This window comes from Aythya marila, assembly GCF_965140915.1.
Source record: "Aythya marila genome assembly, chromosome: 5".
Taxonomy (NCBI): Eukaryota; Metazoa; Chordata; class Aves; order Anseriformes; family Anatidae; genus Aythya; species Aythya marila.
The window spans coordinates 38,368,013-38,656,370 of NC_139046.1; positions in this window are offsets into that span (position 1 = coordinate 38,368,013).

Genomic DNA, 288,358 nt, shown 5'->3' on the forward strand with positions numbered 1-288,358 from the left:
GATTCCTTGTTTGTCTCATGAAAGGGGACATCTGACAATGAAAATGGTTATTGTTCTACTGCAGATTTTTAGTGTTTCAAAGATATTTTTCTTTCAAAGATTTTGCTCGAATTTTTGGTCTTTCAAAGCAACATGCAACACATTGCTGCAAACATAATAGATACTCTTCTAACCACTCAGGGCTCATTTTTAAATATAAGATTGAGTAAAAATGCACTGCTTTAGGTCAGGTCATACAAGACAGGGTTTGGACTCTGAGTTTAGATCAGGAATCCTTGGCCCAGGTTTGACTCTCACCCACTCCTGAAGAGGTCCAATAGCTCTGCAAGGTGCTCCCATATGGGCAGTGATGGGACCTGGGTGTTACCACAACGCTGTCAGGGCATCACATTAAGTAGCGTGTAAACATGGAGGAGGAGGCAGGACCAGTTCTGGTGTTTATAGAAGTCGAAGCTGAAGCATGCAGGATGTGGACACATTCTGGACAAGCCAACCTGACTCTGTGTAAGCTTGTCCAGGAAAGAGGTGGAAGAACTGACTGGGGAGACAAAGAGATCTGGGGAGATACATTGTAAGGAAATGACTTCTTATGTTTGTGGGAGAAGTGTGCCAATGAGAACAAACTGGCATTATCTACGTAATTGTAAGGGCATAAGGAAAATTAGAGGACTTGTAGAAACACACACATGACCATGCTTTTTCTTAAGTTAACACTAGCATTTCAGTGTTTTCAGAAGCAACCAGCAATTCAAAAAATTTCACTGGCCTAGAGAATATTTTCTCCATAAGTTGTGACAGTATTTAGTCCAGAGAACTTGCAAAAGCTCTTGAAAATATGGTTCTAGCATCTGGCTGCCATGGGTGGAAAAGTGGAGGAAATGTTGCAAAGGCATATCAGTGGTGGTTCTGTGTGGCTGCATCCTAGTTTAGCATCCTGTTTATACTGGCCAGAGTTTGACACCTCTCCTAGGTAATGATGCTAGATAACATGAAGCAGGAACTTTAATTACTCTGTCAGATTTCTCAACACTCTGTAAAATTCCCCTTCACCATTCTCTCACTATCCCATTCAGTTGTTAATACACTCATAATCTGCAAGAAGATGAAGTAGCAACTTGTAGAACAATGCTCTCATTTGGCCTCATCATTCTGGGTGGCCCTCTGATGGGTGATGTCACATGAGGAGAATCTGGAACCAAAAAATCTAAGTAAAATCAGAATTCATAAAAATATTTTATTAGAAAGTCATAACTGGACTGAGGTTAGGTTGTTAAACAGTGTAAACTGAACAACAATCTACAGTATACAATCTCCTTTGTATACAATCTGCAGTATACATGACCTTTTTTTTTTTTTTTTTGCTGCTCCACTCAGATGTTATTGACACTTATCCCACTGACCTTAGTCATGCATGCATTTGAGAACATGAGAACCATGCTGATTTTATTTTTGAGTTGTTTTGTGCTACATGAAAGAGCAGATATTTCTTCCAACTAAGATCTATTAGCTTTTGAGACTAAGATAAAACATTTACTGACAGTTAGTCAGACATGGGACTGCTCAGGTTCTTTCAAAGAAAACCCAACCTCTTTCCCCAAAAGATGTATGGCTAAAAAAAGTTAAAGGAGACAAACTGGGTGCACATACAGGTTTTCTGTGTGGTATATTCTGAGAGGTACTGAAATATGTGTTTATCACTGTGTTTCCAAGATGTTTGGGACATTGTTTATTGGTTAGGGTTACTTTTGGCTATTTCTGAGGAAGAGCAAAGTAAACAGATAGAACGATGAATAGACTCCCACAACAAGACTAAGTAAGGGCATGGTAGGAATTCACTGCTTAAGACAGATGTACATTTTAAGAACTGTAAGCCAAGCAACTCTGGTGAAAATTTGGTATTTTATTCAAGGAAATACATTCTCTGTATTTCTCTGATATTCCTCCCACTCAAATCATTTCACTTTTTTACCCTGTTACTCATTGTTCTTTGTTGTAAAATTTTTCAGAGCCAAAGTTTTTTTATGTGTTTATACTCATTCTAATAGTTTTGATACTGCTTAGGGAACAAATGAAAAGCACTTGTGTTGGATAGAGAAAGGAAGGACTTATTTCCTGGGTAGCCATTATAGTAGCCATTGCAGTCTGGGACCAGGCTGCGGAGGAGGAGTTGGGATGCAGAGGGAAGTACCTTGCAGTCCCTGCGGTGTGTCATGCTTGCTGTTAGAACAAATATAGCAAGGGGTAATCATTTTTCTCAGGAGCTGCAGAGATGTGTAGTTAATGTAAGCATCTGTATGTACCTATCTGCATTAGGAATAGAAACTGACACCTCAGAATTTATTCAGTTTGGCAGCCAAGAAAAGTAAACATTATGTCTTATGTCTTTGATCTAAAAAAAGTGAGAAATTCTAGAGAGTTTTAAGCCATACATTCTGCTACACTTAAGCTCCACATTCAGTTTGAAATGCCAACTCTCTTTACAGTCTTGGTTCGACCTTTCAGCTATACCTGAAGACATCCTTCTTTTTGGGCATCAGGTGCAGTGGTCCCTACCTATGCAACGACTGGAAAAGCAGGCAGCACAAATGGGTAAAATGCCACTGAGCAGACTGGTATAATGCTTCTTTTAAACCTTATTCAATGTGAAAATTTGTCTCTCAATTTAAACTTTGTGGAAAAGCTCTTGTTTTACTAAGGTATATCTCAAAGCTAAAAGAAGCACAACACAAAGTGTTCATTTATCCTGAGAATTCCTCTTATTAGTTGTATAGGTATAATTTCCTGTGCTGTATCATGTCACATACACACACACACAAAACAAAACAAAACAAAACAAAACAGGTTCAGATGAGAAGTTATTAAACACTGATTTTTTTTTCTTACTAAAATTTGAGCAGAGTGAATTACAAGGGACTTTCCATAATGGCAGGCTAAAGATATGTTCTTGACTTGTGGGGGTCCTAGCAGAGGCTTTCCAGGAATAGTTCTGAGGACTAATTTGCTTCTTCCATGAGAATATTTAGGATCAGGAATGCAAAGGTACAGGAGTTCATTGTGTGCCAAAGTAGCCGGAGAGACTGTTGCAAATATGGTGTCTTCCCTAGTGTGGGTGTATTCTAACTACATTGTATGTGCCAGCCTTAATCCTGATGGAAATTTATTGGAGCATTTTGGCAGGTCATCTTAGTGTCAGTTCATATGTGGATTTTAATATCAAATCCTGAAGTGCTTGAAAATTTTAGGAAAAAAGATGCTGTAACTTGTAAATACCAAGTAGTATTTAGAACCTATCTGTTCTAGGTCAGAACCTCGCCTTGATGTCAGGTTCCACTGCTTCCAGTAACAGCAGCAGTACTTTCTGATGGATGGATGGGATCAGATGAAATAGCATCCAACGTAAGAACTGATGAAAAAAAATAAAGGTAGGAAGTACTGAAGCCTGATTGCATTTGCATTTGTTTTTAAAAGGAACCATTAGATAAGCTGAGCTAGGAACTGAGCTAGGATGAAAACATTGTTTCATTTTGATGAAACGTTGTTTCATCAAAAACCTTTAATTTTTGAACTACTCCACTACTGTTGGAGTTCAAAGCTCTGCTATAACTTTCTTCCAAACTCATTGCAGTTCAGACATCCCCCTTCTACTAGTGTGTCTGCAGCATGTGCTTGTTGTGACCATCCTACTGCTCCTGCTTGCCCTGTCTCTGCTTGTTTTGGCAGTTTTGGCGGCAGAGAATGCCGTGTCTCTTTCATGTGGTCTGCGTCACATGTGCTGCTGTCTGAGCCACGCGCGGCTCTTCGGGAGCACCCTCCGCTCACTGCGCCGCATGCTCTCTTGTGCACTTCCTCTGCAGATGGCTTTCCTGGCTCCCAAGGACCATGTGTTTTTTCAGTTTCTTTTAATGTGTGTACACCCATCCCATACAGTTCCAATGAAGTACGTGTTGTTTATTTCCTTTGCTGTCCGGCTCTGAAGGTTTAGATCTATGGAAGCAATTGCTGGCACTAAGCGCGAGAACGAGCGAACACAACCTGCTCTTTTCCTAAAATGCTTATTATTCTCCTCTTTCTTATTCTTAAGTCTTATTCTCCTCTTTGAGGAGTGGAAGTCCCCACTTGTTCTGTCCTTAACCGTGTAGTGACTAATTTTAGCTATCATACCATCGGGCACCTATTGTCCACTAAGAGAGGTGGATGAGATATCCTCCTAAGGCAGGCATCTAAGATAGGTGGACAGATTCACTTTTCTGGGATAACTTTCCTTTTCCCATTGACACAGAAGAATCCTAGATGACAGAGCCAGGCTAATTGCCCCACTTTGAGATAGTGTTATCTAGGTATGATATATCCCTCTCCAGGCACCCAGCCTTCATGGTGGCAAGTATGAGTGCTGTATCATTGCAAACTGCTGGCTAGGGCTTTTTCATCGCCTAATCCTATTATCAGCACTTTCCATGCTGCCTTGCCCAGGAGGACAGAATGCAGAGCTGAGTGTCAGAATAGGGACATGTGAGTGTAAGAGATAAAGACCGAGAGCTTCCTCATAAGTGGGTCAGTTCCAGACTCACATGAGGTATTTCTTATATGAAACAGAGTAACAGGGTGGCCTAGACAGGAAGGACTGCGTAGTGGTGAGAATTTATAGAAAAGAAAAAACAACAACAACAACAACAACAACAAAAAGCAAAAAAAAAAACAAAACCACAATCAAACAAACAAACACACACACAAAAACAACAAACCAAACCAATCAACAGAGAAAACTCAGAACAGTCAGAGGACAAACCTCTGATGCCAAATATTTCAAGTGCAGGTGGGAGATTTAGCAAATCCATACAGTCAGGACTAGAAGTGGATGCTGAGAAAGGGCAGGCTTTAATGGTCCCCTAGACTTCCTGAGAAAGCTAAATGTGTGCCATATGCTTTATGTATATCAAGAGCTATTCATTCTCCCATCAAGGCTGATGTTTTTATTAACAACTCTGCAGTTTTCATTCAAGAGCAAAGCCTGAATGCTAACAGTAAGTTTAAAGCATTCCTGCTGATTCATGAGATTTCTCCAAAAATTGTTTTCGGAATTTGTACCATTTTTACACTTGAAGGTGTGCATTAGGTAAACTAACTGGCCACATCTGTGAGACATAAGGCTTCCTCACATCAGAAGCAAAATCTTGCTTTTGGAAGAGCTGTTAAAATATTCCAGATTTTTATATCCTGAAATAGTATTGAATAGATCAAATAAAACAGTAGCAGCAACATTTTTTATTTTGGCTAATGTCCAAGAGTTAAAAAAGAAAAAAAAAGATACAGAGTACTCATTTTCTGTAGGGTTAGCAAGCGGGTGGCCCCAGGGATGCCACTGGGAGCTCTACATCAGCACCAACTGCACAATCCATTTCCACGAGTAGGATGCAAGGGTGGTAGTGAGGGAGACTTCAAAGAAGAAGGGTTATTCCTTGGGGAAAAACTAGCATTACCTGAACTCTGCAAATCCCTAACTGTTGCAATGTAAGTCAATGAATGTGGGTCTGTGAGGTATGGGAGAAACAACAGGCTTTGAAAGGTAGTTTCCATCATTGCTCTAAGAAAAGGGTGATTAATAAAAAAAAAAAAGGGCATAAATGACATATATGGTGTCATTTCCAGTCTGTATCCATCTCATAGGAGAATCCTATATGCAATTGTTGAAAAAAAATCCTGCAAAGTGAGATCCTATCCTCATTTATACATAAGGACCCAGTCCTGAACTCATGCAGCACCCCACTGTTGTTTCTGGAAGACATCCGTGTAAGAAGGCAAGACTGGACATGTAATCTTCCTTAAAGTGCTGTTCTCTTTCCCTGAAATGTGATGGAAAATGAAAACAAATTCAGTATTCTTTGCCATTGGAACTGACTCTAAAGGGTACCAAAGCTTTACTTCAATTGTATGTTTGTAATCTCTAGACATATTCCTGACTGACTGTGAAAGTCATCTTGGAACGTGCTGGGGAAAGTTGCAGAGTTATCTGAAGGCCAAATGAGGTGAAAGTTGTTGTGGCTAAAGTTCAAGTTTCTTTATACAGAATGAAAAAATACAAATGAAAAAGTTTTTTTTTTTTCTCCCCTCTTTTTTTCTCTTTAATTTGAGAGAGATTCTGTTTGTGTGAAACAGAATGAAAGGTGAAAAAAAAGGAAGCAAAATGTAGTGATATAATGGAATTGGCAGTTAGTGATTGTCTCTAGCAACCTTTACATTTTCATTATTTATCTCATTCTAACCCAGACAGTGATATCTGTGATGCTGCTGTTATTTTCTAATTAAGGAAATCTTTGAGGTTGGTTTTCCCTCTTTTTTTTTTTTTCCCTCTATTCTTTTTTTTTTTTTTTTTTTTTTTTTCACTCTAAAAATTGCCTAGCACAGTCTCACCACTGTGGAAATAATACAAAATCTCTATACAGGCAGTGACATTAAGGAAATACATTCAGGTAGATTTATGTTCTACCTGAACATTTTTATATCCTAAACATATCCTATGTTTATATCCTAATCCTCAACACCAAAGCAGTCCTAGATTCTCCTGTACTCTTTACAGCATCCCACAGGCTAGTGCCAGCACATGTGCTGAATATTTTGATCTCAGACCTCTGCTGACTGGGTTGTTATTTGGTGCCAAACACAGCAGCTGAGTTCTGCTTTCCGGTCTCATCCCATTCACAAACTTGAGTCTTTCTCTTCTACCCACTTTAATTAATTATGTAAAATTCAACTTTCTTTAAGATGCCTGCTCTACTTTCAAAGATGGTTGAAGATGGCCTGAAGGATCAAAAGTTACCGGGGTGAGTGCAGACAGAGCATGAACTGCCTTGAGCACTCAATTGTTCCTTCTCTAGAAAACCAGACAAAAATAATGTCAGGTTACAGTCCACTCCGTGAAAGTAATTGGTTAGGTGTGGCTACTGATAGCAAACAGCACATGAGCATCCAACAGCCTATTATGAGCAGTGACCAAGATTAAACCAATATGTTGGTTTAAATCTCAAAATTATAAATTTAATTCTTAGTAAATAGCATTGAACCTTATGCTTGCTTACACAGATGCCCAGCAAGTCCCTTGCTAATAGCTCATTAGTCATGTCTTGGTGCATGTTTGTTGGAAGCAACATGTTCTAGTGAATGAAATGCTGGAAGGGATCCAAGGGATTAGATTTCCAGCCCTGTCTCCTGTGATCAGTGTTGGTCTGTTTTCCTTCTGCTGACTGCTAAACTGACCATGCTGGTGTCACACATTCAGGGGCCCCACCTTGTATCTTCTTATATCACATTCACATCACAAGTTTGCAGGTGATCTTGACCATGAGTTGAAGGGGATTTCAGCAGGTACTGATAATGAGCTTGAACATTCTGGCAGTCATTCCTGGGCCACAAATCAATCCAGTCTTCCTGTGCAGAGACTCCTGTTCTCTGCAGCAAAAGGATATTATTGGCTATATATGAAAAGAAAAGAAAAAGGACTAAGTCTTACTTAAAAAAAATAATATCCCAGAATGATACTAAAATTAATAAAAACATCTATAACCAAGACATTCCAAAATTTGTACATTTTCATTGGAATATAGTGTTGTCTTTCTCTTTTAATAAATGATAAATAGCAAAAAGGGCATTGAAACACATATGAAAATGCATCTGAGAATGATAAGATTTCTGTATTTGATCAACAATTTTATTTATTTTTTAACATGGATCAGGTATAAAGGGCTCTGCTGGTCCAGTATGTTTGCTTGTTTTGACTACTGTGATAGCTACAGTTTAAACAGTCATCTCAGGAGAAAATCTGTTTTGAGTCTTTGGGAATGCAAAGAGGTTCAGCAGTTTGTTTTCACACAGGAAATTACTGTTTTAAGGAATGGTATTAAGTATGAGGAACCCTAATTGCTGGTTAATTTCTTTTCATTATGGGTTACTTTGTAGATTTTGGGATTGTGTCTGGAAGTAATCCCCAAATTTGATGGAGATTTGGAGACAGAACTGATAAAAAAGTGACACCAAAGATAGGTCTGATAAAAGAGGCTGATGAAAACAATTTTCCCTGTAGTGCAGCAATACACAGGAATCACAGCAAAGTTTCCTGTGGCATAACCACGAATAATAAAAAACTTATTTGTATTGCATGTTGGATATTGTATGTTGGACACACTTATATCTTAGGACTCAACATAGAGTGCCAGATATTGAAAAGTTGTATTCAGCTTACTTATAGTACTTGAAGGATGCTGCATTTTTATAATCATCAAAAAAAGAATATTATAGAGTTGGATGAAACTGAGTGCAACAAAATATAACACATTGCTGTGCTGCAGCCTTCAAAGAAATGCTCAAATCTGGCACTGCTTGTGTTATTTTATTAAATGTTTTACAACACTGAAAAATGAAATAACCCCTGTCTCAAGAGCCCTCTGGCCCAAGTGGTTACACAGGTGTGGACAGCATTATTCTGGAGTGCAAAGTGGCTTGATGGCACAAGTTTGTAGCACAGCCTCTTCTGACAAAAGAAAGTGTTAAGGACAGAAGAGACAAATCTTTCTGCCACACTTTCTTAATTGTGCCTCCTACTGCTTCCAGCTTCATTTCTGTTAGCTGAGAAAATACAGAGGTAAAAGATGTCTCTTTGCAAAAACGTAACTGGTGACTGGGTATTGCTAAGAAATCAAACTCCTGCCAGCAGTGAACAACTGGGACCACAGAGGAGCAAGTGGACAGGGGATCTTGTTCTGCTCACTGTAATTTTAACATGAGAACAACAAGCCAAACTATCTTATACAGGATCATCATTTAGTGATTTTAGTCCTTTTTCCTGTTGGCCAGCTTGCTATGAACAGGCTGATTTTTCTGCATTTTTTAACTGTTTGCAGCTGTTGAATGAAGACTGTGTCCTGTACTGAAGAGTCTTCAGGTGAGTGTTCACCTACTGGCGTGACACCCCTAGTCAATGGGTTGTTTAGGAGCTGTTTACAGCAGTTATTCACTCACCATGAGTTATAGGTTTGGCTGGTAAAGCTGTAAGGTAAGATAGTGGAGCTTCAGCATTTATAGTATTATGTCTTGCCCTGACCCTGTCGACCAAAGAAGTGAAGACAAATATAGAGTGACAGAGTTTTCATTTAAGTTTATTCATGTCAGATTATTAAACATGAAGGGAATGGAAGACTGAAAGACCACATGTCCGTGGTGTTGCATCATTGCATGTCTAGGAAAGGTGAGTTTTGAATTCCAGGAAACCATTTTATGTTACATTGAAATAGCAGTGTCTACAGGTTTGAATGAAAGTGGTTTTTTTTGTTTTTGTTTTTGTTTTTTGTTTTTACTTGATAAAAAGAATATAAAATATCTCACCTATGGTGAAAAAAAAAAGGTGATGAGAATATGTTTCAGGAAGAAATACAAATGGAAGGAAATCTCTAACATCCTTTAGCGGGATCAAGCCCTTTTTCTGAAATCTGCACATAAAACAGATGGTAGTAAGCACAAAGAGTGAATAAGTAGGTTTATTGAGATTGTTGAGAACTAGCATTTCATCAAAGACAAGTTGTTAGACAAATTGTACCAAGAGCAGCAGTGGGAGTTTTTCTTTCTGTGTGGTTCATTGAACTAGCAAGAGAAGGATCAAAAATGCCTCTGTCATCCAAGATTCCCATCTCGGATGGACCATTTTTCACTGGCAAGCAGCTGGTAGAGAAGGGAAGGAGATAAGAAAGCAGTGAACACAGGAATAGGAAAATAAATAAATGGGAAGGTTAAGAAAGGAGAGGAGGGGACTAAAAGAAAGGTGGGAGAGGGGAAAAAGATGCTTCAAACGAGAAAAAAAAACTAACAGATGGAGCTCCAGTGGGACTGGTCTGCCACAGTGCCCGTGTTTTCTGAAGTTATTTTCATCAACATGCTGAGTTTGCAGCTTCTCTTGTGTGGTCCTGACTGCCTTATGAATTGTGTTTTGGGGACTCAGAGGCTTTCAACAGAGTTCAGTGGAGCCATGGGGATTTACATTAGCTGAGGACCCCTCCCATGATTTATGAAACATATAATCACTGGGATTTAATTCTAAGAGGTTATTACAATGTAAAAGCATTCTTCAGAGACCTCTGGGAATAAAATAAGATGTTACCACTGTTTACAGGGACCATGCTAAAATATTAGAACTCAGAAAACAGAGCAAGGTCAGATCTGTAGGAGGTGTTTTCTTGCTTAAGCTTGTGGTATGTTGTTGCAAAATTGCATACAATCTGGTGAGAAAAACACATTTCACTGTATTGCACATAGTTACTGCAGAGCAACAAACAGCATAAATCCAGGTGACAAAGCCCTACCCTGGTTAGTGTTAAATATGCACAGTGCCCTGTGAGCAGGGTTGCTGTACCACATATCAACATCTATGATGCATTAAGTCCTTTTGGGGAAACAGAGGAGCATCTGTCCAACAGGTACAGGTGCAAAGACACATTGGAACCCCCTTTTAGGTCTAGCAAAGCTCTGAGGCCTACACTCCTTCTCTGCCTGGGCCCCTTTTCTCCTCTGGCCTAGTGAAAATGGCCCTATCCCATTGGTTTAATGAGGCAGTGAATACAGAACAGATGGCAATCAGGGGCCTTGGTTTTCAAAACTTTTTATCCTTATGTCTGTTTTTCATTCATGAGTGGCTTGCACAAACGTTGGCCATGTATTCATTATATTATACAAAATGATAAGTAAGGACAAATCACAGAAGGGAGAAACTTTGCCTGATTTAAGACTATTTTTTCATACCAAAGGCACTTAAAATGATAGAATTTAATAAATACTGATGGTTCTATGCGAGCTACTGTCTCCAACTAAATTGTTCTGTCTGGCTGTTGCCCAGGTGTTCTGCATGTGGTGCATGACAAAGGGAAGGGCTGAGTGCTGAATGAGCCTCAGCTGGCTGCCATCATTCCTGGGGGTGCTGGAGGGAACTGAGCTGGGCAGGGGCAGCTGTGCTTGAAGGGATGGGTTACTGCCTTCTCCAGTAGCTGGGTGACCAGTGCCCAGGAGAGCCTCCTTATGGGTGACCTGAGGTGAGACCTTGTTTCTGAGGGAAGGAGGAAGCGCTTTATTTTCTTAGTGCTGGTCTCTGGCTTGGTTATTGGTTTGTATGTCTGTGTTTGATTAAGTTTGGGGCCTATATCACTTTCACATCTCCAATTTTAAGGACTATCTTGCCTCCTACGACTCTTCTAAGATGGGATGTGGGTAGTGGGCTCATGGCTGTCCATGCTGCAGGTTGACTTCTTTAGCTTATCTACACAGCCTGCAGTTACATGACATGACTCTCACTGGCCTGAAAAGCAACTATGGTTGCCTGGGTAGAGCTCATTACTCTCTGCTGAGCCTGAAGGCTGCTGTGGTGCTTTCACCGAAGCAGGAGGAGACTGAAGAGGTGTTGGTTGTTTCTTCTGGATGTGGGAAAATGAAATTTGCTATGCAAGGAAATTTCACATTTCTTCTGTCAGACGCTAGAACCTAGGATACATATAATATTTGTGGCTCTTTGTATGACTGATACAGATTTCATTGTTAATTACTTTTTGATGTCTTTTTGGAGTCTTTATCATGGGTCTTTTATCAACTTCATTTCCTGAGAGCTGAGCACCCAAACTGTCAAGAAGTCAAGCTATGTTCTTAAAACTCTCTTGTATAACTTGCTTTCTTAGATATTCTGCCTGCCTCAGTCAAATAGTGAAGGGCAGAATGGCTGCTGTACAGCAAAGTATTGCTGCCTCTGGAGAGAGGTCCTGGTTCTCATTCTTTATTTAAATGTTTATGTGTAGGTAGCTAATTGTGCTCCTAACTAACTTCCACCCTTTCCATCCACCTGCACAGATACAATTTAACTGGTTATTGTAGCTGATCTTTGAGCCTATTCCCCTAAATACTTCTGTTTGTAGGAAGCTTTAAGTGGTGCAGCTGTCTGGTACCAATTTCTTTAAATTGACATCATTTGTAAATAAAGTCAGGATGAGAGAGGAAATTAGACTTAGAGAAATAAAACACCAGTTGTTGACTTATGGCAAGAAAAGAGGTAAAAGCATATAAAATATTTTAATGAACAAGAAACCATGTGTGGGTGTGGAGTTTTAGTAAAATGGCAGTGCTTAGTACCCAGAGCTTGCACAGAGATACTTGAGTCTGCTCCTGAGAAGAAGCAAAAAAAAAAAAAAAAAAAAAAAGCTCTACCCAGTAGCTGGTGAAGAAGGTGAAATAACAGTTTTGCTGACTTGAATATCTCTGGACCTTGCTCTCCTTTTTAAGGCTGTGGTGCCCTTTTAGTTGCTGAGCACAAGGAGTCTCATTTTCAAACAAACAAAAAAGGGGCTGCAAGGAATAAGATTGACAGCATAGCTTAGGCTGGAAGAGGTGTTGAAAGTTCTCTAGTCTAACCTGCTGCTCAAAGCAGGCTCTGCTTTGAGGTCAGGTACCTCAGAACTTTACCCATTCTCCTCATATGTCATATCAGCAAGTTGTAAAATAAAACTGTACTTTTTTTAAAGAGAGTTTGGTATTTTGGGCAGAAGTGGAGTCAAGTGCCAGATAATGTTTTGCCAAGGTGCTTGTGAAGACAATGGTTTCATAGCCATATGTTTCATAGTTTTTTTTTTTTTTTTTTTTTTTTTTTTTTTTTTATCGAAGACTGCAAATAACTGCATGTTAATATGTAGAAGGAATACCTAGTATGTTCAGAAAACTGGAGAAATTGTACATAAGAGTACATGAGAGAGGCTTCCTTACACTATTGCATAGTCCTGACAAGGTTTGTAATTAGATAGCCTGTTTATCCTCATTATTGGATTGTGCTTACCAAAAAGTATACATCTGTGCAAAGAATTCGTAGAGGTTTGAACTGTGACAATTTACGTCCTCCAAAATTCTCATTATTTAGGTATCTCTGTGCTCAGTGCACGAAATAGTGTTTGGAAAGTTGTCTTTTCGTTTCATATAAATCCTTGAAATGGTGATTCACTAAATAAAAGTGAGTACACAGTGAGTGCACTGAATGGCATGTAAACAAGGTATTTTTGCAGGCGTTTCTGTGAAGCAAAATAGAAGTTTATATATTTAAACCTTAGTAAAGCATGTGATAGGAATGTTAAATAGCAAAAAGAGCACTTCAGGGACAAACACATGATCCATCTAGGCTTGGGATGTGTATGCTAAGTATACTATCATGTGTCACCGACACTAAAGCAGCCCTATGCTGATTTTTTTTCCAATCAATGCTTTACCAAAGTTGTCCTTTTTTGGCTTTGACTGCTGACTCATCTCCTACTGCTAGACATCAGATTCTGGCAGCTTTTGTATCTTTGCACAAAGGCTGCAGCAGCTTTGATTCCAGTTCCCTGACCATGGTCTGTCATCTCACACAGTCCCTGAAGGAACTCCTAGAGGAACAGGCAAAATAAACAGTGTTATTTCATCTAGAAAACATGGTCCATTAATGCAGTACTTTTCCCTCGTGTTTTCTGGAAGGTATATGGCTTCTCTAGATCCTATTTTGGAATAGAGGCTATGTGTTCTATTTTTTTTTTTTTCTTTCCTGTTTAAAAACAGGAGGAAGTACACTCATGTCTTTCTAACAAATATCTTCTTACTGGAGTTGTTGTTACATCTCTTGCTGTAGATACAGAAAGAGAAAGGAGCAAGACAAAGCAGCAGGGACTCACGAGGACAAAAAACAAGTGTTTTCTGGGTTGTAAAAACAGATCTGATTAAACTCTAGTGAGCTCCAACTGTGCAGGAAAAACTGCAAAAATCCACTACTTGTAGAAGTAGGAAGCCAGAAACTTTGTTACAATTTTCTCTAGTACAAATTGATCTTATTTTATTAGTACATCTTTAGGTTAAAGTACCGGATTGGGTAGATCTTCACAGTAGAACAACCCATTCAGTGGCTCAGATACAATAAATAAAAATAAAATTATACATTAATTTATAATATTTTGTTTATAATAAAATTATAAATGAAATGTTAGAAAAGGTTTTAATCTAGAATGTGTCCATCCTCCTTTTTGTTTAAACATAAATGTAAAACTTGTCATAATCTGTTCACTATCCTTCTGTTATTTAAAAAATATCTTGATAGCTAAAAAATAGAAAAGGATTGTTTTTGTTGTTTTTCCATAATAATAAGCTTCTTTTAATTTTTTATTTTTTAAAAAAATTGACTTGTTATTACTGGCTTTCCTGTGGCCTGCCTAAAAATTCCCAAACCTGTCTGTAGTAAATGAGCCAGAGATATATCCTGGATGCAAAGACAAAGGAAGTCCTGGTTTCAGTTTCCTACTACTCAAATCTGAAGGTACTAGTGAGAGTTCAAACAGTGTGGACAAAGTGCTGGTGGAATGCTTCACTCACCACCCACAGGGGTGAGACTAACCCTTATCTTGAAGATGCAACAGATAATGCAAATGATGCATCATAATGTTCAGAGTAGCTTAAAGATAAGCAAAAAAATAAATTGCAATCAAGAATTAGTTTTACAGATTTATCTTCTTTTCTACTCCACAGCTTACTTGTGATCTCTTCTTTTTGAGGTCATTTGTGGTTAATGTGTGATTTTTTTTTTTTTTTTTTCCTGATTATGACATTTAGGTCTTATGATTTGTTTAATTTTGACAGTCAATTTTTACATGGTTTAATTACAGAAGCTTCAGTAAACAAAATTTATACCTTATTAATTGGTTCTCCTTGATCTCCTACTCTTGCAATAGTGTTTTAAAACAAATAACCCTAATTCTGTCATTATACATAAAAAGGACAAAACTTTGTAGTGATGGTGGCAGTATTAAGTTAAATCTGCAGCAGCTGTTCTGTGTCTCTGTGAAGTTACAAGATAAACTGAACTAACCTTCACCCTGAGATTCTTCCACTTATGAAATTCGACCAGCAGCAGAGGTACTGAGGACAGAGAATTGGAGCAATATTTCCATATAATTATTCCTTAATAAGTACTAGGTACATTTGGGGTAATTTAGTATGTTTTGATACTTGAATTTTCTTTATTTTTCCTTCCTTTCATCTGACAAAGATCAAATAATGAGAGGGATTGGTTGGTTGTATTGGTTATTTCTTCCCTCACTTTCAGGAAAAAAAAGTCAAAGCTGATTTTTTTTTCCTTTCATCTGTTTGTAATCAGAGATACTGTCCTTCTCTAATCTGCTTAATGGAGTTGCAGTACCTTTGCCCAAGTAATCACTGGGCACTGTATTCACAATTCCCACTTTGCATGTGGGAGGCTGCAGTAGTTCACCCTTCTCAGAATACCCAAAACATTACAAAATTTTACCAAGCATTTGGTTTTGCTTGCTAATGTGGGATAAAATAACCAGAAGTCACAAGAGAAAGGAAAAAATCAGATTACAGAACACTGATTTAACAGGACGTGAAAGACTCTTTGACCTATTACTTTGAGCACTGCCAGTACCCTACACTAAGACCTAAATAAAGCCTGTCTGATAGTTAGACATGGCAGTCTGGAAAGGAAAACAGCAAATGAGGAGACTTGAGGAAAATAGGTAAGAATCCTGCCAGGAGAGCAAACAAACAAGAAAGGAAGAGAATTTTCAAGTACCTGGGCACTGATTTGAGAGGTTTATAGTGTGATGAACCAGGGATACTTTTTTTTTTTTTTCATGTTCTGTTTTCTAGTTCACTACTAGAATCTGTCATACCTTGCTTCTCACCTGTAAACTTCTTTCCACAGGTTCAGATTTCCATTTTTTTAATTACTACAGGAAAAATTCCACCGAGGTTGCACAGGCTTGAAGTCCGTAACTTCCCAGGACCATTTGTCCCTGCTATGTTGAATAGCTTAGATGCTACACTGTAGCAAAGTGTTGTGGGGGTCGCTTTGTTTTATGAAGTAGATAAGTTGCATAGTAGATTAATATTTAGCATGAGTTGACTGTTTCTACACTACATTAAAACAACATCCCATTTGGAAGATATTATTAGAATGTCCTTCTTGATATTTACCAAAGCAGAAGACTATGAAATAATATGAAGAAAGAGTGAAAGTTTTATAAGCTGCCTGTCTTTTGTTACAGACTGTAATCTCCTGACTTTATTTTTGAGGGTTTTTCTCATTTGTTCCCTTCTGGAATCATTTGATCGTCATGATAGATGTATCCCAAGCTTCCTTGCTTCATTATTTCCATTGTAACATAGTCAAGAGTGAGTCTCCAGAGACACGTATACTCTGGGACAGCTTTTTAAAAATATTGTTAAGACGTCAACTCTTTTTATTAAAAAAAAATAAATAAATCCTTTCTCCTGGCCCAATTCCATGGCAATATTTGCTCTGCAGTACACTCTGAAGTGTTAGCCTTTGTAGGTGTTAACTTTGGTGCAGTCTCAAGCACTGGAATGAATTAATGTAATATGCATAGTGACGTTCCTTTCATCAGAGTGGGCAGCAGCCTGGATGAGTTAAAGGGAAGGCATGTATGGTAGTGTGCTGTACGTCATAGGAAGTTTCTACATATAAGGCCATAGTTCCGGTGGAAGCAGAGTATCTGTAGAAAAACACTGCAAATAAGTAACCCGATGTTGAATCTTTGAGCATTCCCAGATTACATCTGTATGTTGTCCAGCAAACAATTGGCCTACACATTTCCCTGAAATATGGAGATTCTTTGTCTGTGCAGTCATGCCTTGGCTGATAGAAGGCTTCCTGCAAAATCTGTAAATCATCAGTACTGAGATAACAAAAAAAAAACCCTAAAAGGATTATTTAAGTTAGCTATGTAGAAATATGCCTTCTCCCAAACAGGGCATCTCCCTAGAGCATTAATGTGCTTCTATACAATATTACAGCTGTTGTACTGGATCAGAAATAGTGACTGAGGAACTGGCAGGAATAAAAAGCGATGGGTAATGGTTTGACTGCTTGTCATTCGTAAGTAGCAGCTGTGTTTCCTTTTCCTTCAGTAATGTGTTGTTTTCCAAAACAACTCATTAAACTCCATCTTACTGCTCTCTGATCGTTTTATGGATTCCCTCGCCCCCCGGGGCAGTGCCAACAAACTGACTGGTGCCTAGCTCTAACTCACTTCTTGACTGGCAGCAATTGCTCTTCTTCATGTCAGGCTGAGAAGACAGGGATGACCACAGTTGTTGCACTCCCCTCTTACCCCGGGGGCAAAACCGGTCTGCTCAGAGATGGTAAAGGCAATGAGATGTCTCGGGAAACCTATGCTGCTGCTTTCTATGCTGTCACTAGAGAAGACTTCAGCCTGCAGTGCTGGTAGTCTAGATCCTTTCATTAACATTACATTAAGAGATTACTCATATAAAACAGAAGAAAATATTAGTTGTGAAGTCCTTTGGATCTAAATGTTTTAGCTGAAGCCAAGTGGATGGACTAGCAGTGGAAATACTGTGGTAAATTCTGTGCCACCACATTTGTCACCCCAAATGTCACAGGAATAAGTGTGTTGACAGATGAGCTGCAGAAAATCTTGCTTGGTGGTTTGAGAAATTATTGCCCTAGTGCTCCCATTGCCTGCTGGAGGTTGCTGTTTCTGTAATGGGGTCAGTGGGAGAGAGTGATCTATTTCTGCAGCTTGGAGGAGCCAGCCAGACTTTGCAACATGAAGGCTGAAGTGTGCTCGTGCTCTGTCCCACCACTGGCTATGAAAAGACTGCAGAAATGAGGCTGAAGCTTGATCTGACAGTGCTCATCTGTTTAGGTAGCGTTGTGTCTGGATCAAATTGAATGAGATGGCAACAGGAATCCCTTTGCTTTGCTTAGATCTTCTTGCTCTCTGCTTACCTCAACTGGTATATCTGCATGAATACTAGAGCGGTGAAATGCTTGGTATAACCACAAACTCCCAGTAGGTTTCATATTAGAGAAATTTTCACTGAATGCTGTTTTGAGCATAGGCAAAGTAAGCAGATGGCAAGGGTATGAGCCTGCCAGGAGCAATAGCTGTCACTTGGGTTATAACAACCCATTATATGCAGCGGTACAGGCTTGGGGAATAGCGGCTGGAAAGCTGCTCAGCAGAAAAGGACCTGGGGTGCTGGTCAGCAGGCAGCTGAACAGGAGCCAGCAGTGTACCCAGGTGATCAGGAAGGCCAATGGCATCCTGGCCTGCGTCAGAAGTAGTGTGGCCAGCAGGACTGGGGAAGTGATTTTTCTCTGCTATGTGCACTGGTGAGACTGCACCTTGAATATTGCCTTCGGTTTTGGGTCCATCACTGCAAGAAAGATAATAAGTTGCTTAAGTGTGTGCAGAGAAGAGCAATGAAGCTGGTGAAGGGAGCAGAAAACAAGAGTTATGAGGAGTGACTGAGGGAAGTGGGGCTATTTCTTCTGGAGAAGAGGAGGCTGAGTGGAGACCTCATATGTCTCTACACCTACCTTAAAGGAAGCTGTAGCAAGGTGGATGTCAGTCTCTTAGGTGACAAGTGATAGGATGCAAGGAAACAACCTCAGGTTGTGCCAGGGGAGGTTTAGATTGGATATTGATAAGAATTTCTTCAAGGAGAGGGTGGTCAAGCAGTGGAATGAGCTGCTCAGGGCAGCAGTATCATCTCCACGCCTGGAGGTATTAAAGAGATGTGTGGATGTGATGCTTAGGAACAAGGTTTAGCAGCAGTTAGATGGATAACTATCCATCTAACTATGTCTTAGGGCTGAGAAACCATTGCAGTGATTACTTGGATTTTTGTTATTCTGCATTAAAGTCTGATTCAGCAAAGCACCTGCGATTCAAATGGTTCTTCAGCTAGTGCCCAGTCCTGTTTGAATCACATTGGTTAGTAGTATAAACAAGTTCATTTGTAGTCATTTAATATTATTTAGGCATGATAAGTCAAACACAGCCTTAATTGCTTTTCTGACAATGAGCTGAAAATTTAACATTGTATGTTACTAATACCACTGGTTAAACAGTGTGATTCTTCTCTGGGTAGCACAGCCACATCATTTAATGGTTTGACTGGATATTTTACAATGCAGCTTGGACTGAAAACAGTTCTCTTGAAACAGAAATCTTACCTAACTGCTGAAGTATAATTCAATTTGTAGAATTGAACAAGGCTTCAAAGAACTGCAGTGCACACATGTGGAACAGCTCAAGATGTTGCATGGTCTTAACAAGTAAAACTTTAAACTTACTATTATTACTTGTTATTTACCTTACTTATTACTACTTTTATTTCTGCGTTGTTTCAAAATTTCTTTTTCCATATCAACCTGTATTTGAACAAAACATATTGCTTGATTTATGATTAGGATGTGAAGAGCTACATTTCTACCAAAAATTAGAGTCTTCAAAGTATATTCTTTGTTCTCTTGTAAATAATTCTTACAACTTCTGTATTTGGGGAAAGTAACACGATGAATAAAATCTACCAATTTGTCCACCAGGTATCTTTGCGTGCAATTTTGCTTCTGTGGAGCTGTTCCATGGAAAGGTTCATGGTGGTTTATTAAAATATTACTTAATAGTACCGTGATGCTGTGATGATTTAGGTCTTTCTGTTTGCAGTTAGTAGGATATTCTTTTCAAGTGATAGGTATGAGAGCATGATTTTCTGAATTCCTGGGTGTGGATTATTATAGCTATGATTTAAAAAATAAATAAATCAAGAAATCCTTTACCTGAGGCTAAAATAATGTCGTGTAGACTGTGTGACCTCAGAAAACCTTTGTTCTAAAAAAATAGACAAGGCAGTGGAGTGTCATCCTTCCTCCCCTCCCAGTTCTGCTTATTATGACTGATTACTGTTAGTCATTAATGAACAACAAGAACTTTCCCAATGCCTAGTTTAAGCTGTTGAATATGTTGACTCAGCTGCGTTGAATGCATCATGCCATGACTTATCCATGTTATACATAAATGTATATTTGGGATTCCTTATGCATGAATAATCATTGATGAACTCCTTGTAACTGAATGGTGTGGCCGTGGAAAGAATACTTCCCATTCATTATCTTTAGGACCTGGACTTCACCTGTGAATGACCACATTATAAAAATGTGATTGTAAATAACAAATGTATTTTTGAAGGCTTTGCTTCTTTTTGTTCATCAGAGTCCATTTCACACTAATGCTTCAGAGCTATACCTTTTCTTATATTGCCTTCTTGCTCCAGAACTGCTTAGTGCGAAGTCAAAATCTCTCTGTAGCCCTTACCAGTTATTTTCATGCTAGCAGTGTACACGAGACTCCAGGACTATCACCTTTCCATGTGAGAAAAGTCTTTAAGAGATTCTTTGAAGGCACAGTTCCCAGCTTGTATGGCAATATGCCTATCAGAAATGTCTGAATTGGTCAGTAGCCATCTAAGTCTATATGCCTGCTACTCCAACTAAAGAGGTTCATGCTGTAACAGACTCTGTGTTCAGTTCCCTTCTCTGAACGACCTCACTTGCTGATTTACAGCATGCAGCTTGGTGGCTGGTGACTTCTTCCTCTACTAACTGTGCCAACATTTCAGATGGTTGCAATGATGTCTGAAGTGACTTGTGCTTTTGAATGGCTATTCTTGCCTCTGGGTTGGAACATGTTCAGTCTTATTGTATTGACTGATTTTCTGCCTGTATGATTTACTAAAAGAACTTCTGAAGGTATAGAAAATGCCTAAATTCTTACAAGAACCTCAGTGTATTGGAAAATATGTTTTTATCACATAGGAAAAAAACAGCCTTTGCTTAGGAAGGCTAGAGTGAGGGGAGGTTTGTTAAAATCACTGAATATTCTGTGACCTGTAGTAAACTGAGGCTGTGATTAATTGCCCAAGTTCTCTCCAATATTCAACTCATCCTTTTTTCTTGCCTAACCAGAGCGTAAAACTTCTATTTCCCAGAAGTGAAGTGTTCTTTAATCCAGATACGTGAACAACGTTGATTCCACTGGCTTGTTTAAAAAAAAAAATAATAATTTCCAGGAGCAACTAATTAAGTAAGGTCATCAGAGGAGTAGTGCCTTAGTGCACGCTCTGGAGAAGTTTCAGTCCCTCCCTCATTGTGGTTTGGGGCGGCTGGAGGAATCTGGCATGCACATGGTGTGGAGCTCAGCCGCATCTGTCCGACAGAGGCAGTGGGGAGGCCAAGAGAGCCTAGAAAGAATGACAAAGCAGGATGAGTGGACCAAATGTCTAAAAGATGGCTTACACGTGCTGTCACCATAGGAGAATGTTAGATGCTATCTCATGTCCCGTTACAAATTATTTGTTGCTCTTATGGGAAAGCTTTACAGTACTAGAGAATTTTAGAACTTTGATCTTATTTCTCCTTCACTCCTTTATTTTTCTGTGAGTTTTGTTCTTGTGTGTTAAGAGCATTGAGTAAAAGTGAATGCTGTTCTTGTGTCTAGTCTCTTCAAAAGAGTAACAAAAGTCCTATTTGCTTTGGCGTCAACATGCCTGGGCTGCCTTTATTTGAAGTGTTTCACATTTTGCGGTGTAAAGGAGAAATCTTCATTTTGCCAGGATTGTTATTAAAACCACATTTACTTGTGGGATGTATGTTGCATACTCTAAGTAGCCTTTCTCAATTGTTAAAATTGTTGGTCTGGGTAGGCAACTGTTGTTGTACATTTTTTTTTTTTTTTTTTTGTCTAAGTCTATGAGTTTTGTGAAATTCCTGTTTGAAAAGCATGAAACAGGAAGAGAAGATTTAGATACCTGAGGAAGGTACCTTCTGTGTTGTACTATGTTTTGTATTTGGAGGGAACAACTCTCTCTCTTTAAATTCACTCATAAGCTCCAGTAACTTGCTGTCAGCAAGCAGCCAAGTCTGATTTAGTGCTTGTTTGCATTCATGATGGTTGTGTATAAACAAATGAGGTGCAAATTTTTGCTTGAATGACAGTATAGGTATTCACACTCTTATACTAGTGTTCCTTTGCTGTATGTTCTGAATTATAATAAGAAGAAAAAATAGGCCTATTGCTGTTTCCCTTTAACCTCTTGGCAGTCTGATCTAAATGCAGACATAAGAGAAGATTTTGATGTGACCAAGAGTGTTTGATTCTCCAAATTCCATGATAGCAAGTGTCCAGTAGTTGTTCTTGATTTCCAGACCATGGAGATGTGAAGTCTTCTCCGAACTACCATCTGGCATATGGCATATATATGCAATACTGAATGTGCTGGTGGTGCAGTATGATGGCAGCCAGAAGTAAATGTCTGTCATTTCTTCTGTGACTTAGTTATAATAAGATGGAAATTTCATACAAATGTAGTACCATCACAAGACATAGTTGAAGGCAATCATCACAACTGGCATGATTTTTTTTTCTACTGTTTTATAAACTTTCAGTTTCTCAGATAACAAACAGCAAGCCTGCTCCCTTACTTGTAAGTCTCTGTTCTTACGTTGTCCCCAAGTTGTTTCCCTTTTTGGATGAAAATGCAATCTCCCTGATTGCATTGGGGATAAAAGCCTTTTAATAAAGCTATTAAAATGATATATGGCAGACTATTTGTTATTTCCTTTAGTTATGTAATTATCTCCTTGCTTTGAAAGGAATTAAACATCTCTGAATAGGTCTTTCAGATTTGGTCATCTTACTTTCCAATAAAAGCAAGCATTTTTGCAAAAAATGTTAATATACATGTAGATGAATATAAATGTTGAGTAGTATCTTTGCAGAAGATACGGGGACTCTTCCAGGTAAACAGAGTACCAGTACTGTCAGATGAAGATGATTCCAGTCTAAAAACATTGTCCAATTTAAATAGTTTAAGCGTTGTGCTTGTGGCTAAAGATGGACAGTTATGATAATTTATATCTTCTTCTGAACTTCACTAGTGATGCTATGCCATCTTAATCCATGGAACAGTCTTCTCTAACTATCTCTGTCTCTACCATAACTCACCAATTTGGAAAGTAAGAACATTAATTATAAGTCTTCATGTACGAGAAGACAAAAGGAAACAGTTTTGTGTAAGGCTATGTTACATCAGTTGTCACAGCATTCATCGATTAAATGAGCCATGGCTTCTTTTATTCAGTACTTGCTTTGTACACTATGTATTGAGTTTCTGGCGTGCCTGAGAGCTACAAACAGTGCTGCTCAACTAACTGATCTAAAAGGGACTTATGCATTTCTGAGTTACAGCAGCAGCCTGCTCTGGTGGATCTCAGTATTTCAGTAGTCTTCTAACTTTCCTTAGTGATTCAGATCTGAGATTGCTTCACAGCAATCCTTATCTGGTGGATGTCTGCCACCGTTCCTATTCTACAAATGATACACGGCATGGATGTTAATTGATTCATTGCAGGCCATGCATTAAAAGCCCAACTGTACTCACCTGTGATTGGAGCAGACCGGTTATGACTGTTTTCAGGATCAAATATTCTTCATGTTTTGTAAGGTGGGTGTGATTTTTGGCAGACCCTACAGCAACTTTAGAACTGAAGACCATTGGCCAAGTTTTCCAGAACTGTAAATCAGTACAGCCTGACTGAGGCCTTAACCGGTGCTCTTCCTTCATATAGACCGTTACTTTTCTTGCATATATTTCATAGCGTGTTATACCCCGACAGTCAGCATGGAACAGCAAAGGTTAGTGTAATGGAGTTGATAGGCCCTCTGCCCTGTCTATTCATTGCATAGTTAAGTTGTACGGCATGCATAGCATCTAGCAGTTTAATATGTTTTGTAGCATCTGGACGTTTACTTTTTTTTTTTTTTTGAGGAATTTCAGGGAAAAGAAGCCCTGAGAGTAGATCTGAAATAAAAGTAAAGAAAAAAGGAAAATCCAAAGCTTTTTTTAGCTTTCTTTCCAGGAGCTGGTCAATTAATCTTCCTATCAAATTCAGACTTATTTTTAAACTTGTGGTTTCTTGTCTGCATCCCACTCCGCAAAAGGAATTTAATCTGCCCACGTCTCACTTATATTTAGAGACATGGATCTTAACCAGCAACCCTTTTCTGTTTTTTTTTTTTTTTTTTTTTTTGATAGTGAGATTGGAGTCTGGACCTTGATCACAAGTCAGTTGTATGTCTTTCATATCAATCTCTCTAAAGAGGGTCAAACAAAGCAGCTCTGCATGAGGGACAATGTTAGGAAATGCACTGAAGGAATCCATAGTCCAGCATGGGAGTCAGGCGAGTGGGCTAGAAGGTCCTTTGTCCTTTCTCCTCTTGTGTCTTAAGGAGAGTTCTGAATCAAAAGTTGAAGCTTTGGCCATTGTCTGTTTGTCCTGCTACTTTCTAATTACTTGTTGCTGGGGGGTAATTATCTTACTAATTAATGTATTTATTCAGAAGAGATCTGGGATGGAAGATTCCCATGCAAAGGTAAGCTAATGAGAGAGAAGTCTCCTGTTCTGCTTCCCGAACTTATTTCACTTTTTCTATATTAGTATCCAAAAACAGCTTCTGTCATAAGTCAAAGGGCAAATTCCCCTTGCTGCAAAACATTTCTTGCAGCCTGTGTTCCAAATTTGTGCTCAGCAGCATTTTGACAGACAAATTGCAGAGGAGTGAGAAAGCTGGGGGGTATAGCTTGGGAGAAACAGTAAATGTGGTGGGGAATTTCCACTGTGGAGACTGTTTTTTCCTTTAGTCATGGAAAGGAGTTTTACTCTTGGAGTATAAATAAGAGGCAGTATTTCAACCTAGACTGAGTAGCAATATAGGAGGTAGCCATTACATAGATTAAAAAAAGATGTCAAAAGATAGTCCTCATAAAATGATTACTTTGGGAGGATAGGTGGTTTAAAAATGTAACAGTAATATATATATTTGAATAACATAGTACCTAATATTTTTAGTTGTTTATATGAGTAGAATTTTCTTCTATAGAAGAACCAAAGAACCTTAGAATTTGGTTCTATAATACGGTAGATGTGTTGCATGTAAATGTTCAAAGTTTAATTTTAATCATACGCAGATTGAAAATGGGTAATAGGGCAGGCCTGTCTTATAAAGATGTACAAGAAAATTTGGGTCAAAAAGGACCTAATGTGGTCACCATTCCAACCTTCTGCTCAAAGTAGGGTCAACTATGGGGTCAGTAACAAAGTTTCTTAGAGCTTCATCCATTCTTGTCTGTAGCCTTGGAGGCTTTGAAAATGATGCAACCTCTCTGGATAACCAGTTTTTCTAGGTCCCTCTTTTTGTTGAATTATATTTCTTCCTCTTTCCATATGCAGGGCATAAATTATTCCTTTTGCTTATTTAAAACTTTTTTTTTTTTTTTTGATTTAATGGCTATCTAGGTTATTCCTGTTTCATCACTTGTTTTTGGCCAACAAATTGTCTTATGCATGCTGATATTCTTAAGTATGAGCAGCTGCACTCTCTTCCACTCTATGGTGAATGTACTGGGAGGTGGGCTAGGTGTGAGATCTATTGTCTGATACTTGGTTTATAGACCCTGATCTCTTCTAAGAATGTACACGACAATAAATTGCTATACTGGCTTTTGGATTCTCCCATTGTCAAAAATGGTTTTAGGGCAGTTCAGAAAGATTTTGCTTGTCCTTTTACTCACTCTGCAGGATGCACGCAAGTTGTCTGTCCCTTGCATCTCATTTTTCAACAGCCTGGGCATGGACTTACAGATAGATATTGCAAATGTCTCGCATTCTGAACTGGCCAGCAGTAATGTGAAAGCTTTTCATGGGAATTGAATAAAGGCTCAACTTGATCAGCCTGTGAATAAGCCTTTAATGAGTTTCTTCATGTGGATCACAGATGCAATGGCATATAGTAAAACCTAACTGTGATCTCAGACCATCTTTCTGATCCTGCTGGAAGTAGAAGGCAGCAAGTCCACCCTGGCTCAAGTCACTTTATGCTCTAATAAGATTCCTCTAAGGCCTGGAGTCACCTTCATTAGGAACTCAAATGGTCAGCTCTAAAGATGTCATTACATCGCATTTCCCCACACCCATCATCTTCGCCTTTCATGGTGTCTACATCTGCATCCAGCTCCTTTCTGTTTTTCTGCTTTTGCAATGCTTCATTTTTCCAAGTAAACACTCTACATTGGAAAGAACTGTGAGGCCCTAATGACTGAAATACGGAGAAATCTGGGTTAGGGAGAAAAAAGTTAGCTGTCATATTTTTTTTCTCTTGGTGCCCTGGTTGTCTCTGCAAATGTCTCATTCTCTGGCATGACCCCACTGTCATTCTGTGATCCAAAATTTAGCAGTGACACTTGCTCTGTTTAGAGTTTTCATGATTTAGGCAGTGCTATGTAATATGATGTGGAGCTTACCAGAACTCTAGTGAATGCAGAAGATTAACTCTAGGGGCACGCAGTGAGGAATTTAATTGTAACTCCTGTGACTGTCTTGCATAATGCTGGGTGAAGCCTTGTTCCTGTGAATGGTCCTTCATCACACAAGAGGTTTGTCTAGCGAGTGAGTGGGCTTGGAAATCTCTTCTAATTTGTCTGTATTACCTGTTGTTGGGAGGCTTAAATATACTACAACAGTAAAACTTTTCGCCTTTGCTGAAAAGACTTCAAAGATATAAAAACTGGAAAAGATTGGGAGCAGAAGAGGTATACCTTATTCGTATAAAGTATACATATAAAATAGTGCAAGCTCAGGTTTCATGAGAGACTTGGCCTGGAATAAGCTCGATTATAATTACTATATATAAGCAAACAATTGAGAATTTTGCTGATGCTATGAACTTGCTTGACTTGATCTAATATGCTGTATTTTAGTTTTAATTTTTCTGTAACTTAAAAGGACATGCATTTTTCAGTGAAGTTGTCATTCATAAACCTTGTGACTTTAGAAGCCATTCCCTATTTTTGGATAAGGGTTGTGTGGAGGGTGGATGACATATCAGAACTTGATCTACCTTGTACATTCTGTACTTGGAACAAAAACTGAAAAAACTTTCTTTGAGATTGGTTTAAGCTACTCCAAGCAGCTATCAACATGATCAAATAGTAATATGGATACTCCCTTCTGAACCATCTATGTGTTACAGATTGAACTAATGTATTTTAAACAAATGCTGCACAATGAAGATATGGAAAGGCTTTTGATTTGGGATCCCCAGACATGTACCTTGCCTCTGTCCATGAATGCTGGCTTGAAGATTCTGGACATGTTCCTTATGTTGCTCCATTTCTTCTTTTGGAGTGGGAGAGAAGTTGACTTCAAACTGAATAGCTGAGAACAAACTTTTGGATTTAGTTTGAAGTTATTAAGCTGGACTCTTCAAGCACCACAGTCTAGAATATGAAGCTGGGATTTTTGACCAACTTTACCAGCAAGAACATAGACTTCTTCCATTTAAGGATGGCCTTTCTTTAGGATTGCACCAGCGCTGAAAAGAACCTTGTTCAATAGGAGGGTAGAAGTGACTTGACATAGTATGTAGCCTATGGAGGCTTGGTTTGCTGCTGCCTGTAAAACATAGATTTGTGGAAAAAGTGCTTTTGCTGCTTTTTAACCATATTAACGTTTTGTTAGGAGGCTTAGTAGCACTTGTGTTTTAACTACATTTTAATGTTACAGCATAAATCAGACAACTGCAAGAAAAGCAATTCCTGGCTGTTCTCCAACCTAAAAGGACACTTCTGAGAAACACTTATTGCTGTCTTCTAGATTGTGTGGAGGGCATTCACCCTTGTTACCTGGGTAAAATACAAGAAATTTGGTTTGGATACTGTAAGGGAAAAAGAAGTGTCCAAGAAGCAAAGCGAGTCATAGTCATACCCCTGTAGTCTACATGCTGGAGAAAGAGACTTGCAATTCACTTGCTGAATGAGGGGACCTTTGGTGCTATAGCAGCACTGGGCTCCTGTGACTTGTACGAAGGCCTCTGAGACATCAGTTCTCCTTCTGGAGAACCTATTACTGAGCATCTTGGTAAAGTGACTAAAACAGTGTTAACAAAGTACTAAGAAAGATAATAGTAGTGAAAAAGGAGACCAAAGTTTAATTCACCCAGTCTTTGATATTCCTGGCAAAATACATGCACTGAATTTATAAAGTAGTTAGGACTTTTATTTTTCATTTCTGATTTTAGCATGATCAGGTTGTATTTAATCTGGATTTTGAAAGTAAGTAAATCACAACTTCAGAACATGTAGTGCCACACTTTGAGGCTGAAAAAAAAAACTGGTCACAGACATCTAGCCCCTCCTTGAGACACAGAATCCGAAGCATGTAATATTTATAATAAGAGAATATTTTAGGTCTAGCTACCTGTATCAGTTGTGAATTTGGGTAAGGAAAAAGATATTCTACTGAGGTTGTATAAATTGCTACTAAGTACAAAGTATTATGAACAAATTGGCTTGGGAAAGTTAAGGAGCAGCTCAGATTTTCCTTTCCATCTTAGTCTAGTCTCTTGATCTAAGGAGAACTAAACGTTTTTTTGCTTTACTCCAGTTTCCTTCTTTCCAGGAATGCCCTGTACTGAATGAAGTATTCAACAGGAAAGAAATCAACTTTTGCAGAGAATTCAGACAAATTTGTATGGAAATTATTTCAAATCTAGAAAATATAATGGACATTAAACATCTAGAAATAACTAGATAAACTTCTGAATCCTTCCTTCAGTCTCTCACTTCCTGAAGAGATCTTTTTTTTTTTTTTTTTTTTAAAAAAGGCTTTTTTTGCAGGCTTTTTTCTTTAAATTTTCTTTCTTTTCTTTTCTTTTTTTTTTTTTTTTAAAAAAAAAAAAGCAAATGAATATGACTAACATCTGAAGCACTGAGAAAGGTGAAACACTGTGAAAAAGGTTTTTCTTTCATCACTGGTGATGGCAATACAATCCCAAACCAAATTTTTTCTAGTGTTCTATAAATGCTGGACCAGTTGAGTTCTCTAGTTTTTGAGGTCTAAAAAATTCTGATAACTACTTGCTTATTATCAGTGAAAACTCTTTGAAATACTTTACTCCTGGTGATTTTTGTTCAATCCATGTTGACTGTTCAGCTCAACAAGGAGAGTATGAATAACGTAGGTTTGAACGTGTCTTTTTTTTTTCCTGGAATTTGCATGCAGTGGTTTCTGAATACATTCATTCTTTTCTGATAACTGCTATAAACTTAGGAAAGCATCTGTTCTTTTTGATGCTGCTTACAGATGGTGGTCTGTATATTTGTTGCTGTCTACCTTCTCCTTCAAGTCATGTTTTAATTATTCACATTACAACTTTACAGTATTCTCCATTCACTTTAAATCACTCTCAGAAATGAGAACTATTTCAGATATTTGGCCTCTTGTCAAAAAATCTCTTCCCCCCAATTGCTTTTGAATGCAAATAATGGTTCATGTGGCTGTCTTCATTTAAAGTTATCTTCAACTTTTCAAAATATATGAACATTTCTCAAATCATTCTATAGCATCAGTCACAGCTACGCTTTTCATTACACTTGTCATTAGTTTTTTCTGTAGAGTTTTCTTAGGGAACTCAAGGCACTTTTTTATTCTGTCTCTCTAAAGGTAGGTCTTGCAGTGTTTAAAAAACAACAAAACAAACAAAAACCTCACCTCTAAGCGAGGTGGTAGATTTAAGAACAAAACATTTTCATGTTACAATGTGAATTATCTATGTGGAGCTAAACATACCCCTGAATTTGCTATGGCAAAGATTGAGAAAGCACTAACGTGCAAATTTGAACCTCTGGTTCTTGTAGTCTCTCTGGAAATGTTCATCCACAACACATATTGATGACTTTAAGACAATTTGTTGGGAAGAAGTTGTGGCACAAAACACTTTCCTTACATGTTTGTTTGCAAGACTGTAGCCTAGAAAACACAAATCTGCAGGGCTACTTATGTCGTATAACTCGTATTTTTCAACTCAGTTTGTAGTTATGATAGGCAAAATTGGTGCCATAGGTATTTCAGTTACTTAAGTGTATTGGGATGAATTCTGGGTCTCACAGGAGACAGACCCAACTTTGGTTTCAGAACTGATGTAAGTTAATATTCACCTGCAATAAATAATGCAGAAAGTAGCACTTAATTGTTTTTGAGTAAGAAATAATTAAGAGTAGCAGTATAGTGTGTATATATATATAACATCTTGCAGTAAAAATACCGTTAAAATCTTCACTTCAAAAATTGACTTCAAAAAGTAAACTGTGCAAAGGTTTTAGGAAATATCTGACAACAATGCAGCATAAGATTTTTTTTCTAAGTGATTGTAAGGGCCAGATACTTTCGAAAAATATATGAAATATACCTGAGCTCATTGCTGACACTGTTTTTTACCTATGTCTTGTCAGGGTGATTTCAGAATCAATTGCAGAAGGGTATCTTGGTCTCCTAGGATAAGTAAAATTTGTTTGCTTATGCTAAACCCTGATGTTTTCCGTAGAAAAACAATTACCTAGAGTGAACTTGGAGTATTTTCCCAATTTTGACAAACTCATGAGTCAAATGAGCAGAGAACTTTTAAACTGCTGAGCTAATAGTTAAGTCTATGCTTTTTTTATGGAAACTTTTTTTTAAGAGAAAAATGGAAACTGAGTCAGTATGAAAGAAAATGAGGAATAAAAATATATTACTTAAGAAATGGCATAGACATTTTTCTTTGTGGCCTACAGAAAAAGGAAAGAATTACACATGTATCTACCCAAAGAGATGCCCACAGTTCTTTAGGTCTTATGCGTAAAAGCTTTGCAGGAATATAAATATAATGAGAAAATCCCTAGCTCAAAAGCTTGTGTGGACCCAGCAAAAACTTCATTTAGTTACCATATCATTCAAGGTTTAGAAACCCCCACCTCAGAACTGCATTTTGTGTCATGGAAATAGATGTCTGTTTTGCTGCTTTTTGAGAAATGGTGAGAATATTACTACATTAAAAAAGAGGGAAAGGTTAAGTATTACAGAACTGTTAAATATGTACCCTTTTTGAAACGTTACACTGAAAGTGATGTTTGGTTACCACTGTAAAACTTCCTGTACTTAGAATGTCATTAGATCTATAATGAGAAGGGTATTGGAAAATGGGAAGGAACCAAATACAGATCATTGATATTAAAAAGCAACAGCATCAGATGCATTTTTCCTGGAGTCATGTTAAATATCATCCTGTTTTTTCCCTAAACATCAAATATATCAGTGACTCAAGTGGACGTATCCAAGGGAGGATTAAATGCCTTTTGGTATCATATGAGGATTTTTCAGGAATTACTTTTGTGAAGCAGCCAATGTGTTTATTTTTTATCTTACAGATGGAAAGCATGACTTTCCTCTTAAGAGAACAAATTTTTTATTTTCTTTATGAATTATGGTTTTGGATCTGTCTAAATCACTTTAGTCTCCAGCATTGCTATATATAGGATTCCACACTGAATTTAAGAAAACAAGAGCTAAATATTTCCCTAGTTTAGAAGATCCCTATTTAAGTGGAGGGCAGACCCAGTGGGCAGGACACTAGTTAACTGGGATCATTGGTGTACTATTAATACTTATTAAGAATATTTCATTCAGTCTGATATGGAATCCTTCAAAAATACATGTGTCACAAGGCATGCTGTGAAGTTAGTGTCCTATGAACTTTCCACCCCACATCCTAAACTTGTGTGTAAATCATGGTTCAAGGATGATAAATTGTTTCCAGAGAGCACAAACTTAGGCATTTACCTGTGTTTTTTCCTTGTTTGCTGAAATTGTAGTTGTACCAGGGTTAGGTGCTAATGGTTAATGTATCCATGGGGTGTTCTTTTTCCTCTTGTGAGTCTTGAAAGCTGGTAAAAGTGTCTATCTGAAACATACATGCAAGGGAAGCATCAAAAGCAATTTTATGACTGGGTTTACCATTAAGTGTTGACCTTTCCAAAAAAGCTGCATCACTTCTGCCTTTTGTACTTTTTTTTTCTTTGTATAACCCTAATGTTAAACACAGCCAATGTTGGCTGAGGCTTCAATTCTTGAGTTTGGGTGAAGGTACAGGTTAGGGTTCCTAGAATGTCTTACTCCAAGACAGGGAGTATGAAAAGGTGCGTAACAGGTAGCTGAAGTCAGAGGAGGGCTGGTCTTAATGTTCCTCTCCAAACACACCCTAGCCCTTGGGCCTTGTAGAGTCTTAAGTTGTCTGCTAGGGAAGCCATAAATCCGTAAGAGTGCCTCTCTTGTTCTCATCCCTCCTTCTTGTCAGCAAGAGTGCAGTGTGAAATTGATGAACAATTACAAGTTAGTGGTGTCCTTGGCAAAGATGATGAAAAGGAGCAACGGAATTGGCTCGCGGCCAATTAATGTAATTGATGTCTTTAGAAATACTACAGAATTCCAATGTGATGAATCTTACAGGAGTGATTGTCCCACGAGGACCAGAAATGCTGGTTCACTATGTAGAATGGGGTTTGAGAAGCAACAAGGAGTGCTTACATTTCTTCAAATTTTTTTTTTTTTTTTTTTTTTTTTAATGTTTGCAGTTCAGTTTTTATACTGGAGTAGCAGTTCCTGGTTTGTTTGTGGCAACTGGTGTTAAGCTTTCCTTTCAGCTTAATACCTCTTCCTGTTGTCCTTGTTTTTTTCTTATTCCAAAATGTTAAGGTCTGAAGTCATCCTGTTGTGATGAAAAGCTGAGTAGCTTTTCATTATCTGAGGACAAAGTTTGCATGTTCAGTCCATGTTTTTTTTTTTTAATCACAGTTCTTTAGAAGGCCTGAGAGATGTGGTTGCTGAGGCCTTCATCTGTCCTTCCAGAGAGGAGGCAGCTTCTACATTTGTCAACCGTTTGTTGCAACTGGTGGCAGGCACCTCTCTAGTGAGTGGTCTGTGGCCATCCGAGCTGGAGCTCTCACAAAAGCAGTGCTTCAGGCATAAGGGGATTGAGGAGAGTGTTAAGTGTTCCTGGATGTGGCTGAGGGCTCAACCTTCTTGTGACTTGCAACTGCATTGTACCCAAATCAGGCATGGCACATGCCTGGGCCTTGAAACAGGGTGCCCTAGATGGAATAGCTCCTGGTAGATCTAGTTTTAGAAGGATTTTACCAAAATACCTCACATTAGTTGTAATGTTTTAATAATTTCTTTCTAAAATTATTGTAAATTGTAAAATCACACTTAAAACCCTTTTTCCCTGCCACTTAAACACAGGAGAGTATTTCTTCTTCTGGAAATAGTACAAAAGCGTCAGTGTATTTCAGGTAAATTTTTTTAGAGCCATTTCTTATAGGTAAGAGTGCTTTCCCAGTGCTCACAGGCAGAGAGAATTAAAAGTAAAGAGCCCTTGTTTCATTAATAAATGCTAAATGCTCTGACCTGACCTTTTGTTGTTATACAGAGCAATTTAATCTAAATCCAAATAAAAATGCACCTACAATATTTCAGGAACCAATCAGTAAAAATTATAGAAAAAATAGAAAAAAATATAGAAAATGCAGATAGACAGAAAGTCGTTAGCAGCTAATACTATCACTAAAATAGTGCTGAGAAACTCTGCACTTTCTGTAATTTTATCCCCACTTGCACAATAGACTATACTATAAGAAATAGAGCTCATGCATGCTAAGCTACTGTGATCAAACAAAAAGAACTGCATGGCAAAAAAGGCCTTGACTAATGTTGTATGAATAAGCCTGAAGCTTATTCAAGCTGATTCAAACACAAGTGCCTGTAGAAATGGTACTCGGATTTGGAGGCTGTCATATGCCATCTGTACAGTTGCAGGATAAGCAGCCATAGGCAGGGGAGTTCCATTGTATATTAATGCATCCAGTACATGGCTGGGCCTGTGTTTCTGGCTGTAGTTCAGGGCAAAAAGGATTGCTAAAATGAGCAGCATTTCCTCTTTGTCTTTTGCAGGTGACAAATTGAATGGGCTGAGGATATCACAGATTTGCTGGGTGATAAGGAGATGCTGAAAGTAGCCTAGGTCTACCAAATTTTTCTCTCTACTCCAAAACTCTCGTTGGGTATTTGTTAGCATAGTGGAGATCTGCCCCAGAATCCTTTACTGGCTGCTATTGAGATTGACTTGTTTAGGTTTTTCTAATTCCTGTATCAAGCAGATGAGCTAAAAGTAATGAAATAATTAGTATCTGAAGAACTCCAATGTGTATTTTTATATGCAATTGAGAGTGGTGCAAAAGTTCTCTCCAAGGCAGCCTCAGCAGTCTGTATTCTTGGAAATTTGTTTTGTCCATTAGAATCTAACAGGAAGCAATGTAACAGCATCCGTGCTACTGATAAACATAATTTAACTTTTGGAAAGAGTAATTTAAAACATTCAAGAAGTGGAAACTTTAAAATCATACTGCAAAGAGTTCTATTTTTTGTCATCACTTATGCTAGTAGTACTTAAGTTAAGCATCAACACTTTCTTATTCAAGACTTGTGCAAGGTCATTTTTCATTGAAAACATAGGTGTTGTATGGAATTTCTGGGGCTAAGTTGAGTGGTAGTGAGAAGGAGGAAAAAAAAAAATTTGGGACCCATGAAACCAGTTGATGGTTTTGAGTATTTGATTTCAGGTATTGGACTTACCAGCTGTAAAAATGCTTGAGCTGAGCTATAATACTCTTCATGGTTTATTTTCTTCTCTCTATGAAAGCGCTGAAAGCAAAATATACATCCAAATGATCACTCAGATCCTGCAAAAGGAATTAGACTTTTTCCTGTAAATAGGCATCTCCTGATGTGGCTGTTACAGGTGACTTCTCCCCCCACACCCCCAAAAGGTTATATCAAAGACCCCTTTATAGAGGAGACCACATGTAATACAGTGAAACATTCCTGCTCTCCAGCCCTCCTGCTTAACAGTCTCTGTAAACAAACATTAGCTTAGATCAGAGAGTGTGGACACAAGATAACCCCTTCTGCAAACAGTGTGTGACTTCTAAAGCTAACACAGCAAATATGTTGTCTCTTTCTCCCTGGCCCCTTTGCTCAGGAGAAGGGAGTCTCCTCATAACTCAGCAGTCAAAGGACTCTTTGATGTGTTTGAATCTCCGTGCTGAGATCCCTGCTCAGTGACATGGGAACATTTAGAAGCTCCAGGTTCGTGAGGTTGAAGTAGTGGGTCAGGCTGAGACATGATTTGTTAAGTTTGCCAAGACCATGTCTGATCTTGGAGTGCCTGTGGGACACCCAAAATAGTGCATCTGATGTACTGACTTGCACACAGCGCTGGAAGGGTGAGTGTCTTTGATTGCATAAGGGGGTACTTCACAGATTCCTGTTCCTGTGACTCAGAGCAGATACTTTCCAAATGTCTGGAGCCTATTCTTTTAGAAGAAAAAAATTCAAAGCATTTTCTTTTATAAATCCAAAGGAACATTTCACAATAAAAAGTACTTCTTTTAAACCAATTCACAATGGTATTTTTAATGTGGCCCTGAGCTCCTGATTAAGAACCTAATCCAACTCTTACTAAAGTAAGGGGAGTCTTTGAGTGTCTTGTACAGAAATAGATGTAGCTTACAAATGCAAAATTCTTGAGTGGGGTGTACTTTTAAAAGAACTCCTGTGCTCTATTTATATATACATATTTGCATTTTGTGGCAGTTCTTTCTGCTTACCTTTTTGTTCAAGAATCCTTTGGGCATCAGATCTTATCTCCTTACTGCTTTCGTTCTTAATTAGGATTTTAAATTTTGAGGGGATTATGAAAATCCTAGTCCTGAAGTACGAATCTAAGGTTTGATACCTTTGTCCATGTATAAGTTACTTATACAAGTCAGGAATGTCCTGATTTTTTTTTTTTTTTCTTCCTGTAGTGGTAGCCCTGCAGAATACAGATGAAATTATGGGGAGAAAATGGAGATTTAACCTAATTAAAAATCACATATTCACTCAAGTAGACAACTAGGCAACAGTTAATCTTGGGTAAGGCTTTTTAAAATCTCACGTGAAGAAAGTGTGGTATGGTGTAGCACAGGAGGATCTTTAAGTTGCTGTTTGTGTCGTCATCCAAGTCCTTTACCTTTGAGTTAGTTGAGGCAGTCAAGGCTCTGTCATGGTTCTGTGCTTCCTTGTGCCCCGTGTTCATCAGAGTTTGGGAACTACAGAGTTCAGAGTCTCCACCGTCTGATGTTGATGACTTCAAACAACAAAATGAATTAACTATTTCTTTTATGTTGAGTGCGAGTATCTTGATTTCTGTATGCTGAAGATTTTCCTTCATATAACCACCTAGTCTTACTATCAGATGGTGCCTGATATTCCATTCCAAGTATTCTAGGTTTATTTTCCGTAAACAGTGAGGTTTTGATAAAAACAGCAATAGGTTTTCTGCTTTAAAGGCTTTCATAAGAACAGCCCATAAATTTGCAGAGTTGAAAACAGCATGTTTCACCCTACAGAACTTTGTGAACCTTTTTGGACATTCCTACACCTGTGTTACTACAGTTCTTGCAGTACATTACATTGGAATATATCTTCATGATAATACAATCGTTAATTTGTCCCTGGCCAGTTTAGGCTGAGTGCAGGTGTGCTGGAATTCTTGAAGAGGTAGGTACGCATTTTTCAAAGCTGCCACTCAAACAGCAGCATTGAAAATATCAGAGCTTTTATGCTATCAAAGCAGTGAGTTCTGTGAAAGTGAAACCATGCTCAGTTGGTGGCATTAACTGTATTTATCAGAGATTTCTCAGAGCCACCAATCTTCTTAACCCTTCAAATCATATCAAATCTGAGATTAAATCAATACAATCATCCCACAGAAATGCTTTCAAATATGCCAGTCGGCAACGTTCTAGTAGTTCTGCAAGCTAGTGAAACAAGCTCTGCAGCTTAGATTTCTGATTTAGAAAATTGCAGGGATCTTTTTCCACTTGGCAGATCTTCTTCGTGAGCTGAGCTTATTTGTTTCAGCTCTGTGTAGTAGGTAAGGAAATATCTTATTTAAACATCTTGGGAATTAATTGATACATAATTTTTTTTTATCTTGGTTTCCTTTATCTCACTTCTGCCACAAAGACAAATATATGAACACAAGGCCAGTTTAAGGATACATCCCCAACAGCTAATGTTATTTCAACAGAAGCTTTCAGTTAAAGGCAATATTGTCTTGACAAAGTCAGTTTGCCTTTAAATAAAAGTTCTAAAAATATAAAAAGTGTTATGGGGTCTGAGTGAAACTAGCAAAAGTAATTGAGATAAGGATGATAGTGACTTCAGTCAATTTGAGTCAATTCATGCTGGTCAGAAATACACAAGTATATCACTAAACAGCCAGAATGAACTTTGACTAGAAATATAGACCTCTACTTTTCACTTAAGGTCTTCTTTTTATTGTTTTTTCAATGTCCTTGCTATCTAGAGCTCCTAAGCTTTGATATGTTTGGGTAAAAATGTTATGGCTACTGGGAAGTAGTTCATATAAAAGTTGCTGCAGTGAGAGTTAGCTTTAGTGCTTCTAAAGGCTAATGAAGTCTCTATTTATACATATCCTTTATTAAATATTTTGACTGTCTTCAGTAGCTATTTCCTATACCACTTACACAGTATTATATAATGATATTATAATTCTTAAGTTCTATGTGAAGCCTACAAATATTTACAGAAATGCATTTTCTGTTCAGTTCTGTTGATTTTTCTTTTTTTTCTTTTATCCTTGGCATGTTCTCACTGTGGAACTGACTGAGGTTATGACCCAAAGGTTTTCTCCAGTATTAGCTTTGTCCTTATGCAACCTCTCATGAGTACAATGATGCATCTAATAGGCTGGTCATTTGGGAACAAAGGGTATTAGCTGGTCAGTTTGTAGGATTGCGATTGTGTTAGAATAGTTTGACAGTGGTACCTTAAGTGAAATTTGTCAGTATGTCTTCCCTTTCCCAACTTAGATCAGTAGCTAACATAAATTGTATTAGCGGTGAAGAAATACATACATCTCTCATAGCTGGGTTTTATCTAGACTTTCCTTTTATCCAGCTCCCATTTGCAGGAACACCTCTCTTCACTAAACACAGTGATGCTTTGAACTTAAGATATTCTGTGATGCTGAGCTGGAAGGGACCTACAAGGATCATAAAGTTCAACTCCTGGCTCCACGCAGGACTGCCTAAATGCCAAACCGTATGTCTGAGAGCATTGTCCAAATGCTTCTTAAACTTTGGCAGGCTCAGTGCTGTTGACCACTTCCCTGGGGAACCTGTTCCAATGCCTTACCACTCTCAGTAAAAAAAACCTCTGGCTAGCTAGCCTGGTTTGGGGTGTAGATTTGAAATTAAGTATTAATTTCATGTAGGATAATCATCATTTTCAGTGAAGAAACTGCCCGAGATATTTGTGTTCAGAGTGAACCAGCTGCTTCCCTGCTATTGTTTTCATTGAAGAATCACAGAATGGTTGAATTTGGAAGGGATCTTATGAGATTTGCCTGCTCTTTTCCAGACTGAGTGGTCCCAGCTTTCTCAGCTTCTCCTTGTGTGAGAGATACTCTGAGAGATTCTCCAACCTCTCAGTGATCTTCATGGCCTTTAGCTGGACTCACTCCAGTATGTGCATATCCCTCTTATATTCTGCTGAGGAGTGCTGAATAGAGGGGAAGGATCAGCTCCTTTGACCTGCTGGAGATGATTTTCCTAATGCAGCCAAGGAAGTTTTTGGCCTTTACTGTAAGGGTGCATTGCTGGTCCCTGCTCAAAAAATGTTGACTGTGAAAGTTCTGAAAGCCAACTAAGCAATTTTATTGGAAATTTTAAAGTAGTTTTACTGTAGAGCACAGGGATGTTGCCAGAATTTTTACCAATATTAAGATAATTTTAAAAGTGCATTGATGTGTGATTTCTCTGTCTGTATATTTAAGTACAAGCACTCATGCCTTGGTTTGGATACTCTGACTATTTGTCTAACAATCCAGCATTGGAGTTATCAAGTCACACTCTACATGTTCCATTTAGCACCTGCTTGCAGAAAACAAAAGGCGAAGGTCTGCCTTTCACCACCATCAGTTATTGTCCCCTGCTTCTTCCTTTTTCTCAGATACAAGGCCATAAAAGCAGAGTCCTATGCTTGCCCTGTTGACAACCATATGAGTATGTCATCTAGAGACAGATTTCAATACAGTTTATGTGCCAGCTTGCTTTTGCAAATATCAAAATAGTGTTAAACAACTGCCTTTATCTCTGTGTACCTCAGTGTTTCATCTGTAAGGTACAGGTGAGTATGTGCCTCTGTTACCAAAGATAAATATCCTGATGAGTGGAATGTACAGATATGATAACAACTGTAGGCTTAATGAAGACATAATTATTTTTGTCTGCTGAGGACATAACTTGCTATGTCCTCACCTGCTGGTTTCATCTCCTGGTGATTGAGGGGGGAATCTGGAGAGAAGGGCTCCTTCTCCTCAGGGGAAAATGGGTTTGCTTGCCATTATGGAGGACCGAAGCAGCTTTTAACAAAACAGGATCTGTTTCTTCTTTTTGGACTCTTGTTCTGAAATGAAAACTTATTTGAAATACTTCTTCACTCTGGCGCCAGGATTTAATCTAATTCCTTAGACTCTCCAGTGGCTTGAAATACTTCCTAATTAAATTTGTTCCAAGTTTTCCCTCAGGACAAATGGAGTAGAATCTTCAGGGTCTAATCCTTTACTTTGTATTGAGATTATTTAAAACTCTTGAGGACATTCTGCTCTTAGATACGTATTTGTTTTCATATACTAATATCATATAAGGGTTCATCTTTAATAATATTTTTATTAGGCTATCTGTCTTATTTTTAATATTTAAAACATCTGACTCATTTACAGTGTAGTAACTCTTTCACCCTGGTAACCGCTCACTCTCTCTGTGGAAAAGCCTTAGGATTCTACTAGGAAGTGTTTAGGCCCATCCAGCCCTTGCTGATTTTAATTGGGAGGATGGCTTCTCAGCTCCTTGCAAAATTAAGCTTAATGGACCTTCTCTAAAGTCAGTTGAAGTCCATACTTTATTAAGCCCCAAAAAAGAAGGTCTTGCTTGCTAATCCTGCAACAATTAAAGAGAAAGCCTTTTTCATGAGTAGCACTCCGTATGAAGTTTCTTTCTAATTTTGACTTCGTATTTGAATTTGTTTGATGTATAGTTTGATATTTTTCAGGGTGACATTTGCAAGAAATGTGAGCAAAATCTCTAATTTGTTCTAATTCCTGTATGTTCTCATTTTGGTACGTGCTTTCTGGCTCCTTTTTCTCCTTCCCTTCTTATAGCTCTGATTTCCATGCAGTCTGTCTTACATTTTTTGAGTATTTTACCTTTACTTTTCATCTCTATGGACCAATTAATATTCTTCTACTGTACTGCCTCTGCACCCTGCTGTGCTGAAGTATCCATTTTTAAAGGGCACTCTCCTATCTGTGCATGTTTCTTGTAGATTATAGCCCTTTTTACTACTTTTGCTTGTATTCATGATATGTTTTGAAATAAAGTTACCTCTTAGAGCTGTTATTGAACTTATTTATTTTTATTCTTGATCCTTTGGGAGAAATAAATGTGAGCCTTGTCCTAATGTCTGATAATTCCCTAGGTGGTTTTGCCTAGGGGTTTTATTGTTGCCAAATTCTTGATGTTGAGGTGTTGTTCCATCCAGGACCACAAACCCAGGTATGCCTTTGTCAATTTGAGACAAAGAGTAATTGATCACCTAAGGGTTCCCTCCAACTTTGGTTCCCCGCTACCTGAAAGGTATTTGCTAGAGCTTCCGTAATTTTTTTTACGGAAGTGTGTGTGGTACCTGCTTGGCAAAATGTTTGTTCAATTCTCATGTTCGTTAATTTTTCTCTCATAATATTGTCATTTTAAATGTGCTCTAAAACATTTAGTTATCCCAGTTCTTTCTCCTTTGTGCCACAGTCTGCAATTTTACAATTACAAGTGTAATAAAACTGGCAGATGCGAATTTCCAAACTATGACGTCTCTTCTATGCTGAATTCCCAGATTTATATCTGATTTGAAGAAGAGAGGTGTCATGGACTATCCACCCATTTTATTCTCCACTTAGATAAATGCACTTACACATATAGAGAAGATACACAGTATAAACTAGATGATAGCAGTGTTTTCAACAAGACTGGGTTAGGCAAGAACAGGGTTTAGAACCACAGGTTATTAAGCTTAAATAATATAGTAGGCAAGACCTCTTGAGTAGTTACTAGATCCTCTAATTCAGATTGTGGAAAAGGCTTGTCTTTTAAACGTTAGGTTCATTAGGTTTGTTTTCTAATGGGCTGTAACTCCTGGATGAAAAATAGCCCCATTGGAAGCTAGGAGAATTTGTTTTCAGTTGAAGTTGTCATCAGTTTCTGATGAAACTGAACTCTAGTAGAAAACCCAGTTTTCTTCTCAGACTGGAAAACCAAAGCCTTTTACAGCTAGATGTCATTGTATAATTAGTGGTCTGAAGGAATCTGAGAGTATGGATAGAAATAAAGGATAATAAAAATTATAAAGAATACTGATGCTATACAAAGAAAAAAATACATGTATTTTTAAAATGAAGAATATCAAAATGTTGTTCTTTGCTGAAAGCAAAATTTTTTTTTTGAGCAACCAGAACTTGAATCAGAATGGGAATGCACACCTGGTGAGAGATAATTAGGGATGTTCTAAGTAAAAATCAAGGACTCTTGGACTAAATTCTCTAAAAAGAATGAATACTAGTGCCTCCCTAAAACAAACAAACAAAACCACCACTACCAACAAAAAACAAACACAAAAGCAACAAAACCAAAAATCAGAACAAATAAAATGAAAACCCAGGAAACAAAACCCTAAATAAAAAAATGAAATGGGGGGAGGAAGGGGGGATACACCAAAAAGCAGAAATTCCTTCTTGCAGTTTCTAAATTCTGGAGATGGATGTCCAAGACCAAACAAAAACATAGTCACTAAACAATTTAAATTAAAAAATAAAACACACACAAAAAAACTTATATTAAAAAATACTAATTTTTCAACATTCAATGACTTGATTAATTTCTGAAGCTTTTTTTCCATAATTTTCCATAAAATTTGGTTTTGTGTTATGGAATGGCATCATATATCTCCAGTACTCCAAGACTGAATGTAGCTTAGCATGGTCGTCAGGCCAGGGTTGTTTTCTGAGAGAAGTTTTGTATTTAGGGGGAAAGTAGAAAGCATTTTTGTGGCATGCTGATGTTTGGAAAACAATGGTTGTTTAGAACTGCTCAGAGGACTGGAATGTCACAAGTAGTCCGAGAGAAAATGGATTTGTTGGCAGAAGGTAGATAAAGTGGTCAAAGCCATGTGCTAATTTCATTTTATGACACAGCTTTCTGATTTGCCTTGTATCTACTATTTCCACACCTGTGGATCTGGCTTATGTGCAACAGTATGCATATCTCCAGAGGCTGTAGAGTTGTCATATCCAGCAGCCACAGAGTAAATTCCTGTCACAATATAAGTACACATAAAAAAGACTTAAAAAAACAAAAAAACAACAAAAACAAAACAAAACAAAAAACTCTCTGGCCAACAGAAATTATGAATTGTCAGTAAACTTGATTTGCGGAATGCTTTTTCAACATGTTTTTCCAGCTTCTTGCACATGATGAAAGGCTGTGGTTTTTTGAGAAGAATAATATACAAGATGGCTGTAGTTCTAGCAGCACTGAAAGTTCCAGCCTGCTGGATTCTTGGTGGGGCTTCAGTGAATGATCTTATTGGAAATAGATCAGTTCCATAAACCTAAATTTGGAAATAGGAAGAATAATACTAAATGCAACCAGATTGCGAAAGTAAAAATTCAACCATGATTACATCAGGGAAGCACTGGACAAGTGTAATTTGTTTTTCACTTACAAGTCTGAGCAAATCCTCAACTGTTTGAGGAAAAATCTTGGGCTTTCAAGCCAGAAGGTTGTTGATATGAGGAAAAGATTGGAGCACTTTGCTCTATGGTAAAATACACAGATGGCTTCTTCGATTAGATAGCTGGAATGATATTTTGCATAAAGTATTAAGATTGCTTCAGAAGGTCTTTGCTTTGTTGTTGATATCAGGAGAAAAGCAGTCATGCAAAATTTGAAAGTAGCTGTTATTCAACCTTTTTTAAGGTTAACATAATAAAAAGTTCCAAACAGAGTTTTGGTAAGGATTAGTGACTTTTTAAATAAAAATCATGTTTATTTATGTTTTTACATGGAAAATGTGTAAAAGTTAAAAGACAAAAAAAAATCTTGTTCTTTTCTCCAGGGGGTTTGGACTAGATGATCTTCAGAGGTCCTTTCCAACCTCAGCCATTCTGTGATTCAAATGAGACTGAATTCAAGATTCAAAATGATATTCAGGAGCTGTGTATTATCTTGGGTGTGCCAAAAAGGCATCTTACAGTGACTCTTGGAAGATGAAAACTTCTTTTCAGTTTGCTTGCCATGTTAATATCAGCAACATTTGAATGGATTACTGAATGGTGTATGTAAATCTATCCATCTAGGTTTCTGTGGATGCTTAACTCATATTTGCTAACTTGGAAAAAGTTTATTGGTGTCAACTTCTTTGCTGATCCCTTCTTTATGCAGCTGGTGTGCTCAAAGAACTGATACTGCTATAGAGAACCAGACTGCATCTTTACCTTGCCTGATTATTTAGTTTTTCTCAGCGGGCTATAAACAGGCACGTGTGTGGTATATGGAGAATAAAAAAAAAGCTAATAATTCAATACAAACCCTGTTGTGAAGCAACGTGGTGCCCTTGCTGTTATATAGGTAGGGGCTGGTGGCTCTTGAGTCTTTTCAGAAGTCAGGAAATATCAGAGTCGCTCATGGAAAGTCTCTTCCCTGCTCTGCAGAAATCACAGCTGAGGCTGTAGGCCATCATGCAGACTTGGTAACATCTTTGGTCTTCTCTATAATTTAGTTTATGCGGCTTTTTACCTGTGCTCCTTTAGAAGATCACAGAATCATCTAGGTTGGAAGAGATCTCCAAGATCACCTTGTCCAACCTCTGACCTAGCACTAACAAGTCCTCCCCTAAACCATATCACAAAGCTCTAAATCTAAACGTCTTTTAAATACCTCCAGGGATGGTGGCTCAACCACTTCCTTGAGCAGTCCATTCCAATGCCTAACAACCTTTTTGATAAAGGAGTTCTTCCTAATATCCAACCTAAACCTCCCCTGGCGCAACTTGAGTCCATTCCCCCTCATCCTATCAACTTGGCACATGGGAGAATAGGTCAACCCCCACCTCAAGTGGATCAACACATACACCTAACTTGGTGTCATCTGCAAACTTACTGAGGGTGCATGCGATCCCCTCACACCAGCATTTTGCAGTTTAATTAGGAATGCAAGTTAGTGGGCCGATGAGATTACTTGCTACTGTGGTAGAACTGGAGCCAGGTTTAGGTCCACATAAATCCCCTACACAAAAAAAGGTGATGCTAATGTCTCTTGACCCTTTGTATTTTTAAGGACGTTTCCTTCATTTGTCCCAAATATTACATTGGATTGAACCTTCCTTATCTTTTGAAGCCTTTAATCATAGTAACATCAGTATTTTCACTTCTGGGGTAGATTCTTAGTTGTTTAAGGTGCTTTTTTCCGAACTGGGTTTTGAAAGTCTGTAGAAGTGAAATTAAAGATTTTCTTTTATATCACTACAAATAAATATATCTTTGCTCCAGTGACTGATGATACCTGTCATGGCCCAAGACAGCAAATTTACAAGATGAGCAAATACACTCAGGCTGCTGAAATCCAATACAGCTGACTTCAGAAGCAGATCCATGTTTTGTAGGTGAAATCTACTGACAGAGACTGAACTGCTTTATGGTACTTTGGAAAATGTAGAACGTGGAAGAACTTTTAGAAGTATAATTGATCCAGATTTGATTTGAAGCAGAAAGGATATACAATAATAACATAGTGAAGGCACAGACCTTGTTTTTAAGTCTTGCAACCATGTTTTACGTATGCCACAGCAGTTCTCAAGTACAGTTAGAATGAAAACATTAAAAAAAAATCTTAGTGAAAGAAAGCAGTAACAAATGGATGACTGAGAAGTAAAAATAAAATACATTGTCAAGATGCAGGTGGAGATTGTGACTGCTAACCATAGAGGGTTAGTTTATTTCTGAACAAAATGTTTTGTGTTGGGTAATCCCCTTCCCTCCCCCCCCCCCCCAAAAAAAAAAAAAAAAAGATTTATAACCATCCCTGCATAAGTTTATTGAAATAATAAAAAAGTATCACTTGTTTTGCATCAAGAAAAAAAATCTGCAGATATCAGGGGGCTTTTCACATCTCCCATCACATTTGTTCATGGCCTCTTCAGTACTTTGAAAGGCATACGTTGATGTTTTTTTTTTTTTTTTTTTTTTTTTTAATACAATCTATTTTGGTGCACTTTTGAGGGAAGGTTTGGCTGAAGAGTTGCACTTCTTTAAGGTGACATTGGAATTCCTAGAAATGCAAACACCATCTTACTGCAGAACCTATCAGCAATTCCAGCTTTTTTCCACTCTTCCTTTTACCTTTATTTTTTTTGAGGCTGAGGTGCAGAAGGGGAAAAGCACCCTAAACACTCTCCTCTAACAAAGGTACAAAGATAAAGCATGAACATTTGCAAAAGAGAGTGACAAAATGGGACTAGGGGATTATTATTGCTGCTACTACCACCATGATCAGTAGCAGAGGTGAAATTTTTACAACTTTCTAATTACTACCAACAAATAAGTATGTTGGCTATAAGAATAAGTAACCATGACTTTAACACGTTTTTGCAATGAACTTTTCAACATGCAAATTAAACCACCTAACATTTGAAAGCCAGCTATTTCAGATACCCTAGGTTTCTTATAAGCCTCCAGATGGGTCTTGCCAAAATGTTTAACTTGTGGGAATCTGGGTATTCAGCTGTTCCCTGTGAACTTCTCTGCAGTCATTAGGTTGCCACTAACTGCTCTTCTGTGACTCGCAGTTTCAAAACTCTTTTCTATTGTACTTCTTTGTTAACTAAAACTTTTCTAGGTGGGAAGGAGAAATAGCTGCAGCAGTTCTTAGGTGACTAATTTGCTTCTGGTTGCTGTAGGTAACATCTTGATTTCTTCAGCTGGTTTGTTTTACTTACTTTTTAAAACTTCTGTTGCTTTGTCTGTTGGAGCTTTCATCCTTGGTACATCTTCACACCAGCTAACCAGTGCAGCTCTTTCTGCTCTGAATTAAGCCTGAATTATTTCATGGCTAGAAGAAAAGGGTTTTAAGGTCTTTAAATGTTTATAGAGTTGGAAAGCCATCTTGGAATTCAGACTACACAATCACCAATTGGTCATCACCATTTTTTGTAAGAGTGTAATTTGTTGTAATACAAATATGTATTTAACTCCTACATGGTCAAAAGCTTTCTGTTTCAATTTGTTGTTTTAGAACCGGAGTGCTTAAACGTACTATAAAGAAAAAATGCAGATCAGTTTACAAACAGTGTTATATCAACATTGTAGGACACTATATGCTATAGATCTATATAGAAAACTACATATACTCTTCTGGCTGTACAGCTTTAGCAGAACATTCTTCATTAAAAACATTTTATTGAAGGAGTGACATTTACACCAGGTACAAGGACTGCAGATAGGACTGCAAATAATAGATGATGGTTTTTCATCTACTGAAAAGACTAAAATACTCACTTTGTCTTCTCGAAGTTGATGATCTTAGTATACCTTGAAGTTTAATACACAGGAAACTGTACTGGATATACTGGTACCCCAAAGTATAGTCATTTGTTGTTCCCTTGTTATCACATTGGACTACAATCCTTGCTTCATGTTTATGGTGCACATAAAGCACCATTCCATTTATCGTTCTTGACGCACATCTGGTTGCACTTCCTTAGAATGAACTGTCTGCTGCTAAAAATAACTCTTGGCTTATAGATATTTTTATTATTCAGTAATAGCTAATAATTTTCTTTGGGAAACGAATCCTTGTATTCATGATTATTTTTTCCTAGCTCACTGCAGATCATTGACATGCTAAAACCACGGATTGCTTGAATATCCAGCCGAAGTGCCTGCGGTTAAAGGTTACGTGTTTTCTAGGAAATAGAGGTCACTTGGATCCTCCAAATATTATAAGCACGTTCTTAGTGCCTGCTAAGAAGAATGACCTTTTCGGTGCTGTATATTTTCTTGACACTTCAAGCACTTTTTCTTTCTTGTTCGTAACTTTTGCCTGGAAAATGTAAAGGTAATATAACTTGTTATATTGCCTCAAGGCCCTGAAAGATTAACATTTCAGCTTTGTATTGTTCTTTATGCTCACGAACAAGCATAACTTGTCCATTTAAGTCTAAATATATAGATATGCAGGATATGTGATGTTAAAGGGCTGTACGACATTTGAAATAATTAGGGAATGGCATAAGTTCAGTCTCCTTATGCATGGGCATATGTATGTACCACATGCTATTGAATTTCTGTTCAGTCTTCCAAGTGGCTGTTTTCATAGTGGATATTTTCTGTTGTCCGCAGCTGTAGTCCTTAAATGCCTCATTGGTTTTCACAACATCTTAGTAAGAGGGAACTAGGATGTTATTAGAGAAAGCCCATTGAAATGTGTAAGCAATAAGATCAGAAGTTGCCGCTCATTTTGGGCAGTGTTTGAGAATGTGGCATCAGCTCTTATTTTTCCTACTGGTGGATGGAGTCCTCTTCTGATGGGGGTGGGTGAAAGTGGGTTTTGTAGAGTGGAAATACAGAAGTGTTATATGCTATCAATAAGATAGCAACATTGTATACAGTCTTTTTGTTGATGAGTATGCCCACAAATTAGAGAAATGGTGAAACTCAGAGTCTGGGGTTCCAGTTGGCATCTTGTACAGCAGCATCCTTGGGAAGATGTTTGCTTTTGTGTCCAGATTTTGCTACCTTAAACTCTGCTACCCATCTTCTGCCTGTATTTGTTACAATCCTGTCTCTCCCCTATCCTGACTCCTTGTCTGGTCCCTTTTATTTAGTCAGGCCTAGTCTCTGCATTCCAGTTTCTGCATTCCAATCTGACGCTGATTATTCTTTTGTCCAAGATTGTCCTAGATTTTATCCAAACCTCAGTCTCTGATCTGGTCCCAGCCTTTGTTTGGTCACTACTATCTAACTTGTTTGGGTCATGTACCATCTCCCTCTATTCCCCAGAGTTTAATCTTGCTTCCACATTTTTGTTATGGCCTTTTCACCCAGTTTTAACATTGATCCTTCTTGCCAACTGGACACAGTGACTGCCCACCTTTGCAGTGTCAGGTCCCACAGGGGATGAAGATGTCTACAGCCCTGGAAAGTGCACTGTATTTGGAGTGTGTCTGCTGAGCTATGTATTTCCACTTGGGAAATGTGAACTAAGGATATTTATTTTGGCCCAATTTAAGACAATTCTTAGGAAGCAATTTGTTTATAAGTCACAGGTTTCATCAAAACCTTTATAAATGAGACAGCTTTCAGTTTTTTGATACTGACTTTCCAGGAGACCTCAGACAGCATGTTTGGGCTTCTTCAGGGTCCCCTGGGGAAGGGAAAGAAATGCCTCTGTTTTTTCACAACTTGCCTGAGCACTGCATAGTAGAGGAACTTCTCCAGCTGGAAAAGCTGGAGTAGGAAGCTGGTCTTCTACATAGGTCTCATCTCCCCTCTGTAGCAGCCTCCAGTAGCTCAAGCCTGTTAGAAATGTTCTAGCCAGCTCTTGCTGCTGCCCCAGGTTGTGCCCCAGGGCTTGTGCAGGGGGTGTATGGCTGTGAGAAGCGTGGTGGTGTTAATGAGGTGGCTTTTCCTGTCGTAGTGGACATCTACCATGGCTTGTCTGCTGTCAGTGTGCTAAGACAGGCATGCAGTATCGTTCCTTCTTCCTTGCCTCAGAAGCCCTGAGTGGAGGGATCCCATCAGCTGCCAGGAGGGGTTTGCACCTGGAATGGGAGGGACTGAGCACCTCTTGCTCACCCCATCACTGTGCCCTGCTGGCCCCAGGCCCTCAGCCAGCAGCAGAATAACTAACAGCACTGCTGGCACTGGCAGCTTCAGCCCTTCTGCAGGCTGTCATTAAGCAACATCAGAGTTTGTTTCGAAGTAAAATGGAAATGCCTCTCTTGCACTGCCATTTCTCAAAATCTTGGGGGTTCTGAATCTGTTGCTACAAAGAGAAGAAAACTTCAAAGCCCTGAAAGAAAGCAGAAGTTAGATAATGACTGCAGGGAAGGAGAGAACAATTCCCTCATCAGGAAAGCAGACCAAATCACAAACCTGTTACTTTTATGTCCCACCATGTGTGGGTGAAAGATACCAAAATTTCTGGAATTATCAGTGTGCAAGCACTTTAGGAGGCGTCTCAAAAGAGCCAGAAACTTCAGGTGCCCTGCTTTTAATGATCATGGTTAATGACAGCTTTCTTTGAGATGTTGCTCAGTGTTTTACTGCCAGGCCTCTCAGTCACGTGTGTATGCTTGGCTGTCCAAGTGATACAGGTCAAGGGCAAAGTGCCATGTAACAGTTTTAAATTTAGTGGTTCCCAAAACAGACTTCTGTTGATGAGGTATCCAGCATAATGTAGTGCTTTGTCACTTTATAGGGTAATTTAAAAAAGATAAAGAACTCAAAATTTGGAAGAAACTGTAAGCCATGAAAGTTTGGCAAGAATTTCCTAGATCAATCAGGCAACCAGACAAATTAACTTTGTTTCCAAGGGCTTTTTGTTTTGTTTTTGTTTTGTGTTTTTGTTAAGTGCTGCTGAAACCTCTCAGATTAACAGTTTCAGAAATTGAAAGTCTTTATTGGACATATATAACACCATTCGATACACAGCAACATAAAAAATTTTTCTTAACCGTTTTCTATTACTGTTTAAGAAACTGCCCTCAGGTTCACAAGTCTGAGGAGTTGACCTGTGGGGCATTAAATAAATAAATGGAGTATTACTAAGGTTACCAAACAGTGTATTTCAATAAACAGCTGCTTCCAACAACCATAATTCACATACAGTTTAAGAGAAGTGGTATTGCTCAAATCATGTGAGTACTTAATAAACTTACGTTCCTGTTTCTCGTTAAGTGTTGTGGTGGACGGCTTTCTGAATTGCATATTTTCACCTATTAATATTTTATTAATAAACTAAATTCTGGAAAAATATATTTTTGAGATTAAACTCTTGCCCAATACTTACGTAGAGAAACAATATAAATCAAAAAATACATTATTTTCTCAAAGGAGGCCTTGGCACATACATGCAGCCAGCTTCTTTGGGAATGAGTCAGAGATAGAAGCTAAACTGCTCACTTCTAATGACTCATTTCTAGTACTCTTCTTTGTTAGATCTCGGCTCATGAAGCAAACAAAATCACCAGCAAAAATTTGTCCTATCTTCACAGTTAATTTAATTCCCTATTGATTCTTATCCTGTCATGTTTTGTGTGTTGGAGGGAATCAGGTGCCTGAAAATAGATATAAAATGCCATACAGTAAGAATGACATGAAACCCTGGCTACTTTTAAATTCATGCACCAAAGCACAAAACATTTGTTACTGCTTGAAAACTTAAAGGAAATATTGACCTGGCTTGGCAAAAGGTGCATCAATTGCCCTGTTGAAATGAAAACAAATTGTTTTGATTCTATTTAAATTCAAAACCTGTTCAGTATTTACATGTAAAGCAGTGTACATTGTGATTAGATAGATATGATGAGATCTTTTCTTCAATTCATCATCAGTGAAAAAAGTGGGGAAGAAAACATCATTAGGATACTGGCAAAAGCGTTAGAACTTTTAGCTTTTACCAGTTAGAACTGGTAATGCATTCTGATGTGAAAGTTCATAGAGTGTTTGTAGATTGCATCTTCCTGGATATTATTACAATCTAAACAGTGCAAGACTAAGTTGAATTGACAGTCACCTTTCAAATATTTACCTTTTTCAAACTAGGCTGGTATCTGAGATGCTGCCATATTTTTCAATTTTGTGTAAGCAGCTGAGCAGGGGAATCCAAATATGAATAACTATGTGTATCATCTTTTATTCCCTGATCTTGTTCTCTCTTCAAATAAACACACAAAAATATCAAAAGTAACCTCCAGTCAAGACTACAGCGAAGATATCTTGGAAAAAAAAAACATCAAATTTCCAGTATTTCACCTTTGGGTCATTCCTCCATGTTAGATAACTGCCAGAAACCAGTAGAATTTTCAGTACTTTAATGTATTTTAGGGAACCTATGAAAAAGCTGATGGTTTTTAAAAAGAATAATAATATGTATTAGTTTGTATTTCCCCCATATCTTTCTCATATTGTTTTTGTATATAGACAGAAACATACATACCAAACATACTGGTTCTAGATATAGAGCATTACAGGAAGTTGCAAACAATGTTGTGGGATATATATATTATATGTGGGAGTAATTTAATGTCATGGGGTGCTTTTAATCTCATATAGAATTCTATCATCCCATTTACTTTTTCTTTCTCCTCAATGTAAACTACCAGTTATCCTTTCAGTGCTCCCATACCAAAAAATATTTACTCTAAATTCATCTTTCCCAAATCATGAAATGACCGTAGGAGAGTGTGTAAGAACAGCTGCTTAAAAAGATGGGACAAGATAAGGGCTCTGGGACAACTGATTGCCATGCCAAAGGATTGCAGCACAATTTTTTATGCTTCAAATACAATGCCTTAAACAGCAGAGAATTGTATCCCTTTTGTTTTTCAATATTCGAGTCCTTGGGAACTGAAAATACCTGCACTAAAAAATGTCTAGTTACAGGGCCTTAAAGTAATTGGGATAATGAAAGGCCCAAAAGAATTTCCAGCAAGACTTACTCATGTTTTGAGTAGTCTGACTCAAATCTCTTTCTAAAGGTTATTTACTCAGTTTTCAGGCTACAAAGAGGACAAAATATCTTGCAGACAGTAGGGAGAGGAGCAGACATACGGATTAACCTCTACAATTAAATGATATAGTCATGGTGTTTTCTGTGGCATTAGAGCTGGATCCTCTTATGTATTTCTTGCCAGCTCACCAAGGCTGACTTTGTAGTTCTTGGTGTAGCTCAGAACTATCTTAAATCAAACCACGGTTTTGAGTCTGAGAGAGGTATCAAACATTAAATAACCCAGAGAATGAAGTCCATTCTCTTTCCCATGCAATGGTACTTTGCCAAGTTGTGACATAGGTATATTTTCAGGCGTTCTTGTATCACAGAGTACTGGACAAATACAGCTCCTCATAAAGGTACTGTTTGTAGATGCTGATATATGAGCAGATACAATAAGGATGAAGTACTGAAGGAAAGCTGCCATCAAAGCATATGAGTTCAGGTGTCCCCATGATCTCCTTTCTCACCGGTGTGCTGACACATACTCCAAAGGTTCATTCTGACTGATATGTCATTTACTGAATCATTGTACTCAGTTTGTGAAGAAATTATGATAGTCAAGATGATATTTGTTTTTCTGATTAGGGAGAGGCAGAAGTGATTTCCCTGAGTTCTTTCATTTATCATTCTTTGCTCAAGCTGGGCAGACTTGGCATAGCTAGAGGTGACCTGATTTTGATCCCTGCCAAATTCCGTTGACTGTGATAGAAGGAAGTGCTTCAGGAAATGTGTAGCTGAGTGGCAGGACATAATTACTCTAGCCACTCAAGCTAGTTATGCACAGTGTCTCTTAAAGATAAAAACAATTTCAGTCTTTAGCTTGTTTAGTGATTTTTATTTTTTTTTCCCTGCAAGCTTCCAGACTTGTAGTGGGGTGATTCATCAAGCACAGCAGAAGTTGCACAGACTATGCAAAAGTAGGAGTGAAAGTCTTTGACTATTTCTCAATGTAATTCCATGTCCTGTCTAGCCATCATCTTTAAGGTCTTAATTTGAGAGGGTTATTAGTAAGAGATGTGTAATCAGTTATCTGAAGGTTACATATTTTTAAAATTGTCTGATGTACTGATGAGAGAGACTGATTCTGACTGTTACTGAGAGCTACATCCTTGTTGCTGATACAAAACCAGCCTGCTGTGAATAGAAATTGATAGTAACTCTTTGATTAGAAGAAGGTTAAAAGCGTCTTTGCTGAAAAGTGCACTTACTGAAGAACGTTTAATTTACAGTGACTTTCCCTTCCAAAGATTCAGACAAGTTACCAACCACATTGGTTTTGTCAAATCTCATAGGCTTTAGGTATGGTTCTGCTTTAAAAAAAAAGACTGTAAAAATGGTATCATCATACCCCATCTTTTCCACTGCCCTGTTGTTGTGAGTGTGTTCAGTTTACAGCTGCTCTCCCTAAAAGCAGGCCGATTCATTCAGGACTGTGAGAATCATTGTGACTTTGCGATTTATGTGTGATTTATTTACGCGTTCTGTGAGAAAGCCAAATTTGGACACCCTAAGTGCAAACATTCAAATGGACATAGTTTTACAGAGTTGAAACAAAGATCTTCCATACTACTCTGTGGCCTCTTCTAGATGTGGTTTGTGAGGAACCATTAGCATACATACATACTAATACCAAGAAAAAAATCTTTGAATTCCAGGAAAAATCTTGGAAAACTGTGAATCACACTTCTCTCTTAAAGAAAAATGCCTCTGTCCTAGAGAAGGGTTGTAGCTTTGCAAAGCATTTCCTTGTTAGTTTAAAGGCTTTCTAAATGAAGTGCTGCTTTTGTGAAACTGCTTTTTGAGTTGCCTAACTCTGCAATGCCTTAAAACAGGAGCTGAATTGCCTTGTTCACGGCTATAGGTTACTGGAGGTGGTGGAAAGGTAGGTGTTGCGGTGGTAATGTTAAGCCCCCTTTGTGGATCTGTTCTATAATAAATACTTCTGTCAATGATGCAGAATATTGTAAAGAGAACCCCAGTCTTCCGCTAGCTCTTTTCAGCCTCCTGATGCATGATCCTATTTCGTAAGTAGATAAATGTTTGTTCTTGCCTCTCAAGGGATCTTCCTTACAATTATTATGTATGCTTTGCATTTATGCTAAATGCCTTAACATAATCCAAAATGATTCTTTAGCTGGGTCATCCTGGTCCTTTATAACCTGTCTTTCATTTGTCTGTGTGCTTAGGACAATTTTTATTTCAAATACTACAGCAGAAAAAAAAAAAAAGTGTGGTTGAAAAATATGATGGTGTATCGTTGTGCCAGAATTTGAGTCAAATCAGTGGTTAAGAAGGCAGTTCCTTCCAAGGTCTTGATGCAGGCTGTTGGCTCATCAATGAATCCCTTCTTTTCTAACAGATTTTAAAAAAAGTAAGATATAGGGGGTTGGGGGGAGCTTGTAAACTGTGTGTGTATCAGCAGTGTAAGTCATGTAGTTTAAAATATTCTGGTCCCTGTTAAGACTGTCAGCAAAGCGCAGAAAGCTGTTTCAGTCTGATAAGGATATACATAAGTGAAACAGTCTATGCTAAAAATAAAGCATGTCTGTACAAGTTTTACTGAATTGAGGGGAGTTTGCTGTGAGATAACCCCAGGACAGTTTTATCACTGCTATGCAAGTGTTCAGTAGAAGGTAGAAGAGCTCAAGTCTTTTATTCCTTTCATGCTCAGCCAGATGCAGACTTACCCTTTCACCTGGAGGTGATTTCAGCTGTGCTTTTTTTCTTTCTTTTTTTTTTTTTTTTTTTAATATACATTAAATCACAAATCTCTCTTCTGTAGCTTCCTGCTGAGAAATGGTTCTTCCTTTTTATACTTAAAGTCCATGTACATATTTCCAGCCATTTCTTGTTATACACATGTCAAAAGCTGCTAGAATTAGTAATTTGACCAAGATTGTGATTATTTTTTAAACCAATTATTATTATTATTATTATTATTATTATTATTTTTAGTTCTGCAGAATATTAAGTGTATACTGATCTCTTATGATGTTCATGCTGGAATGCATACTTAATTTTACCAATATTTCCATGAATTTCTGCCAAAGAAAATTAAGCTTTATAGTGTTACAACAAAACAGACTGCTCTACATAAATGCCATAAAGTCAAAGTGATTAAGCTTGTCAGAATACTATCTAGGATGTAACTCTGCAGCTGAGATTACACCAAAGAGTGAAATCACTTTCAGGTCTCACTAAATTAAATCAGATAAACTGTGGGTGACTGAATAGAATGGTTATGAGTAAAAACTTCCTTTGGATTTTTATTTTTTATAATATCTGTGTGTATTTTGGCTCTCTGCTGTGAAATTGTTTAAATAATTGCAGGCTGGACAAACTTTGCTTCCAGAAAGTGAGGAAGACATGCATATATATATATATATATATATATATATATATATATATATATATATATGTATGTATGTATGTATAACATAAATATTTTTAAGAACCATCAGTTCAGTTTATTACTCATCTGAAAAGGTTACTTCAGATTTAAAGCAAGCATATGAATTTTTAATGTCATGGTTGAATTTCTTCCAGTTTATAGAGAATTATCTGTTAAGTTGTTTTAATTAAAGATGGGGAAGAAAAAATACAGTTCTGTTTTGTTAAATTACTCAAAAATTGGTAAATAATACCTATATAATGTAACTATATCTTGTAAGTCCATATTACATATCTCAGCTTTGATTTCACCTTCAACCCTTGGGCTGAATGCAAGGTCAAAGGTAACATTAGCAACATACAGTTTATAACAGAACATAGGTGTAAGTGTGGTAGATAAGAAGTCAGAAGGGGATGAAGGAGAAAAAAAACAAACAGCAAAACCAGAGTAGATGGAGTTAGCTCCAGCTCACTATATTGTAGGGTAAACCATTCTTACTGCTCCTGAATCCATTAAGCAAACAACTGGAAAACAGTGGGAGAAGGTGACAGGCCATTCCTATAATTCAGAACATGACAGATGAGTTATCATTTCTAATCAGTAGTTTCTGTTAATGAACTAACCTACAATGTTTCAGAGTTTTGTCCCTTGTTGTTTAAGGCACTTCTTGAGGTCAACTGATTTTTTTTTTATTTTTTTATTTTTTAGTGTTTATAGAGTAATTAAAATGTTTTTATTTCAAAATAATGATCAGAAAGAACAAAGTCACAATTTATCCTTAATCTTTTTATCCTAACACACATGGTTGTTTATCACACCACAGCTCATTGATTTGTTATCCTAAAATCCTTATGTTATTGTGGTAGCAAGTAGTGCTCCCACACAGCAGCAGAAAAGACATTGTTTCTGTATTTCCATTCTTCCAGTTTATTTAGAAGTTCCAGTCATGTAAATAAATAAATAAATAAAAGGGTGGAAGGAAGAGGGGAAACAACAACAACAAAAAAAAATGAAAGGAAGAAAAAAAGGAAGGAAGGAATAAAGGAAAGAGAGAAAGAAAGAAAACAATAATAAAGAAAGGAATAACACAGACCACCGATCTTCCATGTGTATCAGAAATAAAAGGTCAGAAGCTAAATGCCTGATACCAGCCTGACACTGGATGGTAAGAAACTTCTGGCAGAGGTACCAAAGGCAGAACTTAGATTTTTGCATAAATAGCAGAGCTAGTGGAGACATCATATCTGCAGCTAATCAATTTGTGGGAGGCAACAGCTGTTAGAAACTGGCTTAGTGTAATTCCAGTTCCTGAAGATGTGACAAAGTCACAGGGTGACAGCACACCATAGGTAACTGCTTTGACAGGCATCTTTGTGAATTTCTCACCAGCATACCAAGCCTTTCATTTAGGAAGAAAAATGCACTACCCTTGAAAAGGTGTGAGCCTCCTGAGGCCCAGAGTGTTGAAGCAGCCATAGGAATTGCTCTTCCAATGTGCATGAGCACAGAGCAGGCGCAGGAGCTTGGTACCAGCACAGGTGATCATTTGCAGAGGTCTTCCATCTTCCATCCCTCCCTTGGTGTGCTGCAGCATTGTGTGTCTGTCTTCCTGAAAGATATTCTTAGGAGTGTATTCCCAGGGTGGAGTATTTGAGTTTGTGCTTACTTCATGTGAGGCCTGTCCTGAACGTCACACACTGAAGTGGGGTGCGTTAGGGTCTCATTACAAGAGAGGACACCTCTCTAACTCCCTTCCCCAAGGGATACATATACATTTTGTTGAACTTTTTGATAACAATTTAAACATTTTGAGTACAAATAATATCATACTTTTTTTTCCTTTTTTTTTTTTTTTTTTTTTTTTTCCCTCCCAGATGTGGTTGCATGAAACAGATCTATTTCTGCAGCCAGTCCCAGGATCTTACAAAGGTCATATTTCTTCTCTTATTTTGAAGAATCCTGACATAGTTGAGGTACTGGAAAAAGACCTCAAAGCCACTAATTAATATTCCAGAATGCTAATGGTGTAGCATGAGGAGGAAAGTGGGTTACTAAAGGAATGGCAGTAATCACTCAGTAACTGAAGTTGGACCACAGCTCTGCTATAAATTTGAATTTTGACACTATACCGCCATCTCCACCCCTGCACCCACAATATCTAGCTGGAAGAGAAATCTTGGCATTCCTGAGATTTGGCACACTTAATCTCATTGTAGAGAAGATTGTTAAAAAACAGGGAAATAGGTTTAAACCCAGGAGGAAGAAGGGACGTGAAGACTTATTGGCTTTAGGATTGGCAGGATTTGAGCAGTGTATTATGAAAATTTAGTTGCCTTTGGTTTGCTTGTCCCTACCCCCCAGTGGCAACTGTTTGCAAGTGTGGGAAATACAGTAAACCTTACATCTTGACACACATTATTCTGGCCTGTGCTCTAATTCATCTAAAATGCAAATGCTCTGTTTGAGGACTGTGCATGGCCAGTGCAGACTGAATCCACAACAAAGTATCTATTGAATTATTGCAATCCTCTCTTGTGCATCAGAGAATTAGTGTGTTTTTAAGAGGCCTTAACTGAGTGTTTTACAGATATCATAAACTCAGTATCTCATAATTTAATCATCCTGAAGCTAACATTCACAATTTCAGCCAGAATAATCCACATTTGCAAAGAATTAAAGAAGTGTGAAAAGCTGGAATGTGACTTGGAGGAAAGAATTCCAGCTTTGATGATCTTAAGAGGACATGAAGTTTCTCTAATCTAATTCATTAAATGATTAGCATGGTAAAATACTTTCACTTTTAACAAGTAACTGCTTCAGTAATAGTACCTTTTTGGAGGGTGCTGAGAGAGAGAGATGTGTATGTGTATTTCACTAAGTCCTGGAGGTCTCCACTGAGATTGTGTTATTTGTACTTGACGTACTGTGGTAAAAAAAATAAAATAATTATGATTTAAAAAAAAATAAAAATCACAGGTTCCAAAACATGAAGAGATGTGGATGACATATCACTTTTCCTCAGTCTACAGATTTTAAAGACAGACAATCCATAGAAATGGATTGTCAGCTAAATCGTGAAAATGATCTCAGGTCTCCTATGATGTGCTGCACAGATTATACCTCAAGACTATTTCTCCTACGACTGCTTTCAGTCCTTTTAGAGAGATCCTCAAAATAAGGATCTTCAAATGCCAGGAATTTTCAGACAACCCCCAGTGTCATCAAAGAAAGCAAGCTTCCCATGAGTTTGTATACTTTGTGTCACTTCAGGATTAGACTTCCCTGGGAAATTTGGCCACTAAACAGATTGAAATAAACATTGAAGCATTTTGAAAATGTCATTGCATTTTTATTTTTTCTTAATATTCTTGTCATGTTCTTGGCTTATAATATCAATAGCATGACTTGGCTGTGTTTTATTATCTTGGTCTCATGGAGGAGAAGCCCATTTTAGAATTTTGGGAGAAGGTTAAGAGGCTACAAAAGGTTGGTTTTGAGTGTATAAATATCATTATATGTTCTTATAAACACTGCTAGATTTAAACTGATGTCCCCTAAATCCAACTGCTGGGTCACGGAAAAACATTGCTTTCATGGTAGAAGAACCAGGAAAAATGCAGAAGGGGGGGGGAGAGAGTCAATGTGTTTGGGTGAATTGAATGGAGATTTCCTGAGGTCACGTAGTGCAAGGATTGCAAGCAGGATAGGATATTGGAAGGTCATGAGAAAGTGATGTAGCTATAACCTGTTCTGATAGAGTGAAACATAAGGGACAGGGTATGCATCTGCTGAGGTTCAGTGTGTAGTTACACTGATTGAAGAGGAAAGGCAAAACACTATATATTTTTGTCTTTTTTTTTTTTTCTTTTTTTCTGTTCCTTTTGACCTTCATTCTTCTGAGACCATTTTTAGAAAGCTTAGTCATGGTGTGCCATTAACAAGAGATTTCCTGTGAGTTCTGGGACTTTCTGGGTGTTGCAACTTACATGTTTGTTAGGGAAATGTTTTATTTGTGAAGCATCTTTGAGTAGTCAAGTTAGTGTTCTATTTTTGAGCTAAAACTACGCTCATGACAACATGAAACTATTCTTGCAATATCATGTCATTTTCTCCTCCTTAAATGTTCCTTGTGACTGTGGTGACTTGCCTATTGTAGAAGAAATAGCTTATATTCTACTGGTTGGAGTTTTGAAGAAATGGCAAGAAAAATGTGTCTTGATTAAAAGCTACCAGGTTTTTCACCGTAGCTGTATGTATGTGTGTTATACGTTTTAAATGCTTATAATTTGATGGAGAGAAAAGAAGTTACAAGAAAGGAATGTTTGTTATATTCTTTTACAGAGAAGCTCTATCCCCAGACTGGTAGGAAGGAGTCAGTTTCAGACATACGAGACTTTTTTAAAAAAGTCCCATAGATATTTATAATTTATATAACATATATGTTTTAAATTTTATTTCAAATCTACTTGGCAGTATATTTTTAATTAGCTGTGTTTGTTTGTCTCTTAGGAAATTAGAACTATGGAATTTTTGGCAGCCTGGCCATTTCATTCATTAAAATGACAGCTCAAATTCTAATAGAGAACATGTTGCTACCATCAAATTTTGATGTGATTTTTCCTCAGAAGTCATCAAAGACATACAGAAGCATGTGTATAGCTGCAAATGCACATGACTATTATCTATCAGTGGGAGTTGCTACAGTGTTTGCCCTGAACTTCTTTAAGACTACTCAAAAATACTGTTGGTGAGAGTTCTGTTTTCCTCCTTGTCTCAAACCTACATAAATAACTGTCCATTTCAGCACAAAAAGCAGGGAAGACTGATCATGGGGCAAAGAAGGGAATGTCAAACAAGACCCGCAGGATTGCTCATACTGATATTTTTTTTCATTGGAGATTGTTTGCATTGGGGTGCCAAGAATTTTTAATATGCATTAAGACGAGCTGTGTGCCTGCCTACTGTCTGCATAGTCAGATCAGACTTGTACAGTTTTGGTATTACAGATTACAGCTGGTTTGTTTATTATAACACAGCTGGGTTTCTAAAGTTTGCAGTTAAAATTACTGCAAGCAGTGGAGTGGTATGTTGCTTTTCACAGCTTTAAGCTGTATTTCACAGGAGCTTTTAAGTTGTTCTGCTTACACATTTATTTATTTATTTATTTATTTATTGAGGTATGGATGCAAGAACAAATAGATGTCTGTTTATTTGCATAAGGGGAGTTAGTTGCTTTCTGGAGCCAAAACCTCAGGGGTGGGCGCTGTTTGGCCTCAGTGACTTTAAACTGTCCTAGCAATGTAAAAAAGCTATTTGTCTGAATTCAGTTCTTATTTTGACATGCTGTTGGTTTTTCTTTTTTGTTTGTTTTGCTTTCTTTTCTTTTTGTTTTAAAGATGCTGACTGCAGTATAGAACAAAGTAGTCTGTGATTGTCAGTACTGAGCTAGTAAACATAAATGACTTATTTTATAGAAGAAAATAAAGGCCCAGTGGAGGTTAAATACTGGCTAGGAAATTCACTTCTCCTCCTCCTTCCCAAGGCTCAACTTCAGCCAAACGCCCTTCCTCCCCCCCTACCTAGTCTCAACTCCTTCTTTTTACCACAGGTTACACTTAGTCTCTACAAATTCCTCTGGCAAGGTGAGGAGTTGTGCAGGGGCCTGAGGTCATGCGTATAGATTTCAGTCTGCTCATCTGTGCTTCTTGCTGGTGTGCTGCTCCTATTTTAATTAATGTCCTTGCCCTTGTGCTGGTCACCTGTGGGCTGCAACCCCCCAGTGCTGTCCCCTGTCTTGGCGGGTGGCAGCTGGGGACCTTGTTCCAGGCCATGCAGCGCTGCAGGCCCTGGCTGCTGCAGTCCTGCCATTTTATCGGAGAGGGTGGGTTTCACCTGGTGTGTGCTGATGAAGACTGTTTTATAGGACACTTACAATCTTCAGTGTTTGTAGATAAGGAATTGCTCCTCAGCCCCTCTCAGAGACACATATGCAAACAAGTTGCCTGAGTTCTGCTCCTCACCCTGGTTAATATCTAATTATTTTGCTTTACAGATTAGAAGAGCTTTAACAGAGGAGGCTGGAAGTCTTGGCCTGAGTGACTACTGAAAAGATACCTGAAAGGTAGGAGACCTTCATCCAAATCTCTGCAATGAATTCAGACATCAATGATTTCAGCTCACTTCTTCCACATCCCACTTGATTTTTTTCTAATCCAGTTAGTTGGTCACCATCATGAGAGTCTGGTTGAACGATCTAATTGCTGGTTTTTAGGAGATCTCATTTGGAAGTATAGTCCATTGTCCAGCTCAGAATATTCCTGGAATGCTAATGGCACAAGTCTATCATGCAGGTGTATTTCAAGCCAAGAAGGGATGTGCTGGTGTTTTCAGGTGCTTCCAGAATGAAGTGGATATCTGTTTCAGGTATTCTGGAATGCACTATTGGCCTTAGAGGCTTAAAATCCTGTTTTAAGCATTGATGAGTGGGGGTATATGTATGGGGTACATTTAATATTTTCATATTAAAATAAATAAACTACAAAATACTGTGGAAGAATAGAATTCTTTTGAGAAGGCCAGATGACAGACAAAGCACCAAGGTCCCAGATATTTCTTTATTAGAATAGCTTCATGATATCCCTATTTTGTGGTAAGATATTGTATCAGACATAATAGATTAATAAAAGTTGCTAAAGATGTAATTTACTTTATCTCCTGTAGAAATGTCTGGCAAAGATCTTTGTGTGGGGATGAATATGCTCATAGGAACTGCTTTGCATTTCTTAGTATTTCCAGTTTATATATGTAACTTAAATGAGCAATGTGATTGTCCATCCAGAAGGTTGTGGTAGCTGCAGTTCAGTGCACTAAGGTCACACACACAGTCTGTTAAGTTGACAGGGAGGGACAGTGCAAATTTATGACTTTTCTCTGATATTTTGCAATGAAATTTTTAAGTTTGTCAGAACACTTGTTTCTCTTATTTTGGTGTACTGCAACGAGAATCCTCTCATTTTCCCTTGATCAGAATATACCAGTTCTGACTGAGATGCATTTAAACAATTATTTATTCTCATTCTGTGTTATTTTCAAAGCACTCACATTAAAAAGTAGTACTGTGTCATGGTTACTTCTTGTTATTCTTACAGTAGATATATGGTCAAGGTAATTGTAGCTCTTGCTCAGAGCTTCCTTTGGTGACTGACTTTTGCAAAGTGCTAAATATTGGTATTGATAAACTAAGCTTTAAACCACCTCCTTAATAAGACCGAAATCTATGGGACTACTTGAATGCTTGAGGCTGAGTTTGTGATTCAGTAATTTGTTGTACTTTCAGGTCAAAATGCTCAGTGCTTTTCAGCCTGGCTTACTAAGCACTGATAATGCAAGTTTAAAATATTAATTTAAAGATTAGCTTTAAAGGCAAGATTTCTATCTGGTAATACAATCTTATTGTGATCTTTTCAGTTTCCAGTGTAATGTTTGCTTGCTGATAGGCAGAAGTACATCAGGACCGCATATTAAATGAAGGGCCACCCAAGTCATAGGATAATAGTATAATTTGACAATGCACTTGGCAAACAGATTTAGCTGTTTTTTTTTTTTTTTTTTTTTTTTTACAGTAAGTCCTTACTGTATATCATGTATAAACACAAACATATCTGATGCTTAGCATGACTCATGCTTAGTTATTAATACAATCCTGGAGATAAGGTATTTGACAAGAACATGCTTTTATGCATGCTGAAACTAAGACGGTTATATAATACCAGTAGTAGCAAACAACTTTTTCAAATTCTCATGAAAACCATTCAGGAGTGCTAAATGGATGCCAGTTTCATTATCACCTATAAGGAGGCAAACAATGAATCTTTGTAGGCTCACAGGCTGTGCTCAGAACAGGAGGCTTAAGTGCATCAGCCATTAGGTAAACTCAATCAGGCTAGTGCCTGTCAGATGGAATATGTCTGTTAACAAAGCCATTAAGAGTACTTTAAATGCTAGTTAGAACTTTTGCAAGGAATGTTTAGGTGCTGAACATAGGAGGATGCAGTGAGCCACACAGTAAAATTCTTAGTTATAGTGGGTACATAATAGTCTTAACCACTGGTCGCAGGACATTTTTACTATGTAAATAAGTGTTTTTATGTGTATTTTACAGATCTCAAAATGAATAAGTTAAGGGCCATGATCAAAGGGAACAATAAAATTTTAAGCTAAGGAAGGAAGATGCTAGAGAGGAAGAGATGAAGTGCTGAAAATATTTTTTAATTGCAGTGTTTTTATGGGAAAAGTTTTCTGATGAACCTAGTTTTAAATAACTATTGACATTGCAATTTACCAAGTTAGCAATTTTATTTCATAATCTTAAAAGCTCTTCTGAGGATTTCTTCCTACAATTCTCCTCAGTGTTTCTAAGAAAGGTTTTTTATTTTTTTTCCCTGAACAATTTATTGAGAAACTGTGTGAACGAACAGGATCAGTGAACAAGGATCTTCTCTTTGCTCAGTTACAACTAACACTTAAATAGCAGTAGGAAGAGGCTGGTTTTGAGTGAGAGGAGACCCTAGATGAAACCCTGCCCTGAGCAAGGTACATTCTGGAAAAGATCTGCAGTGTCCTTTAAAGAAATCACTAGAGAAAAGGTGTCCAGATTAATTATATGATCTACAAGTGTCTTAATTTCTATTACAGTCCTTTTATGCATGCATAAAAGCATTCTTATTATTACATTCTAGTAATAGTACCTTTCTACTCAGGAGTGCAAAATTGGAAAGATTTTTTACACCTTGGTACGCTTTATAAATACAGAACTTTTCACTAAGATGATAGAGAAGAAAGTGCATTAGATCAACGCCTTCTCCTTTTTTGCTCTGTACAACTTGAGGTGAAAAAATTCCTCCTGATTTAGGAAGGATACAGACATCTGTTATTCAGACTGAAACAGTAACATGATGAAGAAGTCAGAATTTTAATGTTTGCAGTCTCTTACTTCAGTGGAATAGCTCCTTCATGTGCTTCCTGAACACGACAAGCAGAGCACAACTGAATAATACCTGCAGTGCTCTTCATGCAGTTCTGCCCAGAAGAAGCTCTTTCTTCCTGGAACAGCAATAATAAAGACTTTCATCTTGAATTTATTTCCTGGCAGCAGTTAGCTTTTACTATTCAAAGAGAGCATATTGCATTCAATAAAAGTTGTTCAAAAATGTTGCCAAGGAATAAGGATCCAACCTGCTGAACTTTTACAGATGCGTTGATATCCACACGCATCCCTCACACATTGTGATGTTAGCAGTTATGTTTAATAAACACCAGATTGTCCTGTGGAGATGTGATTCCAGTTTAAACTTTTTCTACTCGTACTTATTAAAATGGGTAGTGGGACACTATTCCTTTACTGTAACACTGACTCTGTAATTTGAATCTAATTGTGGCAACTGATATCACTCTTCTAAAGTGAAATATTATAGTCCCCTCTTTAAAGACATGGAAACATAACTAGAAGAATTTTTAATTTGTAGCAGGTGCTATACAGCTACTACGTGATAAAACCTGGTGCAGAACTTGACATCCCATCTTTTGGTTCTATGTGCTGATGCAGCTGTTCTTTAGTAGCACCTCCACTAACCAGAAGAGTGGGAAAAGTTGTGGGTGGGATTGCTCATTCATTTCCAGGGTTTTCCAGTGGCAATTCTGCCATACCAACTGTATGACATGTCAGCCTTTAAAACATCATCATGCGAGGGAATTTCAATTACATTTTTGTTCCTATTTGTTTTATTTTCTCAGGTTCTTCAGGGAAATTATTTTCTTTAAAACTCCCAGGATTAGAGAGGAGCCTTTGGTGACAATTTATTATAAGAACCTTCTTTTCATTGTTGTACATTAGACAAAGTTTGAATATATTTGTTGTATTGCAACACCTAGACATTATGAAATTAGAAAGGAAGTAAAGGGGACAGCATTACCCAGGTAACATGTATTTCGTAAGAACAGGAGTGTCTCATTCTGAGGAAGAGGTGAATTTAGAGTCAGATAAGGACTTCAGCATTAAACTCTTTTTGCAGTTTAGAATGAAGGCAATGTTTAAAAGCTTTGTGAATTTGCATTTCACTCTAGCTATACGTTGCCATGTAAGTATAAAGCAAAGTTGTAAAAATCTCAACAATTAACAGTAAAATTTAGATTCCAAGGAAGAAAAGAGATGATGGGAGACAGAATGTGTAAATTAATGAAAACCACAATTTTCTTGGGTTACAGTTATATTACTTCACATAACGTTCCTAGTAAAACACCTCAAAAGGACATCTACTACATGCTATCAGGACCTTACAAATTAACAGTGCAGGCTGAACAGGCTGAAGTTTATGCAGGCATCTTAATTTTTTTTTTTTTTTTTAAAGTATAGTAGGTTATTAAATGGTTCTACAATAATCTAATTTTAAAAAATGAATTCTATGTTTTGATATATTTTGTCTGGAAAAACAGGTGGAATTTGATGGATCTAAGATTTTATCTACATTGTGTAGCTGTTGATGTGAGTTAGTTACAGTGACAGCTGTTTAATCTCTTATTGTTATCATTGGAGTTTAGAGAGCAATTTATTTGACCAACTGTAGGAGTTTACTTTAGAATGAGCTAAATTGACTGCATTGATTTTGTTGATTAGATCTGTTGATTACAGAGGGAATCTAGCTAGCTCTCTCTGCTGTCATCTGCAGCACAAATATTAAAACTGGGCAAAAATGAATTTCCTACAAGTTGCCACTTGAAAAGGCTGAGACAATTTATCCATTAGGTTAGAAACTGAGCTAAAAATTCTTGTGTTTCATGCACACTCTAAATATTAACACAGCATGCAGGCATTATGGGCACCAGCATTCAGAGAGTAAAGTAGGGAGGGGCAAAAGTCTGTAACTTCAGACTGAATTTAAATTTTGACTTGTGCTGTAGTAAATTACTTCATAAGAAGTCCTCATTTCAAATTAATTCTAGGGTCATCTATTTCAGTCCCCTTCTCAACTCAGCCAGAAGAACCATTCAGACTTTTATTCCCGGAAGACCTGCCACAATTATGTGAAATGGGACTGAACTATTTTCCTCAGCAGTCATCCAGATATTTTTTTTCAGTTTTGAGCAGGAGATGCTAATTTTAAGACTGCTTTCTGACTTGTTACCTTTTCCCAGGGATTTGATAGACTCATGGTGCTCAGACTGGACTTCCAGCTTAGATCTTACTATCTGCAGCCTAGAGAAATACAGAACATTTAGTTGTTGTAACATGAACACATTCTTATTCTGTCAGCACTGAGTTAAACAAAACTAACAAATGTTTCTGAAACTGAGTTTTTCTTCTTCAGAAACATTCAAGTGGAACCATGTAAAGGGAGCAGAACACATATTTTTATTTTGAAGACATTGGTCTTATATTTCCTGGAAAACTTGTAATCTGTAAGGTTTCAAGACTCTCTTGAAGCTTTCAAAAGATTCACAGTTCTTTTCAAAACTAGCATTCTTACGTAGGATCCTCCTCTAAAATTGTAGTTTATATGCCTGACCTTTGAAGCCACCTTATTATAGAACTCTGGCTGAAATGCTGATTGTGTAATCAAGTTAGGATTTGGTTTGTTTGTTTTTCTTCAGTTAGTCATGAATGCATTAGGAATGAACTAGCATGGCTTGTGATGACAGATTTAATATGTTGCTGTCCTCCAGCTTTTTCAGGGTTGTGTCTGTGTGTATGTTTACAAGTACATATGTTTGTGAGAATTCATGAGGATACAGTCTAGATTTTTCATAGCAAAAGTCAGTAGGGTCTCTGTTGGAGAATGTTTCTGTTTGCCTTTGGTTGTGAGTGTTTTTATTTAGCCACAAAATAGAATTACCTGAAAAGTGTTTTACTTCAATTAAGAATTTTGGTGGAGGTTCTTAGATCAGTTCTTAGGACATCCAGATGAAATGAAATTTTGGTGTTTGCCCCAGAGTTTACCCCTTGCATTCCTTTCCAGAAGGCCAAAATAAATTTAAACTTTCCTTAAAAGACAGAAGGTAAAAATTAAGAGTTCATGCTTGCATGGGAGTAGTATATAACAGACTACCTCCCTTTGTTGCCCTCTCCTGCGATGTGTGTCATGCTCTGTGTCGAGGTTATACTGGTGTAAAAAGCATCAGATATGTTTCAAGGTCTGTTGTTAAAACCTAGCCCCGTGTAGGAATGCCTTTTTATTCCTCATGCCAAATTTTCCTTGGAAGGAAAGTTCTACGAAATACATTGTTGACTTATGTTTTCAGGCTTGAATGCCTCTTTTTTTTTTTTTTTTTTTTTTTTTTTTTTTTTTTTTTTTTAGAGCAGGTAGTAGATCTATCTCCTAGTGTTTACTGTAGTAGCTGTTATTTTACCACAGATCTGTTGCAGAGTACATGTGAGATAGGTTGGCAGCAGTTTCTGTCAGCTGCTCACATGATTTATTTTCATTTTCTTGTGTGTCTGTCTAACTGAAATTATGTTGTAGCCCAAGCCAAAATTCATTATGCTGAGACACACATGGTAACATTATGGTTATCTCTTAGTATTACTGGAAATCATCAAAGAATGCGTGATGTGTTTTGAGTTCTTCTCTGTCATAAATTCCATAACCAATGTGACAATTGATGTAAAACAAGATTATTTGCAAAATGTGCGTCACCAGAAGATAGTAAAAATTGCTCATATTTTGTACTTTCCATATTTGAGAAACTTGTAATTTGTGCTTGCTCATATTCGTCTGTGTCTGAGCTAGTGGTGACAAATGAAGAGCAGAAGTAAGAACGCAGCAGCACTTACCTGGAATTGCAAAGTAAATTTTTCTGTTGGCACAGACTTGTGTGCCTTATTTTGCTTTCCATTTCTAGGAGCAAATGAAAAATGTAAAAGGAAAAATGTAACGAAAAGGATTTTTTTTTCCACTCTTGACTTTCAAATTCAAGCTTGGAGGCTGTCTAGCATTACTTGCTGATCACAGGTTGTTGAATTCTGTGGATGACTTTGTGATCCCATTGTTAGTGGGCTGTATAGAAACTTTAAAACTGAAGAACGTTCTCAGTAGAAGAAAGAACAACTGAACAGGTATCGCAGCTTCAACTGTCCCTTCACAAGTAATATTTCCATCCAGGTGGACATATGTAGTAGAAGGCAGCATGTAGTAGGCTTGATTGGAAATATGTGTTTTGAGTTTGCATTGTGGGTGTCTGTTCTCATAAATGTTTTCTAAATAATATTAATAAAAATCAATATTTAATTAAAAATAAATAATAATAATTATAATGTATATATAATTAATTATATTATATATACACTAGTAAAATAATAATTTAAAATAAATAATATTAATAAAAATAATTATCTACACAGATAATTATGAGAATGCTTTTTGGTTATCAGATCCAGGACTGCATACCTATCACAGCCTTATGTCAAAGCCAGATACATGTGTCTGCCAGTCCTTTCCCCCTGCCTACACATCATTTCTGTGCAAATGAAATCCTATGAATGGGCTGGGAGTCAATTGCCACCACACTGTATCATGTCCCTGGGCTGGATAATGGGAGAACAGTGTTTCAGGGATCTGGAAGGAAATGGGTTTTAAGTCTTGATGTAGATTTTTCTAAAGTCTTCCATGGGTGGAAGAAAAGTGGGGAATGGTGTGCTTTAAGGGAATGGAAGTAAAGCAGGGGAGAAAAAGACAAATGGGATGTTGTGGGAAAGAAATGAAGGTGAACGTGCTGGACAGTAGGTTATTGATATGAGGGTAGTAGATTGTGTGATTCCCTCTTTTCTATGGCTACTGTTCATTGGACAGTAAATGTGGACAGAAGTAACAGAATGTGCACCACTGAGTGATCTGATAAAACCAGCAAACCAGAGGGGAGCTTCATTTCTTGATGCTTCTCCTTCTGAAAGGAGGGCTGCAGGGCTCCCACTCTTTCTCCAGAAGCTCAGGGCAATTGATTCTTTGGATTGCCTCAGGGCTTTGGGGTTTAATTTACTATTGATAATTATAAAAGAATCTGCACCAAAGGTTTAATTCTCTACATTACTATCACTGGATTTTTTAAAAAGTAAATTCTAGACTTGGAGCAAGAACTTGTTTCTATAAGAAATTGTCACCTGATAAACAGAAGCATTTCTGTCTTAGTGAGGATATGATCCAGCAACTAGGGATAAGGACTGGCTGTTTTTTTCAGTTTAAATTCAGTATTTTGTCCTAGAAGGTACTCTGCATAGTTTCTCATCGTTTTTACACATTGGATGCAGTGCCATACCAAGATCTGCTGTTAACAGGAGAATGTCAGCTTTAATTTAGTAATACTCTAGTTCTGGTGGTCTTAGGAGAGGAAAAATACTAGAAGGTTAACAAAACCTATCAAATTAACTTGTTTTTCCCCAGATTTGTAGTCTCAGAGTCATGCTTAGCTACTTGGAGTTAGCAATAATATATGTTCTATATTTTCTGTAGCTGATACTTTCTGGTGTTGCACGTGATGTCACCAAGTATTGAGATAAGATCTATTGTCCTACCAACTGTATCTAACTGTATCCAACTATTGACTAAATACTTTCATATTGTAGAAGTAATACACAGCTTAGAGGTTGCTCAATTAAGGAAAATTAGACTACATCATCTTATTTATCTTATTGACTTAGAACAATGATCAGTGGAAACTCAGCATAATATACTTATCTGTTACGAAATTATCCTATGATTGTACTCATCCAAAAGAAAAAAAAGTAATAGACTACTTAAAGGTCATCTTCTGGATAGGGAAGGCTATAACTCAAGGAAAAGAACCAAAAACATAAGGAAGATCAAACATTTTTGTGATGAATATTGGAAATATATTTTAATTACGCATAGTGATATGTTATTAATCATTTCCTATCTTCCTATAAATTTTTCCCATCTTGCACAAACTTCAGAATTCTTTGGCAGATAACAAAACCTTTTGTAGTAATGATTGCTAGCACTAGCAAATATTTAAGAAATTCTGACACTTACAAGAGGTTCCAGGAAATATTAATCCAGTTGGATGTTTAAAACCAAACATAGCTTAAAAAAAAAAAAAAAAAGAGGCAGCCGTAGCTGCTGGAGTTTTTCCCCAAAAACGAGACAGTGAAGTTAGCAGATGTGTAGAGGGACTGAATTAATATATTAGATCTGATGTAGAGACCAACCTGTAACAAATAATGAGAGAGGAAAAGGAAGTGGGAAAGCTACTGCACCTTTGTCTTCAATTGGAATGGGTAACCTAGGGTGGTGGTGGTGGTGTCGTCTCTGGGGGTGTTTAAGGAAAGGTTGAACATGGCGCTTAGGGACATGGTTTAGTGGGTGACATTGGTAATAGGGTGATGATTGGACCAGATGATCTTGGAGGTCTTTTCCAACCTTATTGATTCTATGATTCAACAAAGTAGTGTTTGCTGTCCTGGTTCAGGAGGTGGGGAAAGGTACACATTCAGTTATTCAGTATTGTATTCAGTTAGGTCTTCTCAACTTTTACAAAAGTACCTGTCCCAAAATAATATAAACTGAATGGGATTCTGAGAGATTATTTGACCCATTGGACTGTCAAACATACAGGATTTATGGCTGTAGACAAGCCCTCCATAGGCCAAATTAAATGTCATCACCCTAAAAAAAGTCAGACACATTTATCTGTCAATTACAGAAACCAAGAGTTTATTGTGAGTAAAATCCTAGAGACCACAGAGTCACATTTCCCATTAACATTTGCCTGAATCATAACTTGTAGAATCTGACCCAATGTTACAATTGGCCTAAGGTTAAATTAATGTTAAATTTGTAACTCTTCATTGCCTTCAGCTGTCCTGGACAGATGTGAAGTTGTGTACACAGACCTTAAAACAGAGATAAAGTCTGCTTATCTGAGTGTCTTTGACTGTCTTGGTGTGCTGGAACCAGTGAATGAATGAGAAAGACTGGGGTAGAATGGATGAGAAGGTGGGACTATCAAGCCTTTTAGAGAGTAATAAATTCTGAGGTGGGACTATCATGAAAATACCAAATTGCTGGGAGAGGTAAAGGAAGCGTTTGCCTCCTTAGTAGCACAATTCAATGCAGCACATGTTCATTCAACAATCAGACTCATCTTCCCCTGCAGCATTTACAAATCAGTGTAGAGGCCCTTATGTAGCAATCTGTTAGGTGAAAATCATATACCATCACGAAGTCAGTGTACTCTCATCTGATCATTTCAAAGCCAGTAAATGATGTTGGTGGGGTAAGCTCTTAAAAATGTGTTCAAATTAAATATGACAACAAGTGTTAATGAATGACAGAACTCAATTCAATACATAAGCTAAGGTAAAAGTATCAGGATTCTCCGAAGGAATTTACACATTCTGAAATCTATTATTAACAATATAGTATTAAAGCTGTGTTGCACTGGACTCCAAAAAAAATAATAATTATTTGATGTTTCCCTCTCAGATTTTATGTATTTCCCTCCCAGAAATGCTTGGATGTCCTATTAGTGCTGGTAGACTGAAAATGCGGAGTCAAATGACTGATGGAAGTACAGAAGTCCTTGAAACGTGGGCTTACCTTTAAAATAAAATCTACAAAAATATTTAGACACTGACATTCCATCAGTTTCATGTTGGTGCCTGAATATCTTTGAGGATCTAGCCCTTTATTATAGTGTAGGTAAACAGAAACATCTAAGATAAGACAACCTGAGTTTTAAAGAGCCTCAACATCTGCAGTTATTATTAACTCCAATGGAAGCTGCACGTTCAGTGGCAGGAAAGTGGAGCCTAAACAATCTATGCAAAAAAAAAAAAAAAGAAAAAAACACACAACAACAACAAACAACAAAAGCACACACACAAAACATATAAAACATATTTTACTAGAATAAATTTATTCATTTATCCTTATGAATAATTTCTGCAGCTTCACTGTCTGATAGGCGATCCTCTTCACATGGCTCAATCCTGTCCCTTTTCTTGTGGAGATTAAGAAGGAAAATGAAAATAAGAAGGTTTTGCTGTCTAGGTACTGATCCCAGAGCTGTGGTGCACAAGATTTTTGGAATGCAAGAGAACAATAAACTTTACCTGAAGGTTGCTTCCACACGTATTTCATTTGCAGTGCTTCTTGTTTATTCTCATACTTTTCAGGTGAAGTATGTGCTTTATAGTTTGATTAATAAGATTGGAGGTTCCTGGTGAAAGTCATTTAAAGGACAGATTTGTCCATTTTCCAGAACTTTCCTGAGTTTTGCACAATTTTTGTGAATTTGAAACCCAGTTCAGTGATGGCTCTAAATCAGCATGTATGTTCATTAAAAGAAAGAGAGAGAGAATGGGAATGGTTTGTGTTGCCTTTTTTTTTTTTTCTTTCTTTCCCGTTTCCTTGTTCTAATTCCATCCTGGCATTTGACATGTAGTCTTTTTTTTTTTTTTTTTTTTTTTAATGCAAAAAAACATGCAAACAGTTCAAACAGTTGCTCCTCTTACAGATCTGATGCAATAACAACGCTGGTATCAGCCTCAGTGAACTGGAATTTCCTGCATAGTGGACATACCATACCGGAATCGTCAGTTAGTTAAGCCACCAGATAAACTATGACTTTCTCAAAGCTGCTGCTTCCATTACAGAATATAGGCCACTTAGCTTCCTCCATACAGTCTGCCCTAGGCAGACTTCAGCATACTCTCCCAGAGCCAAATAGCTTGAAAGGCTGTCACTTCAACCTCATGACAGCAGAGCTGCTCTGCTTTCAAAGATAGGTCCATGGTCTGTAGCAGTAGCAAGTGGTTACTTATATTTATAATTATGTTTTGGAAATGTCTCCATGAGAGTACATTCTTTTCAAGCTAATACTACTGGCTTACTTTGAACAAGTCAACTCCTTTGCTATCTTAGCTAACAAGGATTGCTTTGCAGTATTAGGTCCTTGGTGTAAAGTCAGAAAAAAGGCTCCAGAGTCATCCTTTTTGCAGAATGTAATCCCCATATATTTATCCCATCTTATTTTCTAAACACTTCTGATTTTGCCTAGTATAAAAATCACTCTGACTTCCCTAGGGAAAAACACTTTCCAACAAATCTGTGCAGGAACAGTCTCTGGTAAAATGGAATGGCAGAAAGAAATACACTCTTCACAGCATACATTAAAGTAACCAGAGTTGGTAGCCTGGTAGCAAAATGTCTGTTTCTGGTACATGGAAAATGTGTTAAAGTATAATTCATATTATACTTTATATATTATATATATATTTATACTATATTAAAGTATAATTCATATGAAGTAACAATTTTTCTGAAAAACGTAAAAAAAAAAAAAAAAAAAAGCAAGAGGGTAAAAAAAAAATTCTTTTCTATTTTTGCCCAAGGAAACAATGGTGAGGTTTTAATTTAGCAGGTGTTAAGTTCTTATTCCTTTGGCTGAGAAACTGAATAATCAGATATTCTTACTGACCTGTTTCGAATAGAAAGTGACAAAGGAAAAAGAAAAACAAAAACAAAACCAAAAACTTTTAAATAACAGTTCTAAAACGAATGTGTGAAGTTGAAAAAATAAACAGTGAAAGTGCTTTTTTTCCCTCCTATTCAGTCTGAACATCCAAATCACAGCTTGTGGCTATTTTCCTGAGTTTTGCCAGCTGCCCCTTGCAAAAAGAGCCTGTGGTACTCTTTCCTAGTAACTACAGGTTGCATTGAGATTCCCCTTAGCCTCCTCTTTGTCAGACTAAGCGAACAGCATCCTCAACCACTTCTCACAGGTCGTGTGCACTTGGCTTCTCTGTTGATCCTTCCCAGTCTTTGCCCATCCATTAGCTTGTCCTTGTGGTGTGCACTGTCCCATCAGGTATTCTGGATTCTGCTCATGTGGTAGTCTCAAAAGTGGCCTGGACTTGCGGTTCTGCTTTGTTTCACATGCTCTGTATATTACTGTACCTGCATTACTTCATTACCTTAGGAAAGCCTCCTCCTCTCTCAAATACAGCAGTGTGACCAAAGAAAGCATATCTTTGCTGGTTGACATGGGTGGTGTAGCTGTGCATTCATTGGCAGTTGAATGCATCTGCTCCTTCCTGGGCTCTTATCCTTGACCAGAAAGATAGCATCACCTCAGCCCTTGTTCCACCTTGTCTGCAGAGCTTGATTGTCTTTGATCTGCTCAGGGATACCTCTAGCTGTGTCAGTGGTGCCTTAAAGGTTGATTGCCAGGGACAGTAGTGAGAAGGTTGAAAACTAGAAGTCTATTCAAGTCTAAAAGGATCCCAATGAAACTGTAATGATCTACAAAGTGTGTTCTGAACAGGGTGATCTTCCTCCACTTTGCATCCCAAAGGAAGACAACTGTAAATGCAGGTGAGTGCATCATTTATTGCTGAGCTGCAAGAGAAATTAAATCATTAGTTATAAATTCTGAATTCCCATTTGAAAACAAGGAAGCTAGGGTCCCAACCCTGGAAAACATATCTACGCTCACAGAAACCGTGATTTTAGAGAGATACAGAGGGATTAACTTAACAGTAACCTGCCAGCAACAATTCAGTCCGTAAAGGATAATGTCAATTTAGGAACGTTTAAAAAACGTTGTTGTTTGCTTTGCTTCCATTATATTTCCTAATTTCTATCTAGAACATCAAATTGTGATATATTCCACACTGAAGTAGTGAAGAATAGCAGGTATGCCATTACAGTGTTAAAGCACCATGGTGACTTCACTTTTTTCTTTTTTTTTCCCTTCTTTTCTCATTCTAAACAGCTATTAACAGTGAAAGCTGTGTGGTAAAGCTGGTATCAGAATGCAGAATACTTTGGCATTCTTGGGGGATTTATGGAATACAAAAGGCGCCTAAGTTTCCTTCCTCGTGCATACATATATTCAGATAGGTAGGTATGCATTTACATGCCCATATAAATGCATGTACTCAGTCTAATTAGCTCAGAAAGGGTTAATCAAGGGCACAGTTACCTCTCCAGTTGGAACTAGCTTGCCAGTCAGAAAAGATATGAAGCCTAGGGCAAGTGAGGGCAGTGAGTGGGATGTTGTATGGTATTTTCACAGCTTTGCTCAGCCTGTTTCAGAAGTGCTGCTGAAGGCAATGTGAGGTGTGCAGGGCAAGCAGCTGGGAGTGGAGGAAAGAACAAGAAAATCTTTTGCTGCTGAAGTTATGATCCTTGAACTGTCAGACAAAAGTGGCTTTTCCCTGGCAAAAGAGGAAAAGGTAGCTCTTAATATGACAGAACTTGTGAACCATAGGTCTAGAAATATGGCCATTTGGACTTGGATGTGACTTCTAATTCTCTCTAATGGCTAGTGTATGCTATTCCCTTTGGATAGCAATGTGATAAAATGGACGGTCTTGCTGTGGGGCTAAAGCAGAAACTGAGTTCTGTCATACCTTTCTGTAAAAATGAGTGCTTGTAGGGTCTTTTTATCTATAAACTTTCCTTTTCACCCTTACTTTTCATAAGTAGTGGGATGGATGAGAAGGGAAGAAAAGCACCTCATGAGGTTGCATTGAATGTAAGTTGAGGAGTATTAGAGAGGAGGTGGAGCTTCATCTCATTCAATATATTTAACACAGCGAGTTTCTGAGGTAAAACGAGTTTACAGTATGCTAACAAGTGTATGATATATGAACTGTCCATAGAAATATTTAGCACTTTGGGTTGTTTCTACAACTTTGAGATGATACACGATGTTTTATTCTTCCCTGTTGAATAATCTCATAGAGCTCAATGATGCATAGCACTGCAGATGATACCAATGCAGATAGCAAATGCCATCTTTGGGAATGGGATATGATAATCTGAGTGGAAATGAAATAGTTTATTATTCCAAAGCAAGGAAGTTCTAAATAAAATGTATCTCTTAAAAAAAAAACAAAAAAACCCTTCAGAAATCAGCCTTCAGAAAACATGAGAAGCTGATATGTAAAGGTCTTTGGGAAGGCACACTGACAGAGAAATGAGTGAAGAAGTGTTGCCATCTAATGAAAGCAGCTGCTGTAACAATATAATACTAAACAATTTCTACAGAAAGTAAAGATAAGAAACAGCAAAGGATGTAATGAAGTTCTAGAAAATCATTATAAGAGGAATAAAAAGGAACAATCATTTTGCAGGATAGGAGTGCAAGCTGTAGTTGACCCTGAAGAGGCTTAAGGGGTAAATGACTTCTGTTTCTGTTTTCAGGCATTGTTTTTTAGTTAAAATATTTATGAAGTATTTTTAGAAGGAGGCAGAATAATAATCCTATAAACCATAAATACAGAAGTAACAGTTTGGAGGATGTCTAGATAAATAAATGTGGCCATGTTGCATGGGCCTAATGAGAACTGATACAGTATACTTAATTTATTAGGACCGTCTCTTTTGATAGTGGATAGGGAATGAATGCCACCAATGATTTGAGGATTTGCTCTGTCTTCTGAAGAAAATAGAGGTATAGAATGCATCCTCTGTGATAGTTCCAAATACCAAGGGGGTACTTTATTACTTAAAAGAGTCTTTGATGTTAAATCTGTTGCAAGGTACCAAAGAAACCAAGGTAAGGCAGAGGCCTATGATGGTGGTTGAATTGCTTATCCCCAAAGAAAACAAAACAGTGTGATTCTGGGCTAGGTAAAAGTGCTTTTCTGAATGATCTGTATTAAGGCCTTGTGCACAAGTGCTTTAAAAATAACAGCAGACCTGTTTGCAGCTGAGAAGTCATGTAGAATACAGAACTGGATTTGCCTTTCTGCAATTCATTGACTTTTTTGTATTTTATAACTAGTGAAGAGAGAGAGGCTAAATTACGTGAGGAAATGCTGTTTCACATGTAGAGGAAAGACACGGGAAGGGAGATGTTTTCTGATGAGGCGGTTTCTTCAGTTCTAAAGGTAATGGAAAGGTCTGGTCTCACTCTATAATAGTATCCATCCCTCCAGATGGAAGAATAATATAAACAAGTCTGTAAAATAGTACTGCTAACCATCCTGGCTGTACGATAGAACTGAGCCTTGCATCTGCTGGCAATGAAGAAGCTAAAACAGTGCAGAGCCTGCAAATGACTGTTGGCAGGAACATTGCCATAAAAATAAAACGCCTTTCTCATGTCTCCTGGCAGGCATGTGGATCAGGAATTTCAATAAACACTTATTTCTGACAGACTTTGGGACAGACATATGCATACACACAAACATATACATACACAGGTATATGTAGAAACAGTTATAAGTCTTAGCAATGGTACCAAAAGTTCCACTTAATTAGGAGAAAATTTAAGCAGCTCCCTTATATGGCTCTACAGCCTTAATAACAAAGAAATTTAAATTGCCGTCTTCTCCCACTCTGTGCAGGAATATGAAAATGTTAAAATATCTAAGTCAGTGGTTACAAGCATGGATAATCTTCATGGATTAACTTGACATAAAAGATGTCTGAATATGAAATAAATGCATAACTTATTCTTAGGAAAGTTGTTTTTAGGGCATCATATGATGTCTTTAGTCATGTGTCTACATCATGCTCTCAGAGGTTCATGGTACGTGGATTTCTGAAACTCAAAATAAGATAAAAAGAGCTTGAGTTTTCACAGCACTGGTGATCTTTTCATAAAGAGTTTTTCTGCTAATTATTTCAAGACTAGGCAAATCTAGAGTAATACAACATGTGATAACAATGCAGTGCTGATATTGTTGATTAACAGATATAAAGAATTCCAGCTTTATAACAGTGTCCTCTGCCTTACACTAGTTCACTTCCAAGGTTCCCTAGAGCATGCAATAGTTTCTGTATCATACACAGCTAGAAATTCCATACCTCTGACAGTGCCAAATCCACTATAAATTTAATTAACTATGTCCTTTATTGTAATTTATTGCTCCCAGTCTGTGGGTTGCTGCAACAGTTTCAAACATCTGGACTTGTCATATCATATTATCTCAGAACAATAATCATAAACTGGGAGATGGGTCTGTTTAATAAAGTGATATCTTTGCAGGGCCACAGAATCACAACCAAGAACATACGTGTGTCCCTACTTAGGACTTTTTATGAAAACAGTGTACACTGTACCACTTCATGCCTTCATCTCAGATTTTGAGTGGGGATTGATTTAATAGAAAGGATTTTGGTTGGATTTATTTTTTTAAAGAGAGGGCTGGACATTATTCTTGAGCAGGGCAGGGAAAAAAACACCTGTTAGAAGATTTCTACTAAGGTTTCATTCATTGCTATATGGTATATACCTTTTCAGTAGCCACTCAAAGAGGCGAATATCTAATGAAATCCGTGTTTCATGATCTGCATTTGTGAGAAGGTCTTGTATCTGTATTTTGACAAATTTTGACAAAGGAAAACATCCCTTTACTGATTTATCTATGTTTTATCTGGTTTTCTTTTCATTTTTATAAACTATGATAAATAACTAAATTACTTTCCAACATTATTTTTACAAATTATTATTCTTATTGTTACGATAACAATCTCTGAAGATTCTTTTGGACACATGGAAAGCATGTATAAACCTAGATTGTCCACAGCCCACCCGTAGCTGCCACCAGTCCCCTCCCCTCCTGGTGGCATGTTTTGGGAGGACTAAGAGTAAGTTCATCTCTACAGAATAACCTCAGTGCTAGACAACGGGCATATAGGAGCCTGGTGAGCCACTTACATGCCATGTGGGAGTGCATTTTGAAAGTGAGTGGTGTAAGCCTTAGGATTTTCAGAAGTGCTGATTGTGCTGACAGAGATGTATGTATGCAGATGGTTTGTGTTCTCTGCCTGTGCTTGCTGCTGAACAGACATCCACCATGTTAAGGTGCTGTGGGCCAAGGCTACCTGCCTGTGCTGACAGGATATATTGGGTCAAATGCAGTGTAATTCTAACGTACCTGCCTGGCTTCTGCAGTGTCTGGCTTGTCTTTGTAAGGGGCTAAGTGCAGGGAAGTAAAAAGCTAGTTTACACCTATGCACATACTGCTAATGTCAGATGAATTTTATTGACTGAAAATCTTCCAATGACTTACGCATCTTTGAAAATCCCCCTCCTTTTAGGCTATGAAGAATTTGACTTTATATTTGCAGTCTGGAAAGCCATAATACAGTAAAGAGCATGCATCAGCTTTGGATATGAAACAGCCTCTGATCAGGTTTTCAGTTTAAAGGCATTGTAATTTGCTTTTAATTTATACTGAAGTAGCAAAGCATTTGTGTAACTAACTGAAATTTTGTGTACAAGTCTTCTTTTTATAAGTTAGCAGTAAATAAAAATTATATTTGTACAGAAATGTACAGGTATAATCAGTATTGCTCACTCTTCTATTTCAAAATCTTAATAATAAGAGCCTCTTCTTAAAGAGACCTATATCAGGTATTTCATTCTGCATTCAATATGCAAAATACTTGTCACAGTAAGCTCTATTCTTGGACTTCTTTTGTCATTCTCAGTTTGTAAGCTATACAGTGTGCTGTCTACAAAACAGGAGTTCTATTTCATGAAAAACTAAATGAGGTTTCAGGATGTTTTTTGTTGCTTCACACATACAAAACCAAAGTCCTTGGAAATCTTTCATGGCAAAGCAAGCAACATACCCATAAAACAAATCTCTCAGTACTCTTGTGTGGGTGGCTGAAGTTAACGTCTCTTGCTGATCCTCCTCTCAGTTCAAACTACAAGTTTTAAAAAAAGAAAATTGATTTTTCCTGTAGCTATAAATGGCAGGTCTAAAATGAACGGTCCCCATATTTAGATGAGATGTCAGAGTAGTACAACAGGCTCTTTGCAGCCCCAGTTTCTGCATGGCAGTTCTTTTTTCACTGAGAACATTCAGCATTCTCTCTCTCAACCTCTCTCTCTCTCTCTTCCCGCCCCCCCCCCCCCCCCCCCCCAGCTCTCGCTTGGAGAAGACAATGGGTAATCTTGTTCACCCCTCCCTACAAAGCACCTAGTTGTGGATGCTTGGTTTAGGTAAAGAAAGGAAGCTTTTCTGCAACTACAGCCTCCTCTTCCAGGGAAGACTTGTAATTCTCTGTATAGACCTCCCCTGAAATTCCAAATCTTTTTTTTTTTTCCTGTTCTATTACTCCCAGATGCTGCTCTGCTTTCCTAATTTGTTCCCACTGGGAATATGCTCGCCACCTTTCTTGTCTGGAAATAAGGAACTCATTTAGGAAACACTATTGCCCTTAGAACGTAATGTGGTTTCTCTCAAGTTTACATTTTTTCTACCATAAAATATATAGTACAATCATCACAAGCTTTAATTTGTTTAAAATGTTCTTTTCTTGTTATGTGTTATTTCTGTTACTGAATTCCATTAGTGGGTCTTTTAAAAAGTCAGTTGGCACATACTGCTTAACTGCACAATTGAAAGTAGTTCACTTTGAAGCTCAAATTTGAAAGCATCAGTATGGTGTATGTTACTGCAGTGTGTATGACAACAGTATATTGTTTGGCTGTACCTGAGACAGAACAAAATAAACTCTCAGAGCTCTTTGAGGGACACAGGCTGCTATGGTGTTTCTTCTTATATGATAACCAAAGCACATATATTTTACAGAATCACAGAATGGTTGAGGCTGGCAGGGCCCCCTGGAGCCCACCTGCTCCTAGGCAGGGCCACCCAGAGCAGGGTGCCCAGGCTCATGTCCAGGCGGCTTTTGGAGATCTCCAAGGAGGGAGACTCCATAACCCCTCTGGGCAACCTGTCAGTGCTTGGTCACCCTCACAGTGAATAAGTTCTTCCTGATATTCAGATAGAACCTCTTTTATTTACCTATTTATTTATTTATTTATTTTTCCAGTTTCTGCCCATTGCCTCTTGTCCTGGCACTGGGCACCACTAAAAATAGCCTGTCTCTGTCTACATTTTATTCTCCTTTGGGTATTTGTACACGTTGATAAGATCTGAGCCCTGAGCCTCCTGTTCTCCAGTCCCAACTCTCTGTATGGAATAAATAGCCTATCTTACTTAAATAATATAACTTTTTCATGTTGATATTTCTTATGATTTTCTCAAATGTCAGTATTACCCAAAGAAAGCAGATGAATTATTTATATAAACTTATTTTCTGGAATTAGTAATGGCACTGAAAAACAGTTTGGGGAATGACAATTAATGGTACACTCGAATTATGTATCTAAAAATTTCAGCACCATTGCAGAAGGAATCAGCATGCTCCATGTTTCAAAGCCTACAGACAGTATTCACTTCATACTAAAGCCTGCCAGTGCTGATTTAATGAAAACTTTCCATATATCTAGCTAATGATGACATTACAAAAGATTTTTTCATTAGGCCATTTCCCTACCCAAGTATGAAGTGCAGAATCAGAGACACGAGATATTACAGGTTACCAGCAAAGTGTCAAACAAAAAGCCACATTTATGGGTTTTATTTTATGTGTGCAATTCAGGGCAGTTTTACAATGACATAAGATTAAGATTGTTTTGATGTCTGTGACCAGGTTTCATTGAAAGCCTGAATCTTTTCAGACTAAATTCTGCACTGAGAACAAAGTGTAATCTGCCATTGTATTTCTCAGTGTTACAACGTGCAAATTTGAATGATTCAGCCTTCCTCTGCTCATGTGATGAATGACCAGATTGAGACATTTCCTGAAATGTGGTCCAGAGCTGCTCACCATAAGGAATAAATAAAGAAACACAATGATGTCTTTAAGATAATATCACTAATGTTAGAGAGCACTGCAGTTTTTGCATGAAGAGTCCACCCATTTTGTGTTTACTATAGTGGACACTTGCTTCATTTTATGAGAGAGTGGAGTTTTTTTTTAAATTAGGATATATACTGCTCTCAAGTGGGCCACCCAAATCTATTTTGTAGAATTTGAATTCGTATATTAACGACTCTCTGGTGTGTCTAGATAAAGAACACTGAGGCGTGCTACAAACAACAGCTTGTTATGACCAAGAGCACTTGTTCTTAGATTAAAAAGAATTCTACTGCGGTTTTGCAATTTAATTTTATTTTTTATATCAGCAGCTATTGTCTGATGAATACTACAGAGTAAATTCACCAATAAGGTCAGATTATTAAATTCCTGAGAACAGCAATCAGTTCATTTGTATATTCTATGCGTCTCTACAAGGACGTATAGAAAGGTAACAAGCAAGAACTTTGTTTTACCAAATGAGTGTCTCTGTTCTGTAACAAGAGCCTCTGTTCATCCTTGGCCAAAAAAAAGAATTTTATACAAAAGCTTTTCCTTTAATAAATGAATCCAGCTCTGGGTTGGATTTACTCAAATACAGCACTAATGCAGGATGAAGAGCTGATGAAAGACTACTGGCAAACACCATGGTCATCCACAAAAAGTTTTCTGCTGCATGTGTAGATGCAAGACTGCCTGCAGTCATGTCTGTGAGTTTTGGGAAAAGAGGGAAGTTTGGCCAGGTGTTTGTTCATGCCTTGACAGAGGTCAAACTTCTGGAAGAAAAGTATGTAATTATAGAGGTTATCTGCTAGACTGTTGTCCAACTGGCTCCTGATTTTTTGCTGTGATCAGATGTTTTACACAGAGCAAGTTTAGAACCCCAGTATACTGTGTCATCTTCAAAGGATGTCTTCTAAACTCATGTCAAGAGCTTGGTGCCACCTTGATAGCAAAAATCAGATTTATTATTTGCTTCATTACTTTTATACCAGATACCACTTTGATAGCTGCTTCAGAGAAACACTAAAAGAGATTAAAAATGATACAGAAATAACATCAATAAGCATCACAGAGCTCTACAGCAGATGATATGGGATTAAATACAAAACCTCCCAAAGAGCTGCAAATGAAAACAAAACAGTATGTGCTGATTTATGTTGCGTTCTGAAGATCAATGATACTGGGATCTGGCAAAAGGCATAGGACAGCAAATTCCATAGGAGACACCTGCCCATAAGTTATGTTGCCAGTGCTGCAGAACTCAACAAAGGAATTTGACAGTAAAGCACATCCTACTGGTCTTCCATTGTTTAATTAGCCTCTGAGAGGCAAGCAAAGAAAAAATTTGTTTAAGCTTATGTTGGTGAAAAATATCTGGTCAAATGGTCAGTCCAGCAGAAAATATTTATACATGTAGCTTTCAAAGTTATGTCAAATCCACAGTATGTAGGTGGGCTCTCCAGGAGCTCCAGCTGCAAAAATCCCCCAGACCTCAGCCTGGATATCTATCATGGAGTCAGTATCTTAGGAGTAAGGATTGTCCACTAGGTACAATTTGTGCCACTCAAGATTAACACCTGAATGTGTGCAGTGAGAAATAATTATTTTACTTCAGTTACAAATGAAGGCAAGGGGTGGTTCACCTCTTATCCTGGTCCCTGTCTTCATGTGATGAAACTCCCTCTTTTATTGGCCACAGTTCTTGTTGGTCTCAGCAGGAGAGGCCAAGGATAGGTGAAGTTTGAATTACTTCAAATCCCTTTTGGAATGAGGCCTGTGTAACTTTGTATAAGTGTGTTGGAAAGAGAAGCTGGAGGAAGTTAGTGTTGCTCATGTATGTTGTCCTTGGTCTGTGACTGGACAACAAATCTGATTTTTGTCCATTGTCTGTATGACACTGGCTGTAGCCATGATGTGTTTGGAGAGGTTGCCTTGCCAGTCTGCGAGAAACTACTAGTTGGGGAGGCTACCAGTAGTAAATCAATACTAAATGCTAATAGTAAATCTTTTGTCAAAGTAATTTGGTCACAAGGAACAGGAGAAAGTAACAAAAATTTAATTTTCTTGTACTTCATTGGCTACATTCACAGTAATGTCTCTGCCTGCGCCCTTATGTTTTGCCAGAAAATTGATAAAGCAAACAAACAAACATAAAATAGCTTAATGCTTCATTTGCATGTTTGCAATATTTTTACCTGATAATTAGAAGTGAAGACCTGCAGACACAGGAACATGCTCTTTCCATCACTGAAACTGAACTGTGGGTGTGCTCTTGGCAAGGTGCTCAGTTTTGTGTTTAGGTTAAATTTGGAAACATCTGTACATCTGGGGTCTATTTTCATAAATACTAAAGCACAGTAGTAAATGTACAGGCATTTTTCTAGTATCAGAAACATTCCATATATCTAAAAAAAAAAAAAAGAAAAAAGAAATATTTTTTAGCAATACTTTGAGTTAATAAGGTTCAAAAGCCTCCGAGGAAATATTGCAATTGGTGGTATGTATTTAAAAATAACTATCTATATTAAGCAGTGGAATGTAAATTACTCCAAGAATCAGTCAATGGAAAATAGAAAATAAGGATAAGATTGCTTAACAATATTTCTCCAATTTCAGTGATGGAAGGACTGATGACAGCTTGTTTTAACCTCATTGAAGAGCTGTCTGTCTGACAAGAGAGCACTCTAAGTAAGAGTTATGCTAGAAGCAGCATATGGAGAATATTCCCAGCTCACTAGTTATTTCTTATTGCATTCATTCATTGTTCTTTTAAAGTAATGCAATTGATTTTTTCCTCAAATTTGAAGGACTTCAAAATATTGAAATAAAAAGGAATGAGATTAATAAAAAGTAATCCTTTGAAAGAAAAAATCTGGAACACATATGAGGCAGCATGTAACACAAACATACTGTGTGAGGAAACCTTTTAAATGCAGGCATCATTAGGGATAACACTAACACAGAGTCAGCAGTCTGCTAAAGTGTCCCTCTCCACAGCAAATCCAGAGTGCACATGTGCAGATGGAGATGGAACATCACCCTGCCAGAGAGGCCAACAGGTGGGCTCATAGTCTCCAAGTCCTTATAATTATGGGCTTTAAAACATTTGTATGTTTTTATGGCAAAAACATTTGTATGGCTGTTCGCTTGAGATCAGCTGAGCTTCAAAACAAGCCAAATTCATCCTATTTTCCTGCTAACTGTAGTATCCCTTGGTATGTCTAAGAATCTTTGCCTGACCCACAGGAATGACGCAACTGAGAACTTGGGTATATGAGAGCCTTATGACAAGTTCAGGCTGTATCCGGATGTGAGAACATGCTTGCCTGTTAGGCGAGTTGGCAACTGGGAATGGGCTCAGACTCCCACTCCATCAGTAATTTAGACCATAGGTTGTCAGCCTGCGGCTCATGAATGATTTTGGACTTAGAGCTGATAGAAGGCCATCAAAAAAAGAAACCTGTTGCTGCTAGGCTTGTATTTGCTCCACAAAGGTCTGGTCAACCCTGCAACATTTACAGGGGTGTAAAAATTTTTTTTGTAAATTATATTTAAAAATAAAGAGGGAAAGAAAGGAAGGAAGAAGGAGAAAGGAAAAGAAAGGAAAGGAAAGAACTTGGTATAGGCAAGCCCTACATGTCAGTGGAGACTCTGATTTAAATGGTGGTGTCAGTCACAGGAAGACATTTGAACTACATGCAGGGAGTAGTGAGAACAATGATTTAGGCAACTGCAAGGAAAATTCTTTATGTGAATCACATTTAAATCAATGGGAACAAGTTGAGGCCCCAAACTAGAGAAGATTAAAGAAACATTTCTAATACATCTTCTATGGAAAAACATATAATTATCTATTAATTAGAGAACTATGAAGACTTTTAGAAAGGATAGTTTTAAATTAACAAAAACCTTAATTGCACCAAAACTAATCAACTGTAAACTAAGAACAAGTTGTTCTTGTGAAACGGCCAACAATAGATATGTAACGCAGTCTGGTTTTGGACTGACCACAGCAGTATTTTTTTTTTTCAAGATGGAAATAGATTATTGATTTTTTACAGTACATATTTTTGGTAGCAATATTGGGAGGTTTATGAGGGATCATTTTGATCCTAATTAAAACAATCCTATTATCCTTGGTGTGCACTTTTGCCAGTTGTGATGTACATGTATGTTTCATTTTCTGATTCATCTGCTTCTGAATACAAGAGGTTAAATTAGACCCCGCAGGATTTAATTATAGATGTATTTGCCAAAATGGAAATTAATGAGTTCTGCACAGGTTTGAAGTGTGTTATGTCATTTAAACTTTTACACGCTGCATAATAAACAGTGCATATTCCAGGGTGGGTTTTTTTTTCAGAGATAATAACAGCAGCAAAGGGAAAATTAGGGCAAGCAACTTTTTAAGTCTTTATACAAGATGTATTTTGAAGATATAAATCTACTCAAAATTTGAAGAGCTTTTGTTTTATTCATAAGGGGTGCTATTTATTTATTTATTTAATTAATTATTTATTGAGTTGGCCTCTATAAGGGGTAAATATATACACACACAATCAAATTAAAATTCTCTGTAGTCTGTATTCAAAAACTCCTTATGAAACTTGTGAAGACTTCTGTTTGCATAGCACTGACTGACTAACTTTTTATGAATCGTTTGCACAGGATTTACAATCTGAATCAATTTGCAGTTGATATTTATAAGCAAACAACTTTTCTGTATGTTAAAGATGAAGGAAAAAGGACTATAAAATCTGTGGCCTAAATTATAAAATTGGAAAGGTAGTGGTGGATTTTTATGTTTGTAGATATGAAGAATTTTTTTCTTACTTGTAAGATGAAATCCCATTACATAATTTCTCAGTAGTCAAGAATTCAACAAATTGCCAGTGTAAAATTCACTTTAAAATATATCTGTCAAAGAACAAAGAATACAGGGAAGATACAGACTGATTACAGGAGGAAATGAAAAATATTTGTCTAGATCAAAATGCCATAACCTTGCAATTTCCACAGGCAAAGTTTATTATAAAATGTAAATCAGCAAAGAATATGTAAATAGAAAGGATTTTAAATAAAAAAATCAAACAGATACAATTTCACAGTTTTTCTCATGTTGTTTCAGAGTGCTGTTTTTTTTTTTTTTTGTTTGTTTTTACTTTTTTCTTTTTTTTTTTTTTTTATGCTGGATGAATGAATACAGTTTTAATATTTCTGCATTCTGTTATGCAATCTGCCCATGGACATGTTGAACTTAACTCAGAGCATATGGGGAAGGATAGGAATATGACAAATGTGAATTGATGCTGTCTTTTCATCCTCCCTCCCTAGGAATTTAATTATTAATGGACGCAGAATTCAATGCCGTCACACCATAAAAACAAAAGCAGGACATAATTTTTCTTCCCACAACAAATTATTGCTTTGAAGTACAGTCATTTGGTATTTAAGGATGTCATTTTCAGTTAAACTGAATCTAAAAGACCAGGCAACTTCCATTGCATGGGCGTCTTCTGGATACTACTTATATAACAGGATTTACTGTAGACAATAACAAAATAAACAAAAGCAAAAAAGAGCTTACTGCATACTCACAATTATTAATTATATTTATCGCAATTGTATTTCCGCAAAATAATTTCTGATTCTAGAAATGTTTCTATCATAATTAGAAATACTCTGTCACTCTAACTAGCATTACCTACATGAAGATGTACACCTCCCTTGCATTCTCTGGAGACCTGGGATGCTGAGCAGGGGGAGTGGGTCAGAGTTTGAGTGTTCATGAGTTCATTTTCCAAAACTTCTAGTGCAGTCCCTGGGAATTCTGCTGGAAAGCAGATCCAAAAGAAAATCCATAAGCAGCTGTTGCAAATTTGTGAAACCAGCCATTTGGCAGATTACAAGAAAAGAAGTAGGAGAAGCAAAATCTACAAGCCCTGCTTCCCAGGGCTGGTTTTCTAAATATTAATCTACACTGCACACAATTATAACATTTTTTTCATGCACAGATTCTACAGCCAAGTTAGAATAAAGGCATTTGTAATTGACAGCCGACAATAGGTCACTTTGCTAGTACAGTTTTTTAAATTTAAGTAAGCTGGAAATGAGTGTTTGGAAATTGCATTGTAAGTGTGAAGTACAAGTTAGCTAAGTTGGCAGTGTTACCTCATTAATAATATAAAGAAATAAGCAAATTCCATCACAAGACAAAATACCTAGCTTTTCATCAGAGACCAATATCAGCCAGCAATTAGGTCACTGGGTATTTAGTAAAATCAAACTGCAGTGTAATTATTTAAATTTGTTGCAGCCTTACAAAGTTCCAGAACAGTCTTCTATTTATTTGTAAAAAGAAATTGTGCAGAGTGTAAAGGAAAAAGGGGGATATATGATTGATAGTTTTAAAATGTGCACACCCAGTCTCTTCCAAAAATGACCAGTCCTGCGTGTTCTGATTGATCAGATCATGTCCTGTCCATTAAAATCTTCGATAGTAGAAAACTTGCACAGAGAAAATTGGTATAGTAAGAGATGCTTTTTCCATTAGATCTAGCATTATACACTTACACTGTCTGCTCTCCAGAAGCCATGATTTCACCATCTGGAAAGATGAAATCTTTGTAAAGGAATGTGCACTATTTTACTTCCTTAAAGTTATATTAAGTCTCATCTTGGGGAAAACAAAGATTCAAAATCATCACAACAAAAACTATATACAAGGTCTACAGAGATGAAAAAGATAGAAGATTGTAGAAATACAAACAATAATTAAAGCTGGTCTTTAATTATTGTTTCACAGCTGTAGTTAAAAATCTTACGGTGGTGTCCCCTCCCTCCCCAGCCCCCTTTTTTTTAAGATTAATCATAGAATCACAGGATGGTTTGGGTTGGAAGGGATGTTTAAAGACCATTTAGCCCAACCCCACTGCCATGGGCAGGAATATCTTTCACTAGATCAGGTAAACTAGTGAATCTGATCTAGTGAAAGAGGTCTCTCAAACATTGAGCACAAGAAATGCATGAAACTGAAAAACATGTAGGATATTTAGGTTTAATTCATGCTAAATGCACTTGGGAGTGCCTTTCAGTAGTGGAGTAATGCAAGACTATTGGAGAGGTTTTTTTGACAAGAAAATGTGCACCCCTGACGTTCTCTTTTCTGGCTTTGTCAGATTCAGTTTATTACTGTTTTGTCTTCATTGCTATTTGGAGATGAACATTGATGATTTGGTGGTCTCTTTTATTTATATATATATATATATTTTTTTTTCCTTTCATTTTTGTGTGGACTGTTAGTTTAGATATTAATATAATGACTAGAAACTGATTCCAGCTGAATATGAGAGGGAATTTCTTTACAGTGAGGGTGACAAAGCACTGGAACAGGTTGCCCAGAGAGGTTGTGGAGTCTCCTTCTCTGGAGATATTCAAAACCCACCTGGATGCCAACCTCAGCCATTCTGTGATTCTGTGAAACAGCATAGGACTGTGCATAAGTTAGTAGGTCCATCAGCTCCTATAAAGTATGTTTTGTTACACTATTGTTACCTTAGGTAACAGTGTTTGTAATTTAATAAGAATTATATGATTATTTCTAAAGCTGATTTCATGGCTAAAGTCCAGTGTGAATATAGTATGGAAACATTCTCCATTTGTTCAGGGAAGCCTGACAGTGCAGAGGAAATCAATTCAGTCATGTCTTGTGATAGTCATGACGTGTGAGCAGGTAGAGAACAGCAGAAACTCTTCTCCATCTCTATGGCATAGAATTAAAGCCTCTACTGCTGAATCCATGCCTTACATAGGGTCCAGGAATTAACTTGGAAGATGTATGGAACTGGTATACTAGATAATTTTTAAAACCTAAGCTGCCCAGTTTCTTCCTGACTTCTAATGTTTAAATTAAGCTTTGGATTTTGAAGACTGATAGTTTTTAAAATGCTATTTTAGTTATGGGTAGTGTATGTTATTCTCATTCATACAGAAATACAGTATTCAGCAGTGCTTTATAAACTGGTAATTGACAACAAAGGTGCTGTTCTAGAGACAGTCAGGTTTTCTCTCTAGAAAGATGTGAAGTTTTCTCTCTGGGTAGATCCAGGATCTTTTGTTTCCACAAGATGCAATCAATCCCCATTTTCAAAATCCACGGCTTGTTCTTCAAATCTGGGAGACAATTCTTCAAAATTTGGCGGCTGAAGGGAATAATATCCCCTGGAGATCCATTATAGCCTTCATGTGGAATCGTAGTCAGGATACCAGATTGAGTTGAAAGTCATGTTGAGACAAGAGGGTAATGTTTTAGTGGCCTTGCCTCATGTATGTTTCACATACTTTCTATATAATCCCATATTTTGGTAAATTCTCTATCAGATGAAATATTTAATATATGACTCAGAAAAAAATGTTTGAGAAGAGTTTCAGCCCATAACAGTAGCTCACATTGGGTTGAGCCTCTTAAATATCTTTTATTCTGTGTCTTTTTTGAATGTATTTCTAATTATTATTACATTCCTTGCAGTTGTAGGGTGCGTTGTAAGCATAGATGATGATACTTTACAACAATGGCTCTGCATTTCTCAAAGTACATGAAAATACATCATGATTTCATAAGAGGTTACACATTGGTCCTGTTTATTATTATTTAGTTTGAATAATTCATCTTTTTCAACTGAAAATGGTTATGGTGATATATATTTCTGAATGTACAGCAAATCCTGTAAGGAGATTTATTTAAAGAGGAGCTGTTTCTCAGCTTTATTGATTCATTAATGAATTACGTAACATATTAAGATATTTTGAAGCCTATAAACATCCTCATACAGCACCAAACACCTGTCACACAATGCATATAAATTACTACACTGATTACACTGATTTTCTAAACTTAACCTATAATAGAACTTCAGCATTCAAACACTTCTGCAGTTGAACAATGAGATATTTAATGTTTCCATGTCACCTTGCTGAATTCTGATGATGAAACAAGTTGTTACATGAATGGCAGACTAATAATTTGTGTGACATCTATTTGAATTCCTTGATTTCAATGGAAAGGTTTCTAATAATTGTGGTGGTTTTACCGTGCTAGACAGCTAAACACCACAACTGCTCTCTATCCATTAGCCTACCTCTGTGAAGCTTGTAGAAATGCAATGTCTTTACGATGTCTTTATCTTCCATCAATTTTGGTTGAAGTTAGAGAAGTTATTAGGACAGACTGATGACATAAGTCTTGTCTCTTCAGAAAATTGGGCTAAAAAATCTTTAGTGAGCCATTGCAAGATAGTGGATATGCAGTATTGTATAAACAGTGTGTTTTGTTCTTCTTTTGCTAATATCAGTGTTGGCACATTATAGTATTAAAAATACTAGATTCAGACACATGGAATCAGATTATTGAAGTGTTTTTCCACTCTGGAAGTGATCTTTTTGCTGAAGTACATTTAAAATTCATGTTACCTCTTGTCTTTGTTGTCCAGATGCCAATTTGCCACTAATTAAAATTACTTGAGCAGCAACATTTAGTTTTGTTTTGCGCTGTGAACTAGAGATGCTGAAATCATGACAGTCTAACTTCCAAAATTTCAAGAAAAAGATAATAGGTTGGCTAAAGTTCTTCCTTGAATCTTCTATTAAATTTCAGAAGTTTGATGGTTTAGTTGAATAAGCAGCAATAAGGCAGATTGCATACAAGGTTGAACATGCATTCTTTCATTAAGAGAAAAAAGGCTGAGAAAGACTAAGAACTGCTGAGGAGCTGGCATGTCCTGACATTTGCACTAAATGCATGAGTTTTCATGGAAAAGTACTGGTGCCTTAGCCTATACATTATATGAGAAGAATAATAATATAGAAATAAGATTAGTAAACAACTATTTCTGGACATATTTTGGTAAGCAATATTAGTAAAATATGAATTCTGTTGCTCAGACTTAGTACAGAATAAACATTAAATTGTGAGTTTTTCATAGATCTGTAATTTAAAGTAAGTCTGAATATGACACAAAATAATTTTAGAAAAATCTTAAAGGAAATATCCATAAATCCAAATAAAAAATTTGAACCTTAAAGAATGTTTTTCTTAGGACTGACTGCTCTACAAGTCTGATACATAAAAATTTTAGCCTGCTAGAAAATTTCATAATGGCCTTTTCTCATGGTATTTCAGTAAAAGTTGGAGATGCTGGAAGACTTTTTAAGTTTATCAAACTTATTTAACACTGAAAAAAATGTTAGGACATTATTTTATCTGAACCAGTTATCCATTCACCTCATCTTTAGACAAAGTGAGCATAATAACTTGACCCTAGAGTCACAGCTGATCTGAAATGATATAATCCTGCTGTTTTCCTACACCTCCAACTCTGAAACTGTAGAGTTAAGGCAGTTTCTCGTACCACCTCAGCTATATTCATTGCCTAGGGGTTTTAGTGCTTTATTTGCAGACATTTAAAACAGTTTGAATCTGAATGTTATTTTATTAATGGAGAGTCATTGTTTTAAATGAGTCATACATTGAAACTATCCACTAGGAGTCCAAAGATTAATTAAAAAGAATATGCCAAATCAGTGGCAGAAAAATACCACAATGATGAACAATTATTACAGCATTAGAACCTTTTCTGGCAGAAGATACATTCCTTGGATTTTCATGTCAATGCCTAATGCAGCCAGAGCAGCCACATTTAGCTATTGGCAATTTAATCTCAAATTGCAGGAGGCTTGCCAGATGGAATTTTTAAATCTTCAGGATTCAGAGGATCCTGAAGTGCATTTAAATTAAACCTATTGGAACCTTTTATCAAAATTTTAATTGTAGAAAATTCAGGAAAAGCAAGATCTTTTATTCCCCTTAGGATGGTAAAACTATCATTTTGAAATGAAAATCCTTTAATGAATATTTATCACCATTTCCCCCCCATACAGACCCCAAAATTGCTTTAGCATTCCTTGGTAACCAAATATTTCCCTTATTTTAAGAGATGGTTATATTTTCATGTCAAAACAACTTCAGGAAGAAAGAACAGTATGTCCTATGAAGTGTCAAACCCAGTTCCAGTCAACAATTCAAATTGTGATGATCTTATATTATGCTTCTAAAAATAGGTGCTTAGTGCAAGTAATTTTCTGTTAGACTATGGAGAGGCACTTCTCAATCATTTTCTACATACTTCCCACCTCAGTTGTGAGAACTGTCATTGTATTCATCTGGCATATCTGACTGAAGGCTTCCTCCCAAAGCCTAGATCTTGATTCTGGAGCTGTAGACATCAGCCATCAAATATTTCAGCTAAGATAGATTTGTCTTGTTTCAGAAGGATCAAGTTCTGTTTGCATTTAATGGCCTATCTTGCCTTCATGATAAAAGTGATAGTGTTTCTGTCAACATTGGCAAAGGCTATTACAAGCCTTAGAAACAGAAGATGAAAGGTGTAGCTCAAGACCCAACATTTCCTTTGAATAATTTAAATTATATTTTATTTTGTAGTATTTTGCTGAATGCTGTTAAATAGGCATCTATGTATATTCAATTTAGACTTTTTTACCAAGCTATTACAAAATATAGAGAGCAACAGTTTTGTGACACATTATAAGTATCAGAGTTGGTCACCACATAATGACTTAACTTCTCACCCTACCTCATAGGCACCATCATTCCCACTTTTTATGAGGCTTTTGAAAATAAAGTGCTGCCTTGAAAAAATGCCTGATCTGAAGAGGACACAAAGTTATATTATTTTGTTCTTTGAGATTAACTCAGTCAAGAAGGGGAAAGATACTTAGTTCATGAAATACTGTAATTGTAAATTCATGTTTTCAAAAAAAAAATCTCAAAGTCTGAATTAGACCTTTCACCCTTCTTCCACCTACCCCTGATCTTTCTTGTTACAATGAGTTAATTCCTCTGAAGTGGATTGGCGGTCACAGAATTAGGCATAATAGTGGTTAACCACTGCTTTAGTGTGGAAATGTCCAGCTTACAGGTGCCTCAGTAGCAACTACTGTGTCTTCATAACAAATCAAATGTACATGACAATATCCTCATCCATCAAAGTACATAGCAAGATTAGACAAAGAATATCCTTTTTTATATTCTGTATCACTTCTCTGATCTTAATGCCTTCCTATCTTCTATATTCAGTCTTAAAGAAGGAAACTGACAGATACTGTGAGACTGTATTTTTTTTTTTAATAGGTAATTTAAGGGATTTTATGGCTCAGGCAAATGGTAATATGACAAAGATTTCATTCTATAGGTGACAATTCAAATCCAGCAGGATTTACTTGTTAAGCTAATGTTTTTAAATGAAAAGTGTTTGAAGCAAACTGAATACTTAGCACATCTACTTTTTTTTTTTTTTTTTTTCTTGTCTTAATTCTCTTAATTTGCAATTTCATTTTTAAGCTTTCTTTGTGGGTAGCAGGAAAGAGTAAAATCATATCTGACAAAATGTGCTTTTCTGCCAACTCTTTTCTAAATTTTTCTCAAAAGCAACAACCTTTTTTTTCCCCCCAAACTTTGTGTTTCCTTTGAAAAAGCCTTCATATAGTCTATGACATGTTTAAAAGAAGATATGACTTTTTGAATATTTTTCATCTCTCCCTTCCCCTTCACTTTCCCCTTCTCCATTCTTTCTTTTTCTTAAAGCAGTTATACAGTATGTTTTCAGCTAGCTATTTCATGCTCTAGGAAGTTTTCCTATAGTGTGGAAGTTTCATACCCTCTCTAAAGGAAAGTTTTTGATAGTTGGTGTTTTGATAGTTGGTGTATTGCATGTAGAAGATGAGAAAATGCAGTTAATGCTGGTGACTGAACTACCACCCTGTCAACAGTCTGTTCAGATCAGTATTAAGACATAATGCCTTGTTGTAAAGTGTGGTGGAAATTCACAATTCCATTGGAAGTGCTAAGGCCAGGTTGGATGGGGCTTTTGAGCAACCTTTTCTGGTTCCCTGGTGTCCCTGCTCATAGCAGGAAGGTTCAAACTAAGTGGTCTTTAAGGTCTGTTCCAACCCAAAACACTCTGTGAATCATTCATAGTGATAGAATTGATTCATTGATAGAAATGAGTCATTATCTTTGTTTTGAAATGAGCTGCATCCCTTGCCCAAGGAGTTTTCTCAAACTTGGGTACATTTTAATAATTACTTTAAATTATTTAGTAATTTACTTAATGCTTTAGTTCACTACACTATCAATCTTATTGCAAATTCCAAAGAGAAGAAAATAAAAAGAGAGAAAGAAAAGTTCAAATGAGAAAATTCCAGTCCCCTTTTCTTTCTGAAAAGTTTACATGGTAGATGGGAAGACAAGTTTTTTTTTTGCAATGAACAATGATACTCTCTTTTTTTTTTTTTTTTTTCCTTTCTTGTAAAGTTATGTTATTGTTTGTATTGCTATATTTTCATAGTAAAATGATGCAGTGGACTTTTTGAGATTACTTAGTGCTTTTTATTTATTTATTTTGGTGGGGTGGGGGAGGGTGGCAAGGACCATGATAACAAAATGGATTTTACTATCAAATTTGATTTTGCAAAATTAAATTAATTAATTCCATAGGTGAAGACAGATAGCTAATAAGAAATTCAGGTGGTATCTTTTTCTCTTTCTCTTTCCTCATTCCTCAAGGAAATCACTGTTACACAATCATATTAAAGGTTGAGAAACTCTTCTTTTTTCTCTTTTTGTGTTTACAAATAACTTTAAAATAGCTTTCTCTTTTCTTGAATTGATTCCCTCTGGAAAACTCTCTGCCAGGTAATTTACTTGGCTAAAATTTTAAGTCCATTATGAAACAATTGATTGCAACTATTCTACAGTAAGATATGAAGTTATGATCTATTTTTATTAGCTACATTAGCTAATCACACACTTCTGCTTCCTGATGAGAATGGATCCTTGAAATTGGTTTCCAAATAAAATTTCTGATTACAAAATTAAAGCTAACATCCCAACAGTATTCAGGAAAAAAATCCTAATACCTACTGTGCCTATCAAGACTTTCAGTCTTGATAGCTATGGCACCAGCATCTTGTGGAACAAAAGCTGATTTTAAAAGAACAGTTCTTTACCTGTGCATTACCAGATTTTAGAGGACATTCTGTGAGTATGTTTAGGGTAGGAGCAGTAAAGCAATAGTACAAGCATAGGAACATGCCACTGGATGTTGTGATGTGGTCATTCGTTAGGATGTAGTTCTGACAGGAGTCCGGTCTGCTTCTTTACAGTTCCATAATCATCCCTGGAAATCTTATGACTGATAGAAATGCAGTTATTCTGGGATTGCCCAAGGTGCATGTGGTGAAAGGATGTGGTATGCAAATAAAGAGCTACACATTGAAGAGGAAGTGGAGGATGGATTAGCCATAAGCCAAGCCTTTACTTTTTTTTTTTTTTTTTTTTTTTTTTTTCGGTGGGGTGGTTGAGTCTCTGCAGATGCTAATAAAAAGAAAAGAAGTCATAGCACTCAAGAATAATGTAAGTTCAGCACTTGTGGCCTTCCCAAAGGGAGCAAGAAGAGCAGGGTGCTCTTAGCATGTCACATATCTCAACCTGTCCACGGCTTCGCAGACATATCAGGGCAAAGTGATTGCAGTATTAAGAGGGGTGGATGAGCTGGCTTGAGTCAACTTAGGGAAAATGAACAGCAAAAACATGACAGCACAGGCTCTAGTCACCAAAGTAAATTCTCAGTCAAATGTGTATAACAAGTGCTGAGGTGCATGCCATTTTGTCATCAGTGGTACTGTTATATACTGTTATATATAGTGGTACTGCTGGATAGAAAAAAACTAGTTCAAAATCAACATAACTGTGCATAACTGTTGATATAGCCCCATCCAAGTAGAGCTAATTTAGTAGAACATAATGAAATACAATATAAATATAATTGGTTATTTATTTGTTATTCTTTACTCCATAAGAACAATAAAAGCTAGTATTTGGATGAAAGACAACACCAGCAATTCGGAGTCTTTATCAGGATAAATTTAATGCCAAAGACTCTGTAAACTGAAGTTTAAGGAAGCCTAAGCAGATGTATTCTTAGACTAAAATTCCTAATCCTATTCATATAGGACATTTCAAAATGCGTTCAGAATGCTAGACCTTACCATGCTAGCAGAGTCAAATGTTGCCTCTTTGATTCAGTTTGTAACCTTTTAATTCACTTGTATATCTGTGAATAAAGAAAAAAAATAGGAAAAAAAAAAAAACTGGCAGAAAAATAATGCATTCATTTTGTCAGGATTTAGTTTTCTCACTTCACCTGTAAGAGAAAAGAAAGTATCTTAGCATCATGCACTATGAATACATTAATATTTTGATCTCACTTAAGTTAATTTGTGACACAAATTGCCTAAAACTGTGTAGGATTTCTTGAAGGATTATACTATGAAACTTAGATTTTTCCCAAGATGCAGATAAAATCCAGTGCAGCGGAATAGAGAAATCAAACCTGTGATATTTCTGTCAACTGAAAAGCATGAGCTTTACTACTTATTTACACAGTACAAGAATCAGCAGCTTTTCTTTTTGATTAGTTGGTGAAACTGTCTGAAAAATGTCAAGTGACACAAAGCCAACTAAATGAGTCTTGAAATCTGTTGGGCCATGTCATACTGTGATATGTTTATCAAAGAATGTGCAGACTTCACACTCATCCTGTGAGTCATTCCAAGATAACATTGCCTGGTACCTCCTTTAAACCACTCAAGAGTTTCCAGTCAGGTAACATGGCATACTACACAGAAGCAAAAACAAAGTAGTAAAGTTAACATTCAGCACCTGAAATAATTTTTACTCTGAAAGATAAGACAAAAGCTATACCGAGGCTAGATGACTTATCTAACACTGACAGATGCATTTTCTCATAAATTAAACCTGACCAGATTTTGACACGTTCACATCTTTTGTACCATAGTAACGGACAGAAAGCTTTGACATCAACGGGTGTTATACTGTTTCCACAAAGAACATACAGACACCGGTGATTAAATGTCTCTAGTATCAAGGTCTCTTTATCAATAAGAGCTTTTCTCTGTGTGAAAAAATAGAGCAAGACCTCAGGCCTTCTTCATGCTCTTAAGTAGAGCTGAAATGACAGCCTCTGCTTGTCCCTTGGATAGGTAAAAAATTCATGCTGCTGTAACAGCTTGCCATAGATAACAATCCACAAAAATCATTGGAATGAGAGCTTTTTTTTTTTCTCTCTCTCTCTCTCTCTCTTTTTTTTTTTTTTTTTCCTCTGTGAAGTGCTTTATTTATTTATTTATTTATTTATTTATTTATTTTCTAGCTGAAAGACAGATTATTGACATTCCATGTTAAAATCTCTATTAGACAGAAGTCACACACTACAATCAGTACTCTGAATTGAGGAAAAGAATGTCAAAATTTCAGAACCTGGCTTGGATACCAGTCTGCAGCCTGTGGACTTATGGGAAGAAAATGCTTAAGTGCCATGGGAGGCTTTTCAGAATCATTTGAAGTCTTTTTAGCCAGAGATGTGTATGTTGTCACATCTTCATCATAAAATAAGAAAGGTAAAATTTTCTGTCAGTTTTATTGGAATCTCTTGTATGGACTGCATTTATTTGTAGGAAAATTGCAAGGCTTTTATTATTGGCAATTAGTCTAGTATACAGTCTAGTATACTAGTCTAGTTTTATGAATTATTTGTCCAAAATTTGAAGTTTAAAAACAATTATATATCTGTTACGACTTTAATCAGTGTAAAATTAAGACATATTAATTTTCAATGACCAACGCACATTACGTCATACCTAAAAAGAAAAAAATAAATCAGCTTCTGAAACTTCAACAATTCAAACTGAAAACATGTCTAAAATCTGTGTTCTGGGATGTACTTAAAGACTGTCTGGAGCAGATAGCTCTGCAAAGGAAGCACTTCATTTGCAGAGACTGAACTATCAGGTCTCAAAGGCAGCACTTGTCGCTAATGAAACCAAAAGTATGCAAGGATAGTTCTGCATACGAGAGGGATGCAAGAAATGGTGAGAAGTGCAGACTAAATGGTTTCCAGCTACAGATAATAAAAGATACTTCTGCCTACATCTGCCAGAAATAAAAGAAAGTTGCTACTAGACATAAGATGGGCAAATCGGCAGGGAAGACATCATTCCAACATAGCCTTTAGATATGTCTCACAAATTTCAGTCAGCTCTAATTGTTACTTAAAAGTAGATGTTTTCCAGCTATAAATCTCCGTTCCATTTTGTTTGGATTGATCTTTAGCCAGTTTTCTCCAACTCATGCTCTCATTTTGGGCATGTCTGAAGATCAAAGGCTTTTTCTTTATCAGCTAGAAAGAGATGTTTCTCACCATACCTTGGAAGTCTCAAAGTTATTTCTCAATCTTCCCAACAGTTTTGGGAAATAAAATTAGTTAGTTAATCAACGGAATATCCATTTAGTGAATTTGGTCATCGATAAAGTCCATGGAGTTTCACATAAAGCAGAAAATTCTGTTCAGCAGAGACTAGGGTGGTGGAATAAGCTCACTGGAGAGGAATCACATATGCTCAAGCAAGTTCTCAGTGAATCATACATGTATGAATCTTTTCCCAATTAGGCCAGAAAGAAATCTGACACCAGAAACACATCTGAATTTGAGGTTCATAGCTGTACCTCCTCAACATCCTCATACAAAGAGAAAAAGAGAGGTGATAATTGGCAAAGTTGGCAATTTTTGGGGGGATGGCTTCTGATGGATGGGCTAATCAGCTACTCATTTGAGGTTATCTGTCCAATGATCTCTTGCTGACAGGCAGTAAAAATCATGGGTGCCAGGTACTTTTAAAGCAGAGATCGCTCTCTGAATGCCAAGCCTACAAGGCCTGTTATTTTGATGCAGCTTGCCTGGATATAGGAGGCCTGATTTGGAAATTGTTCCCTTTGATAGATGTTGTTTTCCCCTTCGGCTTCCTAGGAAAGTGAAGGGCGTAATAAACATAATAAAGTCACAGCACTTAGAGGTAAGCTTTCAAACCAGTCCAAGAAAAATATTATTTATTATAAAATAATTCTGAACTGAAACCAGAATCATCTTCTTCAACAGATACATAATTGTCACCGATAGCATTTTCTTCTGACTGAACATCATATGAATTTTATATCTTCACACTTATTTCCCATACCTTTTGGGAAGGATAACAAGCCTGTTTTTAATAGTGGATATTTTAAACCCAAAGAAATCAGTAAGATATATATAATGGTCGGTTCTGATTAACTGCATCTGTCATTTCTGGAATGTTTTGGAAACTGAGATACACCCCAGATGTGGCAATGTTTTGTAAAATCTTGGAATGCCAGTGAGCATATCTATCACAGCATTGTTTAAAGTTGGAGACTTCTAAATCCTATCTCTATTTCATGTGCAGTATTTAGGCGCTTGATTGTTTGGTATTTTTCTGCGTGGAGTGACAGAATTAGAATTCAATGTAAACTACAAAAATTGCAAAGGTTGACTCATTATATTTGCTCATTTGTATATACTATGCCCTCATTTGTTTTAAAACTCTCCTGTGCAAGCCAATTGTTTTGCATATTCTCCATACTTCATCCTACTAATGAATTACAACCCTAAGAATCTCTCAGTTAGTGAATTCTTATTCTTTAGAGGTAATTAAATACCTCACTAAATGTATAAGTATAAAAATAATGAATATCCCCTCAGATCCCTCTCTCAAAATAAACCACATTTTGTAGCCATGTCATGGCCATTACATAGGTCAACCTTTAACTATTAAAAATAGTCTTAAACTTGTATCCGATGGATTTTGAGACAAAAATATAAGATGTCTAATCATTTTGGAGTTTTGCTTATCAGTATAGACTGCTTGTTTTTATTTGTAACTGTGAAAAACGCCTTTCCATTGTACAATTGCAATGCTAACAGTAAGGGGATGCTTACTGCTTTTCACAATAAAATGAAAGCATTGAAAAGATGTAACTGCTTATCTTCTAGCCAAAGTTGAATTTCTTTTTGTATGCCAAATTTTATTGGACAATTTTCTTGTCTCAGAGTGAACAAATGTATTGAAAGAATCATCAAAGATACTTCTTCTGAGCTCATTCACCCATGGCCAAAAGTATACAGGTTGTTACTGATGCAGCATTTGCAGAGAATGCATTCTGGAAGGTTCAAGATGGCCTCCAGTATAATTAGGTCAGGCTGTGGCTGAGGAGTATTTCTATCCTCATTTATGGTATTTTCCTACACAGCAGCATTAGTAAAACATTCCATGCTTTTATTTATCTAAGATACTTTCTCATCTGCATCAGCATGATTACTGAGCCTTGATTATTCTGTTACCTGATATACTACATAACAATATGAACAGAGAGGTATAATTTCTCTGAATTCTGAAAGCTGGAAGAAGCTTGAAGACAGACTAGAGATGCTCATAGGGGATCTGATTCAGGAAATAATTTGAGCATTAGCTTTAAGACTGTATGTAGATTGACTTTAATAGAACTCAAGTGTGAGTCATGTTCAGTCTCTGCTTTCTTGCCATAGTCAGTATAGAGCGATGTAAAGCATTTACTTAAAACATATACCAAAGCACTGTGCTGAGGTTGTGGTGTTCAGATTCTCATTCAGACATAGGTGACTTTTTTTTCTGTGATTTTTTGCTGCTCTGCTGTACAAATAATTTACATGAACATTTCAGAGTTTTGTATAGAAGATTTACATATTCCATCAGGTAACATATGGTTACCTGATGACAAGCATTTCCTCATCTTATTTCCTGTAAGAAATGTAATATGCTCATTGCATAAGTATCAAACCAATGATATAAAATGAGCAGGTGTGATATTTAAAATCAATATATGATAGTAACTGGAAACGATAACTTCTAAGTGGTGATGAGAAAGCATGAATTTCTTGCAGGACTTTCAGCACTGGGGAGATTCTTTATAAATACTTCAGTAATTAGGGAAATAATTTCTTTTTATAACTGATTCCACAGATAGAGAAGATGTTGAAAAGTCTTTGGTGCAATTTGGGTGGCAAGAAGCATTCCTCCATCATTAGGATGTGTATGGTACACAGAGGAAATACGAAAATACCTCGTGGAGGATTCTTTCTGTGAATGTGTCTGTTAAAAAGGTGAACAAAAATGTAGCAATGACATTTCTCCCTAGAACATTCCTTTTGCACTACCCCTGCCCCTCTCATTCACCTTGATGGCTTGGACAGGGGAAAGGATGGGGATTTAGGTGTTAGAAATTGGACAGAAGGAATAGTTCATTAGATTGTGTCAGCTGTTCTAAACTGTTAATGACTGTCCAGTCTGAACCCTGCAATCATCAGTTCTTCAGTTCCATTTTCATCAGTGTTAAGAAAGATAAACAGATTTTTCTTTCTTTTTTCTTTTTTTTCATTGTGATGAAAAATTGCAGGGAGCATTTTAGGATTCAAATTTATTAGGAAATGTTTAGGGTAACCACCAAAGGTGGGGAGAGGGAGAGTTCAAGGAGGATCAGATGTGGAAGACTAAAGGAAAAAGGGGATAAAGCCATGCATAAACTGGCATCTGGTCAGTTGGTCAGTGTGCTTGTCTGGCCATGCCCTGCACTTGATCAGAGTAATTTGTCCCATCTTATTGAGATCCATTTCTAACCCTTTTGTGGGTGAGGATCCCTCTAATCTTTGTTCTCTACATGTGTATGGAGATCTGAATGCAGCAGCTGGAGTGGGGAGCAAGGGTCACTGGGGCCTGTGCAGCTAGAGTGCCAGCAACTGGAGTGAGTGCTCATGTCAACATCTTGTTGCTAGTCATTTATCAGGGCAGACTAATCAGTGAGTAGGTGAAGTGGTTTGGGGGCCAGGTGTGCACGCATGGGGCATGTTTCTGTGACTGAGACAACCTGAGTAGTTGGCTTCTGAAGGGACCAGAGTATCCAGGCCAAATGCTGAAGAGATCACAGGGTCTGGAGGTCAGCAGGGAGACCTGTGGTGTGTACCCCTCTGATTCTTCTGATCCAGTACAGCAACTCTGTACAGACAATCTTAACAGCCATGCATAGCAAAAAATAAGATTAAACTAAAAAGTAATGTCATAAATTCCTGCTAAATTCCCTTTACTTCATATTTTCCTTATCTGATTCTCTACTTTATCCTCCCTACATGAAGTCATCTATTGTCTTTGTATCAACCAGTCTTACCTTTAGACATTCATCTTGTATAACTTTGTAGCTTTACTGCTTTTATACTCTTTCAATCCACCCGAGGGAATAAAAATCATCATAAATTCAATAGTTCTACTGAACAATGAAAGAACACATAAAGAAGTAATCCAGTGAACAAAATGAAAACTAGTTCAAATCATGGCTGAACTTGATCCGTAGCCAAGGTGATGTGAAGTGTGAATTCTTTACTTTCTACAACAAATTACAATGAAAAAAAAAAAAAGATAGGAAGATGGCATGAAGTTATTTACATTTGAGTTCACTGTTCTTAATACCAAGTAATGTTATAGTATAATGTACCCATGAACATGAAAAAAAACCAACAAAACAATTACATATATGTTCTAAGAAGTTACTGTACTATCCACTTAGCTTTCTTTTTTAAGCTTTTATTTTTTATTTTTAAATAATATCTTTCATATCCTTTATCCTTGTATGTAAAAACAACTTTCATAACAGCCACCGCAGATATATTGTGGAATTAAGTGGAGAATTTAGGGAAAATATTCTAGCTAAGAAAGAAATTATTATAACCAGTTAAAATTGTGATGAAACTGTAGCTTAATAGATTCTAATTAGCAGAAAATAAATTTCAAGCACCATATTCTGGAGATAGCAACCCCAGGATGGCCTGTCCCCTAGAAGTGTCTGCAGAATGGATCTTTCAACAACAGTTGAGTTCTAGCAAAACTTTTGTACCCCCAAACCCAAAGATTTCACCATCCTGATTCAGAGAATATTTCTCCTTTGCTACTTCAAGAACCAAGTGAGGTTTCTCATGCAGCTACTTACTTGCATGCTGTTAGCTAGAGATCAGAGAGGATCAGAGTCTGAAGTTATATGACTTCAGGTTAGAAAGGAGTATGAAATTTCTTAGAAGCAGCCAAATGTCTTTTGTTTTGTTTCACAGAGCTACACATATTCAAAGACACTGCAGTAGCTTAGGGCTGTGTATTTGTTATTTCCCTTCTGAATAAGCTGCACACAATTTACTGCTTAAGCATTTACATATTTTCTGAGACTTCCTCATTGCAAAAGAGAAACGTCTGTCTTCATAATTGTCAAAACACGCTACTCTTTAATCTGGCATAATATTTACATCTCTGGTACTGTGTGTCAGGAATTCAGGCTCAGGTAGTAGATGGTATCAAATTTTAGTAAGTGATAATGACACTAGGGAACTGTTGCCAGGAGAAATATCTGAACTATGCAAGTTAAAAATTGACATTCAAGCACTGATTTAAGGTGCTTTTGATTAGAATATTCCTTTGAAATGTCATTGAAATTCCTAGGTCTATTTGTACTAGGCATTGCCTTTCTTAATGAGGTGCAGTGTTGTCTCATCTCCTCTGAAGTTCAGCTGAATAGCACTACGCATAAATCATCCGCAGCAAATCCTTTTTACCCCCCTCCCCCCCCCCCCCCGTTTTTTTTTCCTAGCAAAAATACATGGTAAATGCCTGGTGTTATTCACCTGATTCTGTAAACCTGAGATATTGAAATGAAAATACTAGGGATGAGGATATTTTCTTAGCCGGTTAGAATGCAGATACTGAGCTGACTAGTGAGAGGACCATTTTAGAGTACCTATTCCACCTGATAAAAAACTTTCCAATTTAACTTAAACTAGCTAATTAGTCAAATTATTTTACATGAAGCATGCAGCAGAGAACTCCTATTCTACCCATATTGTGTCTTCTTGACGTTACTCCACATTTCTATAACTGTCCTTGGCAACTTTTTTATCCTAAGCCACTAAAGATCTGAAACTACATTGCTGCCTAATCCCAGGTCCACACTGAGCCCACGTAGAATCTATGAGTGTCCAAATCCCCTGATCATGCTGAAAACTCAGGGGCAGCATGTGCCTGTGACATGCCTGTCACTGATATTTGGAGTCTCTCTTAGGCTTGCATATTAAAAAACAGCCGATGATACTTTTTTTTTTTTTTTGGTGGCACCGTTCAGATCTTATTGTATTATATTTAGTGAATTTATAGTATGAAGAAAATTAATCAAGAAATAAAACCAAAAATACTATCAGTGAATGTGGCAATGATACAGTAGACTAATTAGCCTTCAAAGACATTTTGTCCCATTTTCAGATTATATTCACATTATGACTGACAAATACTGATTTTGTTATATGTCTGTTTGGGGAAGTACCTGTTAGAAAACATATGCTCTCATACTGAAGTATAATTACGGGTTAGTGGTGCTGTTGAAATATCTTAGCAAACGTATTTCTTTAAAAAACAAAAACAAAAAACTGCTAAAAGAAATAGTTGTTAGCTTACAATTTAGAAAAAAAAAAAAAAAGAGCTCAGTCTGCTCTAAATGATTAGAATATATCAGGAGGAATAATCAGAAATATCCAATTAAAAATCTGCTTGTTAAACTTCAAATGGAACAAAAAGATGATTTTGCCAAAATCTCAGTCATTATTAAGTAAAACCAAATGATTTTATTTACATATGACAACTATATGATCACATACAGAATAAAGAAAAATGAATGGTACTCTGCAAAAACGTGTGTACTGTTATTTTCATTTACAGTCAGTATGTTCACAGTCAATTGCTCTATGCAGCATTAAAATAAAAATGTTGAGATTAATTTATACCAATGTGAATATCGTCTCTACAGTAGAACAGAAAATGCATTTTTTGCTCTGCTCAAAGCTCCAGATGGCATGCAGATTCAGAAAAGAGATAGGTAATGATTACCTTCAGGAGATGAGATGAACAGAAAGACAGGTTGATTTGACAAGTTTATTGTATTCTATTTCTTTTGTCTAACAGGTTTCTTTACTTTATTGCTTTTCTTCCTAGAAAATCTACAGTAATATTAGAGAAGTGCTGATAGTGTAAATACACTACAGTGAGCCACCTGTAGGTAATCCTGATGTGACCTGTTTCTCACAGGTATCAGATTCTCTAATTACCCTAAAAAAATTCAGCTCAGATGTCTTCTACTTGCAACTATCATTCTTTCTTTTGTTTGTTCACTCATTCACTCTTCTCTCATTTTATTCTTCCTTCCCAGTAAAACATGAGTCTGGACAGAATTTTAGCAAGAAAATTTTTTTGAAATTTGAATTTTTTTTATTTGAAAAAAAGCTAAATACACTTTGAAATATATCTATAGCAGTGCATGAGTTTGTCAACTGTTGGTATCACTTGTTTAACTGCATGCAAGGGAAAAATTTAACTTTGGAGAGGAAGCAGCCCACAAAATACCAATCTACGAGAGTAATTAAAAAGGAGGAATAATAAATTTGCAGTTGCTTACAGCATTTTTACCTTTGGCTGAATTATTTTAGTAGATCAGAAGGAAGACTCAAGTAAATGCATAAAAATGCTATGAATATAAGTCACAAGGCAAGTGAAAAAGTCTACTAGATTGTCTGGCAAATGCCATTCAGAACTGGAAACCTTTACTATATCATACTTGCAAATTTTTCTTTCTGAAATGAGTTAAAAGCTTCATTATGCCTCCTGTCAGGTAGCTTACTGAATCTGAAAATCACTGTCAGATCTGATATCATCTTCCGGGAAAATCTTGAAGAAGTCAATGCTATGAAACACTTCCAGAATCAGGATTACCAGATGGTACTCAAAATCAGCTTTAGCAAATAACTCACTTTATTGATAACCCTAATTGTCCCTATAGTTTTTCTGTTGATAAATTGAAAATCTTCTTCCCATTCCAGAACTGTGGATAAGGTATATTGGACAAATTTATTCAGCTTCCTCATTTGAATAACAGAATTTGCAGATCTTCTGCTCTTAAAACTTCCTGCGTATGAATATATTCTGCCAAGTCAGAACTCTCTCTGAAATATGAAAAAGCCCAACACTTACAGCTGCAATCTGGGTGATAGCTTTGGGTTTAAAGTCACCACTAGCTTGTGAATCTGCATCACAGTGGTTGGTAACCAGCAATACCACAGATTGTATTCAGGTGTTGGTATCATTTTCACTAATTCTTTCTGGCATTTTATGAACCTGATGGTTTTCTCAAAATCTGGCCTAGCCTGAGTTGTAGAGAACAAATTCTTTTGAAAAACTGTTTGTACTCTGTCATTTTTGGTCCCAGCTCATCACCATGAACTCACCTTTTGTTTTGGAGACCTGGCAGACATTCTGTTCTTATGTTAGTTGAGTGACAGTTGCATTGAATAAATGGAGAGTCACTGGAAAATTTGGGCAGTTGTTCCTGACTTGAACTACTGTGCTCTCTCAGATTTGGAAAGAGTCAAAATCAAAAAAAACACAAAATATATCAAAAACCTTCATAAACACTTGGTAATAGATATTCACTGATCATATTAAGTAATCAGTTACATTAAAGGAAAAGCTGATAGACTATAGACTCTGCTTGTTGACGCTGTCCTCTTCCATTGCTTAGTAGAAATTTCTGGCCTAATCTTTTTGAGAGTTCTTACTTCCTCTTGAACACTTCCACCAGATAATTTGAATTCAGACAATCTAAAGGATTTTTATTCTTGAGGGTCAATGATCCTGTATCTTTCAGACACATTATACTTTTTTATTATTTTTAATGTACATAAACATTTTTGTTTGTTTGTTTTGTTTTACAATAGCTGAAATGGACATGTAATGAAATTTTACTGGGCCATTTTTCTCAGAGAACTTTGAAAAAGAGTTAAACATTATTTTCCTTATTTTTTTTAACTGTTGGTATTTTGGAAGAAAACCTGTTAGAACCATGCAGCTGAGCCCTCACACACACTGTTGTGGAAATTAATCATCTGCCTGCTATAAAATATAGCCTAAGCTGTGATAATCACTAACTTTGTCAGAAAAGCCACTCTTTAATCAAAGGCATGATTTAGCATGTAACATTATAAGGAGCAATTGATACACTTTGAGACCAAAACTCATTGAATTTGTAGTTTTTCCTTTTATGGTAGAAATGAATGGTCATATATTTTTCCCTTTTCAAGAAAAGCTAAAGGGTTTAAGCCAACAAGAAAATATTTCCACACTGAACTGGTTTGTGGATATCTTTCCAGAAGCTTTTGATTTAACACTGTTAAACTCATTACCTTTTTTTTTTTTTTTCTTTTTTTCTATGGTGGATCAAAACCAGGATCTCCAAAAATACTACTACCGTTCTTGGATTGCCTACTGACTGTATGAAAGAATCAGATTGAAGTAAACTCCTCCTAGGTATCACAGCCAGTTTGGACACTGGCCGAGCCACATGCCCTTTGGTATCTTCTTAAATGCAGAAGCCAAATTTGCAATTTGCTCTGAAAATATGTCTGGGACTTAAATATTTTCAGAGCTGCTTAGAATGTCAACTTTTGGCATGTTTACTCTCCAGCTGTGAGACACAGCATAACACATCAAGTGATAAAAATGGTGAATGAATTAGACTTTAGGCACTAAATAGTCTTTCAGACAACTTCTGACTTTTTTTTTTTTGATTGCTTTAGGTTTTATACATGACTGTGTTCTTCTTTGCCATTTTACTGATTTAAGGTTTGAATCATTTGGTTTAATTCTAAGTCATAATTTACCAGCAGTAGTCTTGCTGTCCTCAATTTTAGTAATTTCCATCACACACTAGTAAAAGTTGAGGCATCCAAAAATATATTGACTCACAGTCTAGGTATTTGGTAAATGATCTGCATCTTTCCTTTCAGTTTTTCATTGCCTAGGTATGTGTGACCATTCTTCACATAGCTGTCATTATGCAACAATAAAAACTTCTTTAAAACTTACAAACAAAAAGCCAAATGAGAATGATCAGATGAACCAACTAGTTGAAAAGAAAAGTGTCTATGTGAAATTTTCCTCCATAAAATTTGCATTTGTTCTAATGGCTCCATTTTATTATGTTCATGAACAAATCGTCCCTTCTCTGTAAAGACAAGTACGTAGTGTAGCAGCAGTGTGCACCCCTGTAACCCCTATTCTTAGCAAAATGAGCTTTGCAGCTCTCTCACACTGAGTGTTCAGCTTGCTCATCTGTGTAAACTTCAATATTCATGCCAAGATTAAAGAGTAAGTGTCTTTGAAGGAGATCAGTTGTTTAGAAACACAGAATGTGTCCTAGTAAGTCGCTGAATTATAAGGTAAATTAAAACAGTTGGGTTGGTGCAATGCATTGTGGGTTCTGTCAAATTAAGTGCTGTCACAGAGGATTGTCATGACACATAAGAAAATACGACAGAAGGAGTTTAACTGTTCTGATAGAACTGGTGGAAACTTAAACCTTCGATTTAATTACAGTATAAATTCTGAATATTCTATCCAGAAGTTCAATTTAGACTAATAATCACATGCTAGCAGATGTTTTAATGAGTTGCTTTTGTTGGTCATACTTAAACAGATGGAACAGTCCCTATTTAAATTTTTAGAAGTTACATTGGGCTTCTAAACTGGTAATACCTCTCCAATTGTATCTTAACAATGCTAATTAATAATGATCAAACTGAACACTTAAACTTGGCTAAAAACAATTCAAAAATTTTTACTTTACCAATTGCAATAGACGTGTTGTCTGCAGCTGGTATTTATCCTATCCATTTATCCTTGAGTGACTTTTGATGGGATTCTATTCCATGTTGCTTCTTTTAGTCAGCAGAGATGCAGAGGCAACTTCAGAAGAGATTTATCCCATTCCAAAATAAGTTTTGGAGAAAAGTGTGATGAATCATACACTGAAGATGGGTATCTTGTTCTACTGACTATTGAAAAACCCTAGACTGAGAGTAAGCTAGTAAACATAAAATAAAAGGCATCTGATCCATTTGAGCCATCTAATCCCACTTAGTAGCAGAAAGAGAGATGCATGTCTACCACACCTATTTTAGATACTATCTTAGAAGGTTCTTTTCATTTTTCTGTATTTACTTTCGAGTCTAGTTAGCTATTGTAAAATAGATGCCTGAGATGGTTAAATTAGGTGAGATGAATCAGATCTTGAGCTGCATTCTGAAGTCATTAAATGAGGCACAGTTAAAAATGGAAGTAGAATTTGGCTTTCCTAGCTCATTAGCATAGGCTTCTGTTTTTAATCTGTGAGATTATTAGGTGACTGTTTTTCTTTGTAAGCCTGCAAGGAATTATACTTATTACAAAGGCAACCAAATCAAGATGTATGTTATTCCCTTCCCACAGGCATGAGGAGTAGGGTTTTGATTTTCAGTGATTTAAATGCAGTGGTAGGTTAATCCACAGGCGTTCAGGTTCTAACCACAAAGATTTCCTTGTGTGAATTTGAACTGGCGTGTGTCAGTATGCAATGGTATGGGCCACGTAGCCAAGAACAGCTTGTGCCCTGGTGACCAGTCCTGGAATGTGAATAGAAAAATGGTAGAATGGCAATTATCTGAGGCAGTATTACACTGCCTCTCTGCACAAACAGTCTCCTGGAATGACACTTCCATTAGTAGTAAAGACAGATTCAGGCCGTCTACAGGCTTAGATGGCCTTTTCCCAGTACGGTCATCCTGATGTCCCATCTGCTAGATCATTAAAGAATCATAAAGAGCAACCTGTAGGCATTCTGACTTCCCTGGATTTTTGTTACTTTGCTACACTTTCTTTACCTGAAAAAGAGAAAGACAAAATTTTAAAGATTTAAGAGCAGTGATAACCATAGGATTCTGCTCTGAAGCACTTTAATAGTAGCTTTAGTTGGCTTTAAAATAATTTTCTAGACATTTTTTTTTTCTTTTTGGTTCATTCACCACAACTTTAGACATGTACCATATCCTCAAAAAAAAAAAAAAAATCCCCCCTTCCCAAATCTTTCTTGCAGTAGATAACAGAGAATCATGTATGGGGCAAGAAGGACCACATATTAGAGATCATTTGTGAAGTCTGCTTTTATTTGCTAGCTAGAATTGTCTGAACCTCTTCAACTTTCCTGAAAACGGAGAAGTCTTCAGACTAGACGCTAATCCAGAACTGACACCAGATCTTTAGTGAGTACACTGTGATTCAAGGAATCATGTGTCTAGGATTCATGCCACATTTACCATGTGCTTCTCTGTAATCCCTAAATCCTCATTTTGCTAAGGAAGGTACACTACTTCTGTAGTCAGAGAATTACTCAAAATAGTAGTAAGACTAAATGTCCTTTCCTCTTGACATTGATTAAAAACTCAAATGTGTTAATTCTAAAAGCTCTATAAGAGTCAAAAATATTTAATGATTTCTTCAAGTTCATTGGGAATTAAAATTTATGCAAAATTAATTTTATAGAATGTATATAAGTTAATATTAATTAGAATTACTTGTTAATATATTAAATATTAACGTAAAATTATTTCATAAATTATTTATTAATGTACACATTCACATCGAAGTGCACAATGAATCTTTAGAATAGTATTTGTAATATCAGAAGATTAATTATAATATAGTGCCATTTTGGATAAGGACACTCTATAGTTTTTATGTCATGCTAGGGTTAGTTATTTTTTTGGATGAATTCTCAACAAAAAGTTTTTCAAAAAATGACAAAAAAATGTCAAAAGTGGTGACAAAATCTGACGTGTTACAGGTTACATTTGTCTTAAGTTACTGTCTTCCAAAATTACCTTTCCCAGCTAAAAGAAATAGCTTTTCTACACTGCTATTTTATGTTTGATTTACATGATGTTGCATCTTTATTCAAGAAACTCATCTTCCTGTCTTCTTGGAAAGATAATATTCTTGTAGCCCGTTGTGCTACATATCAAGATGCCAAAAGCAGTCTTTGTATGGAATGGCTGATAGCTTTACTACTGTTTACAAAGCTGAATGAATTTTTTTTTTTTTTTTTTGAAATTTAATATTCAGGGAGTACATGCAACGTTCCAGGAGCTGAGGGAATCATAAAACTTTCTCTTTCCATATACATACTTCACAATCACAACATCTCTATGAAACAGGTCATTTCCCTTTCAAAAAATAAAATCCAAACTGGATTGTAAAATTGTATGCAATAAAACTTAAATTACTAACAAATCTTCTTAAAAATATTCTGTGCTTGGAGAGAAACAATCTACTATCAAATCTTTGCTTTGTAATATGCATCAGGGAAGGAAAACTGGAACCAGAACTGGACACTGAGAACAGCAGGAGATTTCAGCATCTTTTCAAAGCAAATTTTGTATTTACTTTTGTTTCAGTTTATATAACCTTTCTGCAACCATAAATTTAAAGAGACAGAAAAGTAAAAAATGCAATACTTGTATAAAACAGCGGTTTGTATAGGAAACTATTACTGTAGGTGTTTCAAAACTTCTCCTAGGTCTTTTCTTTTTATGTATCTCATCAGGCTACATTTTCCAATGAAATTAGTGGTGAATGGTTACTCCACATTCAGTATTTTAATTTCATGACTGCAGACGCTGGAATATTTTTGTGTTTGCTCTGTGATTTCTTTATTTAACTGACACATTATAAGTTGATTTAGCATGCTTTATGTAGTCTCACAAAGCATAGTAAAAAAAAAAGGCAGATTAAAATGCATAAATGCATACAGTAAGAAGATGTCAGAAAAAAGAGAAATAAATAAATAACCTACCTTTCCTTATTTAGACCTTGAATCAGCTTTTCCATTTTCTTGAAGGTCTGACCCTCTTATTTTGAAGACTTTCTAAACAGCTTGCCTAATAAAAAATCATGGTATCAGTTAGTATGACTTAATCTTTTATTAGTCATTGTAAATCAATGAATAACTCACTTTTTAATGAATTCACAACTTTTCTATTTCCCTTCTATTTCCTTTTTTTTTTTTTTTTTTTTTTTTTTTCCCCTCCATTAGTCATTAAAGTTACTAGTACCTTCTTTCCCTCTTTCAGTGTCATGATGGTTGATCGCTAGTTATCAATAGACATCCAAATTCTAGTGCTGCTGGAACTGATAAAAGGCTTTTCTTAAGAACTGAGAACAATTAATTTTGGGTGGTGCCTTAGAGCTTTTTGTGGGAGATGTTATCTTGCTCCATATAAAATTAGATCAAAACTGAACTAATGAATGAATGTTCTCCATAGCTTTGTATGGTTACAGCATTCCATTTGTAAATATCAGAACAAATGTATCTTCTCAGAGCTTTCATACATGGTACTAAGCCATATGAATATCAAAACCATTAGCAGTTTTATGAGTTTCCACATATTTTATTGCCTCTGTGGCAATTAGAGCACAGTTTGCAGCTCTTTGCCTTTCTCCATGGATTTTTGTACTTGCAGAAACAAAAGAAAATATTTTCAGAAGCATCTCATTGCATGTGTATGTGTTCATTTGGACTTAGTGAAGCCAAGTCCCATGTAACTATTCCTCACTCAGTACACATTATTATCATCTCTGCTTGTAGGATACATGCTCTGGAAACATTTTTCCAGATAAACATTAGGATTAATTTACCTTTTCCATTTCACATCACACTAACTGTCTTATTATGTTATTGAATAGTGCACTGTGTCTTTAGCAGCTGGTGATTTGTTAGCTTACAGAATAAATTCCTTTTATTTGTGTTAATATCCAAGATCTTTTTTTTTTTTTTTTTTTTTTTCCTACTGAGTTTATCCAATTTCTATTATTCTGGTCCCAGAGGTCATCTATTCTTCCTGTACCCAGCCTCCTCTGCATTTATGGTGGCTCCTTACCTGGTGTCAGACTTTTTCTGCCAACATCACAGAAATAATACTGTACTTAAACAGTCCTTAAGGAACTGCTTTAGGAACCTGCCTTGTAGGTAGGTTCCTTCCCCTACTCCCCTCCTGATCCCCCAACTTTTCTTTAATACTTTAGTAGTTCTTCACCTAGGTTATAAGGTTGATGGTTAAATGTGTAATTGCATCAAGTGCTCTTCTGAAATCTGAAATATTAAATCTAAACCTAAAGAGAGATGGTCTATGCAATTTATCTAGAAAAATACATGTAAATATACATATTTCCATTTGAACTAATAAAAGTATAGTTGTATAGCATACCAAAGAGAAAGGTTATATGGAAATCTAAAGAGCTTATTTCATTTGTCTAGAAAATAATGGTAAAGAGGGTAATGGTACAAGGTCTGTATTAAGTCTAGCCTAGTCTATCTTTGTATTTCATTTTTTTTTTTCTATCTTCTGCTTTCCTCCCATATGTTTGGATGGTCTTTCTTTCATTATCTGTAGCTTTGATTATGGTTGAGATTAAATACAATTTTTGTCTACAAGTCACAGACACTATAGTATCTAGTCCTATAAATATAAAATTTTTAGAATTACTTGGTTTTATTCTGTGGCTTTAAATAACTCCTGCCTATAGATAATATATTTCTTCAAATTCCGAAAGTGCTGGAAACTTTATCAATGATTAATTTAAAACTGTGAAAAACACTTATAATCAAGAACTATGCAATGAAGGAAACATGAGCTAGTATACTTTTTCATCTGTAATTTCAATGAATCTTCAGCTAGTGAAGTTACTAGGGATCATAACAGATTAAATATGTTCAGGAAAGAGAATTTCTAGAGTTCATATTCAAGTTTTAAAATTTTTATTGTCTTTTGTCTTAAGTTATGCATTGAACCAGATATTAAATTTTTGTTCCACATCCTAGCAGAATAAAAATTTTCTTTCCTTATGCTCATAAATGTGCTGATGGTTGAATGACTAAGATTTGCATTTTGAGTGTAGTCACCAACAGCATTTTAAAGCAAACAACTGCGATTTCTTGTGATTAATGATAAGCTATTCCTGATAAAAGATGTTATGGCATGTACTAGTAAAACACTTTGAATCAGTCATAAGACAGATGGAATGATTCCTCAGTTCTGACTGGCTAACACATAGGGTGTTTGTTCTATTGAAATACCCTGTACATGAAAAACAAATTCGTGTCAGCAAACAAAAAGACAATTTGCAATTTGATTCTCTTCAGCTTACAATTTATCTCTCCTGGTCATCTCTGATAATGAAACTGTGGTGCTATTTTTATTTTATTTTTTACAGAGAAGCTCAAGTCTTTGAAAGGAGAAACTGGGTCACTAGATATCTTTCTATGAAGATCACTCAGTTTACAAAGAACCCAATGCAACACTACTTCCCATCTGGAAGTGAAGACGTGCTGTTTGTAGCAATCTGGTATAGTGTTATCATGGAGCATTTTCTCGTGCTTGAGGGATAAATAAATAAGTAAAGGCCTGATTTCCCAATGAGTACAAGAAATTCCATTTCAGACAGCTAAGACAGTGGCCAGATTTCCCAGACTGCCCAGCCTCCAGCAGTTTCTAGAGTGAGCAGTGAGAGCTACTTGTTGAAAGTCTGGCACCATCTGCTCCAGAGCTGCACTTTTCCATTTTATCCAGGCTGGAATATCGTACACACACAGTAATGGTTACGACATCCCGGGTGCCAGGCACAATCATGTGATGGGCAGGATATTTCACAGCTGCTCTTAAGTAACCAGCATTCAAAACTTTACATACTCACAGATCATTACTATCTGAGACTTTGCTAAAGAAAGTCCAAGGACTCTGGGTAGTGCTGAAGTAATTTCCTGCATGGCAAATTTTGTGGACAAATCCATCACCTGTGTACTGTTGGAATGCTGTGTGCTATCATAGGCCTTTTGTGTAAGGTGCGAAAGATAGACCCAAGTGATTGGCAAAGGCCCCAGGGTACTCTTTTTAACGACACAAATATTAACTCCCAAAACTGAGCCATACTCAAGTGTGGATAATAATCACTTAAATTTCTCCAGAGGGTTCAGTTAAAACAAGCATTTGTGTCTCTTTGCTTCTCCATACAACCTTCCAAAATACAGTATAGTCTGTCCATCTCCCCAAAGCAGTAGCTAGATTTCATTAGTGAGCAATATAGAAACTCTGGAGAGCAATATAATGCTATACTGAATGTAGGTCACTATTAATCATTAATGACGTAGGGCTCTAAAAATGGTGCAAACATCACATACCATCAGGTTGAGTTTACATGGATAACAATGACACTGGGTATTCATTCCAATTTGTTAAAATTGAATGTGTGTCTGGTTGTAGAAAATGACTGAGTTCTGCCAGAATTTAAGTTTTCATTTTTTATCTCCACAGGGGAAAATAAACCGGTGATGATTTTTTTTCCAATGCTCAAGTTGTTAGATCCTAAATTTCCAGCTGCTCATACTGACACCTTTTCAGGGACTCTCTGTGAACAATTTAATCATTTCTTTCAGCAGAAAAACTGACTCCATTACAGTGCAGTGGCCCAGAGGACCAGCAGCAGCTGTTAAAATGCAATCACGGTTGAGCTCATATAAATTGTTATAAAAGTTCTTTCACTGTTTCTGTATTTAAACTTGCTAAAGTACATCCAGTAAATGCATCCAAATTCTCCTTTAGATGCTTGCTCTAGGGTTATGAAAGAAGGTCTCTCTGTAGCAGTCTTTGTGTTGGTCTTTTATCCTTGGTAATGTTCCAGCTACTCTGAAAATGGTAATTATTAATTCACTGTGGGGGAAAAAAAAAAAAAAAAAAAAAAAAAAAGCGCACCACATCTATCCTGATATTCTGATTCATTTTCTTCCAATTTCTAACCTGCTGTTTCTGGCAAAAGCCTTTTTGATAAAGTGAGGGCTGAGTACTTCTGAGGCAGGCTTTGACAAAATTAGGTGCCATATGTGACAAGTTTCAGTTGGTGTTTATTTAAAGTAAGGGGTAGACCACAGTGACTCCATTTGGTAGCTGAGGTCTAGATTGACAAAAGAGTATTTAGCTGCTTGGCTCCTCTCTAGGGAGTAACCCTCCTGGGAGTTAGGCACCTTATACCTTTGTGGACTTGAGCCTTTCATCCTGAGTTGATAGGGTAAAGTGAATCTCTTTGGAGCAGGCCAGTACCTGCTCTAGCATCTCCCTCATCTGACTGAAATCACACAACAAGTATGTACTTAAGAGACTCCTGAAAGATGCAGGTTCAAACTTTGTTTCCCTCATCAGGCTCTACAGGGTGTGTGTGTGTCTGTGGAAACTGCAGTTCATATGGCCATGTGGGTATGTTGCAAAAAAAGGCTGTGAATTTATAGGTAGTTAGCTACTTAAGAAAAAGGGTTTTTGTGTGAAGACTTACTCAGGGCTAAATTTGAAGTGTTTTAAGTTTTCCTTGCTGTGGAGGTGAGCTACCTGGATTTGCCTGGTATTTACCTGAGGCTAAGAAACACAGCTGGCTGGTTGCTCAAAAGCTGCTGTTGCACAGTAACCAGTTCATATACTCAGAAGAGAAATTGTCATCTATTCACGTGGAGTTTGACCAAACCCAACACCAAACTACATGTATTTTCACGGAAACTCCAGGTCTGCCTTCGAGTAGTACTGTGATGGTGATAAGGAAGATTCATTTGTCAGGCAACAACTTGAACTTTGAAAATCCTAACATCAGCACTCCATAACCATCCCCCAGTGATAACAGGCAATGGTTATCTCAGATCCTCAAATATATTTGGATGTGGTCTACCTTGACTTCAGCAAGGCTTTTAACACCGTCTCCCACAGCATTCTCCTCAAGAAACTGGCTGCTCTTGGCTTGGACTGGCGCACGCTTCGTTGGGTTAGAAACTGGCTGGATAGCCGGGCCCAAAGAGTCGTGGTGAATGGAGCCAAGTCCAGTTGGAGGCCAGTCACTAGTGGCGTCCCCCAGGGCTCGGTGCTGGGGCCGGTCCTCTTTAATATCTTCATCGATGATCTGGACGAGGACATCGAGTGCACCCTCAGTAAGTTCGCAGATGACACCAAGTTAGGTGCGTGTGTCGATCTGCTTGAGGGTAGGAAAGCTCTGCAGGAGGATCTGGATAGGCTGCACCGATGGGCTGAGGTCAACTGCATGAAGTTTAACAAGGCCAAGTGTCGGGTCCTGCACCTGGGGCGCAATAACCCCAAGCAGAGCTACAGGCTGGGAGAGGAATGGTTGGAAAGCTGCCAGGCAGAGAAGGACCTGGAAGTGATGGTGGATAGTCAGCTGAATATGAGCCAGCAGTGTGCTCAGGTGGCCAAGAAGGCCAACGGCATCCTGGCTTGTATCAGGAACAGCGTGACCAGCAGGGCTAGGGAGGTGATCGTCCCCCTGTACTCAGCTCTGGTGAGGCCGCACCTCGAGTACTGTGTTCAGTTTTGGGCCCCTCGCTACAAGAAGGACATCGAGGTGCTTGAGCGGGTGCAGAGAAGGGCGACGAAGCTGGTGAGGGGCCTGGAGAACAAGTCCTACGAGGAGCGGCTGAGGGAGCTGGGCTTGTTCAGCCTGGAGAAGAGGAGGCTCAGGGGCGACCTTATCGCTCTCTATAGGTACCTCAAGGGAGGCTGTAGCGAGGTGGGGGTTGGTTTGTTCTCCCATGTGCCTGGTGACAGGACGAGGGGGAATGGGTTTAAGTTGAGCCAGGGGAGTTTTAGGTTAGATGTTAGGAAGAACTTCTTCACTGAAAGGGTTGTGAGGCATTGGAACAGGCTGCCCAGGGAAGTGGTGGAGTCACCATCCCTGGAAGTCTTCAAAAGACGCTTAGATGTAGAGCTTAGGGATATGGTTTAGTGGAGGGCTGTTAGCGTTAGGTTGGAGGTTGGACTCGATGACCTTGAGGTCTCTTCCAACCTAGAAAATTCTGTGATTCTGTGATTTACATGTCACTGAATTTTTGGATCTACATAGGTTTTCAACTCTGAGCCTAATGCCTCTGTGCCTGTTGGCAACTCTGTTGAATGGGTTATTAGTAAAATCCTATGTTATAAGATTGGCGTTAATGAGATCCTGTGCTAAAGGAGGACACTATGAATAGCTAAAATGGGTAACAAAGATTATTACTGAACCAAGGACTGTTTAAAGGGAAAGCTTCTTTGTCATTTAGAGACTCACAAAGTGAATCCAATTGGAAAGAGCAAATCTGAAATACTCAAATTTTTCCTCCTTACAATCTTTCATGGTTCAAGGACTTGTGTTGTTTAAACTGTACCTCAGTCTTCAATAAAGTGGTTTCTGAGATCCCACTTTTCATGACTTCCTTATCATATTAATTGATTGTCATGAATTCTGTCTGTTTCTGCTCAGCAAAGCTGCTCCATTGCCATCTTCTCATACTCTCTTAGTGCCTGTACACAGTACGTAATATTTGTATGGTATATCATAGTTTTTTGTCTGCATGCAAGTAAAGGCAAACTTTTACATTGGTAATATAAGGCTTGCTGTTATCTCCAGTGAGGTATAGGGCATTCCTTTATACAGCTTGGTTCAAAAACAATTGCATATTGGTCCTTCTGACACCTGGGGAGATTGAGTTAACAGATCAAAGCTCAGAACTGATTTTGTTATTTGTGGTTGTTTCACTCAGTCAGAAATAATTTGTAGAAGACCTTCAGGGCACCTTTGGCTAAGCATAGCTGCATCGATTGCAGAGATATGCATACTTTTTGTGAATGTATTTGCACGGATTTGGAAGTATAAGGTATTTAGACTAGTGTTTTCTTGGAGGAATACCAGTGAACCATGTGGAACACATTTCTGCATCCCTGAAGAGACATCTATGGGCTGTGAGCATAGTTAAAACAGAAACAACTGCTAATATTTTGAGAGGAAAATGAAAGAGAACCATATAAAATGAAAGAGAACTGAAATCCAGCATAAAGTATCAGTCTATTAGAACTGCATTTAGTGGATAACCAGGAGGGGACAGGATAGGACAAGAGAGAACAGGATGCTTCCTTTCTTCTCTATTGATCTTGATGCCTCCTGGCTAATAACAATATTTTCAGTAGAGAAAGAAAAAAATCGGTAATAATGCGTGTGACAGACACATTATTCCTATTTTAAAAATAGTAATAAATTCATGAGCAGGTTAAGTGATTTCAGAACTTTCTCATTTGATAAAATATTAGCATACACCTGGAAGAGCTGGTGAGGAAAAGAAGAGAGTGACAGACACCATGGGTTTCAGCCTGTCATTATCCAGTAATGCACACAGTTGCCATTGACAAAAGGGAGCTATTATGTCAAGTTAGTTAAAGGAGAGAAGTCGTCTGCAATACTCACCAGTTTCCAAGTTCTGGGGGGTGAGACAAAGAGGAGAGAAGAAAATTAATACATTTAAGGGATGGGGAAGCAATTTGTTATTGTGTAGCTATTTTTCACTTATTGAAAGGTATGCCTTATAATGATTGCTATGTACCCTGAGCTTGGGCTGAGTGATTAAACACTCTGAAAGACTCTAAGGGTGAAATAATTAAACCTGTATCTTTTCCAATAGAAACAGCATCCAAGAAGATAAAATGATGGCTGTGATATAACAGCATTTCAGATTAAAAAAATTAATAAGTATTTGAGAGTTACAACATCAGAAATCTATGAGGAGTCTGAGTAGTAGAAATTTTGTGTTTCTCACAGGACTTCCACAAATATGAAAATCCTTAAATTACTATTCTAGCACATTTGATGTACATCGTGTTCATTCTAGAAACTTCTGATTTCATTAGCAAAATAAAATCTAGCTAAAACAAAGCATTTAGCTTTGTAGGCAGTGATGATTAAAAATAACTTCGTAGATATTTTAATTCTGACATTCCAGAGATGTTTACCGTTATGAAGATAAGCAGAACATACACAAAAACCAAATGAACAACAATCCGCATTCTATCATTGAAATTAACTTTGCAGATGACTTGCTCCTGGGCTCTGAGACCAATTCTTTTTTTAGAGAACAGTCTGCAGAACCAGAAAATAAAGACAAAAACAGCCAGTTTACAACCTCAGGGACCAAATACCACACAGAAAGTAGCTTTGTGTTTTTTGTATTTACTTTTAAGTGCTTGCTTTAGTTATTAGAACAATGCTTTTTTTGTTCTCCTCAAGAAGTCTACCTCAGCTCTGTGGTTTAAATTGATAGTTGAAATGTCAATAACTTCATTACAGTTAGGGAGAATTCATACCAGAAGCCTTTTGCTTTGGACTATTTACCACATCTGCTGTATGTTTCTGTTTTATATAACCAATGCATAATGAAGTAAAAGCAAGATACTTTTGAAGCATCTGCATTATCATTATCAGATGCTACTTTCCTTGATTTTATCCATCACTGTAATTTTTACACCTCGGTGCTGTTGTAAATGAGGGCTAGGTAACCTGATTACCACTGGCATTAAGGCCCCTTCTATCAAGCTCACAGAAAAGTCTAATACAGCTACATAGTCTAACATAGTGTTATCAATATTTGTTTCAAGGTCCTTGGACCTTGGGAAAGTAATATTCAGAGGACCTAAATCTGCTCAATGTTCACCTGAATGTTCATACATGTCAGGGAAAGACAGTCAGCAAAAGGTGAATGAATAAAAATGGGGATCATCAGAATATTATATCTCAAGCCATCTCTGTGTGAGATAAAAGACTGAATCTCTGACTTTTGATCAGTATGCAACACTGTGATGATGTACAGCAGCTCTCAGGGTGGCATGAAAGCCAAAATTGTTTATGTACAGTACCATCTTGCTCGAATGATGTTGGGGCTGACTCAGTCCTGAACCTGATGATTTTCCCCAGGGAAATGGAGGTGCCCCTCGCAGTACAGGTAAAGCCCAATGCTCCCTGCAGTCTCCAGCTGTGCACACTGGCTGAGGCAAAATGAGGCAGCAGAGAGTACCTGGAGACCTTCCAAAATGACCCAAATGTCACCTGTTTCAAGCACTTGGGATCAGTAGGGAACTGAACTCAGGTTGAATTTAAGCAGCTTCTTGTGAGACTTGTTGACACTTCCAGGCACAAAATGTTTTGCTCTTTAACAGGCAAAGAATTAACATTTTACTATGCAGGAAAAGTTAATTTAGACCCAGCCCAGGATACTGCTCCCTTGTCTAGACAAAAGCAAGGAGACAGCATGAGTAATATTTTGTGTTGCACTTCTGCAGAAAAGAAGCAGAAAAAAAATAAAAAATTATACGTATGAAGATTTCTCAGAGTCTAATAATACAGTACCCTTTAAAAGTGTCCTGAAGAATATAGTAATGATTGTCCTTTTTTTTTTTTTTTTTTAATTTATTTATTCTTATTTCTTATCTTTAGGTTTATTGTTACTGACCACTTCAGGAAAGAGAATGTAAGTTCTGGCTTTAGTTCCTCAGTGGCAGAAATACTACAACGTATAAAAACTGTGGAATTCAAAGTAGTCTGTCTTCAGGGACAGGACCATCTGCTCCCTTGCTTGGGCACAGTGTGTGCATACCAGCAGGCTCTGTCCCTCAATGGCCTTTGAATAATCCTTTCACTAAAATAACATAATAATGCTTTAGGTATTAATGGTCTGCTTTTGCCAACTTCAGTAAATGAAAGAATGGAACTTGTTATGTTCCAAAATAAAACTGAAGTTCTTTGAACTGCTGGCAATACTGAAAATAAGTGAAGTACGTAGCAGTAGCAAGCATATATCCAAAACCCACGCAACAACATTCTGAGACATGCTCAATTGCTTTTTAGGGTAACTACTATCACACCATTTTTTGCTTGAAGCATCCATGTTCTGCCTGGTTCTCTTGTTGGTGCTTCCCAACCTGCTCTGCACCCAACATTGTGGAAATCCTGAAACTGCCCAAAGAGAGTGGCATTCCAGCTAATCACTGGTCTCGTGTTTGTGCCTCCCACCTTCCTTACTACTTGCCGTAGCCTTTTTCCATTTGTGTGTGTATGTGTAGGGGGCACACGTAAAATCCTTCAGGAGTCTGGGGGATATCTGGTGAGTGCTGTGATGTGGAGATTGCATTTGTAAGGGCCAGTTGCCACAAAACTACCGAATGAGGGTATTGCAGTTGGTACTGGCCTAGCTCTAGCTCACTCCTAGAGTTTTCAGCCTTTTTATGATGTTATTTCCAGTGGAAACATAAATCATGCTTCTAGAATTTAAGCCTCCTGAAAATAGACCTCCTTATTTTTACTTCATCTTTACAGACTCTCAGGAATAGTCCTCACCCACAAACTGATAATTGTGGGGCTACATATAGCAAGACTGTTAAAAAAATAGTTACGTCATTACAGAAATGGTGTATCCGTCATAAATATATATGTGTGACAAGGATTTTAGAGAAGTGTAATATATTTTACAAGATCTACTCGTACTGTAAAGAAAACACAAATACTAAGAGCATACAAGCCTCCCAGTCAACAAAAGGAGCAGACTTGAAATCAAGTACAAGCTGAGAATAATTGCTCTGAATTTAATTTAATTATGGTGCTAATCAATTAGAAAAGTGTTAGGTGTTATTTGTGGGCAGAATGAGGTACTAATTACAGGGAATTGCTAAAGTTGCTACTTATTAGGGGATAAACAGAAAGAAAAGTTACTGCCTGTGGAAATATGAGAGTTTACATCATAATCAGTCTCAGTGTCTGTGGAGCTTCCTTGATAAAATTTCTGCGGATTTGTTCAGATCTGTTTTCCTCTGGAGAAAATCACGTGTGTTTCATTCACTGGGAAGAGTTAAAAGTGAAGTGCTTTATGGATACAGTTAAGGTTTGTCCAGAATGCTATGTGTCAATACAGGTTGCTTAGGGTCAAGTTAATAATTTCTGTAAATTCATCTTTTTCTTTTTCTTCTGCACTATGACATGAAACTTACACATTCTCTTCTTTTCCTGGTGGCCTTTTTCATATATGGGGGACCAGCAAACCACAGACAGTTCTGAAACACTGAACCTGAAACACTGAACCTGAATCAGAATTATTAAACTAGAATTATTAAACCAGACATAGTGAGCTGTAGAATAAGAATCCCGTACTCTGATGTATGCACCTTCTATTAAGGTATTATTAAGTTATATTTTTTTCCCAGATTATCATACACTGGAGTAATCCTTTTTCTTTAGTAAACTAAAACCGTGCTTTTGCTTTTCAAGATTCTCACCATGGGACCATTTTGTTCTGTAATTTGGCAGCACAAAACCTCTGAGTAGGAGGTTTGGACTTGCTTTCAAGATAACTGAGGTACTCTTTTTCTTTCCTTTTGCTAATTTTTTGGTATTTTGCTAAGCTTTTTGATGAGAATGTGTGGACCTACAAGAATAATTTTTCTCATGGAAGTGGGAACACTTTTCTCTGCTATAAATGGGGGTGGGAAGGGGAGAAAATATTTTTTTTGAAAAAATAAAGAGCAAAAACTTACAAAGTTTTCCAGAACTCGTATCCTTGAAAAGGATACTTTTATTCAATTATTATTTTATTCAACACATCTTATTTTTATACTGCTCTGTTCAGATATTCCTACTGGTGAGTAAAACTCTCTAGTAATTAAGACATTTGCCATATGACACCATTGAAATAAACACTAAATTGGGGTAGAATAGGGTACAGCAGTTCTGACATAATTTGTGATTATTTTTAACCCATGCATCAAAAAATTTTATACCAAAACAAGGAAGTAACAATTCACAATAATATATTCATGTAGGTGAATGTGTCTAGTCATTAGTCATTAAATCAGAGCTTAGTTGCCACAGTACTTGTCTTCCACTCCATTCCTTGCCAATAAGCTGCTCATGTGTCCTCAGAGATCTCATCTCTAATTTTTCTCACCTGTAAAAGGCCTGTCATGGAAGTAAAAGTGGGGTCAAATATTTTCTAAATTGTACTGGAACTTTTTGTAGAAAGTTAAGTATATGAAAGATAAATCCGAAGTAATATGTGCATGGAACAAAAATACGTACTTCTGTAGAATATATATTTTCTATGTTGGTGTATCTCTGTATATCTCTCTAAGCTTCTGTTGGCAGTGCCTTACATTAGGGGGTTTTCCACTTAACTGGCAAGAGAAAGGTATCTTCATAAAATTGCCTCCCTTTCATGCTGCAACTCTCAAAAATTTTTTTTGGGGGAGAACTTCCAAGGCTGCATCTCAAAATTTGAGCAGGGACAATAGAATAAAATGATTACATCTGGTTATAGGGTCAATAAGCTTTAAACTTTGTTCATAGACAAACTCCTTGTCCTAGTAATTGTACTATGCATAAACTTGCAGTGTTGGGGTCATGTGTAAACTCACTCCTCAAAAGCTGAGCAAGCTCACAGAAGTGCTCTAAGACCTCTGAAGGGAGGTGTTCTTTTTGTTGTTGTTTTGTTTTGTTTGTTTGTTTGTTTTTAAACAACTTGATTTGTCACAGATATGAGCAGTGAAGACTATTGTCCTTCACTATACAATATGTGCTAGATGAGATTCCAAATTGAGCTGACAACAGTTAGCTTTCCAGGTATGGTTCTTATTTTGGAAATAAAAGCATTTCTTTAACTATTGTATTAAGTATTTTCACCCACAGAAGAGCAGGGCATATCAAACTCTTTCCATTTATTCACTTTCCCGATAACTCCCAGAAATACTATATGTGTCACTTTGTCTATTCTCTGCATGTTCCTGGCTCTTGAGTTGGTGTAGCAGACATATCACCACCATTTCTCTCTGCCCTGCTGCAGGTGCAGTGACTTCCTGGGTATGATTGTCCAGGGCAGGAGCCCAAAAAATCCCTGGAGGACAAATCACCAGAGAATCTGAGTAGATATTGTAGATTTTCAAGTTCATATAAATTGAAATGTAATCAAAGTAGTCAACATAATCAAAGTGCCTTACAAAGTCACTTACTAAGGGACTTATATGGCTTACTACTTCAGCCATCCACTTGTTGCTTCTGGAATAGCAATAACAGGTATGAACTGTAATAAAAAGACCTATAGCTGTGGAATATCAAGACTTTGATCCACAGTCAAAATATGTACCATGAGCAGCCTTAGCTTTAAATAAACCCGTATCTAATACAATTTCTAAGTTTCCAGTTCAGTGTGTTAGCAAATTATCTTTGTAAGAGATAGAAAGATATATTTTTTTAAATATATATATATTATTCTCTTATTCCTGGTCCACCCTTAACTGTTATGTAAGGAATTCCTAAAAATGACACAGTTGATTTTGCTATGCAAAAAGTATTTTGAAGGGATGACCAATTTTATTCCAGAAGCTTCTTTTCACTGTGTAAGTCCACAAAGAGCTTATTGGATTTTATCTAACCACCAAAACAGATAATTCAGTTAGGCCTTTATAGTTTGGATACGTATGTTGAGAGCTCACTATCAAACTAACACTTTGTTATTTGTCGGAGGGATTGGGCTTTAGAGTTTGCTTTATACTTGCAAAATGAAGCATATTGAATGGCACACATGCTGACCACTAACATTTACTAAGCATTCCTGAAAATCAGTGCTTCTTGTATATGGCTTTCTATGAAGGTACTAAGTGAAAGATATACCTGTTAGGCTTTTCAGAACATGTGCATTTAATCTGAACGTAAATTTTAGATCAATTCAAACAACAGCGACAGGAAACCTGGTTCTTGATATAGTTCTTCTGACCGTAGAGAATTATAACTAATCTTCAGCCTGAACTCAGCAGCAGCAAAACTGCCTGAGATATATTAATTTAAGTGAAGTTTTGAAAAAAGAAATTAAAACCAGTTCAGGACATCAGCATTATTCCAGCATTCCTGTAGAAAGTGTAATGAGATCATTAAGATGGACAGAGATTTGAGGCAATGGTAGGATATCTTATTAAATGACTGGTGTGAAACAGAAGGTTTGACTTTTCTTTCACTTGCACTAGTAGAAATTAGAGATATGCTACATGGTGTAACAGGAATAATGCCAGTATAACTTCAAAGAGAATAAAGCTCATCATTTCTAACAGACAAGTACTTGGTCTGGAGATGCAAAAGTTTGTAGCATATAATTTGGGCTGATACACACTGGCAAAACCGCAATTGTGTGAATACTGTAATTGTCCAATCTAACTTCAGTCCTCCATGAAAAGAATACATTCTAAATGTGGTTGATAATAATACTATAAATTTAGACTTCATAATTATCAACACTAAATGCTATATATGTAAACTTTCATCTATAACAGAGCAGAAAATTTTCAAACTGACAAGGTGATTGAGTTATAAAATTGCCTTTTTGCATTTATGCCTGGATTCTTAATTAGCTGGTTTTCTAAAGTGTTATTTATTGCTTTCTAAATATAATCAAAACTTATTTCAAAGTCTTTGATTTTTTTTTTTTCTGAGAAGCTGTGTTTTGTGTAGAATTGTGTATCTTGTGTAATACAGAATTGACATCTGAGAAAATGGTGACAGCTGCTTGCTACCTCGGTATCAGTTAGGTTCTTGCTGTGTCACGGCATAAGCAAAGCTTTCTATATTCTCCACTCTTTTTTCACTTAATTGCATGGAGATTTTTTATCTGACACATGATAAAAGCTACAGTGAAAAATTCTAGTGGCACTTAACTGTTTCCAGTCATCTGACAGCTTAGTGGAAGATGTCAGCAAATTTCTTCAACAGCACTACTTAATTGTGAAAAAAAAAGAGCCTATATGTTTTGCAGAATTATCCTCCAAGGCCGTGCTGTGATTTCACTCAAAATGTATTGCTTAGAGTCCTTCAACAAATGGATAATATTGCCTTTTCTCTTTTTGGGAGTTAGTTCATTCTCTAGTTAAGAAAGTAAGTCCTCTTAGTGAGCAGTGTTTGCTGCTTCTGCAGACTTAGAGGATGTGAAAGAGGTCCTTGCCCATGAACTATGATGTATTTCAGGAACGTTTGCTACCAACACAGAATATGTTCGCCTTGGAGCTGGAGGTTTTCTGTAGAACACAACAATAAAATGATCTTTAAAGCCACCAATTCTAGCACCCAGGTGTGCTGTATATGCATCCTACTTCTCACATACTAGAATACTTTAAAAATATCAGAGTTCTTTATTGAAATCTCAGTCAGCCATACTAAGATAAGATTTAAAGTAATTGTAAATGAAAATAATATTTATAGAACACTTGCCTGACTGAAGGTCTGCTGCCTGCTGTACAAAATCCTCGTTTTCCAAGGGCAGTCAACTCCTTTGTTTTAATAAGCCACTCACTGGCAGATTTGATACTAGTTCTGCAGGTCCTAGTAGTTTTCTGTAGAAAAAATCATTCTGATATATCTTATTACAAGTGCTACAATTCTTTACCACAGTGTTATTTGGGAATGTCAACCTTTTAAACCTGTTTACCTACTGTACCCACTTTATTTACACAGTGTGACAACACTCACATGCTCCATCTTACACAGCTGTCCAGTCTCATCTGTGGTCGGTGGCCAAGAATGTGACTGAAGGACTGTCAGCATGCTGTACCACAGGTTGAGTGGCAGCTGTTTCATTTCCCATGCTCTGTGGAGCCATGTAGTATAACACACAAACCAGGCCGCAAACCAGGCCTGCAGCCACCTTGTCACATCCCAGTCTGACATGTGCCCATGGACCTGGGTCTGTGCCATGAAACACTGCCATGAAACAAACTCACACTTTGTAACATGGGGAGGCTAAGAGGATTGAAACATTTCCAAAGTCTGGGCATATTCCTATCTCTTTCCAAATGTCATTTCTAACTTTTATTTTTATTTTTATTTTTTTTAATTTTTATTTTTTAAAAGTGTTAAAAGTGTTTTTTAGCAAAGAAAAAATTGATGCAATTCATAAATGAAATGCCGGGCTGTAGTATCACAGAATCACAGAATTTCTAGGTTGGAAGAGACCTCAAGATCATCGAGTCCAACCTCTGACCTAACGCTAGCACTCCCCACTAAACCATATCCCTAAGCTCTACATCTAAACGTCTTTTGAAGACTTCCAGGGATGGTGACTCCACCACTTCCCTGGGCAGCCTGTTCCAATGCCTCACAACCCTTTCAGTGAAGAAGTTCTTCCTAACATCTAACCTAAAACTCCCCTGGCTCAACTTAAACCCATTCCCCCTCGTCCTGTCACCAGGCACGTGGGAGAACAAACCAACCCCCACCTCGCTACAGCCTCCCTTGAGGTACCTATAGAGAGCGATAAGGTCGCCCCTGAGCCTCCTCTTCTCCAGGCTGAACAAGCCCAGCTCCCTCAGCCGCTCCTCGTAGGACTTGTTCTCCAGGCCCCTCACCAGCTTCGTCGCCCTTCTCTGCACCCGCTCAAGCACCTCGATGTCCTTCTTGTAGCGAGGGGCCCAAAACTGAACACAGTACTCGAGGTGCGGCCTCACCAGAGCTGAGTACAGGGGGACGATCACCTCCCTAGCCCTGCTGGTCACGCTGTTCCTGATACAAGCCAGGATGCCGTTGGCCTTCTTGGCCACCTGAGCACACTGCTGGCTCATATTCAGCCGACTATCCACCATCACTCCCAGGTCCTTCTCTGCCTGGCAGCTTTCCAACCATTCCTCTCCCAGCCTGTAGCTCTGCTTGGGGTTATTGCGCCCCAGGTGCAGGACCCGGCACTTGGCCTTGTTAAACTTCATGCAGTTGACCTCAGCCCATCGGTGCAGCCTATCCAGATCCTCCTGCAGAGCTTTCCTACCCTCAAGCAGATCGACACATGCGCATAGCTTGGTGTCATCTGCAAACTTACTGAGGGTGCACTCGATGTCCTCGTCCAGATCATCGATGAAGATATTAAAGAGGACCGGCCCCAGCACCGAGCCCTGGGGGACGCCACTAGTGACTGGCCTCCAACTGGACTTGACTCCATTCACCACGACTCTTTGGGCCCGGCTATCCAGCCAGTTTCTAACCCAACGAAGCGTGCGCCAGTCCAAGCCTAGGGCAGCCAGTTTCTTGAGGAGAATGCTGTGGGAGACGGTGTCAAAAGCCTTGCTGAAGTCAAGGTAGACCACATCCACAGCCTTTCCCTCATCCACCCAGCGCGTCACTTTGTCATAGAAGGAGATCAGGTTCGTCAAGCAGGACCTGCCTTTCATAAAGCCATGCTGACTGGGCCTGATCGCCTGCTTGCCCTGCAAGTGCTGCATGATGACTCTCATGAAGCTCCATGAGCTTCCCTGGCACTGAGGTCAAACTGACAGGCCTGTAATTTCCCGGGTCTGCCCTCCGGCCCTTCTTGTAGATGGGCGTCACATTTGCTAGCCGCCAGTCAACTGGGACCTCCCCCGATAGCCAGGACTGTTGATAAATGATGGATAGTGGCTTGGCCAGCTCCTCTGCCAGTTCTCTCAGTACACTTGGGTGGATCCCATCCGGCCCCATCGACTTGTGCACATCTAATGCCGTAGCAGGTCACCAACCAGTTCTTCATGGATAGTGAGGGCCACATCCTGCTCCCCATCCCCTTCCACCAGCTCAGGGTACTGAGTATCCAGAGAACAACCGGTATTGCCGCTAAAGACTGAGGCAAAGAAGGCATTGAGCACCTCCGCCTTTTCCTCATCTCTTGTAACTAAGTTTCCCCCCGCATCCAGTAAAGGATGGAGATTCTCCTTAGTCCTCCTTTTTGTGTTGATGTATTTATAGAAAAGTTTTTTGTTATCTTTAATGGCAGTAGCCAGATTGAGCTCCAGATGAGCTTTAGCCTTCCTAATTTTGTCCCTGCACAGCCTCGCTACATCCTTAAAGTCCTCCCTAGTGGCCTGCCCACTTTTCCAAAGCTTATAAACCCTCTTTTTTCTCCTAAGATCAAGCCACAATTCTCTGTTGAGCCAGGCCGGTCTTCTTCCCCGCCAGCTCATCTTTGGGCACTTGGGGACAGACCGTTCCTGCGCCATTAAGATTTCCCTCTTGAAGAGCACCCAGCCTTCCTGGACCCCTCTGCCCTTCAGAACCGCCTCCCAAGGGACTCCACCAACTAGTGTCCTGAGCAGCTCAAAGTCAGCCCTCCGAAAGTCCAATACAGCGGTTTTACTGGTCCCCTTCCTGGCCTCGCCAAGAATAGTGAACTCCACCATTGCATGGTCACTCTGCCCAAGACAGCTCCCGACAATCACATCCTCCACCAGTCCTTCTCTGTTTGTGAAGAGAAGGTCTAGCGGGGCACCACCCCTGGTAGGTTCACTAACCAGCTGCGTCAGGAGAAAAAATTGATGCAATTCATAAATGAAATGCCGGGCTGTAGTATCTGGAAGCATAAGTTTGAAATCATGTACGTGTTGGATCATAGCTGTTCTTTCCCTTCACCTCCACTCCCTGCCCTGGAAGCTTATATTCTGTCTACTTTTTTTTTTTTTTTTTTTTTTTTTTTTTTTTTTTTAATGTTGATTTTCCTTTGGAAGTTGCACTTCCTAAAACAGTGCACTTTAATGATTTTGCATTACTCAAGTGTTTTGTAAACAGTATTTGATCTCTTATCAAGCCTCCTTCAGTGCTTATATCTGAAAAGACGCTCAGACAAAAAATGTTCTTGTAATTCTATACAGCCACCGAAAATTGATTCATCAATTTATATTATTAATAACAGAGCTCACTATTTCCAGATAAACTGCTGGGGATTCTTTTTTTCTTCCTCATCCTCTTTCCCCTAAAGATTGAATATGGAAAATGGAAACATACAAGTCTGCTACTGACTTAGCAGCTGCTTTGCATGCTGTATAAAACAGTTCAAACTTAACATAAAGAGGTTGACTTTCATATAATAGAATATAAAACTATTCCAAACTGATCATTGCAGGACTTTCTGAGAAAGAAGTCCACTATGGTTTTAACCTGGCTAATTTTTCATGACATGTTTTGATGTTTTGGACTTGCAATTTATTTTTTGTGTATGTGTGTGTCAAGATTTTTCAAGACTTTTTTCAGCTTGAACTTGCAGTTTACTAGTTTACTAGCTTTTTTTTTTTTTTTTCTTTTTCCTCCAGTTAGCTGAAGATTTTACACAGAACTTCCTGAGTTAATAGAACCCTAATAGTCTTAGTTTTTGCTATCAGTGAACAAGTCAGACCTACTTATACCTTTACAATAGTTAAGGTTGGTCTAAAAACTCATAAAGAGAAGAAATATGATTTCAGTGTGCAAGAACTGAAAATGGAATAGGAGAGCATCAAAAGTGAGATCTAAAAATTATAATTCTATCTCTGTTCCAAACTGAGCTGGAACACTGTCTGAATCAGCATTCGATTTAGACAACTGTTAAAATATTATTTCAGAGAGCCTGGTATCCTGAAGTATTGGTCAAAATTTGATTTGTTGCCCAAAACTCTAGAAAATCATTACTGACATTTCAAGTTATTATAGAAAACCTTGTAGAAAACTTTTTCCACAATAATGCATTTCAATCTATTTTATCAGTTTTAAAATGTATATATATATTTTTTTTATGAAAAAATAGTTTTATATTAACTTTTTCCCTGACAGCCAAGACAAAACTAACCAAGAATTATTATAGGACCTTTTTTTCTGACCAAAGATTTTGATCAGGTCTGTATCATGTATAGCAGAAAAAAAAAGTAGCAGTATAGAAGTAGAGAAAAAGATGAAGATGAATTTTACATTAAATAAAAGTATATCACTACTGTAAATATGTTTTTAATGATTCAGGTTATTTGTGATATAAATTTCTTTTGGGTTATAGCTAGACATAGACTTGATAAAAGGAATGCATTTGTGCCTACCTGTAGCTTTGTACCTGCACACATTTGAAGCCCCTCAATTTTTTCATGGTGTTAGTGTATCACGGCACAAATTTGGACTTTTATGGACATCAGGGTACAGGTGCCCTCTTGTCACACCAGTATGTGGTTGGGATACAGTCAAGGTGCATGCCCCAACCAAGAATTGGGGAGCATATCCAGTACAGGGAAAATGACCCATGACTCTACTTAGGTCCACTCTGGTGGCTATCCAGAATAAATTTATCTCCTTGGTCAGTGCCAAACTGAGCTGGAACACTGTCTGAATCAGCATTCGATTTAGACAACTGTTAAAATATTATTTCAGAGAGCCTGGTATCCTGAAGTATTGGTCAAAATGAAAACTGGTCTTCATACATAAATTTGAAGCAGATTGTGTTCCCCCAGTAATGTGCCCTTAGAGCATTGCAAGGGGAATAATAATAATAATAATAATAAAAATAATAAAATAAATTGGACTACTATGCCTCTCTTCAAGACTTTTGAGCTATTGGCAGTCTGATTTTGTTTGACAGGAAAAATGAAATCCCTTGATGTGGTTTCTCATTTTCCTACTGAAATATAGACTTGGGTTAGGGGAAAGATTGAAAATTTTCCAGTAAGATAGGGTGCCCTAATTAACTTCAAAAATTTTTCGTGTCCTACTTTTGAAAGTAAATTCAAAAGTAGGACATGAAAGCAATCACTATGCCAAAGAACTGCAGCACTGAAGTACATACTATTTTTGAGCATAATTTTAGGATTCTTGGCTGCAAATTCCTCTGTATAATTCCACACGTACAAACAGAATCGTTAGGCAGGGAGCAACATGTCCCCGCTCAGGACAAGAGGAAGTGAATCATGACTCACTTTCCAAGCACTGGTATGAAATAAGTGGGCCAACAAGTGGGGATGACAGCTGCAGCTTTCAGTGTCAAGGGCCCATAAGAGTGATGTGGTTCCCACGATGGCATATTGTTTGCATTTTTCTTTCCAGTGTGATGACTCCCATCTTGTTTTGTGATGCTTACAGGGTACTTGATAAGGCATAGCCATGAAACAAATATTTTGAAGAAGCTGGAAAAGTGGAAAGATCAGTACCCTACTAGAAATGACGCACATTTGATATTGCTGGTACTTGGTAATTACTCAGTAAGGAAAGTAAATTTAGCCAAAGATACAGCTAATCGTACAGTTACAGAATAACTCCTGTTCTCTGGCAAAAATGTGGCATATGGAAGAGCAAACAACCCTTCACATAGACTGCTGCTGAATGGTCTTGTAGCCTGTTAGACTTGTATGGAACATTGAACTTCAAAACCACAGGGAATCCTAAGTTTTCAGTATTTTTGTTATCTTCCAAATAAGGACAAAAGAAGAATGAATTTGAGCATTTTTTTGTGTGTTAAGAAAATTGGTCCAAAATATTTAACTTCAGTTTTTCTGGTTTTTTTTTTTTTTTTTTTTTTTTTTTGATTTTGTCATTTTAACTTGAACATTTGTAATCTTTTAAAGGGAAGAAATGGCAATGATGGCATCTCATCCTGTAGAAACAAATGTTTTCCTTTGGTCAAAATAATATTTTTACTTTATTGGGTCTAGTTATTACAATAATTTCCTCTAAAATGTGTGTCAAAAAACATATAGTTCTAAGCCCTTACGTTTATAAAGAAAAACTTTGAAGAATGTGACATGGCTGTAACTGATACAGTAATGCTTTCCTGAGTTAGTCATCTGATGCGGTTCCTGGTACTCGTGCCAATGGATATTCTTTTATGTATTTAGCTTTGGCCTAATATTCCCATAACTTTATTAACATTCTTAGCTGTTTTAAACAGCATCCCCAAATATGGTTATATGGCAAATTTACATAGCAATATTAAAAAATCTGAATCCAGATGATTTCTCAAACTTTGTGTTTCTGTACCTTGTAAAGTAATTTTTTAATGATAGCCAGCAGTTCTGAGAATCAGGGTTCATTCTGTAAGCAGTGTTTTAATTAAAACTTCCAAGTGCCTCCCACAGCCATGTATCTTAGCAAATATTTGGGATTTAAACATTTGGAAATTTGATATGGTGTTTGTTTGTTTGTTTGTTTTTCAAATGAAGGAATCCATTCATTTGGGATCAATTTTCAAATCTTCAAGTCCTATTTCCTTTCATTACAGTGGCCCAGTAACAAACTGTAATGGTGGCTTTATTTACAGATGTACAAAGCTAATATCATGGTGCCATCATAGCATGGATAACAATAAAGTGCATGAGTATTTAGGACTTTTTGGAAAGTTATTTTCTGAGTAGGCTGGATGTCCTGACAGTGCTATAGCTAATGAGGGCATAGGGTTCTGAGAGGGTTTTAGATGGATTGTTTTCATATCTGCTATCAGCTCTTAAATAAAGCCACTTCTGTCCATCATGTAGATATTAAGCAGTAATGTGGGATTTGTTTGTCTCTATTATTTGTTCTTTTCTTCAGCTTTAGAGGGCCTGGAGCATGTCAGTGCTCATGTAGATCAGCGCAGCCAAGCAGGGCCGTGCTGTGGGGAGCTGGAGCCCAGCCCCCCTGCAGCCTCACTGGGGCAGGGGCTGGAGGCCCTGGGGCTGATGCGGGAGCCTGGGCCTTTGACAGGGACAGGCAGGTCTATCAGTGCTCTAAAGGGCCACGACTTCTCATGCCTTAGCAGGATGTATTAGAAAGAGGAAGGAAAAGCATAGAGAATCAGAAAGCTCTTGATGTGTCTGTAAAAACAAGAAAGAAAACCTGGTTGGGAGCTATGAACAACCAGGTGTCGCTGGCTCACCAATCTTGGAAAAGCAGTTCAAGGAAATAATTGAGTATTTTTCAAAGCACTTTCCTTTCCCGGGGCCCTTTCAGGCACCCTGATGTCTTTGATACCCAGGTTCACTCTCAGGTTTTCTCAGTGATCAGTTTTTAATAACAGATAAGTGAGGAGAACCTAAAAAGCCCGAGACTCTCCTGTTTGGAGAGCAGATAATTGAGAGGATCAGCTGAACCTGTCTTACAGAATTACGAAAATAGTGAGCACATGGCAGTGTTAGTCACTGTTACACAGGGATCAGAAGACACTCAGAGGAACCAGTAGGGGACTGGTTTAAAATAGATAAAAGGAAAAAAATACTTTACACCGTAGGTAGTAAACTGCTGGACACTGCTGCCACTGGAAGTTGTGGATACTGAGTATTTTCTGGTTCAACAGGGATTAGGTGAATCTGTGGATGACTGGCCCATAAACAGGATACAAAAAGGAGTGCCAGAGGGTTCATCCCTCTACCTGCTCTGAATGTCAGGAGAATGCTAGGGAAATTAATCTCGCAAAATGGCGGGGTCACATCCTTTCCCTATATACTTTCTTTACTCCACTGTTGAACACAGACTTCTGAGCTTTACCCATAAGCCCACTTTTTATGGGCTTATGTTTTTGACTCCTCTCACTAGCACTTCTCCATTTTTTTGATGGGACAAGGCATTGCACTGAAGAAATGTCTTTGTCTCTCACTCACAAACTAAATAAGGACGGTGAAGCAGGGAATATTTCTGCCACCTTTACCTGAAGCCGTGACAGACCTTTTCTTCCTAATATGCATCACTTCCTTACATGTTCTGGCTTTGTATAGCGTGAGTTTTAATCTTTTCAATCTCTTAACCATTGGTCTGTTGGACATAGGATTAGGCAGCAGCAGTCATGCATAGGCTAAGCATTACTAAGCTAGTGGCAGAACTATATCCAATCTCTGTTCTTTTCATTATAACTTGTGGGAAATTAATAAGTACATCTTACAGTTATTTTACAGTAAATCCAGTTAAAATGGAATGAATGTAACACTAGTGCTATTATTTTCTTAATAAGGGTGAGTTATTTGAAAGCATCACAAATAAGAATAATAATTCCACCCAATCATTTTATATGGAGTACAGACAATGCAGCACCCTTAATGCAGAAAAAAAAGGGGGGAGGGGAGGGAAGGGAAGAAAAAAGAAAAAAAGAAAAAGAAAAAAAGAATAAAAGAAAAAAGGGAAGAGAAGAAAAGAGAAGAAAAAAAAAAGAGAAGAAAAAGAGAAAAAGGAAAAGAAAATAACTCTATTTAATATGGACATAGTTTTAATCTTATTTAAAATCATTTGATTATCTTGCCTGTTTATTGTTTAGATGGAGGAAAACTTGATGTTTTTGTTTTCTTAAGTTCCTCACTTAGATGGATAAGTGAATAAGCGAACAAGTGGCTGCTTGCTTCCTAGATCTGTGTTCAATAATACCAAAATTGGCTTACTTTTGGCTGAAGGAAAATATTTGCACAACAAATGAATGGGCAGCCACTGTGTCCAATACCAGGAGTCGGCCATCTGGATTTAGCATCAGGTGCCCGGAGAAGGAACAGAAAAACTCTTTGTTCTACATAAATCTCCAGAGAAAGTTTTTATCCAGATCCTCAATCGGATGCTGCTCTGGATACCACTGGAAGTGTACCTTCACTTGTTTATTAGTGTTGTGTGCTTCTGGATTTGCAATGATTATGCTCCTATGTCTGGGGTGTTTGTTTTCCCTTCATTTGTCAAATCAGGAATACCAGAGGAACTGTTAACCTTTGGTGACCTACTAATATCTTTATATTTTCACTGTCAAATTGTACAGCAACTCAGGGAACAAAGGACCCTCTTTTCAGTCCCATTACTTTGCCAGAATATTTCTATGTTTTTGGAGAGGTACCAGCAAGATATTCAAGGAGCAGTCAGATGAGACAAGCTTTCACTTAACACAGATTTTACTGATTCATTCAGGAGGGAGGATTACTTCTGTGTCAGGTAGAAGTGCTACTTTCAGACCAAAAGATCTCAGTTTAAATAGCAGCTACAGCTACTGTCCAGGGAGTGTACACTAGGAGATCAAACACCGGATGGGGAGAGTCCACTAAATCAATAAGTCTGCTGTAGTGTCTGGCCCTTATTAGACAGACACTGCTAGCCCACATGGTATAACAAAGTTCAAGCATTATAACAGAGATTTCTTACGGGGACCACAATACAATATTTTTTTCCTAATAATATATTGCCAGAAATATTTGAGTTGTTATTTTTATCCTTTTTTTTTTTTTTTTTTTTTTAAGCCTCAAAAATTATGCTAAAACCATACGACTTCCAGAGATGTGCCTTAAAGTATAATTGCTATCTTTTTCCAAGTACAGTTTAGTGAAATTACCAGCGTAACTAAGGAACGCATATAGTGCCCATTCCAATGCTGTAAGGATACAGTGTGACTCCTCAATAGGGTGTGAAGACATTTTATTTTAACATTAATTTACTTGCCTGGAATGTTCATTGATGACATTCTTGCTACTGCAGCCACAAGATGATCTTGACATTGAATGGATTTTGCATTGATTTTATGTTCCATCAGCCACAAAATGCAAGAGGTAATGGCTATGCTTCCTTGTGGTAAAAATATAAAATCTTTTCTTAGAATAATCATTACTATAAAGTCACTCATAATATAAATTCACTCATTTGAATGCTCACAATTAGCCTGAAAACTGTTTGTCTGGAGTGGGTATATAGCTATGCAAGAAGATATGTTATTTTTCAGACAGGTGAAATTGCTTGCTTTTATGTATGTATGGTAACTGTTGTAATTTTATATAGTACTAATGACTCTTCTGGCACAATGCCTATGCATATGCCTCCCTTAAACAGGCACACCAGCCCCAAATATCTCTTTCCTGAATTTGTCAGGTTGTTGAACAATTTATTTTCTTTCTTTAGATGGCTAGCTGCATTTTCAGTGTTTATAAGCATAATTCAGTGCTGGCACAATTGATTTTTCCATTACTACTCAGTAGTATAGTAAAAAGCATGTAGCTTGTGTAACAACAATGCTCTGTAAATGAATCATAAAATGGAAACTACATTCCGTCTTTAGAAATACATCATGTACTGCCATTGAAGCAAGGTAAAATGGTTTTCATCCCAGCTTTGTACTGTAAATTTATTTTATCTCAGTTGACTGAGATTTCTTTATCATTCTGTTGCCATCTATGAGTAATAGACTTTTGCAGCTGAATAACAGAATTACACTAATTTATTAATCCAACTCTATACAAGTAACATATTGTTTGATTCTTCATTCCAATATTCTGTTTCCAAGAGTGCCCAGTAGCAGGTAATCTGTGAAAGGTTAAAAATTAAGAAGGTTCTGTAGTAGATTGCTTCACATGACAATTTAACAGAAAGATCAAATGTGCCATATGTTAAGCAAATGCCCATTGAACTATTTTCCTTTTGAGAACACTTAAAAGATTAGACTGCAGAAATGTTTTACATTTCCTGTAATATCATTTGCAATGTATAAAGTAATGCTAGAAACTCAATCTGAGATGAACACCCAGAAGCAAAACTTTATTGCAGTGTGTTTTCAGGTCAATGAAGGATGAAAGGATAAGGAAGACATGCTGCTAGAAATACCGTTCAATATGGGGCAGGTCCCATCTTGTAGGCTCCTTCCCTCAACCTAACTTGGAAGCAGTTAAGGCAAGTGGAATAACAGAGGATTGCTTGTGTTTGTTTCTTTTAATTATTGCTATGTGATGTGCTACTCTGAGACAAAGACATACTGTCCTTAGTGACCTTTTCCTTTTTGTAGAACACATACATTTTGTGGAGGGAAGGACTCTCTGCCATGAACTTTGAGCTATGAAAAATACATAGCAACACAATACATGACCTGTTAATTTTGAAAATGACTGTCTATGATAAGTAAATAGAATTTCCTGCTCTAAATGCATTTTCTTGCTCTGTATTCATGATAGTTAAGTAGACAGCCACTGCAGGTGCAGTAATGCCCTGTAATTACTGATGCCTAACTATGTGAATTTTGCCAGGTGTGTATTTCCCTGCACTCTGGCACCATGTGCCTCATTTGGAGGCTGACTGTATGGTTACTTGAACTACCATTCAACGCCATAGGCAAAAAAACACAGACTTAGCTGGTCAGAATGCAAGGAATTTCTTCATTTCAACACGGTTATTTTATAAAAATTGAAGCATGAATTGTAACATTTATTTCCCATTTGTTTCTGGCTCTGATTCATTTGTGTGCTCAGAATGATTAAAATACTTGCTCTGAGAAGATGCTAACACGCCCTCCTCCTCCCAAATCCCCCAAATCCAAAATATACATAAATAACCTGAAAAAACGCTTCAAAGCCACAGAAAAGGTAATTTCAGGCTGCTGAAAATTGAATAGTTTAAAAATATTACCAAAAAAAATAAAATCACAGTGTTTCAAAATACTTAGGAAATATTTGGTCATGAGAATGCAGAGGGTGTCTTTTATTCTTCGTGTCCCCTCTCACTTGTGCAGAGACAAGGTGGAGAAGGAAGATACAAGTTTTAAAAGCAAAAGAGAGTTACCCTGGGAAAGGGATAAATAAAGGAGGTTAAGAGACACAGTGCAAGCAAAGGCTGGTGATGTTTTAGCAGGATAGTGATGACTGGGTACCAGCTGCCCAAAAGGTTTGGACCTATGAATTGTTGAACGAAACATAGGAGGGGACTAACGTGGCTCCTGGAACCTTGAATTGACTGGGAAAGGCACTGGGTTAGGGCAGACAAAGAGGACAAAACAAATGAAGAACTGATTTACATGGGAAGAAATACCATCAATGAAGTTGACAAGCTGGGCATATATTGGTTATAAATCTCCATTTTTTAATCTAATGGTAAGCTGTTCTTCTCCCCTGAGAAATTAGCTTATGTTTGAATAATCCTATGCTGAGAAAAGCCTAAAAAATGCATGGGTTTTAGGGGAATATCCTAATTGTCATATCATTTCAGAGACCAGGAGCACTACCACTACCCTGAAGAAGTGGTGTCTGTGCAGAACAGGACAAGTTAAGCAGTGGAATAGAGTTCTGGGCTTTGAATCCCCTTCTCAGTGAGTTGTCTTATCCAGAAAGGAAAGACAGACCCTCTTTCCAGTTTTTCCTAACAAATTATTTCCATTCTGCGTGCTTGGTGGTATGACATCTGCTCCTAGCTGCATTAGGCTCCCTACTGTACAGGGAATTGAGGGAAAATGTAGACCTAGGATAGATTTTGTCTCTTAAAACTGTGTGCCTAGTTTATAGGCATTTCCATGTCAGAAGTAGTATCTGCATCTCACCTGAGCCTTGGTGCTTGGATGTAAGCATTGCCTGGAAATCCTACAACAGAAGTAGTGATAGAATCTAGATCTCCTGGGGAATGTGTATCTCTCTTAGTCATCAAAGTGTTTTTTGCCACCCTCAACACTTCTGGTTCTACCCCTGTGCATCTTCTTACTTGATAAAAAATGTCCCATAGGGCTTTTCATATGAGCCACCTTTGTCTGTGACACTTTGAATCCCTTCCCACTATGAAAAGGAAACAGGACCGTTCTACAGCTAAAAGATGTGGGTGAAAAAATGGTGTAATCTTGAAAGTAAAATCTTAATGCATGGGACCCGATTAAAATGGAACAGGCAGATTTTTCACTTTTTAATGTTCTGTTTGGTTGTTGTTTTTTTTTAGAATTTCATAATATAGATTATGTTATTTTAGCCTATTTTACATGTCTTACATATAAAACTTGTTAATACTTACACTGATTTTACACTGGACTAACCTGCTACCATCTCCTCCTCCCCACTCACTCAGAAAATCTATGGTAAACAAGTACAAAATGCTCTGGGGAAATTTCTTCCAAAATAAATTCCATTTGGATACAAGTAATTAATAATATAATAAAAAGACCAGACAAAATCAACTCACACAGACCATAGCCCTGTTTTTTTTTCCCCTCAGGTCTTCAAAAAGCCATCAGTGTAGCATCTTCATTTTATTATTTCATTTGAAAAAAAGTGATGATGCAACAAAAGACAGGATGCGATGGGATTTTTTGGGCATATTTTTCCTGATATTACCTGTAAATTTTAATGTTGGTGAGATTTTAGCAGAAGCAGATAAAAAAATAACTCTAGCTTGGCCAGACAGCTTGTGTCACAATTTTATGATGGCATCTTGTGTTTCACCTGCACAGAAGTGGATAATTGACCTTACTAAACATATATCTTAAAAAAAAATAACTATATACCTAAAACTAAGACCTCCTTGCTTATACTGACAGAGTGATGTCTATACTTGCGTATGTTTAAAGAGACATTATTCTGTAGAGAAACATACACATTAAAAAGGAATAACCCAGCCAGCAGTTGTCAGATTGACATACCATTTGCAACCTTTTCTAAATCATACTCTTTCTAGGGAGCCCACCACACTTGCCACAGTTTCCTTGGAATGAGACCATGTGTGCTTTAAATTGATGTGAGCTTATTTGAGAAAGTCAGTCATAGCTGTCACCAGGGAACCTAAAATAGTTTCTTCAGACAGAAAGCGTGTTCCTTTCAAGAGTTTTTGCTAAGCAGATGTGGTGCCAACCACAGTCTGAATTTACATCTCACCTTCAAAGGTCAGGAATATTTCAAAACAGTTTTGCCATAGACTCTTCTCTAGTTATATCTCATGGTTACCATTCAAAAGAAAATCAGTCTCTGTTGGTATTTTAATGGTATTCATCAGAGGAAAGAGGGATCTTAGGAGCCTGCAAAATCTTACCAATTCCTCTGCTGTGAAGGCAAAGCTGTATGCAACAGAGCCCCTGTGATAACGGTAGAAGAGGACCAGTCTGGAGCCTGTTCCCAGTACATCTGCCAGTCCTTCACAGCCCTTGGCTTCTGGCTTTGTACCTGCAGCAAGACAGTAAAAATCCTGAATTCCTTTATGCATATTGTTATTTCTAATACCGGTGTGGTGGTTTTACCGTGCTGGGCAGCTAAACCCCACAACTGCTCTCTCACTCCCCCTCCTTTAGATGAGGAGGGGGAGAAGTAAAGCAAAGAACAACTCATGGGTTGAGATAAGGATAATTTAATTAAAGGGAGATAATTATAATAATTAAATAAAGACTACCATGAACTAAACAATTTAACTAAGGGGAAATAAAAGGGAAAGGGGAAAAAGGGAGGAAAACAAACAAACAAAATAAATGAAAGCTATATGGAAGTGCAGAGGAAAGAAATTACTCTCTACTTCCCACAAATGAGCGATGATTGACCACGTCCTTGAAGCAAGGCCTCAATGCACGCAGCCGGTGTTCGAGAGGAGGACCGACGTCTTCTCAACGAGAGCCCACCCCTCCCCTCTTCTTCCTGTTTCCACCTTTTATTGCTGAGTGTGACACCACATGGTATGGAATATCCCTTTGATTGGTTTAGGTCAGCTGCCCTAGTGATGTTTCTCTCCACACTTTTTGCCCACCCCCTAGGAGGGTTAGAGAAAGGCCCAATGCTGTGCCACTGCTGCTCAGCAGTAGACACAACACTGGTGTGATAACACCGCTGTTCCAGCTACAAGTACAGAGTACGGCACTGTATGGGCTGCTGCCGGGAAAGTTAACATTCCAGCCAGACCCAGTACAACCTTCACCCCTTATTCCATAACATTTGTGTCACACTCAGATCCCCATACTTTAGCATACAAGCATTCTCATCATTATCCCTTGTCCTTTAACAGGACAAGGATTTAACAGGACAGGATTAATAGGCAGGTGTATCTTTTCATTCCATAGGTCTTTCTTGGAAAATGTTCATAAGAACTGTTGATGATTAGGTCTTCATCTGCCAAAGTGGCCATTCAAGGCAGGCGGAGTTGGATGTCTGGACACCAGCACCAGCTTAGCTCAAGTCCTTGTTGCACTGCCCGGCTCCTTGCAAAGTTGACCTGTCGTTGATCCTACAGCATCTTCCTACAACATATAACTTAGATTATTGTCGTGGTTCCGCTCGAGTGGGCAGCCGAGCTCCACCACAGCCGCTCTCTCACTCCCCCTCCTCAAAGAGGAATGGGGAGAAAATATGTGAAAAAGGGCTCAAGGATTGAGATAAGGACGAGAAAATCACGCAATAATTATTGTAACGGGCAAAACAGACTCGGCATAAGGAGATAGTAAGATTTATTGCCTACAACTAACAAGCGAGAGAAGTGAGAAAACAAAGGAAAAAGCAAACCAAAAGCACCTTCCCCCCCATCCGCCCTCTTCCACCTCCTCCCCCCAAGCGGCGCAGGGGAATGGGGGAATGGGGGCTATGGTCAGTCTACAGCACTTCGTCTCTGCCGCTCCTTCTCGGTCACTCTCGTCCCCTGTGCTGTGGGGTCCCACCCACGGGATGCAGTCCTTGATGAACTGATCCGGCGTGGGCTTCCCACAGGCAGCAGCTCTTTCAGAACTGCTCCAGATATGGGTCCGTACCACGGGGTCCATCCCTCAGGAGAAAACTGCTCCAACCTGGCTCCCCTACGGGCAGCAGCTCCTGCCGGGTCACCTGCTCCTGCATGGGCTCCTCTCCACGGGCTACAGGTCCGGCCCAGAATCTGCTCCGGCAGGGGTCTTCCACAGGCGGCAGCCTCTGTCGGTGCAGGGCCACCTGCTCCACCTTGGTCTCCTCCACGGGCTGCAGTGTGGAACCCTGCTCCACCGTGGTACTCCATGGGCTGCAGGGGGACATCCTGCTTCACCATGGTCCTCACCACAGGCCGCAGGGGACTTCTGCTCCGGCGCCTGGAGCACCTCTCCCCCTCCTTCTACACTGACCTTGGCACGTGCAGGCTGTTTCTCACTCCCTTGACTCTCCCGGCTGCTGTCTGGCGCAGCATTTTTTTCCCTGTCTTAAATATGCTCTCACAGAGGCGCAAACAACATCGCTTATTGGCTCAGATCTGGAAAACAATGGGGCCCTTCCCAAACATGGGGCAGCTTCTAGATCTTTCTCACAGAAACCACCCCTATAGCCCCCTGCTACCAAAACCTTGCCACGTAAACCCACTACAATTATAGATTAGTTTTCTCTCAATGTCAAATCTCCTTGAGGCACACACTTGATATCCCCATTCTTTTGCATGACGCACCAGGTATACTCTGGTCCTTGGGCGAAGACAATCCCACGAGTGGGTTTGCCTTTTCCCGAGGCAGGAGCAACCCACACTGCCTTCCCCATCCACCTTCCTATATGCACTATGGGAACTTTAGCTCCTTTCACAGTGTGTAGGGGTTTTGTTTCGGCAGGACCAGCACGGCTGTCAGACCCCCTATTGTTAACTAGCCAAGTGGCTTCTGGTAGATTTGTGTCCCATTGTTTCCACGTCCCACCACCTAATGCTCGTAACATAGTCTTTAACAGTCCATTGTACCTCTCAACCTTCCCAGAGGCTTGTGGGTGATAAGGGATGTGGTACACCCACTCAATACCATGCCTCTTTGCCCAGGAGGTAACAAGATTGTTTCGGAAATGACTCCCATTGTCAGACTCAATTCTCTCTGGTGTACCATGATGCCACAATACTTGTCTTTCCAGGCCCAAGATAGTGTTTCGGGCCGTGGCATGGTTTACAGAGTATGTTTCCAGCCACCCAGTAGTTGCTTCTACCATGGTGAGTATGTACCATTTGCCTTGGCAAGTTTTTGGGAGTGGTCCGATATAGTCAATTTGCCAGGCCTCACCATATTGAAACCCTAGCCATCTCCCCCTGTTCCAGGGAGATTTTACCTTCATGGCTTTCTTGATTGCAGCACAGGTCTCACACTCATGGGTAACCTGTGTGATGGCCTCAATGGTCAAGTCCACCCCTCGATCACGAGCCCATCTGTAAGTGACATCCCTCCCCAGATGTCCTGATGTTTCATGGGCCCATCGAGCTACAAACAGCTCACCCTTACGTTCCCAGTCTAGGTCCACCTGAGCCACTTCAATTTTCGAAGCTCGATCCACTTCTTTGTTGTTCTGATGTTCTTCAGTAGTGCGACTCTTGGGCATGTGGGCATCTACATGATGTACTTTAACATCCAGGTTTTCTACCCGGGCAGCAATATCTTGCCGCAGGGTAGCAGCCCAGGTAGGTTTACCTCTGCGCTGCCAGTTGCTCTCTTTCCATTGCTGCAGCCACCCCCACAGAGCATTTGCCACCATCCATGAGTCAGTATAAAGATACAATACTGGCCAATTTTCTTTTTCAGCGATATCTAGGGCTAGTTGTATGGCTTTTACTTCTGCATACTGACTCGACTCACCTTCCCCTTCCATGGCTTCCACAACTCGTCGTATGGGATTCCACACAGCAGCTTTCCATTTCCGATGGCTCCCTATCACACGGCAGGATCCGTCAGTAAACAACGCATACTGCTTTCTGTCTTCTGGCAACTCATTGTATGGTGGTGCCTCTTCAGCACGGGTTACCTCTTCTGTTGGCACTCCGAAATCTCTGCCTTCCGGCCAGTCCATAATCTCTTCCAGGATTCCTGGGCGATTGGGTTTTCCCATTCGAGCCCGCTGTGTAATTAACGCTATCCACTTACTCCATGTAGCATCAGTTGCATGGTGTGTAGTGGGAATTTTCTCTTTGAACATCCAATGTAACACAGGTAGCCGCGGTGCCAAGAGGAGATGTGCCTCTGTACCCACAACTTCTGAAGCAGCTCGAACACCCTCATATGCTGTGAGTATTTCTTTTTCAGTTGGGGTGTAATTGGCTTCTGATCCTCAATAGCCCCGACTCCAGAAGCCCAGAGGTCGACCTCGAGTTTCTTCTGGGGTTTTCTGCCAAAGGCTCCAGGTGAGCCCATGCTCCCCAGCTGCAGTGTACAGTATATTTTGCACAGCTGGTCCAGTACGGACAGGCCCAAGGGCTACTGCACGAGCTATTTCTTGTTTGATTTGTTCAAATGCCTGTTGTTGCTCAGGGCCCCACTCAAAATAGTTTCTCTTTCGAGTCACTCGATATAGAGGACTCACAAGCTGACTATAGCCTGGCACATGCATTCTCCAGAATCCCACGAGGCCTAGGAAAGCTTGCGTTTCCTTTTTGCTAGTTGGCGGAGACATTGCTGTTATTTTATTGATCACATCCATTGGAATATGGCGACGTCCATCCTGCCATTTTACCCCCAAGAACTGGATTTCCTGTGTAGGCCCCTTGACCTTGCTCTTTTTAATGGCAAAACCAGCTTTCAGGAGAATTTGGATTATTTTCTTCCCTTTCTCAAAAACTTCTTCTGCTGTGTTGCCCCACACGAGGATGTCGTCAATGTACTGAAGGTGCTCAGGAGCTCCCCCTTGCTCCAGTGCAGACTGGATCAGTCCATGGCAAATGGTAGGGCTGTGTTTCCACCCCTGGGGCAGCCGATTCCAGGTGTATTGGATGCCCCTCCAAGTGAAAGCAAACTGCGGCCTGCATGCTGCTGCCAAAGGGATGGAGAAAAATGCATTAGCAATATCAATTGTGGCGTACCACTTGGCTGCCTTTGACTCTAGTTCGTACTGAAGTTCTAGCATGTCCGGCACTGCAGCACTCAGTGGTGGCGTGACTTCATTCAGGCCTCGATAGTCCACTGTTAGCCTCCACTCGCCATTAGACTTTCGTACTGGCCATATAGGACTATTAAAGGGTGAGCGAGTCTTGCTGATTACTCCCTGACTCTCCAGTCGGTGAACCAACTCATGGATGGGAATCAGGGAGTCTCAGTTGGTGCGATATTGCCATCGGTGCACCGTTGTAGTAGCAATTGGTACCTGTTGTTCTTCAACCTTCAGCAATCCTACAACAGAAGGGTCTTCTGAAAGGCCAGGCAGGGTAGACAGCTGCCTAATCTTCTCTGTGCTCAAAGCAGCTATGCCAAAAGCCCACCGGTATCCTTTTGGATCCTTGAAGTACCCTCTCTTGAGATAGTCTATGCCAAGGATACACGGAGCCTCTGGGCCAGTCACAATGGGATGCTTTTGCCACTCTTTCCCAGTTAGACTCACTTCAGCTTCCAGTACAGATAGTTGTTGGGATCCCCCTGTCACTCCAGAGATACAGGTGAGTTCTGTCCCTTGGTAGCCTGATGGCATTAAGGTACATTGTGCGCCAGTGTCCACTAAAGCTTTGTATTCTTGTGGTTCTGATGTGCCAGGCCATCGGATCCACACAGTCCAATAAATCCGGTTATCCCTCTCCTCTACCTGGCCAGAGGCAGGGCCCCTCTAGTCCTGGCTGGAGCGTCTGCCACTTAATTCTTGCAAATGAGAGGTAGAGGTCCCTTCATCATGGTCAAGAATAACATCAGCTCTTCCACTGCCTCTGGGGTACTGCCCAATAGAAACTGGAGCAGCATTTCTCTTAGGAGCCCCTCTTCTTGCTGCTGTATTTCCCTTCAGTTCACGTACCCGAGCAGCTAGGGTTGAAGTAGGTACACCATCCCATTTCCTCATATCTTCCCCATGGTCACGCAGATAAAACCACAAGGTGCCACGTGGTGTACGTCTTGGGTACTCTCTCTCTTGAGCAGGCGAATGCTGATTCTTAGTGGCTGAAGTATCACTCTGTCTAAATGAGGGGGAATATACTTGTTCCACGAGCTTGTCAAGTCCTTTAGACAGTTTCTCCACAGCTGAGACACAGGACTGTAGCGGAGCAGAGTCATTCCAGCCAGACCCAGTACAACCGGTATTTGTTATTATACGTATGATGGGCTATTGGCATTTATTCCTACATGTGGAAGCAAAATGTGTAGGAAGAAAAAAAGTTGCGTTTTCTTAAACGAAGAGTGTCAGCTGTTGTGACGGAGGTCTTTGGGGTATATCATACTTTCTTATTGTAACATCATGCATAAAACAATATGATTTTGCATTTCTGGTGTCCTTACACGGATGGTTATGATGATCACTTTCTAGTCCAAAGGTCAGTCTTGTGTAAGGGTCCTTTTTTTTTTTTTTTTTTTTTTTTTTTTGTCTGGGTAAGTCTTGTGTCACTTCAGATACTAAATTAGTTTCTCACTGGACATCCAATTGTTGCTAGATCTGGCAGAAGTAAGAAGGTGTCCTGTGTGGCTGGGAGCAGGGGAAGAAGCAGTTGAGCAAAGTAATAGGGCCATACTTCTGGTGACAATGAACAATGTTAGATTGTCTCAGCCCATCTCAGATAACCCCCCTAAAAATCTCCTGCAGAAATATCTAAATAATGTGAATATGAGCACAACTCATTCCTCCAGCCTTCCTTCATGCTATCCTCATGGGATGCAAAATTCAAGAAAAAAACAACCCACGATCTGTTCAAGATGGAATAAAATCACCTCTTAACAACAGCACAGTTAAGTGCAGTTGTCTTGGCTGGCTAGAAGTAACCCTATGAATTAGATAAGGGGACATTTAAACTGTAAAAGCCTCTATTCAATGCAAAAGAATGCAATAGTGAGTTTCTGTCTGAGGCCAAAAAGCTAATGTGTAAAGCTTTTTGAGTACGAAGAGTCCTGTGTTACAAATGTGATCTGCAAAATGCAGCTTGCAAGTGTCTTAAATTCTTGAGGTATCCAAAAGATCATTCTACACAGCAGCCATGCTACAGCATCAATAAGAGCCTGTCCTGAACTGGAAAACCATCAGGATGATTCAACACTCATGTCATTCTATACTAGATGTGCTATCTCCTGGAGAAGAGAAAACCTTTTCAGGTAAATCCACGGGGATTTGTCTCAAATAACTTTTTTTTTTTTTCCCTACCTCTCTGTTATATTTGTCAGAAACCTGACCTCAGTCTGTTACTGAAGGAACAAAAAGTCTTGCACAATTGAGCAGAAACTTCACTTTATGCATGGCTACCACATAAACCTCTGCTGAAGGTAGTCACAAACCTGTAACAGTCCAAATAAATTGTTGCAGAATTAAAGGGCTCCAAGTATCTAGCAATGTCAATGCTTTGCCTCTACAGGAATTTGTCACTGAGTGGACTGTTTAGGGATTTGCTAAGCAGGGGCTTGAAGTATGCTGGGCATACTTCACTATCCTCTCATTCCTGGAAGGGAACGCTGCCACTCTGCCTATGCCTGCCCAGAGTGCTGGGTAGCAACTTTGGCTCAGTTTTCAGTCAAGCCACCATTTCCAATCTCTGTCTAAATATTACAATTGTTTCCACACAGCATCTCTAAGGCTTTCACATTTTCAGCATCCAAGTTCTCCTCTTTTTCTGTCTGGAGGACAAAAGAACCCTTTTATTTGTCCTTTGTAAGCCATCTTTTTCTCATTAAGCCTCTTCTGAATGCTGATAAATAGACAAGTTCCCTAATCTGCTGTTGTGGCTGTATCGTACTTCTTTTTGAATTTCACCAGCCATTAATTGCCATGCCCCTTTTACTATCTCTTATTCTGCATTGAACTTTCAATACAGAGGGGGTCAGCTCCTTCCACCAACCATCCCAGATGTTATTTTGTATTGTCATCTATCATTTGAAACAAGCATGCTTTGTGTTTTCCTCCATTTTGCTTTGAAGATTGTCCTGTTCTGACCTGCAATGTTGAGGTAGTTTTTACTGGACAGAGAACAATGTGAACAGAGAGAAAGTGCTAAGAGAAGAGTATTTTTGTAGGCTAGTGGTTAGACCACTTTTCTGAGAGAAAGCCCTGGGCTCTGGTTCCTGTTCACTGGCCTGCTGATGCAGATGGATATTGAATATCAGGTGCAGATGAAGTCTTGGGCACTGAGACTAGGACACGAAACTCCCATCCTAGTCATTGGCTGGAGTAGATTGCGAATTACTCATTCTTGGCTGCCTAGAAGCACAAGTTCATTAGTACTAGAGGAAAGTCCTTCCATTCCCCAGCCCAGCCTAAAGTCTGCTGACGAGTACACCACCTAGGCAGCGTAGGCTTGGATGCCCTTGGGCAAAGATTCCAGTGTTTGCCACCTGGGTTGCTGCAAGTCAGTGAATAGTATTTGGGACAAAGTGGAATTGGTGCAAAATGTCTCTGACAAGAATGTTGCAGCAATCTGCTGCTTTCTGGCACCCCTCTGTTCATGATTCCCTAGCTTTCCCCTTTTGCAAGTTGGAATCTTTCATGACAATTGTTGTGAGAGTATATTGCCTAAACCTCACCTTCAAAAAAGACGTGGTGTTATGATTGGCCAGATTTCTAAGTATGCTGTACATATGACAGTCAGTAGTGGGATAAGGACAGCGGATGTCTTGAGGTGAGGGGATCAGTGTGGTGTATCTCACAGCTTCCTAATGAGTTGGGAGGAAAGGCAAGTGGGAGGCCAACACTGCAAGGAGCCCCAGAACTCTTCTAGGAGAGCAGTAAATCAGCACAGAGGCTCACTTGGGGACTTAAGTGGTGAGATGGCATGAACCTTTACTGAATACTGATGGGCCAGATCTAGGCAGGGAAAACAGCACATCTGGAGGGAAGCCAACAACATTCAGCTGAGTCAAATGTTCTTCATCATTCCTCAAACATGGGGCTATTTCCTTCTTGGGGTGATGAATTTAATAGCATCCCTTCTACCTCACCTTTTTACAGACAGAAAAGCTACACCCTGATAATTGCAACTTATATAGTTCAGTAGTTGCAGACCTTTTACTGGGACCTGTAGAGATGTAAATACAGCACTCTTGGTTGAAACAATTTACCTCCAGAAAATGGAGAAAGTTCAGAATTTAGAGACATGCTGAAGTTGCTGTGGCATAAGAAGTTAGTGCATTAAAAATTGGGCCTATAGCTATTGGTATCTGTCTCTGAAAATTTGTCACAGACAATTCCTCATATCAGATCCTGCATAAGCAGCTTAAGATCTGACACATAATATTACAGCCAAGGCTGGCTAAATTTCTGTATGAGGATAATTGTTCTGCCTTACCTCACAGATGGCAACTTGATAATCTACAGTCTAGGCCCTGACCCAGGACCTCTTAAAGCACTCTGCAAAACCTACCTTTTCAATAAATCTCTAGGCTTTGAATGACTCTGTGTTCATAACAACTTGTGACCGGCTTGTCTCATAAGTCAAGAAGCATTTTTCTTCTGAACATAAACATGAATGTAATGTAATTCAATGAACTTCATTGAAATCCTTCTGGATTTACTTTGGTATAGTTGACAGCAGAATTTGGCTCTATATGTGTTGGCATGTGCTCTATGGGACATTGTGAGAAAAAACAACAAAGTTATCCTTCTTAGACCATGTTTCAGCTTGCCGGTGGATCTGAGCTTTAAACAGTACACTCTAGTCTAATGCCAGCAATTTAACTTACCTTCAGATCTCCCCATTGTAAACTGCCAAAGCTTGAAGACTGTAGGTGTAAAATACAGTTAAGGAGTTTTACACTCTGAGACTTGCCAAGCAAAGTAAGGTCCATGTCTATCCTGTATTAATGACTTACATTGTAGCATGTCTGGAAAACTAAGGCTCTAATTAACAGAAAATTGAAAATGCTGTGTAGCATAGCTAGGTTTGGTACATTAGTGCTACTTTCTAAAATATAAGTTTTGAAAATGTTTTCATTTACTCTTACTAAAAAAAATGAATGTGTGTTGTGAAGGAAGTTTTGATGTCTTTTGGTTACCCAGAGAACAGGTATATGCACAAGCAAGATTTTACATGGTGTCACTGTTCATTTAGACAACTTAAACTTAGCCTTCATGAGTAAGAGGTTTGCACTGCTTGTCATCTGAAGGCTAACCACATAACGGGCTTTTTCAATAGGAGCATATTCAAAGCAATCGATTATACTCCTTTAGTCAACACTCATTAGATCATATTGGGAAAAGGTTGTCCAGTTATGGGCCTCCAAAAAAGAAAAACACGGATAACCAGCAATGAGTTCAGCAGAGACACAAAGATAATTTGGGTCTGCAGCATTAGCCCTTTGTGGAGAGGCTGAGGGAACTGGATTGGTTCAGTCTGGAAAAGAGACAGCTTTTAATAGCAGCTTTCCAATACCTTCGAGGAGGTTACTGTGAAGACAGAGCAAGGCTGAGAATAAGGAACAACGATAATAAATTGAAAGGGGAGATTCCAAATAGATATTAGAAAAACTTGTCTCTGTAGGGATAGTTCGTCATTGGAACTGGCAAATTAGAGAGGTTTTGGAATGGAGCAACCCAGTTCAAATTCAGTGTTGATCTTGCTTTGAGCAGAGGTCTCTCCCAGCCTGAATGATCCTGTGATTTTGTGACCTTACTGAGTTATTTGCATATGTGAAGTAGTTTAGTTTTTTATAAACCAGTTTAGTTTTTTATAAACCAGTAGTTTATTTTGCCTGGATGTTAATACTAATACATCAAGCAATTTAAAGCAATAACAAATAACTGGGCATCATCTTGACTTAGGTTCTCTGCTCTGCAGCTATTGAGTTTTTCATCAAGTCACTAATGTCAAGCCAAATTAAATGAGAATAGAGTTAGGCTATTAAGTTGCTTGTGATGTACTAAAAAAAAAGTAAAAAGATGTATAAACTTAAATTTATTCTGTCAACCGAAGCAAAAGCATTTAAAAACAAACAAACAAACAAAAACAAAATAAATACAAAATAAACAAATGCACAACAACAACAACAACAACAACAAAACAAACATGAAAAGTGAAGGGTCTTATTGTCCTTATTTTCCTTGATGTTTCAATATATTTGGGACATGTTAAATTAGTGTTTTCCTCCTGTATGCTTGGGTCACCATCTCACTTCACGAGATGTGTCTACTCTGTAGCTGCAATATGAATTTCTGGATGCTTGGTGACTCTGAGTCTTCTGGGACAACTGTACGCATTTCATCTCAGCTAAAATTTAGGTAATGCCTTGGTCTAGAACAGACTCCAAGTGTCTGTTTTGCAAGGCAAAACCATACTTTGCTTTTCTTCTTAAGGTTATTGTTACAAAGGCTGATGGGATACCTGAAAGTTTTGAGATTGGCAGGGTTGCAATTTAGTGTGTTTTGAGGGTTTTTCTCTATTCTCTCTGGAGCGTAAGCACGGACTACCTTGAGCAAGGTAAGGATCATAAACAGGCATTGATTTTGGTCTTTTACAAGTAATGTAGGTGCAGCAGTTTAAACAGCAGTCTATATTCAACATTCTTGTGATGAAGTTTTCCATCTTGTAGTATTAATATGTGATGGGCCGGTTGTATATGCACATTGGATTCACAGTTGTATTCACATTTAATTGCCCAAAACAGTCTGATATGCTTTTAAAGCTGGAGTTGGCTTATTACAAATCCAACTGCCATTATTCATATTGGCCTGACTATAGAGCAGCACAGAGCAATCAGACCAAGAATTAAAACTTGATCCTGACATCTCTGGTTGTGTACAAGATTTGTACATGGATACCACTGCTAATTGTGAGGGGTCACTGGTGATCTTGTTAAGAACATCAGTGGATAAAAGTATGTAATATAAGTTAAGTTAACATAAATTTCTAAGAGGGGTCCTTCATTTTATTTGGTTTCTGCTGCAATTATTTTAAAACTGGTGAGATAAAAAGACCTGTTAATCTACTTTCTTTCAGTGTTTTCAAACATACTGCAACATAAAATCCCTGGTGAAATTATTAAGATTATTTATTTTGCAGTTTCAGTGCTTTTACGTCTGAATGGCACACAGCCAGCAGTCTACTCAGAGCAGTATTTAGTACACACAAGCAAGAAAACAAATTAGTTAGCAAAGTTATTTTTGAAGTAACTTGCTAGAGTACTTTGCTTTATTTGTTAAGCATTCTTACCAAAGATAAAATCACTCATGAGTAGAAGCAGAAAATACTTAAAAAAAAAAAAGTTTTACGTTTGGTTATGTAAATTCTTGATAGAAAGTGTTTTTCATTAGATACTCTCCACTGTCATCTTGTAGTCTAAAGATGCAGAAAAGAAGTGAGGGAAACTAATTTTAAAACAGATCCTGGACTTCACTAATTTTAGTGAAGTCCAGGATCAAAATACAGACAAACTGCTTCTGTTGCCCAAAATACGATTGGCTATAGCCAACTGTTAGCTGACTTGCAGACTATAAACGTGGTTAGCCAGGCTTTTACTTCTTTCACTTAGTAGGTCTTTAAGAGTCTTATTTTGCCACTCTTGCACAAATTGAACTGTAGCTTACTCCTCAAGGCATGCCTTTGATTCTAGTTGCTCTATCTAGATTCTACTCAGGATGACTAAAACATCCAGTCTGGTTTTATGTGTTATATTTCATGTTTTAAGGATAACTGCAGACTTGATTATGGTTGCCAAGACTTTGTAGCAAGTAAATTCAGTAACCAAAAGACAGAAGATAAACCACAGATACAACCACAACAATTTCTTAATTAACAGCAGCCAGCCTCAAGCTGTGTTTTTAAACTGAAAGGTGTCCTCTTTCCTCCCATTTTCACTATTGTATCTGCTTTAATTCTTCATGCTCTGGTTAAAATATGGTGTGTGGACACAAACACACAGATCAGTCTCATCATTAGTGCTTGTAATTTAATCACAGTGCAGAGTGTGATTCTACAGACCTTGTGTTGTGAATCCATGTACCTGGACTATAATACAGTAAGACTGACTTTATTATTTTGGCTTCATCTATCAGGGGTTATGGTATGTACTGTATTGTTTCTCAGAGATTTCCGATATTATAAAACTTTGAGGGCTGATTCTAAAGAAGTCAAATGTTATAAAACTTGGAGGTCTACTTGCTGTGTAATAGCTATATCACCTCTAAATAGGAGTCACAATAGCCAGCAATTTAAGTGGGAACAGTTTATTGTAATCAATTGGAGATACAGAAGAAAAGAATACATCTTCACTCATTTGAGTCATAGAGTAATTTACATTGAAATTTCCATCTGAAGGTCAGTTATCCCAATCTGCTTCCCAAAGAAAGATAACTTGTTCTAGAAGATTGTCCAGGGCTATATACAGGTGAACTTTGAATATGTCCAAGAACGGAGATTCTGCAACCTGTTTCAGTAGTTTATTACCTTGACTGTGAAGACTTGTTTCCTTGTATCTATACAGAATTTCCCATGCTGCAACTTGTGTTCGTTGCATCTCATTTTTTCCGCTTTATACATCTCTGAGAAAAGTTTGGCTCCATATTCTTTATAACACCTCCTCCACTGCAAGTTGAAGATAACTTAGATTCACCTTAGTCTCCCCTTCTTCAGGCTGAATAAAAGTTCTCTCTACTTCTCTTTGTATTTCCCAGGCTCCTTTATTATCTTGGTGACCTTCTGCTGGTCTTACTTTAGTAAATATAACAGAGATAAAAACTGGACATAGTACTCCAAATACAGTTTCATAAGTGCCACATATACCACTTCCCCCAAATGTTACACACTTTTTCTACTATAGTCCAGAATGCTGTTGGTCTACTGGGACCAACATCTCTGATGCCTGTACTGCATGCTATCCATGATGTCTTGTGGTTTCTGTCAGGTTTCCGTCAACTTTGTAGTCTACTCATTCAGTTTATTATCTCTACAAATTGTCTTTAGGGGAAATACAGAAGACTGACTGTCTATAAAGCCTTGCTAAAATTGTCCATCTTACATATATAGAAAGCAGATCTCAGTCAGGGGTTCCCCATTCAGCTGAGTATTTGCTCTCTCTTGCCATGCCTTCCTGTTTTCTTGCAAAATGGCATGAACTACTCCTGTGTTTTCAGGAGGTTGTTCTTGAAAGCCAGCCAGCTTTTCTAGGCCCCTTGCTCTTCAGGACAGCAGGACAGCTTTACCTTTCCTGAAGTTAAAATCAGTTCTCATAGAGTCTAGGGTCATTATTCTGCTACTTCTCTCATTTTCATTAGCTAATGCAACCATCCACCTTCACATCAATTCTTTTTTTTTTTTTTTTTTTTTTTTCTTTCTGTGAGCAATGGGTCCCCCTAGCTGTTTAGTCCAACATCAACACCATAAAAGTTTCCTTGACATTGCAAACATCTCTTAGATTGCTTGTGCCTCTTAATGTTGCCTTTCCAACTAATATTGTGGTGGATATATCTCCCTGTGGAAACCAGGGCCTTCCATCATGAGGCTTTTTCCCATTTTCTATAGAAGCCTTTATAGAATTCCTGTCATGCACTGGTAGATCTGTAGCAGGCACCAACCACAGTGACCTATTTGTTGGCCTTCCTCCTTTTAATGATATGTAAGTGACTAAACATCAGGGAAATGTTCATGTTGGATTGGTACTCATAGCCTGAAATAATCTCCTAGATTAAAATGCTTGTAAGTGTGTCTCCAAACAGTGCTAACCTATTTTAGTGGGTTTACGCCTGGAACTGATTCATTGTGCACCACATGTGGATGTTCACATCCCTGCATATAGATATACCCTTGCTCATATGCCCTTGAGTTACAGAAGTCTCTAAAGTTCTGTGCAGAAACAAGTTCAGCTTTTTTCTCTCCCCACAAACACTTCAACAGCTACAGTGTTTTAAAGATCACAGTTTCCTGTATTTGCAGGCAGTATTAGTGTAGCTATATAGTCCAAGAATTTAAGCAAGGCAATATTAGTAGGTAATGATAATATCCCTTAGATAAACTGATATAGCTAGAAAGATTAGGCACACAAATCACTCTTCTGATGTAAACAGAAGCAGCAGACTTCAAAGCTAAATATGAGAGGATTTAACTAAATATGTATCAGTGACAAAACCTATTGAGAGACAAATAGTGCTAAAAAGTAACTGCCAACCTCTTTTTTTCCTCTTCTCCACATAAAATTCCACTTATCTTCCAGAATAAGATTCTGGGGAAAGTAAAATACATAGTTTTCTTATTAAAAGTTCACGAACCTTAATTGTCTAATTGTTTCATATTACAGATCTGAGGAGGAACAGGAGAAAACCATATAATGAACACAGTAGATAATAGTGCAAGTCAAAGATATTCCAGAAATAGTACAGAAGTCAGAAATTCTCTTTCAAAGCCCAGAAAATATAAAAGAGAACAGCATTCTTAGACTTTCTTGGTAAACTAAACAAACCTAGAGAACAGACTACAAACACTACTGACTTCCCCATTGTTTATAGCAACTCTGGGATCATTTGTGCAGGGCTTTCTCAACTAAAAATGAGACTATGTGAGGTAACCTTTTTACAACGGGTGCTATATCTATTCCATTGGATGGTTAAAATTGTCTTCTGTTGACTGGGAGCATTTTGAAGATAACTCTGAACATCTTAGTAACTTTACCGTTCTGCTCAACTAAAGAGAAAAGTTAAGACATGTGGACTGTTGATAAAGAAATCAGCATCTCTGCCATTACCTAGTGACAACCATTTGGCAGTCTTTTGAAAGAGAAAAACAGGTAAAGAGATGGTGAGTAGTACACTTGTCATTAATTTGTCAAGTCAACATATTAATGTGATTTGGGTCAAGCTAGTGGTTGTGCAGCCAAGCATTCATGGTTTCACTAAACACTGAGAGTTGTACAAGAAGTTGGGGAAGCCTGAAAGAAAGTTTAGTTTGGCAAAGAAATGAAGAACCAAATAAAGGAGAACTCCAGGGGGAGACCTTCTCCATCAGCTTATATGACAGCAAGAGTGAGCAGGGGAATTAGGCTATGGCAAGTCAGGAAATCGGTGAGGGGCAATAGTTAGCCCCAGTAGGAGAGCTTTGAGGCAGGAAACAGGAAAGACTGGGAGTCTGTTGACCTGTTTTCAGAGTTCTTCTTTTATGAGCTCATAGGCCAATATCCTCATAGGTCTGCTAGCAGCAAAAGACAGAAGTGTTTGTTTCTCAGGTCAGGGGCTCTAGTTTCTTTCATGTTTGGTTCAACATTTTTTATTGGCCTTAATAAAAGTTTCATTCATATGAGATGAAGAGAGCTAGCTCTCTCTGAGTTTCCCATGTAATCAGAAAGATATAACTCTATGTTTATATTAAGGACAGAGAGGCACAGCGCTATATGTCATGTCTAACTTGCTGCTCAGTCCATTACTTTTCCAGTAAAATTGAGAGAATTAAACCTAAACAAGAAGAGGAATGACAACAAAAGACAGTGGGCATTCTGCAGCACTGGCATCAGTGAATTCAGTAATGACCAACAGAGTTCTTCTCTACAGGCATTTCATGGGTATAATGTGTAAAATTTCTTCTCTTCATGATTAAATAATAGGGATTAGCTGGTGATGGAATAGTTGTGTTCCACTGGCTTGTGCCTCGGAGTTTCTATCAACCCTATTCATTTAAGTTATCATAAAGATTGTACTAGGCACTGAGATCTCACATCCCACCCTCAGACTTGTCCCCTGCCATAACAGTGGAAAAAAAAAAAGAAGTCTTTTGCTTGCTGAAAACAGAATCCTGGTACTATATACTGACAGGTGTCATGATTTTAATATTGTTACCATTGTTTGAGTCATTTACTCTGAGCAGGATTATGTACTGTACTTCCTCTTTCCTGCTAGCCATCAGGTACACTAAGGCCATTAAAGAACTAGTTTATGTAGAATGTTCCTAAATCATGATCTGCTTGCATAGACATAGGTAGAGCTTTCAGACACAACTGAATACAGTAATATATATTGCAAGTGAACTCTACAACACTCCATTTAATGCTGTGTGAAATACATATGCAGTAAACATCTACTCCTACATCTTTTCAACTATGGCCAAACTACAAACAAGAAATGTATGTCTGAGAAAGTGTGTCTGAATATGTACAATATGCCTGCAGAATTTGTGCTAATCACACTGAAGTAGAATATTCCTATCAAGGTTTCAACTCTAAACTGAAAAGATTTTTTCCCCTTTTCTTTAAAAGGAAGAGTCGAAGTTTAGATAATGGTGCAGCAGACTTCATTAATGGATAATTTTGAACATATTTCTGTTTGTCTGGTGTAGAAAACACAGATCACAAGCATCTTTTTTTCCCTTCACTAAAAAGTGCTTTTTTTCTGTCATAGATCCTCACCAACATAAACTGTTAGAAGTGTCTTCCAAAGAGTAGGAAAACAGATGAAGTAATAGGTCTTCTGCTCTGGTGTAGCAGTAAGTATCTGTCATTTTGTTGTGGCTGAAAAGGCACATGTATCTTGAAGCTGGGGGGTATCTTTATCACAAATATGCCTGCAGGTGATTAGTTGAGGGAAAATGCCGATCTTTTTCAGAACAGCAATGAAACAAGCTTCAAAAGGCATCCCTAGGCATGTCCCTTTTAATTAGACCTTGGCTTTCAGGATTTCTACAAGACTGGAAATTTTAGCCTGCATCCTTAGTATTTGTGAAGCTGGCTGTAAACACAGGAGAAAATGCCGTATCCCTGATGCTATTTCTTTTATCTATTTTTATTGTAGCTGGTGAAAAAAAAAAAAAAAAGTCATTATAAACTGTTTTTCTATAAGAGGCAAAATGTCAATCCATACAGAAGGTGTTTCATTAAGGTGAGGAACTGGAGATTACAACTTGTTTGGATGCTATGTTTGGATGTTCTGTGCCTAGAAAAACAACACAATACCTTGTCAGCCGTACCAGTATGTTCTAGTCTTATTAAACCAGCTGATGCACAAACAAAGAATAAAATCTAGTCCTTTTGTAGCTGATCCCACTTAATATTTCGTGGCAAGTCTCAGACCTGTAAGAAACATTTGCATAAGAAGCAAGATTCCTATATTGCTTTGAAATCAATCTGAGCTGCAATGAAAAATTATTTTAGCCTGAGATAGAATTGGTTTTATATTAGACATGGTCAAAATCCAACAGTTTGAGTCAGCAAGAAAACTGCTTCTGAGCTCTGCAGCATACTAGAACAATGAATGCAGATTAGTCTCCAAAGAAATATAATAATAAGGCCATTCCTCTTATGAACCCTCATAACTTCTGGCAGACATTCTGCTCCCACTGAAGTTTAGTATAATTATCCCAATAACTTTGGAGAAGCTTGTATTTTGCTATTGACTTTCAGATATTCTGCCTGCCCTCTGTCTCCCTGGAGTGAACAGAGAACACCTGTGCAATTAATGCTTATTAGAATAGAAGCATTTGAGAAAAAAGTCATATCCAAAATGCAAGAGCTTTTTGTTTTTTTCTAGTCAGAAATGGTGGTGACAGCATTTGCTGGTATTTTTTTAATGCTGACTGGAGCAAAGTAGACATGCCTGTATGCTGGATAATTTTTCAGTGCCTTGGTAATATAGCTGCTGTCTTGTACTCTTTTAAACTCTTCCTTGTTCTGTTGCTGTTACAACTATCATATTAGAGAATCTAGGAGAAGGAAAAAAAATGGATTCTGCTTATCAAGATATGGTACCTGGCTATACAGACTTCATTTCGGATGAAATTGGGTGCTCAATACTTGTCAAAATACCCTATCAATAGTAGAAAGAATAGATCTGATAGTTGATCTGTTGCAGATGGCAGCTTTCCTTGGAGCCACTGGAAAAAAAAAAAAAAAAAGAAAAAAAAAAGTTTTCCTCAATGTGTAAGAGAAGAATGAAATGAATAAGAGGAAGAGAGAGATGGGGAGGGAGCTAGATGACTCTCTTCCTACAGAAGGAAAATTCAACCATCAGTACCACTTCAAAACTTTTAATCTCCCTTTAATTTCCACTACTTCAAGAAGCTCTACATCTTCACACCTTATTCTTCTGCTATGGAGCCCTGCTTGCTAACTTCAGCTCATAAAATGAGCTCTTTTTCTAGAAAAGTGTACCACAGACACTGTGAACACGTTTTTACAAACGGGATCAGTACCAAGTGGTATAAAGTCACAACGTTGATAACTCTGATCTTCTGAAAATATGACCCAATCCAAGGTAAATATTTCTGAAATTATTTCCCTTCTTACTGTATAGAAAATTTATTATGACAACTGTGTTAAAAAACAAAAAGTTAGGCTAAGATTTACAATCTTTTTATTTTTTTTTTTTTTAATCTCAAAAATGAAACATATATCAGCTCATTATCTGAAAAGTTCTAGTGATACAGAGCATTGTGTAATGTTCAGCCAAATCCTGAAGCCCTTCTCCCCTGTGATTCTTAGTGAATACAGCCCTCAGAAGCATTGAACGCCTTCACATACCCTGGAAAAAGTGATTCCATTTTGTCTAGGAATTATGTAGCTTGAGAAAGTATTGCGTCATGCAAGCATCAGCAACTTGATGTTTATATGAATTCCGTTGTTCTGAAACAAAACCCACGGATATGGATTTTTGACATTTTATTGTTAGAAGAATAAAGCAAAGGAGATAATCATGGCTAAAGATGTTGTGACAGTTTACTGATCAGTAGGTAGACAGAGGAAGTGCAATTTCTGGGATACTGTCTCTACTGAGAGTTTGTGGTTTTACCCAGCTGAGTGTCTGGCCTAGACTTTTGGCCTGGGGTATCTAAGCAAATGTTCAGCAAAAACATGAAAGTCTTCATGATCTGAACTGGAAAGCAAGAGGACATTGTGTAATAAATAGGAGTCGAGAAGGTGACTGGGGAATAGCATTTTCCATTACACTAATCCAAAGCAGAAAACTCGACCACGAGTTTCTTTTTCTTCGCCATGTATTCTCCTTCTCTGTTTCTCAGAAAGGCACTCACTGTATTCAGATGTAGATTCATTTTTAATTTCTCATGCAAATATTAGTGAACTGAATCATGAGGCTAAGTTCATCATGTGCAGGCCTTTCAAAAGAACATGCAAGTTTGTGGTGGTTCAGGGACTTTTCTTGTGCAGCCTTCTGCAGAGATGATAAGTTAGCTCCAATACAAAAAACTCTTTCATTAGGCTCTTACTGACAGTGACAATGAAATCAATTTTTCAGAAAGAACACCAATAATGAGTAAACTATTCTTGTTCCTAAGAGGGCTATGTTAAATAAGACGGATACTAATTTTAGATACTTAAAAAGAGAAGTCATTGAGGAATAATAATTTTAGTTTAATCATTTTCAGTTTGCTTTCTTCTACTGGTGATTCAGAGGATGCGCTGCATAGAAACCTGTTTCCAAAGAAGAGGAAGATCTCACATTGATCTTAGTCTTTGGAAACTGCCCCATTTTTCTGTTTCTGTGCCCTCACAGTAATTACCTTAGCCATCCGCGGGTATTTGGTGTATAGCCCTGGAAGAAGATTAGCTTTAGGGATCTATGTAGAAAAGAAGATTTTAACTAGCAACTCTCACAAGCCTCAGAAATGGACTTCTACCATGGCTGAAAACTTCAAAAAAATGTTCTACTCAAAAAAATAACTGGGTTTCCAGGTCACAGAGACAAATACTGCTTTTTTGGAAGTGCAGTTCTGCTTAGTCCAAGCCAAAACATACTCTTTTGATACAGCAGTATTCTCCTTGAATGGAGGAGCCTTTCTAATTCACTCATTTAACTCCTGGTTCCTAACTGGAATTTCTTTGATTTCTTTGTGTTGCACTATCCTAATTGGTTCCTATAAATTCCAAAATACCAAGCCAGAATCACATTATTTATTCTTTTTAGTGACTTTTGAAAATTCATCTATCGTTGAATGAATACTGAGAGAACAGTTTTGTGGTGTTGCTTTTTTTTTGTTTATTTGTTTTGTTTGTTTGTTTTTAAAAAAGCAATTTTACAAGAGCACTGAAAAGCAAATTTCATCACAATACAACATATTGCTACCATATTTGAGATTTCTTTCCCCAGGCAGAATAAGCTAGCCCAAGAATCAGAGCCTGTCTGACCACACAGCTGCTGTGCTTTGAGGACAGGTGCTAGCAGTGCACTGTGGAGGGTGGTTGGAGATCATCTGGATACCTCAAACACAACATCATTCTATGTAATGCAGACATGCTCTATTCCCATTTTTAGTAATCTAGATGCTTAGGTTCTTCACTGTGAGAGTTAATAGCTGAAGCTTCTTTGGCAGTGAATCTTACTGCATTGAATCATCTACAGGATTACAAGACAGTGATTGTGAAGGTTCATCTTCTTGGAAGGAGAAGGAAATGTTTAGTCCTGTAATTATTTTGAGGGTCTGGTTTTGTCCCCTCTGCAGGAGTAAACCTGGTGATTTACAGAATGAAGTACGTTGGGAGAGAGCTTACCTCTCTCCTAAGCTGTTATTCTGTTCTTTATATATATGCACGGCTCTCTGCTGAAGGTTGTTCTGTGCAGGTGTGATGCCAGAGCCATCAGTACCTCTCAGTCAACATATTAAAATTCATCCTTTCTCACATATTTCTGCCATCAAAGTGGGTCTTATGAGTAGGAGACAATTAAGATCATGCATTTCTAATCCTTCATCGACATGAGCTTCTGGTCTTTTGTCTTAGTTTCTCATCTGCTGAAACAGTAGGTGGCATACAGGTGAGCAATAAAATGCTCCCCAGGTGACATTCATGAGACAAGGCTACTCTTTCTTTTTTCTTCCACAAATAAGTGTTTTTTTTATTTTATTTTATTTTATTTTTTTTCCCCTGTCCTTCTTTATCTTCATATGGATACCCCTGCATTTTCTTTCAGCTTAAAAAATTTACAGCATATTGTTTCTGTGGAGTAAGTGACTAAACTCCTAGTACTTCTAACAGACCTAAACTGATTCCTAGCAGTGCTGCCAGGTTAAAGGCCTGTCTCTTCTCTACATGGTACAACATCAGCTCGTCTTGGCAGTGGCAATCTGAGTGAGGTGCTGCCAGTGTGGGTGGGCACGCTGCAGCTCAGTATTCCTCAAGTACTGCTCTGTCTCTTGAGACCATGAGGAAGGTTTCCAGCTGGGATGCATGAGCAGAGAACAGGTTAGATGCTCTACCAGAGGACAGGAGATGTGAGAACGGAAACTGAAGTGTTTCAGCTGCTCGTAGTTTGGAACTGGTACAGAAGCAGCCTAGGGTGTAGCTTCTGCTGCCTACTTCACTCCATTGTTTAACAACTAATTTTTTGAAATACTTAAACTCCTCTGTAGGTTCTGATAATCTTTAGCCAATTTATAATTTAAACTATTTTTAAGTAAAGGAAATAATGCATAAAATAACTTTTTTATTTCTTACTGGCTAGCCCCAGGAACCATTAGTGGAAACACCGAATAAATTCACCCAGTCTGACACTACCTGTGCTCAGTAAGTGAAAGCTTTCTTTGTCTCAGGGCCACCTGACCTGTGCAAAGCAAACAGTTTCTCAGTTCAGTTGCTGTTGGACAGAGGAGCATGGCCTCAGTGAAACTGGTGCTGTGGCAAAAAGGACAAGAAGTTTATGGACAGGATGAGAAAACAATATTTTTTTCAGTACAGTTTGTTCTTCCTGATTAAAGTAAAAGTTCACAAGTGGAATAATCAATGTGGTGGTTGCCTTTGGTCATAAACAGTGGATTTCCTTTTCCAGAGCTTAAAGATATTTTGCATTAGCTTCTTCATTTATGTTACATTGCACAATTTAAAAATGTCAGAAAGTCTCTGAAAGTTGAGTTATTAATCAATCAGTTTGCTGACAAGTGCTAAAAGTACATGCAAGAACTACTGTTCATACTAAATTAAGCACTAATGTAACAAGTTAATCAAGCAAATTCTGTTTCAACAACATCATAAGAAAAAGGGATGATATTAGGCCTGAACAAACTGTGCTCTGTTTAGTGGGTATATGTACAAATGCAAGTATAGGTGCATAAAAATTGTATTTTCAGAATTAATGCTGATAATCTTAAATGACTATTTCCACAAATATGTCTTGATGCAGTATGAAGCTTCATACTGACACCTTCAGCCTTTAGTTAGGCGTTGGAATGAGTTGCCTGGGGAGATGGTGGTGTCACCGTCCCTGGGAGTGTTTAAGGAAAGTTTGGACATGGTGCTTAGGGACATGCTTTAGTGGGTGATAGTGGTGGTAGGGTGGTTTAGTGGGTGGTAGGGTGAGTAGTGGTTGTAGCATGGTTTAGTGGGTGATAGTGGTGTTAGGGGGATGGTTGGACCTGATGATCTTGGAGGTCTTTTCCAATCTTAATAATTCTGTGATTCTATGATTCAGATGCATACAAAGGTAAATAATAATCAGTGCTGTCTCTAGTCCAGTGACTCCTGAAACTGAAAATATATTAAAACCTTTACTGCTTCTGGATTCGGAAATATGCAAAAGTTTGCCACATTGCAAAGGATGCAAACAGTCTTGTGAATATGTGCCTTTGCACACGTCCAGTCCCAGATCTGGTCATTCCTGTAAAATATCTTTTTCCTTCTTCCTTGGTGAAACTGAAGCTTCCTGTGCTGCATTTAGTTGTGTTCAGTCACTTGTAGTACTCATGAGTACAACACATCCAGAAATTTTGCACCAAGCTATTTTGGGGGGATGAAAAAAATGCTAGTGAGTTCCAGAAAAGCCATAAAATTTTAAGTACCTTTTGTGTGTGTGGTAGAGTGGTCTGGTGGTACCATTTATTAAAATTGCCCAGAAGTTCCATTACAAAATCATTTTTCTCTTGCTTAAAACTCTGCCAAACTTTATTTGGCTTGAAATTTTGCACACTGGGTATCTGCCTCAGACTGAATCTTTCTGGAAAATTTCAGTCAAAATGACTATTTCCAAGAACAAAATTGGGGGAGAATACATCATTCTGTCTATATCAAACTATTTTGGTTACCTTTTGTGTGTGTGTGTGTGATATTTTAATGATTGGAAACAGAAACATAAAATTTGGCAGGGGTGATGGAGGTGTCCAGCCTGTGCTCTTTGTTGTTCATGATTTTATTTTTCAAGAGAAAAAATCTTAAAAAATCTCAGTTTGAAAATGCTGAGTAGAGGATATCTAGACTTCTGGAGTCACATTTCTGAGAGGCCTTTATCTGTATTGATTGAGATATCAGCATGTAGTGACCTGGACTTTTTTGTGGTAGTCACGGTCTGATACCACAAGTACATACAGGAAGACCTCAGCACTCTCAATTCCTGGTCTCTTTGCTTTGGACCACTTTTTATACTCTTAATGCTGTATTTTAGTGTGCAATGAATAAATGAATGCTGTGGTTTCCAGTGCTAGGCTCTTTAGACCTTCTAGACCTGGAAAATTGAACTTTGTAACTCACTGGAAAACTGTGAGTCTCCTTTTGAATTACATAATGCTCTCAACATAACCCACTTGGATGGTAACATATCAGAATTTATCTTCAGACTTAGGAAAGAAGTGAAGTGCAAAAGCTACTAAAGTGTTTGAATTGTTTTATCCTTAAAGCGAAGTGCATTTATCTAGTGTAGTGTTTTGCTCTGGTGAAGGAAGCATGTTGTTAGTATGGAAAGGACTCGTCCTGGTTGCACAGAGTAAGAAATGCTGAGATACATGACTTATAAACCACTTCTATGTGCTGCAGGTTAGAACTGCACTGAGAAACCTTGGAGGGACTAGTGCAATTCAGCTGCTGAAATTGTTTGCTACACAGCCTGTTCTGTAGTCAGCAGCCCACAGCACAAAAGAGTTGAAACCAGCTTTTACTTCAATAGCTGAAGATGCCTATGGAATAGTTTAGGTTGGAAGGGACCCTTAAGACCATCTGGTCCAAACACCCGCTGAAAGCATGTGTTAGAAACTGAAGAAACCAAATTAGACCTTTGTGCAGAAAACAAAACAAAACTTTTTTAGATGTTTTAACTAAATACTGTTTTTTCTTAAGGAAATTACTCCCTTTGCAAGAAAAACACATTTTTGAGGTCAGTAGATCTGTTTATATCTTATGTCATATGAGAACAAACAATGAGGGAAGAATTAGTAAAATTCTTAATACAAGAAACACAAAGTGTGAGATTCTTGAAAACAGCTGAAAACATTCCTCAGACACTGAGCAAGTTTCAAAGTGGCTTTAAACCTTGCCAAGTTAATTGTCATTGTAGCTGAGTTGGTTAGGGCAAAGACTATTGGAAAAGGGGTCTTATTATTGTTCACGTGGGTCAAATGAGGGCACGTCTTAGCTGATCTCTGAACTATGAGGTTAAATGTTTGACCTGATCAGATTGTCAGGAAGGCAAAGAGGGCAACAGAGACAGAAAATGCTGATAGATTAAGCAACACTAGCTCAGCCATACTTCTTCCACACAGTTACACAAATACAAACAAGGGAAGAGCTTGGTCTTCTAATCTAACATAAAATAACATCTGAGGCTGTTATTTAACAGCCACAGGCCCTGTTTCTGAGAAGCCGATCATATCAACTATCTGCTCTATACATGAAAATGCCTTTACACAACTTTAAAAGCCTTCACTAGTATTTGGATGTGATTTGTATTTAATGAGAATGTTTGCAGCAGCATATAAAGCATCAAAGAGTGGGATATATAGATATCATAGCATATGTGATGTCAAAAACATTTAACTGTTAAATGATGCATAATAAATACGTTTCTGATATGACTGAGCAATTGGTCCATTTAACATAAATGATAGGCTATCTTAAAATCATGCTACCTTTATTCTAGCTGTATTTAAAAAATAAATAAATATAAAATGCAGAGGCAATATTCTGGGGAGCAGAAATCAACCTGAAAGTTTGTTATTGGAATTTCTCCATCTACTTTCATATTGGCCAGATACAAACAAAAGCAAGTCACCTATGGTTTTGACCAGGCTGATTTTTGGACAATAATGGATCTGAGTATCCCATTCTGCTGCAAAGACCCTACAGTTTATAAAGTGGGAATATGGGGCTGTGTTGTCAGTGGGTACTTTTAACAGAGGATTTTGGCCTGCTATGATGGGATTAGTCTCATCTAACTTTAGCTACCTGAGAAGTATCTACTGAGTCTAGGATAATCCTTTCAGCTCTCTCTACAATTGTACAAGAGAAATACACAGCTCTAAAGACCGAGTTCTTCAAAGAACCTGTGAGGGTTCCCTGGTGGTCCCCACTGAGCTCAAATGAGTAGCTGAGAGCAAGGCCCTTATTTTTTTGACATTTAAAGCTACATAGATTGAAACTAGCTCTGAATCAATAAGAAATGTATATATATATTTTTTTATTTGGATACACAGAGACTTACAGAACAGTACTCCAAACTTGAAAATCTGTTTTGCTTTTACAAAAGAATGTAATCTTACATGCAAACATAGTCTGTTAAAAAGATCCTAGGTTCCATACTTTACATCCAAAACAAGGGCCATAAAAGCCATTGCTCTTGGTCAAAGTCTTGAAAGTCAAAGAAAGGGGACAAAGACTGCATGTGTTTGGAAGAATTAATAAAAGCTTGTTAAAAGGTAGAAATTCTGTAAAGATGAAATCCTCTGAGGTGGAAAAATGTAATGACCTCTGGCCATGAAATGCCACTTGTTTCACAGTACTAAGTAAATTTTCTATTGAGAATGATAATTCTTGTTTGGCTACACTAAGACAGAACTTCAGGATTTAGTTTTGTTGTTGTTGTTGTTTGTTTGTTGTTTTTTTTTTTTTCCTTGTTATCTTAAACTGTAGTTAAAAGTTTCCATTTCACAGATTTCTAACATTATTTCAGCCTTTCACAGATCCTTCTATGAAAAAAAATAGACTCCCTTATGTTAAGTGATGTTTGTAATTAGTAGTTCCATTGCACAGGAGACCACGGTAATATAAAACTGAGGAGATAAATATTTTATTAGTCTGTTAACCCTCGATGCTACATTACAGAATCTGTTTCCCAATTGTATCTTTCTCTGTCTACCTAATACAGACACTTGAAAAGTGCAATTAAAATACATAGTAAGAATGACAAATCTCCAGATACCTCTTTCTTCTGGATTTATGCAAAGAATATTTGACATTTTCATTTACTTTAATTTTCTAATGCTCCATACCATAGCAGTGGTTTCATGAATTGGAAACCACTCAGGTAACCATTGCTCAAAAAAAAAGCAAATTTTTAACTGCAATCCAATGATCAGCTAGCCTCATCAGAGCTGCAAATGTGCTTATTTGTGAAAGACAGGCAGTGCGTGTTATTTATTAGGGTATAGTCTGTGTAGTAAACTGACAGCCCTCAGGTAAACAGATGTAAGCACTTGGTTCAACAAACTCTTGTCCAATAACATGCTCTTCTGTCTTGTTATACAGATCACATTACTGACAGTCAGAGATCAACAGACATTTTGTTCCATGTGTGCCTGCCAGAGAGCTTTCTAAAATCAGCTCTAGTTTATCTGTGCATTATGTGACCCTCAAAACAACCATTCTTTATCAAGAAAATTTCTATAGATCATGTAGATATAGGGCTGTGTTATTAATCTCTCCTCCTCTTCTCTTCTTCATGATCTTTTCTGTTTACCAATCTGAACTCATCTGCAAAACTGTCATTTTTGGAGTTTCAATCAGCCTAAATCTTTTCAACCAATAATCAAACACACAATCTAAAATACTGTTCCATCAACAGGAAAATAGTTACTATTACTAAGGAAAATATTATTCATCCTGATTAACTTCAAGATGAGCCTTAGATGGCTTCAGTTTGACCTACTTTCTCTTTTATTGAATTTACTGCTCAAAGGTCAACATTTTATGGATTTCAGATTGTTTTTAACTGTCATTCAAAGCACACAGTAATCCAGCATTGTTTTTTCCTTGTTAATTTTCTTGATCTGTAGGTAAGAGCCAACAAAGACACATTTTTAGATCAGAAGCGTTAGTTCAAACATTATAAAGCATATTTTTCTATATGAGTGATCAAGATACAGAAACAGACTTAATTTCAAGAGAAAGATTTTTAAATTTTATTTTTACTTTTACTATTAATTTATTTATTTTGCAAATTGGTACTTTTGACCAAAAATAATTTTCTTGTCCTGAAGCATATTTTTCAGAAATGTGAAATATGCCTGGTTCCATACCCAGATGAAAATGAGAAGCAATTAAAAAAATAAAATAAAATAAAATAAAATAAAATAAAATAAAATAAAATAAAAAGGAAAATTAATAATAAAAAAAGATGCTTCACCCATTCTTAAACTGACAATACCCAAGCCACTATACCACAACAGTGCATCCAAGGCAGGCCCTAAGTGGCACAGGTCCTGCCTCCGCTGGGTCCAGCCGAGGGAGCAGACCAGAGGGCACCCCAGCTCCTTTTGGACTGCTATGCCCAGAGCTTGCCCTGGCATACCCAGGGGCATTTGCTTGAAGTGCTGCCACGGGCTGGAAGGCAGCCCTAGCTCTTCTCCTCCAGCTGGACCTGCCCCAGCAGAGTCCTTCCTTGGTGTGACCAGATGAAGCGGTTCCCCTTTGCAGGACTAATTAAACACTCTTGGAGGCTGGGTTTGACCTGGCTTTCACCCAGTAAAATCATCTGTTTGGGCTTGCAGAAGTAGTGAGAATTTTCAGGGTGAGAGTTAACAACAACTTTTGCAAATCTCGAACAAGCTGCTGCCAAGAGTATTGGATGAAAGTTTGTTTTGTGTATTCCTTTGTTGGACTTGGTTCCTCCGTCTGCTTGACATCAGCACATCTCCACATTAGCTTGCTCAGAAGAGGAGGGAGCATGTGTTGCTGAGGGGGGAGATGAAGTGCACTGTTCTCCACAGGTAGCAGTTCCTTGGGTGAATCTGTCTGCATCTACCATGTGACTGGCTAGCCCAAAGTTAAGCCTCCCAGCACCACTGCAGACTGCCAGCATGTTTGACCACTTCATCCTGAAAATAAAATGCACTTCCACACCTCCCCTGTTATGTTTGTGTGAACAGCCAGCCTGATCATGCATTCTATGGCAATACAAATATCGCTTTTCAATTTTTGTAGTTCAGGTTAAAATAGTCACAAATGCTAGTCCAAAACAGTCACAAATGCTCCATTTACACAAGTGAACTACTTGATGCATATTATTCTTCTGTAAATATACAAAGGCCTAGTCATGAAAGTACCATACTGGATACTACGCACACATGAAATGGAAGAAGAAAACATACACTCCTGAGAGTTCTGCATCTAACTGTGAGCCAGAAAACAATAAACCGACAGAAAGGGAACATGAATGTAAACTGCAGATCAGTAGTGCAAGCAGTGGGCCAAGCACATAAGTAGTCAAGCATTGCCAAACTGTCCTCTGAGTGTGGTGGTCCAGAAGAGCCCCAGAAGTGGTTTGGAGAAAAATAATATGAGAACCTTGCAAGTCTGGAGGTGAGCCTTGAGAATAGTATAGATATGCTTGTTTGGACACATAGCAGCATTCAGTCATGAGCAGAGTTAACCAAACAAGGCTGAAAAATTATGGTGAATGCTGTCTTGTAGTTTAATGTTATGTAGAAGGAAGCAAGTGTAGATGGAGCTGAAGAGAGGGGTGATAGTGGTAGCATAGATGGGTAAGAGCGTAATCTTTGCAGTAACCCTATGGGAACCTGCATTTTCAAGTCCCAACAGTAGGGTGATGCACTCACCAGGCTGAAAGAGCCCGGGTGAAAGTTGTAGATATACAGATGGAGAGGGAAGATTATCTTAGATTTAGCACCTGTAAAGAAATTTAGGTATGGTCTGGATGTGAGAGCTGAGAATGAACTTCAAGACTGAGAGTTTTCTTTGCATGTGAACATGAAATATATACATATATAGTTTTCAATGACTACTGTCCAGAAATTTGTCAGTTTTTGTTTACTGTTACTACCAGGGCAGCCATTATCAACTGGAAGATGATATTTGTGATGCATTTCAGAGCAGAGACATGTTGTGTTGAGTGACAGTGTATGAGAACATTGGAGCCCATGTTTAAGTGCATGACAGAAAGTTTTCAAGCCTTGACAAGACAATTTTCTTTGCAAATAGAGAGTAATAAATAAAAGGCGCCAATGATATTTTTGGTCACATATTCATTCATAGCTTAAGTTTTGGATATTTCAGTGTTTTTAAAGCTTGGTAATCACAAGTCTACCTATATTGCCTTCTATAAACATGCTCAGATTTGGACAAAAATCCAGTAAGAAAATCTGCTGGAATCATATTACTTCTGAAGTCAAAGATGTAATATAGTGCCTGAATTTCACTACCTGGAAAGTCAGTTGGCTTTCTCAACTGGAGAGCAAGTAAAAGCCAACTTGCAGACACATCTGATGATTAAGGAATTTGGGTTCAAGTGTAAGTTCAAACCTCAAGCTAAGATGACAGCGCAGATGCAGCCAGAGCTACCAGCTGAGCTCAGAACTCTGTTGGTTAACTTGCCACAAGCTGGGTGTTTTCTTTGCTTAGTCCACTCTACAGCTTGGTGTACTGCCACGTTACCATATTTGTAAAATCAGTTGGACCTCAGTGATTTAAAGTTGGAAAGCTGGAACAGCACAGCAAGGAACACGATGCTTTTATCTGTGCATGTTGTCTTACTATTTTTTCTTTTGTCCGTGTGCTGATAATCAGAAATAATTGAATGTGAAGTGCACATGTAGGCTATGGAACTCCCTGGAACACCTGTGAGATGCACAAAGCAACAGCATACTGTATAGCATAGATACTGCTCTGGTATTCTGGTATTCATGCTGCTTTTTTTTTTTTTTTTTTTTTTTTTTTTTTTTTTTTTTCCCATACAAAAACTATGGGGATATTAACTAGTCTGCAAATGGTCAATAATACCATACTCTTAGTAAAGGTGAGTTTTAGTTACATATTTCATCTTCTAGGCTGTAACATCTACATTGCCCTGACTCTCAGTACTGCTTGGAATTTTGAACAGCAGTCTGGTTTCTGTGGGAGAAGCTGTCTGTCTGCATAACAAGAGCAAGAAAATGGTATCCCTTGCTGTCAGACCAGTTCCCATCCCAAGCCTGATTCTCATATACTTTCCAAAGATAAGGTTAATTTTTCTGAAGGAAGAAAAATATAGTGATGTAATTATAGGCCATAATCAAGAATGCTTTGACATATGTAGGGTTTGGCTCTTAGTTCAGTTTAAATAATAAGCAAAAGTCCAATTGAAAAAAAAAATCTACTGTCCCTTTTACTTACAGCCTAAGATTTACAGTTCATCTGAAGAAGATCTTGAGCATAACAGTCACCTGCAATGATATATTGTTTACAACAACATTTTATATTTTTCATTAAATATTAACCCAAAGGTATTGATTTTCTAAAGAAGAGGCAGACTAAGGAATGTTAACATTGAGGAGACTATTTTAACTGCTGTTATAGCCCATAATTTTGCAGTGCAAATTCTAGAGGGAGAAACTGGTGCAATGCTCCACCCGTCCTGCTGCTCAAAATGGAGAAGGACTGGTGATAAGTGCAGTCGGAGAGAGCACCATCAGCTGTGCCACAACAACCCAGGATCTGAAGGAAGGCTGGGCTGGGAAGCAGCAGAGTAGGAGAGATGACTTTGGGCTTCTTCAGGTAATTGCTAGGCAGAATTGCCTGGGCAGGTGCCATGAAGGGAAAAGGTGCCCAAGAGAGCTGGCTGATTTTTAAAGAAATCTCTTTATGAGCTCAGGAACAAACTATGCTGTTGTGCAGGAAGAGGAGGAAATTCGGCAGAAGGCATGCTTGGCTAAGCAAGGGGCTTCTTAGCTCCTTAGTGAAAGGTATCTAAATGCAACCTACAGCTACCTGAAGGCAAGTGAGGAAAATGTCAAGCTCTTCTCAAGAGTGGTAGTCAGTGTAAGATGTTGGCACAAACTACAGCTTGAGAGGCTCAGACTGACTAGAAAGAGAAAGGTTTTAATGAAGCAAGTGGCACAGCACTGAAACAGGGACCCAGAGAAGAGTTGAGCATTTCCATCCCTGGAGATTTTCAAGATTCAACTAAAGGCACAGATGACCTGAGCTAGGTCTGCCCTGAGAATGAGGCTGGCACAGTCAGCATTTCCAGTTTTAGGAATATCCTTGGACAAATAAAGAAACCATTTCCTCACCTATCTCATCTGAGTGTTCAATCTAGCTGAGCTGGGGGACTGAGCAGTTGTATGAAGAGGGAATATCCCTCTGCCTCCTTGGCTCTGAATGAACCTCAGCGTTGTGTGCGAGACTTAGCAGCTACCTACCAACTCACTGCCAAAGAGAAGGCTGGGCTGAGCATACAAAGAAGTAGACCATCAGGCACCATGGGAAACTTTATTGGTAGATTTATTTATGTGTGTGTGGGAAAGGGTTGAGGGAGGATAGTTACATAGTGATTTTGGCCTTTCTTTTATCAAAATCCCCGTAAATGCCTAAGTGATTTGTTGTATCTGGGCCAAAGCTCCTGCAATAGATGTGGAATGACTGCAGTTCTGTGACTCACTCATTAGAGTAAGAAGTCTGAAGTGTCTCAAACAAATAAAAAAACAAACAAACAAAAAACAATGAAAAAACAAAACAAAACAAAACAAAAAACACACACATAAAAAAGCACAAAACCAACAAAAATAAACAAACAAAAAATCCAATAAACCAAACACATCACAGTTAAACAAACAAACAAACAAACAAAAACCAACCATGTATATGCTTGTTACTGAAATTTTTAATGGTTAGCTCCTACATAAAAGTTTAACATTAAAGATATCTTGTATATTGCTTTTTGAAAACTGCATTGTAATTAGATCATCTCTCACCTGACAGCTCAAGGCTTTCCTCCATTTCAGTCTGATTTCTCACAGTACATTCCTTCATTATTTGCAGTACTTGCTAATTAAGTGCTATCTGCAAACTTGGAAATCTTTGCTTTCCACATTGCTGTCTATGTTATATTTGTGTAAATATTTCAAATCTGGACCTCTAACACTGACTTCTGTCATCCTCTACAACTGACATTTTGGTTTGAATACTTTCCATTTATGACTACAGTAGATTTCCTACTAATCCAGCCAAATTTATGTTTAAGCATGCCAGTTTTCTTCCTCTCCTGTGGCTAAAGCAGAAGAGGTTAGCAGCAAGAATCATCTAGGTTTCAGGCAATTTTTAAAGTTAATCAGAATGGGTTTTTGAAGAAAGTTTTTTTTTTTTTTTTTTTTTTTTTTTTTTTTTTTGCTAATGGCATTGATTGCATCCACAACATTTAAAACTGAATTTGTCTCACTTGAAATTCATTGCCTTTTATTATTTTTCTATTCTCCTTGGACATTCACTACTCCTTAAATGTATATCTTGAAATTCAAGTTATAAAAATAATCCTACTTCCTGCATACTCTCTATAGTGCAGGTGTGCTTGTGTATATGTCAACTCATCTGTCAGCCTTCCTTTCAAAACACTTCAAGAATCTGCACTTCCCTAATGATCTGCAGTCCCCTGGAATAGGTGCAGTTTTACAGATGGCCTTGTTTCATGGTAAATATTCTTGCCTTGTTTATGCTTCTTCCTGAATGATTGCCTCCAAATATACTTAGCTGCACTTTAGCAGTCTGTTTCTATGTTTGCATTACTGATAATTTCCATTTAAAAAGCAAAGTTAACTTTCTTATTTGCAACATGTATGCAGAAATCTAAACTTAAATATTTAGGAGTATATAGTGGTTTGTAATCTTTCTCAAACAAAAATGGAAATCGCTATTATTGTGAAGGAGAATTATTTTTATGAAGAATTGCCAAATACAGCATTTCACAGACTATCCTGGAGAGTTCAAGAAACTTCCCACTAAAAGAATTTCTGTTGTGGAGGTATATATATGCATGCTTTATGGATTGACAGAAATAATCTGGCACATAAAAGACAAAGGGAAACAGGATATTTTTACAAAAAATTTTGAAAGAAGTATTGAAGACAAAGTTCATTTAGAGTATTTAACAAGTGTGGTCTATGTAAAGAATGAAACCTTCTGGAAAGCAAAATGAACAAATTAAACAATTATTTTCTATAAAACATCTTTTAACAAAACAAACTCATGTTCCTGGAAATGCCTTAATAATCCTTAATAATTCATCAAGAATACACTACACAAAGAAAACAGATTCAATAGCCTCTCCCCTCCCCTCCCCTCCCCTCACCTCCCCTCCACTTCTCCCCTCCTCTCCCCTCCCCTCCACTTCTCCCCTCCCCTCCCCTCCCCTCCCCTCCCCTCTCCTCTCCTCTCATTTATTTTACTTATTTTATTTGATTGTGAAGGCTTACTTGTCACGTACAGACATTTCATAAGCTAACTGCCAGGTTATGTTAAAAAATGAAGTCCTTTAAATAAAAGGTTATTAAGGATTATAAGATAAGAGATCTTCACTATGTGTTTCACATTATTTGAATTAATTCAAAACTGTATAAAATTTGCTTTCTGCATGAATATCCTTTTTCTATCTGTACTTTTGTAGAGTGGTACAATACAGTAGTACTTCACACTTCATGTGTTTCCATTGACTATGTGGGATACAATTACTAGATAATGACGTGGGTTCTGCTTACATACACATGGCATTCTCAAATATTTCTGACCTTTTTTTTTTTTTTTTTTCCGATCCTATATAATAGGATTGGAACTGCAAACAAACATTTTGAAACAACTGCAAAAAAAAAGTCATTTTTTAGACAAATCAGTGAGCTTATCTGACCCACCACAAGAGTGTGACTGTTGGAGGGCATCCAGTTAGGAGGGTGAAAAGGTGAGGCTGGACACAGAAACAGCATAACGGCTCCTTTGATGACAGCACACACCTGCAAACTAACTCTGACACCTTACCTTGAACATCTAATCATGACTTCATCTAGTTAAGCTTTTGACTCTAGTCCAAGTCAGTTCTCAGGGTACTATAAAGGAAGGTCTTGTGTGATGCAACCACTTCCAGTTAACACAAGGAGTGTGTATCTTATGCTACCCAAATATTAGCTGTAGAAATATCCTACAAAAGGTGGCAATAGTACTCATGGTATGGTGTTCTTGAGTCTGTTCATCTGGTTTATACAGCTGTATGCAGCAGCTTTGGTAGGCAGAATTCCCATGGATGTTATCTATCAGTAAGCAGCATCACTTGTTGCAATTACATGAGAACCCACCTTTGTATGGAATTGCAGGACAGCTGTCCCTTCAGGCTATGCCCAAGGTTACTTCTCTATGCAGCTCTCCTATGATTAATTTAATAATATATTATATGCCATGCTTCTTGAATGTTCTATTGTGCTCTCTCTCTCTCTTTTTTTTTTTTTTCTATCAAAGAGCTATTCAAAGTAAACAGTGACCTCATCAATACTGTCTGAAACTTACAGTAAATGGAAATATTCCAAAACCATAACAGAAACCATATTTCAACAGATGTAAACTAAAAGATGAGGAGTGAAAATTAATTTGGATGAGAATGCTATCCCCAAAGACTCATATAGATACTTGACTCTGATTTGCTCAGCCTCATCTTTTTTGCTAAGTACAGGATGCTTCTCTCATGTGGGACTCTAGATGAAAAAGGAGTAAGAAAATCTCCAGTGCAATTTTAGCTACAACATTCATGGTGTGGTGAGGAAGACAAAAATAATTTAACCCACAGAAGATAAAAAGCAAAGCAGAAACAAGGAAGCCTGTGTAAGAGAGGAGCAAAAGTGTTGTCATGATTGAGATTTCCAAAGCTGCACAGGTGTTTAAACAAAATAATTTTTTTAAAAAATTGTTCATTAATCTATTCCTCCATGATCTCTAAAATGCTAACCTTTCAAAAAACATACATGGATTACTAGAGCAAGAACAGAGCTTCTATTCAGGCATTTTAGTTTGATCACAGCCAAAAAGCCAAATAAAATACAAGATCCTATCAGAACATCTTTGCATGTCAGATAGCATTAAGCTGCATGTGCTTAATTTCCATATAACTCAGAGAAACATTTCTCTTTGCCGTGCTGATATACCTAGATTCTCTTAGTCTCTGCACCTCCTAGCAGATGGTCCAGTTTTTCTTTTCCAGATAGAGAAACACTGACTTCATTTTAAAGAAAAACACCAGAGGGTATTACTCTCTGATAGAGAATTTGCAAATTCAGTAGGTCTTTAAAAAAGAGCACTTGCTTAAATAGTAAGCTAGTAAGCCTTTAGTGATTTAAATTCTTACTCAATGCCTTTAATTTTATTTTATTTTATTTACCAGTAGTTTAGCATCTCATATAAGAAATTCTAAGGCTAGCTGCATTTTCACTTGTGATATTAATCAGTTCACATAAATGATCACATTAATGTGATTTCGGTGACATTAGTTGAAATCTTTTATTGGTGCAATTTTCTATCAGGGAACCCTTTGCTTGCACCCATTAGAAAAAAAAAATTTCAGTATAAAAGTCTTATAAAATACCCTAATGAAGTAGTGCATTTACAGTGGAGCCCTTATTTCCAGCATTTTGGCTAACACCCTGATTTTCCTTATCTGATCATGAAATCCAAAAGCATAAATAATTAAGCTGGGAAATATATATATATATTTAATATGTAATGTCTAATATACGGTCAAAAGTGCATTAATGACATCTACATTTATTACTGTATTCATATTTCAACTGTATATTTTATATCTAGGAGCTGCAGCCATTCTAGCCAGGATGATTTATCTCTCAGAGGGAGTGTGAAGGATGTCTCTTAAGTATGCAACAGGCTTGTCATATTTCTGGAGAATGTGTGGCACCTTATGAAAATTCTGGTCATTTATAGCATTGAAAGAATAGTATTTCATAGAATCATAGAATCCTTTGGGTTAGAAGGGACCTTAAAGATCATCTATTTCCAACCCCCCTGCCATGGGCAGTGATGCCACCCATTAGATCAGGTTGCCCAGGACCTCATCCAACTTGACCTTCAACACTTCCAGGTATGGGGCATCCACAACCTCTCTGGACAATGTGTTCCAGTGCCTCACAACCCTCTGAGTGAAGAATTTCCTCCTAACTTCTAATATAAATCTCCCCTCTTTTAGTTTAAAACCATTCCTTCTTGTCCTGTCATTATCTGACTGAGCAAAGAATTGCTCTCCATCTTTTTTATAAGCCCCCTTTAAATACTGAAAAGTTGCAATAAGGTCACCCTGGAGACTTCAATTTTCTTGTGTTTGATTTGTTTTTAAATAGTCATTGAAAATTGAAGAATCCTCTTTTAAGAATAAGTATACTTTATTGTCAACTTTACCCAAGGAAAGATTTTATTTATAAATGGCAACAAATGTGGACATAAGCAAACTCACAAGAATCTGCACATCTGATGACTATAGCAAAGTCATTGTGCATTCACTTGATGAAGGACCATGAGGTACAGTTATCTATACTTGCTTTCCATGGTCTGCTTGTTGATGTTTATATTACATTTACAAGACATAACATTTTGCAGACCTTGCAGCCCCCAAAAAGATGCTAGTGGTCCCAATGATCCCTTTTTTTTACAAGAAGATAAGAAACAGGAGTTGAGACGGACAGAGATGATTGTTCAAAACAGCAAAGCTAGACAGGTTGATAAACAATCGGATCTGCACAGTTGGCAGCCATCCTGGCAAAGAAGCCTAACAGTGCTTACGTATAACTGTATGTTATGTATGTGTGTCTGTTTGTTGGCATTATTCACCAGAATCAATAGTGTATATTCTTCTAAACATTGTTTTTTTCCTGTTAGCCTAAAAAATACTGATATTCTAAATACCAAGATTCTGATTTAACTAAAGTGCAGTTCTTTCATATCTGTGTAAGTTCCCTTAACTGTCCTCAAATGATTTTTGTTTTCTGGAGGATGGGAAGAATTACATTACTTTATATGGGCCTCAGAGCATGAAGCAAAAAAGCTCTTTTTTTGGAACAAATCCAAAATGTTTTAAATATGTGATACTTTACGTCCCTATTCCATCTTTTTCTATATTTTTCTCTCCCACCCACTACATATTCAAGTGCTCTTCTTATATGTATAGGGGGTTTAGAGGGGAGGATATGCTACACTAGAATTCATCTTGACAAGTTGCAGTAAATAAACATTTCGTACTGTTCAATTTTAAAGTCTGTGTTGGTTCATCCTGTGGGGTGGCTTTTTCTTCCCACTCTATATTGCTAAGAAAATATATAGAAAATTTCCTTTTATTCAGTTCTCTCATCATTGCTTTCTTTCAGCAGAATGACTCACTGTTGCTCTGGATTCCCTGTGCATGTTATCACAACTCTGTGAACAAACTGACTCTAACGTTAGCCTGACATCATCTTTATTTCATTTTTATTGTCACTGACATTAAACCGGATAGGCCAAAGGAGACGATCTGTGTCTCATCATTTTAGCAGCACTTAGACAATATACTTAGCACATGTTCTACCATATTTCTCCTTTGACACCATTCCTCTGCTGGGAAAACAATACAGTAACTCAGCACTCTGTAGGTATAGTTTTTTTAGCTAGCTTCTGTTAGGATTTATATCTATCATATTTCAGCTCAGATGATCTCTTAGGGAGAAAGTTCGTGTGGCCAAAGCACACCTAGAGTTGAAGCTGGCTGTGTCTGTGAGAGAAAATAAAAAGGGTTTTTTTAGATATGTGAATGGAAAAAGGAGAACTAAAGAATACATAGGGCCGCTCCTTGATAGGGAAGGTCTCCTCACAGACAATGACATAGGCAAAGCAGAGACGCTTAACGCCTTCTTTGCCTCTGTCTTCAATGCTGATGATGGGCTTTGGGACCCAGGGTGCCCTGAGCTGGAGGACCGGGACGGTGGGGATGACAAACTCCCAACCGACCCTGAATGTGTGCGGGATTTGCTACTCCACCTGGATCCCTACATGTCCATGGGTCCGGATGGGATTCATCCCCGGGTGCTGAAAGAGCTGGCGGACGTCATCGCGGAACCTCTCTCAATTATTTTTCAATGATCCTGGGAATTTGGAGAGGTCCCGGTAGACTGGAAGCTGGCAAATGTTGTGCCGATTTTCAAGAAGGGTCAGAAAGAAGACCCTAGCAATTACAGGCCTGTCAGTCTCACGTCAGTGCCTGGTAAAATCATGGAGAAGTTGGTTCTTGAACTTATTGAGGCACACCTGGGGGACAAAGCAGTCATTGGTCCCAGCCAGCATGGGTTTGTGAAGGGTAGGTCCTGCCTAACTAATCTGATTTCCTTTTATGATAAGATCACCCCTATGGTGGACCAAGGGAAACCAGCTGATGTGATTTTTTTGGACTTCAGCAAGGCTTTTGACACAGTTTCCCATAGGATCCTACTGGACAAAATGTCCACCATACAGCTAAATAAAAACATTATACGATGGGTGAGCAATTGGCTAATGGGCAGGGCCCAAAGGGTTATGGTAAATGGGGCTGTGTCAGGCTGGCGGGCGGTCACCAGTGGGGTCCCTCAAGGCTCCATTTTAGGGCCGGTACTTTTCAATATTTTTATAAATGATCTGGATGTAGGAATAGAAGGTATTTTGAGCAAGTTTGCTGATGACACCAAACTTGGAGGAGTTGTGGACTTGAATGAGGGTGTAAAGGCCTTGCAGAGGGATCTGGATAGGTTGGAGAGCTGGGCGATCACCAACCGCATGAAGTTCAATAAGAGCAAGTGCCGGGTCCTGCACCTGGGACGGGGAAACCCTGGCTGCACGTACAGACTGGGCAATGAGATGCTGGAGAGCAGCCTAGAAGAGAGGGATCTGGGGGTCGTGGTAGACAGCAAGTTGAATATGAGCCAGCAGTGTGCCCTGGCAACCAGGAGGGCCAATTGTGTCCTGGGGTGCATCAAGCACGGCATCGCTAGTAGGTCAAGGGAGGTGATTGTCCCGCTCTACTCTGCACTGGTGCGGCCTCACCTCGAGTACTGTGTGCAGTTCTGGGCACCACAGTATAAAAAGGACATGAAACTGTTGGAGAGTGTCCAGAGGAGGGCTATGAAGATGGTGAAAGGCCTTGAGGGGAAGACGTACAAAGAACGGCTGAGGTCACTGGGCCTGTTCAGCCTGGAGAAGAGGAGGCTGAGGGGAGACCTCATCACAGTCTACAACTTCCTCGTAAGGGGGTGTCGAGAGGCAGGAGACCTTTTCTCCATTAACACCAGTGACAGGACCCGCGGGAACGGGGTTAAGCTGAGGCAGGGGAAATTTAGGCTTGACATCAGGAGGGGGTTCTTCACAGAGAGGGTGGTTGCACACTGGAACAGGCTCCCCAGGGAAGTGGTCACTGCGCCGAGCCTGTCTGAATTTAAGAAGAGATTGGACTGTGCACTTAGTCACATGGTCTGAACTTTTGGGTAGACCTGTGCGGTGTCAAGAGTTGGACTTGATGATCCTTAAGGGTCCCTTCCAACTCAGGATATTCTATGATTCTATGATTCTATGATCTCAGGGCACAGAGGAAATATATTTGCACTTCTTCTATTGCCTTGAGTGGAAGAAAATATCTTGTCTAAGTAATGTGATTCACTGTGAAACATCATTGGTCTAATAAGTAGGACTGCTTTTACTCACTTCTGTCATCCCTGAGCTCCTTCATCTCTGCTGTCTGGAGTTCCATGAGGTCTCCATGAGTAGGAACCCGCAGTTATTCCATTGGTGTAAGGAAACACCAATGCTTGGTGTTTCAGCTTGGCTTTCAGCTTCATCAGGTCTTTACTGGGGTACAAAATGCATTTCACAAAACCTCTTCAGTGGTTTTAATGGGATTTAACTGTAAACTTCTATAGTGTAGAGTTTCTGTCTGTAAAGATCATTTCTTAGAGACATCCTCTAGTCCTGTGGTGACTTTTGAGGTTACAGATCACTTCAAGCAGCTGACAGGAAAAGTTAATGAAAAACAGCAAGGTGAACACATAAAGGACATAGAATCTCATAATGAATCTAAAGAATGCCTGGCTATGAAAGCTGCAGCAAGCAGTAGGCATTGTACTGCAGCAAAACTTCCAGGCTGGGGGAACTGCAGAGAGTGGGATTTCCTTTCCCTCCACCAATGCCCAACCTCACACCATTGTCACCTCCTCCACCTGCACAGAGACAGCAGTGCTTTACATCTACATAATGTAGAAGAGAAGCTAAATTATTGCTATCCATGTTCTCATTATCCCTCTCATGCATGTAATAAGTGTTTGCTTATGCCCTGAGTGTCTAAACAAATAAAACTTTGGTTTGGGTAAAGCTTCAGTAGTGCAGTCCTATCAAACGTAAGTCCTTGAAAGCCCCAGTTTGTTCTAGCTGTCTTCTGATGTTGCTCTGGCAAACAGCTCTGGCCATTCTGTCCTCAGCCTGTTTTTTTTTTTTTTTTTTTCAGGTAGAGTGCTGTTGTTGTTTGTCCTGAATGCTGCATTTAGAAAAAGACAAGTGTGTCCTCGAGGCCAGATATGTGCAGAAGTGTGAGGAACTCTGAGCCCTGATCATGGCCAGCCAAGTTCCTATCAAGCAATTACAAGTCTATGGGACACTATTTTTGTTAATCCATCCCTGTGTCTTGCAACTTTCTGACCATGTCCCACACCGAGAAGTCATGGTGACCATATATATAACCCTCACCAAAGGCTGGTTCTGTAACTAACCAAGGTAGACAACAAATCAGTGCAGTGTGTGGTTCAGGAGAGCAGGTCCTGCACCATCCTGCACTGAGAAAGACTGTGGCTTTGATGTAGTGTCTTCTCATGCTCCCTGAGTTGTGAATGACTGTTTTGCTCCCAATATACATCTTATATAATCTATATATTACAAAATATTACAAACACTTTGTATTAGCTTGGATAAGGGCTACACACACCAAAAAAAAAAAAAAAAGAAAAGCTTTTATTATTATTATTATTATTATTAAAATATGTGACTATTGAGAAAAACAAACAAACAAAAACACAAACAAACAGAACGGCTCCCAAAAAATAAAAAATAAAAACAGTGTTCCTGAAGAAGATAAAATATTTCAAGAGAAGCAGACACTTTCTCTGCCACATTTATTTGATTGAAAATCTAATCTTCTATTTTTAAAAGTTTCATCTTACTATTTTTCACTTTTTAACAGAAAACAAAACAAAAAAAAAAACACAAAGGATTCCATTAAGCAGTCTGTGAGGAATTTTCTATGTATCCCATAGATCTGTGCACTCCATGCTCTATTGTTCTCTCTTGACAATGTATCAGCAGCAACAAAACAAAAGGTTAAAAGGAACATGGAAGGAACTGCACGGTGCTGAAGGCCAAATCTAGCCTTTTGTACTTTGTGAGGAGAAAACACTCGTTTGAGTGTTCATAACCATCACTCCTTAAAAATCAATTAACATGAAGTGACATTAGAAGTTTGTAAAAATATGAGAACCAGTTTCACAGAAGTTGTTTTTAATTCTTTTTTTTTTTTTTTTTTTTTTTTTTTTTTTTTTTTTTGACATGCTGAAACAGTATTTGTTGCTATCAGTAGAGAGGAACTTCTGTCCCGTGTTGCAGAAACCACTCAGCAATACCACACTTCAGCTGCTGGCTGTCTGCTCTGTCCCAGGCCATTCTCATTACTGCTCCTGCTATAGACTGGTACAGTTTCTGATGCTGCTTCTCGTTAGAATCTTGTGCCAGTGTGAAAGATGTCATAAACAGTTTTAACCTTCAGCTGAGGTATGGGAAGGGAATCTAAAGCAAGAGGAATTTCACCTGGTATTTTATATGCGTTGAGGTTGGGGTGGAGAGATATCAGGCAATCTCCTAATATTCTCCCTCACCACCACCCCTTTTTAATACCCAAATGACAAGCACTATTACTGTTACCCTGGAGCATGCTAGACAACACATTAATCTTCTTTACAGTAAAACACAAGCCAGCCTTGAATTACTAACAGAACAGACTAGAAAATTTCTGATAAAACATTTTCTGGTAGGAATTTGCTAGTTCGGACAAATTGGTATGTTTTGCTGCAACACTGGGATTTTCCTCTGGTTCTTCTAGATGCCCAGCAGGCTGGGAGCTGCTCAGCAGCTGGGACTCCAGCAGTTAAGGGTGCTGCTGCTTTGGAGCAGGTCAGTCAGGAAAAGTCTTCCAGGGCGATCCCTCCTAGCCTGGCTCAGGAGATCTCAGTGCTCACAGGACTCTGGGGAAGCCTAGGAGATGACCTGCTCCCACGCTGAAGCTTTATTGCCTTTCACAGACAATTATGAAATGTTTGGCCTTTGTTCCAAACTGGAATAAACCCAGATTTCGAAATATCAAGATCCTGTGTGAAAGTCAATTAGTTCTCTCTGCAAAGCTGAAACTATGACCACATACTTCCCACGTGTAGCACCTGCATGGAGATGTCAGTGTTGAAATTCTGGAAATGCTGATGGGGTTGTGTTCAGCACTCTGGTAGATCAATGGCTGGAACATAGTGTTCTTCTTTACCTGTTAGAAGTGCAGATCTTCTGGAACTGCAAAGCTGAACTAGATGCTAGAAAGAACAAACAGGGAAGACATTAGATATTAGGTGACATTAGATATAACTTGGGATTTTCTTTCATTTAAGGTTTTAAGATGTGCTTATGTTGTAAACTAATACACATTGATTTCCCAATACCTTCAGAAGATAATGATCATGTGTAAAATACATAGAGAGAAGGCTTTTTTTTTTTTTTTGACATGTTCAGTAGCTGAACTTCTTACAAGAGACTCTTCTGTTCTCATAAGAAGTGACTTGTTCTAAATATCCTGTCAACAAGGTAATTAATTTTCACCAATACTTTTTAAAAATATATATTTTCATGGTAAAGTTTCATTTATCCCCTTCAGTGGGCAGTGTAAAATGAATTTCTAGTGCATAATTTAATTGATATATTTCTCAATGTTCAGGTCAATTTATACTCAAACTGCTGTTCCCATGGGACTGAACAAAGCTACATCTTTTATACACTCTTTATCCTGCAGATGGTTATGTTATTACATACAAAGCTCACAATAATCTTCTAACAAACACATTCCCCACTAATCTTTTTCTAAGCTGCATGTTGAACGTAGGCAGGGGAGGCAAGAAGAAATTTTGTGATTCTCTTCAATGAAATAATGAACATTACACTTCTGTAAGCTTATATGTGCAAATATATGTTAGAGGAAGCAATCTGCAAATAAACAGTACTGCAGTTCTAAGAAAGAAGCCCCATCTCATACCTTTTTTGCTACTGTCAATCTGAAGTTGAGATAAAACATGCTACAGATACAGCAGTGATAGCCTTGGTTGGTGGTCACTGTGTGGTGATGGAGACGTCTGCACCAGGGCTGGTTATGAATAAGCTGTCCCCAAGAGATGGCACTTCAGTTGGTACAACTGCAAGTGCTCTAAAACGATACATGAAGTCTTTCAGCACTCTAAAGGAGCATAACTTTATAGAATAATTTTATTTAAAATCATTCTATCAAACGTAGGAGAAAAGTCTTACAATTTAATTTACCAGAATTGAATATGGTAGAACAGGTCAATGACACCTGTAGGAACAAGCTTTAAATACTAAATACTTCAGTTTGTAAATGAGTGCTTTTGTTCTTGAATTTATCTGGTATGTTTGAAGAGTACCACACCTTAGAGTCTTTCCTGTTTCATGAACAGCATTTTTGTTACCTAGTGTAGTACCTCTGTATTTCTGTGAAGCCTCTAGCAAAAGCCCCATCATGCATTTATCTTTGCATGTGAAAGGACATGTAAGATTATTACCTACTATGGGAATATGGTAAATCAAGTGAGTGAATTTTCTTGATAATTCAACAAAGCTGCCATATGGTTATGCTGATATATATATGTATTTTACATAGCATTTGCTGAGTGGGGATGTATTTCATTATATGTAACTAATTTGCTGTATGTATCTAAACCACAATATGCTGTAACAACAGCTTTTGTCCACTCCATTGCAGCTCAGCTGGGGGTATTCAGAAACTTCTGGTTCCCAGAATCGTTTCCTTCCGTGTCAATATTAATAATTTCTGTTCAGGACCTCCCAGTTGTTTCTTTTCTATTTTAAATAAAATGTGTATGACACAATTAAAAATATGAGTTGTTGGAAGACTTCAGGCAAATATATTCTGTGCCTCTTCAAGAAGCTTTTGCAATATAGATTCAGTTCTCCTTCTGAAGGAAACTTTTGGCTGGAGTGCATACTCTTTTACTAAATTTCAAAATAGCAAACCAGAACATAAGGACAGAAGTTGTTTTTAGATACCCAAGAAGTAGATTTATACCCTTGTTAGAGTGAATAACCTCACTAATCAATCAGTGCCTCCTTGTATTGAGCCTGGAGAGCAGAATTTGGAGTCCATGCAGCATAGCAGCACTCTGAAACATATGGAAAACTCTCATTGCAGAGAGGAAGCTGGAATACTTTGTTGTAATGTGGAGGAATATGAAATGAGTTTGTTATGGAAAGATCAGAATCCTTAACCTACTGGACTTTGACATGCTGTTTGAAACATAGACTCGCAGTGCTGCCCTTTGGAAAAACAGAACCTTAGCGTAAGTGTACTGAACATGCACAAAATTTGTTTTTCTAGGGTGAATAAACAGCAACATTGTTACAAAGCTATTTTCATATTTCCTTGGTGCATGACTAAGTTTTAATGATTTTTTTTTTAATCACTGAATGAGGCTTTCATATTTCTCAAGCTATTCAAGTCCCTCCCACTCTCACAGTCCTCAGAGCTTTGCAGCCAGCCTTACTCAGAGGACATTCCAGACTTGTCACTGCACAGCTGCTCTTGGCAGCCAGCCCTCTGTGCAAGGGCTTTGCCAAAGCATTGCTTGGACCCCCCAAACACTATCCTGAAACAATGGCTGATACTATGACATTTGCACAAACGCTACATATCTTTTTGCCTTAGAATGAATTTGTTTATTTCAATTATAAAATGTGTTGTATCTTTGATGTCACTGGATTTACTCTCAAAGCCTACTGTGGAAATTACCTCGATGCCTTATGTTCCACATACAGGCTGGTGGGCAGGATAAGCTTAAAAAATGGAGCTGGTGATAAGATTCACTACATTCTATTTGGTGTATGCTTGCTCTTTGCTCATGGAGTTATACTTTCTAAATTTTTGAAGTGCTTGCTTTAAAGATCAGCCAAGTAAAGAAATAAAAGGTTAAAAACCTACTTGGAAGAGGTTTCTTTCCTTTTCCTTATGCGCTGAATTTCACACTGGTCATTTTTCATGCCTGGTCCTCAAGTATTTGATTACAGGCAGTGAAAGGCAGGAAGGTGTGCATTTCTGTTATATCATGTGTGAATGCCAGAAAGAGTTTGATAAGAGTTTGATGCAGTTTATAGTAAATCATTAAAAAAAAAAAAAAAAAAAAAAAAAAAGCAGATAGGAAATTATCTCTGAAAAAGCTATGTTAGACCTCAGAGGTCTTGAGTGTTTCACACAACTATTATTTATAATTTTTATCATCCTCAAAGCATTTTGAACCAAAGTACTAGAAATTCTCCCTCCACAAAGGAAAAAAGGACTTTAGAAATAGTGGCAATTAAACATTACAAAAATGCTTAGAGACTTTTCAACATAGTATATTAAAAATATACATCAGGTTCTGCATTTTTTAATTCAAGACAAGCTAATCTTCCAATTTAAAATCATGATTTTGGTTTAAACTGAATGTGGTGCTGGTGAAACATGCCCCCTCAAAAAATCAGAAATCCTTTTTGCATATAGCAGGAAAAGCATATGGCAATAGCAATGAAAACGTGCCTCCTACCAGTGTTGGTTTGAGGGAACATGTCTGGCCTCAACTGAGCAAAGTGCCTCAATGTGCTTTCTAAAGGAGGGTATGCTTAAGTCCCAAATAAAACTATTTGCTGGGAGGGAATCAGTCTCTGCCCACTGGCACCTTATTTCAGCTGTGTATTTCTCCAGCATGGGTTTCATCTTTGTTATGTTTTTTGGACCAGAAAATTGTTTTGTTTTTTTTTTTTTAAGGCCAAACTCAAATTATTATTATTATTATTTTTTTTCAGGAAGAGAGCTTTTTTTTGGTATTTTAAAAATTCTAGTTGGGAATTCCAAACATTCAAAACACAAGCAATTCTAGTATCATATTTTAGCCACTTTTTCAACAGTGTTCCTTCTCAGTTCTTGGTTTGAACCTAACTAAAGAAGTGGTGATGGCAGTTTTTTCATTAATATTGCTGTGGGCAAGTAGAGGAAAAAAAGTACTAAGACTTGGGAAAATAATCGGGCCTCTCAAGAAATAAGCCAGTATTTTGCAATTGTTGCTTTCTTCTAAAAGTGTTTTTTTGTTTGTTTGGTTGGTTTTGTGTGTGTGTGTGCGTTTGCAAGTGTTTTTTGTTTGTTTGTTTGTTTGTTGTTGTTGTTGTTGTTTTAATGTGTAGGCTGCTCATTTGGAAACATCAAACACAATTACAATTTACCCGACTGTAAGGATGTTTTTATCAATATTGATTGAAGCAGTTTTTCTTAGGTATGTCTTAGAAAATATTAGTTACTCTGCAAGTTGCTTTGATTAGGTAAATTTTTAAATGGCAATTACTGGAAATTATATGAACCTATGAAGCTGGAAACCAAAGTTCAGGCTCATGCTACTGTTAACAGATTACAGTTATATTAGACCTTTTTCTCAGTTATCGTGGTACTTCTTTTGTTTGATCTTTGTACCTTTCTATCCTGCATACAGTAATTTTAATTTCATAAACTATAGAATGCACTTCTAAATCTGATAAATTCTTAAAACATAAATTTAATATTTAATATTTTTTAATTATTTTTAGACATGAACTTCAAAAGTAGTACTTTCCAATAATACTCTGCATGCATGCATGATTTGATCAGCTTTTGAGCTTGGTGTAGTAGTAAGATAGAAATGTGGCATGAAGTTGTTCATTTTATTTCCTTTGCTCAATTTACAAGTGCTATAAGTTTATTCTCTATCTCCTAACTGCCAGCTCTAGTGCCTCCAAATGGAAAATCCATGATATGAAAAAATGAAAAGACAAACAGTTATGAGACAGATTTCTCCAAAACAAAGTTTAGTTCACTTAGAACAGGGTGACTCAACCTTCCCCATTAGAAAGCTAGTTACCCTTTCACTGGGGAATAAGAAAACACTGAATCTACTTTTATGCCAACTCCTGTAATGTAGAATTTTTCTTTTCTTATGGTTTTGTTTGTCATACACAACTTCTCAACTTGTGATTAAACATGCAAACATTACCTATTTATTGACTCAGCTAGAATGGAATCTGTTGGCCTACTAGTTAAGTGACATTTAGCTGTGCTGATGTCTTTGTTGTTCTGACTTGAAGTCCAAAGTGCAACAGATTCATCTGATGCTAGTACTAGGATTCATCTGATTTATTTATTTTTTTATTATATCATTTATGTCTACAAAGACATTGAATGAAATGGCACTCTAAATCTCTGCAGACTGGAGAGTTCTGTGAAGATTTTTCGTTCTTTATGGAAACTAACATAGGCCAAATAAGACCATTATCTTTATATTCCAAATGAATAAAATCTTAAGAGATTCCTTTACACTCTTTCAAGAATGTTCAGTTGGTTTCTTTTACATGTTAAAAAGCCATAAAATCCCACACCTCATTGGCACATGGGTTCTTACAAATGTTGTTAGAGAAAAAACTGAAGATGTTTTACCATGCTCTGACTAGGCTAAGTTCATAGGGACTGTTGATGGAAACCTGTATGATTAGCAGAACTATTAGTTATTTTGCTATCAGTAAAATACAGCTGAAGCTACAAAACAACTGTTCAACTGCTAACAGGCAGAACTAGTAGTTCAGCCACTGATAGACAAGAAGTGATGAGAGGCATTAGTGATTTAATATTGTCAGTGATTTTGTTTTTTATGGCAACAACAAACAATTTCTTACTAAAATCCACAGTGGGCTCATGACTAACAGAAAGTAACCAGCCCTCAACTTTCCCATACAAGGTCTACTAGTTAAAAATAAATAAATGTGAGATGAACAACTGACGCCTGCATTGAAATGTCTGATCAAGTGGTCTGGAATAAAGTTCAGGGAAATAAAAGAAGATGAAAAAAAAAAAAAAAAGTCGCATTAATTAATCACAGGATGACTAAATCTCCAGGAAAAAAGTCCAGTGTCTAGGTAATCTTAGAATGTACCAGAAGAGGCATTTTCAATAGAATGTATTAATGCTTTTGTACACAGCTCTAGGAGACCTAATCCAAAATGAAAAATGTGTACAGTTCTCATCCCCCTTCTTTAAGGAAAATAAGGGGTCTGGAATAAATGCTTTACCGAATCTAGTGAAGCAAATATAAAGATGTAAAATTGTTTTCTTGAAGTATAGCCAGAATAAGCATCAGTGAGGAACAAAGAGACATACAATATGAAGCATGAATTTAGACTGGAGATAAAAAGTTTCTGACTCTCAAAAGAGTGAGTTTCTGAAACAGTCGATGGGAACAAAAAGAATGAATATGATTCAGTTGCCTACACCTCAGTTATACAGATTTACTGAATTTGGTATTTGTGTAATCTAAATTGAAAACAAGGAAGAGGTTAAAGATGAAAATTAAAGAAGGAATGTGCCTCAGCATTTTTCTGAACAGGCATGCTTTATTTTGTAGGAATACATCGAAAAGTTGTATGTAAGTATGCAGAGTTAGACACTAAGCCAGTAGTCATTCAATTTCTGGAAATCTAAGCAATGATATAATTCAGATAATTATTATCAGTAGGCAATGTTTATTAATCTACATTCACGGAGCACCTTTTTTCTCGAAGAGTATATAAAGCCTCTTTTGACTTCACCAAACTAATAGCCTGTGTGGACACTTTACTGTCCAAACTGAGTTTAAGAGAAGTTCTGGCCAAGATACCAGCTTCTGTCCCCCTGTACAGACAACAAACACTCTGAGTCTGTGCAATCTATAAACTTTAGAGATCAGTTTATCTACTCTTGGTGCCTTTATTTGACTCACTGTAACCTTGTCATATTGTTTTTGAGATGAAATATGCAGAATTAATCACAGTATTTAAGGGGAAGCTGTTTGACAATAAAGATGTATATATTTCCACATTTATACCTCTGTCATTCCTTATAAAGTCTGAGATCTTGTTTGCCTTTTTATTTATTTATTTATTTATTTATTGTCAGCAGCTGAACATGAGCAGGGGTTTTCACTTACCTTGAAGCCAAACCTTGCAATGCGAATGTAAGACTTGCCAACTAGCCAACTTTTTTCCCTTTCTGTTTCACTCTGCATTTGGAAATGATACAAAAGCAATTGTTGCTTGTCTTGGTATTCAGATAACCCACAAAACTAGGAGGATTTCAGCATGGGCCAAAGTTACATTTCTCTGTAAAACACTCAATACATAGTTTCTTAATGAGTGTTTCTTGTGTGCTCTCTGTATTGGCAATGCTGTTGCTCTATAATACCCCTCTGCTGTACAAAAAAGGGATTTCCAAATCCCAAGTGTGATTCTCCTACTGTGGGAGCAGAGGTATGGCTGGCTCTTGGGGCCTTTCTCGTCAGAGCTTGAGGGCAAAGGGATTGGAAACCTAAAGGACCTTTGTCATTAAAGACCTAAAGATAATGTAGAAAATGGACACAGGGCTTTTCAAACTACATATGGTTCCAGGGCTTTTCAAACTGCATATGGTTCGTTGAATATGTGAAGCAAGGTAAGGTGATTGTGTCTGGAGTATAACCTTTTAAATTATATCTGGCTTACAGGCAAATTCAAGGCATTTGAAAAGAACTTAAATGGCAGCTTATCATTTCTTTGTAATGAAATATGGTGTATGCTGTTTATTTATTTATGCAAATGTTTACCTATGTTGCCATATTCCCTGGAAGCAACTGGTCAGATGCTATCCAGTATATAGAACTAGAAAATGAGAACCCAAACACCTTAGAAGATAAGGAGTGGGAGAAGAGGAGCTCTTGAAAGAGAGATTGCTGGGGAACTGAAAGGGATCAATCAGCCAGTATCAGGACAATGTCTGTTGACACCATATACAAGTACCTAAACAAGCAAGGTCTGAAGTATGGAAGAGAACATGAGGGAGAAGCACATCTAAGCTAGACAGGGTAGCTGCAAAAGTAATGTCATAAACAAAGAAATATAGAAATGGTTCTCATCTCTCTGACAGCCAGGAACTAAAGAGAACTGGCTATGAAGATAATCCTGTTAACTAAAACTTAATTAGTCATGGAGCAAACAGCTAAGGATACATTCTCCATAGAGAATGGATGAGGAGAGAATCGGATAGGTGTAAAGAGAACAAAAGTAAGAACTGGTAGAGAATGGGAGATTAGAGCGAAAAGCATGAGTACAAACAAGGTGAGAAGATAATAAAGAAGGATGTGGATATAGGATCTGAATTTTTGCTGCTGGGAGATGGTGATTAAGATAAAGACCAGGAAATGATCTATCTTAAAGGACACATAGAGAGAAGAGAGGGGGAAATGGAGAAAACAGGATCATTATGGGGAGGGAAGGCAGAGGAGGTCTGTAAAAGTGTCCAAGTATCAGTGGTTTTGTCAGAAGAATACGAGTACACCATGGAAGTTCTTAAAACTGGGCAGTGCAGTAAAGGTGCTGCTGTGCAGACCTGTTCAGGTAGCTGTTTTGTCAAGCATAATTTTCTTGTTCATTACTGAATCATATTTTTCCAAGTTAAAGAAAAAAGAACCTGGGATGTTTTCTTGAGAATCTAGCTGATGACAACATATTTACTGAACTTCTCACAAAAGTCATTGCATAAATATTTGACTCTGATTGTGATTTCAGCAAGTTTATTTCCAAGAGCTAGATTTATAGATAAAATTCCATGTACCCAGTCTCCAAGCAAAACAACAAAGACTGAGAATATGAGAGAGACAAAGTTACTGGGTTTTGTTGTAACATATTATTTTCAGCTACTCATTTTTGTGTTTGGATATAAATCACAGAAACTAAATGAAGCTAGCTGGAGAACATCCCTTCAGTTGTAATAATTTGCATTTCAATGTTAAATCCTTTTGGCCCCTCCTCTCTGGGTACTCAACAAAGTCCTTGCTGCAGTTTTAGCCAAAAAGTCCTGCAAAGCAAGGCAAAATCTGAACACTGTTGAATTAAAAGATTGAAGTAATATGTGACTGTTCAGGGTAACATAAATGTAGAGTTCCGGCTATAATCTGATTTAAGAGATTGCATAATGCAGAGACTTCGTTTATACTGGTTGAGTAAAATCCTGATTTACAATGGAGACCTGAATCAATTGAAAGTTCTCTATCTTTTTCCACAGTCATATTTTTAGAGAATAAACTGTTGGACATAAGGACGTATGCAAGGAAATGAACAGATTCCACCTTCCATCACTTCAGTGAGCTGAGCCACTCTCTGCTTGAGAACAGAGCTGAGAGTTTACTTACTACTGAGCCTGATGAAAATAAATGGAAAATCTATTAAGTCTCTCGCTCTCTACTTTTTTTTTTTTTTTTTAAATCAAAATCTCATTACTTTAAAGTACCGTTGCTGAAAGTTTGAAATCATATGCCTAAAATATGCATCCTTGTTACTTGAAATCAATAATAATTCTAGCAATAGCTGAAAGAAAATTTCAGGAGTGTGAATTGGTGCAGCTAAGATTATAAATTGGCACTGTATGTGTCTTCTTCAGCACATGAAAGCCAATGGAAGTTTTGTCAGGCTAAGGACTTAGTGCCCAGCATGTCAGGGCCTCATCCTGTCTTTACTTGTTTTCACATTCTTTTCATGATTTGCCATAGAACATGTGTGAAGACCTTATTCTTCCTGAGGACTAAAGAAACCTTTCAAGCACTGTTAGCAGGCCGTGCATTTTCCTACTTCTTCATGGCATCTAATTTAAATATCCAAAAAATGTATGTGGTAGTTTGCATGAAGTCAAATCTGATGAGCTTTGGGTTTCTCAGCCCCACCATAAAGGAAACAGTTAGCTAATATGGGAGATGAGAAGCTTTTACTCTTTAGCTATATCCCAAAGGAAAAATAAGGTCAGGGAAAGGACATTGGGCTGTACAGTATTTGGGAAGTGAGCTCTGCACAACATAAATTGGATATACAATTCAAGTACAAGCTTGGTAAAGGAATCCTCACTGTGTATATGAAATGTTTCCCTGATGAATAGTCAATGGCTCTGGTTTGTGTTTAAATTCCTCTCTCTACACTCATGCATCTAGGAAAATAGAATGGGAAAGATTCATTTCTGTCATTACCAGATTTACTGGAACAAACACGAACACGTTTACTGTGAAAAAATTCTTTCTGAAAGAGGCACTGAAGTGGTGTTGTCAGGTGGGGAAGTCATCTTTAGTCTCTGTCATGGCTTCCATAGAAAGGCTGGCTGAAAAGGTCAGGGATGCATTGAATAAGTATGATGTTCTGTTTTTCTAAAACATACCACCTGTTAAGAGTGATAAATGACACCATGTTTGAACATCGGATGTGTGCAACTGGCAATATCTTGTCACTTATGCCTAGGTCTTCACCCACAAACAGCTGATACATTTGACCTGGAAACATCCATGAGTTATTCCTGCCTTAATGAACCCTGAAGATCGCCGGCCTCTAAGAGGGAAAAAAAAAAAAGAGCACAGTGTGGCCTTGACTGTGGCCTAACTGCACCCCCTGGCCATGTCTGGCCCATGCTACCAATCTATTTTTAAAAAAGAGCAGCATGTCATCTGAAGAAACCGTTTTCAGCTTCTATTGCTGGAACGTGTTTAAAAGTCACTTTTCTCCTTACTAGCCAAAGAAAGGGGTTGAAGATTTTAAGAAAGGTATCTAAATATATCCATTAATTGATGAACTTGCTTGCTATGTTGCTTGCAAGACAATAGATGACTTCTGATGATTGAATAAATGCTGGAGTAAATGGAGGGTTTAGCTAGAAATTGTTTTTGTGGGAAGCTGTGTTGTGGTTGTGGCATAAAACAAAATTCTTTAAAAACATAGAAAACATTAATCATTGGCATCTAAAGAGGAAAAAAATTTTAGTGATGTTTATTGAAGGCATCTTTAAATGCCATGTCTTATTATAAAACACGAAAGAACACAAGCTTCAACAAACCACAGCAAAAGGGAGATTTATTTTTCTTATATTACAAACTTTTGGAAGAGCTGAATTTCAGCTTTGTGAGAGCAAGTATTTCCCACTCCATATTTAACCTTCAAGTAGGATAAAGGTACTGCAAAAATATATTAAATAGGCACCACTAAAACATCATATCATTCCCTGATGAAAATTATGAGCAGAAAGAGTGGTAAATTGGAGGCAGAGAACGTCACCTTCCTGTAGCCTTAAGCAGTACAGTCACTAAGAACAGCAGATCTATTTTTGCTGGGCATACTTCTTCATAAAACAAAATTAAGAAAAATAAGACAAACTAAACTAAAGCAGCCTCCAGCTTTTTTGAATATCTATATAATGTCAAATTTTGCTTCTGAGCTCAGCTATACAAAGGAGTACTGCATGTATTTCAGGCCTTTAGCATGAAACAAATAATAGAAATGAATGGGATCAGCAGCTATTCCAGACTTACTCAGAATACTTGACCCAATTAAAAAAATATATTTATCTATTTATTAATCCTCTGAAATTGCATTTTGATGTTCTTTACTTCAATATAATAACTATACTCCATTAAGTAAAGAAGTCAGTGGATGTTGTATAAATGCCATTTTAATATTGAAACCAGATGGAGGTATGTAGATGTTTTTATTAGATTCTGTTTACCATACATTTACAGTGAGATCACCTGCATTTCCAAGAAATAAAGGACAAATGTATGGAAAATTCAAGACAAAACTTTCTTGGCTTCCTTTTGTCCTTGCAATCCTATTCATATTTTGCAGCTTTTGAGCAGGTACAAGGAAATTGGCTAAATTTCAACTCCAGGCAACTGAATCTGAAAATTTCTGGAGTAACATTTCAGTGTTGTTTTTTTTTTGTTGTTGTTATTATATCCTTATAGCGTTGTACCTAAGCAACAGTTCAAGGCAGTAGCCATTTTACAAATCTGTGCTCCAGACCTCTTTTTTTTTTTTTTCTTTTGTCTTTTACTACATGAAAAAAAGCAGCCAAATCTATAAAAGGCCTATAACAAACTACTATTCCTTGCCACTGTCTAAGATCATCTGGAGTTCTCCCATTACGAGTGTATCCCAAACATTCCTAAACAATGAAAAAGGTTACTGTCTTACTCAAATTATTATTTTATTTCTGTCAGCTGATATAAAAACAATCCCTATTGTAGAATGGACAGCTATTTTTATGTATCTGAGGTATCCCTTGTTTTAATAAAGTTGTCACAACTTGTGCTTCATCTGGTACACAGGGAGTCAGGTGTTATATTGTTTGTCTGCTGTTTTGTCTTTTAACAACTAGTCCTAGCTTCTACATTTTTACTGTCGGTTTGGGTACTGATCCCAGACATAAGCTAAGTATTTTTACCTACTTGTTATATCATAGTTCAAAAGTAATTTCTCAGTTGTCATACTTGTAATTAATATTATAACACTTCAGTAGTGTTCTTCTGTTCCCCGGATCCTTTGATTATGGTGAAGAGAATTTACCTTTTCATGCTCTTTGCAGAATAGGTCTGATGTGGAAGTGGTCTTTCAGTCTAGTTTAAAGGATATTTTGCTGTCAAAAAGGACTGCGCAATGGGTCTGCTTTGAGCAGTAATATGGATTAGATGACTTCCAGAGATCTCTTGCAACCTCCATAGTTCTGTGTTTATGTTTGTCTTATGGTTACATGCCTGAGTATGTAGGGTATGTGTTTCCCTACATTTTAGTAACCTGTGCTTTGGAGCTACTTCCAAAGATTGAACAATTTCCATCGTTATTGATCCCATACTGATGATTGTTTCCTGTGTCAATTATAAGAATATTAAACAATCCCAAAGCTGCACCTCTGGAGCTGCTGGGCTCTTTGCTGTATTGTCAATACACCTGGTCCAGCATGTTGGGAGGGTGCAAGCTGGAGGGGCTTGTAGCCAAAGCAGCCCAACAGAAACCTTGGGCTCTTGTGCAATCACGCAGTTAGCACATGGGTGGATGCAACAGTGTTCTGCATTTTCATTTATTTATCAATATCTGTGTTTATAATATAGCTATATAGCTATATATATAATATAGCTATTCCAAGCAAACCATTCTATTTAAGTCATACTGGTTTACAAGCAAGAGTTACTATACATGAGTCTTCACAAGACATTTGTGGACCATTTATTGCAGTACCCCATACTGTGATATAAAACACAGAGTTGCAGAGTAAAGCAGAAACATCATCATCTACAACAGGATATTGCAGTAGGTACCCACTTCAGGGAACACAGCTCTGCTCTGCTGTCCTATACAAGTATTCCAGTTGCTAAATGCATAATTAAAGATGCATGCATGCAGAGATGATGGTGTAGTGCTATGTTTTTAATGCAGATTCTTGTCTTTTGGAATCTTTGGAATCTTAGAAGACAATTTATGAGACAGCAGAAACCATACAGATTGAATATAAGCCTCCAATCATGACAAGAAGTGATATGCAAGATGTACATGCCAAATAATGAGATGAGGAAGAGGTACTATATATAAGTCTTACTATCCACAAACTGAATATGTTCTTAATTCATAAAATCTCTCTGCGGATAATGCCAATTCAGAAAGGACTAAACCCATCAGAAAACATAGTTTTGGCCAGGACTTTATCCATTTCTCACTGAGTCCTGACTGTACATATACACTACAATTTTTATCAAAGCTGCTGCAAATGCTTGAACTTGCAAGGTAGCAACTCTTCAGAGCATTTTGGCACTAGTATAATTTTACACACATAATTAGTACCATTGAAATTAGCAGAACTAGTGCCCTTTTCCTTTACACTAAAGCACTCAGCATTTACAGTAACAAGCCCTGAGCGAGCCCAGAGGAACATGTTTTTATAAGACACTCACAATTTATTTGCATTTCTTTGAGCACCTTCCTAATGCTGGACAGTCAGTTTACAGACAGCCTTGAAGTGTTACATCTCTTATGATGTAACCTATCTATTCACAAATATAAACATTTCTTTAAGCCAAACAAAGTTTTTTTTTTCTTTTCCTTTTTTTTTTTTTTCACTATCTGTCAAATCATATTCACATTCTGAATGCATCCTGAATTGTTCTCAAAAGCAAATCTGTAATTCTTCCTTACTTTTAACTGTACAGTGTTCTGCACATAATATGTTGTTTATTCTCTTGATTTTTAATGGCAAGCCTGTAAAAAAAAATTGGTCCTTAAACTAGTCATTTCTTATCATTCTGATTTGACATTCCCCACAATGACTCTCAGAAATAATTATTCATCATGACTATTGCTAGATTCAAATATATTAAAATTATTTCAGAAATATATATGCACTGCAGTGGGATGACAACGACAACATTATTTTGTATATAAGTAGTAAGCAATAAAAATATTCAAAAGCAGATCTCTTTTTTAGATGATTTAATATCACTGAAAACACATGATCATCTACCCACATAAGTAAGAAATGTATCTTTCTGTTTCAAAGCAACCCAAGTTTCTTAATTAAAGAAACACATCCAATTGCCGCTGTGTGCCTTTAACCAATAGCTTCCTGCTGAATAAACGCTGAGGGCATTCCTGACATTCCCGGAGGAAGGCTGCTGGCGGAGCAAGCTGTCGTGGCTCTGTCCTGTCCCAGTTATGTGCTGACGGCCGAGCTACACCCGTGCAGACGCCGTCTGGGCTTTCCAGCCATATACGGACAACACCCGAATATGAACCCAGTGCTCTTCTGCCCCTGGAACGCACTGAGGTCTCACATTATGGATTCCCAGTGATGTAATTGCATGCATCCAGAGGCTAAATTCGGTAGCTGCATCACCGAGACAAAGTGGATGGTTTATTTCCTTCCCATTCCAGCATTTTATTATTTTTCTAAGCTTTCCTCAGAAATATTTTAGATCCACAATACACTTTATCTTTCTCAGCAAACAAAATCCTCTGTGACTAAAATTAAAATTAATTTTTTTTAGAAACCTGAATCCTTTACCCAGTATTATATCTTCACAAATCTCACATAACAAATAGAATCAGAAAAATAAAATAATCCCTGCTTTTATACCACCATCTCTAAATCTCTGTGGAAATGTACTACTTCCACTAAATTTCTGAACAGTCATGAAGATTTATTTATGACTGCATTCAGCTTAGAAAACAGAACATTTCCATTCAAAGTGTCATTGGTAAATGTTTTTCAGGAGGCAGAAATATCAAATGTGTGTGAAAAGCTCTTTATCAACACAGCATATTTGTCAGTCAGTTATAAATGTGTTGTCACCTCTTTCTTCAGCAAGAATGGCTAACCAATTCTTTCATTCCTTCTCAGCTGTTCTGGCTACTATGAAAGAAAGTGCAGTCATGTTAACCCAGATATAGGGAATCAAATAACAAAAGTCCCTTCAACCACCCTTTGCCATCTCAGAGCCACATTTCTAGTGTTATTTTGTTTGTGAATTACAATTATCTTGCTATTTATGTTCTTTTCCTACCCTGTATTGCCGGTGTTTGTGTTGGAGGTCACTGCCATTTCCTCTGTACACTTCCAGGGATTTAACTGTTTCTTAAAACTGTCTTCAGTAACAGATAGTATTTACATTCCATCCAGACTATATAAATAAATCTTCAAATTGCCTCACCATTTCTAGCCTATCAGGAGATCACAACACCCTGAATTATGTTGCATTACGTGGAACAGGCAACATCTGTATAAAGGACCCTAAGTATTGAGCATTTTCAAGGGGTACTAGAAATGTTGAAGTCAAAATGTCAGATAGTAAAAATAAAGTGTTCCAGAATGGACCAAGGCTGCTCAGATTGGAAGAGATGCTACCAATACTAATTTCTCTCAAAGACATGTTCTGGGCATTATTTACCCTGAATAATTGCATACATGCAGAAGCATCCAACCTTGTTTACGTGTAAGCTAAAGGAGAAACAGGGGTTTATACAGCATCTAAGACTTTGGTAAATTACCTGGAAAATGTATCATCTATATGATGGATATTCTTCACTGTGATTTCTATGCATGGCTAATAAAGAGAGATTATTTGTTTTGATGAGGAACTTAGTGATAAGGTATATTTTTAAAATGCTATGAGAATTAGATGCAAGTTTCACAGTGAAAGTGGCCAAAAATAACTCAAATACCTTTGAATAAATTTGGCTTTGTAGCATCAAGCTTTTTGTAATAGCATGAAGTATTTAGCAACTGAATTTAAATTGCAAATGTGAAACAGCTAAAATACACAATGGTATAAGAACTGATTAATTTGTCGTATTGTTCTTATTGTTCAGTAAATCCCCATTTAAACTGGCTTTCCCTGCACTTGCCCCCAGCGCTAAATTCTGAAGCAGAGATTGTCTTCTTACATTATGTTTGTTTAGTGCATAACACAACTGACCCAGAGGCTAGGATCAGGAGTCCCTAGGAATTCCAGCAGTACAAACAATTAATATTTTAACTAAATAGAGAAAAGAGGGCAAATGACATAATGCTTTCTTTTGTTACATTTTATTCTCTTTGAACAGGGAATATGTGTGTATAGCATGGTAATATCTATCACGAATGGTACACAGAACATATACCATATATTAATAAAAGAAAGGCTCTCTCACTGAAATGCTTACTTGTCTAAGCTGAGGCAATGCGTATATCTAAGAAAAAGAGAGCAAAAACAGGATAAAAATAAAACCCTTGGATTAATATGGTAATCATAATACATGCCTTCCTTATTTTGATCTGTATGTATTCCTATTAAATGGAGGGGAATAAGTCCATCCAGGGATTAAATGAAACCCAGAAGAACATCCAGTGATCACTTTTGAACTACAAAATGTCCCAAAAACTCGAGGCTTTCTTATCAGAAAGTATTTGGAATTATTCCAGATCTAAGCATATCAGCTAATATCCTAGCTAATTTCATTAAAATATCTCAGGTGACAGTGACCAAAACTGTCTGGTTGCTCCCTCAAATGCTTTCTGAGACCAGAGACTTGTTTTTTTATTTAAGCATTTCAAAGTGTTGTCAGTGAACTAAAATTTCATCAAAACATCCTGTTTCATCAAAATGAAGCTTTTTGGAGACCGTAAGTTTCTTCAAAGCTTTCTTCAGCAATCCTTCTTGGTCAACGTATTCAAGATCACTTTTGACCTGAAAGAGGTCACCATTAAATCATATCTAAGGCATAAAGTACTGCAAAAAGGAGAAGAAACTCTCTCTAGTGAGCATTTACCAGGTATCACTAAATGGTGAAGGAACCATATCATCCTCCTGGCTTGAAATACAGAATTACACTGAGCAGATGCCTCTCCAAGAGACACCAGAGAATAGGGTGATTTATTGTTAGACTGGGAAAGAAGCTGTCAACATGTTCTATAATAATAATAAAAAAAAAAATATCTCTGTCATCTTTCCCACAAACCCTATCCATAAGAAGGAAAAAATAGGCAACAGGAATATGAGGGTTCCACCCTGCCACATGCAATAAAAAGTAAGAGAGATGACAAAGCACTGCTAGAAGAGAGGGACATCCCCATAGGCAGTGGACTGTAGCTTCCAACCTGGATTTCAGCTGCCAGCTTCCAATCAGGCTGTTTAGACTGAGTCAGCTGAGACCATCCAGTTAACCCAGTCAAGATAAAAGCAGAAATTCAATTTGAAGATAGACCCTCAGAAGGGAAAGTGAATCACAATGCAGCAGTTGCTGCATTCCAAAACCCACCAACTGAAAGATGTGTAGTCCAGCTGAGCACATAAAAGGATTTAGCAAATATCCAAAATGCAATGGTGGAATAAAGCAAATTCAGCTTCACTGGACCAGCAGGCCTCTAAAGGCAGGGACAGGAGGAAAAGTTTATCTCCTATCTGCATGACAAATAAGAGAGTGCACAAGTAATATCTCTATTTGTGAGCACTTATGAGTACTTGAAAGTACAACAGTGAAAAGTCATTCACTTCTCAAACCAGTTAAAGACCTTGTGACTTCCCAATGGAAAGTGGTGCAGGGCAAGACACAACCAAGAGTAATTCTACATGTTGCTGATATGGTTCTGATCCTGACTGGAAAATGCTGGCATGTGGCTGAGGATCAAAACCAGTCCATTCCACAGCCTTCAGGCTATGAGACATCTGACAAAAAACCCACATCCCACAGACAGTCCAAGAAGGAGCTAGTATTATTTCTTCAGATAGCTCTGAAGGCCACCCCCTTGCTTTATTGTTTATTTTTTATATTTTTAATTGCAATTTGTGCCTTTGACATGCTCATCCCAGAATTATCAGTTTGCAAACACTGAGTGGCAGTGAAGGAATAGTATTTTGGCTAGACATTAGAAAGTTAAAACAACAAAAAAAAATCTTCCTCATTCAAATATGTTGGTATTGTTGTGAATAAAAGGCTGCAACACCATTTGCTTTTAGTTATGGTGTCATAATAAGATTTGTAAATAATAAGATAACTGCAATAATTCCCTAACTTTTTTGTTATTCTAGATGTTCCTTAATTTTTTTAAATTTTACCCCACATTTATTCACTTGAAAATTCCTATCCAGAGTATATATTTTGCGCAGACACAAAAAATGTTCTTTCATGAATTAGATGACCAACGATTGGGCCATCAGAGCAAGCAACAGTTCATCAGAAATTCTGCTAAATAATTATCCAGACAAATACCTAAAAATGCCAAAACCATGTGAAGAAATCAGGTAAGATCATAACTGATTTGCTAAACAACAGAGGGATAGTATTTCACAATAAACACTAATGTATTTTTTCTATCAGCATCACCCCTCTTCTGAGTCATAGCAGATGTTCAGGAGTCTATGAGGGGAAGCAGATAAAAAAAGGAAGAGAAATCTTGGTAAGGGAAGTCTTGGATTTTAATGCAACTTCTATGGCTTACGACATAGGAGACAGATACCATAGGAGACAGATAACCTTCTTCTTGACAGGATCCCTTTGCAGAGAGGCAAAAAAGAGAAAGTATGGCCAGAACTCAGGCTAAACTGACCATATGGTCAGAGGAGGAACATGGGTAATTTCATTGAAAACATGATGGATTTTGATGCCAGGTATGCAAAAATGACAGTCCTAAAAGCTATTACTTTGTCACTGAATTATTTTTTTAAACAGAGCCCACTTGGTTCTTAACAGCAATAAAACACAGCTACCTAAAGCTGAAACATCTGAATAGTTTTCTTCTGCTCTTGTTTTCTTTTGGATGAACAAATGTATATGTAGCAGAGAGAATCAAGGACTGGCAGACAAGCAGTACTTTAAACAAACCTGGCAATACTTCATCTCTGTTTGGGGCCATCATCAATATAGGGTCAATAAACTGGGGATGTAAAAGGGGTAATTGTGCTTTTCCTGTCATCATGTATCCTTTGTGAGAGTGATTTGCCCTCAGTTCAGCATGATGTTCCTGGTGCAGAACTTGGACCGGTTACCTTCAGAGGTGTTTGGCTTTCTCCCCACCTCCCATTGCATCCTGTGGGACAATAGGTAAGGTGCTGATGGGAAGGTCATGCAGGGGGTGGTGAGGGGTGAATAATGCAGGAGGCACCTTCCAATAATGAACTCCGTAGAGCGAAAATCCTCCTTAGAGAAGAAACTTCAAATATACCTCCCTTTCAGGAGTGTGAACTGTTTCACAGAATCTGATTCATACATGTAAATCCAGATAATGCTTGCTATCAATAGTGAAGATGACAAAAATCATTTAGACACATTTCATGATGTCTGTTCTTCTTAAGGCATTATTTTTAATTTTTATCTCTATCCATATGCAGGAATTCATCGCTATATTTTTGCAGACTTATCTGTGGCTGTATACAAACTTGTCAGGAAATGTTGTGTCAGGAAATGCGTGTCATTAGACATCTGTCCAGGCTACAGTGTTTGCAGTGCCTGAGCCAGGCACACTAATACACTCATGGTAATTATTTTATACGGAAAACAGGCATTTCTACAGAGCAAGATGAAAATATGCCTGTCAGATGTGAGCTGTCTTCCTGGTGGTATTCTGGCCAAAAAAAAGGCACACTTTTTTCTTTTTTTTTTTTTTTTTTTTTTTTTTTTTTTTTTTTAAGGTGTGCAATACAGGCAGAAGAACTGTAATGCTCAGAGGGAAAAACTGCAATAGCAAACTTTTAACACATGTGGCTAAAACTGGAATTGTATCTTTTAGATGGATTTATTCTCAAATCTAATTCAGCTTTAATAATAATAATAAACCCTAGATCATATGAAATTTTTTATATTAAGTTCCTGAGAGGTAAAAATCTTGCATGCACACACACAAATGCTTTCAAGTGAGCTTGTCAGGAGCTAAATTTAGCTTGTGAGCTAAATCAGTCCTTTCTTCCATATGATAGATCATAGGCTGACTTCTGATTTCATTAGAATATTCTGATATTGTGTAAAATAAGTAAACAAGTTTGACTCCAAACCCATGCAATATGCAGTTACCACTACATTTTTAAATGTCTGAATAAAAAATGTTTAAACCTGAACAAATCTTTCCTTCTCTCACATATTTTTAAAAGTTTTTTTGTTTTGTTTTGTTTTGTTTTCATATTATGCCTATAGATAGGTGCATGGCACAGTTGGTCTAAGAAATAAAATCCCCTCTCTGATTGATTATTTATTTTAAATAATTATAATCAGCTATGTTTCAGTAAGTATATAGGAAAGGTCTTGTTCCAGAAACATCTCTGATTCTCATGGGGGTCTCACTTAAATAGGGAAAATATTTCATGTACTAAAGTTGTATTCTTTAAGCTAATGGCTTCTGCAGCTTATGTTGTCTGTCTTTTGAACCCAATATTACAAACTGTCAAACAGTGGACAACATTTGTGTGAAAAAAAGAGGTTTTTCCTCCCATAACCCAGTCTTTATTGGCATTTATACTCCATGGATGAAATGTAGAGAACCAGGGCTAAAGCATCAAAAAGATGGGTCAGTAATTGACACTGAAGAGCTCTTAAATCTAGTAGTCAAAGGCACATGAAGGCCCATAGCCAGCAGTTGAAAGTTGCAAGATTGAACTTGAAAACAAGATGAAAGTTTTTATCAGGAAACAAAAATGACTAGAGCTCTGCTAGTTATCAGCTGGAGTCTTCTATGCGAGATGTCCTGACCTTTGAAAGATAGGCTCTAATTCAACTGTGGGTTTTTGGGTTTCATGCAGAAATGTCTGGAAGAAACTATATGACCTGAGTTATTCAGGAGGTCAGACATGTTGTCCAGAACGACTCTTCTGGAAAGGAAAATTATAAAAATAGTAATAGAAATATGCAACCCAGTGAGTGTATCAAACATTTATTTAGGACTTGGGTTCAACACCTCGAATGTAATGTTCTTTTCCCCCTCAAATTCCTAAGGCCATTTATATCAGGCCAGCTTCTCATGACTACTTATATTTATAGTTTGTCTGCCTGGTTGTCACTGGTCACATTTTTAGGTTTGCATTACATTTTAAATCCCCTGAGTCATATTCATGTTCATGTTTACCACTCTTTTCCCTCTTTTATGAGATTTTTCCATGAACCTGAAATTAAAAACATCCTTTCCTCCTCTCCACTGAAAAGTCACAACCACAAGCCATCCATCACAGCTCCAATTTGTCCCTTAAAAATTTCTCTGGTTCCTCACAAAAGATGCATTTCCAGCAAGAATTTCAAGCTCCATTTCTCTGTATTTCCCAGGAGAGCTGAAAAAAAAAAAAAAAAAAAAAAAAAAAGCCCTTCTTCCAAATATTTAATTTCCTTTTTTTTTTTTTTTTTTTCAAGTTCTGTGCAGAAAATAAGTTCAATGAAAAATGTGTCTTTTCATTCCCTGCCATCTCAGACACTTGTAGTTCATTTTCATTTTTTCTAAGCTGTTTTTAAGCTAGAGAGGAGAGAGCTGGAGGAACAGGCTGTGTTGTCACTGGGTCCATCACACTTAGTTCACCTGTTTCAAGCTTCAAAAATTCATTGCTCACTTCCTTTAGTTCCCTGAAGATAAAGAAATGACTCATGCACAGAGTGGAAGAAAATAGTATCAAAGAGTATGTCCAGAAACACTGCATAACAGCCTTTAAACAGAGTCTTTTAACTCCATGTTCAGCTTGCTGTTGTACTACAGGCTGTACTACTGGTGACAGGAAGACAGCTATTGTCGTCCTGCTTTTTGCTCTGAATCATGAACAGTCTCAGTCCTGACTGAGACTTGTTGTTTGAAGTGCAGCTCTTCCCACACATAACAAACCCTTTTCCTACAGCTTTTCACAGATGGGAATACTCCAGCAATACCAGGCTATTACATATACATGTGATGTCTGGACACGTGTACGGCCCTGCACCGGGGACTTACATGTGCCCCCAGCTTTCCAGCACCATGACAGCGCTGTGGTCCTCTCTCACAGGATGATGAGTACATGAGTAAATTTTGCAGTTGACTCTGTTGGTTTCTACATCTTCACATTAAGTTATTGTTTTAAGAGACAACACAATGCAGAGGGAAAAATAATGTGATGTGTGGGAGCTGGCAGTAGGGATTTTTCCCAAAAGTTTGGGAGTATCCCATTTCTCACAGATAGTGTTGCCAAAAAACATCCTACTTTTCTTTCAGAAATAAGGATTGTTGGCAATACTCATGCCTAAAGTATTTCCCCAGTCCAAACACCAACACTACTGTAAAACAAGACAGCCTTATTCAAAGATACTTAGCTTTTCAAGTGGAAGAAGAAAGCAGATAGGTAAACCAGAGAAGGATAGAGGTGAAGAGATTAATCTAACACCAACAGAGGAAACTATAAAACTACCAAGAAAAAGACCCTGAAGGAGTAGGAGGGAGGTGTGGGAGTGGGCCCCTTCCCACAGTGGGGACAGTAGCCTAACACCCTCAGCTGCAGCAGTGGGAAATTTTAAAGCTAGTGCCTTTAGAAAGGAAGCAATGAATATTAGCAAATTTCCTTTCACATTTCCTTTAATTTCACATGGTTGTGTCATGTGTCATACCTATTCTATTTGTTGTCCTTCATATTCTCCCTCTTTTTACTTAATAGGCAGAAAAATTTTCTTTAAGGTAAGTAAAGATCAGCCAGGATGGTGAGTCACACACCTTTATTCTTTTGGCTTCTGTTCAGTGTATTAAGAATCAGGAAATGTAAATGTCTATATACGTCTGGGGAAGAAGTCCTTTGCTGCAGCTACTGAACAGAGCTGCTGACAGCAAAACCCATGCAGGACACTGTATAGGCCCAGGCATTAGGAATATGATAGAGGAAGGGAGCTACAGAGGGAGGGAGACACTCAGTGGAGCCTGCTGCCACTGGGTTAAAAGGACCCAAGGAGGGAGTTTCCTCCTGACTAAATGACTATTAGCAATCACTCCTACTGAAGGAAACTCAGACATCAGAGCAGCATCACTTCTGGGACTTAGCTACAAAGGCTTGTTCAGAAGTCCTGGTGGTCCCAAAATTACAAGGACAAAGAATTCAGCTTAAAAACACTTTCTCTCTCTTTCTTTGTAACTAAATAACTTCAAGGTGATGTAGAACCTGTTCAAGAAATATCAAACCCTATAGATCACTTGTCATGACTGTATCTGACGAGCAACAGAGAGAAACTTGAGTTAGAAGTTGTGAATCCTCAGTCAAGCCTCCTAAAATTTGAGCAAGTGTTTAGGAGCAAGAGTTTGAGTTGGACTTCTCCCTCATAGCAGACAGAATGTACTAATTCTAAGTCCAATTCCATGTTTTTCTTTGTTTTGGTTGTTATTATAGTCATGGCTACTGCTACAAAATTAGGCCATTAAAAAAAGGCAAGCAGCCCAATCCAAATGATTCCATTTGAGTTAAACTTCTTGTGCTCAACAAGAGACAGAGAGGTACCTATTTAGGACATGTGTTTTCTACTTATTCCTGCTCTTGACTAGTTTTGGATGGTACAACTAGTTGACAGATGAAATTTCCTTCCTAGGGAAAGAGGCTGATATTTTAAAAACTATTTTCATCCCAAATTGGCATTTTCAAAGACCAACATGTTCAGAAAAAAATTCAGTTCAGAAATGTCAAAATATTTTTTTTTCAATCAAAACCAAATATTCAACATTTCCCAACCTGTTTAAAGTGTGTTCCCACATGAGCTGTTGTATGCTGGGGTCATTACTTTCCAAGGCAGTGGTAATTCAGGTGCATTATATTTACATTTATACCTATGGACAACAGTAAATATTCCATTAGAATTTGAGCTGATGGAAAGCCACTTGGAAATGGGGACCAGTATGGGAAACTTGCACTTGTGCAATGCAGCACATTGCTGTATATGCTAAAAATTGACCAGAATGACCTGGTCCAGCACTACTATAGACAGATCTTCACAATGCTGTACTTCCTCTTCACAGTGTTGTACCAAAAAAACAATCTATCCATACAAACAAGACACTGAACCCAGAAATGCTTCACTCTGCTTCTCAGGCATTTCCCTACATCTTTCACCTGTTGTTGCAAAGCTTCTGTGGTGCACAAGACAAAATTACAACTGAAAAGTTAGCAGCTGGTCAACCTTAGCCTAAGCCTGTTGATACAAGTTGTTCCAACACTTGCACAACTGAAGAGTGGGAAAGGGATGAGAAATGAGCTATTGGATTGTTCTTGGGGAAAAAAATAAATAAATAAAAAAAATGTCCTGCTTCCAGAAGAATTATAGGCATTTTCTACAAGTTTCATGTCTGTTCTCTTGCCTGAGCTGTGTTTAGGGTGCATCAACTTTTTTCTCTTGAATATAACACAGAAAATGTTCCTTTCTTTGCTTTTCCTCCTCTTTTTTAAGATATAGTGTAACTACAGTACTCTCATAGTACCATGTTAATGAGAAAGAAGTGTTGCTATGTTGTCTGACATTTTTTATTATATTGTGCTTAGAACTCATTCACTTTGTTGACTCAAATTATGGAAGCAATTCTTGTTGTAGGACTGTTTATATGTCCCAGAGCATTCATAACTCACTGAGTTCAGCCATCTACAAGTGTTTAATTACAGACTGCTTCATGTAAAATATGCTTGCCAGCACTCTTTTGGCAGAGTAAGGAATGAACTTTGTAAAGGAAAACTGAGTTGTTCATCAGTGGTGGCAGCAGAAATGGGGGAAAGAACTTCCCCAGAGTTCCTTGAAGATTCCAGTTGCTGGATGCTGGTATGATTTGGTCTCTTATATAAATCTTGCTGGAACTGTGCTAAATTTTGCATTGAAATTTTTATTTTTTCCCCATTTTTATAACTGTAGCTGTATGTACATTTAAAAATAGAATGTGAAAATTAAACTCACAAGACCCCATTACACAAGATGTAAGTACAAACTTAGTCCAGAAAGGGACAAAACATCTAGTCTTTGAAAATAATGTTGTTTTGTGCTTTTTTAAAATGTAAACACAGATTAACAACATGCTACTAAAGTGAGGCTGAATCACACCTTTCACAGGCTCATAAAAAAAAAGATATCCCATCTTATTTAATGCTACATTTGAACTAACCAGACGATAGTTTCTTTGCTTCTGTATTACTAAACTAATACTTTTTTTTGCTTTGTTGTTGATTTAATGAAAAATTATGTCTTGCTGTGGAATGATGAATATATCCAATGTATTTTTAAAGCTAAATCTGGAGATTTAGGCTGAACAAGATTGAAGAATGATTTTTTAAAAATTTGAAAATGCCATTTTGACTCCTTGAATGTTTCATGAAAATACCTTCTCTCTCCTTCTCTTTGATTATGAGATTCATGACTGCAGCTGCTGTGCAAACAATAGTTTTCATTGACCATCCATTTATGAAGCAAAATTTCTGTCATTGTTAACTGCTGAAGTTGGAAACCCAGCATTGTGCCAGAAGCCCAGGCAGCCTCCCCTGCCTGAGCTACTGCTGCCTCACCTCAATGAAGGAATGAGGGCAGTCATTTGTTGACAGAGTTCAAATGTGCCAAAGAGTATAAGGACTTGTTTGGAGGGTAATGCTATCTTACCTCTGTCCAGAAGACTGAATATAGACACAGACAGCATTTAAAGAAAAACATTATTGCAGTGTTTGGTATCTGAGGACTAGCTGACCAGCTTTGTCATAGTGCAGGTGCAAATTGTACTCAAAAGAGTGGGGTTTCCTAAAGCCTACAGCTGTACTGGCAAGCACAGCAAGTCTGAATGTTGGAGAAGGTGTTGTTTCAATCATCCCTCCATTTCAGCACATGCCAACACATGGAACCAGTGTAGCCTTCCTACCTGTACTTCAGGCTCATGAAACCTCCTCCTCATCAGCTATGCCAGGGGCTCCGTCAGGCCATTGGGCACCAAGCAGTGCTAGAGGGAGTGAGGCCAAGCGCCCAGGGGGGCCCCCAGGAGCCTGGAAGGGAAGGACAGTGCCTCACCTTCCCCATCCACACTCCTCCCAAAGCCAGGTGCCCACAGTGAGCTGGGCTTGACCGAAACCCTGACTGGCACCCTCAGGGAGCAGTCAGCTGTATGTCTGGAGCATGCTGGGGGAGCACCTACAGAGGTAGATGCAAATGAGTTTTCCTCAAAAAGCAGCAAATTGTGCAGTTTCACACCTGACTCCTCAGCTGAGAGGGTGGAAATGTCCTTTTCTGGCCCTCAACAGCAAGCAAGCCAAAGGCCAGGGGTCAGTTATTAGTGAGACCCAGGGTTCAACACACGCTCCCTGGCCTGGCTGTGCTCCAAGACACCTTGAGGCACTTGAGCCCTTGCAATGTGAGCTCGTTTGTTGTCATTTCCACTTCTGGGGAAAAAGAAAGGTCATAAGAAGAGATCAGTAAATGTGCAGCATTCATAAAGCATGGCCGCTTCAAAACAGACACGTTGCAGTGTTATCATATCCAGGAAAACAGCAGCAGACAGTATAACCTTAAAATACCACCCAGAAACTCTTGCTTGGAAAGGACAACTCACAGCATCAAAGCCTACATGTATTTGCCAAACCATACTTTAACTTACTGCCAAGGCACCAGATTTATCCCCTTAGTAGAATGATCCACTAGACAAAATGGTGATTGCTACATCAAACTGGACAAGGGTTTGTTTCATGGGAGGTCAGGATGACAGAGGGAGGTCTGCGGGTACTCATACTGGATAAGAACAGTAGGTATTTTTTCTATATGAAATTACCCTGAGGCTAGTTTGTTAATAAATGAACCTCAAAAATACAACAGAACCGATAAACAGCCAGAAGTAACACCTAATGAAAAATATTTATCAAAATTTCAAATGCTTAGACAAATAGTTTCAGACCAAAATAAGAAACAATTATGAACTAATAGAAATTGGACTTAGGAAGGGTAAAACACAAGGTATAAAACCATACACAAAAAGGAAAGGGAATTCCATTGTTTATACTTTGCTTTTTGAGTTTGTCCTCACCTGCATTGATGCAGATGGCAGTGTGTGCAGAACAACTGCTCTGCCTCCTGTATCTGCAAATTGGGGAAGGGAGGCAGAGGTTGTGACTCCCTCTTCCCTTACCATTCCCTTCAGAGTGCTGAGACAGTAAGAAAGCACACCACCTCTTCACCTGATGTAGACCAATTCACATCCCAACAACAAGCAACAGGGTGCTCTGAGTACCAAAGCACAGCTCTCTAAGCTGTAGTTTGTCCCATCAACCTTCTGGGGCAGCCTGAGGGCAGAGTGCTTCCAAGTCAGGGCTTGTGGTGATTGTAATAATAGTATCAATCAACATTGTGACATACATTTCTGGCTCCACAGTGAAAACTCTGATGACTGCAATATGCCTGATACTGCCTACGACACTTGTATATGAAAAACGTGTTGTGGCACTTTTCTGACTCTCATTGCCAGGAATACATATATATATATTTTTAGACAAGCGTGGAAGCAGTTTGTTTTCTTTTGTAATGTTGTTTTTCCTCTTTTCTTTCTTCCCAGAAATGCAGGTTTTTGTTGTTGTTGTTTTGTTTTGCTTTTTTTTTGGTACTCTGCATGCATCTTTCATTTTCCCTTGTACATATGCACACATTTGTGCATGCATACATATACATATCTGTATGCTAATGTATATGTGCACACAAATATTTGGCATTTATGATGTGCAAACACACAGGCAAAAATCCTCTTGAACCACACTGAGGTGCTAGTCTTGGTCAGAAAGATATCAGATTGGTTCTACTGTTTAATAATTTACCATCTATACTCAAGTGGTAACAGTATTCATATGTACTTTGAAACAGAGGTGAGATCAGACTTCCCTGCAAGTGCTTTCTCTCTTGGTATCATTTGGCGAGTGTCTATAAATGTCCATGCATACTTCTAGGAACCAAATGTATTTGAACTCAGGGACTCAGTCTCACCTGGGAGTCATTCAAAATGTTCAACTGATCAGTAGGGCCTAAAGCAGAGCTCACTGTTTTCTTCTTTGTCTTCTTCTACTCTGATATCAGGTCTTATATACTGTGTTTAGGTTCTGATAATCTAAAAGGGGACTTCATAGCATAAAGGTGAAATCAATTGAATTGGATTTTTTGATGGACGTTCTTGGTTTTAATTTGGGACCAAAATATTCAATGTAGTGAACTTGTGAAACTCATGCCTCCTTTATTTCTCCTGTCTGTAACTTGCAGGATATATGATTCAGGTTTATGAGGAGCAAGAAGAAGGAGAAGGTGGAAGTTGTTACTTCTGTTTCTAGCCAGAAATGACTATGTTTGCAGATTGAATGGCATTAACCAGACAAAAACATATATTTTTGCTGTCTAATATTTCTATGTCTGTGATCTAAAATAGATAGCTATGTTTAAAATCTTTTTCAGCACTTAAAGTAGACCTGGCACCTGTTCCTAGCTCAAACATGACTTGCCATGTTAGTGACAGCAGTCTTTCACCACTCTGTCTCTGCTTTCCCTGCATGTTTTTGCTACCCCATCTGACTGTAAGCACAGAAGACAGGCACCTCAGAGCCTCTGCAGGATGCAGCTGCAGGGTGGTTGTGAGTGGCTCTTCAATGGGGATTCTTACCATATTCATTCTGGTGTTTATAACAGCTTATGCTTGTCCTTAGTGAGGTAATCTCAACAGAAAACTTTTCTTCTCTGGAAGTGGGGAATGATGAATCTATTTTAATGACACACTAGTTGAACCCCAGTTTGGATGTCCAAATTGGCAGACTGATGCATTTATACACCATTGGAAACCAATTTCTATTAAACAGATCTTGTCTTAATGAAATTTGTTTGCTGATGAGGTAAGTTTGTGGTGTCTGAGCTACGATGTGTCTTTGTCTGGCCACATCTTTCATTTGGAGCAATCTTTATACTTACATGACTGTGCAGTCACTGACAGGATGCCCTTAAACAAGAAGATGGATGAATTTCACTGGCAAGGAATGATGGCTGGCCTCACTGCAGCATGTAAAGTTGCTTGATAATATATGGCACAGCACTGAGCAACTTCCTGGAAACCTTAGTAATGCAGAGGTTTGAAAGAACAGGAGTGGCCTACCGTTCACAAACAACACAGGCTGAATAAGCTGCTTCTAACTGCATCAGAAACTTTTGCTCATATATTTAGCCTTTACTTGTAGAACGAAAAGTGCTAAAAAGTGGCATGACTAAAAAGGCAATACAGCAATAAAAATTCCAGTTTTACTCTGGGGATAGCTTCAGAGACATTGTGGTCAGAAATTTCTCCATTATTTGCAAGTTGCCAAAGAGGAATGTTCTTTATTCTGGATTGGCTTTGGGAAATCTATTAAGACTTTTAATTGCATTTAAAAATATTCTTATGTTTTGAAATCTAGTCTGCAGGAAGTTTAATAGCCCTTCATTAAGTACCCTGAGTGTGATGGAGGTTTGTATATTAGCAAGGTGCTTTGCTTGTCTTTACCCATGTAAAAATACAAGGAGTAATGCCAGTTTGGGGAATAAACAGAGCAAAAGCCAAGGGGGGAGAAGAATGGGGGGGGACACAAGTTATGAGCTGCTTTGGTCTTCATACTCAAGAACTGCTTAGTAACTTCCATTGCCTCACCCCATTGCTTCCATTAGAAGGCCTTTGTAGATTACAGGAATAAGTGGCCCTTAGCAATAACTTCAAAACAGAGAGCAACCAAATGGGACTGAAGCAGAATGGGAAACTCCTGTCCGCTACTACAGATAGTTCTGAGCTGCTAGCACTTTTTTTCCTCTCAGCTCAGGATGAAAGGCAAAAATCTTATTAATTTCCACAAATTGAAAATCTGAAAAATGCGTGAGCTGAGGTCAGCTGAAGCATTTCGTTTCTATAATTTTGTAATATCTTTTTACAATGCTGATCTGTCTTTCATTATTTTATGCCTAAATTTGCTAAGATTTCAAAATTGTGAGAAGTTCCAGCTTGAAGAAAACAAAAGCTTTCTAACTCAAAATGTTGAATCAAGACTATATTTTAATGTTTCTTACTCAAAAAAAAAAATAAATTAAGGAGCAATGGGAGATGGAGCCTTTTCTTAGCCACTAGTCTGAGTCTTAATGCAGATCAGTAACAAATGCTATGCATTTCAGTGTGACAGCTCTACACTGACTAACTTTTTTCCTATCTGGTTTACTGCAGTGACTTTTGTGTCAGGCCCAGTAAGATGGTTCTCTTAACTGTGCCAATACCAGAAGAACGCTTCGCTCATATGCTGATAAATCAATGGAACCTCAAGGAGAAATATGCATTTTTTTAGCCAAGAACAAGATATTTGATGGTGGAACTGATCACAGAGTGTATCCCTTGGCAATAAAAAATTTCCTTTACAGTGAATTCCATGGTTAAGCCCAAGCCACTGCTTTGTTCCTCCACCTGTCTCTATGAGTCAGCAATGCTATCCTCCCATTTTCCTTCCAAGTGGGATGCCAGTGCCTAGCCAGGGCTGCAGAGGCACAGGTGTTGTGCCTGCAGTTGTTACTTGTTTAGCTTTTGCACTCCTAGCAGCCTGCCTGAGCTCCTTTTACCAAATGGGATAGAGTCTGGAGAGGGCAAGCCTCTTCTCATGCTGCTCATGAGTTTGCTACTCTAAGAATCAGGAATTTTAAAATCTCATCAGAGCCATTTGTAATTTGTTTATAACTGTGAGTAACAAAAATGCTAACTTTTTTCCATTAAAAGAAGTGCTCAAATGTTTAAAAATTTAAAGGTATTTTTTAGAATCCAGAGATGCAATATACATGTTTAGGCCAAATTCTCACATCCCATTTGTGCTGTTCTTGCAACTCTGGTGGCTGCTCAAGTGTGACCGAGAGGTAATGTTTCACTTCTGAGTTACACTGCTGTAACATTCCTCTGAGAAGTGATGCTTCTCGGCAAGGATATCTTTGACAGTCCATCCTGTTAGAGTGTCTAAAGCTATACCAGGAGCAAAATGTTGTCCTCAGAACACCAAGCTCAGAGATGAATTCAAACTTTATTCTACTTTGGCTCCAAGCCTGGCTCTGAGTTAAGGTCATTTGCATGAATGAACTGGATATTTCGTTCTTATTCAGGCACATCTCTCATTTACTATACACATAGCATATTTCATAACTGCATTTTGCCTCCAATTCTCTCTCCTTAAGTAAGTATTAGATGGCTTTTGCCAGGTGCTCCTCTGGAGCCAACATGAGTATGAACAACATGAAGAGGTGCCACCTGTACAAGTGTCATGCCAGGCCAGCCAGTGTGCTTCCCACCTAATCAGGGACGGAATCTACGTGAGTCAGAGTAGGAAAAGGAAAATAAATGTCAGACCTCCGGACTGGAGGCTCAGCTTGCCAGGGAGAAGGGCTGTTGTAGCTAGTGAACTCTCCATTGCCTTATTCAATGGCTTGTAGATCTGTGATTTCTGACCCTGTGGCATCCATCTACCCCACAGAAACAAAATTCTGTATCTGGTTAATAATGGTTTGGTGACAGCAACTGGACCAACCACTCTGGGGGATGGTGTTGCTACTATAGCCAGTAAACAAGTTAACCCAAAACACAGAAGATCGTGCATGTCTCTGAGAGTGTGCATGCACAAACTTTAAACTGACTCCTTTCATGCCATACCGATGAGCAACATGTTCTGGCCATTCCTTTCCCATGCAGGCTTAGCCTGGCTGATTTGTGTACTCAGCACTGAAACCTACACTTTTCCCAGGACCCATCAGGTCAGACTGCCCACAACCTATTGCTCCTTTGATGACTCTCATCCTGCTTTCAATTGATGTGGCAGTGCATGAATACATATGACCGAAAGCTTGATATAAAATTCATTTGTCTAAACACCAGCTATTTATGTTTGATGGCCTGAACAATTATTAATCCTGATTGGAAATATAAGTCATTGTGTCTACAGTGGCCTGTCACATCATCGCTGTCAGCTCCCCTGAGGCCAAATTCTCTGACAATGCACACAGTGTCCGGTTCTTTCTGCACACAACACTGTGCCCTAGCTGAAATCCCAGGCAGGAAACCTCTTTTTCTATATGTTCACCAGTGTGGATGATCCCCAGGAATTTCCCTGGTCTGCCACTGTATATCCCATAACATAAGAGACGGCACCACTTTGCCTGATAATTTCCATGCTCTCACATACTGTTCAAAATGCCATGGCACATGCTACCTCAGTGGGCACAACATGCATCCTTCCTGCCATGACAGGAGTTCCCACACCTGCCCCATGCCTCAGAGAGCTCTAAAGGAACTGGAGCTTCCCTTAACCCACAATGGGAGTGGAAAGCACCAGAGCTGCAGCAGGCCTATTTGCTGGTAAAAAAAAAAAAAAAAAAAAAAAAAAAAAAAAAAAAAAAAAAAAAAAAAAGGTAATATATCCCTCTTTGCTTCCCTGAAATCTCACTCTAAAAGACCCTGCCCCACCCTGTCAATGAAATACTGAGTTCAAGGTTGCCAGATGAGTTTCATCTGCTGAGCAATGAGTCATATATGAAACCCAGTCCAGAGGGAGCCTACCACCCAATATCTTGTTGGCCTGCACCTAGTTGACCATGCACCCAGTGCTACTTATTCAGTGGTTATTCCACACAGGCACCCATGGTGCCAGCCCATGCATGGCCCACAGAAATGCAGAGGCTGGCCTGGGCAACAGTACCCATTCCTTCACCTCTCATCATCTTTTATTTTTCTGATTCTTGCAAGAAATGTGTGTCAGTTCTTGGCTTGTTGCTGAGTAAATGAGAGGGGGAAAGAGGGAATAGAGACCATAGAAAAATATAGAGTGTTAAGTCTTGTAGAAGAATCTTGTGCTTAAGTAACTTCATTTTGACTTTGGATGTTCTATTTCCCATTAGATGACAACATTGCCATACACACAAAAAATATTGAGGCTGTTTTATTTTTTTTAATGCTGAATGAGTTGGAAATGCACTGTAAGACTATAAATAATGTTCTAGTGCTGGCAGCTAAAATTCCTGGATGTTAATCCAAAAGGGACTATAATAACCATTTAGCTAGACCTCCTGCCTGAAAATGGGTGCAGACAGCCTGAATGAAGGAGCATTCTACCTCTGAGTAAATCTTCATATATTGCCTTTTTCAGTGACACAGACTTGAGAACATGGAAGTTTAGTTACCATTTAGCCAAATGTGCTGTCAGTTGATTCTCTTTTCTATGCTGCAATGCCACTTTTGCTTTCTGACAGTGAATCTGTAGAAGTGTATAACCTGCCATAAAGAACACTGTTACGGGGAATCCAGAAAGTCCTTATTCAAAGAGTAAGTTAAATTTCCTGAAAGTCTGGATGAAAATGCATATACACTTTTTTTTTTTTTTTCTTTTAGCCCTACATGCACTATATATTTATTTGCTTATTTACTTTTACTTATATTTTCTCCATGCAAAATAAAAATCATGAAGTAAATTCCTAAAAGTTATTACTGAACCAATTAGAAACACTAGAAATATTTTTTTGGATTCTTCTAGTTATTTTTTCAGATGAATGTGAAAAGAGTGGTAAAATATAATACCTCTAAGCCCTGTGCTGTGTAACTGATCATTTTTAGGTAAAATCTACACGTTCAACAAAATCAGATGATTTAAAGCTGAGCTTATAAGTGAGGCAGAAGGTTGATGGGGCTGTTTTGCTTTGTTTTGTGGTTTGAAATTTTGTTTTTATTGTTGGCGGTGGGTTTTCTGTTTTTTTGTTTGCTTTATTTATTTATTTATTTATTTATTTATTTTAATTTTCATTTTAGAAATGGAATATTCTGCTTGGTGAACTGACTCAGGCATGGAATTGCTCCTGAAAGTCAAAGTCATTTGTCGGTGAAAGGAGTAATGAGAACATAATAGCTAATCCCTCAAAAGTTCAGCTGGATTAAAAACAATTTGAATTCTTGTTTGGAAAAAAAAAAAAAAAAAGCTATTGGCAGATGGTCTTCATTAGAAAAACTGGTGGCAAGAATTATTTCACAGCTCTAACAGTGTGTCTAGCCAATATCCCCTAGGCCTTAATGTCTTCAGTATCAGAGATGAACATTCTCTTTGTAGTCATGTTTGCATTAAGGAAATATACTTACCATACATGCAAATATATGCACACATATAGATAAACCTTATATATATGTATGGATTTTTCACACTTTTTATGCACACTTTTTTTTTTTTAAATGTAAACAGATAACTGTGTATATAAAGAGATTTCAGATATTTTTTTCCAGATATTTATTTTACAAGAAAAAGAGTGAGCTATGCTTGATGCTGAGAAACATAGTGGTCCTAAGTATTTTTTTCTTATACTGATAATGTAGATTATACATTACTATTGCAAAATTATTTTCCTGCTATGGACAAAATGGATGTACCTTGGAAAACATACCTGCCTCCATGTCACCCCAATGCCTTCAGTTACCTACGGTACCACACACAGGCAGGTAGGTATATGGTTATCCAGCCTGCATATATTATCTGATTGGCATGTTCACTTGCTCCTTTACTGCCATAAATGAGTAGCTGTGCAGGTGCCATTAGCACATGCATCTTTTTCTGAATGCGCCATTGTAGGAGTAGCTGAAAAGCTGTTTGTACTACACAGTCAGAAAGTTGGCAGCAGTGCTGGGTGAAAAATGGCAAGTACATTTCAAGAAAAATTCAAAAACTTAATGTTTACTCTACATCTTTTGACATCTCAATGAGAAATTGCAAAAAAATAAAGGTATTGAAACCACATATTTTTCAGGCTTTGGTTTAACAATTATTGCATTTTCCTTTTCTTGCCTTCCTACTCCCATTTTTGTTTGCTATTTTCATTTCTTCTTTGTTTTGGATGATTGAGTTGAAGAGATTGAAGAAAAAGGAACAGAGGGAATAAGAAGGAGGAGGAAACAATGCCTGGGAATCTGTAACATTTTTAGAAGGCTAGTTTAATAGAGAGGCCTTTGTATATCTGTACGAAGGTAATAAATAATGTACCAGTAGGTGGAGCACAATGATACACAGGATAGCTTACATCTTTCCAATTTGATAGAAAACTATTTGGCTTGCTCAAGAAATGTCTGTTCAGATTGCTGTAGATCTTGCCCCCATCCTTTTGTTCTCTTATAAAAGGAATAGTGCTTTTTAAGATGACACTTTAAAAAGTTGTTGGCCTTTTGCTTCATGGTTTGGGATGGTGACAATTTATGAACTGAATTGATATATGCATATGTTTTATGTAAATGTGCAACTTTTGAAAAGTTGGAAAGATACATCTTTTAGTTAGCAAGGAAAAGAAACTAAAATATAATGGTTACAAATTTGGGCTTAAGCTATTCCTCCATTTCAAGCTTCTTTTTTTTGCTTTCCACTTCAGCAGCTGCCAGGGGCACCCTTCACTAGGAGCCAAATATATCCGTACCACCTGTCCCACTCTGAACTGGGGGCCAAACCAATAACTATCCCAACACTGAAGAATTGAAAAAGCATCTCAGCCTCAATTTCCATGCTATAAAAATAATCAAAATGGAACAATAACAGCTTTGTTATGCACTTTGCAAGCATGTGACTTACAATTACTGTAAAATCATCATTCCAAAAAAGAAAAAAAGAAACCTTTTTTTTTTTTTAAAAAAACAAAAACAAAAACAAAAAACTTGCAATCTGGAGTGCACTGTCTTCCTCTCCAAATTTGGTAAATGCCAATATGTTTTGGCTGGAATTTAATGCTGCCATATATCTATTTTATTACAGGTTAAATTTCAAGGTCTCCTGATATTTAGCCTCTCCCTTTGATGTGTCTCATGCCATAGCAGCTGTGAGGAAACATATGGATTTGTGGGTATAGAGACAGTTATCTGAGATTCTCCCAGAACCCAACAGCATGTTTATCCCTATAGACTGGAAAGTTATTCTGCTCTAAACTTTGCATGTCTCCCACCCAAAATTCATAAATAAAAGCACATTTTGAACCCCTGCCGTTAGTCTGAAATCCCAAGGTAAGGATTGACTGGAATATATTGGAACAGATCTTTAGGTTTGGACTAAATGCTAGTCTTAGATCATCACCATGCCTTTCAAGCACTCAAAAAACTACTGTAAATGTTATTTTGATTCAGGGCCATGCAAATCTTGCCCAAATTCTGAGTGCATGAGCTGTCAGCAAAGAGCTGTATAGTTGTAAGCAGGAGGCAGTTCAATTCAATTTGAGTGAAACTTCTCCCCAGTTTCAACATGGCAAACTTCTCTCCAAATCAGCTGATTAGAAAAAATGTCTTATTATGCCAAGATAAAAGCAGATAAGCCAGACCACTCATTTGCTTTTTTTCCAGGGAGAGTTTAATGCAGTTTATTAAATGGAGAATCCAGAACAGTAATCAACGCATTCACTGGGATGTGAGGGCAGATATGGTAAAGCAGTGAATGACAGCCAAGGGACAGAGTATGCTTCTTACTCATTCTCTCCATCCATGAAATCAGTAACTCAGATCATTTGTCTAAATCATCTACTATTACTTTGGAGTGATTCAGTGGAAGGAGGTTGAAAGACATCCCAAGAAGTTTTGTTCATCTAATTGGAAAAAAACAAAACAAAAATAACAACTGTTATTATCTGAAAGCTGGGGCCAAGGGAGAGTTGGCTTAGCTAAAGCAAGTTTTGACTCCAGTTCATGTTGCGCAGGAGTTCAGCCAGAAGTTATCATATGATTGGGTTTTGGGGATTCTTTTTTTTTTTTTTTTCTTTTAAGTCTGCATGAAATAATATAGCAGTGGTTGCAGTCTAATCAGTCAAAATTCCATACATATCTCTCTGTTCCTTGCAGAACTCCACAATTTGTAACTTTGTTAAGAGTCTCAGAATAGGCCAGATCTAGAACCTGTGGTCTGCTCTGAGAACACTGCTGAGCATAAAAAGAACTTGTTGGTGCAGAACTAACTACACCAGCTACTTCATATTTTTGTCCTTACCTTGAATATTTTCTTAATTTTAGATGACAGTGGGTTTTCAGCAATTGGCATTGTCACATTGTTATTGAGCCTGGTCAGGCTGGATCTACACAAGCAAACTGAGACAATTTGCTTTGACTTATCTTAGAGCCATTTGAAGAGCTTTTGCTCCTAAGTTTGTTCAAAGTTAACTTTTCAGTCATTTGTCTTCTGTGAAGTGCAAAATAAAAATATAAACAAATACAGAAATTAAGTAGAAATTACCATTTTTAGGAATGTTTGAAAATTCTTCATATAACCTACATTTAGCTACATTCCATGAAACATATTTGGTGTGTCTTTAAAGTAAATATCTATGGAATAGTGGAAGTTCAAAGTACAGGAAAAGCTTTCACTAATCTCTCACCCTGGGATTTATGTAAAATCTTGAACTACATCATTTGCCCACTCTTTGTAGAGATTTTTTAAGATTTCTCAGAGCACTGTAATTAAGAATGACATTTTCTCAGTCATAGTCCAGCTGGCCTCATCAACAAATAAACTATATTCCTAAGCACATATCAGGGAGACACATATCAGGACAATTCAGCATCTAAGAACATTTGTGAACCAAACTCCAGTGGGCCATAGAGTAATGTAAAATACATGAAGTCATTGGATGCTTTCTTTGCCAAACCCAGGCATAACTTACCGATAATGATTATATTCAATTTCTGTTTGTTTGCTGAGTTGTTTCATCTCTCTTCCTCCACCTCCTCCTATACCTCCAAGTGAAGTTGTGGTCTTAAAAATGATTCTTGCCATTCAGGATTTCAGCTGAAAATGAAATTTCAAATTGTAGAATATGTCCTTAATTTCAGATAAATGGAGAAAATACCATTAAAACAGATTTTGAAATAAACATTAATATTTTATATTTATATAGTTATATATGACAAAGCTTTGGCATAGCATGTCTTCTCTACTGAATGAACTTCACCAAATCACACACAAACGGATATTAAAAAGAAAAATAACTTAATGCTATTTCTTCTGTACGGTTTCATTTTACTCTTTCTCTTCTGTGTGCCATACTGAAAACAACAGAAGCACCTCAAAGGTTTTCATCTTATTTGATGTGTGTTCAGTTGAAATGGGCTGTGGTCTTCTGCTGACCTATTTCTGATTCATGTCAATTAAGCATGAATAGAATCAGGCCCATGTAATGATGCAAGGATTAAAAAGATATATGGTTTCCATGACACTAATCACAACTGTTGGAAAATGGCTCCCCTCAGAGGTAGTATTGGAAGCATGCACCAGTCCAGGATGTCTCCTTGCTACAAGATGTCAGGATGAAAGAAATTTTGCACTGTCTCTTAGCTGAAAATGCATTGCAAACTCCATTCTACAGTGCACAAAATGTTGCTAGTTTAGTCCATTCCCTTTATGGCAAATGACTGTAGCTAATGAATACAATCTGTTGTAATTAATCATGGGGAAAAAAAATAGTAGGAATTTAAAACTGAAAATTATCAAGGATTAAGCTTCATTTTTAAAAAAATAACGTGTTTTGAGGTTGCATTAAAGGCATGCAGAAGAGATTGCCTGCCTGCAGTCTAATGTTTTGGTTTTAAAAAACTAGAATTAAGGCAAAATAATGAATCAAATATTTCTATTGATTTAAAACTCAAATACTTGCAAGCTAGAAATTTTAACATCAGTCCAACCAAATGTTTAGAGTGGCTCTGTGCCAGGCCCAGCTATGTTTTGAAGGATTCTCTCTCTCAGTAGCATCCCATTCAACCCTTTAAAACTTATGGAAAAATCTTCTTGCCTCAGAGCTGTTAATTCAGGATAAATATTGGCATATACTCTATCCTATACATGTCTGAGAGATTCTACTAAAGAGAATAGAGGTGACTTGCTTCCAATATTATCTCCCACCACTTTTATGAGATGCACAAAAATGTTATTGAAATTAATTTTTGAAAAATATTTTTGAAAAATTTAAAAATATTAAAAGATTTCTAAAAATTACTCACACTTTGACCATAAATTCATTTTGGAATATATATAATATATTTTGACTGAAGTAAAATATATAATATATTTGACTTCTTTCTGAAGCAATGCAGTAGGAATAAAATAAAATAAAATAAAATAAAATAAAATAAAATAAAATAAAATAAAATAAAATAAAATAAAATAAAATAAAACTGATCATCAACTCCTCCAATATAAGAACTTCAGACCACAAATGGGACCCAGTGGGTGGCAGGCTGAAAGCAAGCAGCAGCAGGAACTTCTTCACTGAACAAGTCAATAAGCTGTGGGCCTGCAGGCATATTGTGTGAGAATTTATTATGGAATAATTTGTTGTTAAATGTGTACATACCACATCCAGCTCAGCAAGTCCTACTGTGACAAATTGCTAGAGTCAGACAGAGATAGTATTTCATTTTAAAATTTTATTACTCTGTAGTAAAGCAAGGGTGCAAGCACATTTTCAATATCTAAAGTAATTTCAGATTTAAAAATAATGCTTACTGAACAAAACCACACACAGAGAATTTTTATTGCTCTTAGAGATAATGGCAAGGCCAACATTTTCACTTCCCTCAAGCTTTTCAGTGGCAGTTCTGAAACGCTCACAGACTAAGTCTCACCCTGTTATAAGGTAGGCAGGTAACATTTTGGTTTGGGTTTGTAGATGGCGAAATAAGATAAAGAATGACTGATATGCCCTAGATTTCAGAGTTTTGAGCCATCCCCATCTTTCACTGAAAAGGAAAGGTGCTACTGTAGTTCCCAGGTTGTGAAGGATGATGAGGGGACAAACTTACTTGGAACATATATCTGAGCATAAATGAATGAAGAAAAAAATGCAGTTTCAGAAAAACAAACAAACTAAAAATCCATTTACACCCAACCCCCCAGGAAAGCAATACTTTTTTTTTTTTTTTTTTTTTTTTCTTTTTAAGGAAATAAATTGAAAACATACAAATTGCTTTGTGCATTTTTCTTCCTTCAAAAAAATACAATAATTTAGAAGCCATAGAATCTGAAATAAACCAGCATTAATTAGTGCATGACAAATGATAAGTCTAACATACTGCAACATGACAACATAACATAGTTCTTCATTTATTCCTGTCCCCTTGCTGAATGGAACTTTCGCAAGGAAAGATGGAACAAGACCAGAGGTTGTTCTCTTTAATAACAGGTAATGACAATTAACACTAAATGTTAGATATGAGATAACAGGTGCAGCAAATGAAGCATTTTCCATAAAGCAAACAGAACTGCTGTTTTCATAACCCAGTGAACTTCTTTCATAGAAAAAGCAAACACCCAAATCTCAGGATAATCTTTAAATTGCCTTTTAACTATGAACATTAAAGCAACAATATGTGTAACAGAACCAATAAGCTGTTTGGATACTCTGAATGTCACTATATTGACAAAGGGATTATCTGTGACAGCCAAGATGCCTTCATGGGGACTGAGTTTGAGAAGGATCCTTTCCTGTACTTCAAAAACTGGGTTACTAGCCCACAGCTCTGAATAACACCAGCCTGTTTTCACTAAGTTAAAATTTCACAGAAATTGCCAATACGATCCAGACAATGCACCTCAATGACAGAGTGATAGAATGTCACTCTCCTGGAGGAAATGATATGAGTGCATGAATTAGTGCCAAATGGTCTTCTGTTGTTTAGAAATCTATCCTGTATAAACATAACCAAGATCATTACCCAGTGAGCATTCATGCAGCATCATCTGTTCATAACTTTTAGTCATACTCTATTTTTATGTAAACCAGAACATAGGACATTTGATAGAAAAGGCTATAGCTGAGCAATTTTGCTTTACAGTTCAACTGTAAAAAATTGTGCTTACATTTGACATTATGTCTTCATGTCCCACAGCAAGAAAATCTGCATATGTCAAGGCACAAGAGGAGAACCCAGAGTGCAGCTGAAGGCCAAGGCATGGCAATGGTAGGAATTGCTCCAAAGACGTCTTGCTGCAAAAGTGGTAGTGCCAGGCAATGCTTGACTATGCAATGTGTGTGCCTTGTGCAAGCAGTAATGAAGCAAGCCTCAAATATTCTGCCTCAGTGAGGAAGAATGTCTCTTGCTACTACCACTGTTACAGCTACCAGTGTTCTTTCAAGTGACATATGGAAGCAGTACAGGGCTGTCTTTGGCCAGATTTTTCCTGCCTGCTCTGGTTATGCTGTGAGGTGCCCTCTCTTTCCAGAAGACTGGAGATGGAGCCGTCCAGTAGAGCTTCTTCTCGTCACGAAATGTTCTCACATGGCTGTTGCTGAATATGACCATTACTGGCTCCAGAAATAATGGCTTCATGTACCACATTATAAAAATAGAAATTAGTCAGTTTTCCAATTCAGCTGGCAGTTTTTGTTTTTAATATTTTTATTACTGCAGACATCATCGTCCAGCCATCTGCTAAAGATGAGACAGACAATAACTGAGCAGAACTGGAATGAATTTTGCTGCATCTGCAGCTGGGTGTTTCATTACTGTACTCTGATGGGGAATTGATGGGGGAGGTATTTTGTTCTTTTTATAGAGACAATGAAAATGTGATGCACTTCACTGTGAAAAAGGTTGCTGTTGTTTACAGGAAGACCGAGTGACCCATACTGACCCTTGCTCACTGCTGTCCTATCACTATTACATGGGGAGAAGCAGCAAGTCTCTCTCAGTACCTCCCTCTGTCACTCCTGGTGTTCTTTTTTTTTTCTGATTGCTGAATTACTGAGGTGTTGGCAAGTTTAAGATAGGAGGTTAACCCACTCCAGGTGCCAGTCTAATGACCCTGTGCAAAGAACTGTCCTGTACCTTGCTTTCCATGCTTCCTTTTTTTTTTTTTTTTTTTTTTTTTTGCCCCACCACCTCTCTCATCATTCTGTAAATGACTTGACTTCCAGAGGAACACCACCAACAACCTCCCCTTCAAGTATCTGTTAGTCACTGGGCTCTTCCAAACCTAAATCCAGAATTATTCCAGAACAGACAATTAGGATGAGTAGCTTTGGCCAGCTGCAGGCCAATTTGATTCTACAAAGACATATGGACTCACTTACACTAAGAAAACACAGATTTAATTATATCTTATGAACTAAAAATCTATAAGAAAAACACTTTTTCACTCCTTTTTTTGGGTTTGTTCAGGGGACCAATTTGGCAAAAATAAATTGACCAAATCAAACAGTACGCGTTAGTGTTGCTGTTAAGTCCAAGGTGGTAGGTGCCCTGAAGATGTGTAAGGGCACACAGCAGTCTTCTGCACACAGGAGTTGAAACTGGAGCTTTGAAGTCATGGGGTAGCTTTTACTTTAGAAGCCTCTGTGCTTTGGTGGTCTTTGCCCGAAACTGCTCCAGCATAGCTGCTCCATCCATCTGTGTCCTCTCAGCACAAATACAGTTCCTTCTACTGGGTTGTTAAACAGCTGGTAAAACTTGCTGGTCTAGAAGATGCTTTATAAACAAAAGATTTATCACCTGTGTAGAATTAAAAAAAAAAAAAAAAAAAAAAAAAAAAAAAAAAAAAGCAAGAATTATCTCTATCAGGTTCAATAAATCTCAGCAGGAAAACAGAGCAGAGTTAAAGAATGGGGAAAGTACAGCTAGAAGCAGCACATAAATGAGCCCTGATCCACTGCCCATTGATGTCAGTGGAAAGACTTGCACTGACTTCACCGGATTAGGCCTGTTGTGAAGGTCTGCAAAATGCTACCAGTATATTTGAGGGGTATTTTCAAAACTAAATGGGATGCTTTTTTTAAATCAATTGCTTATATAGTATGATAGTACTTCCCAGCATGCCCCTGTCCATAAGTAACTGAGAGAAAACATGATCATATAAGAACTGTAGCAAGGAAAAGCCAAAGATTGAAAATCTCTTTAATTAGCTGGGCAGAAACTTATCTATGCCAAGAAGAAATATAGTTGAGGACAATAAGCAGTAATATATTACAGCTGTTCTTTTGAGAAGACACAAAGAAAATTATTTCACTGTTTTCTTTTTAGATTTCTACTTTGGTTTTCCTCCCATACCACATTTCTTTTTAAGAAATCCCTTAGCACAGTTAAATTGGAAGGCTATATAGGAATTCTTAAGCCTCTTTATTATTTTACCAGATGAGGGTTCAGGCATGTAGTCAGGTCATTTGACCTCCTTAAATACATTGGCAGAGCTCTAATATTTATGGCCAAGAAATTGTCTTTGCTTCCTTTTCTCAGAGTTGTTTAAGTAATAATTTCTATTAATTATAGAAAGTACTTCTGTAATTAACTGAAGAAATACTTTACTTTTCGCCCAGACCTTCCTCATATTTTACCTGATGAGTCCAGTGATTAGAGAGATAAAAGCTGACTTATGAGCCTGTTATTTTTACTCACTTAGACTTGGTAAAAAGAATAGGAGTAAGGAAGGAAAAGGTGATCAATACACAGTGAAAAGATCACATATGTGTTTGCAATTTGAGTTCAAAAATACCCATGTTAGTAGAAGAAGTTGAAAGTGCATGCTTCAAAAGAAAGCCCACATTTTATGGTGTGGTTATACACGATATCTTGATTTAGAAAGGATTATGCATAATGTAGTGAATACAAAGAAAGAAGGAAAAAAGAAAAGACTGGAAAAAAGACAGGGATCATCATTTCAAATTGAAGAGCATACAAACTTACTTCTAAATACATTGCCTATACTATCTATTCACCCCAAAGGAAGGTTGTACCAAATTGGTGCATCTAAACCCAAGTAGAGATATTTATGCTTCCTGGAAGAATGGGATGGTATTAAATGTAGACGAATTTCAATCAATTAACCAAATAATCATTCAAGTTAATATGCTTTCTTCAGCAACCTATTTTTTTAGACTTTAGTGCCAGAAGTCAAGCATGAAAGATATTATTGCAAATACAAAATAAAAGTGCCTGCTTTTTACAAGCACTATCAAGATCCAACGTGCATCTGAAGACAGTGGTAAATAAAGCATTTACTACCACTGAAGTAGTCAGCCATTCCTCTTGGTTCTTAGCTAAAGACTGCTGAGCTTACATTTTTGCTCATAGATGCGACATTTTTGTCCTTGGAGCTTTGGTATACGTTTTCACAAGTGCTTATGCTATTTAGACTGTTTTCAGCATCTAAACCTCTGAGCTTATGGTAAAAAGCTTAAAACATTGGAAGTGCAGGAACTGTCAAGTTACACATTCAACCATTCACCATCTCCATCAGAATAGCCTAACTCAATAAAAGACCAGCCTGCCAAAGCACTTAAGTATGCACTTAATTTCTGTCACGTCCATGATCTCGCCAATCAGCAAGGCATTCACACGCTTTAAGTCAAGTATTAGTTTCAGTACTTTAGCATTCAAAGCAATTTAGATTCACCACCACCACCCCCCCAACAGGGGCACTGTGCACTTTGCAGCCCTTTGTTGGCTGTTCCATCAAGGGCTGTTCTAGCAGACTGCTCTGGTCCCCTTGATTGTGCATGCACCAGTACTCTGCAGAGTGCCCTGACAGAAAACAGGAAAGCTCCAGGATTTATTAAAATGCACACATTATTCATCTCAGCACAGATATTACTTAATTTTCTAATCGCATTCATAGACTGCAAGAAAAATAGTACAGGTATGAATATAAAATGCAGAAGGGCTCGTTCTAACATACTCATTTAGAGTATTAATGAACATACACTCATTTAGCAGTGTTCTGGATCTGCACTAGGACACCTTTTAGAGGCTGTGTATTTGGCTGGCTTTCTGCAAACACATCACTGGAATAATTACAGGAAGGTATGTAACTGGCTGGCTTCCCTTTGCCTTGAGAAAAAGTTGCCACCACAATGAAACAAGTGTGGTGTGAATAGGAAATGTACCCTCTCTGTTTTGGTATGCAGGAATGTGTTATCAAATGATCCTCAGCAATGAAGGTGGACAGCACATGACAGCACTTCATGCATGGGATGAAATATGAGAGGATACTGGTGAATGAATGACAAACTTGCACTGTTCTACTGCAAACAGGTCCCTGACAATGGGAAAGTGAGCCAATTAGTAAGAGTGGGCTTCAATAACTCCTTTATTTCTTCCCCTTGATGTAACTACATGCAACTATGGATCATATTTATTTAACATCAGTTTCACTGGAAGTTGAATCTAAACCACAGAAATGTTTTAACCTATTAAAAGGGAAGTTTTCACATTGTTGAGCATGTACCTAAGCACAGACCTTGCATACTCAGGTCCTGAGAAACAAACAGGCCATAACTCCTGTAAGGATGTACATTCTGTTCTCCATAGGTCCAGCTACTATTCTTTTTGCTAGTGTTTTAATCCACTTCCATGTACAGACATTTTCTCAGCAAATCTGTAAGCTTTTAGTATAGATATGTACCCAATATATCATATGTATGGAAGACAGCAAAAATTCAGATCTCTGGAAGGCTTTTTTTTAGTTGAAGCATAGTTGTGACAATAATCTTTTCTCATGCAAGCTCTCCAATTATATATAACAAACTGTGACTAAAACTCTCAGTCCACGGGCTTCTATCACATTCAAATTCATGCTAGATGTTGCAAACAACAGTTTAAATGAAGGCATGTGTCATAAGAGTGAACTAAATGCCTTCTACCTTTTCCTAAAACGTTGTTTCATACTTGCAAATTTATTTACTAAATAAGTTCATGTCCTCCAAAAATAACTTTGCATCCTATATAGGATTTTTACTGGATAAAACAATTTGCATCCTATCTAGGATTTCTGTCAGATAGCTGACAATTTTCTTTCTAAATATTCAAAGAAGGCCTTGTCAAAAGTTCAGTCTACCAAAGCAGGAACTGCACAGTGTCATTGGAAAATAGAATTTTGATATTTTGATTTTTATTTGTTTATTTTTTTTAAGATTACATGTAGCACTTGTCATGCCCTGCATGTACCATACTGTTTTTCTCCATTTGGATTTGCCCCATCCATTGCCTTTTTATCCTGGAGCAAGAGCCTCAGACACTGAGGAATAAGAGGAGTGTATAGTGAGACTTTCCATAGACCTAGCCGTCTATTTCTTGTGTGAGCCAGACACATATGAATTCACAGGGAAGTAGCCCTCTGGAATTCATGAGAAAACACAAAACAATTCTAAAAACTGACCAGAAAACCACAAGTTAAATAGGCAGATTACATCAGACAGAAGCTTGCAATATACATACCATAAGGAATGGAAAAGGAACAAACTGCTTTATTGTTCAGTGTATTAACACACAAAAGCATCCGCACAACAGGTGCTTTTTAGTCTTTTTTTTTTTTTTTTTTTTCTGACAGAAGGAGCAATACCAGGACAAGAGGTTTGCTTTAGATGGACCCTCTCTTATCTTGACCTTACTGTAGCCCATTACTAGCAATATGTGTAAGACATATCCATAAATAAATATATATATATTCAATTCCATAATGAGTAATACCATTTATAACAAAAGGTGGTGGTTAAACTGACAACCATCCAGAAATATAAAATGTTCATAAACACTAGCAGGGACAGGAAGTCTGGATAGCTAGAGAAAACAGGATCGTTACCTGTCAGAAATGATGAGGGCATATTCCACAAGGAGAAAATGGGCTGCAAGCTACTACTTGTGGCATCTGAGCCACTTCATCTGGTTTATCACTGAGGTTAAGAATCACTGTGTACCCCTTGAAAAAGTTGAGGGACCAAACCAGGCAGTGAAAGATAAAGCCAGTAGGTTCACAACAAGTATTCCCAAGAGAAAATGATAGGCAATGATCCCAAAGCTCTCTAGGCTGCAACCATGTGCCTTGTCAAAAGAAGACAATGCTTGGGAAAAATAAGTGAATTAAAAATACAAGCACCCCGAAGGATTACTCCTGTCATTCTTGTTTGGAGAGCTAACATTTCAGAGCAAACCACCATTCCTCAGTTTAGTGAAGACTAGGAAGGATCTGGAAACACTGATTGCCATAGAAGGGCTGAACACAGAGAGAGAAATTGTAAAAAGTGACAGGGGAAATTAGAAGGTGCTCCATCATGTAAGAGTTACAAATATTCAAGTGTGCTTCTTTTGCACTTGAAGTCTTCAGGCAATAAACTGAAGACAGAGGTCCTAGCACTGATCCCAGCATAGCACATGTGCTGCCCCTGATGTGATTCAAGGTGTTGGAGTATCATTTATGGAGAACAGTCTTTCACTGAATCCAAATCTTCAGTTGTAACAAATGTGCTTTTTATAGTTGAATCTTAAAAACAAACAAACAAAAACACATTGACCAAAGCAATTATATAACTGCTTAGGGATGTGAGCATTCAAGATGCCTTACAATAATCTGCATCTAATTTGGTAATAAAATTCTCAGAGAGCTGCAGCAAGTGGATAGATTACACACATAAAAACACCAAATCAAAGGTTATATTATCTCTTTTTAGCTCATTAAAATTTATACCTTAAGAAATTAAAAGAAAAAAATGAACTGATAAACCCTCTGGTTCTCTATGTCAGAATTTCCTGTGTGTGTCTGAAAGTAGAATTTTGCAAGCAGTTTTAGGTCTGAGTTGCAGAAGGAAGTTGAAATAATGGAAAATACCTAGAGGTAGAAAAGTACAATGTGTTTTATAATGGTTACAGGAAAAAAATAAAATAAAATCTGTGAACTAGGATTCCTGAGTTTGATTCCTGATTTTATCAGAGACTGGCTGAAGACATATCCAGTTCAGATGTTTCAACAGCTAAATAGTTAGATGCTTGGCCACAGCAAGATGATTCAGAGTGCCAGTTAGGAACCTGTCTCCTTTAGTCACTCAGCAAAGAGATTTTTTGGGGATATGTGTATTGCCAAGCTCCAAAAATAGTCACTGGAGACTGATAGGCTGCTCTTGAGGATGACTCAGAGCAAAAGCATTAGACATTTATTCCTGTAATCACAGTCTGGAGGAGCCCAACTCTCATTGTCTATTAGATACAAAGCACATAAGTGTCGCTGAGTTACCTGGCCCCAGCACAGTCGAGAGGAATGAAACCCTCCCCTTCTGTGGAAGCCTGGGCAGCCAAGAACATTGCCACGTCAGATGCAGGCTTGAACTCCCTCTTGAGCCCCAGCTGCCCTGGATGCCCAGGTGGCCTCTCTGCTGGCTGGGGCTGACACAAGCAGGGGACAAGCCAGCTCTCTGCCCAGGGCCACCAGGGAAAGAAACGTGACTCCACTCTGGATCTGAGCTACAGCTCCATGGCTGACAGGAGTGGGCCTGATCTGAAACATCTGACCCAGGCAGGGCCATTCAAGCCTGGGTCCCCAAAGTGGAGCAGGCAGGAATTATGGGGCTATAGAGAATAAGCCAAAGGATAGCTTAGCTGGCATGGCATTCACTGTAGCAGTCATGAACCTCAATGAGTTTCCACTTATGCAGGTTTCTGACATGCATCTGGTTTTATGAAACTCTTTCCAAGAACAGAAGCAGGCAATTCAAGACTAGACCATGACTCGTTATAATGAAGAAGTCCTAGGAGCTGCCCAGGGAGATGCAGTGTTTTGGTAATGATATTCACATTTCCTGGTGGTAACCAGTATTTGAAAAAAGTCACTGAATACACAGCAGGACTGGGCATAAAGGAACACTTCAATATTAGAATTGATAGCTAGTATTTTCTACTGTGAGGAAGCTACCATTTCAGCAGATCCCAGGTGCTTTTAAGCCATGGGATCAATATTCTAGCTTCCTTCTAATTCAGAACCCCTTTATAGGCAGTGGCACCTCTTCCTCCCCCTCTGAGCTGGTCTCTTGAAATTGTAAATATTCCAGAATAAGGCCTTTGATCTCCTATTACTTATCTACCTAAACTGTGCGCTTCAATTTCGCAGCTAGTGCCATAGGCTTCACAAGCAGAATAACTACAGCTGCACCCATGCAGACCAAGCAGTGCTGGTCTGCGCTGCTCCAAGAGCTGCACTGCTTGAGCTGCACCATGCCAGGAGAATGGAAGGGGTTAGCGCAAGCCTCTCTGATCACACTGTCTGCCTCTTTCTGCAAATGCTTGCTATGTCTGAATATGAAGAAGTATGTTTTCTGTTGTCATATTGTTCATTTTCAAAAGGTACACAGATTTGCATAGAACATATTTTCAGTGCTCTGAATGTGTTGAAGGACTATATTCACATATTTTTGTTTCAAGAATAAGCTATTTACAGTCTTATGGATCCCAACATTTAAGATTTAAGAATCTTTGTGGTTTTTGTTTGTTTGGTTGTTTTTTTTTTCCATTTATTAAATTAGTAAAATTTTATTGTTTTAATCTTCTTATGCACTATAGCTTTACGCATGAATTTTTGATTTATTAGCACCCTTAGCTGTTAACTCTTTAAAACTGAGTTACAGAAATAAAATCACTTTCTGAGTAGTAAGTCCTTATAGACTGTGAAAAGCTGTTGACAACAATATAGCAGTACTGATGTAAATATATACATACAGTATTTTCTGTGTGGTTAGACTAGACTACAGTCCAGAAATCTCTCAGTGTAGTCTCTTTCAAAGGTACGTGCAAAAAAAAAAAAAAAAAGACCTTTCATTACAATGAAGAAACATAGCTAGAATCCAATATAGTGAATGGCTGTATTTCAATAAAATAGAAAAGCAATAAAAGCAGTTGAAAATAAAGAGAAATAAGTTGCTCTTGAACTGCTTGAGCTCTCAAATCTACAGCTGAATTATGGAAAATCTGATAGATAAACCTAGGTAAAATGATGTAATTTCATTTCTGCTTCTGGGGGAAAAGAGGAAAGGGGAAAACTATTGTGGTTTTGAAATCACAACAGAATGAACTCATTCTCGTTCTCTGACCTATTCATTTCTCAATACTTATTTTTATAGCTCATGTTACAAAGTTGTGTAATGATAATTTATAGGTCAGCTCAACAGAACCAGGCAGACAATACCTAATATGATCCTTACTGTTCTGGTTCACCAGCCCAATGGCCCGCATTGCTGTTCCTCTCCCCAAGTCCGTTTGAACTTTTCTCACAGAGAGGTGCAAGGAAAGGAAAGGCATAAATAAAAATATGGAAAAAAAAAAACGGGGGGAGGAGGAGGGAGGAAGGGCAGACTTTCAGACTTTTATATAATTCATTAAGGAACGCTTCTAAAAGCCCTAAGAGGTGGCAGTCAGCAAGGGTGCCACATTCTAAACACAATTCAGAGAATGCCTACAGATTTGGTGCCCATACCACGCATGGATAAATACTTATTTTCTCTGAGTTTATGTCTCAGAGTGGGTTCGGCATTCCACCAGCTCATTGCTAAGCTTCCAAAGCGATGCAAGTGCGGCTTCCCATGAGCGCAGAACTGACAATTCATCTGTCACCAGTAGTCACATCCAAGTCCAGTGAGACAGAAACACCCACACCAGAGGCAAAATGTGGTTCCTATGTATAGAAATTCTATTTTTAGCCACTGAGTTACCTAAAAATAAACTCCTACTCAAATGCAAGAGTTTCCTTCAGTCCATTTTATTAGTACTATTAAAATAAAGTGCAATTCTGATTTGCAAGAACTGTTCCTACTCTAGCAGTGTCAGGTGGCTGGGTTCCAGTATCCTGTGAATACACTTTACATTCTTCTAAAGAACTGGGCAGTTTCAAAAGGACAGTACTTTATATTTTGAAAAATATCCCTCAGTGGTTTTCTGCCAGCTGAAGCATCCAAAGTGTCTGCCCTCAAAAAAGATTCGGTGCTTTTGGCAGCATTTGCAAGCTAGTCTGTTTTTTCCTATCTGGAAACATTTTCTTTGCCAAACAGTCATCTGAAATAATGTTCTTACATAGAAAATACATGTTCAGTATGCCTTGCATTCATATACTGCAAAGAAGCCAGTAGGTGAGAAGTTCTGAGGTCCTTCAGGACTGGCACTGGATTACAGCAAGGGGAGATATTTTGCTTTCAGCTTGAAAGTGAAGACAGTGGAAGACGGCAAATGTAGTAACAAAGCACTGGGATTTCTAGGGCCATATCTAAGACTGTCACTCCCACAACTGCAGTATCATGGGGCAGTGATTCAAAAGAGTGCTGTAACAATACCCTGTGGGGAAGCCCATTATGAAAAGTCAGCCCCACACTGTAAGGAGGGAAAGAGGTCAGCAACAGTCTCATGATGTTCGGCTCTGGATCAGCAGTACCCTGGCTATGTAATGGGCATAGCTGCCCAAGGTGTTTCTAAGATAAAAATGCTGAAGGACTATAAACAGGACAGCAACTCCAATGTTGTAATAGAAACTTCCAAATTCTAACTTACAAGTGTTTTCCCCACTACTGTTTGGGAGTATCCACAATGAACTTTAACTAAACAAGGAGCCAGCCTTACAATTCAGATTACAGATTAAAACATAAAGTTCCCAAACAGAATAGGCTTTGGAATCCTTTGTTATTTCAGGTTTGAGGGATCTGTGTGGAAATCTCAGAAACCATAGACTGCATTCCTTTATAAAAAAGAATGAATTCAAATGTCTGTTCAGAGTATATGAAAAAATATGTGAAAAGATTTTCAGGTGCTACAACAGTACACAGCACCCTAGAGTTACGCTTAGATGGTTGAATATCAGACTATTTCTGACAAATGTAGGTGCCCCTCCAGCTGCCTATCTTATTTTGCTAACAGAGGTTGTCACCCTCTCAGCAGAGCAGGATTAGTAAGCACTCTTCTCTGTGAACTTAGACCGCTCTGCTTAGGCTGCTCTTCTCTGCTAACATTAGCTCAGATTCTGTGGCTTGCACTGAAGTGGTTAAAGAACGTGTGTGTTCATTTCACACCTCCAGATACCATTTTTCTCCTGTGATCAAATCATTCCGGAGGAGGTTCAAATGCAGGTTCCAACAACTTGCAAACTGATCTGTCTACAGTCTAAAATATCATCACATTCAAATTTAATAAGAATGTTGCAGCATTATGACAACTCTACTGTTCTTCAGAACTAGAACTAGTATCTTTTCTGAGGCAGCTTTTTAAATTTCATGATGACCTTGTTTTTCCCTCCCTCTCTCCTTTGGGCAAAAGAAGTGCAATTTTTCTGGAGACATATAAACTAACACTACAGAAATTAAAGACACATACTTCCCACTGATAATCTCTTTCAGATGGACTTCTTTTGTGACCCCAGAATTCAAAGAACTCATTAATTTTCCTCCAAATTCTCACAAGGAGCCTGGTTTTTTTATTTTAAAGCAGTCTATGTGTTCTCAAGGTGTAGTATAAAATGTGGCATAAGCTCTCAGTGTGTGCTTCAGGAAAATCAAGTAGCCACCTTCCCAGTTACCAAGCTGAGAAATATTCATTTTCTATGTATAGTTTTATGGAGCAGTTAATATTTTTGGTTTCTTCCGTGAAAAATGCCTGTGTGAAATGCCATGGGCTATTTTACATACAAGAGCAGATGAGATAATCAAGTGATCCCCATTTTTCACCTATATTCACAAGAAGCATTCAACATCTAAGTACTGTCAATGTACCTGTCACACTGCCATGGAGCAGACACAGTGCCTGTATGAAGGCAGGTACAACACACACAATCACAAACAGCAGTCTTTCAAGGGACAGTATGACACATCAGCATATGACTCCCAAAGCTATTTCAAATGTCATACAACTGAAAATAATAATAAAATCAAGAAAATTAGAATGTGTAGACATTGTTGCAAGGCAAAGGACAACAACTGGGATGTGTTGCTAGGGACTTCAGCTAGTGCGGCCTCCCAAGGCCTGCCTGTGCAGCAGCTGTCATCTTGGGATGGGCACACATACCCCTGGCCCCACTGGTGGGCTTACTGGTCAGGCTGTGCTCTGCCCTGACTGTGGTTGTGGTCTGCGTGTGCAGGCCAGCTGTCTGGCTAGGCAGCCTGCAAACACGGCCCTTGTCCAGCTTATCTGCTATAAATTGAGGGAGCCTTTTGAAAGGAGGCCTGGCACCAGGCACAGTTCATCTGGCAAGGCAAGAGGCGAAGGGCCTGGATGATCGCGGTCCTTGCTGCACATGAACCAAGTGTAAGAGCACAGAGCCATGCCAACCTGTGGTACCTTCCCCTGGGAAAGGCTTGTTGGGCTCTTGCAGCCTTCCAGCCTTTTATGCCAGTTGTCCATTTTACATGTCATCCATTGAAAAAATTGCCTATCATCTTTTCAGTTCCTCAGATTTCACCTCCTCTGCTACTCATCACACTTTTAGCAAGTTTTCTGCAATGCCTCATTTCTGTAACACATTTGTCTATCTCAGAGATCCCTTGCACTGCTATTTCCATCAGGTTTTTCTTCATTTTATTTTTTTTTTCTCAGTCTCAGGTTGCCCTGACTAAGCTCTAAAATAGCCCTTTTCAGCTCTTCCTCTGCTTCTAATCACTAAATCTGGAAGAATACTTCCGAGATCTCCAGACATCACCTCCTTAGTCCTCCTTCCCTTACTGGGATCCTGCCAAAGGCAACAGGGTAATCACTGGACTTAAAGGGTCACTCACACTGTACAAAGGTTTTGTTAAATAAATTTTCCTTAAAAATAGCCTGCCCAGCTCTATTTGTGATGGTGGCCTGATATTTTTAGGTTCCTGATTTAATAATAAGAAAAACAAAGCCCATCTAAACTCACCATCTGATTGCTAAAGCAGCAATCTGAAAGAGCATTTCCTCCTCTAGCGACAGCTGAATTGAGATCTGGCTTTTCTTTAACTTCTTCTTTGGCTTCAATACTTGGATAATGTTTTGTTTGTGTTTTACAGTTTGCTTACCAGGCAGTTTCTCCAACTGCTCATTGCTGTATGCTTTCTTTCAGCAGTATGTAGTTAAGATATGAGATCAGGATATATGACAGTGACAACACAAATATCCAGTAGGTCCTTTTAATCGAATAAAGAAGCATAGGTAAATAACTTGATATGATATTGGTTGCCAAGGAAATATTGTTAAAAATGGTTTATCCATTTGACCTCCATATCTTGAGCTGTATGTTCTGCAGAGAAGTCTTCCCTTTGGATTACTTTGTAGTAAAATAATGATTCTTCAACATGTCACACAGCTGACAGTATTTAAAAAAAAATTAAAAAAAAATGAATGAATGAAAAAACAACTTAATTTTATCATAGAACTAACTCTTAATATGGTGGACATTAGTTGCCTGAATCTCTAATACACATAGAAGCCTCTGTTGGTCAGATTTAATTACATTTCAGTTGTGACTAGTCCTTGGGAGACCATTGCTAAGATTTTCTTTAGTCCATGTAACCAAGTTCTGTATGACTTTATTCATAGGTGCTGTTCAAAATTAGACAATCTGTCTTTCTCCCACATGCTGGAACATTTTTGCAGTAATTCTAAACTGCCTCATATACATGTTGTAAAATGTTCTGCATCTGTGTGGTTTCTGAATTCCAAATATGCTTGTGTGTTACCATATTACAAATGTGCATGGCAGAATCTAATAAATCTAATGGTTGCTGCAGTGTTGCACATTAATATTGTGATTGTAAGTCTTGACAACAGGCAATATTTTACTAATTTTGAGTGTCATGTTATATGCAACCATCATGACTGTAGAAAGAAAAGCAGTGTAGTAGACCAGTAAATTAACCTCTGGATGCTGTGGCATAAGTCTATGGACGATCTAGACACAGGCCTATGGAGGCATGTGGCAAAAGAGAGACAAAATTGGAGGAAGACTCCATGCTATTTCTTCCACCATTATCCCCGTGTTAACAGGCTATAGCATTGAAAGCAGTTATACATTGAAGTGCACTAAGACTGAAGTATGTCGTGGTACTGAAGGAACCAGATATCTTAGGTAGGTCATGGCAGACAATGCCATTTTTGCAGTGCAAAAATGCATTAAAACAATTCTCATGATGTATTGTTACAGAATGCCAGATTCAGTGAGAAATTTAACAGCTGAAACATCTGGTGGGCAACAAAGGCAACCAAACAGTTATATTCACCAACAATACTTCAGTTAAAAAAAATGGGGGGGGGGGGGGGGGGGGAAGGGGGGGGAGAGAGAGAGGGGGAAAGGAAGACAGGAAGGAAGAAGGCAGGCAAGCAGGAAGGAAGGAGCAAGCCCCTCTGGAAATATTTTGGAATTTACAAACAAGAAAATATTTAAAATAAAACAAAATGAAAAAACAAAACAAAACAAAACAAAAAACAAGAAACAAAATAAGAAGATAATGTTAAAAATCTAAGGCCTAACGTCAGTATATCATGACATATTTTTTATTGAGTTCAAGCTCAGATACCTAATATACACGAATGAAATATGCGTTTTATCAAGTCCTTGAATATAGTGTAACCATTTGATTTAGTGGATTAATGGGAAGCTTCATCTGGGAAGAAAACCCATTCTCCAGAGGTAATTTGTGTACCCTGAAGATACTTTCCAGTTCTAGGGAAACACAGTTCGGTGTGAAAATAAAAAGAAATTCTTCTTGTCAGTTCAACAAACCAAATCAAAACAGTTTCATTCTTCAATATTAAAATATGTCATTTGAACTTAAAAAAACCAACAACAACAACAACAAAAATGAGCATGACAAGATGTGGTTATTTCTGCATACCAGGAAAGCTGCAAGAATGATTATATTTCAGGTACTTAGTCAATCTGATAGGGACTGAAATCAAGGAATGAAATGCTGGAATTTCCTACTGGGTGGTCATCCCAGTGTGTATCAAGTCTAGAAAATAAATGTTTCCTTTTCAAGGAAATATCTCATTGAATTAAGCAGGGGTTATTGAGGTTACCATCTCTGACACAGAGATAGTGGCAAGTTGGTTTGAGAAGGAAGGAAAAATTCTAAGTGAGCTTACATAAATAAATGAAGCCCAAAGCCAGAATCTTTGCTGTGCAATTATTCTTCTGCAGTGTTCAAAAATAAAAGGTTATTGGCCAGAATTTTGGAAGACTTCCTATCTCAGTGCTTTGAAACACAAATAAGATACCCCAGAGCAGATAAAGCATTTCAACACTCTCCACATGTGTTCCTCATGTGACACTAAAGGATAAACGTGCAGTTATTCATTTCTCTTGTACTGATGGGTAAAGTCTTTCACATTTACTGTGGAATAAGACTGTGCAAACAAGCAGAATAGTTGACCCATGGTAATGTTTCCCAACAATAAATTTGTCATGTGTCAAAACTCTCAATAAGCAATAACTATACAAATAGCATTGTTTTTTTCAGGTGCCACTATCTCAAAGATCATAGCTTTCAAAGACAGCTGTCTTTTCAAGTACCGGCAGCCCTAATAAACAAGAACACAATTTTGTTATTGTTTTGTATTGAGCAGAGCATGACTAGTGAAAATATTTGGAGGCAAGTGAGAGTGCATCAAGATAGGAAGGAGCTTCTGGGAGGTTTTATTTAACTTGTTTATTAAGACTGGAATTTAGTTCAGCACAAAACTTTCTGTGACTTGGTGGAAAAAGTTTTCAGTCAAATGCAGAACAGCTGTGCTCTCCTTGAGTTGCACTAAACAATATCTGTCACAGAGTTCTAGTGAAAAGGGTCTAGTTGACTGCAGTTTGAGGGACAGGAGGAAACTGCAGAGTGCATCTTAAAACAATGCCGGTTCAGCACGTCCTCAGCAGGTCAAGAAGCAAATTGTTTCATTCCTCCCACAGGTTAAAGTGATGCTGCCCAGCTGCAGCAACTGAGTGAGAAGCTAAGCTGAGTTATCTTAAGCAATTAAGATGTTCTTGTGCCTGTGTGGTGCAAAGCGATGAAGAACAGAACACACATGGTTAACAGAAACGCTAGCAGAAAATCTGGGCTTAGTCCCAGCAACATGTGACATCAGGCTTAGGAGAATGTATCCCAGGATTGTCTGAGCTATAATGGGGCTACCTAGTATCTTCCTTCCCAGAAAATGGCAGGAGAAGCTCTGTCCTTACTGAACTGGCATCACTAGAATTTCACAGATCTTCTCCCATGCTGTAAAGTGGTCACACTTGCAAGGAATCGATTTTCATTAGAGCAGCTCTAGTGAAGTCAAGCTGTGAATTGGTTCAAAACTGCTTTGAAATAAATATTTTGCTTCTTGCAAGTTGTTGAAATAGGTGCCATGATCGGCACCATTGATCCTGCTTTTCTGCCAGATCCAATCAAAATAAACAACTAAAGTTTTTAGGACAATGTGCATTCCTCCTCTTGGTGATCATCAATAGGTAGTAAAGTGAAACCAGGCATAATGTATTCTGTATTTTATTTTATAGTCTGCATGCAAGAAATGAACAGAGAAGTACAATGGTTAAAACCAAATCCGAACACTAGAAACTGGAGTTATTAATCTACTGGATGTCCTTAAATAGGTTTATTAATACCCCAAATTGTCTTCTGAAACAGAATTAGCGAATCTCAAATTGTTAACTTCTTGAAAAGGTGTGTACCTGATCCCAATCTGAGAAACTGAAAACTTGCTCAGCTGCTATGCAATGTGGAGTTGCCATCATCATCATCAAATATCTCTTAGTTTAGCCTGTTCATCTGGAATGTAGAAATCCACACTTGCTTCTCTTTTGCATGAACTGAATCAGCTCCTTGAGCCTAGTTCTTGTCCCTCCATGTGATTATTTTACCCAGCTTAAGGAGACAAGCTCCTCAGTTATAGCCTTTACGCTGTATTCAGAAGTTCTCTGAAGCACGGAAAGAAAAAGGAGAAAGACTTTATAGTGCCTTCCTGCCTTGCAAGTCCTGGATTCTTTCCTTAGCCCTAGTGAAATTAGGGAGGCTCTCATAATGTGGCTTGGTCATAAATTCTCGAAGAATACCTAAAAGAAGGCTGTATGGATTGCTGTCGTATACATACATACATACATACATACATATATATGCATGAATCTAATAAATGGCTAACATCCCCCCTCCCCCCCCCCCCCCCCCAGTTCATCAGTTAGATATACCAAGGGGACTCACATTCACTAAACAGGAAAACCTACATTTTTTTCTTTCTACATCCATTTTAGGCGTAGCTGCTTGTTTTTGTTTTTGTTGTTGATTGTGGTTTTTGTTTTGTTTTGTTTTGTTTTTCCAATGTTAACCTCGGGAAACCTTTTATTGTTTGTTTGTTTATTTTTATTTTCCTTATGTCAATTCTCCTTCCCTTCTGATGTTTTCCTTACGCATTTTCTTATGCATACAAACTATGAACATATCTGTTTTATAACATGGTCGCTCTAAAAGCCCATATAGCTTTTCAGTTATAGGAACACTGAAAGCAAGAAAGCAGGGGAAATAAGGACACACCATTAAAAGCAAGTTTCCTATAAAGCTCTGTCTTCCCCAGCTAGGTGTGATATTGTTTATGAAGCAGCAGAAGGATACTCATTTTCTGGCTTCCAACACTCTGTCTGCTCTGGGAAATTTAATCTAACTAACAGTAGGCAAAAATATTATACTTTGACCAGACTTCACATACCGTGAAGAGAGAAAGGGTTGGGACATAACTATTTTTGACCAAAATGTTTCTAAAATTGAACCACTTTTGTGTTCATGTTCAGTAAAGAAAATAAAAAATAATACATTTTTTGGTGAGCCACACAAAAATAAAAACCTCTTGGACTTTTATTGGAAAGAAAACAAAACAAAACAAAACAAAAAAACAACAGCAATAGTACACTCAGTAGCAGATTCAAAACAAAATAAATCTTTTTTTTTTTTTTTTTTTTTTTTTTTTCCTTTTTATTTTTGGACAAGGAGTGCCAAATTCTAACCTTTTGCCTGAAGAAGCACAAAACTATTCAGAGCCTTTCCAGAGCCTTTCTCCCAAGTATGGACATGCAAAGAGAAATGATTAGCTAACAGAATAAAGGCAGTTCCTCTTTGCATTTCCTTGGCTCTTTCAGTTAAGAAATGTGACAAAGATGCTGTGAGACCTGCAGATTCTGTCTCCAGTTTTTCAGCAGGTTTAAATACATGTATGCAAGCAAGTAATCCAATAGAAGATACAAGAGACTATCTTCTGAAGGGACTTCCAGAATTGTGCTTCTGACAGGATTAGATTTATATGAGTAGCTTTTGTTTATTTTATTAGTGTCTAATTAGGTGTTTTGATATGACACCTATTGTGACAGCAGTTAAATGCCTGTGTGGGGTGCTTACAAATAGCAGTCTCTTGTTCCTCATAAGAAGCAAAAAGCAAGTATCTTACTTCTGTTGTTACTTGAACGCCTTCACAATATTTTCCTTGTATGATCAATCATTTGGAGGCAGTACGGTCAAATAGACTTAACAAAGAACTAAAAAACAAGAACTCATTCTTGATTTATCACTAATGGAATACTCAGCCCTTGGCAGCACTAATACTGTTCTTTGTGAACATTTCCCAGCTGTGTCAAACAGAGCTGCATCCAACAGTATTTGTATTATGATTACTTAATAGTCCTCATTTTCTTTTGCCTCAGCTACGTGGATTATTCAGATAAGATGCAGTGTGATCTATCAGCTAATATCACCAAGTTATGTTACAGATTAACACTTAATAGGTTTGCACAACACTATGCAGATTTCAATTACCAGCCCTACTCCAAGTATTTTCATTGTCCTAAATGGGACTGTCTTTATCTGATGCATGCGCAGAATTATGCTTGAAGGTCAGAAACAAAACAGATAACTTGGAAGATTATTCCACCATGGATCTTCCTTGGCAACATATTCTATAATTGTCACATACCACAAAAAGGCCAAGGAACATGCAACTTCTGTGCTAGATCCTACATTGAATTCTTACTGTCATCAAGGGGCTGGTTTTCAAAACTAGGTGTTACACCATATTGTGGCATTTCTGTCATCAACATGAAAGACATAGCATTTGTTCTTCTGATGTGGTATGTTGATTTACTTGTTCTATGAATATGTATGTGCAAAAACAAAGCCTTAACCATAACCTTTAAGACTTTAGTGACTTTATAACATTCAACTGTGGAAAGCAACAAAGAAAAGCAAAGTCCTTGATAGGAAGGAATTGCAACTCTCTTTTTGTGACTGGTTACAGATATTTTGTAGAAAATGTGACAGAAACTTCAGGTGTAACCTTCCAAAGTTTGTACAAACACATAAATTGCAGGTAGCAGGTGACTTTTAAGAGCAGAATGTAAGATGAAGAGTGATCTGTATCTTTTACATCATCCAAAAAAATTTCAAATTCTGATTGTACAAGTGTTAAATTGAACATACAAACAAAGCTAAAATGAAGGAATGCTCCTTTTGCTAGATGTTTTGCTTATCCTTGTGACAAAAATATTCTATAATAATTAGATTGCTGATATATCTCTAACAGTACTAATATGGCATAGCTTTTCAGAATTGCTTCAGAAATAAAACTATTTCTGCTTAACAGTAACTGGTGTACAAATCTCTCCCTAAGAAAAAAGAAACACTGCCATATTATACACTCAGAAAAGATTAGTTAATCCTTCTTTATAATATTTGAGATCCAATTTAGCACATCAAACACTTATTTCCTGGCAATACCAACAATTCTTTAGTCACTTCCAACCAAGTCTGAGGAACGCCTGGGATTTCCTAATGTCTGGGAAATCAAGAACAACACGTTTCACAGTTGATCCTAAGAGCAGTGATCAGATATTACTGAAAGGAAAGGAGAAAAAAACTTTACTACAACCAGTTGGGGGATGAAAATGTAGTGCAACACCTGGAAAAAAAAATATATGTGTATATATGTATTTTAACTTTTTCAGATATTTGAACTATCTTTTAGCTGATTATAGGTAAAACAGAACAAATGAAATGCATCACATTATGAACACAGATAGGCCTTCTCTTTTCATTATCGATTCTATTGAAATACCACCCACCCACTATAACCAGTGTTATTGGCACATGCTGCCTAACACAGACCACAGACAGATACAGCTTCTGGGGGAAAATAAATAAATAAATAAATAAATAAATAAATAAAGAGACCGAGAGAGACTACTCAACTTTCCAACCTTCTTGCCTGTACTTTGTATGTGATAGATATAACTAATGAAACATTAGAATGTTGCATGCTTTACCATTCATTATTATTTTACCAAAATCAATCAATCCACAGGGTTCCATATTTAAAATTAGATTTATTAAATAGATTATTAGATTTATTAAATACAAATAGACACCCTTGTAATGGAAAACCTCAGAACTTCCAAAAAGTTAAATTTAAAAAAACAAACAAACAAACAAAAAAAAACCTCTATTTTTTTCCTTCCTTCTAGTCCAAACCAGACTTTCTCCATCCTTTAATTCCATTTCCAAGCAAGGCTCCTACTTTAGAGACATAAGCCCTAAAATGTATCTCTTGGTTATTTGTATGAGAGGGTTCCACATTCCCCTGTAGGGCCAGACAAACAGTTACAGTCAAGACCCAGCAATGAGTGGCACTGTTCCATGCCATAGAAATCCAGAGTGAGTCCAGCCAACGTGCCTTTTACATGGGATGTGAGTCAATCTACATCAGAATAGTTGGCAAAGTTTCAGTAAGTATTGAAAAATACCATTTACTGAAATGCTACTGGAGATTGGGAGAGATGAAGTTCAGCCTGGCTGAGCTCAACAGACCAAGATGCATTACAGCTGGAGTCATATCTATAACTCCTGCCAGATCATTCACTGTATTATACAAAGCCCTCTACTGTGCCTGGCTGCATGGAAAGTGGTAATGACAGCTGGTTTTCTGCCTGACTCTGTCTGGGGACCATTTATATTTTAAAGCATTAAACAGTGGATGTAGACTTACGTATGTCAGATTTTCTCAGAGGTCTAGAGATCTGAAGCTGGCTTCCCACACAGTGCATGCATCCCAGACACTACCTGGCTCAGCCCACTGAGTCTGATCTAGACATGTTCACTTTCTAGAAAACCAAAAGGGATGGTCTTCTAGGCTTCTCTTGATTCATTCAAGGAGAAAAGTTGTACCTGGTTTTGTTTGGAAGAAATGTACTTTTGGGTAAGGCTACCTTTCTTTTCCATTTTGCTTCAGAATACATGTTAGTTCACGCAGTGTTGTTATTGACTATAAGCCAAATTTTCCCTTCTGTTATATTTGTGCATGCTTTATCAGCAAGCAGCCTCAGGTCGCTTTGGTGTATTGTAACTCAGCAGTGACTTTGTCCAAGTTCTTTTAATTCATTCATTCAATTGACAATTATTTTAAACCTGACTGAGCTACTTTTTGAGTTCAGTCCAGGGATACCACAAAATATTACCTTCTAGCTGGAAGCAAATACAGCACAAGGAGTCTTGTAAGTTATTTCAATAAATTTCAATAGGCCACTCAAACTACTCTGTCCAAGGAGCACAGCTGAACAAACTGCAATTCAGGAAATGGGTGGTCTTGCATTTTGGCAAAAGAGATGATACTGGCTTTATCTTGTAAACTTTGAAACTCTCTGTGTCATATCAATCCCTTTTACATTTCCAAACTGTGAAGAATGAAGATTTGCTCATACCTTCCTTATGAAAGGGAGGGAGGTCTTCCCTTCGCTCCCTACTGAGTGAGGGAAAAAGTGATGTGAATCTGGGTCTGATTCTGACCTTTAGTGTAAATTAGAGTGAATTCCACCAAAGATAAACTGTCTTAAAACATGAGGGGATTTCAAAATCAAGCTTTATATGTTGTTCATTTAAAAAAAAAAAAAAAAAAAAAAAAAAAAGTCATGATGAATAATTGGTAGTAAGTTGTTAGAAAAACTCAGTCCTAAGTTACTTTCCCAGCATTATCTTCAGAAGTTTTCATAATTGTCATAATTTTGTTCTGGCTTTACTAGAAAGCCAGCTAGTAGGCAACCTAGAAAGAGAATAATATCCACTATACAAACCTCTACCAGCGCAACCACAACACCTTAATAGAAATATACAGCTTTAGGCCTTTATGACACATAGGGATGACATACTGTCCATCCCCTGGCACAATCAACACAAATCAAACACATTTGAAATGCTGGCGACTGAATCCTGGAATAAAACATGGAAATAAATTTGAACTTATTGAAAGAAATATTATTGCCGATATGGAACCTCACACAGTCCTTGTTTCACAAAGTTAATCGTTTCACACTTCTGTAAAAATGGTTGTAAGTGAAAGCATGCATAGGAAGTTTCCCATTAAATATAAGATTGACCTAATCCAACTCAAGTTTAGACTATCTCGATTTTTTCCAACAAGCCTTTTTTTAAATAGTAACACTTTTCATTTTTCAGTATACTCAATTAGAGATAAACTTCTGACTGATGATACTGGAAAAGTAAGTGAATTTCTCTACTGAAAAACACAAAGCACACCCAGCATGATGTGGTTCAACATAAAATGAGAACATTAGTTGCCTCCAGAAAAAAAAAAAAAAAGACAATATATAAGAAAGTGGACATCTGGCAGTATCAGTAATAAACAGCAAAGGGTGATTCTATCCAAGTGCAAATATAAGTCACATTATAACTGGGTCAGTTACAGACTTAGACAGACATCCATGGTAGAAAGTTCAAGACAGAAAGAGACATTACTCAGCCTCTGTTTGGAACCTACTTTACTGAGCCAGAGCACCATTAAAGCTTGCAGAGTGTGAATAGCATTCAGATACAGGACCCTGTCAGGGAACTCTCAGTACGCGCTTAGAGCACAGATACAGTTTGCAAGCCCTTCTGAGGTTTACCAGACACATGTAGTTTCCCAGAAATGTTTTATAATTGTAATTTTTTTTTAAAGGGAAATGGCATCCATGACCTCATGTTGTTTTACAGCCCTAAAAAGTCACCTATTGCTCATTCAACCAGAGGACTTCTGGATAATCCTAATCTGAAACTAAGGAGATTTATTTCTGAGCGCCAAGATCCCAGCCTGCCCATGGGTTTGTGCAGAAAAGCTGAAGAACCCTTTCAATTAGAGACACAACACTTCACCCTGAGATTATAACTCTTCAGGAGATGAGATGACACAGACAGAAATAGGCAGAGAAAGACTCCTTACTTGAATCTGAAAAGAGATAGAGAGAGAAGACAAACTCAAATAGAACACATTCAAGTCATTTTCTCTGGATCAGTTTCCCCACTGCTCCAAAGAAATAGTTAGGCTCCAGTCAGGACTAAGATGTATAGGATTCTTCTGTCCATTAGTTGCCCTTTTAATTTTAACTCTTCCATTCTCATTTTACTTGATTTCCTTTACTTTCCTTGAATCTACAGTTAAACTAAGTGTTTTATTCCTCTTGCCTTAAGTCTTCCTGTCCCCCTGCTACTTTACATGCCAAGAGACCCACACAGCCTCCTAGGGTTTTAAAGACAAGGATTAAGATGTTGCTTTTCTGCTGTTTGAGATTTTTCACCTGCAGAGAAATTATGGGTCTGTGCTTCACATCTTTAGTCAATCATAGTCCCACTACACTTCTCTGAAAGCAGCCGTCCATTAAGATTTTACCCATGACCTTTCCCTCCATTGAGTATAGATGTGCAGCAGCCAAAGTTACTAGCTGACCAACTCTTCTTTTACTGAAGATACTAGTAGTGTAACAGTATGGTAAAACAACCATAACTTGCACTTAAAATCATAAATAGTGTTTTCCTCAAATCATCATATTCTCTAAGCAGACAATGTTAAAAAAGTCCAATATGTAGAGCTACTGTTGCGTTTCATTAGCCAGCTGCTTCTTTTTGGAAGGCTTTCTGTAGGCCTAAGTGAGGAGACCATGAAAAGGAAGATTTTATTATTATTATTATTATTATTATTATTATTATTATTATTTATTTATTTATTTATTTATTTATTTATTTATTTATTTTAATGAGGAATAGGACAGATGTGTGCAATTTGTAGTGGCTTTGTTTTCCTTTTGTTTTACTGAGATGAATTAGGGACATAGGGTACAGATAACCTAAATTAAAACAGACAAAGATGGATTTCAGGGGGCAATTGAACATAGGGTAGTTTCTGATGTTTCTAGAAACACTCTTTGATTTAACAGCAAGCAGAAGAACTTTTTAAAAAGCAAACATATATTTAATTAACAAATCCTTGGAGATAACTCTGGAAAGATTCTCAGTAATCAATTGAAGAAATATTTTCAAAATGATGGGAATGATAATTGCAGGGCCCCCACAAAAGGACAGTGGGGAGAAATGGTAGGAATTCATTTCTGAGGAAGGGTTGGAACTGTAGCTACTTCATGTGGGTTTGCCAGCCAAGACCTAAAGAATCAAACCAATCTGGGACTTCAAAATCATATTTGAAACCATTTTAAATTATGGCAAAGAAAGGTCATACCACAGTTCAGCATGAATTATAGTTTTAAGGACAGATACAGTTTTAAAGACTGTGTATTGTGTTCACTAAAGCAGCATCCTTTCTCTGAGAATGATTTATTTGAACAAATAGAATAAAATTGTTTTCTTTGTTGGATATTGAAATTGAACAAAAGCCATAGTAGCTATACCACTGCTGGGAAATAGTTTTCAGGTTAATTCAGCATGAAATTTACACCACACTGCAGTACAGCCTTCTAATTTGTGTCAGTGTTGGTAGACTTGCTCCAAATGAAGTCTGAGCACTTGCTCTCTCTCCATTCTTACAATGGGATAATGATACAAACTTTCAGGTGAGCTCTTCTTTAAGTTAGGAGAGGGGTTTCAAGAGAGGTTGACATCCTGCAAAACTCATGTATGTGAATATCTGCGTGTTCTGTGTTAATGAAAACAAGGAGCAGGCTAACTTTTTATTTTATTCTTAATGAAATCATAATGGCTAGAGATATCAGAGAAGAAATTGCAAAAAAAAAAAAATTTTTTATTTGCCCAAAGAAATGTTTCAAAAACTTTGGATGAAAAAGAAAAAAAAATAGAAATCAGCAACGTAAAACTCATGAATAAGATGACGACAGTAAACCAGTCAGCAATGAGCAATACAACAGAACAAATATTTGTTTCCTGAATGCGTTTCTGTTTGAGGCATCCAAGAAGATTTTATAAAAAGTCAGGTTAAGGAGGCTGTACAAATTATTAGCATATTTTCTAAGTAGAATATGAACTGTCAAGGAATTGCTCACGATATTTCCAGTTATGCATTCCTAAGATACAAATGGAAATTCTTCTGCATATCACTCAGTTCATTCTGAATGCTTCCAGTTGAAGGCAGAGTTAGCTTTGGCCTTTTATGGACAGTTAAGAGCTACACCTGCTTTCCTTTTTTTATTTAACAAAAGCACTTTTTTTTTTTTTTTCCATTAATGTTTAATAGCCCATCTTTAAAGGCACAGTTTGAATGACAACTAAGAAGCCAAGTATGTCTTTCATTTCTGGATTTGCTTTTTTGGTATTTGTGTTTACTACTGTGAAGGAACAGTAGCAAGCTTACATCTGTCAATAGAGAAAGGGAACTCATCCAAATCAGTGATTTTCAACTAAATCCCATTCAGCTGAAAACGTGCTGCTGTTTTCACCAGTCAGCATTCTCAGGTTTTTTACTCATTTACATCAGCTATATAATTTCCTGAAGATTTTTCTTGAATCTCTGGTACAGCATTATTCTTGTTTAACATACTGCTACCAAGGGTATCAAAATATAATTTGTCACATTTGATGAGGACAGAGAGAAGACTGAGACCACCAAAGTCAAGACTGTGGGGAATATTAATTTTTTTGTAGTCAAATCACTGCATCAAAGCAATACAGTTCTACCAGAGTGATCAACAGATTTCCTTACAAGAAAAAGAAACTCCTTGGTATTTCCTAGAGGAAGGATTTTTGTTTTAGATAATATTAGCAATAATAATACATTTTAATTTGAAGCAATCCTGAGGATGGATCTGAACACATAAGGCATCAGATTTGCTCTTCAGCCCACAAAATAGCGTGGGAGGCTGCAAAGTCTGAAGGATACTCTTGGTAACCTAGCAAGTCCTGAATGTTGTTCTTTGTCCTCTGCAGCAGTTCAGACATCTGGCACACCTCAGGCAAAACTGCTCTGCTTCACAAACTAATCCCTTCCATTGCCTCTTCAGTTGCTCAGTGTTTATGCAAGACCATAATGCTCTCTCACACTGCTTTCATTAGCCTTTAACTTCAGCAGTCTCTTACCCTTCTCCCTTTGACTGTTTACAGGCCTCAATCATTTAGGCATAATGGGCCAGATTTTGGACACTATTAACTGAGTGAAAGTCATTTTTATAACAGAGTGAATTTAGTCAGCTGAGAAACTACAGAAATTGGGTGAATTCTGTAAAATTCTTCTGTCAAAAGAGTTCTTGCAACATAACAGCAGCCAATCTGTCCATGCATGCTTACCTTCAGCAAGCATGGGCACAATTCATTTGGGGTAATTAGCCTAAGAGCAAGAGTTAGCATGCTCCATAAAGACTCTATAGATAAATTCACAGGAGACATGGATGATCAGTCAACCAAAATTCACATCATAGTAATTCTAAGAAAAGGAGCTGTAAAAGAGGCAATTCAGGGGAGAAGGCTCCATGAGCTGGAGAAGAAAAGGAAGTATGGAAACATGCTGCCAAGGGATCAGAGAGGTAAAGGAGGCTGCGAAGCATTAATTTCCATCCTGCTGTTCTGTGGCTGCAGCGAATCACTGGAGCCTAAGTAATTCTCAGAAAATCTAAAGTGTCAGGCCTCAACCCCCTGTTTGTTTTTTATTTCCAACGGAGTAAAAAAATAAATAAATAAATCTGATTTTCTTTATTCCTGAACATCATAAGTATGCTATAAGATTATAAGAGCAAAATGTTTGAAACGCTGTCTATAAAAGGTAGTGAAGTGAGTCCAAGTATGGTCAGCCAGTGTTTATGGGGCTATATTGTTTTAAACAATCTCTGGAAAATGTGTTTTAGCCAGAATTTCTAATATGTCTCATTCTCAGTTTAAAAGAGGCTTTCCTGTGTTAATTCAAAGCACTCTGAAGCCCAGACACAACACAACACTCAGCAGCTCATAAATTTGTCAATGGATGAATTTAGCTTAAGAAAAATAAGTTGCATGAGTTATAGGTGTGGCAGGGAGCACCACCTATATTCTTAAAGTTGCTTTGACCCTTTCCAGTTGGTTGTAATTTGTTATAACTTTGCCAAATTTTAACTTTCAGTTCAGATTTTTTTCTGGTTTTAGTTAAAACCTTCCATGCAGTTATCTGCTGTTTGAGCTATTTATGGAATTTTCAGTCAAAACAGCTCAGCAATTTCTGAGGGCAAACGGGTAGGGAGGGTCAGGGAAGAAAAAGCTTTTTATGCCCACAGTGATAAATTCCTTTGCTCTTTAGGATGCTGAAGTGTCCCCAGGCTTTGGTGCAAGATGCCCCTCTCCTAACTCTGTGCAAAATCTACCGTAACTTCTTCAAATGGGAAACATCTTACAGCACAGAATTTGTACATGAAAACTGTAGTAGAGATTTGCTAATTGGTATTTCCTAAAATGTCTGCCTACTCTGAACATGCAGTGCTCATAGGCTGAGCATGTTCTACATTTTTAAAACTAGGTTCCCAGCTCCTGTAGGGTGCCAGCTTTACTGTGGCAAAGTGGGGGCCATCAAATCCTCAGAGCCAGAAAAGCAATGCCAGGGTCTCCTCATGGGGGCAGCCAGGCAGGGCCCCACAGCCAGGGCCTGTCCCAGCCAGGAGAAGGGCAGCCGGGGACACAAGGGCACCTCTGTGGGGGCAGTGACAGGCCAAGGCCAAGCTGGGCTGTGGGCCCACGTTTGGGCCCAGTTCAGTGGGGTCCATGGCTGGGCAGCATTGTGTTGTGGGGAGCTGGAGTCCAGCCCTGCTGCAGCTTCATACAGGAAGGAGGTGGTGGCCCTGGGGCTGATATGGGCATCTGTGCCATCAGCAGGGTTGGGGAGTCCCAGGATTGGGCAAGGACAGGCAGATCTGTGAGTGCTGTCAGGGCCTTGACAAACACAGTGGAAAGGAAGGCAGCCTCTTGTGCACTCCTAGGCTACTGCGGAATAGGGAAGAGATGACAGATGAGAGAAAAACTAAAATGGAAAAGATGTATGGCAATGTGGAGGATGAAGTTGGGAAGGGTAACTATGAGAAACAAGTGTGGAGTCAGAGTGGGAGAAGTCGAGGAATGGGACAATAAGCCAGAGAGAGACATGACCAGTCTGGGAGACAACCTGATGGGCAGGCTAGGATGTAAGAAAGGTTTTGCGCAGCTAGTTCACATTTCTTTGCAAAACATGAAAGGGAATCCAAAGTTGTTGAACATAAATGCATTTCAGCTCTCAATAAACAGCTGTAAAATTTATGCCTGAAGTGCTACTGTATGAACATGATAGTCTACTTACTTTATTCAGGTATTCCTTTTAGTGGTAGAGGTCTATGTAGTGAATTTGAAATCTCTATCCTGACAGTAACCATTGGAGCTTTGAACATGATACCATATAAAAAGGTTTCTGGTTGTTTCAATGTCCACTTTCAAAAGTAAATATATATTTTAAAAATGCACTAAAATATCTTGTAAACTTTTTAACATTGCAAAAACAAGCAAGTAAACATTATAGGTAAACTGGCACAGTGGCATGAGAATATTTTTGTTCTAATATCACTTGGGGCAAAATTGACTTGAAAATACCTGGTGTTAGTGTAAGCAGAGTAACAGACAGTCAGTTTGGGTGGTCTTGGATTCCTTCCAAACCATCTGCTCATCCCTAGTCGAATAAACCCATCTCGGGATTCAAATAAGGCCTTTGTCTGTGCTACTAATAGACTTCGTAAGTGCACACATTTTCCAGATTACATCAATTTAAAACTGCCATTCTGTCAAAGTGGTACTGAGAAATTTAATATTAATACCTGAGGTGTGGCAATCATGGAAATAGCTGGAAATGTGGCTCTGAAACTGATGGCCGAAGGAAGGAAATAAGACCACAACAAAATTCTGAGGTTACTGTATATGATCCAGAAGCTGTAACAGCAATGAACTTAATTAAAAAAATAAAATAAAATATAGGTTCCTCAGAAATTGCTAGATAATAAAAAGGCAGTTAAATCTGTGTCTGTTTTGAGCACTCAACATGCAGTCAGCATTTATGCTTTAAATTGTTGTTTGTTTGTTTGTTTTAATTTTTACTATATCTATGTGGAGCTGTAATCCACAAAGGTTCAAGAGTATTTTGAAGCAAAGCAACTCACTTTCACCTGAAATACTGCCACCTTTGGTGAGAAAATAAATAAATACATAAAATTCCAAAAAAATCCTCCCTGGTAGGCTTTCCACAGTTGTCTTATTTATTTATTTATTTATTTATTTATTTTAATTTAATTAGGAGAAGACAGTAAAGAATAATTTTATCCAATTGAAAATATGCAAGTCATTTAGGTAGGCTAAATGTAATGATCAGAACTGGAATTCATAAGGCAAACAAGGATTAAACACTCTGCTGTTACAAAACATTCCTTGAATTTCTCTAAAGCCACAAGGGACAGATCATCAGTTTTGTATCTCCTCAGTTTGTCTGGGCAATGTCTACGTGGGAACTTGTTGCTTCCATGTCAGCCTAGAAGAACCTAAAAGCCTATCCACTTTTTTTTAAGCTGTAAAATACAATAATTTGGTTCTCACTTGATTTGCTAGCATTTCTTCCTTTGACACCCATGTCTTTCTGGATGTCCCCTCTCGTTCATTGTCAATGACCCACCACAGTGGTGTGCCTCATGATTTCAAACTTATTATCAGTTTCTGCTTCTTACTCACTCTATTTGCAATAAAAGGATTTCTCATCTTGAGTCAGCTCTTCAGTTCTTGTGAACAGAGTTAGATTACTATATGAGAGAAGTAAGATTACTTACGACTTCCCTTTTACCAGAAACACTGGAAATATATTTCCTGTACATGGGCAATGCCGCTGGACCAAAACCCTCTCTTATATTTCACTGATACTAAGTTAAGAAAAGTCAAACATTCTTAGGCATGAATATTATGGTTTCTAAGAAAACGATTACAAAAATCTAATAAAAATGGGAATACCATATTTTATAATTAAAAATGGTAAAGGCTCTAAAATTTGAATCATAAGATAGCGGACCAGATATATCGATTGTGTAGCACAGGAAAACCTTTTAGTAGGAGGAGTTGCCCATCAACTGTTACGGTCAGATGTGTTCTTCCAGCAAGCTGTATTACATAGTATGATACTCTCCTCTTTGTTGCATTGTCTCATTGCTAATTGATGATTTTATTACCCGTTGTGACTCCCAGTCTTAGGATTTCTGATCTGCACTGTTCAAAGTAGCTTACCAGTTGCAGTGGTTCGTAGACTCTATGATTCTATAGATAAAATCATATAGATGATTTTCAGTATAGCATGGTTACACCCAAACCACTCATGTTGTTCTCAGTTAGCTTTTGATGCCAGTTCAAGGCTTTTCTCCTCATTATATTATTAAGGAGTAGAACAAGTCACAAGGACAAACACGGGAATTCAGGTACAATTAACAGAAACAATGTCATAACATCAGCCTCTTTCCTGACATTATTTTTCGTATCTTAACATCCAATAGAGACCACCATTGTCTCTGCTGGTACTGGCTCTTGATTATTCCTCATACCATTCCTCTGAATCATGGAGTAAATTATTCAGAAACTCTTACTCAGTGTGCTACCATTGCTGCTTCTGTTTCCACAAGTGAACAACTAAGATTTCTAGTTATTGAAAATGAGGGAAACAAAGCAATTGCTTCATGTATATTAGAAGAAAGTAGACTCTAAGGCTCAGTGTCCAAAAATTATCACACAGTCTTGTGACAGTAAGCATAAGCAAATCAATAGGCAGAATGAGATTCTTAAATGAGAAAATTAATATTATGCTTAAAAGCTCAAGATATCAATGTGTCAGTGTTAGATTCCTGTATTCTGAATGTCCCATTGAGTACAAATGAACTGAAACACTTGTATGAAGCATCCAAGAGGCCCACATTTATTATCTGCTAATAAAATTCTCTTACAGTGCCTTTTTCATAAACAGGAAATCAAAACTGCATATATGCATGCACACATGTATGCATTCATGCCTGTGAATTGGTCACAAGACTAGGATATACCCTTATATATATACAAATTTGTGAATTGTATATACATTGCAGGCATTCATTATTTTTTTGGTTGGATGCTTTTATGCATGTGATAGCAAAAACATTCCTTAAGGCTGTACTGCTGCTATGTTAGCGAGCACTGTGTCAGAACCAAACAAAGAGCCAGTTTAGTAGTTCTGCTCTATGAACTGGAGTGCACAGAAGCTTCCCCATTTTCCTCCAAAGGTGAATTTTGTGGATCTACCCTTGCTCTGCATTCTGTGGCTCCTTATTAGTTACAGTATCGAGAACTACAACTGTTAAATGATTTCCATTTTACCCTAGGAGATCATGGAAACCTGGCAGCAAGATGCCTGGCTAGCTACACCCCAGAAGAAACATACTGCTCTGTTGTAGCTCAGTGTTATTATACTGCGACTATATCATAGGCCTTTTTTCACATCTTTCCAAATCCTACACTGCTTATAACATTGGCATGATAAATATGCCTGAAAAGGTAGGATCCGAAAATGCTTCCCTATTGTGAGTTAAATATTAAAAGGATGTATAGATCAATGTGGGGAAGGATTTAAACACCTACAGTCACTTCTCATTCTAGATTCATTTATCAAATAGATCTACTTAGTCATAGTTCAGAAACTGTTTTAGCTAATTTCATTCAACAACACATTCAAGAACAGGTATGTCAAGTGCTCTCAGGTACATCTTGCAGCATAGTCTGTGACCAGATTTGTACGTTCCTCCAGAGAGTCTGCTCTTGGGATAATAATGTTTTTGCATCCTATGTTTCATAGGCTAATTAGACTGACACTTTATATTCTAAAGGAAATGATTCTACCATGCTGACTACCATACTCATGCACTAGTTATTTTTCTTCCCTGTTTACCTGTATGCTGTGGTCATCTCTGATCTTACTGCTTGAGTGTAGTCTTCACTCACTATGTAGCAAAGGAGGAAGTAGACCTGTCTAGGGGAGCTTCTGGATGCAGTGCATAAATAGTTGTCATTCTCCATGTATCATTATTCACCGGACAAATGCCAAATATGCTACCTATTGTCATTCAACATTTAACTGACCAAAGTTTAAGTAAGATAAAGGATGAAAATCACTCTATCTGACAGTCTATCCTGATCATCTACTAATAGCATATAAGAAATTCTCTTTCATATACCCCTTTTCATTCCAGAGTTGGCCTATGCTTTATTACTTTTCTCTGTAACCTCTTCATTGTACATGTTGTTGTTTTTTTGCCTTGTTTAGGCAAAAGTATACAGAGACGAGGCTGTTCAGTGTTTCCGCTTTTTTCAGTACGGCCACTTCCTTTCCTCAGACACAAAGTAGCCCTTTTTGAATTAGAGCATTTCTGGTGGACCAAAAGATTAATGTAACAGACTTAGCTGTTGGCAGTGAGTGTATACGATTCCTAATGCCTGCTCTTCTTTCAAATACAAATCATGCATATAAATATGTATCTATTTTAATCATAGTTTCTATATGCAGCTTAAGCTCTTGAGAAATTTATTTTAAATATCTAAATAAAGTATAATTTGAAATTTAAATAGCTTGCTTTCAGAAATCTAAATTTTATAGAGCTCCACAAAGCTATCCAATTATTTTAACTTCGAGTTCAATCTTATTTTCTTTTAATTTCTTTTGCAATGATAATGATGTGTCAACCAAAATAAGGGTTGAATCTGAAGGCCTACTTCCATAAAGTACTTAAGCTCTACTATTCAGCAGAATACTTAAAGATAGGCTAACTTTAAGCAAGGCTTAGAGCTGGACAGGTGCTTACACCTCACCATTAAAGAAAAATGCTTTGCTTTCTGAGCAACATCTCATGTAAACAAATGGTCAGTCCATCTGGTATAAAATAAACTTATTGATGTTAACTTGATGTTAATTTATGCTGGAACTGTAAATTGTTTGGGAGAGAGGATCTTTTTTTTTTTTTTTGTATAAATATATGAAGTACTTAAAACATTGTTAATGTTTTCAAAATAGATTTTATCATAATTATGAACAACCATGGTGTCCATTTTCATAATATATTGTTAGAATATGTTCAGTAGAGACCACAACTGAGCACGTATGTACTTAAAGCATTGGTGAAGAGGCTCTGAAAACTCTTCCCCAGTAGCCCCTACCTTCATCTACTCTAAATAAATAAATTTCTCCAGGGCTCAAAAATTTTGTGCAATAATTTCTCTCCCCTGTATTTGGGTTCCCCTTAGATCTGATTCTGATTAAAATTGATTAAAATTGAAACAATATAATCGTTAACAGGGCTTTTCTTGAAATATTTCTGTTGAGAACTGAAGTGGAGATGACAAAGCACATGCAACAAAAACTATGTCATTGAAATACCAGTTTTAGTGCCTGGTGAACTTCCAGGCTTCATACAGAGTATAGATGTTTAATGCACATTTTCTTGTGCTCCTGTAATCACATAGCAGGAATTTAGCATCCCAAAACCAAAGGAGGCTTGAGTAGTACTGATGCCAGCTACAGCCATCAACAGCCAAATTTAACATTTAAATAGGATTTTACAGGTTATATAGTACTCTCAGTCTTTGATTATAGCATTTCATATCAGGAATAATCATTTATTTTGTTTAAATCTAACATTGCAGATTGAAAGCCAAGCTAATTTCTAGCTAAGTAACAGCTACTGTAAGACTGGCAATTACTCCAGGACTCAAGTCTGCTTGTGGAAAAATAGAGCTGATAGCCACAGTTTCCTAGATTAACTGAGCATAGGAAAGCAATGTTTTATTTGTGTCCATGAGAAAGACTGAGTTTGGTTTTGTGAATTCATATATAAAGTCATGTGGAAGCATGTGGTCATATTTTTTAAGGGCTAATATTTGTTTTCTCATTATTAGGTAAGTTGCTGGACAGTAAAAAGAAGCCCAAAAGCAAAGGGGAAATTAAAGAAATCTGGAGAAAAGACAGCCCAGGCCAGGAAAAGTTGCTGAAAGCATTTGTTTTCAATGTTATTCCAATAATATTCAGTTTAGCTTTTCAAGTATGCTCTGCATAGCTGTGTATGTTTCTGCCTTCTGTTCAAAGATAAAGTTACTTTTTGCATTTTGTTTTCACTCATTTTTATTTTGAATAGTTATTCCTCGTACATGAGTGAATTGGCAGAAATATTGTGGATCAAAAAGGAAACAGTCTCTTAACTTGCAATTTCATGGAATTTTAGCTTCTGTGTTACTCAGGAACCATCAACAACATGAAATGTATGCTAACACTTCCATTTTGAGATGGTGCTCATTATTTCCAAGGGTAAACTAAAATTGTGAATCAACCTTGAATTACAAAAATTTAGACACTGTTTTGCTCATATGTTGACTTTCTTACATGTATGTTGGCTTCTTTATACTGAAATGGTTTTCTTGATCGTAGAAAAATGTTCTTTCTTTATAAAAGTATAGCCATCAATTTAGCTTATTTTAATTTTACATACCTTGATGAAATGGAAGAGCAGATGGAAAAACAAAGTAGGCCTTTTGTACCTTTAAATGCACCTATCATCTGTTGCAGATATTATCATCAGTATTAAATTCTAGACAGTTCAGATCTTCAGTATTACGGCAGAGCGGTTCAAAGGAACTGTGGAGAACAGTTGATTGCTTTCAAAATATTTTGTTTCTAAAACAGCCAAATTTTTAGAAAAATCTGGAAAAAAAAAAATGGGTTGTACTGCAATGCAATGTTTGTTTACAAATTTGAGGAGAAAATATATTCTGTGTCTCTAAAACAAAAACAAAACATCACCAGATATTTTTACCTTTTTTCTACAGTTTTAGCTAAACAATAAAATAATATTAATAATTGTATAATCATCCCTGGGTAATGCCTGAAGAGTTAGAAAAGCATACTATGTACCCAGTCTATCACAAGGAATAAGACAAACATGTTTTTCTCATAAATTTCTTCTGTCTCATCTCTATCCTTATTTTTCTGTTGACTTTCCTTCAATTAATATCTTAAATTAGATTGTAATCCTTTGGAAAAAGGTGTAATTTTAGCTCACTGTTGATTTGTATAGAACGGGTTACAGTCCTGTAATGATAAAAAAGCATTAGGTAATTTGGGTTTTCTCAAATTCAGTCTGGATATTCTGAGATTTCTGAAATTCTCTGTTTTAATCAATGACAGTTATTTTGTTCAAATTTTGTTCTTTTTGCTGCTGATATAACCAGGGAAACAAACAAACAAATAACAACAAACAGATGGATGAAAATTATGTACAGAGCAAAAATAACCAAACTGCCATAATTTCTTATGTACTCTCCTTGAGTTATGCATTAAGTTTCAGTTCTCTGAATATATTTTTACCACTGTATCTGTAAGAAGGAACCAAGGCACTGTTTATATACAGTTAATGGGTGTATCTGAAGAAAAGTTATGTTTTCTTCTCAAGACTTTTTATGTATGTTCTAGTTCTGGTATATCTGTATTTTTATCCCTTTGGCTCGACTTACTTTCAGCAAAATCAAAGGTTAAAAGTGAAATTCAGCCAGTACTGTCATACAAGGTTTTACCTGATTTTTGCATACTTTTCACCTAACTTCATACAACTCTATCTTTATCCCCAACCTACTTTTGGCTCAATTCTTAAAAGTTTGCAAAATATAACTATATTAGAGAAGAGCATGATTCATTTCTCAAATTAAGACATTTTTTATTATTTAATTATTATTAAATAATTAAATTAAATATTTATTATTAAATAAATTAATTTTATTTATTTATTTATTTATTTATTTATTTATTTATTTATTGTGGTGCTAAGAAAGTTGCAGCCTGGTCTACTGCTGGACTTCCTAGTTTTGGAGTCGAGTTCTAAACTGGAATCAGACTGAGATCAAATTTACAGGTCTTTGCCCTGAGGATGCAAACCTTCAGATTTACAATCTGGCTCAAAATTACCAAAGCACAGATAGCAGTGAAGAGAGAGGCATGTTAAGCAATATGTTCCATCTTCTGCCAAAATATTATTGTTTCTTCACTATAGTTTCCAGTGGTTTATGGAAGCTCTTTTAGGATGACTCAGACAATAAGCTTCCTGTTTTCCCCTTGGGAAGCTATTCCATAATCTAATAGATTGCTTCAATTAAGTAATGTTTTCCTTATAAGCAGTCTGAATTTGTTTTGCTGTACTTAATCAAGTAGCACTGGTTATTTGCCCTGTGAATATATGTATGAATATATTGTGTGCAATGGTCATTATTAAATGTTAACTATTTCCCATGTCTGTTTGCAACACTTTTTGCCCACCTACTGAGAATACCAAATGCTACAAATAAGGAGTGTTTAATTTCCTATATGTGTGGTTATTCCATGTGTTCCAACATAATCCTCATAGAAAGATGTAGTTTTAAGTTTCTCCTAATTAAAGACAATGGATTTAATTCTGCACCCCACTAACTTTGGAAACAAAACAAAACAATAGGAGGCAATCTCTTATGTGCTGGACTCAGGAATTAAATCTGACCTATTACTTTTACAGCTTCCCTTGGGACTGCAAAGAGTGCAACTGCTTATCACACTTAATTCATTGTGGCCTTTACTAGCCCTCAAATTAAGGACACAAACTATTCTGGGAACAGGGCTTTTCATCAGAATATTGTTTATATGGATGGAGTCCAGATGTGCTCCAGAAGATGACATTCAAGCAGTTTTAGGAGTTACTGTCCTAAATTTTTCAACACTACTCTCCTGTGCAACTCATTGCCCTTTCAGTAACTGACCTCTTCATGATTTTCAGTGCATCCTTATTTGAAACACTGCTCTCTGGCAACACATCTGATTATATTCAATATCAAATCAACAAGGTGGTTTTACAAATAAGTAAATAAGATTAGGGGTTGGAGTAGACTTTATGCTCACAGACAATGAACTCAGATCTCCCAACATTTGGGAGCAAGTAACTTGTCTTATCAAAGCTACATTTTAGGATTAAACACAGAATGACCTGGGGATTAATTAATGTTCTTGAGTGTTCAGATTTGTTAACTATATTATAACATACAGATCCACCTCGAAGTAATGGAGAGAGGGTGGGATTTTTTATTTTTTTATTTTTTGACATAATCATGCAGAATATTCACTAGTTTTGTCTAAATATTTCCTCTGTTATTTCTATGACAGACATCTTCATGCTTCCACAGAGCAAACATGCAGCTGTCCTAAGCCAATGAAGCATAGTGAAGCTTAATCTGTTGAAACATTGTCTTCATCTAGATGTAGTCTGACCTCAGGTAAGGTAATAAGAATCTTATTAGAGCAGTGAGACAATCAATACCAATCTCAAAAAACAGATGTTTTCTCCCATACTCCAATCTAGTTTGCCCAGCAGGCTTGCAAACAAAAAAGTTTTGTACCTGTACCTGTACAGGGTGAGCATCTGTTGTCAGACCCAGGTAACCAATAGAGCAATAAAACAGAGTGTCAAGGGAGGAGGTGCTAATACATCACGCACATTGATTGTGTAAACTGTTTGTTTAACTCTTGGGAAACTGCTGAAACTACTATTAAGTCATCATTCCCAAACTCTTGTGTGTAGAAGAATCTTACTTTAGGTGAGATGTGTGTGGTTTCCAAATGCCTTTCCAAATGCCTGTAAAAGTCATGGCAGATAAACAGGAAGGCAGGAAGAGCTTCTGTTATCATGCTTTTTGATATACCACACCATCTTCCTGTGCAATTCATGTCCTTTATAAATAGTTGTGGCTTCATACTCCCATACAAAGAAGCAAGCTTTTTTCCTCCATTTTACATGAGTATCAGAGAGTTTGAAAAAGTTCAGTTGAGCAGAGCCAAGAATGGAGGGTATGCCCCTAGCTTACTCTTTCAGAAGGCACATGGTAAAAGCCATGTTCTTGACTTGGCTGACTGTATCCAAAAGCTTTGCTGCTCACATAGCCAGAAACAGGATGTAAGAACAGTAATGCTAAAATTCCTGTGCTATATCACAGCTATACAAGGCACAGAGGAACAGAGTTGTGTCACAATGTAGCTATCAGACTGCAGAGGGGATAAAAAATTCCTTTTACTGACTATTTCAGCTTAATGAAGGCTGCAACTGCAAAGTCTCTGAGAAGCCTGTGTTCAAAGCTTGCTTTCAAACCTGGCATCAAACCCGGCACGTGCTCATGCTCATGCGAAGGAAGGCATACCACAAGTACTTGCCTGTGATCCATGAGAAATCTGTGAAGCTATCCTGACTGCATGTATACTTATAAAGACGGAAATTAGCTCATTAAAATAATGTGTAAGAATTGTTCATACATATAGCTGCAAAACTTGGCAAGAATTGTCTCACATAGAAATCCTAGATAGGAAAATGAATGACTGTAGGAAAGACAAAGAAAACAGAGAGGGGTAAATATTTCTCATGGCATGACAATAAAATATTTGGTTGCAGGCCTGAGATATCGATTGGCCTGAACATTAAACAGCTTTTCCAGCTGAATACTGGCCAAGTGGCAAGTGGCAACCTCTCTGCAGCCTGATATATACCCAAATGAAAAGGTTTTGGGTGCCAGATACCAGGAAGCCAATGCTTTTAACACCACCACCCCATAATTTATAGCATCTTGGTTTGTGCTACTGCAGTTAAGGGTCTGTTAATGTTTGTCTTCTGAGTTCTAATTCTCAAAGGTTTATAATTTGGCCATTAACATGCTCTCAGTATTGAAACCTCGGCACACACAATGGCTAGCCAAGAACAGTTTTTAGGTAATTTTTTAGGAAGAATGTTACTTGGTTTCCAAAATATGAGAAAGGAAGGAAAGAAGGCAGGAAGGAATGACTAGTTAAAATAGTTAAAAGTTATAATTTTCTTGTGTTCTCGATGACTAGAAATGGCTTGTATTTTAAAACATGAATTATTGCTATGAAGTGATATTATTTTTCTTGTTTTTAAGCTGTTTTTAAGATGAAACCCTTTGCAGGAACCTAACCTTTCAAATAATTTTTGAATGGCAATTGTTCAAAAAATTTCAGGCCCTCAAAATGCCCACACATACATATGGTAGCTGGAGGAGTGAAACACACTGCTGTAAGTTTAAAACTGCAATTAGTAAGAACAAGAAAGAAATACATACTTATGAATATTTTCTATCACTTTACAGCCCACACTATTAAAATATTTTAACTTCTGATGTGCAGAATTCCTCTGAGTGTTTTTCTGGCTGGGTTAAACAAAGGAGTTTTAGCACCAAAAGTACCTATTCAGTTCTAAGGAGATCTTGTTTTTCTTCATTTAAATCAAGCTACAGAACAAACATTTAGTATCTGTGGATACCCAGGAATACCATTGTGGCCCCTACACCACACTTTAGGTCTTTGTGGCTCACGTTACTTACATGGATGGCATTGGGAAGTGAGAAACGGAAATTCTGAACTAAAATCAACACCAAATCCTTTATGTTACAATGACACCTGACTTTTCACTTGAGCAAAACCTTCAGAACTAATTTTGGCTTCTTACAATTGGTCTCATCTTTATAGGTGTTGAATAGCCGTGCATTTTAGCAAGAGTTGTATTCAGAATGATTCTATGATTCAATGTTTCTCAGAATGAAGTCTGTAATCCTGAAATCTAAAGCTGCTTTTGTCATTTGAAACAAGGACACACTGTTCAGTTCCTTTCCACTTCTACCATAATAACCTACAATAGTGCCTGCTATAAGATGCATAGCATTCCCTAATAAACCGCTAGTTACATAAATATGTACAAGTACTATGTTGTAAACACCAAGTATTTAAAGACATCCTATATAAGGTAACAGCTTATTAGTCTCTAATTGAAGGTTTACACTTCTGAACACAGAACAAATGATCACTGTGGTTTGCATTTTCTGGCATTGCCTGTTAAGCAGCTCTCAAGATGGGGGTCTGGTTGGTTAAGCTAATAAATCTTTAAAGTGAGAACAAAATGGCAGATTAGCCTCACAAAAAGTCAGGTATTAAAGCTGCCAAATTTGGGGGAGTTTCAAGCCAAAAGCTGGATATGAATTTGCATTCAGAGCTATTAGATAGACATTGGATACTAGGCAGTGATTAGAGAACTAGAAGCAATTAACTCTACTTACCTTCTACTGAACCATGCTGTCTAGGGCTTGGTAAGGGGAAAGACTACTTGCAGTTACAATATACAGAAAATATTAATAGGCACTATGTATAAAAACTTTTTATTAATCTGATAAGCTGAATGAATCAAATTCTTTTCAGCATTACATTCAGCAAATTGCCAGTGGTGAAATGATTAAACATGATGCACTGGTCCTTTACTGCACATCTCTCCTAATCTGCCCTGGGCTGCACAGATTGGCATTAGTGAGATCAACAAAAGTGCAAGAATGAAATAGTGGCCGTGATAAGAGAGATTGGACACTTTGGTAGCATCTTTTCTTTAACATTTACAAGGAGCTGAGGGACAGAGTTTAAGAAGTTTTCCTTTTCCTGTCAGATTTGTACATTATGCTTTTGTTTTTGTTTGTTTGTCAGTTCTGTTTTTTTTGTTTGTTTGTTTGTTTGTTTGTGTTTTTCTTCCTTTCTTGACCACATTATGGAAGTTCCTCCTCATTGGTTTTGACATTTTGCTGACAGTCTGGACCTAAGTAGTCAGTCTGTCAGGATGGTGAAGGAGATATATCGGCCAGACGATTACGACTTGGCAGCAAAGGAAAACTGGTTGCATTTCCTGAAGATTTTTCTGCAATGTTCTGGCGATATATTGATCAGGAGTCAATCACAAATAATTTATGACCATGATCAATTCTAGAACTTTAGTTCCATGTTCTCGGACCTTTACACAACAACAGGATTAAGAAACAAGGCATAGTTTGACAGAAAGTTGTGATATTTTGATCAAAGCCAGCAATGAACTGTATATATTGATACCAGTAAGATGTTTGTGTCAAGTGCATTCACTAAGGTACTGATCAATTTAAAATATGAGTTAAGAGGAGGGAAATAGTTCACATCAGGAGGTGCACAGCAAACGATTGATGGGGGAGAGAAAGGGAGACTATTTAAACTTCCAATGAACAAAGGAGCTGCTCAAGTCGAGCAGATGACAGCCCACCTCCAAAGGTATCACCAGCCAGGGAATATTTGTTTTAGCTGTAGGGATTAGATGCTTACCTTCAGATAAGTTAATTCTAGAAGTAAATGAGTTTTTGGGGGAAAGCTGTATCAAGAACAACATTATATCTGACTAGACCCTTACTAGAATTTTAAAATCCATAGATGTAAAATGTTCTACATAAAGATGGTCTCTGTCAAGAATGCCTCTTTAAGAATAAAGCATACAAAACAATGGGAAATCTAAGGCCTTGCAATAAAGACTATGAAGTAGAAAGACATCTTTACATTTTAACTTCATGTAAGCAGGTTAAATACGTTTTTTCTTTGTTTATTCACCTCAATAAAAATTGACAAGTGTGTTGTTTTTTTGGCTATTATGAACAAGTGGGTTTTTTTGTTTGTTTGGTTGGTTGGTAGGGGTTTTTTTCTACATTTTACATGACTTGACATGAGTTCACTGTCATTTAACGTAGCTGGTAAAAAAAGATATTCCAAGTGTGGTGACTATGAAACCTATAGAAGTGCTCTGCCTTCCAGATGACACAAAATTTACAGTTACAAATAATATTTCTTGACAGACAGATAAATACCAACATGGCTGGACCAGCCTTTTCTTTGATCACGAAGGCCAACAACAGATCACATTACCACCAGATCACCATGAAGACACCAGAGGATCCAAATGAAGCACTGCGTGCTCTGTAGAAGCTGTGTGAGGTGGATTCAACACTTAATATGCAGGGTTCAGAAGAAGTATCTTTCAGTGGCTGATAGTAGCACACAACAAGGTGAAGAGAGAGTGATTGAAGCCAGAAATTTTCCTTGAACAGCAGAGGTTGGTCTCCAACTACATTTGTCATTTGTAAGCTTATACGCAATATACTGCAGTCCACAGACAGTGGACTTTAGTTTCACACTGATTTAAGATGTATAAAGAAATATATATAACATCAGGCAGAACAAGTGAATAGAAAAAGACTCAAAATGTGGCTTTGGATTTAAATGAGAAGGTAATGTATTCTTCGCAAGACAAACCACTGTTTTTGACACAATATCTTTCTCAGATTGCTTTTCAGGGCAGCAGTCATTCTGGTTACATTAAATTACTCATAAGTGAAGGCCCAGATGTGTGTTTATCATCTTTATATAAAACCAGACTTCCTTGAAAATAAAAAGGTAGCTTTGCAGTTAGTTATTTTCTCTGACCAAACATTACTAGTAATGGTTTGAATAAGTTTGTTGTTGTTGTTGTTGTTGTTGTTTTTTAATATATATATATATATATATATATATATATATATATATAATAACCCAATGTATTCAAGTTTTACTTTTGGAAGGTACATTTGCATTCTCTTCAAGCTACCATTTTATGAAGGCTGCATAAAACATCACTGAAATTTTCTTTATAGAAGAGGATTAGATGGGAAAACAGCAAATTAGATGTCCACAAAATGCAAATACAGAACACAGCCCTCAGATGACTGCTGTGCTCCAACACACTCTGGAGAGTGGTGACTCTCCAGAGAGCAGATATCTAAGTGTCTAGCCAAAAGGGAAGCATAATAGAGTGACTGCAGTGACAGCTTTAGAGTGACTGCGGTGGAAACTTGGAATTGTTTGTTTCTGTTTACAGCAAGACCCATACAGAAGCTCCTGGCAGACGTGTGAGGTTCTGTTCATTGCATGGATCTCCAATGTGCTGCTCAGAGATAGAATATCATCCTATTGCAGACAGTCCTCCCTAAGGGCCAGAAGTACCTTGAGTTCTGCAGCCTACTTTGCTTGGCTAAGTACCAAGGTTTGACCTTTCACATTCAAAAAATTATTTGAAATATGTTTTTTAAATAATAGAATATGGTTACTTTTCCAGAGCACACAGTAATTCTTTAATCATAAGCATGTTATCCATCACTGTACTGATGCCATGGCTAGGTTTGTACTTAACAGGCCTGTCCAAAATTTTTTTAATTCAACATGTTTTTATATTCTCCTCACATCTCCAAACTATTTAACTAGGAAGCATGTGTATTGCGGCCATCTTTTCTTAAAAGAAATATATCTTTTCAGCCACAATCAAAAATGGATCAGTTCAGGTCAGGATTATTGGAGATTTTGCACTTAAACTTATAAGTCATGACCATAGAAGTGAATAAATTGAATACAATATTGGGATGAAAAATAAGTGAAGCACTTTTTATTTATTTATATTGTTGTTACAATTACTTACTTCTTTACATGGCTCACAGCTCCTATGCTAGATGAGGAAATTATGTATATTCTATAGGTTATTCAGAGAGCTGATTATTTTTATATTTGGTTATTACTTCAAGGAGGAGACCATCTTTTTAACGTTTCCTGTACTTGATTTGAAATTTCCAGAAAAACAAACAAACAAAGGAAAAAAACTCACTCAAAATACATGTCAAATGACTCAAATGTGTTTTACACCGGAATTTAAAGACAAGAGTTTCTTTAGAAGTCTGTTATGCATGTTTATTAATCACATTGTTATGATATCTTTCAACAATGCAACGGAAGGCGCTAGTTTCATGCTATTTCCTATGTATTCAAAAGCCCACTTAAATATATTTGGACTGTTGTAAGTGTAATGTATACAAGGAATCTAATCTGGAATATTACCTGCTACCAATCACCAAAAGAAAGCTTAGCAATATTCAGTTTATTTTTACTTATTCGGTTTTCTTGCATACACACTGAGAAAATATTGTATGCAAACTATTGAAACACAGATTCAGATCACACAATGATGTTTTTACAGAGGTGATTTTTAAGATGAAAGCTGGACTTTAAAGCCAAAGATCCCCTTTGCATTGAACTTTGTAAGAGCAGTACAATTCTTGAATCACAGTGTACATGGGTGGGACTCCGATGCCTAAAGCTATGTGAAATTAATTACACCCATGTGGCTAATCTTCAGTAAAGGCAATGAATAGTGTAAAATAATTCAGCAGACCTGTGGAAAGGCAGGGTGCCACTTGGTTGGACATATACATTTTATTCCTTGGCACTAGACCTAAAGGAGTGGTTATTTCATTCCTATTTATTTTATCATGCTGGGAGATAAATAGAAAACTTCAGCATACAAAAATAATAAATCTATTGGTGAAAATAAATCTAATATTTTACAGCAGCTATAGCCCTGTTATTGGTTTGAACAAGAACTGTCTGGAGGTCTTACTTTCAGTGGAGATCTGCCAAATAATATGAATCATGAAACTTAACCCATATGGCTTCGAGTCTATTTTCATTTATGCTTGTATAAAATCTTGTAGCCAGCTAGAGTAAGAGACACTTGTGCACATCCCCAGGATATGAAAAATAAAGAAATCATCAAGTGACAGTAATAGCTGAGCAGTAGTTCTTCCTCTATAGTTTGTTCATCTGCTGTAATGCACCTACCAAAAGTGACTGAACTTTGGAAAGAGCCAACACTTCAGAATGCAAGCTAGTAAAATTGTCAGACTTATTTCAAAGTTATTCCAGTCATAAAGCCTTCCTGAAGTGAGACAGATTTTTAAAATCCTTTAGTGAGATATTAAAAATGTCTGCCTAGGCAGCTCAGTGCAACATGGCATTCCTAACCACAGCACAGTGCTGAAAGTGCTAACTCTCTGTACAGCTTCACCTCCAGACCTTATCCTGCCTCAACAGAGGTGTGCTGGCTCTTCAGAGCACAAGAGGAACATCTAGTGTGTTTAGCATCACTGTGCATATTTAATTGTACCACTGCCTCTTAAGGAGCAAAGTTAGTATGGTATCCAACTGAATACAGAGGATCCATGTAGTTATTTACCCAAATAATTGTTTGTTTGTTGTGTAAGGAAATTTCTACGTGATAAAAAGAGAAAGTTTCAGAACTACAATACTGAGTTCCTTGGTGGTCAAAACATTAAGGCTTAGAGTGGAATCTAGCAGTCACACATATTTTTTCTTTCTGTTATAATTCAATACATTCAGCCCACACGATGCTTTTTATGGTAATTGCTTCTCATGTATGGCTTTATTTTTTTTTTTTTTTTTATATTTAGGTTCGAGTCAGAACAAAATGGCAAATGAAAACAATTTCTTTTACCTGAAATCAGCATGACTGGCACAGACAATTTATCATAGCACATCTGTTAACTTTCTGCTGATAGGAGACAAGAAGAAAGACTGACAAACTGTTGAATTGGTTGAGATTAAATGAAGCTTTACTCACCCCTTGGACTAAACATTTTTCCCTGTTTTTTCCTTCTGTACTTACCTTTGAAGAGGCTGATTTCTTGGTATTTCTGGGACACCAGAAGATGAAAACATCAGAAACCTGTTCTTATTACAACATGAGCTGTTTTTCATTTCCTTATGAGAGTGTAACCTGGAAAGAGCAGCTCTTTGCCTAAAGCAATATTTTGAGTCAAAGAAATGCATGCAGAGAGAAGACCTCTTTCTCATGAAAAATGCAGCTACTAAGAGCACAAATCTCTGCTGGCAGCATAGTTAATCATAGTTTAATCACAGTTAAAAGTGAGGGACCTACTTGACACACTTTTAATGATGAGGAGATTTCTTTATCGTAGTGCATAAGACTCTTGGAAGTATCTCATAGGATTACAGGATGTGTGGCTTCTTTACTAGTGTTTTTCATAGTTTTCCCCTTGTTTTTGCATTGCTTGGATATATACATTTCTCTTTAGACAAAGTAGAAGTTAAACAATAGCTGAAGATAAAAAGTATTTTCATCTCTATATTTTTGTTAGTCATTTCCTCAATGTACAGATAAGATCTTTTTGATTTTTTTTCCCAATCAAATCTTGAGTGTGGTTCCTGTTTTGTTTTGTTTCTTCCAATCCATGTGTCCAAGTACTGTGGAAATCACATACAAGGAACATTCTCATTGGTTACCTCAAGCTTACCACAAATATATATCTTGTAATTGCAGGGGAAACAGTTGTGATCTCAGATGCTTCATGTGGTCACTGCTGGCAAATGGGAACATTTAATGGTAACCATAGCATATTTATTTCTAGTCACTTCCCTAAGTATAATGTACTCTGTACAGATAAGTTTTGAAGTGAAATCCCAGCTACAACCTCTTTTAGTATATAATTTAAGTGTATTTTCAGTAAAGACTATTTTTGCCTTGTGAGCAGGGACAATGTTGGTCATCTTTTGTCACAGTCTAACTTTTTGCGTTATGTAATTTATTAGGAGGTTTTTTGTTAATGAAGGGAGTTTTTTTGCTAATGTTGTAAAAACTAACAGACAAGCAAAATATATTTTCCATGTTTGAATATCATATAGGAGTCAAATTCTTCACAGGAATCTGGATCTTTTCTTAATTAAGGCTCTTGGTTTTTACAAGATCTGATATGCTCATATAATAGTTCACATTTTTTTGGTTCTGTGATAACTATAATTTTAAATATTCCCAATTATTCACTTATAAAATGAAAGGTTATTCTCATCCTAATGAGTTCAATTGACCCATCCTGTGTTTACCAGTCTTTGAAAAGTTTGGGGTATTTCTTTCCTTTTTTAATCCCTTGAAACACAGTATTATTACTAACTTTATGGATTACATGACTGTCTACTACCATTTTGATGTTTTCCCCTACTATATACTAAATCTAAGATCTTTATAAGAAACAAATGGACTATACCCTTTAGTGTAGAAAAAAAGCAAGCATGAGTATCTCTCCTCATCAAATTAATAAATAATTCCCTAAAGCCCGTTAAGAGTTTTTGTTGTTTTTTTTTTTTGTTTTGGTTTGTTTTTTTTTTTTTTTGTTTTGTTTTGTTTTGTTTTGTTTTTTAACCTTCTCCTAGAATGATGGTGCACTCCTGGTGTTCCCATCTTACTGTCTTAAAACACCACATTTGTTAGAAATTGTAATGAAACTATTTGAGTTCTCTGTCAGAGAGGAGAAAACATCCATCTGCACTGCTAGTTTGGTATTTTGAAGAGGCAAGGAGAGGCAGAAAGAATTTAATTCTTCAACACTCAGTGAAAATCATCTATCTGTCAAACTAAAGTTATTGAAATATTATGAGTCTACATGGATTGCAGGGATGTTATTAGCAGGTATCTTAGCAACACCAGTAGGATCTTGGCAGTGGACAATTGGATAAAGTTCATCATATGTACACAATTCTATCAGCAGCATATTTCACTGGAAGGGAAAACACTACTTGTAATTCCTGCCATATGTTGCAATTTATTTACTATTTGATAAAAGCATAATGCTAAATGCCAAAAATAAATAAATTTGTTATAGATAATGTGAAATATTACTAGATACTGAGAGACTGACCATCAATTATCTGAATACAGAGAACCTATAAAATATATTTTGTTGAATAGTCATCCAAGTCATTTTATGACAGTACTGGAAATAGGCCAAATACACCACCACCACACAGACTTCAGATTTTTCATTTACTCTTGTTTAAAAAATCTGAGCCAATATTAAGCACCTTAGAACATATAGAATAAAATCTGGACTGACTAAATTTTTATGGCAGAACTTCCCCTGACTTCAGTGGGATGAAAATTTCCCCCAATGCCTCAAAATAATCTGCAGGTAGCATCCTGACACCTGCTCCAAAATAAAGCTAACAAGCTAAAAACTGCAGTGCCAGCCATGGGTGGAAAGATGCATGAAGAATATAGTGTCTATTCCAAATGAGCCTGGAGGGCAGTTTGTGAACATAGAATGACCTTTCCTAGATGAGCTTTCAGGTGATAATATTTATTTTCAAAGACTAACACTTGATCTTTATTTGTTCCTGATGATCTTTATTATTCATGGATGCTTCTATCTAAAATGCAATCCTGCTTGTATGTTCTTGCCCTGGTATATTCTGCTGGCATGTTGTCTTATGTTTACTATAAATGCTTGATGTTATCACCAAAACCATTTCCCTCAGCACCTTCCTGTTCCATGGAGGTATTTAACCCATGACTTAGTGTACCTCCAGTGATTATTAGATTGTATCTCCTAATATCTTTTCACTATTTCATGAAGACCACAAGGAGTGGAGTGAAACTGCTGATCTTCGGAGGTGCATAGCACCTGCTGTGAAAGTTGAACTTTACTTTCCATTAATTTCTTTGGAGGAATGGGGGATATGTGAAGCACTCAGCACATCCCTGACTGAGCCCTAACTTCTCTTTAACCTTTCACTCTTCTCCTGACAGCCTTTCATGAGATGATGAAAACAAGCTGAGAGACAGAGTCTAATAATCACATAAAGTTACATGGAATTTCCTCTCTGACAACCACAAGGTTATACTATCCAGTGACCTAGCTGTATTTATGGAATACAGGAAACCTTTACCTCCTTTCCTTTAGGCTTTAAAAATAAACACTCTAACATAAAAATACACAACTGCCACACTGTGTCTCACACCATTTTAAGGCATCTTACTGAGCACTGTTTGCAGCCAAACACATTGAGATGAGGAAGGGAGCCTTCTGTTTCCCTTACTGTACCTCCTCAGGCACTGTCACCTATAGAGCACAGAAGGGCTCTGTATGAATAAAGTGTTGTTTGAGTGCTGAATTGTGAGACTTTTGGCAATATACAGTGGTTGATTGATCATTTCACAGATTTGTTTAGAAGAAGAAATTTACAAAGCAAACCACCCACAACTTTTCAATAACAAGCTCATGTATTTCTTTAAACAGAAACGAAAGGTATCTGAGCTAATTCTGATACCAGTCAGAGATTACCAGGCAAGACACATGAGGTATCTGATTTCTGTGAGGAAAAAACTACAAAAAATATTCTGTAAAGTCTTAATTTTCAGGGGCTGAAACGGTCCACAGTAACTGCTTACTCCTACCTTTTCTGTTCTATTAAGGAAGTTAGGAAAGCATATCAGGATCACTTTGCTAAGACCTGTATATGGGTACTGAAATATACATAATTTCATTCATTCACAATCAAAACAGTCTGAATTTTGAATATCAAACACAATTAATGCATTATTAGAAAACAAGGTAAAGTCATTTTTTCAAAAACATAGTTGATAGCTTTCTTCACAAGAAATGCAAATTGTTCACAGACAATATAAAACTGGCATATATTAAGGCACATCTACAAGTTATTTTTTTAAATCATGATATTAAATCATTTGAAAAAAATTGCTCTAAATCTAGATAAGCATGATCTAAGGATGGAATTACAGTTACATTTCCAACTTCATTTCTTCATTGGCTACTTTTGAAACTGACAGTTATTATTAATTTTAACAGATGTATTTAATAATAATAATGATAATAATTGTAACAATTATAATAATAAAGATGCCTGTGTCAATTAGAAAATACATGAAAATTGTTTTGCAGTTTAATGAGCTGATAAACAATTGAAATGACAATAATGCTAAATATTTTGTTCCAGCAGATTTCTGCCTGCAATGGTCAGTAAGAAGTATGTATGCAGACCCTAGAAAACTTCCAATGTATGCTATGGTACATGGCCTCAAAATGCGTTGGATGCAACATCGTCTCAAGCTAACAGCAAAACTCAGCAGTGCACTTTTTTTTTTCTTTCTTTCTTTTTTGGTGCTTAAAGAAAACAATGTCCTCATGGTTCAGGGACACAAATGAATACCACAGCCTAAATTCAGGATGTACTTTTAGTACCACCCTGACAAGTATATGGTTCTTTCAAAACCATTAACTCACAGAGGGCCACATGATCCTTGGAACAATTTAGCTTCCAAGAGGTAGTAGCTAGTTTTAATATTGGGAGTTATTTTACAAATCAGGAATTTCTGACATTCATTGAAAACTATGTTGGCCTCTCCAAAAACAAACATTACCACTTGACATTTTTAAACCAAAATAGTAAACCTGAAACATCACAATAGACCTGAGGATGATGGATAGTGTGCCTTCAACCACTAGGGCAATGGGGAAGACATATCTACATGGCCTTCTGCTTCCCATAATGAGGAAGGAAGGTGGCAGCCATGGGATTACTATACTGTTTTTTCTAGGCAGGTTCTCTCTACTATTACACTCTCTTTTAGACTGCTGGCTACCAGCAGCTGACCCACTGGCCAAACTGTGAATCACAGAGCTCAGATCCAGATCTGACAGAGAACTTGCCCAGAATTTGAGTGGGGATAGCTTCAGTGTTTCACTCTGGCCTTTCCTGTATAGCTATATGCTTATTTTTATTTTTATTTCTATATCCAGAACTTATTTCTTTTTACCAAGTATTTTAATTAAGGGAGCTCACAGGAAGATAGATTCCAAATCCGAAACAGTTTGCAGCAAACTTTTACATAAGATGCAACAAGCTCACATAACAGGACTCATAAATAATAGGAGCAAGGTACAGTATAAAAATATACTCAGTGAATAAAACATAACTTAACTACTCAAAATGGTCCTTAGCTTCCTTAGACTTTAGATAAACATATTTCAGTACCATTCTGCCCAGTTATGCTGCTGTTTCTCTGTTCCCCATCCCATTTTCCTAGAAGCCTGTGCAAAACAGAGTTCATAATATGAATCATACTTTAACCTTAGATTACCAGGCATTATCACTTGGCAGTCTTAGTAAGAAAAACTGAATGATTTTATGCTTTATTTCTCTAAAGGTATCCCAAAATACTTTTTAGGGTCATCTGCTTTTGTTAAAGACAACAAAAAAAAAAGCAGATTGTTAAAGACAAAAGCAGATGATGATGAAAGGTTATAGTCAGACTGTATGTATCCATATAGTGTAAAATGAATCAAGGACAGAGTCTGAAAACAGCTTTATGTATGATAAGGAAGACTAGAGAAGGGAAGTGAACAACGAGTCTACATGCCAGGTGTGCTGTGGTGAACTAGCATGTTTTGACTGTTCTGCACAGCTCACATACTCCATATTTTGTCATGTCTTGATATTTCTACACTTAGGGTCTCTAAATCCCAGAGCTGAATGTTGGCTTATAAAAGAAGTTTTTTGTTTTCTGTCTGTGAAAACGAATGAAATGTACTGAAACCATATGGCTAATCTATTCAGTATGTTTTTGAAATGTGTTCTGGTTTTTCTTCCCTCTGTCATGGCTAGAGAGGTGTCCTTTCAGCCTAATCTTTCTCCTCTAACCAGATGTGCAAACACGCCTCTTAGAAAGCAAAACCGCTGGAATGGAATAGAATGGAGGGGAGTGGAATGGAATGGGAGAAGGTTAAAAACACACATCAGTTTCAGTATCTCGTTGTTTTCCCTTCAATGACATACTTTTCTGGATGTTTCTGTGTATAAAGCCTATGTATTTATTAAACTCCTATCCTCCCACTTTACTGAAATTCCCTTTTGACCAAAGTCCCCAGAATAAATAACTACCTCAGCTGTTCATCATTTGTCCAAAATTTATTGAAGTTTCTTCAATATTTTAAGAACTTATGGTCATTCTTGGGCACACACACACAGTACATTCATATTAATATATAGGTTGTCAGAGCTGCTTCTTCCCCAAAATTTTTCAAGGGAAGAGACACCTTAGTATGATCCCCCAGCTGTTTTACATTTGGAAGTTGATGAGAACCAGAGACTCTTTTCAGTGCAAGAATTAAGTTGCTGGTCGTCAGGATCATTTTTAGACCAAATGTAGATATTTTAATCTTTAATATTTGTCCTCTTTTTACCAGGGTAATACCATCACAGTGATTTCCACTGGATGAAATGCCAGTTTGCAGGAATTCATCTGAGGTAGAAAAAGGCCCCTGATTCACAGCACACCTACATGAATTTGGCAAGGCTTTGAAATGGAGAACAGAGCATGGCCCAATGAGGCACTAACAACTTAAAGTAAATTTAGTCATTTAATAGGTTTACATTTTCAAAGATACCTCTTCAGACAGAATTTTCTGCTGCTGCTTCACCAGTATGTGATATATTGGGCTAAGTTAATTCTTAGAAAAATGTGACCAATAAGAGGGATAACATACCTTTTCCTACTTTTTCTGATTTAGGATAAACAAAAGATTAATACTGTCGATTCATCTGAGCACTAAGAAGTGCATTTTACCCTGCAGAATATTCCACTTTTAATTTGAATATGTAGAATGTGGGATTCATATATGAATGGAATCGTATATAGTGCCCCACTCATTCTTTTTTTTTCTTTTTCTTTTTTTTTTTCCCCAGCATTGTTTTGAAGGTGTTTAAATTATACAGTATTTATTTAATTTCCACATTAAAGGATGACTTTGTTATCAAAACAAAATATAACTTTGAGTAAACATGGTAAGGATTAGAAGTCTTATTCCAAACATCCAAAATCAATGGGAATGTTGCCACTAGAATGGAAGCAGCTCATACCTTCTAGGAAGGAGCAATTTCAGTGACAGCAAAATAAGGATGTTTTAAAGGTGTAAAGTAATTAATTTTGAAAATAAATATATTATACATATAATCCAAATATCTTCCATGTATTATAAAATTCTCTTGTCAGGGTTCCCTGGAGTTTACCAAACTGAGACCAGCAGAGACAAATGCTGAAGCAGATTTAGCAAGCGTATTATATAGTAATTTTAAGGTGGGCTATAAGGGCTCTGATCCTTTTCCCTTCCTTCCCCTTCTATATGAGCAACAATGACAATGGATAAGTTAATAATAAATCCTTTCTGTCTGCAGATCCCAGCTCTCCTGCTACAGAAGTCAAACACTACCAGTGGACGGTGCAAGAGATTAGCATAGTTTTCAGATGCGGCCTGTTTTTGACCTCTCATGAGACAAGACACAAGGGTGGCAGCTAGTTCCAGTAGTGATTGTCCTTTCTGCAACATGATCATCTGAAATGACATAGAAACATGACTGTGAGCTTAAAATTCATTAAAATCATTAAAAATTTTGGTCATTTCCACCTGTGCTAAATTTGAACTGTGACCTGGAGGTCAAAGTCTCCACATTCCTCAGAGAAATAGTGTCCTCAGAATTCATAGAGTCATCTTCATTCAAGGGAAGGAAGGAAAAATTCAAGTGAAGGTTCATGTCTTTTCAACGAGCAGTCAGCATCTCTGTCACTGACTAAAGCTGCTACCGTAATGGATTCAAAATGAAATTTGACTTGAAAAGGAGGAATTAGTGGATGAAGGCATGAAATTTTTCAATGCAGTTCACTCTGTGATAGGCATATTCCTTTAAAATATTTTACAACTTAACTTATTCTGTGAATATGAAAATCATTGAACTTCAGTACAAGTCAGACTTGGGTTCCAAACTAGCAGAAATCATCACAAAGGTGGTACAAGCAGGATGTAATAGGTTGCAGCACCTGATTTTCAAAACATGAAGTTTGATGCTGGCCAAATCTACCTAGCTTTCCTGAAATAAATAGGACACATGAGGTGCCTTCCTTTGCCAACAATAAAAATCTGTCTGTACTCAAAAAACAATTGCTATAGATCACAGAACATGAGAAAAATCCTTGGAATTTATATCTGGATTTGATTCTATGTCAACTAGAAGCACCAGAAAGAGGTCTTTCTAGTATTATGGATGGCTTGACCTAAAAATAGCTTTCTGAGTCTTAAACACATATATGCAAATATAATGTCATTTATCATTTAGCTTTTTTTTTCCTCACAGGGGAATAAAGACAGAAAAGTTGGCTAATAGCAACTAGACATAATCATCTTGCTTTTTAAAAGAAAGAAATATATGAATAAAAGAAAGGAAAGAGAGAATTTAAAGTACATGATCTCCTTCTATTTGCAATGCTGTGAGTTCTGGTAATCTGGTTTTAGTTACTGGATTTTTATGTGATGCAGAGTGCTCTCTTTTCTATTAATATATTGTTTAATTTAAATGTTTTTAAACAGCAATTAATAGCATTGCTCACTGGATTCTTTTATTACCATGAATGGGTGAAATTGCCTGTATATCTACAGCCACATAGCTCTACTTTTAAATCATATCATATCTTCTTAAAGTACCCCATTTGCTCACAATATCAGTATGGACAGTAGGTAGCAACTATGACAGATCATCTTCACAGAATCCCAACAAGAGGTCTCAGTCCTATCCTGAAATTTTACTTTTTACTTTACTTTTTACTTTTATTGAGAAATAAATTTAATCTCTATGACTCAAACAAAAATGGTGCAAATTTTCATTCTGGGTTCTGAAACAGAGTTCTTTCCAATAACAAAAGGAATGAGAGGAAAAGTTAAATAGAATATATTTAAATGCCCTCTTAAGAAATAGCTTGTATCTGCTAGTTTCTCATTACAGCGGTGTATCTAAGCATGCAAAAGCCCAAAGGAAAACAGCTTGCAGACTTTTTCTTTGAAACAGTTATTTGTGGAATCTGGCAATGTCCAATGTCCTTGCACCATGAAAAACAGGAACTCCACCTACAGAACTCATGACCCCAAGACGTGTAGATCCTGTAATATCAAGTGGGTTGAGGTTTCTTACACTTCTCATAATGGACCGTTCATAGGAGATGCTACACACTCCCCATGATTTCAATGAGATTAATCTCATGAGATTTCACAGGATTCTCTTACTAGTGATATACGCAATTCACATCATTTATAACTTTTACATCATTTATGTAATTTCTAACACTTCCAATATCATAAACATATTGGTTTCATTAGCTGTAGCAAGAGTTTCACTAAAGAATTAGAAACAATCATATATTGCATTTTCTGAAATAAAATAGCAGACCCAATGTGCACTCAAAGAAAACAGTGGTTGCCTTGGCATTTCAGACTAAGTCTGTGTGGTTCAACAGCCTCACTGGTGATACAAATGTCCAAAGAATAAATGAGAAAACAGAAAATGTGTTACCACTAATGTAGGATACACAAAAGGGCAAAAGTGAGCAGAGATGTACCAATGATGCAACGTATTGCCTGGGAATAAGTAAATCATTTCAGCAAGATTGAAAAGCAAGTAGCTTAGACTGCATTTGTAACAGGCATTTCAAAGTACCTGGAAGCACTGCAATGGCCTCTGGTCTTGTCAGTCTTGAGTGAAATCCACATTTATTCTCTGCTCTGGAGGAATAAGAAAGAGCATCCTCCTTGATATTTGATATTCATTCTTTACACAAAAGTGGGTGGAACATGCTTCAGTACAATGTACTGATAAAAAATCTTTATTACTTTTAAAAATAATAAAGTAATAGAATGCAATTTTTTCATTTACATTTTAAATTATTTTGCATCTTTCATATAACTTTTTGATATTTCTTCACTTTTCTTTTTAGGATTTTTAAGATGTGATGAGATGATTTTTTTTTTTTCCCAGAGAAAATAATATGGCCGGAAAAAAGTATAAAAATAAAACCTTTTTGCTATATTAGTTGGTAAGACAAAAGCTGCCTTCCTACAGATCTGGAGTCATTTGTGTCAATAGACCATTGTGGTTATAGCAAGAGTAGATTCCTAGTTTTAGAACAAGGACAAAGGATTTATTTAAAGAAATGGAGATCTAATTAAACAAACCAATGCATTTCTCTAAACCATTGTGGAAAACAACTTATAAGGTTTTCCTGATCTTTCCATCCTTTCTGAAAATGATCAACAATTTGGCATGCAGAAGAAATTTTATGGTAAAAAGTTAGTATAAGCTGATAGGAGAATTATGCAATAAAAAAAAAAAAAAAAGCCTATTCTGCTGATCTTGCTGATCTAACCAGCAATATTTATCCAAATCTGCTGCACAGGAAGAAGCAGACCAGAAAAACACTGACAAATTCAGAGGAAACATGCCATTAAAGATGCAGAACTGAGAGGTGCCAGCCTAAGACATCTTGGGCACTTACCAGGCTCTTACCAATGGAACTAAAAACTTTTTCCAAAATGTAACTACAAGACTTAATACTCGTTAAATGGCATAAGGAAAACACCAACTGCAGAATTTTCTGCAGTTGGTGTTTGGGTATGGGTGCAATTTTGGACCTTCTATGCTACATAGATGACATAAAATACACAGCAGGACAGGCAGCATTATCTTGTTCCGATTGACACGATTTGCCTGTGTGTGACCTTAGCATCGCTGACACTCACCTCACAGCCTTGGCCAAAGGCAGTCCACCTGTTCAGAGTCCTCAGGGCATTGAATGGGAGGAACCCATTCTTTGGGAGTTAATGAAACCAAGAAAAATATTTGTACAAAACATTCTTCCACATAAAATGGACAGATCTGGGTCACTGTTGAAATCAGTGACTCATCTGGATTTGTAATTTGCCATGAAATATTCTTGGATAAAATTGCATACTCAGAAAAGAGATGATAGACAGGACCATGTGTACTTTTCTGTAAATAAGGAAAACCAGAACATAGTTGAGGAATCTGCTTGTTACTAACTACAAATCGAGAGAGAAGGAAAGATGGCAATCAGGCATTTTCTTGGGGGGAGAGAGAGGGAGGGAAGAAAAAACAAAACAAAACAAAACAAAAAACCACAATTTTTCTAGTATTAGAAAAAGCAATTGTGTGATTATTGTCATACAGGGTTGTATTATCTTCACGCACTTCCAGGAATATCAGACTCCACTCATGTTCTGCGTCTTTCACAGAGAGCGACAGAGGACTCAGTGAGGTCTCAGCTTGCTTTCTTGCCTTCTTCAGTTTTCATTGTGTGTATTTTTGCTGGCTGAGAGAGATGGTCTGAATAGCGTAGCACTGTGAAAGGTTTCCACTCATTTGGGAATATGAAACAAAGGACTTGACTCACTCACCAGCATTTGTCTTACCACCTAAAAAAAAATTAATATACCCAAACTGGATGCCTGTGTAAAGCAGTGGGAGAACAAGTACCTACAGGTACCTACACCAGAACGGTAGGAAGGGTGTGCTGCGAGAGAGCATGTGCTGCTGTTGCTGCTTGGTCTAACGAGTGCATACACCAGTGTTGCCAGGTCTTACGGGGTGCTCCACCAGATTTAGCCACTGAAAAAAAAAAAAAAGAAAAAAAAAAAAAGCTTTATCAGTGGAAATGTGCTGGTTTTATGACTAAAAGAGACACCTTACTGTTAAATTTACACACGCACATGCCCTCGTGAATCCAGCCACGGATGGATAAATTTTGGGCCTTTTCCCTTTGAAATCATTTATGAAAATCAGTGTTGCCAGCAATCCTTCTGGAGCCACTGAATTATACATGTTAAGTAAATTCAATTAAACTAAAGCCCTTTTCTTTCAAAAAAGAGCTGAGTTCTTGAGTAGCTGACTGAAACAGACACTGAAAATAATAATTCTGCCAGTCAATGGGATCATGTGTAAGTTCTGTTTCACACAATCTGCTTTGGCTTCCTAGGAAAGGCAAACAACGTTACATGGTAAGAAATCTCTTAATTGGGTTAGTGATAGAGGAGGCAACCCCAGTGTATTGGTGTAAGCAGCAACGTGTGAATATTTTATTCAACACAGCAACAGTGGTCTATTTATTCGGCTTATGTGCATAATTAGTAGTAAAATTAAGCAGGTTTTTTTTCTTTTTTAACATACAGTAGTTATTCTTTATGGGTCTGGATTCTGAACAAAAATATTTCCTTTAGACTTTATTTGAGTAATGCTTTCTTATGGTGAGCTCTGGCAAATGCCATAAAAAATTATAAATCTGGAAACCTAGGAAGTATAGAAAGTGGAAGGAAATTACCTCAGTTTGGCATGAAATACAATGTTACTTTCTTTAAATAAAATGCATCCTCTGTCCTTAGGAACCCCTTACAGGCTAATTTAACATTTCATTGTACTCTGTCATTTACCTTTCCTGCTGCCAGGCCCACACAAGGCAGCTGATATTATTGTATCTGCAGTTACAAAGAGCTTATGTTTTCACATACTATTTTTCACTTCTTTCAGAAAACATGGTAGCCTGGCACTTTTCTGATTTAGTCTTAAATGTTCTTTTCCTTACAAACTCAAAATAGCCTAAAAAAAATCAAAAATGTGCATATGTAAAAAAAGACTGTAGATAAATATGTAAAAAGACTGTAGATAAATGTAAGAGATACGATGTGATTGTCACCAAGCATGCGATTTAACTGGATGCACTACCACATGAGCTATGTTTTTCCCTCAGATATTCTTACCTAAGCAAGCAGAAAAAAAGTTTTATAAAAAAAAGCTACTGGTGAACTGAAGCCCTGGGAGGAAAAGTATTCTTGACACAGGTGATATTATTAGTAAGGCATTTTAATGCTTGAAAGGTGCTATGCAGGTAAAAAGTGTAAAACCTAATAGCGCTGTTCATGCCAGTTACTATAACTCTATCTAAAACAGAACCTACAATATGATCTGAGATTCCAAACATAGCATTAGAGATTCCTAGTCTGATATCATATATAAGTTCTCCAAGATGAATTCCAATTAACAAAGTACATATAAAATCAATTTAGAACTAGCCAACCAACAGCTCTCAGGTCCTACTTGCTCTTAAGTACTCATCTCCCACTGAAGATATTTCTAACAAGGTTGTGAACGGGCATGGATCTGTGCTAAATACTGTTCAATATCTTCTATAAATTATCTGAGCAAAACACTAAATTGTGTCTTGTGAAATTCTAGAAAGATACAAAGACTAATAATGTGATAGTTGAAGAAAATGACACGTCATTTCCATGGAGTCATATGAATGGTTTTCTCAACCTACTTTATGGGAACTGCATGTTTAAAAACACCGACAGACAGAAACATGCAGCAACACTACAGAAGGCATGTACTTATGCAAGACTGTGACCTGGAACGTATGCTGAAAGGACATGAATGGTCATGGTGGATAGGCAAATGAACATGGACTTCCACTTGTGCTTTTCAATTTTTAAGCTTCTTAAAGGAAGAAGAAAAGCACTTTAAAATAAAAAGTATGACATAAGAACTCAATATCATGCCAACTCTGCTATTCTTCTACCAACAGGAAAAGGAGAGAGTAGGTTTTTAAACAAATGCAGAGGCAGAGAATATCTAATAACAGAAAGATAAATGTATTCAAACAAAACAACAAAGCAATATTTATTACTCCGTAAGAAGACACAGAAGTTGGTTTAGATAGGATTCAAACGAACTAACAATTGCCATTCTTCTAATTACTGTCACACTCCCCAGTAGTATTTCTCATGCTTAAGTTTCTTAACGAGTCACCTTTCTCTGAACTCCTCACTTGTCTATATGGGTAATTAATCAGTCAAAAACACTCAAATATAAAGTTGATCTGACAAATTCCATTGAGAACACGTGTGCTGTAATTTCCCTGAATCCCTAGTGAAGGAATGAGTGCTAGCTAAGCCCAAAGGTTTATCAAAACACAGTGATAAATCCCAGATGTGATCTCAGCTTTTAATGCTTTCTATTTTGTTAATGTCTCCAAAACCACTCATGGGATTTTTGCTAGGTGTTTTCTTTCTTCCCCCCGCTTTCCCAAATTCAAAGTAAATTGGTCTGGCTTCTGGTACCTGGCACAGTGGCATGCTTCCTCTCAACAACTGTAAGCCTGTCTGAAAAACAGAACAACATCTTTGAGATGGGGTGTTTATATGGGCAACTTTCAGCCACTGAAGTGAATGTGGCCCCACCTTCAAAGAGACTCCAGGGCACTGCTCACCTGATGAAAGCATTAACTGTTTGGGGTTGACTTGATTTACGTGAAAGCAGCCAGCTCATTAGCTGAGCTGAACCCAAAGAAGTAAATGTAATGCCCAAGCAGATGTTTTCCTACTACTTGATGTCAATGTTGCTTTCCTCAGGGTAAGAGTACAAAGACTGCAGTGATAAGGCCTTGCAGAATCCCCCAACAGCTGAAGGAGAGCAAGCTGTTGAAGAGATTTACATCAGGGCTACTGAGGTCAAAGAAGTTAAATTAATGTAACCAAATCTTACTGGATTGTACGTAAGATAACACTTTATAGCACTGCACATATAGGGCTAAACTATACACATATTTCACAAAAAATAATTTAATATGACCAAGGGGTAAACGGAGAGCTTGGCATATACATACTGATCCCTAAGAAATCTACTTTTTTTTCTTTTTCAAGTTCTTTAGATGTCTAAGATATGTGTAAAGTTGTACCTAGTTATTTATATATGTAAGGCCTCTCCTCTAGAAGTAGTCTTCAAATGTTAAACTCAGACAAGATGTATCTCTCTGGTCACTAGAAAACAAGTTCTTCCTGCTAAGACACTGCTCTTTCATTATATATATATAAGCATATATAATAATATATATGCATAATATATATTAATAATATATAATAATATATTATAATAATATATAATAATATAATATATATAAATAATATATTATATAAGCAAATATAATAATATAATAATATATATATATTAAGAATATGATATCTTCACTACCATATAACAAAATGTTTCCCTCATCATTTTAATTGTTATATTCTACTTGGATTCTTTTTCAGATTTCTTGCTATTTAAACACTTGTCACGTACATTTGGACACTGGAAATATCCATCTTTCCTCTCCTCTTTGTCAGGTATTTATATAACTTTGCATTTTATTGTCCTAGATTAGGATTGTGTTTATATTAGATTTGTAAATTATTTTTTTTCCACCATTGTTTTTTTATTGATTTAAAAGACTATACAGTGAACAAGACAATATATATATATGTGTCTAAATGTATATGTATATGGTTAAGTGTAAGTATATTTAGTTACATTTGTACACTAAATTCAATGGCTTCTGTTTCTTTCTAGAAATCTTTATAGGCTTGTTTTCTTATGAAGTTGGTCAGGCAATGAGAATTTCACTTGCAGAAGAATTTAAATCTATGAACATCTAGCATTAATCAAAGAAAAATCATAATGGGTTAAAGAGGGAGATGGTAAACTTGAGAAAACAAAGAACAGAGTAGTCTATGATTTGTGGTAAGCACTATTACACCCAAAGGCCTTGTTTTCCCACTTTAGAGGCAAGCAAATTAAAAGAAGTCAATGTCAGTTATTCATTTCCAGTGACAGGAGAATATAGTGCCCAGGTAAAAACACTTTAGACCCTAAATTTCAGTTTTCAAATTGGCTATTCAACTGCAGTCTTATAAATGATTTTCAGATTTTACGTTCACTGCATTTAGTCAGTGGACTGATGGTCATAATAGGCTACTGTGCAAAACTGTATGACTTTTCCTGACAAATTCTATTCCAGTCCTGGATGGTCAACATTAGTATTTTATATTATCAAATTCCAGGAGTGGAAATGTCATTTTCCAATGTTCATGTATATCAACTGTGCTACATGTATATCTCTTATCACAGTGCAGACTAACATTTTTGTATAAGGGAGCTTGTTTGGGCTCTACTCTCCACAGATATTTATTTTAGAAAAATAAGGCAAGATATATAATAAGGTGATTAATCTTGCCACAAATTAGTTATGTTAGGCAGTAGTAAGAAATATCCACATCTTCATCTTCACATTCCAGCCTGCGTTTCCTGGACATGATTTGCTGACCTGTTTTAGTGTGCCACTGAATCTCCACAAAAATAATTTTTGTCCTTCAGGTGAAGCCAGAAATAGCTTCTTCACTCTGTCTATAATGAATATTTTAACAGTAGTAAATGCTATAGCAGAGAGCTCTGAGTGTTGCTGCAGAGTGTCTCTGAACTATGCCCAGCAACATTGCAGAAGCCATCAATTAATGTCTTGGGTTCCCTTGCAGGGCCAGTATCTTGCCTTAGCAGATGAACACAGGAACACATCAGTCTTCTACTTCTCAGCCTCTGCCATAAGAGATCCACAAACAGGGACTCTCTGCTGCTTATCTTGTTTGGAG